The 253,410-nt window shown below is 41.5% G+C and overlaps 4 protein-coding genes and 1 pseudogene across 17 annotated transcripts; 1 reads left to right on the top strand and 4 right to left on the bottom strand.

The window, feature by feature from the left end:
- Positions 1 to 1,232: 1,232 nt before the first annotated feature.
- On the bottom strand, positions 1,233 to 39,093 carry RCC1L (RCC1 like). Of its 2 annotated transcripts, XM_081132070.1 has the most exons (11): positions 38,686 to 39,093; positions 30,168 to 30,297; positions 27,285 to 27,413; positions 26,371 to 26,437; positions 25,722 to 25,773; positions 23,645 to 23,729; positions 15,472 to 15,653; positions 11,582 to 11,669; positions 10,570 to 10,743; positions 8,046 to 8,131; positions 1,233 to 2,883 (listed from the first exon to the last, which is right to left on the bottom strand). In XM_081132070.1, exons 1-11 carry the CDS (start codon positions 39,025 to 39,027, stop codon positions 2,806 to 2,808), a joined length of 1,413 nt encoding a protein of 470 aa, XP_080988196.1. In that variant the 5' UTR covers positions 39,028 to 39,093; the 3' UTR covers positions 1,233 to 2,805. The 2 variants fall into 2 exon arrangements, with proteins under 2 accessions (XP_080988196.1, XP_080988197.1); XM_081132071.1 differs by lacking the exon at positions 8,046 to 8,131 and having other exon boundaries at positions 1,240 to 2,883.
- Positions 39,094 to 39,668: 575 nt separating this feature from the next.
- LOC308554696 (general transcription factor II-I repeat domain-containing protein 2) lies at positions 39,669 to 90,020 on the top strand. Of its 3 annotated transcripts, none has more exons than XM_081132085.1 (16): positions 39,669 to 40,014; positions 57,697 to 57,800; positions 60,830 to 60,968; positions 67,434 to 67,553; positions 68,849 to 69,032; positions 69,200 to 69,228; positions 70,697 to 70,751; positions 71,280 to 71,323; positions 76,439 to 76,516; positions 77,694 to 77,750; positions 79,995 to 80,057; positions 83,923 to 84,000; positions 85,185 to 85,268; positions 85,798 to 85,981; positions 86,323 to 86,351; positions 88,208 to 90,020. In XM_081132085.1, the coding sequence occupies exons 2-16, from the start codon at positions 57,702 to 57,704 to the stop codon at positions 89,809 to 89,811; spliced, it is 2,847 nt and encodes a 948-aa protein (XP_080988211.1). In that variant the 5' UTR covers positions 39,669 to 40,014; positions 57,697 to 57,701; the 3' UTR covers positions 89,812 to 90,020. The 3 variants fall into 3 exon arrangements, with proteins under 3 accessions (XP_080988211.1, XP_080988210.1, XP_080988212.1); XM_081132084.1 differs by lacking the exon at positions 39,669 to 40,014 and adding an exon at positions 48,973 to 49,191; XM_081132086.1 differs by lacking the exon at positions 39,669 to 40,014 and adding an exon at positions 49,015 to 49,191 and having other exon boundaries at positions 67,369 to 67,553.
- Positions 72,324 to 73,199, bottom strand: LOC308554697 (large ribosomal subunit protein eL8-like; annotated as a pseudogene). Its single transcript has one exon. The product of its transcript is annotated as a large ribosomal subunit protein eL8-like (transcript).
- Positions 90,021 to 92,855: 2,835 nt separating the features above from the next.
- Positions 92,856 to 108,858, bottom strand: NCF1 (neutrophil cytosolic factor 1). Its single transcript, XM_081132285.1, has 11 exons — positions 108,700 to 108,858; positions 102,133 to 102,213; positions 101,038 to 101,113; positions 100,724 to 100,889; positions 99,602 to 99,657; positions 98,378 to 98,500; positions 97,823 to 97,930; positions 96,849 to 96,966; positions 95,488 to 95,595; positions 94,793 to 94,938; positions 92,856 to 93,990 (listed from the first exon to the last, which is right to left on the bottom strand). The coding sequence occupies exons 1-11, from the start codon at positions 108,769 to 108,771 to the stop codon at positions 93,869 to 93,871; spliced, it is 1,176 nt and encodes a 391-aa protein (XP_080988411.1). The 5' UTR covers positions 108,772 to 108,858; the 3' UTR covers positions 92,856 to 93,868.
- An 8,240-nt stretch (positions 108,859 to 117,098) lies between these two features.
- GTF2I (general transcription factor IIi) lies at positions 117,099 to 219,155 on the bottom strand. 10 transcript variants are annotated; one of them, XM_081132072.1, is made up of 36 exons: positions 217,408 to 217,765; positions 215,439 to 216,585; positions 196,547 to 196,650; positions 191,328 to 191,466; positions 188,456 to 188,590; positions 187,257 to 187,440; positions 187,050 to 187,078; positions 182,673 to 182,727; positions 182,117 to 182,160; positions 170,794 to 170,871; positions 162,990 to 163,049; positions 160,944 to 161,000; positions 158,765 to 158,827; positions 151,363 to 151,473; positions 150,402 to 150,467; positions 146,911 to 147,094; positions 144,818 to 144,876; positions 143,141 to 143,212; positions 140,214 to 140,397; positions 139,093 to 139,151; positions 135,279 to 135,350; positions 134,062 to 134,245; positions 133,425 to 133,483; positions 133,014 to 133,088; positions 128,422 to 128,523; positions 127,757 to 127,822; positions 127,280 to 127,463; positions 126,287 to 126,345; positions 125,544 to 125,624; positions 124,341 to 124,424; positions 123,790 to 123,973; positions 122,301 to 122,329; positions 120,341 to 120,382; positions 119,540 to 119,581; positions 118,970 to 119,045; positions 117,099 to 118,232 (listed from the first exon to the last, which is right to left on the bottom strand). In XM_081132072.1, the coding sequence occupies exons 2-35, from the start codon at positions 216,088 to 216,090 to the stop codon at positions 118,987 to 118,989; spliced, it is 3,657 nt and encodes a 1,218-aa protein (XP_080988198.1). In that variant the 5' UTR covers positions 216,091 to 216,585; positions 217,408 to 217,765; the 3' UTR covers positions 117,099 to 118,232; positions 118,970 to 118,986. The 10 variants fall into 10 exon arrangements, with proteins under 10 accessions (XP_080988198.1, XP_080988202.1, XP_080988203.1 ...); XM_081132076.1 differs by lacking the exons at positions 215,439 to 216,585; positions 217,408 to 217,765 and adding an exon at positions 218,914 to 219,114; XM_081132077.1 differs by lacking the exon at positions 215,439 to 216,585 and having other exon boundaries at positions 162,990 to 163,046; positions 217,408 to 217,791.
- Between the last annotated feature and the right edge of the window lie 34,255 nt (positions 219,156 to 253,410).

Genomic DNA, 253,410 nt, shown 5'->3' on the forward strand with positions numbered 1-253,410 from the left:
GTTTGAGCAGCTCCCTTGCTGGTCAGGAGAGGCCGGGCCCCTCCAGGTGCTGGGACCAGGGTGTAATGTAAGAGAAGAGTGTGGATGTTCCCAAATATGCAGCCCGAGCTTTTACCATGTGTAGGCATAGTGCTGGGCTCTCAGTCATACCGTATGTAACCTACTGTCCCAAGTCAGAGCACCATCTCGACTGCATGGCTCTCAGCATCCACCTGGCTTGTCACACGGAACACAGTAAATACATGAAAATGTGAGCCAACCATATTCAAAAAACGAGAATGGCCATGATGGGATTCTGAGTGTCAGGGGTGGCCTGACATGAATGGCAGGTTGAGTGACTTTTAGCAGCTAGTTTAAGGTCTTGCATGCCAGTCAGGGCCATCCTTCAGATCCCACCTATGGAGTGGCAGCCTGCACGTCTGGTGGGGGCTTGGGACGGAAGACGGAGACCCAGGCACCTGGAGAACTGTCTACTGGTGGTGGCCACCAAGTGACAAGAGTCCCCACACCTCCCAGGCAGCACCTTTCACTTGGGCTCCACATTACCTCGGCTACTGACCTCAAATAAGTGAATGAACAAAGTCTGGTGTAAGGAGAGAGAACGGTCAGAGGACAAGTCAGAGTTGGCCTGTGGTCACATCATTCAGGTGTCATCCACATGCTCCCTAATGTGAGAGAAGCCTGGAACTGCAAACACCGACTTTACACAGGAACAAAATGATAAATCAGCAACCAAGCTGATGGCATAGGTTTCTCTGTCCTGTGTGTTAAATGCTGGGAGGGCCTGGGGGCAAGGGGACAAAGCTGAGAAAGGACACACAGGGTGTCACAGAGAACTATGGAAAGAGCCTGGTGGTAGCAGATACACTCCAACTAGGAACACATCCATGCCGCCCTGCCAGGCAGACCAAGCCCACCTGGAAGACACTGAGTCCTAAGATAAATCCAAAGATGTCCCTTATTATACCCTGGTTACTGTGTCCAAGGTTGTGGTAGGTAGTGGATCTGAATCTGGTTGTCACTTGGTGGGAAGCTTAATAACAACTCCTATGTCGAAAGAGGCCCTCCGTCTCTGCCATCACCCACTGCCCCCCTCAGGGGCGCTCACCCTCCATATCAGTACATGCTCTACGGTGAATCTTCTCTGAGGTTGAGGACCATGTTTCATCACCAAGGCGGTGTGGTACTCGGCCCAGCCAGGAGTTTCAGGATGGAAAATGACAAATCGCTTTCAACTGTATTTCAGGTTTATGGAAAAGCTTTGCTGTAGTAACATAAGAATTGGTCCCCCACAGAGAACTGGAACATGAGCCCAGATAAGGGGTCCTAGGGCTGCTCCCCCGGACACCACATGGCTGGTTCTTGCTGCCTTGGGTCACAGCAATCTGCTCAGTGATGATTCCACTTTAAGCTACAACCCTCCTGAAATCACCCATCTCCTGCTTTATTTTTTTCCACAACCCATACGACCATCTAACATACTTTGCATTTTGCTTGTTTATTGTCCACTTCGTCTCCTAAAGTGTGTTTCATGAGACCTGCGTACAGAAGTTTGTTACCACGTGGTCCAGTGTGATAAACAGTCCTTGGCACACAAGGGGCACACAGGAAGTACTGCTGAATGAATGAGGCAGGCAGTGAGTGAGAGCCCAGTTTGTGTCATGATTACTAGTTATTTTTATACTTTGTTATTTTCTCCCAATTGAACTGTGGGAGTAGACTGTTCAGAAAAGTTTTCAAGGAGGACTGTCTTCTACCATATTTTTCACTGATTTCTAGTAGCCTCTCTATCAAAAGCCTTGTTTTTGAAAGCTAATCTCTATAAATGACCAGGAAAAATAAAAAGACCTCTTCAGTTCTTAAAAATAAAAAGGCAGAAAATAGACATTATTCCAAAAGAGGTTTTTAAATATTAAAATATTTTTTAAAGAATAAGACAAGTTATATTACTAACTCCAATGTTTTTCACAATCTCTGAACCTTTCTTCTCCAAGGCTGGCACTCCAGCCAAGCTTTTGTGGGATGTGTTCGGAGCCCTCAGCCCACAAGAATCTGGCTGCCTTCTTCCTGTGGGGGCTTCTCCACTTTTCCAAGCCAGGCAGTGAGAATGGTTACAAGGTTGGTGACAGCCGTGAGCCCATGGGGCACCGAGCTGGCGCCCACTGGTATTTTCAGGGAGAACCCCAATCCAAGCAAAGATTTCAGCATGTGTCCCAGCAGCAAGCCAGCTGTGGGCAGCTGACCGGAAATGGCTGGGTGGGAGGGGACCTGAATGAAAACCCCAGGCTGGAGCCAGCCCAGCTCCCTCAGTCAGGCTGGGCTTGTCCAGTGCCCATGCATGCCTGCCCACAAGCCCACCAAAAGCACTGCTGTGCTCCAGGGGGCTGCAGAAGCCCTCCAAGCACTAAACTCTGTCAGGCCTCCTTTTAAGATCAAACAAAATGCAGGCTGAGAGAGCAAAGATTTCCTGAGATTCATTTCTTGGGCCACATGTGACACCAGAAGTCGTCACATGTACCCTGGAAAGAGCCAAGACATTCTAAGTATCCTCGCCCTGCTGGGGCCACACAGCCCTGAGACTCGTTTTCCTGCAGACCAGCCCGATAAAGGCAGCCGTTACGTGAATTCGGCAGGTCTCACCAGGAGCAGGGACCACTTCAGTATGTACCTCCTAAGGGCTTCAGGAAAGAGTGTCACACTTCATGAAGGGCTCTGGTCCTCTCTGAGCCCCATCAGAACCCCAAAGGCTTCTTCTGCTAAGTGGTTCTGAGGCCAGGGTAGGCTCACACGGGTCATGCAGGAGATTCAGATGAATGACTTGGCCAGGGTCACCATGTGATCCACACCACACGCCATATTCACGGGCTCCCCAGGCATCGTCACCTGAAAAACAAGACCCAGCACACGGTGAGGGGGAGTGGCCAGCTAGGAGGCAGACAGGCTTGGAGGTGGCCCCACTCGGACCTGATCTGGGCTCTACCTCTTGGTAGGTGACAGCCTCTCTCAGCCTTGGCTCCCTCCCTGGGTGATAAATGGGGATACTTACAACCTACCTAGCAGGTCTGCTGGGATAAGTAAATGCAATCACCATGGAAATAGCCATCCTAACTCCCCATCCAGTCAACAGTAGACATTACTGTCCACCCCTCCAAGAGCCCTCTCTGGGCACAAGCACAAACCCTGAGTACACATCCCACAGATATAGTCCCCTCTGAGCGTGACCCCACCAGAGGGCAGCACCTGTCCTCAAGCCAGGTGTTCAGTGGCCTTGTCTAGTGGTCCCCACCATGGCTCACTAGAGCAGCTTGAGAAACCCTTTCTCCTGTTCTCAGGGTCCCCAAGGTCTTTACCCAACTCTGCCCACCAGCTCTAGCTCCAGACACAGACAGACACACAAATCCTGTGCACACTCGAGAGGGGATGTTTACTGTGTCTCAGAAGGTGCCAAAGGCCTGGCCAGCAGGCCTGCGACACTGCCCATCTACACTGACAACCTTCATCACAGGAAGGCCCCCACTCTCAAGGTAATGGCAAACAGTCTCCTGGGATGTAGAGGCTTCAGGTTGTTTGCCTTTAAAATGACTCACTGTTCTACGGCCAGGCCTTGGAAATGGGTGTGCCCCCAACTCAAGGATTCCCACATCCACATGGCCACCCCAGTGCTCCAGAAAAGGGGCGCTTTTCTTTCTCTTATTTTATTATTATTATTGTTATTATTTTGAATAGGGAATACATTCACATGCCTACAATATAAAATAACATTCCCTACCTTCCCTCTGATATGGGAACCACTTTTGACTGGTTTCTCATTGTCCTTCCAGAGGTTCTTGGTGCAAAGAGAAGCAAATGTCATGTATTGTTTTCTTAGGTGGCAATTTTTAAGACAGGGAGCCAGTGCCACTTACTCCTCAGCCCTTGGCTAGGACGTGATGCTGCTGTTCTGACCAGATCCGAATCCCGCCATCCTGCCTTGGTGGCGGCGCTCAGCCGGGCAGAGTGACAGCTGGAAAGGGGATCTGTGACAGCCTGTGGAGTTTACTGAGCTTAAAAGGGGAAAAGGCCTAATCCAGATGGCCTGGCCTAAAAGCCCAGAGGCAGCAGCGCCGACCCCGCAGCTTGGCGCCTTTGGCATGGGGAGACAAGTCCATTAAGGACTCCTGGCCACAAACAAATGGATGCTAATAACCAAGTTGTGCTTCCCACCCCCCCACCCTAAACAAACGTCTTTAGCGAATCCTATTAGAGAAATCACTAAACAAACAAGAACTGGTGCCCAGTTCATCGCAAAGGCTCCTAGATGCAGAAAGCATTCCAGGCTGGCCAGGGACACAGGGGAAAACATGTGCCTCTGTGGTGACCAGGCCCAGGTGAACTCTTAGCAACCCCCCAGGCCATTAGAGCACGTTTCACTGATCACACCAGGGAAAGGGCCCCCTCCACACTAACCTGCAGCCCCGCTGCTGCACTTACGCACCTATGGGCTTGTTCCCCCGAGTGCTCTGGCCATTAGCACCCAAAGCAGAGTAAGCCACTTGGCCCTGGTTTACTCGCCAGGACAGTGGCCTTGGCTGAGGCAGGAAGCACGGCCTGGCCTCTGGGGCCCCCCTCTCTGTGGCAGCGGAGGCTCCCTGGTTGAGCAATCAGTGGCGCTCCAAGACTCAGTCCCTGAACGGAGTCCAGCAGAAGACGCCCTCAGCCGTGTTTTATTTTTGTCCTTGTCAAGGTTAAAGGGAGCCAATTCTAAACCAATTTACACTCACAACATTATCGCAAAGGGAAACGGTTCTAAAAACCAAAAGCACATTTAGCCTGAGTGACTTCAAAGTCTGAGCAGACTCAGTTTAGGAACATCTCTCTCCACAATTACATGTTCCTAAAACAAGCACCCGCCAGGTGACAGGCACGGGAGGGCTGAGGAGGAGCAAAGACCCGGGGCTGGGGCTGGGGCTGGCCCCAGCAGACTAGCTGCTCCCCTGACTTGGCTGCCTCTGAAATTTCCTTCCTGGCACCAAGCGAGCAGGCTGAGAAGAGAGCTGGGCCTGCCAGAAGGCGCTGCCCCAGCACGCCCAGCTCCCACAGTGCACCTCTTCCCCGGGGCCTCGGAACCGCCATGGGCCTGTGGCTACTGAGGTGGCTACCTAAGGAGGAGGCCTGGAAGCCAGATGGTTTCCCAGCTTGTGCTCCCAGCCCAACCTGCTACTGAACAGAGGGGCTCATGGTGAGGCGGCAGCACAGCCTGCAGGCAGAGTCCCAAATTCACACCACGGCCTCACCCAGAGATCCTAAGAGATGGGGCCAGCTCTTCTGACTCCTAGCCAGTGTCCACAGGTGTGCACAGTGAGTAGAGCCCCAACCTTCCAGGTTGTTCAGAGGTTAAGAGAGAACGAGTGCAACGTGTCTGACGCACTGACAGCTCTGCGGCCCCTAGGAAAGGCTGTGGAAAGTGAGTGCTCTTCCCAGGGCTGAAAGGTGAAGGCCATTCAAAAACGCCCCAGCAGCCCGTTCCCATGCCTGCGGTGCTGCCATTCAGGTCAGAGGGTCCAATAAAGACCAGATGACACCTGCAGTGTCTCCACCTCTACTTGCTTCCTTCTCTCTCCCACTGGGGACCCTGGATGTCCAGCTCAGGCCCTCACAGAGGATGGGGACTACAGTGAGGAGACTGGCATCTCACAGTCAGACACGTCTGAGTCTAACCCTGGCTCTGCTTACGAAATGTATGACCTTGAAGAAACCACTGAACCTCTATGAGCTCTGAGCATCAATGTGTAGCAGGAAAACATCCTGGAAAGCTTTGGAAGGAGAGGCTTAAATCAGGGGGCTCCAATGTCACTACCTGAGCCTGCATACTGAGAGGGACGCCCAGGTTCTGTGAGTCCAAGACCAACTAATGAGGATCCCTTGTAGGAGCTACAAATAAGGCTACTCTTTTTTTTCTTTCTTGAAATACTCTTAAATTGATGTAACACAACCCCCACTGAATAACAAAATACAGTTTTTTAAAGATTAAAACTCTTCTGTAATTTTTTCTAAGTGAGTACAACAGAATGGACAGGAGCAAGGTCCAGCTACTCAACAAGAGACCAATCGAATCTTCAAAGAATCCAGCCTGGCTGATCCAAAACCTGGTTCCTGCCACCACCTTTGTCCCAGAGCCTCAGCCTCGCATCTTCGAGCTTGCAAAAAGCGGAAAGGGCAGGCCATCAGATCTTAGCTCCATCCTTTCACACTCTCCCCTTCACCCATCCCCCAAACCCCAATCAAAAGGTGACAAGGGAACAAAGTAGCTCTACAAACTGAGGGCTCAACAAATGTACAAGAGGGAAGACAACGGTTTGTCAAGAAAGCAGCCAAGCGTCCTTTCCCTGATGGCGCAGATGCAGGAAACGACATTCCCGGAGGGAGGTCTAGTAAGTGAGGAATAGGTGAAAGGGGTCTGGTCTGAGCAGCAAGTGGTGTCAACCCCCAACAGCCTACTGCTTCCAGCCTCACAGCGGAGCCCAAAGCTTGGCTCAGCCATTTCAATAAGGAAAATGCTATCAGATTTCCAATCTTATTTCATGGCTGTCCTTATGTTTCCACTCTAATTTAGAGGAAATGAAGGCAGGTGGGGAGCCCCTAGTCATAGCAGTCATTTGTCCAAAATCCAGTTGCTTTACTGTTTCCTAAGCTTCCCCTTAGAAAGGCCTTTTTGGTGAGGTTCAAGGGAGGACTGTAAGGAACTACCGGAAACCAAGCAGGATGTCTAAATCCACAGTATCAACATTCAGATCACCTGCGGTACCATCCGCTGTCCACCAACCGCCTCTCCATTCCTCACACGTAATGATATTTCCAGGCTCAGAGAACGAGCAACTGAGCACCAGCCAGCTTGGGAACAACTCTGGTGCACAACTATTTCTTTCTAACAAGTTTAAAGTCTCCGTTTTGACCTGTTTTCTTAGAAACCGCACCTACTGTTTTAAAGGAGCCAGGGCCTGCCAAGTTCACAGGGACCCAGGAGAGTCAGCAGTCGAGGGAAGGGCCGATGGAAACAAGCCCCTAAAATACCAAGAGCCTCAGAACATTCTGCAGTGGGTTCTGGACAGACAAATCCTTATTTTATTTAAATTATACATTTCTTTTTAATTTTCATGTGTTTTTAAAAGATATTTTATACCATTTCAAAGCACATTATTAAAATGAAACTTGCTAAAATACTTGAGCATGTGCACGCTCATGCATACACACACACTTCTATAGGCGGAGACTGTCTCTGGAGGGGGCGTCAGACACCAGTCCTGGGGTTGCCTCTGGGACAAGACATGGGAAACTGATTTTCCATAATACACTTTGAACAAGGACATATGTTCTGTATTCAAAAAAATAAACACCTTTTTTTAAGAACTTTAAAAACTTAGTAAACAACACTAAGATAAACAACAATTGAAGAAAGAACTTTTTCCCCTTTAATTTTGAAATGAGCTTTTTTGTCTAATTGCATCCTCCCCTAAGAAAAGCCTTTATTTTTTCACTTTGGTGGCTGTGGTAAGACATTCTAAATATTAAACATCCTGCTTTCTTTTAAATTCACTGTAAACATTCCTCTGCACTGGCCTCTGCAAACAGCTCCTGGCGTGCCAACTTCTCCATTTCAAGTCGCTCCCTGCCAGCCCCCAAGCCTCGTGGCACCGGCCTGCAGCCGGCTCCTCTCTGAAGCACACTTCTGCTTCCCGCTCCACATCCCCAGGCAGCCTCCAACGAGGCTTCTCACAGGGCCCCGTGGGACGGAACCCCACACGGCCCATTCCCTCCCACCGCTCGCCCAACAGGCCCCAGGGAGGAGCGAAGGGAGTGAGCCCGCAGCCAGAGAAGCTGGTGCTAGGCTCTGGCTCTTCACCTGAGCAGCCTTGCCTGATGCCAGAGAGCAGGAGGAGGGCAGGCGGGGCCCAGGAGGAGCAGTCCCGGGAACCTGGTGCTGGCCCAGCTGCACACACGGGGCTGTGCTACCACACAGAGTGAGTCTGCCCTGTGGACCTGCCCTCAGGCCTGCCCAGTCATCTTACCCTCCAAGGGAAATACTGGTCTTCTAGGCGGCCGATTCCCAGGCATCCTCGGATGTTCTTGCCCCAAACAAACAACTCTCCTTTGTCTGCAAAGAAAGAAAAATGGTGGCTTGGTTAGGACTAAACCGAGGGCAAGTCTCCAAGAAGAGGAAGGGTCATGAGAACAAGCTTTCCAGAACCTGGTACAAACAGAGCCCAGTGTAAACTTCAGTTTCTACCAGACAGTAATGCTTTATTTTGAAGGGAAAAGTATACTGTCCCCATACCAAAAACATGTCCAAGCCCAGATTTGCAGTGTCCATCACATGGGAGATGAGCATGTGCGTGGAGTGGAGGGCCAAGGCAGCTCCCGCACACAGCCCACTCTGCTCGCCCCCTATGCATACACTCCTTGTCCATAGCTATGTCAGACCAAACTCTGCCTCCACAAATCCTGAAATCTGAGCATCCTCGAAGTAGGATGACTGTCATTCCTTGTCTGGGTTTCCGCACCTCAGGAGTATTTAGTCAAGTGACACACGGTGATTGGGGGGAAGCTATATAGGGAATTCACTTTAGTGTACCTCTCTGGGCCAGGTCTAGGTCTGTGTGCTAGCAGGTGGGACAGGACTGTGACTAAACATGCTTGGTTTCTGTCCTCATGGGACTAGTCAAACAGCTAGAAATAAACAAATGATCAAACCAATGCATACATGCTGACAAACTATAGAAAGTGCCAGGAAGGAAAAGGACCGAGAGGCTGCTATGAGAATAGCCCAGGAGACTGCACCGCGGCCTCGGCTCTGGGAATGTCAGCCTCCAGGAAGGAACCCACACCTGGTAGGGCAGTTTCCCAACCCGCCGCCTTCATTTCTGACTTGCACCACATCAGCTTTGGGCACTCCTTGGTGTGGCGGCCCCATTCAGCTACCCCACATCTGGCAAGCAGAAGCAGAAAGACATGGAAAAGCCAGGACTAAAATGATCAGGGCTGATTAAATAAGGAATCCTTTTGTTACAAGCTATCTGAGCCCCTCTGGTCTGACCATCACCCCTGGTCCTCCACCCTCAGATTTTATGTGTTTAACAGGACAATTCACAATTCAGTCTGGCCCCAAAATGTTAGCAGACTTTAGGGTAAACCAACCAACCCCAACTCCCAGCTGGCCATATGTAAACACTGGGCACACAGGGAAGGAACCCAAGCTCTGATGCTCCCTCTCCTGAGGGACGGTGACTGGCACTTAGGGGGTGGCTGTTGCGTCTTGGGGAAAAGCGAGATAGGGAATTCAATTAAGTGTGAACCAAAATGGCACACAGCATGACGGCAAACAGAAAACAGTCTACTCTAGTGGACACTTCGTATGGGTTTCCAGGTATGTAACTCTGCTCATAGTTTAAGCCTTAGCACAATGATTCGTTCTAGCTCTAGAATTCGTTCACAATGATTCTTATTTAGTAAGTCAAAGTAGCTTTACAAACCTCTCGAGAACTAGGCTCTTTTGTGAATGGCAGTGGCTGACTATGCTTGAGTGGCGGTGAGGGATTCTCCACCATCAGCACTGCTACCACCTGGTGCTTTAATACAGGCAGGCAAGACTCCAACCCACCAGCACAACAGTCTACACTGCAGCCTGTGTGTCTTAAGGCCCCGAGGCCTGGAGTTCAGAAAATACTGAATGGTGATCATCTGGAGCAGTCCTCATACAGCATGGGGCCAGAGCACACAAACAAGGATGACCTGAACTGACTGTCCCAGCCAGATGTTTAAAAGAAAACAATTACCATGAGACAAAAAGATTTTTTAATTGCAAGGAAATAGTGAATTTGCTTGAGAATCACAAAATGAAATTAAATTAATACAGTCTGACGATTCAAGTCAACTAAAGAGGAACAAATTGAACCCACAGTCACTGTGGTGAAATGGGAGATGTAATCAAGAAAAGCACACATTCAAGGGCTGCAGGGTAACTGGATATGTTATGGCTGTGTCACTGGCAAGCCTGGGAGAAAATCTCCCTTTCAGCCTTCCCTTTGATCAGTCTCTCCCCCAGCACCCTGGAGAAATCGGGTAGATTTACTTCCACAAAACCGCAGGATGGTCTTACAAGTCTGCTCCTCGCCATCCCACGTTCCTGGGTCAGATCGGGGTTTGGGCTTGGCCAGGCAGTGGGATTAAGCCTCACACATTCATTTCCTAATTACCCACCATGGATCTGCCAAACCTCTGCTGGTTTCCCCCAGCACCCCAACATACTCAAGGGTGCCCACTCCTGCCACTGACTGGTATCCTCTTGAGAAAATTCATTTTCACATTAGCCTAACCACAAACCAAATGAACCAAAACAGAACTCCAGGATGAAAAAAAGACACACATTATACAACCTCAAGCCAAAAACTTCTGGATTAGCCACTCTCTTTAATTATCCACACAAGGGTACCACTCCGCTGGATGGATGGAAACTGAGAGCTGCCCACAGTCTGGGCTGAATATGAGAGAGTGAGGCTCTGTCAGTCTCTGGAGCCACACGACTTGGTCACTTACTGGTAAGGGCAGCAAAGTGGCTGAGTCCACATCGAATGCGGGAAACCTGGACTTCTGGGTTGAACTCCGTCAAGCCAAAGAGAGTGGGTGGAATCATTTCTGGAAGAGCAGTTTCCACTAGGTTTGGTCCTTTCCCAAGAATTCCATAGCCCCAGACAAAAACATGTCCTTCTCCTACATTACAGGAAAAACAACGGTCAATAAGTCAAACCGAGAGCAGCCCTCACGCACTAGAAATTCAAACTGCACCACCAAGATGCATATATACACATGCTTTTTTTTTCCTACTCGCTTGGCAAGAATATGCTAACAGATATTTAAAATAATGTTTCTTTTCTCCTCTTTCAAATTCTTGCTTGTGGAGTATGTCTAGCCAGCTCACCAATCTCAGAATACAAACTTCTCACATCTTAAGGGTAACCTGGGCAGGACCAATCCATAAATCACCCAGAAACTCCATCTGAACACAGGAGAGCCCTCGAAGGACAGTTTTTCCTAACAGCACCATGTTTCACACTGATCAGAATACCAAGCCAAGCACTAAACAACTTTTGGCCAGATTCCTAAAACTCTTAAAAATGATTTTTTGGTTATAAAAGTTTAATACTCATCAGTGGTACCAGATGTTTAATCCCAGAGGCATGGATCTCAGTATCTAAACCCTAAGGTTCTTCTCCTATCTGCTTTTTGTTTCTTGGCACAGTCTCCCTGGAGAAGGCAGAGCTGGAGCCTTTGGCCCAGACTAAGGGACGGGGGAGAAAGTTCACTCTCCGTTTCAGAGGCTGCTACAGATCACTAAGCCCTGTGCTGTCTGCATATAAATCACGGCTATTATCGTCCTATCAAGACGTCACCTCACCCTCTATTAGCTGAATTCAATCTACCTAGATCTTCCCCCAGCCACATTCCCTTCCTCAGGCCAAGGTCTGCTGCCTGTGAGTCCAATGGAACACCGACCCTTCCCTGTCCAACCCACCTAGAGCTGCCCAGTGTGTCTGCAAGAGGGTCTCACCATTTAACACAGCACAGCCTGTACCACCACAGGCAGCCTGCTTCACCTTGCCCACTCCTGAGAAGGGTAAGCACCGGGGAACGTTCACCTGAATCAAAAGGAAGGGTCCACAGTGTTAGGAAGACAAACCAGTGAGAACTTGGAAATACTCTGGTCTTGTGTACAGAGTATGTAAGTCCCAGTTCATTCATTCATGCCACAAATATTTCCCAAACATTGAACATATGCTAACCATCTAACTGGATGTTGGGAATACGAACAGAAACGAGAGACCTGGTCCCTCTCTTAGTCTAGCGGAGGAGGCAGCTGCCAGCCCAATTAACATGAAATTAATTTGTGCTGAATGCAATGAAGGAAAGAATAGGGTCTCTGAGAATGAATGTCAGGGAGACTGGTGTAGTTTGGGGGGAGGAGCAGGCAGGGAAGGCTTCATTTTCTCCTGCGACCTGAAGGATGAGAAGTAACTTGGCAAGGGGAGAAGGGCAGGATATTCCAAGCATGGGAGATGGACTGTGCAAAGGGAATGAGGTGAGCACGGCACATTCTGGAGGTTAAACAAGGTCAGAGTGGCTACAGCAGGGGGAGGGGTAGAATGCGGTGCAAGATGCTGGTGGGGAAAGGGCGGCCGGTCATGCAGGAAGCTGTGGAATTTCCAGAGGGGAACATGATGAACATGGCGAACCATGGAGAAGGCCCAGAGCGTGGGGATGCGCGTGTTTACTTTTGGACGACGTATGGAACTCACAGTGCCTAGAGACGGCCAAGTGGTAATGTCAAGTGCTACAAAGTGATGTCTGGAACTGTGATATGTAAGCATATAGATGGCAAGTGCAGCCCATGGGTATGGGTAAGATCTAAAGGGGGAATATGGAGGAAAAAAAGCCAAGTCCACGCCATGAGGAGCCTCAAAATGTAAAGGTCTGGCACAGAGGAGACCCCGTAAATGAGACCAAGAAGGGACAACAAGAAAGACAAGACAGCAGTGGAAGAGTCTAGTCACAGAGGCAAAAGGAAGAGTGCTTTTCACAAAGATGTCACAGTCAATGTCAAATGCTGCTGTGAGGTCAAGAAAGATAAAGAGGGAAAAATGTTCCCCAGATTCTTTATTATTATTTTGAGCAACATGGATGTCATTGGTAACCCTATCAAGGACCACCCAGCAAACTCATAAGGGTGGAAACTAAGTGGAATGGACTGAAAAATGAGTAGGAGATGAGGGAACAGGTGGCAAGTAAAAGCAGCTCCTGAGAGGCTTGTCCTAGGAAGGAAGCAGGAGGTAAAGCAGAGGGGTAGGGGTGAGGAGAACGGAAGGAGATAGAGGAGTCCACACAGGGCTTTTTAAGATGGAAGACACATGAGTCAGTTGTAAAGACTGATGGAGAAGCGAGTAGAGAAGCACAGGCTGAAGTTATGAGAAAGAAGGCCCAGCAAATAGAGTATGGCTTCTGAAAAGGTGAAAGGAGATGGTAGCCAGGACACAAGAGAAGAATCAGCTTCAACAGGAAGATCCCCCTCCTTCGCTGCTAGAAAAAGGAACGGGCCCAGGGTGGGTACACACACAGGTACGGGTATAGGAGACATAGTAGGAAACTGAGGGCATTCGCATCAGACAGCATCTGTTTTCTCTATTAAACAGGAGGCAAGATCTGCTGAGAGTGAGAGATGGGAGGGTCAGGGGTTTGGAGAGTGAAATGTGGCCAGCTTAGCTTTCCAGCAGGATTTGGTCTTGGCGCTTCTACTGAGAAATAACTTTGGAAAGATAGATTGTTAGTGCTTCAGTGACAGCCATGAATCTTCACAGATTCACTTTCAAATGGAGACAGCTGAAAGATAACAGTCCCTAAGTTGACTCAAAAGGAATAAAGGGGCTCACCAATCCAGAAAATGTATGCCTAGATAAAGTGGGGCTGTCAGGCTGGGGCTGGGCCTCCGCTGCTTGGCTCCCAGAGAGCTGCTTTACCTCACTGAGCTCTGGCACGAGGCCCTCAGCAAGTACTGAGAAATACTCTAGCACGGAGCCACTGGAAACATACCACTGTTGTCACTCACAGGAGGAGGCTTAGGCCGCAGTAAAGAATCATGGTTGTGATGGGTTACTTCTAAGATGACCCCCAATAATCCCAGTCCCCTCCTATTCACACCCATGTGTAATCCCTGCCCTGTGGGGTAGGGGTAAGGGGCTGGACCTAGTGACTTGCTTCTAATGAGCAGAATACCAGCAAAGTGAGGGACAGTTACTGCCAAAACTAAGAGATAAAACACTAGCTTCTGTCTCACTGGTACTCTTGCCTTCTCCTATGCTCACTCTGATGAAGCCACAAGCCACGTGAGCTACCACACGCAGAAGCTTATGTGGCAGGGAACCATGGAAGGCTTGGCCAACAACTAGTAGCTGGCTAACTGCCAGCAAGGAAGTGGAACCCCAGTCCAACAGGCCACAAGGACCTGCATCCCACCAACCACCACCAGTGTAGTCTTGAAAGCAAAGCCTTCCCCAGCTGAACCATAAGATGACTGTAGCCTTTGAAATAGTCAGGGCCAGAAGGCCCAGCTAAGCCACCCCAAGATTCCTGACCCACAAAACTGTGAGATAATAAATGTGTGTTGTTTTAAGCCACTAAGTTTTGGGGTGACTTGTTATGCAGCAATATATAACAATGACACGACACTAACCCTGTCCCCCACGGAAGGCCATGCGGAGACATTTTTCTCAGGCGTTGGCATTAGGAAGAGCAGTACTTCTGCACACTTCATCTGCTGTTTATCTTAGAGAAACAATGAATCATTTAAATAACCATGTTTTCTTCTTTGCTTTGGCTACTCAGAAGCTCAAAGCCAATTCTGCAACCACTTCTAGCCACTGAGCCAGACCAGAGAGAATGCATTTTTTCATCTTATTAGATGATCTTTGGTTTCCCCTTGTGCAAGTTTCTTTATCATTAACATATATTTAAAACCCCTTCTCTATCTGTCAGAAGTTTGACAATATTAAGAAGTGTAGTATTTTTTTTAAATAGTTCTTATGTTTTAGAGATACACACTGAAACTTCTATAGATGAAATATGGATTTGCTTCAAAACAATCCAGGACAGAGTAGATGGAAAAACTGGCCATTAGGGAGTATGGGGTTTTTTGAGGGGAGAAGGGAGGCTGTTAATGAAAATGTCTGGAATTAGATAGTGGTGATGGCTACACATCCTTGTAACTATACTAAAAAACACTAAATTATATACTTTAAAATCGTGAATTATATCTCTATTTTTTAAATGGGCCATTAGTTGGTAATTGAACATGGGTGATGAGTATATAGAGATTAATTATGCCATGAGCTCTACTTTTTGTTTATATTTGAAGTTTTCCTTAATAAAACGTTTAAAATTCTACTGTGTTGTATTAATGGTGGCTTGCTTCGGTGAGGACGAGCTAGAGGTGAGGAGAGCCACAGGCAGGGCTTCTGAAGGCTGCTAGTATTCCAGTGCTTGATCTGTGTGGGTCGCACACCGAGCTACACACTCATGATCTGTGTGCTTTGGGGGCATATGTGTTACACTGCAACAAAAGACACACTATGACATGCTAGGAACTTAGGTAAACAGCCTTGTATCCCCTTTAGAACAAGACAGGGTACTCAGACATACCTAAAATACTGCTCTAAACCAGGACTAGCTCATCAAAGTATTGATAATAATGGCTTTTGAATCTAAGCTTTCTTTCCAGGCTCCAATGAGACTGTCAAAAACTTGGAACCTCGAAGAGGCAGTCTTACAACAGGTTAGGCCTTAACATTCTAGCACTTGATACATCACACTTTGGTGAAGAACCTCTTATAAATGTCCTTAACATTTTATATTTACAAACCTCCCAGCACCATGCTGTAAGTGACCTCATACCTGTGTGGAGTCAGTGACAGAAGCCAGCTGCAGGTACTCAGAGTTGCCCCAACCAAAGAGGCCTCCATCGGCAGACACAGCCAGGCAACAATCACCGTAGGTGGCAACCTGGACAACATTCACTCCTGCAAGGTCTCCACCCAGCTTGGTAGGTACGCTGGTGATATTGTAGTGACCCAGACCTAACACAATGGAAAATACTTACTTTTAATAACTTATTCTTTTATGATTTACACAGACTTACTATATGCCAAACACATTTTAAGCACATTACAAATATCAGAAATTCTGATCTGTTCCTCTGAATGCCAGGCAACTTCCATCCCCATGTTCTTTCAGAGGAGGAAAAAGACATCAATGAAACTGAACATCTTAAAACCTTGGAATTTTCTAGGTGTGATTCAAGTTAGAAAATTTCTCAGGATGAAATTCCACTATACAGTGAACATTTGACCTTGCATATATTACAACAACTAATTTCTTATGCACTGCTGAGCTTGCTGGAAAATCTCTAACAGCCCATCCCACACAAACCCTCTATCTCACCCCCAAAAAAGTAAATGGAAACAGGCAAAGCAACATGGTAAACAGTAAACAGTAAATAGGGCTTGACTGAAAGACAATGTCACTATCAGCGCTGCGATAGAGGGTAACCTCTGGGCAGCAAACGAAGGCAAAACACTAAACCAACTCTGGCTTCCAGGGGCTTCCTCACAGGGTCAGACTGGCAGCACCCTTGGCAACAGGCAAAAGCAAATCCAAATCCTCTCTGGAGGAAACCATCTCCAGTGTAGGCCCTTAGAGTTTCCACAAATTAAATTCAACAGAATATGAGATCACAATAAAAAATTACTAAACTCATACAGAAAGACGCCACTATGAGTGAGAGTAAACAGAACTAACAAACAACCCACTTATACCCCAGACTTCAGACACTGGAATTATGATATACAAAAAAAAAAAATAACTCTGTGCGCAGTGTTCAAAGAAATAAAAGCGGGAATAAGAGACTACAGAAAATGGCTAGATAAGTTTAAAAAGGGAACAATTAGAAATGAAAAAATATAGTTAAAATTAAAAATGCAAATGGATGGACAAAAAGACAAACCACAATCTCGGAGAAGATATGTGCAACACTAAACTGACAGACTACAGATACAGAGCAAATAAAGAATTCCTAAAGATCAGTAAGAAAAAGACAAATAAGTCAGCAAAAGTGCGTAAAGACACCACATACATTTCAGAGAAGAAAAAGCAAGACTGGTCCATAAACACATGGCAAGATGCTCACTTGCAGTAGGAGTGAGGAAAATGCAAATTCAGCCCTCAATGCGAGACTATTTCACAGCCAGCAAGCAGATAGGCAGAAACTTTCAGGTGGACAATACCAAACTTTGCCCGGCTGTGGGACACGCCCTGCTGTTGTGGAGGTTACTTGTTACCACCATTTTGGAAACAATCATTGGAATGCATATGCATACCCTATAACCCAACACTTCCACTCACAGAATCTTCACTAGAGCTCCTAGAACTCCTGAGCACATGTACAAGGAGACACACCGATGATCATAGAAACACTGTTTGTTATATAACAAAAAGTTGTAAACCATCCAATTATCTGTCAACAAAAAGTGAATAAACTGAGGTGTATTCCATAGTAGAATATCATACAGCTATAAAAATGAACTGCATTCAGCAAAGAAACAGGATACAAAATCCACACAAATCTCACCTGCATTTCTATATACTAACAGTGAGCAATCCAACAAAGGAAATTAAGAAAACAATTCTGTTTCAGTAGCATCAGGAAGAATAAAATCCTTGGGAATTAACAATCAGAGGTGAAAAACTTGTACAATGAAAACTACAAAACATTGCTGAAAGAAATTAAAGAAAATATAAACAGATGGAAAGACACCTTACATTCATGATTAGAAGACTTAATATTGTTAAGATGTCAATACTATCCAAAGTGATCTACAGATTCAACATAATCCCTATTAAAATCCCAACAATGTTTTTTGCAGAAATAACAAAGTTGGAAAACTAACACTTTGTGATTTCACCTTACTATGAAGCTACAGTAATCAAAACAGGGTGGTACTGGCATAAAAACAAACATATAAACCAAAGAAATAGAATAGAGTCCAGAAAAAAACCTTGCTTATATGGTCATATGATTTTTGAAAAGAATCCCAAGACCATTCAATAGGAAAAGGACATCTTTTCAACAAATGGTAGTGGGGAACTGGGTATCCCACATGCAAAAAATAAAGTGGAACCCTTAACTAACACCATATACAAAAATCAACTCAAAACAGATCAAAAACCTAAATGTAAGACCTAAAACTGTAAAACTCTAAGAAGAAAACCTAGGCTAAAAGCTTCACAACATCGGATTTGGCAATGATTTCTTAGATATATGACCCAAAAACACAGGCAACAAAAGCAAAAAGTTGTTAAGAGCATAGATCCTGTGCTAGCAGGTTTGCTCAGTGGTTAGAGCTTCAGCCCTCGGACTGAAGGGTCTCTGGTTCAATTCTGGCCAAGGCCATGCACCTCAGTTGCAAGTCTGACCCCCAGCCCCAGTCGGGGTGCATGAAGGAGGCAACCAATTGATGTCTCTCTCTCACATCGATGTTTTTCTTTCTCTCTCTCCCTTTCTCCCTCACCCTCTCCCTCTGTCTGAAAAGCAATGGAAAAAATATCTTCTGGTGAGGATTAAAAAAATTAAATAAATAGAGAGTAGACCCTAAGAGCTTTCATCACAAGCAGAACATTTTTTTCTTTTTACTGTATCTGTGTGACATAATGGATGTTAACTAAACCTACTGTGGCAATCATTTCACAATATATAGAAATCAAACCATCATGCAGTACATCTTAATCTTATATGGTAATGTATATCAATTATGTCTTAATAAAACTATAAAAAATTTTTTAAGAAAAGCTGAACAAATTTCACTAATGAAAATTAAAAACTTTTGTGCATCAAAAGACACTACCAACAGAGTAAAAAGGCAACCCAGAGAATGGAAGAAAATATTTGCAAATCAAATATGTGATAAGATTAATATTCAGAATATATAGCAAACAAAACCACAACAAAAAACAAATGACCCAATTAAAAAACAATCTTCAAAGAAGATATACAAAGGGCCAATGAGCACCTGAAAAGATGTTTAACATCATTAATCATTACGGAAATGCAAATCACAAATGAGATACCACTTCACATCCATTAGGATGGCCACTATTACAAAACAAAAACAAAATAACAAGTGTTAGCAAGGATGTGGAGAAATTAGAACTTCATACATTGCTTGTGGGGAATGTAAATGGTGCCACTGCTATGAAAAACAGTATGGCAGTTCCTCAAAAATTTTTAAATATGATCCAGCAATTCCACCTCTGGGTATATACCCAAAAGAATTGAAAGCAGGGTCTCAAAGAGATATCTGTACACCAATGTTCACAGCAGCATTATTCCAACAGCTAAAAGGTAGAAGCAACCCAAGTGTTCATCAATGGAGGAATGGATAAGCACAATGTGTTATATACATACAAGGGAATATTATCCAGCCTTAAAAAGGAAGGAAACTCTGACAGATGCTACACAATGCATGATTTGAGGACACTATGCTAAGAAAATTAAGCTAGTCACACAAAAAACAAATACTGTATGATTCACTTATATAAGGCACTTAGAGTAGTCAAATTCATAGAGGCAGAAAGCAGAATAGCAGTTGCCAGGGGCTGAGAGGTGGAAAGAATGGGGAGTTACTGTCTAATGGGTATAAAGTTTCAGTTTTACAAGATGAAAAAGTTCTGGAAACCGATGGTGGTGATGGCTGCACAATGATACGGATATACTTAATACTAATGAACTGGACATTTAAAAATGGTCCAGATGGTGAATGTTATGTGTATTTAAACCACAATTTTTAAAAACTGAAGAAAAACAGGTTAAGGCTAACACTGATCTCCCCAGCTGCCAAGGCAGGGGATGGGGAAGGAACGAACAAACTGCAGATATCTGTAACACGGCTGAGTCTTAAGAGACATAATGTTGCATTTAAACCAAGTTACAGAAGATACATATAGTATGACCCCTAAAATAAGCAAAACTAGTCAATACTTTAGAAATGTGTGTGTGTATGCACATAAATTTCTTGTCCCCTCAGAGAAAGAAATAACAATAAAATTCAGGATGGTGGGTCCCTCTGGGGGAAGGAAGCCTACGAAACAGGAGAGTAGCACACAGGTAGAAGCTGCAGTACAGAGAATGTCCAAGATCTTAAATTGGGTAGTGGTTTCACAAGTGCTGATTTTATTATCATGTTTTATAATTTATATTTGTTACATATTTTTAATTAAGATAAAATTCACATAACATAAATCCACCATTTCAACCATTTTTAAAGTACATGATTCAGTAGTTTTTAAGTATATTCATGATGGTGTGCAACTAATACTTCTAATCTAAGAACATTTGCATCTTCTAGAAAGAAACCTCATGCCTACTTATAGCCACTCCCCATTTCCCACCTCAACCAGCCCTGCCAACCACTAATCTACTCTGTCTCTATGTATTTGCCTATTCTGGACATTTGGCTTCTTTCACTCAGCATAAGGTTTTCAAGGTCCATCCATGTCACAGCATGTATCAAAACTTCATTCCTTCTTATGGCTGAATAATATTTCACTGTAGGTATACACTGTGCTTTGTTTATCCATTTATCAGTTGATGGATATGCAGGTTGTTTCTACTTTTTTGCTAGTATAGAGAATGCTATGAAGATTTGACCACACAAAAACTTGTGTACAAATCTTCATAGCATGGAGAGGATGTGGAGAAATTGGAACCCTCATACATTGCTAGTGGGAATGTAAATGATGCAACCTCTGTGGAAAAGAGTTTGGCCATTACTCAAAATTGCTGAGGTTTATGGCAATTTTACATTTAATACTTTGAGTAATGGCCAAACTCTTTTCCACAGAGGTTGCATCATTTACATTCCCACTAGCAATGTATGAGGGTTCCAATTTCTCCACATCCTTGTCAATACTTATTATTTTCTGGAGTGTGTGTTTTTTATAGTAACAATTTTAATGGATATGGAGTGAATCTCATTGTGGTATTGATTTTCATTTCCCTGATTAATTGTATGTGTATCCTTCCATGTGCTTACTGGCCATTTGTATATCTTATTTGGAGAAATGCCCACATAACACTTTTGCCCATTTTTTAATAGGGTTGTTTGTCTTGTTATTGAGTTATAAGAGTTCTTTATATATTCTGGATACTAGACCCTTATCTAATATATGATTTACAAATATTTGTGGGCTGTTTTTTCATTCTGTATAGTGTCTTTGATGCACAAAAGTTTTTAAATTTTCTTGAAGGTCAATGTATCTATTTTTTCTTCTTTTGCTTGTGATTTGGAGGCTGGCATATTTAAGAAACTGCTGCCTAATCTGAGGTCACAAAGATTTACACCTATGATTTCTTCTAAGAGTTTTACAGTTTTAGCTCTTACATTTATGACTTTGATCCATTTTGAGTTAATTTTTATAGATGACATAAATAGGGGTTCAAATTCATTCTTTTGCATGTAGATATCCAGTTGTCCCAGCACCATTTGTTGAAAAGACTATTCTTTCCTCAATTAACTTGTCTTAGAACACCTGTCAAAAATAGTAGATCACAGATGTATGGGTTTACTGCTAGACTCTCAATTCTATTCTATTGATCTATGCCTATTCTTATGTAGTACCACCCTGTTTTGGTTACTACTATATCTTTGTAGTAAATTTTTGAAATCAGAAAGTGTGATTCCTCCAACTTTGTTCTTCAAATTTTTTAATTTTTTTTTAAAAAGATATGTCTTTATTGATGGAGAGGGGGAGGGGAGGGGGAGGGGGAGGGGAGGGGGAGGGGAGGGGGAGGGGGAGGGGAGGGGAGGGGAGGGGAGGGGAGGGGGAGGGGAGGGGGAGGGGAGGGGAGGGGGAGGGGGAGGGGGAGGGGGAGGGGGAGGGGGAGGGAGAGGGAGAGGGAGAGGGAGAGGGAGAGGGAGAGGGGAGAAACATCAATGATGAGAGAGTCATTGACTGGCTGCCTCCTGCATGCCTCCCACTGGAGATCGAGCCCACAACCCGGGCTTGTGCCCTGACCAGGTACTGAACCTCAATCTCCTGGATCATAGGTTGATACTCAACCGCTGAACCATGTGCCGGCCGGGCTGTTCTTCAATTTTTTTTTTTACTATTTGTGGTACCTTATAATTCCATATGTATTTTATCATCACTGTGAAAATTTCTGCAAATAAGACAGCTGGAATTTTGATAGAAATTGCATTAAATCTGTAGATAAATTTGGGGAGTATTGCCTACATATCATCTTTTGTATATTCTATAATACATATAAATAAAAATATTTTTAAAAAGTAATTCAAAATGTTTAAGGTTTATGAAAGAAAGGAATAGGATGCTCAGATAGAAAGTGCAAGGGAAAAGGAAAGCAATTAGAAAGAATGGTCAAGGAAGCCTTCACTGAAGAGATGACAGCCATGCTGAGCCTACAGGATAAAAAGGAGAGCAAAAAGAGCATTCCAGGCCAAGGGAATGACATATGCAAAGACCCCATGGCAGCAAAGAGGAGGGCATGCTCCAGGAACTGACTGCAGGGGCCCATGTGGCTGGACTCAGAGCCTGCAGAGCAAGACAGTGAGGCCAGAGGAGGTGCAGCATGTGACAGCAAGTTTCTGGGATGGCACCAGGAAACTGTTAAGCATGGTTATCTCCAGCAAGTGGGGCCTTTACTCTCCACCTTATTCCTGTCTATGCTGTTAAAATGTATCAACAATTTTATTACTTTTATAAAAAATTGCTTTTTCAAAATTACCCACACAAGATTTTAAAAATAAAGAGAAGCTTCAACTTTATAGTTACCAATAAAATGTACGTTTAGAAAACTGGCACAGTAATTAAATTAGCACACTTAAATTGACAATTCTCATTGCAAGAGAGGCTATGATTAAAGTGGTATCTCTGTGCACCGCTGATGATGGCATAAACTGGTAAAACTTTTGGAAAGCAATTAAGTAAAACATTCTGAAAATAATACAAATAATCTAAACCTTTGTGCCATTCCTCCTGAGAATTTATCTTAGGACAATAATTCAAATGAAAGAAAAAGCTACATCTCTACACATGATGTTGCAATACTTCCAATGGCTGCTGCACATCCTCCACCCCCAAAAAAGCACGCCTCCTGACAACAGGGTAATGATTAAGTAATCATTTGATAAAATGATTAAACGGTTAATTTATCTTATGGTAAATTAGTTGGATGCTGTATCATACAAATATTAAAAACTGTAATTGTGGCCCTGGCCAGGTGGCTCACCTGGTTGGAGCATCATCCTGTACACCAAAAAGGTTGCGAGTTCAATTCCCAGGGCACATGCCTAGGTTATGGGTTTGATCCCGTTAGAGAATGTACAGGAGGCAACCGATCAATGTCTCTCTCACATGATGTTTCTCTCTCTCTAAAATCAATAAAAACATATCACTGGGTGAGGATTAAAATAAACAGTAACTGTGAAAGTTGTATCAACATGAAAAAATGTTTTATGTAAATTTAAATGATAAAACAAGCATATAAAATCACCTATGCTATCATTACAACATAAAAGATGTACTCACATAAACAAGGACTGGAAGAAAACAAGAAAGAACGAACAAAGACGATTTGGTGGTAGTATGATTACTAAGGATTTAAACAAGACTTAAATCTTAAAATTAAAGGCCTTCCCTTCAGACAAATATCAAAAACAAAAAGATTAAATATACAAGATGATAAAGTTTATCCCTCATTCCTTCCTCCCTTAACAATATTCTTCTGAAATCAGTTAAAATCAAGCTCCTCTTAGGTGGCACTTGTCTCTTCTTTACAAGGCACGGAACGCCTTTGTTGAGGGATGGCTCCAATCCTCTACCTAATCCTTTATGATCATTTCTATGGAAAAGTGACGGGAGAAACAGAATAGTGTTTCCCAGGAAGCGACAAGAAAGGTAAGAGTCAAGTTAAGGAAGATGGGTTCTAGCCTCTGAGAGCCCTACAGCTCACAATGCCATAATGCACTACCGCCAGGGGTGAAAGGTACAATACCTGTTTGCCCGTCCGCGCCCCATCCACAAGAATAGACTTCTCCTTTATCCGTTAGGAACAGACTATGGTCCTGACCACAGGCGACCTATCAGACAGACAGAGGTGAGGTTGATGAGAAGAAATCCTTTGAAGCCCAGGGTCCTAGTCAATGGACCCAAAGCCCAGTAGCATTCCCTACTGCTCCTGAGCACCAAGCACGCTGCGTCCAGCCCACCAGGCTGCCCCACACTGGCTCCACCTCTTATTCATTCTCAATGCACTGCAGCCTAGCAGGCTACAACTCCAATAAAACTGCTAAAGTAAAGTACCAGGTATCCTAAGGAACAAACCCAAGAGCTCCTCCATCGCCTCCACACCTGAGGAACCACTTCCTCCTCCAAAAGCTTTTCTTTTCATTATTCCTCTTCTGCCTCTCCCAGCCTCTACTTCCTACCCTTCAGTGTTGGAATCCTCCAAGGTTCTGACTCCTCTGGCCTCGTCACTCCTCAGTCTTCACTTCCCTGGGAGACTGCATTCATTCCCAAGGCTTTAGGTGTCACCTCCACATTATTATCTCCAGTCCCAACAACTCTACTGAGTTCGGACTATTTTCCTAACTGCCTAATGAAAAGCACTCTTTATTGAACACTTATGTCAAGCACTGTGCTAAGTCAATAACCAAAGCCACCCAGTAAGAAACTGAATCTCAGAGGAGTTTGGTAACTTGCCCAAAGTCACCCAGTTAATATGTGAAGCAGGAAGTCAAACTCTCATTCATGTGACTTTGAAGCCTGTGCAAGAGGCACTACATTCTACTGCAAATTCGCTCTCTCACTCTTCCTCACTTCCTTCTCCCAGCCAACCCAAGCCCGCTTCTCCTCCAATAGACCCCCTATTTGGGTTGAGAACATCAGCAGCTGAGTCATCTGCCTATGGAGTCCTGCTTGACTCCCTCTAGCTCACTCCCTGCCTGGCTAATCAAGCCCCAAATCCAGTCAAATCTCTTCACATGTCTCCCCACCTGTCCCTTCTCCCCATGGCTTCCCAAATGGCCTTCATCACTTCTCCCCCAACTCTAGTCCATACCATGGCCAAAGTTATCTTTCTAAATAGTTCATGATTTGGCTGTCACTCCCCCTGCTTAGAACCTTTGATAGGCCCCAACGGTCAAGAGGATGAAGTCTAAACTCCTTAGCGAGGTATTCAAGACTATCCACTCTGAACCTATCTTCTAGCCTATCCCACACCACTTTCTCATAAGCATACCAAACTCCAGCCACACAGCACGTTCTCAGCAGAGCCTCCAGCTGCTCCCTCCCCTCTACCAGAAAACTTTCCCTCCCACCCTTCCCCAGTCTATTTGGCCAATTCTTCTGCCACCTCCCCCATGACGCCTTTTCTCCCTTCCATTCCACCCCTGCTTAGCCTTAACAATTCCCCTTCTGGTACTTTTATAGCAATTTCTATATATATTCACTTATTTAGGTTTTGTTATTGTTGTTGCTAATCCTTACCCAAGGATGTTTTTCCCACTGATTTTTTTAGAGAGTGGAAGGGAGAAAGGGAAGAGAGGGAGAAAGAAAGAGGCATCCATGTGAGAGAAACACATTGATTAGTTGCCTCCCGCACATGCCTAGACCAGGGCCGGGGATTGAACCTGCACCCCACATATGTGCCCTTGACCGGAATCAAACCCACCACCATTTGGTGCACGGGCCAAAGCTCTAACTACTGAGCAACAACGGCCAGGGCTAGTTAGTTATTTATTATAAGTACCTACCACATGCCAGGCACTGCACCAGGGACAGGAATAAAATGATAAACAAGATAAAGCCAGGCTGGAACATAGACAGTGACCTGATACAGCTAGTTTTTTTAACCTGTGTCTCCCACTAGAGTATTATCCCCCAAACCTTATTAAATTTTGGCAATCTACTGCAAATTGTGTCCTATAGTAGGCAGGCAATAATTTTCACTAAAATAATTTATTAATTCAGAAAAATCCGACTACCAAATTTTTCATCATTCCACCCAACTTTCTCCCTTTCAAAAGTGCCCCAGAGAGCAGGTTGAGTGGCTTTCAGCCCATGCCTCTTACCTGGACCACCTGTCCATCGAAGTCCTGCATTCTATGGACTTTGTGACTTTCACTACACCAGGAGCAATTTGGGGAGAAGCAAGAGATATGTTCATGGTAAGCACTGTGGGGTTCTGGCCCCTACTCTGTCACCCTAAACTGTGGGCCCCACATACAGAGTAACTATTAGGGAAACTCTCAAGGTCAGATACAATAAGGCAGAATTAGGCCAGGTGTGAAAGTAAAACAAAACAAACAAAATCCTTTGGTGATTTTCATATGCTGCCAGAGTTGAAACTGGTAGTATTTAGAACCACCAGTGCAATGCAATGAACTAGAGGGAAATGCAATTAACTAGTCTTTTTTTTAAAGACTAAATGAATAGGACTGAAACAGGAATTTGTGAAGTTAATCAATTTGGTTAAAAATACAAAACTAATTCAAAGAACTTCTACACATCACAATCAATGTTCATGAACCCTCCCCTCCCACCAAGCTAATGCATAGAGTTCAACCTGCAATGAAACAATCCTCTCCACAGCTTTCCTGTGAGTCTCACTGCTCCTCTCACACAAGAGGAACCCTGCCTACTGCTCTGTGGGTCTATCACTCAGGAAATGTTTAATACTTAACACAATTAGGGGAAGGGGTAGTTCTTTCAGGAACTTACCTATAAATTTCATTTTCAACCACTTTTCTTCCACACTGCCCGTAAGAATTGTTTCCCATGCTGAAGACTAAAAAATAACACCCCTAGTTAAATCAGTTCTTCAGATTCATGGAGTCCTAGAATATCAGGATTGGAAGGGGTCTTAAAAGTGGTCCTAGTCCAACCACTCACCCTAACTGCCATTTGGTTTCCTTCTCCAACATTCGCAACCAGTGCAGGCAGAGCCGCAGGTATGTTGGGGTCTAGACCTGCCACATCAGTGTGTGCCACCTTTACTGTCCTTTTGCCCTCCCCTCTGGGCCCTAGTTCCACCTCTCAGAAACCCCACCTTACATAAGGTAAGCACCTCCTGTGAAGGCCTCAGCACCCCCATTTCCTGAACCTGTCACTAGGTTGCCCTTGATGCAAAAATCCCTCCTGAAAAAGTTCCTAAACACTACCTTCACCTTTTCCTACAAAGCACACGTAGCCAGAAAATGAAATTTGCAAAATTTAGTCAAGTTGGTCTTTCCCTAGAGACCACTCTTCTGTAGAGTGTGGGGGTTACCAAGAAACCTGGACTCTGAAAGCCCCCACCACTTAGAAGAAGTGTTAGCAAATAGGCTTCTTTCAGAACAACAGGAAAAGCCATCTGCATGTGTAGCCCAGCTCGGTGCCTTTATGCAAATGCCTGGGAAAGGCTGCCTGGTGTGTGCTGTCACATTTATAGATAAGCTGAGATTTTCCAAGAACCACAGAGAGCAGAGAGCATAAAAGATTTAGCAAGGTCTGCCCAATACAGCTCTCTTGAGCATCCTACTGATTTGCTCAGGAAATGCCAACAGCTTCACTAAATAGACATGGCTCAACCAAATAAGCCCCTTTAGGCCCAACGGCAAGAAAGCAGTTCCCCCACTCCTCCATCAGTTCTTTACCTCCTTCACCGTCTGTGAGGACAAGAGAATGGGCTCTCCCACAGGAGACCTGTAGCACCCGTGTCTCCTGAGGTCTGTCCAGAGGCAGTGGAATCGGTGAGGGCTCCAAAACATACTCGTATCCCCTTGCTGAAACAAAAACAATCGGGTTCATTACACTGATTGAGAGCCACAGCATTTCTAACATCAGAAATCATACTGTCAAACCGCCACATTTTTACTCAGTCAGATATTGGGATGACTTACTCAAGGCACATAAGCTAGGACTAGAACCCCGGTCCTCAACTCCCAACCCACTGAATCACATTGCCTCCATTACACACTGGGTTATTGAAAAGCATACTAGTCTTATTTTTTTTTTTTAAATCTCTTCATATGTCATTTAATACCATTTGAACTTTTAAGGAAAGTAAAAGCATTTTCTTCCTGCAATGCCCACTAAAACTTCTCAGTAAAGTGAACAACAAATATTGTTATAATAAAAGGAAGCAAAAAGAATACGTAGATGCGTTTACTTGCACATACATTAAATCTCTGTAGAAATATAACCTGGAAACTGTTAACACAAACTGTCTTCAAGGAGAAAAACCATGTGGCTGGAAGGACAGAGGTGGAAAGCAGACTTGTCATCATATATTCTACTATGCCTTTAGGATTCTTAACTATACAAAAAAGAAAGTTTTCATATTTAAGTAAGCAAGTAAGGGGAAAGTTTTTTAGAAGTCACTCTAAAGAAGAACCTTATTGTTCTTTACAATCCTACTGAAAAAGTCTGATTGGTCTATGTAAAGAATTCCTCTTGTAGCCCTGGCCAGCGTACTCAGCGGTTAGAGCGCTGGACCACACACACAAGGGTCCCGAGTTCAATTCCCAGTCAAGGGCACCTACCTGGGTAGCAGGTTCAATCCCTGGCCCTGGTCGGGGCACAGTTGGGAGGCAACCGATTGATGTGTTTCTCTTACATTGTTGTTTCTCTCACATCGCTGTTTCTCTCTCTCTGCCACCTCCCCCTTCCTTCCTCCCTTCCAATCTCTCTAAAAATCAATGGAAAAAATATCCTTGGGTGAGGATTACAAAAAAAATATTTTGCTTACCAAATAAATGGCATTATTACTGTTGCAACAATATGCCTGCCCATTTGTTTCATTAGTGATTTATACAATTTTCAGGGTTTCTGAGCAGCATGAAATAACTGGCATATCACAATAAGATTATATGATTCTAGGCAAAATCAAAGAAACTAGACAGTGTTGTTAGCTTATACAGCCTTATTAGCTGAAAAGATACAGTACTTTAGAATACTGAAAAGTGACTCACATCCCCCATTACTATCTGTATAGACCCCTAAGGGCCTGGGATGCTGTAAATACATAACGTTTAAAGGGAATCTGGCTCTAGATCCAACTACCAACAGACAGGAAATATAAAGGATCATGTTAAATGTGGATGCACTCAGCAAACCCCAAACTGGAAAATTCTATAGGATAAACAATATGATTTCTTTAATAGGTAAATTTCAAAGAAAAAAGATTAAAACAGACTTAAAAGACTTTTAAAAGTCATATCAATCAACTACAATGTCTGGGCCTTATCTGGATTTTGATTCAAATAAATTTTTTAAAGTAAAATATAAATTTAACATCTGTGAGACAATTAACAATTTGAACTGGATTGTTGACTAGTTCAAAATGACTAGTAAATTGAACTGACTAGATATTTGATGATATTAAGGAATTATATTATTTTTTTAATATACTTTTTTTTTAATCTTCACCTGAGGATGTTTTAGAGAAAGAAAGGGGGGAGCAAGAGAGAGAGAGAAATATCATCGAGAGAAATATTGATCACCTGACTCCTGACCAGGGATCGAACCTGCAACTTAGGTGTGTGCCAACTGGGAACAGAACCTGCAACCTTTCAGTGTAAGGGACAAAGCTCCAACCCACTGAGCCACATTGGCCAGAGCTATTGTTAATTATTTTTAGGTGTGATAAGGTTGTGTTTACTTTTTTTTAAAGAGTCCTCACTTTTTTTAGATATGTACCAAAATATTTATAAATGAAATCAGTGTTAGAATTTGTTTCAAATTTATTGAGGGGAAGGTGGGGGGAATGAACAAGACTGGCATGAGTTGATGGCTGCTGAAGCTGGTGACAGTACACGGGATGTATTACACTATTCTGTCCATTTCTGCATATATCTAAAATTGTTCCTAATAAGTGGTATAAAAAATGTGATGTGGCATCCTACAGCTAGTAAGACTTCAATATTAACTTATAAAAGAATTCTGATATAAAATTAGTGGAAAAAAGGCAGAAAACAAAACATATGCTATAATCAAAATAAAATATATATTGGTATATGAATAAGAAAACAGAAAAGAATGGAAAGCTCTGTCCTAAGTAGGTATGTCTATGTAATTTCTCCTAGTTTAAAAAATGTTTCTTATTGTTCTTAAAATACTGTTTGACTAATGTGTACTTTTTAAAATGTTATTATAAATAATTTCTAACATTTTTACAATTAAACTTTCAAACAACTGGAATAAAGCCTCCACCTTAAGGATTTCATTGAATTTTTTCCCAGACCACATCCTAGGTACTGTAGAGTATTGCAGGCTATCTCCAAGCTAGGAAAGAAAGATCTCTCTGAGGTCAAAAAGGAACATCTTCACTTATCAGCCAATTTCTTTTTGCCTAAAGGTTCAATGTTATTATCAAAGAGGCTGAAAGACTACCTAGTCCAGATGGTTTCCAACAACATCCCCTTAAGACTGCACCTATTTTGCCGTTATGCTTTGGTTTATGTGATGATACCCATGAAAATCCAAAGGGAGCTCTCAGATTAGTCACAGCAGAAAGAAGCCACGGCGAGAATGCTTACTTTTATCTTTCCTGCTCCTCTGAAATCCAAGCTGAGAATCTTTGTTGAGTCCCATACCCCAAACTTTCGTAACATCCTTGGTTTTAGAGGACAGCAGTGTGAACCCATAGCCACAAGCAGCTGATGAAATCTGAAAGAGTTCCCATAAGGCATTAACTGATTTGTGATATCAAGTTTTTTTCAGCAATTTATGACAAGTTATTTATCCAATCCTAGAACTCATACCATTAATATAGCGACTAACATTTACTCAACATTTACTATGTGTAGTGTTCAATATGTATTATCTCATGTAACCTTTATACTCACCCTATGAATTAGGTATTACATCATCCCCACTGACCCAGACATAGCCTAGCATAGTAGTTAAGTTGAAGACTGCCTTAGTTTGAATCTTGGCTCTACCCTTTACCAGCTGTGCGACCTGAGATAGATTACTTAGCCCCTCCGTATCTGCTTCCCTCTCTGTAAAATGGAGATAAGTACAGTGGTACCAGGGTTCTCCAACGTCTCCACTGACGAACATTTCGGTTTAGGAACGCTGTAAACCCAGAAGGAAATGCTTCGGTTTTCAAACACGCCTCGGAAGTCAAACATGCCCCATGGCTTCCGCTGAGGGCAGGATCCTAAGACCCAGCTGTCGGCTGTTGATCCCTCAGGTTTCCAACATTTCAGAGCTCAGTGTTCCGGAGCGGAGCACATTCAAAAACCGAGGCACCACTGTAGCTCTCTCTTTGGGTTGTTGTGAGGGCTAAATTAGTACAGCTAAAGCCCTTACAGTATGTAGTACCTGACTTAATGCACTTGTTGTTACTACTAGTAGCAGTATTTGAAAGATGAGAAAATCAAGTGTGAACCCTGAGGAGGAGGAAAAAAAGACACCTACTAAGAAGCGTTCCTAGTGGCTAACTGGGCTCAAATTTTAAAAAAAGAGCCAGAGCCTAGCAGCCATTTCTGCACAGGGGCATGTCACACAAACTGCACTTCAGGGAAAAGCCTGAACTGAACTGCCTGCCTGTACTGTGTTTCTACCATCTGAGCCAGCCCTTATAAAAATATCCTGGAAACCTATTTCCCCATCCAATCAGAGCTGCTCTGACCAATCAAAGCAGCTCTATTCTGACCAACCAGGACAGTGCCATTTGGGCCAAACTTTAAGGATTCGGAATCATCTGCATGAGGATGGACCAATCAGGGACCAGGTGCAGGGCCTCCTGTCCATATAAGCCAGCTCCCCTCTGGATCAGAGAGCATACTTTCCACTGAAGACTAAATTTCTGGCTAGAGTTGAAATCCTGAAGATGTCTAGCTGGAACAGAGCAGAGTAGACCATTGCAGAGCAAAGCAGAGCAGAGCTACCTAGCTGAAGAGGGGCCCGGCCCTGGGGCAGCCTCACAGTCCTGCTGTTTTCACAGCCACACTATACTGTAGCACCACTGAGCTGTTTCACAGTGCTGTTTTCACATCCATGCAGTATCACTGTTTGCACTGAATAAAGTTTCCTTTTTCACCGCACCCCAAACTGGGGATTCTTGTTGGTGTTGAATTGGCACCAACAACAATCAGGTGACACAAGGATCCTTTCAACACAAGTTAAAGATTAAGTAACTTGCCCAGCTGGTGTGGCTCAGTGGTTAAGCATCAACCTATGAACCAGGAGGTCACAGTTCGATTCCCAGTCAGGACACATGCCCGGGTTTAGGGCTCAATCCCCACGGGCGGAGTGCAGGAGGCAGCTGATCAATGGTTCTCTCTCATCATTGATGTTTCTATCTCTCCCTCTCTGAAATCAATAAAAACATTTTAAAAAAAAAAGATTAAGAAACTTGCCAAAATATAATCACAAAGCTAATGAGCAGAAGATATCTGATTCCAGAGTGCATATATCATCAAAAAGTCCAGTTTCAATGAAAAAGTATGAGACATGCAAAGAAACAAGAAAATGTGACATATACTGAGGGGAAAGTAGAAACTCAAACTAAGTGTACCCACATGTTGAATTTGTCAAAGACGTTAATGAACTATCACTCAAATAACTTTTTTTTTTTAATATATCTTTATTGACTTCAGAGAGAGGAAAGGAGATAGAGAGAAACAGAAACATCAATGATGAGAGAGTCACTGATCGGCTGCCTCCTGCATGCCGACTGGGGACTGAGCCCGCAACCCGGGCATGTGCCCTGACCGGGAATCGAACCCTGATCACCTGGATCCCAGGTCGATGCTCAACTGCTGAGCCATGCCCAGCTGGGTTCAAATAACTTTTTAACTGTGTTTAAATTAATGGAAAATATAATGACAATGACTCAACAAATGTGGAAGCTGAACAGAGAAATAAAAACATTAAAAACCTAACTGGAAATTCTAGAGTTGTAAAGTTCTAGAATAACCAAAAGAAAAATTCATGATATAGGCTCAAAAGCAGATTTGAAATGGCAGAAGAATCAGTTAACTTGAAGAAATATCAATAGAAATTATTCATTCTTAAGAACAGGAAAAAAAAATTTTTTTTAAATGAACCATGCGTCAAAGACCTATAACAAAACAAGCGTATCAACATTTATGTAATGGGAGCCCCAGAAGAGCGAGAGAGAAAGAGGTAGAAAAAAATATTTAAAGAATTAATGGCAGAGGCAAAAACACAATGGAGAAAGGAAAGTCTCTTTAATAAATGGTGCTGGGCCCTGGCCAGGTGGCTCAATTGGTTGGAGCATCGTCCCATACACCACAAGGTTTCAGGTTTGATTCCTGGTCAGGGCACATACCTAGGTTACAAGTTTGATTCCTGGTTGGGACAGGTACAACAGGCAACGAATAGATATTTCTCTCTCACATCAATTCTTTCTTTCTTTTTCTTTCTTTCTTTCTTTTTCTTTCTTTCTTTCTTTCTTTCTTTCTTTTTCTTCTTTCTTTCTTTCTTTCTTTCTTTCTTCCTCTCTCTCTCTCTCTCTCCCCCTCCCTTCTTTCCTCCCTCCCTCTCTCTCCCCCTCCCTTCTTTCCTCCCTCCCTCTCTCTCTAAAAATCAATAAAATACATTTCAAGTGAGGATTAAAAAATAGTAATAATAATAATAAAATGGTGCTGGGAAAACTAGGAAGCCACATGCGAAAAAATGAAACTAGAGTGCTGACACCATACACAAAAACTAACTCAAAATGGATTAAAGTCATGAATATAAAACCTGGAACAATAAAATACATAGAAGAAAACACTGTTACTATACTTATGGACCTTGGTCTCAGGGAGTTTTTTGTAAACTTGACTCCAAAGGCACAGGAAGTAAAAGAAACCATCAACAAAACTAAAAAGCAACCAACTGAATGGGAGAAGATATTTGCAAATGATACCTCTAATAAGGGGCTAATATCCAAAATATATAAAGAACTCATACTACTCAAAACTAAAAAAACACACAATACAATTAAAAAATAGACACTTTTCCAAGGGACACATGTATATGGCCAAGACATATGTAAAGATGCTCAACATCATTAGTTATAAGGGAAATCAAAACCCCAATGAGCTACCACTTTCACACCTGTTAGAATGGCAATTATCAATAGAACAAGAAATAACAATTGCTGGAGAGGGTATGGAGAAAAGGGAACCATTGCATGCAGCTGGTGGGAATGTAAATTGGTGCAACCACTTTGGAAAACAGTACGGAGGTTCCTCAAAAAATTAAGAATAGAGCTTCCATATGCCCTAGCAATCCCTGTTCTGGTTATCTACCTGAAACTTTGAAATATCTACTATTTATAAAAATATATGCACCCCTTTGTTCACTGCATTATTCACAATAGCCAAGACATGGAAACAACCTAACTGTCCTTTGAAGAAGACTGGATAAAGAAGATGTGGTACATATATACAATAGAATATTACTCAGCCACTGAAGAGATGAAATATTGCCATTTGTGACAACATGGCTGGATCTTGAGAGTCTTATGCTAAGTGAAATAAGTCAGAGAGAATGAGAGTCAGAGAGAACTGTGCAATTTCACTCATGTGGGATATAAAACAAAAAGCAACAAATGAACAAATAAAACAAACAAAACAAATGCACAGATACAGGCAACAGAATGGTGGTTACCAGAGGAGAAGGGGAGTTGGAGAACTAAGAAGGTAAAGGGGGTCAAATATACCACGACCAAAGGAGACTAGACTTTGAGTCAAGAGCACACGATAGAGTACACATGTCATATTATAAAGTCGTACACCTGAATTTATATAATGCTATTCATCAATGTTACTCCAATACTATTCAACAAACTTTTTTAAAAAGAAAGAGTAAACAGCTCTGGCCACTGTGGTTCAGTTGGTTGAGTGTTGTCCCATGCACCGAAAGGTCACTGGTTCGATTCCCATTCCAGGCACATGCTCAGGTTGAGGGCTCGATCTGCAGTCAGGGTGCATACAGGAGGCAGCTGATCGGTTTCTCTCTCACATAGATGTTTTTCTCTTTCCCTCTCCCTTCCTCTCTCTCTAAAATCAATAAAAACATATTTTTAAAAAGAAATGAATAAACATGCTAATTTTAAAAACAGAATGGCAGAAAATTTACCAAATTTTGTACAAAACATAAATCTACAGATCAAACTTGCTCAACAAATCAGTTAAACTCTTGAAAGACATAGAAAATAAAAAAGCATCAAAAGAAAATGGATTCATCAAGTACAAGGGAACAACATTAACAGCAAACTTCTCATCAGAAACGATGAGGAACAGAAATCAGCAGAATGATATATTCAATGTCCTGAAAGACAAAAACTGCCAACAAAACTATCCTTAGAAAATGAAGATGAAATAGACATTCCCAAAGACTAAGAAAATTCACTGCTAGTGGACCTGCCATAACATGTACTAAAGAAGTCCTTCGGCCTGGCTGGGCATGGCTCAGCAGTTGAGCATCGACCTATGATCCAGGAGATCAAGGTTCGATTCCCAGTAGGGGTGCATGCCTGGCTTTCGGGCTCGATCCCCATTCGGGGGAATGCAGGAGGCAGGAGATCAATGACTCTCTCATCATTGATGTTTCTATCTCTCTCTCTCTCCCTCTCCCTTCCTCTCTCTGAAATCAATAAAGATATATATTTTTAATAATAGATATTTTTAAAAAAAAGGACATGGCCCGGCTGGGCGTGGCTCAGCGTCGACCTGGGATCCAAGCGATCGGGGTTCGATTCCCGGTCGGGGCACATGCCCGGGTTGTGGGCTCGATCAATGACTCTCTCATCATTGATGTTTCTGTCTCCCTCTCTCCCTCTCCTTTCCTCTCTCTGAAATCAATAAAGATATATTTTTAAAAAAATAAAAATAAATAAATAAAATAAATAATAAAAAAAGGACATGAATTGAGTAACATCAGTGAAAATGGTGAAGCAACAAGAACACTGGTAAATATTTTCCGAACTCTGGAAATTTAACAAAGGCTTAGAACAATCTGAAGAGTGTTTACTCAAGAAAAGCTGCCAAATCTCAGCAAGAACAACAAGATTTGCGTTGTTTTAACTTGCCCTGTTCTCATTCACCTCTTCGCAATTCTGCAGTAGCCTTGAAAACCAACAGTTTACAATTGCAGTGAAAATCAGCAATCTGGCAGCCACAGAAGGTGGCAGAATACAGAATAGGATAGGAACATCAAAGCCCTATTTCCAGAGAATTCTCATTTGAACTATCTGGTGGTTCCCTGGAAAGCCCCCCTTTCAAGGCTGTCTTTATTTGGCCTGACCCCTCAGCAAAGATGGAGAAATTCATTGTTTATAGGCAGTTAAGGAAATTTCTGTCCAACTACTGGCTGTCCACTAAGCTAACTGAACAGAAACATCAGTGGCCATACATGACAAAGAATATAAACTTTACCAAATTAGTTCAAAGAAGCCACTAAACAACAACAAACAGCAACAACAAACCGTGAGGAGGTGGGAATATTTTATTTCCAGAGTTGCCACCTTGTATCATTTTAAATGTCCAGTTTTCAAAAACAAGAAGAAAAAAAAAACAAAAAGCAAGCAATCGGAAGAAACAACAATTATAGCCCATACACAGGAGGGGGGAAAAAGAGCAGTCAACAAAAATTGTTCCTGAGGAAGCCCAGATGTTAGACTTAAGACAAAGACTTTAAAGTCGACTATCTTAAATACATTCAAAGAACTAAATCACATGTGAAAAACTAAAGGAAAGTATAAGAACAATGTCCCACCAAACAGAGAATATCAATAGAGAGCTAGAAATTATACAAAAAAACTAAATAGAAATTCTGAGGTTGTAAAGTACAATAACTGAAATTAAAAATTCACTAGATGAGCTCGCGTCAGATTTGAGCAGGCAAACTTGAAGGTAGGTCAATTGACATTACCTAGTCTGAGAAACAGAAAAAGAATGAAGAAAAATAAACAGATCTTTGGAAACTTTGGGACACATCAAGTATATCATCATACACATAATGGAAGTCCCAGAAGGAAAGGAGAGAAGGGCAGAAAGAGCATTTGAAGAAATAATAAAGTATGGCAGATAAAATGAATAGGAACACCCTGGCCGGGTAGTTGGAGCGTCATCCGATGTACCAAAAGGCTGCAGGTTCGATTCTCATTCAGGGCACATATCTAGGATGCAGGTTCCATCCCCAGTCAGGGCATGTATGGGAAGCAAGCAATTGATGTTTCTCTCTCACACTGATGTGTGTGTGTGTGTCTCTCTCCCTTCCTTCCTTGCTCTCTAAAATCAATAAACATATCCTGGGATGAAGATTAAAAAAAAAGAATAGGAGCACAGAGGATTTTTAGGGCAGTGAATATAATCTGTATAGTACTGTAATGTGGAATACATGTCATTACACATTTGTCCAAACAAACAGAATATACACCAAATGAATCCCAAGGTAAACTATGGACTTTGGGTGATTGGGATGTGTTCTGTAAATTCACAATTGTAACAATGTACCAGTGGAGGAGGGGAGTTTTGATAATGGGGGACACTATGCATGTGTGGACAATAGTACACTGAAAACTACAAAACATAGTTGAAAGAAACTATAGATCTAAATAAATGGGAAGACATTCCATGTTTATACATTGGGAGACACAAAATAGTTTTATGGCATTTTGGTCCAAATCGATCTACAGATTCAACATAATCCCTATCAATATCCAAGCAAGTATTTTTGCAGAGATTGGTGAGCTCATCCTTAAATTCATATGAAAAAGCAACAGACCCAGAATAGCCAAAACAATTTTATAAAAACAACAACAAAGTTGGAGGACTTACATTTCCATTTCAAAACTTATTTAAAAGCTACAGTAATCAAGAGAGGTGTAATTTTGGCATAAAGGCAGACATATAGATCAATGGAACAGAATTGAGAAGTTCAGAAATAAGCCCTTACGTGTACAGTCAACTGATTTTTAATAAAGGTGCCAAGACAATTCAATAAGGGTAATCTGTCCAACTAATAATGCTAGGACAATTGGGTACCCACATGCAAAAAAACCTTACCCCACACCATACACAAAAAAATCAACTGAAATGGCTGACTCATAAACAAATATAAGGACTAAAACTAAAAAGCTCCTAGAAGAAAACTGGAAAATTATCTTTGTGAGCTTGGATTAGGCAAAGATTTCTTAAATAAGATACCAAAAGCATGATCCACAGGAGAAAAACTGATCAACTTAATTTCATCAAAATGAAAAACTTGCTCTTCACAGGTCACTATTTTAAAAAACCACAAACTGGCCAAAAAAATATCTGCACACATCCTATGTGTGATTAAGGACCTATAGCCAGAATACATTAATAACTCTTACAACTCTATATTAAGAAGTAAACAACCCAACTTTTCATTCGCCTTGAGCTTAAAGTCCCTGTTTCTATCGACCTCCCCTTTTCGGAAAGTTAAAAGATCGCTTGTTATCCTTGACAGAGGTCAGGAGCTAAAATGGTCAAATGTGCCTCTTTTTCATCATCCACCAAAATTTCCACAACCATCATCCCTAAACATCCATTTTTGCTCTCTGAGGGTCGGCTTCCAAGATAACCGCCCGGCTGCAGCTGTCCTTCCCTGTCATCTTTTCCATTCCGAGTCACGTCAAAGGCCTCCTGTGCAAACCCTTCCTCTCTCATTCCTGCTCCAGCTAACGTTTCCTTTCCCAATTCTTCACCTTCTCCCACATTTTCTCTGACCTTTTTAAGCCGCCTTTCCTAACACCGGAACTCCTGGAGTCTCCCCGGCCAAGTGGAGTCCCACAGGACGTGCGCCTGCCAGCCGTGGGGCCTGGAACCTGTCCCTCGGCCTCTCCGAGCCTCCCTCTCCATCCGCGTAACTGTGGGGACAGCCCAGGCTCCCGGGAGGACGTGCGAACGACCGGAGCTGGCAGCAGCGCCCGGCACATTTCAGCCGCTCGGGGGGATGTTGGCTACGCCCCTAACGCTTTCCCCTCCCGGGGTCGTCCTCCCAGAAGTGTGAGCACCCAATGTCACTAGCTTCTCGGAGGAGGAAGGAGGGCGCTGCGGCCCGCACCTTTTGATCCAGCTCCAGGCGGTAGGGCACCGGCTGGATCCTGCGGCGCGGCCGCGAGCCGGCGCGGGGCTGGGGCCCGGAGCCGGGCAGCACGAAGGTGGGCACGCCGAGCGCGCCGGAGAAGCTGAAGCCCCACACGAAAATGCGGTCGGCCCGAGCCGCGCGCTCGCCCACGTACTGGAACACGGGCGCGTCCGCCTCGGCTTCCGCCGCCTCGCGCCGGCTCCGCGAGCGCCGGGCCGCCGTCCAGTGCCCTCGCCCCCGGCCCGGCCCCGGCCTCGGCCCCGGGCCGCTCAGCCGGCGCCCCAGCCAAGCCCCCGCCGCCAGTGCCGCCAGTGCCATCGTCTGCCTCACGCCTTAGCGGCTCCTGGGTGCCGCCATCTTGCGTGACCCTTGACCCCGCGCCCCGGCGGAAGAGCCCGCGCCCACGCCCACTACTGGCTGAAGACCGAGGTGCGGAGAGCGGCGGAGGGCTCCGGGCGGCTGGAGGGCTGGGCGGAGCCGGGTGTCGGAGCCTGAGTGCGCGGGCGGAGCTGGCCCTGCCCACCTAATTCACCACAACCGTGTCCGAGCTCCGGCCGGCGGCCCGAACTCCTCTCCCTTCCAGCCCCAGGCCCGTTTGCTGAGCGTCTGCTCCGGCGGGCACCTTCATTTTTTTGCCAGACCCTTCACTTCTTAGCCATCAGCAAGGGTAAAAGGGAAGGGGTGGCCCACTCTAACTCCAATGTAGTGCTCTCCCCTACCCTGTTTTACTCCCTCTGCCACTCACTGTCCCTCGTCATTTCTTACCTAGTTGCAGCTGTTCCTGCTCCCTTTAGCCGCCAAGCCACTCAGTCTGTGCTCGGGTCACAGTGACACTGGACGTAGCTCGTAACTGCCGCCATTCACTGCCCGAAGCCTGCGGCGATTGCCCGCCGTCTTCAGCGCACCCGCCTCCCAGCCACCCCTCTACCCGCCTCAGCCTGGCACTTCACGAGTCAGGTGGTTCTCCTTGTAATTTTGAAGCCCAGTGCTGTTTTCAGGCCTCCCTGCTTTGCCCACTGCCTCCTCTCCCTGCAGGTGCCTGGCAAACTCCTCATCTTCTGAGGTCCAATACCGGCACCTTCTTTGAAGTTCCATTAAGGCAGGAACTTCAGTTTATTCAGATAATCCTCAACAATTTTGTACTATAGTTTAGCATGCAGCCACGAACAAGAGATGCCCTCATGACTGAATGGATGACTCAAGAGTGTAGGGACCCGGCTTCCAGTCCTGACTCTGCTACTAGCTTGCTTATGTAGTGTCGGGAAATTGTCTCCCTTCTCTGGATCTCAGCTCCAAAATAAGGAGGTAAAAAAATGATTTTTTTTCTTCTTTCATAAATGAGGTGCTTGGATGTTATGGGTTGGAGGAGCTCTTGCAGCCCATTATGATCCATGATGGCGTTCCAAAATATTAGTCCCAAATGTGGAGGGCAAATTATTTCTTCCCTCCCTTGCTTCCTTTTTTCTGGTTCTCTATTGCTTGATACCTAGAACTAATTTAGTTTTAATATACTCTGGAGACCAGTTGAAGTTACTTTGTTGTCCTGGAATGAGCCTTGTATTCAGTCTGTGAAACATGTTTTTACTATTCGATGGAGAAATGTGGTTGATGTTTTACTATTCTGTGGGACTGTTTATAGAGGGTGATGAGGGGAAATTGACTGATAAAATGTGGTAGCCGTAAGACTGCTCCTTGAAGGCCTCCAGCTACAGGGAACATAATTAGCCAAAGATATGAGATCAGTAGTCTGCTGAGCTACAGACTCTATCCTCTGTTTACACTGAGGTCGTGCTTCCCTTGGACTGCTCCCAGTGGCTGAGCGAGGCAGGAATACACACTCAGGCAGACCTGTTCCTGGGAGGCATGGACTCCTCTGATGGTCAGCTTTGGCTGACGACTCCCCAGGGGCCTTACCAAGCCTTCCTTAGACTATATGGCACAATAGGACTCTTACCCAGCTTCCCTCCTCTCTCTCTCCCTTCCCTAGGGTCAGACTTACTTTGTGTCCCAGCTTTCCCAGGCTCTGCCCACCTCCAGTTCCTGTTACATAGGCATTTTTCCTAATAAAATCCTTGCCCATTTAATTCTGCGTTGATGTTTTAGTTCTTAGTTCTCAGAGGACACAACTAACAGGAAACATCTGAGCCAAGGCACGAAGAAATGAAAGTATGAGCCATTAGATATCCTGGGAAGAGTGTTCTTAAACAAGGGCTGAAGCAAGTACAGAGGCCCAGAGGTGAGAGACTGCTTGGGTGCCTGTGCTGCTAACTGACCCAAGCAGCATAAGCTAACCCAAAACAGTCCCGCGCAGCTCTTAGGTTGTTTTGGGTAGATGACAATGGCCACCAAAAACTTTGCCTTGGTCATGGTTAGCTAAGCCGGACAACTTCATTACTAGGTTGTAATAAAAGCAAGTCTCAAGCCAAATCTTGTGACACAAACAGACATTCTACTTTAAAACATTCATTCGGAAGCAGGAATCATACGATTCGTAAAACCTGTAAGTTCAAGAAAGTTTCGGCTCTCTGTCCTTTTAGATGCACTTACCAGCCCTGTGCACAAAAGATTTTCTCAAAGCAGACAGAACATTCCAGAAACAGAACTTTATTTCCCTTTTAACAGCAGTTGGCATTATACTTGACAGACTGCTTGGAGATCAAACTTCAGGTGCTATGACTGAGAGCGAAGGCCTCATTGGATCCTCATACCCTTGTTCATGCGAGGGAGGGAATAGCTCGAAAACCTGCTTTCCAGGTTTTGTCTACCACTAATTTCACAAATGAAAGCCCATTTCTCACATGCTCCCATGCCAGTTATGTCAGGTATCTATTTATTGTCTCTCAGCTCCAAACCCACTCTTCATTGCCTGCTTTGGCAAAATAAAGCTGGTCCCTGTTAAGTATTTTTCCTAGAGAGACATAGTAGAGAAAGAGGCCTTACTCCCTGGCTCCAGGTGCCTGAATGGCTTCTACAGCACCCAGCGCCTGCAGCAGTTGGTGGCCAGCAGCACAGAGCAGCCAACAGCTCCCTCCAGCAGCCCCTCAGGCAACATCTGGGCAGAGTGCCTCCTGTAAGTCACCTCCCCATGAAAGACTTTCCTTAGCGCACTGCAGGATGGATCTCTGCAGAGTTCCTGAGTGCACAGCACTACAGTGACCCCTACCATCTGTGAGCAAAGGTTGTGCCTTCTCTAACAAGGTCTGTTACCTGACCACTTCCACACCAAGAATTGGGCTGGTCCTGCCACAGCACAGTCCGGGACCTTTCGCATGTCAAGCGACCTCCAGGTTCTTGACTCCTGCAGGAAAAATTTCAAGACACAAGTCTAAGGGAAACTGAGAGTAAGTCTATTAAAGCTTGAGACAGTGAGGTAAAGAAAGGGCCCCTGGAGACAGGATCAGGGGGTAAATCCCAGACGAGCTGCTGCTGCCCATTGCTCCCCTGGGTGCAGGTGTCATGGGGACCCTTAGAGCTTAGGGTAGAAGGGGGAAGGGGGACGCAGGATTGCTCAGGAAGAGTGCAAGCTGGCATCCTTTGTCCTGAGGGTTCTATCTATTTCCTATAGGCAGAAATTATAAGGGAGGTCCCAAGGGAAGATCTCAACAGAATACTCATTAGTTTTCTGGGTGCGTTGTCTAGTATACTGATGTATTAAAATGAGCACATAATAGAGTTTGGGGTTATTCTCTGGTTAGTTTCACCTCTATCTTGGATTAATCTGGCTCTAATTGAATTTTTTATCTAGCTTCCTGACTAAGGTGATTTAGACCACCTGCTCTTAGGTATCTTTGTTTAGGGAGGATAGGTTTAAACCACCTGCTCTTAGGTGTGCTTGGTTAGGGGGGATAGAGTCTTGTGATTTATCAACTGGTGATTAATTGCTCAGCCTTCCTGGCCATTTGTTCAACCATTTGTCTCAGTTTCCTCATTCCACTTGCCAGGGAATTTTCCTAGTTTCTTACCAACCTGCCTCAGGTCTGGGTCTCAGCTTTAGGGCTGGCTTCTTTCTGGGGTGCCCTATCTCAGTCCTAGGGGTAGGGCTGCTCCTTATGTCTACTATTATTTAGAGTTCTCTTTACTTCTTACGGGCCAATCCCTTGTTGCTCCAATCCCTTGTTGTCGTTAGTAAGTCTTTATATTAAACATTCCCTGTTCAAGTCACTGGGTGGCTTCTGTCTCCTCATTGGACCCCGGCTGATACACAAATTAACAAGCCACTAATTTCACCAAACCCATTTCTAGCACTTATTAAGCTAATTAGCAAAGCCTCCAATGTTGATGGAAAGAGCAAAGGCTAAGGGCTCCTGGTAGCTGCCACTGGTGTGTGGCTCTTATTAAATGCTAGCAGACCACACCTGGAGTATGTTTGGGAACACACACACACACACACACAGGAGGTCAGTGTGGTTGGAGCTGAGTGAGGAAGGCTGGGTCCACTTAAGGAAGGACCCTGCAGAGCCACCCCAAGCAGAGTCAGTAAATATTCTCCTTATCATTTCCCAAAGGAACCTGTGGTTATTTGCCAGAGTTAACCACACACTGGATAATGAGAATAACCAGATCTTCCAGAGCTGGATGCAGGGTCTGAGGGGCACTGACACAATAGAATCTGAAATACCGACGAGTCCCCAGGTGGAGTGGGAGCTCGTGGAGCCAGGCACAAGTGTGTCTCACAGAGGGTCAAATGCATCCATGCACCTACCATGTAGAAATGTCCCTGGTTCCCAAAGACTCCATTAGGATGGACATACTGAGCAGCTCACATTGGGTCCTTCACCCTGGCTTGACCCAGCCAGCATTAAATCAGAAAACATACTGCACCCCAGGGAGAATTGTGGACCTGAGCACCATCTTCAAAGATGTAAGGATTCGGGAGTGGTAGTTCCCATCATAACCCCATGCAGCTCACCTGTTTGACTCCTGCAAAAACCAGATGGATTAGGGCAGGTAACTGTAAACTGCTATAAACTTAGCTAGGTGCACAGCTCAGTCATAGCTGCTGTGTCGGGAGTAGCATTTTACTGGAACAGATCAACACAGCTTCTGGGACTTCCTAGGGATACTGATCTGGTGAATGAGTTGTTTTCAATGCCAATGATAAAGAAGATGAAAGGCAGTTTGCCTTTATACGGGAAGGACCATGTTATTCATTAACTCCCCCTGGTCTCACATCTGATGCCTCCCAAATTAAGTATCTGTGTACAAGACTGTCTTCCAGCTCTGCTTTTATTGATAAACTTGAGACATGCACTGATATAGGAAAATTATGTAAATATTATGTAAGGATTCTCCTAATATGTTTTAGTATTCTCCAGAGAACAGAACCAACAGGAGATACAGGAAGTCCACTATCTGCTGTCTGCAAGCTGGGGACTCAGGAAAGCAGGGGGTGTAGTTCCAGTCCAAGTACTAAGGCCTGAGAATAAAGGAGCAAGAATAAAGTAAGTCCTAGTTCAAGGGCAGGGGATGAGCAATGTTCCAACTCAAACAGTCAAGCAGAGAGAGAAAATTCAACCTTCCTCCATCTTTTTCTTCTATTTAGGCCCTCAGTGGGTTGGATGAGGCCCACACACATTGAGGAGTACAATTTTCTTGACTCAGTCCATGGATTCAAATGCTAATCTCTTCCAGAAACACCTTCACAGAAACACAGAGAAATAATGCTTAACCACCTACCTGGGCATCCATCCTGTAGACCAGTTGAGTAGACACATAAAATTAACCATCTCAATTATTAATGCAGTTATGAGATACTTACATATGTATGAAATGCATATACAATTTGTAACTGGGTTTTTTTTCGTAAGCAGGACTATCCTCTTATCTAAGTTTATGGCCTCTCTGATTTTTTGCTTTTAAATATCTGTTCTTTTACAAACTGGTAATGCTGGTAGAAGGTAGGCTTTTACAAAATCTTAAATTGTCAGAATTTAAAATTTATAACCCTCTGTGAGTCTCTGGAATTTCTAAAACATTTTACTTTTAAAGGATATCCAAAATGCACAACCTTTGGTTTGAGATTTGGGGGACAAAGGGGTGCAGTGACAAACTCTGCAATGTGAGCCATAGCCACTGGGTGGCGATGCTTGCCTATCAAATTTGTGTCTTCTGTTAAGGAAGAAACAGGATAACTGAGCCTAAAAGCCGGTTTCTTCCAATAAAGACCTGGACTTACAGTCACAACCGGACTTTCATACTCTACTATCAAAACCTGGTTGGTTTTATATGCTGGCTGTATGCTGTCACACAGTACTTCCATTTTTGTCCAATTTGTTGCTTGGAAAACATGGCCTCACAGCAGAGTATCAGCTACCCGAATATATTAAAATGTCTGTAATGTTAGCCAAGCTAAATTTTCCCGCCACATATGACATTTTCCTGTGGATGTTCTATTTTCTTTGTTAATTTAGAGTAGCTTAAATTCTCTAATTTGGGGAAGACTGAACTTAGTCTTATATGTTTTAATTTTTATTAACTTTCAATTATACAATTAATTGTATGATTTTTGCCTTTGTAAAAAAATTAATAAAGCACTGTATATGGATAAGGCAAGGCTAACAGCCTCTTACAGACCCACATATATCTGTTCCCTAGAAAAGTATTATTTTATTGTGTGTGTGTGTTTAAAGAAAATTGGAATAATATGTATCTCATTCTGCAACTTTATCTTTTCACTCAAAACTATACTGGAAATAATTTTATAACAGTTTTTTTAGGTCTACCCCATTATTTTTCATTCTTGCATGTTAGTATGAATAAACTACATCCTACCTAACCAGTCTTCTCTTGGTGGACATTTGGATAATTTCTGTTTTTTGCCATTACAAGTAATAATACTTGTACAAGTTTCCTTTTGTACCTGAGTGAGGGAATCACCTGGGTAGACAGTGATAAACAGGACTACTGGGTCATAGAAAATGTTCGTGTTAAAAAACTGTCTTCATATCCTTGGCCACATTTCTATTGGGTTGTCTCATTAATTTATGGAAGTAATGTATATGTATATTCTGCATAGAAACCCTCATGTATTGAAATGTTATTGTCTTTAATTTATAGTGTCTTTTGACCTACAATTTTATTTTGATGTAGTCAGTTTTATTTTACCCATTAGAGATTTTGCTTTCTGTGTCTTTAGAAAGACAATTATCCAAAATATGTTTTCTATAATAGTTGTAAAACACTTTATATAATGCTTTTAATTTTTATATTTAGATTTGGAGTTAATCTTTATGAGTGGAATGAGACCAGATTGTACATTTATCAATATTTTTTCAAACAGATAATCTGATTGTCTGAAAATAATTTGACTTGTAACAGACTTTACCTGAAGGTTTGAAATACCATTTATAACACCTAACAAATTTCCATATATATGGGTCAGTTTCCAGAAACTATTTGTTTCTACTGATTTATTCTTAAACCAATATGACAAGGTTTCAACAGCCACAGCTTTATAATATGCTGATTTTTATTCACTCAAGTTGCTCTTCTTTGTTCTTTTACAACATTGTCTGCTATTCATAACATTTACTTTCATATAAATTTTAAAATCATCTTGTCAAGTTGCATTAAAAAATCCCACTGGTGTTTTATTGGAATTGCATTAAATTCGTGAGCTAATTGAGAGGAATTAACTAGGAGAAAACTGACACTTTACAATCTTGAGTCTTCTTATATCACATAAATGTGGTACACTTTAATATTACCATTGGTCTCAGTTATCTTCTTGAATGGTTTCAAACCTCTACTTATAGATAAATTCTTCTTTTCAGTTTTCTGACAACAGGATCTTCCAACTTTTTAGGGCAGTAACCTCCAAATTATTTTGATTACACATGGGTAAAATTTGTGAACATGAAAAAATATATACAAATTATTTACACACATTGTTATACTAATAGCTTATAAAATATACAAAGTAATTATTTAAATAATGATAAAGATTAAATAAACAATGATTTTTAAATGTCTTATTTTGTTAAACCATTTGCTTTCAATAAAAATCGTCGTGGTTGGAAAATGGCAGTAGTAAGATGACTTAGCAAGAATAGTGTGCCTGTATATGCTCACTGTAAAGTAGTTTTAACATTTCATGACACAGAAATTTGAAGGGTTGATTTTCTTAATTTGGGGGTATAATTTATGTATAATAAACTGCATTCATTTAAACAGTAGTTTGGGAAATTTTGAAAAATGTGTAATGCACTCACCTGTATGAGCATCACTATAATCGAGATACAGCATAATTCTATCCCTCACAAAGCACCTTCATGCCTTTTGTAGTTAATGCCTTTCTCCACCCTGGTGCTAAAAAATTGATATGCTTTCCACCATTATGAAAGAATTTGCCTTATTACATGTATATATAACCATAAAATACGGACTCTGTTATGTCTGGCTTCTTTGAGTTAAAATGATTTTGGAGGTTAATCTGTTTTTGCATGTACCCAGAGTTCATTCCTTTTTATTGCTGAATACCACTCCATCATATGGACATACCATGATTTGCTTATTGAGTCCCCTGCTGATTGACATTTGGCTTGTTTCCTGCATCAGATATAATGAATAAAGCTGCTGTGAACATTCAGGTATGAGTCTTTATATTGGCATATTTTATTTATCTTAGGTAAATACCTGTAAGTGGAATGCCTGCATCGTAGTGAGAGGATTTTCACCTCTAAAATTTTTTTGTGGTAAAATACACATAAAAATTTATTTTAACAATTTTTAAATAAAAAGTTGAGAATTTTTACATTTTTGTTCATGAGGAGGGATATTGGTCTGTGCTTTAGTTTTCTTGCAATGTCTGTGTCTGATCTGGATATCACAGCAATGCTGGCATCATAGAGTTAGAAAGTATTTCCTTAAACTTTTGGGAAGATTTCTTTTTACCTTAAATGTTTGGTAAAAATTACCAGGGAAGTCATCTGGGCCTGTAATTTTCTATGTGGAAAGATTTTTAACTAAATTTCAATTTCTTTGATATAGGGCTACTTATCTATTTTTCGAGTGAGCTTTGATAATTTGTGTCTTTCACATAATTTTTTCATTCCACTTACATTGGCAAATTAATGCCAAAAACTCACTCATAACTTTTCCTTCTTGTGTATTTTGCTTGTTTTCTAGTTGCTTCAGGCAAGAGGGTAACTCTAATCCTTGTTACTTCATCTTGGCCAAAAGCATAATTCAGGACCTGTACTGTCCCCGAGGTGGAGTTACTGGACAACTTTGAGCAGAGTCCGGAAATGAGTTACTAGGTACAGAATTCTGGATGGCGCGTTAATAATAACCTGGAGAGGGTTAAGGGCAGAATCAGGGAGACAAACTAGTCATTACAAGAGACTGTGTTGGCCTGGACCAGTGTGGGGGTCAGAAAGAGGAAGGTAGCATCTTAGTCGAGTCTGAGCTGGCTGGGTCGTCTGAAGGCCTGATGTGCCCTATGGGCGAAGCAAAGGGTGCTGCTGAGGTTTGTGTCCCGAGTTTCCCTAGGAAAGGGGAGACTGCAGGAGGAACTGAGGGGGGGGAGGCTTGCTCTCCTTGAGATGCCTGGTCATCCTCCGAGTGAAGATTTCAAAGTAGGCAGCTGGTTGCATGGATTAGTTGAGGGGAAGGGGGTGCTGGAGATACATACTGAGAGTCGTAACCATTCAATGGGAGGTAGAGCCCGAGGCTGGGTGAGGTCATCAGAGGAGTGAGAGCCGGTGGGAAAGAGGCCCAAGACTATTAATATGGAATATTATCTTAAATTTGAGCAATGGGTAAATGGTTTATTATCCTATTCTCCTTTTTGGCATATTTAAAACAAGTATGTAACTATAACTTAATCGGGTTAAATAACAGTACTGTAATATTTGACTGTTTGCTAAAGTGCCAGCGTCACCTGATGGACAGCTCATGACTGACGGGCTATGTCACTGACCCCGCGGAAAGGTCAGGACGCGCTGCTACAGTTTGTAACAAACAACTGGGTGCCATTAAGGCAGCTTCAGAGGTCAACGGAGTTGTGACCTCACCCCTCTAAGGCTACACATTGCATTCACGCTACATAAAGTACATTAAATTACAGCACCAAAGTACGTCCACCTTTGGGGGCGGTGCCTAGGGATGAGACTCGGCACCTGCCAGCCTCTCGGGCAAAGGCTGGGGATGGCCGAGCACGTCCGGCCTTCAGCTCAATAGAGCTGAGCCTCCAGACAAACTCAAAGCGCAGCTGAACTGGAATCGGCAGCACCGGAAACGGCAGCTCCCACTTGGGGCGCTGCGGACACACGAGTTGAGGCTGCCTTCCAGGAAGCCAAAAAAAAAGGGGGGGAAAGAGAAAAAGAAGGGATAGTAGGGAGCAGGCCCTCGACCGCCGCCCACACGCCGCGCCCCGGTCTCTTCGCCGTCCCAGCTGCCGCCCTCGGCCTTTGGCCGCTCCCCGGTGGCCTAGCCCTCGGACCCCACGGTCCGCCGGCCGCTGCCCGCTAGCGGGGACCTCAGGTGCGTACCCCGCCCCCGCCGCCATTAAGAGCGGGTACTTTTCTTGGAACTTTCTCCTCCTGCGGGACTGCGGGCTTAGGGAAGCCGCCCGCCCAGCTGCATGGACAGAAGCGCCCCCTTCCCCGCCGGCCCAGCGGGCCCCGAACCCCGTTGCTGGCGGGCTGGGCCCGATGAGTGGGGGTGGGGCGAGGAAGCCCTGCCGTGGGGCAACGGTCGCACGCACGGAACGCGCACCCTTCTTCCTTCTGATTGGTTGGGCTGAGCGGTGGGGGCGGGTGCTGCAGGTCAGGGGCTCTCTGGAGCCGGGTACGCGTGAGGCCACGCCCCATACGACGTACGCGGGGCTCTCGCGCTCGTGCAGACACGTCTGATTGGTTAGGTTAGGGGGCTGGGCTTCCTCGGTTGCCTGGTAACTGCGTGGGGTTCCACGTCTATGGCGCCCGACTCCGCCCCTCACCTTGCGCGAAACCGAGTGGCCCGCGGCGTGGGCCTTGTCGGGGGCGTGGTCAGTCCCGCAGCCTCCAGCTGCCTCTCGGCGGAACGTACACCCGGAGGCCCTAAGAAGAGCCTCTGGCCCGGGCTGCAGCCCCTCACCTACGGCTTAGAGATAAAGCGGGAAAAGGACCAGCAAGGCTGTATTTTCCGCCCTTCAAACCCACGCTTTGCTGTTGAATAGCTTTATTGAGATACACCATAAAATTCACCCCTTTAAAGTGCGTAATCATTGGTTTTTAGTTTATTCATAAAGTTTTGCAGCCATCACCACTAATTCCAGGACACGTTCATCAACCAAAAAGAAGCCCCGATCCCCGTGTTCCACCGCAGCCCCGGCCGCCGCTCTGCGCCGCCTGTGGCTCCGCCTGTGCTGGGCGTCACCTGCCGGTGGCCTAGGGCGTCGCTCGGGTCTGGTGTCTGTCCTTCTTATGGCTGAATACCTACCGCGCGGGGATACCGCGTTTTCACTCTCTGTCAGTGTGTGGCAGTTTGAGTTGTTTCCACTTCTTGGCCATGGTGAATAATGCCGGGAGCGTTCGCGCCCACGTGGTTGGGGTGCATGTTTTCCACTCCGGGGTATGTACCAAGGAATGGAATTTCTGGGCCAAGCTTTGCGTTTTAAGGGGAACATTGTTCATAGTGTAGTTTCATGCTGGTCATCTGAAGTAAACAGACGTCTAGACATAAGCTTGGATGTTGCTCAGAGCTGCAACTGAAGAAGGAAGCAGACTTTTCTCTCCCCTTTCCTTCCGCGTGGAGAGGAAGGCGTGGTCAGCGTGGCCGGCCACCTCGGCTGGACACCGGGTCCTTAGAGGACGCAGGGCTTGGCGCGGGCTGCGGGAGGTGACAACCCGTGGTGGCCTTTTGGAGCGGGACAGGGCCCTTGCCGCCTGCCTGTTGCTCGGCGCCTGGGGCTTGCTGCCCAGAGCTCCCGGGCTTTGCCCCCGCCTCGTTCTCAGGCTGCAGAATTCGCTCCGGTGCCTTCGCTGCCTCATCTCCCCCGGTTGTCGATTCTGTGTTCCCACCTGCCCTGCGCCGTTTCAGGGGCGTCGGGCTTTTCATTCTGACTTTATTATCTGCTCTTCTGCCGCGTCTGTGCAGGTCTGCCTCCCTTGAGAGCGCAGGAGGTGAATTTTGGTCACCTCTGTTTCTCACCTGCCCTTCCCACCAACGTGTGTGTTTTCACATAACATGTGCTCAATACGTTCTTGGTTGTCGGTGTGTGTTTTTAAATTTTTATGAATTTATTTGGCTAAGCTGAAGTTCTTGACTATTTGTTAATCATTTAAGTTTTATTGAAAATACATGTTATTTCTGTTTCTCTTCCATATTCCTAATCATTCCAGAATAGGATACTTTATTGTCTTGAAATATGTTGTTACTCTTTAAAAAATTTTTCCAGTTATGTTGAGATAAAATTGATATATAACATTGTATTTGTTTTAGGTGTATACGGTAGTGATTTGATATATGTATATATTGTGAAATGATTTCCACAATAAGTTTAGTCAACATCCATCACTTCACATAGTTACAATTTTTTGTTCTTGTGATGAGAACTTTTAAGATCTACTCTCTTAGCAACTTTCCAATATACCTTACAGTATTGTTAACTATAGTCACCATGCTGTACATTATATCCCCAGGACTTACTTATTTTAAACTGGAAGTTTGTACCTTTTGACCATCCCAGTACATTTCTGTTGAATGCTGAATAGTTGTTGTTTCCTTTTACAGTATGCCTGAGCTGAGTTATGGAGAAGGTGGCACCTCAGAAACTTGTTAATTAAAATCAAGGACTCAGAGACCTGAAAAATTAACCTTTGGAAAGGAAAATTAGAAACACTCTAAAAAATAAACCAGGCCCCCATTTCAAGATTTCACAGGTTTGATAAACAGAATGGATGACATTCTAAGTGATGAAAACTGTTACGTGATAGAAACGAATTCTAGATCAGGGACCTGCAAACTTTTTCCGTAAAGGGCCATATAATAAATATTTTCGGCTTTGGTGACACTTGGTCTCTGTCACATAAATGCAACCCTGCCTTTGCTGTTGTAGGAAAGCAGCCATAGACAAGATGTAAACAAATGAGGGTGGCTGTGTTCCAGTGAAGCTTTATTCACAAAAATAGGTGGCAGTCTGGATTTGACCCACAGACTGCAGATTGTTGACCCCTGTTCTAGATGTTTGCTTTTTATTAGTAAAATATTATGTTGAAAAGGCAAAAGAGTCCTCAAGGATTACTGAGAAAACTATATGAGATTTGAGAATCTTATTAGTTTACATGTCCAGTTTTTAAAGAGCCAAAAATTAAGTATTATATAAAATCTGTGATCTAAATAAATGCTGCTGATGCTATAGATTTGAATAGAAGTTAATTACCATTAGACTTTGGGAGATTTTACTCTGTGGTACAAGCTCTCATTGTCAAGGATTTTTAGCTTTATTAGAATACAATGATTTTTTTTTCTCAGGGAAATGTTCTTAGGGTGGGAAACCCCATGTTAGCTTATAACCATGTTTCGTTATTTTTTATGTTGTATTAATACATGGTGTGTTCTAAATCATAAAATATAAAAGAAAAGGTTTCTCTCTTCATTTATTATGTAAAGGATGCAAACAAAGCAATAATTATGAAACATTCATTTTTTTATTATTGCTGGTAGCCTAGTTGATACCAACTGATAATATCATCTTGAACTCCACCTAGTTTCATTCAGCCTATTTTAGTCTCTTAAACCCAGAGTTTTGACATCACAATCCTCTTAGGGATTACTGTGGTATAATTAATAGAAACAATATCTTTACCACTGGCACTAAGAGATGTTGATCAATCAATTTACTTTTGTGTTTTAGGGGAAGGCTTTGTTGAAATCTTCTCTGGAGAACTGTGTAAAATAATACACAATGGAGTCACACCTTGGTTGATCTGCAAAAATGAAATAAAAAGAGCTATTTAAATATTGCATGCACTTTCTGCCATTTCAATATAGGAGCATCTGACTTAGCAGTGAGCATGAGACGCCAACCTGGAATATGCCAGTCCCTTAAATGGTCTCAGTTCTGGGGCTTCTCAGCATGAGCATCTCACAACACCATGTGTGAATCTAGTATTTAAGATGCATATATTTTATACATCATGGCCCCTAAATGACTTCATTGAATGATTAATGGAAGAAACAACAATCTATGTCAATACTGCTGGGAAAACTGGCTTGTGGGACTTAGTGAGAGGTCACAATTAGAGGTGTGGTTACAATCCAGCATTCATGCCATCAACACAAGAGTCTTCATAATGTGACATCCAGTGTCCAGTAACTGCTTGTTGACTAGCCAAGTATGTGATAAGATATTAAGCTGAAAAGTATTCAAGTTATGGCTGGGAGACATGAACTCTAAAGATGTATCAATCAATGGCAAAATTCTAAGAGAAAAGGAGAACACCCCCCACCACCACCACCACCAAAGGGGAGTGGCCTGCTGATAGACAATTCAGAGCCAGCAAGGGTGGCTGGCAGATTTCAGAACTACTTATCTGAAAAAAATGTGCAATGTTGGCAAAGTTGCATCTGCTGATAAAAAGCTAGGAAAGCCTCTCCCTAAACAATTAAAGAAATCATAGAAGAAAAATGTTACTATTCCCTTTGATAATTTGGACCACACTTGATTTTGCCTTTGGACTACCCCATTGTAAATAGAACTCTGCTGTATGAAACCTTGTCTTTTTTTTGTCTTTTTTTTTTAACAGTGTTTGAAGTATTTTATTCTGAAAGATAATAGTCAAGACTATCAGTTTCTTAGTTATAATTTTATTTATTTTTTAAATTGATTTCAGAGAGAGGAAAGGAGAGAGCCAGAGAGAGGGAAGGGAAGGGGTGGGGGAGGAAGAGAGAGAGAGAGATGTGAGAGAGGAACATTGATCAGTTGCCTCCCATACGCACTCCAACGGGGGATTGAACCTGCAACCTGGGTATGTGTCCTGACTGGGAATCAGACTGCCACCTTTCAGTGCACAGGCCAATGCTCCAACCAACTGAGCCACACTGACCAAGGCAGTTATAATTTTAAATAGCAACAACATATTAAAGAACTTTGGTTGCAGGTTTATCTTTAGAACTGTGCACATTTACCTACATTAATCCTTTTTTAAAACAAATATTTGCCTTATTTTAGATAAAAATTGAACACATGTTCAACATGTTTAAAGTTTATTTTTAAATCTTTGTGAGATGTCTATAACTTCCATGGAAAAATAATTTTAATATTCCAACCAAGTAATGCAGCTGATTTTTAAGAACACAGACAAGAAATTGTAATGAAAACTCTAGTTTTGCCAATGGACGTATTTTGCATAAAATAAGAATCATTTCAAGTTGTGCCTTTCATGTGAAATCATTTAATCTGAATTCTTGATGTAACATTCTAGATACTGATTTTCCCAAAAGGAATTGTATTGACCATATAATTTTTAAAAACAAATGAACATATAAGTGACATAGAGTTAGGTCAGTTTTAAAAAATAATTTTTAAAAATTTGAAACAATCTTGAACTTACAAAAAATTGCAAGTATGATGCAGAGAACTTTTAATTTTTTCTGAACTACTTGAGAGAAATTATCAACCCCCAAATACTTCACAGTGTGTGTTTCCTATAAACAAGAATATTCTCCTACATAACAGCAATATTATAATCAAAATCAAATTAACCTTAATACATTACAACCCTAAAACCTCATTAAATTTACTAATTGTCCCAGGAAGGTTCTTTATAGCAAAAGGGAAAACATTTGCAAATCAAATATAAAGGTCTTGTATCCAAAATATATAAAGAATTCTATAAATTCAATAATAAAGATAAGCAAGCAATCCAATTTTTAAGTGGACAAAAGATTTGAACAGGCATCTCACCAAAGATGATACATGGATGGCAGATAAGCCCATGAGAAGATGCCCAGCATCAGTCATTATGAAAATGCAGATTTAAACCACAAAGGGATAGCACTACCTACCTATTAGAATGGCTGACAGTACTGTGTTGACAAAGATGCGGAGCAGCTGGAGTTCTCATGTATTAGTGATAGGAACACTAAATGGTACAGTCACTTTGAAAAAGTTTGGTACATTCTTATAAAGCTAAAAAAGTACTTAAGCTAACCCAGCAATCTCACTTTTAGGTATTTACACAAGAGAAATGAAAACTTAGGTTGACACAAAAGACTGTGCATGAGTGGTCGCAGTGGCTTTTTTCATAATCATAAAAAAACCTGCAGCTCTGGCTGGTATTCTCAGTGGTTAGAGCGTCAGCCCATGGACCTAAGAGTTTCAGGTTCGATTCTCAGCCCCAGTTGGGGCATGTGTGGGAGGCAATCAGTTGATGTGTCTCTCTCACATAGATTTTTTTTTCTCTCTCTCCCTTTTTCTCTCTCTCCCTCCCTTCCACTCTCTCTAAAAATCAATGGAAAAAATATCCATGGGTGAGAATTAACAACAACAAAAATGTCAAAAAAACCTGCATATAACCCAGAAGTTCTTTAACAGGCAAAGGGATAAACTGTGTTACATCCCTACAATGGCATGCTCAGTGAAAAAAAGAATAAACTACTGATATAGCGAAAAGCACAGAGTGGGATTCCATTTATATGACATTTTGGAAAAGACAAAACTACAGGGACAGAAACAGATCAGTTATGGCCAGAGGCTGGGGTGTAGGATATGAACTGACTAAAAGGGGCATGGAGGAGTTTGAGGAGTGATGGAACTGTCTGTCCTATACCTTGATTTTAGTGGTGGCTACAGACTTTATATTTGTTAAAACCTATAAAACTGTACATTCAAAAGTGAAGTTACTATGTGTAAATTATACCTGAATTTTAAAAAAATGGATGACATGAACAGGCCTTTCACCTTAAAGAAATGAAATGTAATTCTAATGAGGGTCTAGTTTACATCAGTAGAAAGAGTTTTTATAATAAAACCTTGTTCCTTAAAAGGAAAGAATAAGTGGGGGTGGGGTGGGGCAGCTAGAGGGGGTTAATGGGGTGAAAGGGGGCATCTATAATACTTTCAACAATAAAAATAAATTTACAAAAAAGAATAAATGGTCATTTTGACCATTTTTCTTCTTGCTAAATAATATATGCAGTCTTAAACAATATTTGAGCTCAGAGATGAGTGTCTCACTTTGATTGCTGTTTGGTCGACATCTTCGAGAAACTCTGAATTTGGAGGCTGTTTTAAGGACACACAATGTCATATCCTCATGATGTTTTTTTTCATTTCACAAACCACCCACATGAGAACATTTTATAATGCATCCTCCAGGCACTTGAAAGTGAATGGAGTGTGCTCTTACTAACCTTACCTGCAAGGCAGGGCGAACTAGGACTCTCCTGGCCTGGGACGTGTGGTCACTCTAATCATGGGGACCTGCCCCTGGAGGCCCTTTATCTAGGCCCTGAGCGGTCTTCGGTTTGCTTGTCTGCTCCTCCGCTGTTTTCCCAGCCCCTGCTCCACCATGAAGCAGCTGCACAGCCTTGAACAGGCTTCCTCCCATTCTGAGTGCTTGCGTGGGAATAATTTTTCCCTTAGAGAATGTGTGAATATTTTTTTTAAATATGTTTTTATTAATTTCAGAGAGAGGAAGGGAGAGGGAGAGAGAGAAACATCAATGATGAAGGAGAATCATGGATCGGCCGCCTCCTGCACACCCCCTACTGGGGATCAAGCCCACAACCAGGGCATGTGTCCTGACTGCAAATCGAACTGTGACCTCCAAGTTCATGGGTCAACTCTCGACCACTGAGTCACACCAGCTGGGCAAATGTATGAGTATTAAATTGGGTTATCAGAAAAGCGCTGGCATCTAGTATATGTTCTCTAAGTATTAATTTCCTTTTTCTCCATCCAACCTCTCTTTGATTTCATTTGATTTTTAAAAACAGCTTTATTTAAATAAAATTCACATACCACACAGTTCACCCACTTAAAGTACACAATTCAGTGGTTTTTTAGTATATTCAGAGTTGAGTAGTGATCACCAAAGTCAATTTTGGAACATTGTCATCACCCCAGAAAGAAACCCTGCATCCTGTAGCTACCCCTCCCCTCAGCCCTAAACCACCACTGATTTTTATCTCTGAGATTTCCCTATTCTGGACATCTCATATGAATGGACTCATAAAATACGTGGTTCCCTTGATTTTAAATTAAGAGGCTCAAAGTGGTCAGAGGTGAAGGTGGTTGATTTAGAGTTTTCTTCATAGAAAAGGAGCCTGGGTGCAGCCCACTGGGGTCACGGAGCTGGTTAATGGTCTGGGAAACCCAAAACCTGGCTCTCTTGGCTGCTGGTACTGTGGGGACCAGAGCCTCATGCTTCACACTCCGTAAGCTTGTATCACCAGCCTGGCCTGCTCTATTTACCTTTTGCTTACAAATATAATTAAGCCAACTATGGCAGGGGCATGACAAGTATTTATTTTGCATGCTTTCCTTAAAAAAACTTTCTATGGTGTTGGAGAAACTTTTTCAAAGAAATGTTTAGTGCTAGCTTGGTGAAATTTAGGGTGAGCTTTTATGCAGAAGTCCTAGCAGGAAAGGGAAGGGGCTTTTCTCTTTCCGTCTTTAGTATATAAATCTCCTTTTTCTGTGTATACAAAACGGAATGTAGTATCAGGCACTGCCATGCTGAAATCTGACAAAACATCACTGGCTCAGTAAGGTTCATTTCCTTCCCCTCCTCATCTAGGAAGTGGTTACCATGCTTCTTTCTCTAGCATAACTCCTGCATTTACTTTATGAGGAGGTGCTGTCTAGGTTTAGTGGAAAATACACTATATAAAAGGCAGCATTACTATACAGAGACCTTGGATAAGTCACTTAATGTCTTTAAGTGTCAATTTCTTCAACTCTAAAGGAAGGTTTGAACTGGGTCATTGGAGGACCCTCCCAGCCCTAATGCAGGACACTGTATTTCGACCACTCAGTTTCTTCTTATTTCTCTTGCACAGGGATCATGGCCCAAGTAGCAACATCTCCCTTGCCCATGGACAATGAGGCCTCCTCAGACAGCAGGATGGTGGTGACGTTCCTCGTGTCTGCTCTGGAGTCCATGGTGAGACAGTCTACAGTTCTATAAAACGTGCCATGGCTGGATCACTGTAGAAATAACAGAACTGTGAAACACTTCACTGTCGTTTTTAATATTCAGCTTTAGTTTTACATCCTGTCCGTGTAAGCATACCCTTCTTCATAGAGGCTAATGGGCTTGTCAGATTATTTTTAAAAGTTATCTTATTTTTGTTTTTCTTACATTATGGACATAATGATATAAATTTAAGCTTTCCAGTCTGGAGAACCCTGACTACTACAGGCAGCATCTGCCACGTTTCTCCATTTGTCTAGTTGTTCTTTTTCCCTCTCCATGTCCAGCTCTAGGGAGGCAAGTCACCGAGCCCAGCCCACAGATGGTGATTCTCAGGCCTTGTAATGGTAAGGTGGTGTGGCCTCCATCACAGTGCTGGTGGGCTGTGAGCCCCTCTGAATACTATTTGGAATATGTTTCAAGAGCCATAAAGTAATTTATACCCTTTGACTCAGGTGTTCCACGTGTCTGATTCCATCCCATGGAAATAATCAAACATGCACAGAAATATTTATGTTATTGGATGTTTATTATAGCATTATTTGTAACAGGAAAAAAAACTTTTCAATAATGTTATGGTTAAACTGGCATATAGTGATTACATCGGGCCCAACTGGATAATTCAGGACAGAATATTATATATTGATTTTAAAATCATGTCTTTCAGGATTATAAATGCTCAAAAATAATAAGCAAATAAAGCAGAAGGCCAACCTATATGCAGTGATACGATTCTAATTTTGTTTTTAAAAATTGTGTGTGTGCGTGTGTGCGTGCGCATATTTCAAAATGTGGTTAATTCTGGGTAATGGGGTTACAGGGGATTTTTTTTTTCTGTGTTCTTTTCTGTATCTGCTAAAATTTTCATAATCTGTATATTTCATGATAAGAAAAAATGCTTTTTAAAAAGATCTTTTCTACTGATGATGGCCAAAGTTAGGCTAAAAATTTGTAATTTCACCTGATACCAGAGTCGCTATATCAAATTAACTGCTGAATTTTTGGCTTATTTGACACAAACAGAGAGATTGAAGCAAATGGAGCCTGAGCTCTGGGCTCCCCCCCCCCCCCCCTGCACTGGCCCCTTTCGTGGTCTTGGCAGAGTCTTAGCAATATGTGCACATACATCTGTGTAAAATTTGCTAGAATTTTAACCACATCAGTTAAGGTTGCTTTCTCCTTCTGCTCTGACTTTCTCTCTGCCACAGCCCCTGTACTCGCTTCCTGTGGCTGCTGTAACAAATTACACAACTGTTGTGGCTTTAAACACACATTTATTATCTGACAGTTCTGAAGGTCAGAAGGCAGAATATGGTCTTTTCAGGCCTAAAGTCAAGGTGTCAGTAGAGCTGTGTTCCTTCTGGGTCTCCCAGGGAGAATCTGTGCCTGGCCTTATCCAGCTTCTAGAAGCCACCCATATCCCTTGGCTTGTGGTCTCTTCCAGCAGGGGCATCACTCTGCCCCCTGATTCCATTGTCGCATCTCCTTCTGCCTCCCTCTTTTCCTTATTAGGACCCTGTGATTACATTGGGCCACCCTGGATAACCCAAAATTATCTCCCCATCTCCAGATCCTAAATGCAATCACACCTGCAAAATCCCTTTTGCAATGTAAGGTAACCTATTCACAAGCTCTGGGGATTAGGACATGGACATCTTTGCAGGGCCGTGTTCTGCCAACCGTAATCCACTGTGTCAGGTGATATTGGAGCAGACAGGGCATCTTTGGGGTCTCAATAAGGAGAAGTTGGGCTGGGGTACATTTAGTTTTAGTTTAGTGGTATTATATGGCTTGCTGTTATTTTTATGTCTGGGTAAGTTATTGCTAGACATACCAGTGTAGGAATAGTTTTCAGGAATATTTCTACAGTCCACTGGATGAAGTCATCCAGTAACATGACATCAGTGGACAAAGCGTGAGGTTGTATTGTGGTGTGAACATATCTGGGTAGCAGAGATGAAACAAGGTTTTAAATGTAGAGTCAGAAGCTAGTCTGTGGAAAATTCTTTTGATCATTAAATAGGTAAAATTGTAAACAGAGGATTTGTTTTTCACTGATGCCTTGTCAAAACCAAAATTCTCTCTGGTCAGGAATATACCCAGAAATGTAGCATATGTAGTTATAAATACATCAAACATTCTTTTAACTTTTTGAAAGGAATTATGCACAGTCGAATGTATCAGAATGCTTTTCTGCAGGCCATAAACCTGTAGCACAATGAACAGCAAGTATGTCTGTATTGAGTTTTCATGTTTTATGCATCCCTATCGTCAATAATAAAAATATAATTGACCATGTTGGAGGAAATAGTAAGTTATTAAAATGATATTTAAAATATTATTGTCACAGAAAGAGGCATCCAAAGAGTCTACAGCCAAAAATCTAGGAAGAAAAGATCCTGCACCCAATTCCAGTGTATTGGGGCAGGTTTCCCACACCAACAAGCAATTCTCCAACCCCAGCTGGTGTCCTACATTTCAACTCAGTTCTGATGCTATCTACCCAGAAACAGCATCTGATCCCACAGGTTACAGGCTCAGTCCCTCAAGACTGCCCCCCTCCAGATGCCAGTTGCAATCAGGGTTGCCACCTGTGCTTCTGATCTATCATATTGGAACCTGTCATAAATGGGGGTTCCCATGACCCCCTCCTCAGGTTTGATTAATTTGCTAGAGCAGCTCAGAGAACTCACCTTTATCACTCTCTTCGCTTAGAAAATTCCAAGGGTTGAAGGAAGTGTGTGCCAGGAACAGCGGGCAAAGACCGAATACATATTTCTTATCGTAAATCACAATATCACAGTTAGTAAAAATATGTTCTTCTCTGGGTTCTGTGAGGTAGATGGTATTTGCTTGATACATTTGTTTGGGTTTCTTCTTGGTGATTTTTCTCATTCTAAAAAAAAAATTGTACCAAATTTTGTACTTTCTTAAAGCAGACCTCTTAGGCCCCATGAAACCTGGATCTGCCCTTGAACGTGTGATTCTTTGTATTTCAGTGCAAAGAACTGGCCAAGTCCAAGGCAGAAGTGGCCTGCATCGCAATGTATGAAGCAGACGTGTTTGTCATTGGAACTGAAAAAGGACGGGCCTTTGTCAGCGCCAGGGTGGATCTGCAGAAGGATTTCGCAGAATACTGTAGGTGTTAATAATTCCATCCTTTGTGTTCATAAGTCTTGAAACATTTTCAGGCAAGTCTTATGTAATGTTTTCTTCTAAGACATCATAAGCATTATTCTAAAAATGGTCCTCACACCTCTCCCCTGACTCAGCTGAGCGAATGGCTGCTTAACACTGGCGAGCCCAGGACACATGGTCAGTGTATTTCGTACTAGTCCTCAGTGGGACCCGGGTTTTGTAGACTAAATTTGAAGCATATAAAGTCAGTTATCTCTGATTCCTAAAACAAGCCCGTATTTTTAAAAATATTCTTATTTTACTCCTTCCCAAAGGAAAGGTTCAACTCCTTGGGGGCTTGTTAGGTATTATTTTTGGTTAGTAACCATTTTACCCGTTTCTCCCTTTTTTTACTATGGGAATTTCAAGCCTCCAGTATGCCAGTGTGTGTTTCGAGTGCCCAGGGGCATTAATAAGCATATGTGGCCATATTCGAGGGTAATTATACCCTAAGGCAGCAATTTTCAAGCTTTTTCATCTCATGGCACACATAAACTAATTCTGCAGGCACAGCAAAAAATACCTTTTTCTGATCTCACAAAAAATAGGTATAATTTTGATTCATTCACACAGGACAGCTATTGTGTTGGCTGTTGTCATTTTTTTATTTGACAGTGTAAGGGAAAAGAGGTCAGTGCCCCTGACCAAATAAGTATTGCATGTTTTAAAAATTCTTGCTGCACACTGGGTGGAAATTGCTGCTCTAAGATGTTAAAACCTACATTTTGTATAGTGATCATCTATACCACTATAGGTCATCTACCAAGTATTGAGTTAGCAATTTTGTATTTCCTGGAGTCAAGAAAGGAAAAAAAGGAAAGTTTAATCAAAAGGTATATATAGATATATACATAGATATGTAGATGTCTCCAAGGATTGGCAGAGGAGACATATATATACCTGTATCTACCTATATATTATATATATATATATGATCTTGATTTGGTAGATATGCATTTGTTTTATAGTAAAATTATATATATATAATTTTATTTTTTTGAGGAGAATGCCTGGTCCTATTATTGTGGCCCACACAGCATGACCTTTGGTTAGGCTAAAGGAGTCCCCTCAGGGCAGTGTTTCCTGAGGGGAGCAGCTGGGGGAGATTTGGGGGAACACAGAGCAGGACTAAAGTTGGAAGGGATACACAGTGAGAGAAAGGGAGAGAGCAAGCTCCTTGGAAGCCATCTCTCAGAAGCCAGAGGCCCAGAGCCTGGGGAAGAGACCTTGACGCCCACTTGGACATTAAGAAACAGGCTGAGATGGGACATGTCCACCAGCTCCCTTCCAACTCACAGGAGAATTTCCCGTGTGTGTGTGTGTGTGTGTGTGTGTGTGTGTGTGTGTGTGTGTGTGTACACACACACATATATATATGAATAAATGAATGAGATTGATTGATTCAGATTGACTTCTAAAATCAAAATTTAGGGTCTCTATGATCAAGAAGATAGATTAAAAAATGAAGCAATGAATATGGTGAGTATGTGTTTAACGAACAAGAAGGGTATTCTCAGTTCATTAATGTCAGCTGGCAGTTGAATTTCTAATTGTTGAAATTTAATTACAGAGATTCTTAAAGTTTCACAATTGCATGCTAATTTTTCAGATATAGGCTATTCATGTTTTCTATCTCCTCTTGTACCTATTTCAGTAAACTTTATTTTTACTTTCTTTATTTCATCTAAGTTGTCAAATTTGATAAAATGGTTTATAATATTTGCTTTATAATTTTAATCTCTGTATTGATGTCTCTGTTTTAGTTTCCGATATTGGTAATTTGTGTTTTCTCTCTTTTTTCTTGATAAATTCACCTGTTTTACTTATCTTTCCAGTGAACCAACTTCTGACTCTGTGATTTTCTCTATTGTTTGTCTTTTTCCTTTGTCAGTTATTTTTGCTCTTATCTTTATTATTTCCTTACTTATAGTTTCTTTGGATTTGTTTGCTTTTCTCTTCTAGTTTAATTTTTATTTGGTACATAGACTCTTTAAAAAATATTTTTTTTAAGTTATAATTTTCCCTTTGGGTTCTGCTTTAGCTGTATTCCAAAGACTTTGAATGTTGTGTTTTTATTATCATTTAGTTCAAAATATTTTCTAATACCCCTAGTAATTATTTTTCAACCCATAGTTACTTAGGAGCATGTTCCTTAATGTCTTAATTTAGGGATTTTTTTTTTTTTTTGGTTATTGATTTCTAATTAAATTCCATTGTGTTCCAAAAATATACTCAACATGGTTTTAATCTTTTTGAATTTATCAAGACCTAATTTCTGCCTTAGCACATCATTTATGTTGGTGATTATTCCACAAGAATTTTGGATTCTGCAGTTAGTAGACTGAGTAGGTCAGGTTGTTAAGTAATTGTTGTGATTAATATTTGCATGGTAGGTTATTCAGTTCTCCATATCCATTTTTATTTTGCCTGCTTATTTTTGTCAGTTACTGATAAAGGATTGTTAAAATCTCCAACTATATTGTGTATTTGTTTATCCCTCCTTTTGATTAGTATATTTTGCTTCAGATATGTTGAAGATAGAGACATGAATATGTTATTAAATACATACCCATCTAGGATTATAATGTTTTCCTGGTGAATTTCTTTTTTTCCCCTTCATGAAATATTCCTCTTTGTTTTCATTTATAACCTGGTCTTGAAGTCTACTTTATCTTATATTAATATAGTCATATCGACTTTCTTATGATTAATATTTGCATGGTAGGTCTTTTTCCATTCAATTACTCTCAGCCTTCTATGTGTTTATATTTAAACTGTGTCTCTTATAAACTTATGGAATTAGATCTTTTTTTAAAAAGTCTGATTCTTATATCCATTTACATTTAATATAATTACTTATATAATTTAATTTAAGGCTTCTATCTTGCTGTTTCTTTTCTATTTGTCCCATTTGTTCTTTGTTCCTTTGTGCCTAGGTTCCTGTACTGTTTTAAATTGAGAAACTTTTGTGTTATATTTTCTCTCCTTCATCGACTTTTTGCTCTGTGTTCTATTTATCTTTTTATTGGTTGTTCTTGGAATTACAATATGCCCTCCTAGTTTGTCACAGTGAACCTGAAATTAATATTTACTGTATTGATTTTCTGTTCTCTATTTCATTTATCTCTGCTGTAATTTTTATTTCCTTCATTCTGCCACCTTTGGGTTTAGTTTGCTCTTCTTTTCTAGTTTCTTGAGGTGTAAAAGTTAGTTTGTTGATATCAGATCCCTTTTTAAAATTTTTTTTTATTGGTTGATTTGAGAGAGAGAGGGCAAGGGACAGAGAGAGAGAGACATCAGTTTGTTGTTTCACTCATTTATGCGTTCATTGGTTGCTCCTTGTATGTGCCCTGACCAGAGACTGAACCTGTAACCTTGGCATATCAGGACAACGCTCTAACCAACTGAGCTACCTGGCCAGAACTGACATCTTTTTTTAATGTACTCATTTACATCTATAAACTTGCCTTGTAGCATTGCCTTTGCTTTAACCCATAAATTTTGGTATGTTGTATTTTCATTTTCATTTGTCTCAAGGTATTTTCTAATTTCCCTTGTGACTTCTTTGATCCATTTTTAATCTGGACATATTTGTGAGTTTTCCAGTTTTCTTTGTGTTATTGATTTCTAGTTTTATTCCACTATGATAAAAAAAGATATTTTGTATGACTTTGATCTTTTTGAATTAGTTAAGACTTATTTTGTGGCCTAACATTTGGTCTGTCCTAGAGAATGGTCCATGTGCACTTGAGAAGAACGCACATTCTACTGCCGTTGGGCAGAGTGTTCATAATGTCTGTCATGTCCGGTTGGTTTATAGTGTTGTTTAATTCCTCCGTTTCCTTTTTGGGTTTTTGTCTGATTGCCCTCTCCATTACTGAAAGTGGGGCTAGTGAAGTCTCCTACATTATTGCATTGCTCTCTATTTCTCCCTTCATTTCTGCTTCCTATATTTAGGAGCTCTGAGATTTGGGACATAAATATTTACAGCTGTTCTAGCTTCCTGATAAATTGACCGTTTTATCACTATATAATGTCCTTCTTTGTTTCTTATACCAGTTTTTATTTAAAGTCTGCGTTGACTGATACAGCCGTTCCTGGCTACCCTTTGCATTGCCATTACCTTTTGCATCTCTTTGATTATCACTTGCATGGAATATCTTTTTCCATCCTTTCATGTTCACTCTATATCTATCCTTAAATCCAAAGTGAGTCTTGTAGATGGCATAGTGTCCCATAAGTCCCTTATGCTTTCTTCACTTTTTTTTTTTTCCCATTTTGTTTGTCTAACTCGATGACTTCAAATGACTGGGACCTCCCCCAGCCATCCTGCTGGCTGTTCTAGGACCTCTCTAACCTTTTGGAATATCTTTCTCCCCCTGGTGTCTTCCCACAGAACTGCAGCTCTAACATGCTGCTCACCCGTTTTCAGCAGCTGCCAAACTAGTACAGGATGATCCCATCAGTGCTTTGAGCTAAAACAAGAGAGAAACCGTTTTCTTCTGCAGCCCCCAGGCAGCCGGAATGTTGGATGCACAGTCCACTCTTTTGTTTCCATCCCAAGGAAGGAGCCCCAGCCTGGGGGTTTCCTCCCAGTTGCTCTGCAACTATGCCCTCTAGAGAGAGACCAAATGCCAGGAATTTTTCTACCCCTTATTCTGGAATCCCTTCTTGGTTTTACAGTGGCTTAGGTGATGTGGCTTCTTAACTGGTCAGCCAGGTTCTCACAGAGGTGTTCTGGTCTCTCTGGTTCATTTGCTGTATCTGTGGGGGAGGGAAGGGCCGTTGCTTCGTCCGCTATATTGCCAACATCACTCTCCTGCTTTTGTTTTTGAAGAATATTTTTACTTGATATGGAATTCTACTTGGTGATTTGTTTGTTTTCTATTTCAGCCCCTTTAAAAGTTTTATTCCATTGCTTTCAGGCTTCCATTTTTTAGATACAAAGTCAGGTTAGAATTCTTAGTTTTGTTCTTCTGAAGGTAGTGCGTTGTTTCCCTTAGTTCTGTTTATTTAATCTTTGGTTTTCAGCAGTTTGGCCATGATATGTCTATTTGTGGTCTTCATCAATTGGATATTATCTCTTCAGATATTTATTCTCATTAGTTCGCTTCCTCATTTACACATATAGAAGAAAATTTGATATTGTCCCACAGGTCATTAAGGTTCTGGTCCCTTTTTTAAAATTCTTTTTCCTATTCAGGCTTTAGATTGGATAGTTTTTATTACCTTTCTTTGAGGACAGAGATTCATTCTTCAACAATGTGCTGTTGTTAAGTCTATCCTGTGAAATTTTCATTTCTGATTATTTTTTATTCTGGAATTCTATTTTCTCCTCTCTTTCACTTTCTCTCTCATTTTCTCTCTCTCATGTTCTCTCTCTCTCTGTGTGTTTATATCTTTCCTTTTTGTCAGCATTTTCATTTCTCTGTTGGGATTCCCCGTATAGTCACCCATTTGTTCATCTCCCCTGTAAATTCTTTAATGTATTTATAGCAGTTTTTTTAATTCCTTATCTGGGTCATTTGTGGTCCTGCTTCTATTCATTTTTTTCTCTTCATCCCTGGGTCACATTTTCTTGCTTGTTCACATTTCTACTAGTTTTTTATTTTATACTGTATATTATACATGATATGTTATAAACATCTGCTAATAATCTTGCCTTTTTTTGACAGGCAATTAAATTACTGGCAGGTCCCGCTGACCCTGTGGGGAGCCCGTGTAGACAAGCCTATTTTGATTTTGCTCTTTGGCCTGGGGCCTCAGTAGTCTTGGAGTGTGGCCCTTACTCCTCATGCGTGCCCATTAGCTTCACAAGCTGTGTCTCATGCTGCTCTAACTCAGCAGGACTTGACTTTGAAACTGGCTTTCCAGCACCACACAGCTATTTAAATCTCTGTGCAGCTCTTTAGCTTGTTGCTTTTCCTTAAAGTCTCACCGTATGCTTATATGGCTGTGAGGCCAGTCAAGAATTTGAGGGGAACAGGGGAACTTATATGAAGATATTGGGTCTCCCACCTCTGTGACTCACTCCTCTCCAGGGTTTCCCCCTCGGTTTCCAGCCACAGTGGCAGTCCTGACATGTGCTAGGGGACTGAACGTGTTCACGGGTGAGGGTCGTGTTGCTTTTAGACTATAACAAATAACATGTCTGCTTACAAATAATTTCCTCTGAACTACGAATACTTCCTTGTGTGTTGAATTACTTACAGTTCTTTATCAATAGATTCATTTCAGAGATTGATCATCATGTTATAGCATGCTGTTCATCATAAATAACTTGATCTTTGTGTTTATTTAAATAAACAAACATCTTGTTGTATGTTTATCACACTTTCCCCTTTGCCTTTCCGTATACCAGAAGCAGAGATTGAGGACGTGTGCGGTGCAAACGCCTGGACACTGACCGTGCGCTCACTGTTACAGGCACTGCGGGAGGCCTGCCCGAGATGAAACCCCCGCGCCCGCTGAAGGGAGTGCAGCTCCACTCCGGAGAAACGGAAATACTCAGAAAAGCAGTGGAGGACTACTTCTGCTTTTGTTATGGTACAGTGCACCTGGGGCATTCATTCTCGGAGTAGTTCACTCCGAGGCATTCATTCTGCGGAGTAGGGCAGTGGTAGATCATCTTATTGGTGTGACTAGTTAGGTTTCTGTCATCCGAAAATCTGCATTCTCATCAAGCAAAGAGCCGGTTCTTAAGTACCAGCTCAAGTTTTCCTACAGAAGACAACTTTGTTTCTTCTGGTCCATCGAAACCTCCGGATCGATCAGACTTCAGTCTTTGCTCCCATTTTAGGGAGCCCCGACTCACCCCCACTCCTCTGCCAACCGAGTTACTGAAGATTTTTATTGCTGCTTTGTCACCAGCCTCACCCTCATCTGTCTTTCCACCTACGCACACCTTTCCACAGGCCTTAAGACAGGGATTTTTTAAAAAATACCTACACAGTGTTTTAAAAAGATAGGTAGCCAAATAACTATACAGGTGTTATCCTTAATTGTGATATAAGCACTTTATCGCCTTAGGGCCTTGTTTATCAAGACAGCTGCACATATTTATGTGACCTGCAGGTCCATGTGAGCATTTCACTTTGGGGACAGGGATCTTGGGTGCCCAGGCTACACTTCTCTATGAGAAATGGAGCTCCCACACCTCTGGCCTGGCCGGCCAGTGGGTGCAGAAGGACACACGGCCCCAGTGGTGACATGAGGCTATGGTGACTTCATAACTTCTCCACAGGCAGGTTGGCCTGACTTGTTAGGTGTGACATAGGGACAATTTAAGCTTTGAGTGGAGGCTCTATCCTCTTTTGGCAGCAGCTTGAGTAACCACGGGGTGCTCTCTGCAGCCCTGGAAATGCCAGGGCAAGTACCCCAAATTGCCCAACCACCAAGAAAATAGATTAAAAGACCTATTCTTTTCTCTTTCTTATGTGAAGGTTTGAAGTAAATATTATAAATTTTGTCCGGCCGGGCGTGGCTCAGCGGTTGAGCGTCGACCTGGGATCCAGGCGATCGGGGTTCGATTCCCTGTCAGGGCACATGCCCGGGTTGCGGGCTCGATCAATGACTCTCTCATCATTGATATTTCTATCTCTCTCTTCTTCTCCTTTCCTCTCTCTGAAATCAATAAAGATATATTTAATATATATATTATAAATTTTTTATTTGGGCCCTTTGGGAATTTTTCTAACTTGGGATATAGAGAAATCGGGTACCTTCTGTTTCTAATTCATCTTCAAAGCCAGATGTCACCGCCTGTGTTTATTACACTAAATGAAACTGACTGGTAAGGTTTTATGCTCATACCATTCAAAGTCACCTGCCTCTTCTTCTAGGTAAAGCGTTAGGAACAACAGCAATGGTGCCTGTTCCTTACGAGAAGATGCTGCGAGATCAGTCCGCCGTGGGAGTGCGGGGGCTTCCAGAGGGAGTTACCTTTCAGCACCCGGAGAACTATGATCTTGCAACCCTGAAATGGATTTTGGAGAACAAAGTGGGGATTTCATTCATCATAAACAGGTGACAGGCTCTATTCCATCATAACAGTTAGTATATTTAAAGATAAACTGAGAGCTTAATTTCAGTCAATTAGTTACGTTCTGCTACATTTAGAAGTTGGTTATTCAGATGTTTAAACTGACTTTCTTGTGTGTTCATATTGGGTAATAGTGTTGGTTTTCTTGCAGACCTTTCCTGGATGCAGCAAATCAGCAAGGTAAGTAACAGCTTCTCATACTTAGCGACTGCCCTTGGCTGCTAAACCAGTTCTGCTTTTCTAATTAAAATGCAAGTTTGGCACATTCTAAAGCTTATTTATTCTTTGCCTTATCCTCATGGGGAGGCAGTCTCTGGTATTCCAGGGTGAGTGGTCATGATGTTTGCAGGGTGTACAGCTCAGGGAAAGACACACACACACCCCATCTAGAAAGCTGAGATACCACCCTCTTCCCAGTTTGCACTCCAACAAGTTTCTGCATCCAGACCACAGACGGAAATAGACCTGCTTTGTCCTTGGGCACAGGAGTGTGAGGATTCTGGGGTCACCTCCTGGTCTTTGACTGCCAGGCATTGCTGGGTTCAGAAGTGGGACTAGGATGTATGACTATTCCCATGTTTCTGAAACTCACAGTCTAAGAGAAGGAATGAGACTGTCCAGCACAGAACCAGATGTGGCCTGTGCTCTCAGAATGGCTGGAGGAAATCCCTGTCCCTGCAAAGGGGTTAGAATTGTGCGATTGGAAGGGCTTCATGGAGGAGCAGGGAATCAACCGGCTGATTCTTCCAGGAAGCCCATGCCATGTGACCAGACAGAAAGGTGTCTGAGACCACATTTGGGAAGCAGTGACCCCTTATAATCTCCTGAACTTATGATTATGAAGGGACAAAAAAGTAATTTACCGGAAGTGTTTAGATATCTACCTATGCCCACTCCTTATTTTCTCAGATTATTATTCTGAGTGAAATTGGAAACCATAGCTGTATATGAAAGATCAGGTCTAAAGAGGGTGTCATACTGAGCCTGCATGGGTAGAGATGGTCGGAGGGGGCCATAGGGTGGGGTATGCACCGTTCACAAGGCACACGGTAGGGTGCAGAGGGCCATGTGACATGCTCCAGTTCTTCTGAACATGGACTACTCACAGAGCAAAGTCTGTTTCTGGAACAATTGTGAGCTCCCGGAATCCTCTAGCTCACAAATAAAGGAGAGACTTGAAGGTAAGGGTGGCAGGTGGCAGGTGATTATTGTGCCAGATGATTTGTATTTTCATTAGAGAATAATAATAGCAGCTAACACTCATTTAGTGTTTACAGTGTGCTAGGCACTATTCTAAGCACTTGGCATGTATTAGTTCTCACCCAACCACCATTTTCAGATGAGGAAACTAAAGCACAGGAGGTACAGTGAGTTGCTGGAGGCCACAGCTGGTGAGCAGCAACGTGGGATCCACACCTGTGTTCCAGCCCCAGTCTGCTCCTTGGCCCCCATTCCACCCACACAAATGGCCCCAGAACACGGGGTCAAGTTTGAGTTGGTCTTTCCCCCCACTGCTATTCTGTGATGACTTAGGTAGAGATGGGAATTCTGTTCTCTCTGTATTTGCTTTCAATTTATATGCCTTTGAATGTTTTCATATTTCAAGATGTGGAAAGGGGCTAGTGTGTGTTTTTTCACTTCTGCACAGGTGGACCTGGGCTGGTAACAGATGCTGAGAAATCAGTGACATCACCAAGTGAAAGGTAAGGGATAAAAAATATCCACATCTAGCCCCAAAGTGTTACTTTTTAGACTGGAAAGTCTTCCTTATTTTGTTTTACAGCTGACCCTTGAACAACATGGGTTTGACCTCCACGGCTCCTCTTATACCGGTAGTGGACCAGCACAGTTCAGACCCTTGTCGTTTGAGGGTTACCTGTTTTTTCAATCCATAGCTGGGAATACGCCTATGTGGAGAGCCAACATATATTATATTCAGATTTTCGACTGTGTGGTGGGTTGGTGCCCCTAACCCCCAAGTGTCCAAGGATCAGTTGTATATTTTTTATTCAAGAAAGATGTTAGGGATTATAAGGCTATATTCAGTTGACACCTTTAATTTTGTAACATTATTAAGAACATTAATATTAAACTTGTGGCAATTTTGCTCTCAGTTTGTTGTGGGAAGGGGATTTGACATGGACATCTGGGGAGTTTGAATTCAGCATGTCAAGTACCTGTGGTCAGCCCTCACCCTGCCTGTCTTGACCAGGATCCCCTTCTCCTTTCAGTTGTGGCCCCATCCATGTGAAAACTGAACCCATGGAAGATTCCGGTATGTATTTAGCAGGTTATCATTTGACTCCTTTCTTTCGTTTTACTTGAGTAAACTAAAATAGAGCAAACTTCAACTTGATTTTTTTAAATCTACAAAAAAATACAACTAACATTTTACTCAATGGTGAGAAACTAGAATCTTTTCCCCTAAGTTCAGGAAGAAGGCAAGGCTATACCCTATCACTACTCCTTTTCAACTTCATATTGGACTTCCTAGCTAGTGCAATAAGACAAGAAAAGGAAATAAAAATGTTTGTTCACATATGACATGATTGTCTATGCAGAAAATTTGAAAGAATCAACCAAAAGATGGGGTTTAGAGCATTAATTAACCTCAAATGGAACCTTATTTGTAGAATAATTATATTTTATTCAAATATCTAGAAAAGAGCCTTCTAATTCACTAAATACTAAGTACTTTGTTATTAAGTAGATACATTTGTGGACAAAATATTACTTTAATTATGTTTAAGTTAGAACCTGACTGCCTGGCTGGTGTGGCTCAGCAGTTGAGCATTGACCTATGATCCAGGAGATCTCGGTTCAATTCCTGGTCAGGGCACATGCCCAGGTTATGGGCTCAATCCCCAGTGTGGGGCATGCAGAAGGCAGCCAGTCAGTGCTTCTCTCATCATTGATATTTCTCTCCCTCTCTCCTTCTCTCTTCCTCTCTCTGAAGTCAATAAAAACATATTTATTTATTTTTAAATATATCTTTATTGATTTCAGAGAGAGGAAAGGAGAGGGAGAGAGAGACAGAAACATCAATGATGAGAGAGTCATTGATCGAGCCCGCAACCCGGGCATGTGCCCTGACCGGGAACCAAACCCCGATCGCCTGGATCCCAGGTTGACACTCAACTGCCGAGCCACTCCCGGCAGGGCAATAAAAACATATTTTTTTAAAAATTAGAACCTGACTTCGAAATGAATAAGTCTTGAGTACACGTTTGGAATATGACTTGATTTACAAATACAGCAATGTTTTCTTTTTTTTTTTTTTTGGCTGAAGGAGACTTTTTATTACTTTTATGTACAGAAAACTCAACAGTACACACTTAGCCCAGCTTGGTGGCCAGTTCCTTAGCCTTGGCCTTTTCCAGCTTGGCAATGCGAGCCACCGACTTTGAACCCAGGACATTGCCTCCCCAGTGGCGGCGGATCTCATGGTATCTGTCATTGTAATTGGTCCTGATAGCTTCCACCAGCTTAGCCAGAGCGCCTTTGTCTTCCAAGTTAACCTGTGTGAAGGCGATGGTGGTGCAGGTCTTCCTGTGGGCAAGCCGGCCCAGCCTGGCCTTCCCCTTGATAATGCAGTAGGAAACACCCATCTTCCGGCACAGGGCAGGCAAGAAGACAGCCAGCTCAGTGGGGTCCACGTCATGGGCAGTCACCGCCAGCTGGGCCTTCTTGTTCTCCACCAGGGTGGTGACCGTGTTAACCCCTGCTCAAAGGACAGGTGGCCTCTTGGTGGGGACATCGCCTTTGCCTGAAGCTTTTTTCTAACCCCGGGCCAACAATCACTGCTTCTTTTCTTGCTTCGTCTCTGGTCTGTACTTGTGGGCCAGCTTAAGCAGCTGAGTAGCTGTTTGGCGGTCCAAGGCCTGGGTGAACTGGTAATGGCAGGAGGCACTTTCAGACACTTGTAGAGAATAGCCCTTTGCCACTGCAGCTGAATGTAGCGGGGCCATTTGACAAAGCGGTGAGGTCCCTTTTGGGCTGGATGTCCTGTCCAATGCCAAAATTATTGGGCCTTCTCTCAAACGGGATTGACAGCCTTCTTGGCCTCCTGCTTCTTCACGACAGCAGGGGCCGGTGCCACCTTCTTCCCCTTGGCCTTCTTTCCTTTTGGCATCTTGGACAGTGGGAGGAGAGAGCAATGTTTTCATTTTTGGACATATTTTACTGCTTTCATGCACTCTTCCGTCATTTCTAAATGTTCTACAATAAACATGCATTACTAAGACAGTGTATATTGGGGAGGGAAATCCCTTTTCAGTGGATGAGAGTTGTTTATCTCCATCCCTGCCTCTCCCCCCTCCTCAAAAAAGAAAAATGGCATTAATTAGAGGAAAAATGTTAAGAAGTTAAAAATAGAATTTCTTAAAAACTCAAATGTTTAATCAAGACATGGGAAAATATTGAAGGTATTAAAAGTGGAAAGGTCAGAAAACCCAAAATAATCAAGTACATAAAACTCAGACCTCAAAAAGATAAAAATGAACACCAGCTGATTATAAAGGACTAAAACTAGAATGAAATAGTGCTCACAGAAGCAACCTAGAATATGAAATGAACAGTTTCAAAATGTGAAGTTAAAATTAAATCTAAGATAATCCAAAAGAAAAACAATACTCAATACTAAGGAAAGACGTAGGAAAAGGGAAAATAGAGACTGACTCGGGGAGCACCGAGGACAGAGCACCAGCGCCATCACACTGGCCAGGCGTGGCTTATCCTCAGCAGCCCCCAGTCACTAGGGGAACCCCGCACCAGGGGACCAACCTCCTTGTCACACTCAAGGGTGCCCCCACCCCAGCCGCAGGTGCTTGTAAATATGTGCTTAGTAGAAGCTCCACCTTCAGTGACAGACTGAAAAATACTGGTGCTCGTCCACCTTAGTTATTGTAGGTAAAACCAACACAAGTCAATGAAAAGAAACGAGCCACGGATCTCCGCCCAGCAGAATTCAGCTGCGGAGTCTTAATTTCACTTACACATGGCATGTCCTCAGCTCTCACCTATTTAATCTTAGCCTTGAGTGCTTTTCAAAGCTCAGATATGTTCTGCCTGCAGTCCCCTCTTAGGAAGATGACAAGTGGGGGTAGAGGGAGTTGTCAGCTCTCCCCAGGAGCCCTTTTATGGATCCAAACCCAAACCTCTCATCTCCTTCCTCACCAGCTGTTGGGCCCAATGAGCTTTGAAATAGGCCTCTTGTTGAGGCCTTTCTTTGGAGATATGGTTCTGTTTAAACAAAAATATGCTCCCTATTAATGAATTCTCCTGTGGATTTCATGTTGCAGTACAAATTGCTTCCAGCTGCCTGCAGGCTTCTGCGAGCTGGCCATCAATCGGCCTTATGTCTTGTGATATTTGTGTAGCACTTGTTACACAGAACAAATGTTTAAATGGTTTAGAATTTTAAATTCCTTTCTCTCTGTCTCTCCCTTTCCCTTCTCTCCCTCCCTCTCTCTTTTATTTTGAGGGAAGGCTGCAGTAAATCTGTTGTCATTAGCACTTCAAACAAATTTTGCACTGTCAAATCTGGTTTCAATTGCCTGGATTAAAAAGGACTTTTTCCTTGACAGCCCAGCTGTGGCATATTCATCAGTTGTTTCTGTTAGTAGAGTCTTCAGTGCCTAATCAATTTGGAATGTGTACTTTAATGAAAATTTTATTTCAAAATATTACAAAAGTTATACATGTTTAAATTTTTTAAAACTCAGATTTATAAGAAGTAATAAGAAAAATTCCTTTTCACCCTTTCACTCTCTCTCAAAACTCCATCCCCCTAAGTCTCCTGCACATCTCAAATCCGTTCCCCATATGAGGGGCAACAACTTTTAACCAATTGGTGAAAATTCTTTCAGATCACTTACAAATAAACACACAAATAGCATTTTTTCTTTTTTATGTATAAGTAGACCTCCATTTGTCAACTTTTCTTTCATCTTTCCATCAAATTACCTTTTTGTCCCATTTCTAAGCAAAATCCTCAACTTAATCTACCATTTTACGAATATGTCCATCCGCCTTGTCCATTCTGTTCCTCCATTGTTCTAACAAATTTTCCTTCTTGATAACGGCTTTTTTTTAATGTGTGATTTTTTTAAAAATTGATTTCAGAGAGAGGAAGGGAAAGGGAGAGAGAGATAGCAACATCAATGGTGAGTCATTGATTGGCTGCCTCCTGCAAGCCCCCTACCGGGGACCGAGCCCTCAACCTGGGCATGTGCCCTGACCAGGAATCAAACCTTGACCTCTTGGTTCATGGGTCGACGCTCAACCACTGAGCCAAGTGGGCCAGGCGATAATCACATTTTAAATATCCAGTCTCACTGTCCTTATACCAACAGCTGTTACTTTTCAGAATATCCTCAGAATTTGTAAATTGATGCTAGACAGTGAAGCCCAAGATGTGCCACAATTATCGCTTTTGATGTTATTAACATTCATGGTAAAATTACATGTATACTTCAGTAGTAGTTATCTGTTGCTGTATTAAAAGGCACCAAAACTTAGTGGCTTCAGTGATTCCATTTTCTCCCAATTCTGTGTGTTGGCTGAGCATTGCTTCTTGTTTGGGCTGTCTGGGCTGGGGCTGCATAGTTTGGAAGGCCTTGCTCCTGGGTCTGAGGCCTGCTCTCACAGCCTCGGGGAGACTAGCGGGGGCTGGATCAGGGTGGATCACATGCAGCTCAGCTCCAAAAGCAGCAGGTGCTGATGCACAAACACTTTTTCAAGCTTCTGCTTCTGTCCCATTAGCCAGAGCAAGTCATGTAGCCAGGCCCAGCTTGAAAGAAAGGGTGGAGAAGTGGACCTCACTTCTAGAAAACAGGAGTGGGCAAGTCACATCATAAACAGGTGCGCATACAGGATGGGAGAGTATTGTAGCTAATTTTTGCAACCTGCCACACCCTCCCCTGATAAAGGCTTTTGGTTTTACTAATGCAGTTTTCCCAGGTTTTCAAGTCCATTTCATGTAGTGGGTTAAGGTAAGATTATATGTGCCTATCAGGTTCCATTACAGAAGAATGTTTACGCATTTCATGTAAATGCACCTGTGTACTCAGCCATCTTAAAAGGGGAAGTTTCCCCAAACTGGCATCTGGATCTTTCTCCTTCCCGTCTTTCCTCCCTCCATTCCTCCCTTCTGCCTTCTCTCCCTTCTTCCTTCTTTCCTTTTATGTTGATTTTATATTATTTTATTTTCATGTTATTTACATTTTTATATGGATAAGCCATTTAGTAGTGAGTGAGCTACAAGTTATTTTGCTGATTATAATGTTGCCGCGTTAATCAAAACGGAACCTGGATGTTTATCAGCTGGTCGTCTTTCGCTGTTGGTGGGTTTGGTCTAACACATGACTCTATATTTCCATTGCATTCATAGGCATTTTGCTGAAAGCAGCAGCTGTGTCAGTCAAGAAAGAATCAGAAGATCCTAATTACTATCAATATAATATGCAAGGTAATACTGTTTTAGAAGCATTTTCTCCTCCCAAAGTTATTCATAATGAAAAATTTTAATTGCCACCCATCCCTGTGGGCTGCCCTTCACCGTCTTACCAGTAGCCTCTCCTCAGCCCACTCCCGGCTGCCTCAGCCTCCCTCCTGCTCCTTCGCCTCCAACATGAGCAAACATGGGCAAGAGGCAGGAAAGAGAAAAAGAGCTTCCTTCGAATAATTGCAGAACTGGTAAATAAACAGAAAGTTAAGTGTTACCAGGCCGTGGGCCCTCCTACTACACTGTTGGCTGTGAGCGTCCAACTTGAAATATGAGGAGCCTTCCTTCAGAACCTCATGCGCTCTGATTTCAGCCATGAGAATGCGAGTTAAAGCCCCCCCGTGTTAGTCAACACGCCCTGGGCAGCAATGTGACAGGTTTCTTTTTGTCACTCACTGGAAGAAAAACTTTATAACAGTAAGTTCCATGCCCATGTCTGCACTTCACAATGAGGGGAAAATATAAGAAAAGCATGAAAGAAGTGCTTTTGGTTTTGTTATTGTTGCCGGCACACGGACACTGATCAATAACTTTATAGTACAGAGTCACTGATACTAAAATCCAGAACGTATTGGGATTCAGCATTTTGCCTAGCAAATAAAGTATTGCTGAATTCCTCTTCTCCTCCCCCACCCACCTCTCTTGCTCTCTTTTTTTTACTTAAAAGAATTTGGGGGAATAAAATATAAGGCTTTGAAAAAGAAGTCATCAGATGTCCCCATTTTGCAACCCCTGCTGTTGCAGTGCGTCCAGGCTGTAACCACCAGCGGCCGTTAAAACCATTCGTAAGCCCAGCCGGTGTGGCTCAGTGGATTGAGCCTCGTGCCGTGCCCTAAACACCCAGAGGGGGTTGGGGTGGGCTGGCACAGAGGAAAGGGGATCACAAGTTGAGGACTGTTGGCACTAGGGGATGGGCACGTGACTTCATTATACCATCTCTCTGTTTTGTATGTTTGAAATTTTTCCAAAGAACAAACAAAGGAACAAAGAAAAAATATAAAGGATCACTTGTGCAAATTTTATTTCAAGGCATTTCATGTACATTCCTGTACGAGTCATGAATTATTTGCACTGTTTTAAATGATTTCTTTTTTAAATTTGTATTTCCACATTTTTTATACGTTGTTTGCTTTCCTTTCAGAAAGCCATCAATCTTCTGCGATCAATGAAGTAATAGAAATGGAATTGCCGATGGAAGGTTAGAAAAACGAAGCATTTTATTATATATATATATTTTTTTTAGTTTACAATATTTTACAGCGAGCACACTCTTTTAAACACACGTCTGAAAATACAGAAGGGGGCTTCCTGACGCGCTTTCTTAGAGAACTGGCTGCGTCCTAGTCCTCAGATGTACTGTTAAGGATGCTCTCACTCTCTTTTCTCATCTGTAAGTGAAAAGCACCTGGATGTAGAAGTTAAACGGTAAGAAAACTTGGCACTGGTGCCGTTTGTTGCTTTATTTCATTTTGTCTTTCGGATAGGCATGCCCAAATTCTTTTTAACTGAGTTGAAAAGTATTTTAGGAAATTCTTGAATTAGAACTAAAATCTGATACTACTTCCCTCCGTTTATTTCTAAACCTTGAGCATCATATTTAAGGCCTGAACTCTTGAAGTGGTTTATACATGTCCACAGTAACATTAATAAAGGAAACTTCCTCTCCAAATCTAGAGGCATGGAATGTCTTTGTCAGTTTTCGGGCAAGATGAGCTTGTTTTTAGGAGTTGTACATCTGTCTTAGTAGCAAAATTATTTGTATTTTTCTCTAAGTCAAAAGCATTCTCCAAGGAGCTGATTGCAGTCATTTTTTAAAGGCTTCTCTGATTTGGGAGGTCTGGAGTTGTTTGTCGTGGAGGACAGTTCCAGTGGCCCCCTGAGCCACTTGTCCAGTTGGCTCACCTGAAAAGAGTTTGTATAGACTTTGCCAGAGAACACGCTGCACTAGAGTCCAGTTTAGAATTGTTCATTCACTCATAAAGTTATCGTTTTGAACTTAATTGCTTTAAACCAAGAGGACAAGTTAATTCTGTCATTATTTAACCTCTGTTTGTTTTTCTGAATTACATATTTTTAATTATGGTTAAAAACACATAACATAAAATTTACCATCTTAACCGTTGTTAAACGAGTTCAGTACTGGCTGAGTCCCACGTGTTAAGTATATTCACGTGGTTGTGAAACAGATCTTGAGAACTTTTCATTTTGCAAATCTATTCCCATTAAAAGACCCCTGTCCCTGCCCTGGCAGCCCCATTCTGCTTCTGTCTCTGTGAATCTGACTGCTCTAGGTAGCTCATGTAAGTGGGATGATATGTAGCATTCGTCCTACTGTGTGCCTGGTTTATTTCACTGAGCACGATGCCCTCAGGGCTCATCTGTGGGAGCATGTGGCAGGATTCTTCCATTTATTTTTTGTTTTTTCTTTTTCTTCGTCGTAGCCTCTGACCTTCTCTGGATGTGGGGAAGGACAATTATTTTGAATTCTGTTGAAATCTGTTCCTCCCTTACAACATTTTACTTCCCTCTGTTAAAGCCTGTTAAGATATTGTTTGTTCTCTTTTTTTAGCGCATAGATGGTAGTGTTTAGAAAAAAGAAAGCCCATGTAGGAAACAGTTGTAGAATTGGCACTGAGTCAGGAAGATTTCATTGGATGTTGGCCTTTGAGTTACTTTATTTCTGAAGACATTTTTAATATCACAGTACGGTGGGAAGCCCATTTACAATAAAGCTGAGTTACTTGATTTTTTTTTTTAATTTTGAAATAATTACAGATTCACAAGATGCTGCAAGAAGAGTACAGAGAGGTCCTATGTACCTTCACCCATTTTTCCCCAGAGGTCACATCTTACATAACAAGAGTACAGTATCAAAACAGCTCAAGTTGGTTTTGAGGTCTAGTCTTTCTTCCTTTATAACAATTAATGTAAATCTTTCTAAAACAAGCCAGAGTTAAATGAGATAATCTAGCCAGGCTTTTATCCGTATGTAGAACTTGATAATCTATCATAATTCTTGTCTACCAGAAAACTGTATCGTGCTCCATGTAACAATAGACTGCGAACACCGCTGGCAGGATAAGGGGGGCTGTTAACCAAAGCATCCTAGTAATTCCTGATGACAAGAAAACACTATGACCACATGAATTCCATTAGCTCCAGTAGAGGGGTATTCTGTGTCCATTAATGTGGATAACTCTGGATTATTTGATAATAGCTGAAAGTTCCTTATCTTTTCTTGTCCCTTCTAAGATTATCCTCTGTTACCCTATTAGCCCTTCTAAAATTAAAATTACCTATATACTTACACCTTCGTGTTTATTAAATACGAAATGTAGTTAAAATGCCAGGATAAGCTACTTTCTTGGTATAGGAGCAGTAAAATGTTGGAACATTGAGAATACATAATAATGAATGTCATTTTAGACATTTTTTTTTCAAGATTCTACTCAGCTTGTCCCTTCAGAATCGAGTGAGGACCCTGAAGCTGAGGTGAAAATTGAAGGTTAGTTGCCAAAAGCCTCCTCACATTCACACTGCTGAGTATAGTTTTCATTTTTTCTTAAAGGGTTATTGTGGGGAAAGACTGAAATTGATGTGTGTGTATGTGTGACCAGAGCAGTCACGTTCCCATCAAGTACCCAGTGCTCTAGGCTTTTTAGACTTTGGATTAGGACATGCAATTAGCACTGGGCCAGGGTGGGACCAAACTGTGCGCTGTCCAAGTGAGGAAGAAATGAAGGGGGCGAGAGGTGGAAGGGGAAAGGGAAAGAAAGGACTGGTTCACTTAGAAACATTCTCTCTCCTACCAAAGTATGGTCAACAGCTCAGAAATAACAAGTGATCAGGCCTGCAATCAGTGAACTCAGTTTAAGTGCAAGTATCTAAAGGAAGTGAACTTCAAAGTATGCTTTTAAAAAGATTTATACAATCCACTGTGTAAGATTATTTTCTTTAAAATACATACAGCCCTAGCTGGTTTGGCTTAGTGGTTAGAGTGTCGACCCACAGAATAAAAGGGTCTCGGGTTTGATCCTGGTCAAGGGCATGTACCTCAGTTGCAGGCTAGGTTGGGGCGCATGTGGGAGGCAGCCAATTGATGTGTGTCTCTCACATCGATGCTTCTCTCTCTCTCTCCCTCTCTCCCCTCCCCCTTCCACTGTCTCTGAAAAAGCAATGGAAAAAATATCCTTGAGTTAGGATTTAAAAAATAATAATAAATAAATAAATAATAAATAAGTAAAATACTTACAAACTGATACATTTGGTTTAAGGGTTTTGGTTTCTTTAATGAGGCATAATATTTTATTAAAACTAAATCTTTTTTTAAAAATTAAATTTATTGGGGTGACTGTTCTTTGTTCAGTGTTTGTTTAAATACTATACCCAGTAGTTATAAACATATTCTAAAGATATTTTTTACAATTAAAAGTTTTTGAAAGATGTTTTTTATTGCTCTAGCCAGTTTGGCTCAGTGGTTAGAGTGTCAGCTTGTGGGCTGAAGGGTCCCAGGTTGGATTCCAGCCAAGCCGTACCTCGGTTGCAGGCTCGCCCCATTCAGGGGGTGCATGTAGGAGCCAACCAGTTGACGTGTGTGTGTGTCTCTCTCTCTCTTTCCCCCTTCCACTCTCTCTGAAAAGCAATGGAAAAAATATCCTCAGGTGAGGATTAAAAAAAAGAAAGAAAATAGTTTATTTTTCATAGAAATGAGACCATTTATCCCAGAGTTTGTGTATTTTCAGCCCATTTAGTTAAAAGAATGTACCTGTTTTCTTTCCTTGTGACCCATTTAGTGATCTTCTAAAAAATATTTTTATCTCTGATGCTGAAATACGAGCTGATCCAGTGTCTTTTTAATATGAGAACTTCTTTTATTTTATGTATTTAATAATGTCATGAGGTCTCAGAATTAATGCCATTAGGTATATAATTCTATCCTAGCATTTAATAAAATCTCACTTATCTGCACAGATGTGATTTTGAAGTAGTAAAATTTGAATTACAAAGTAGAATTAAATTAGTAAAATCTGAATTATGAAATTGCACTTTTATCCTTTTTTTAATCAGAAACATGATTTAACAAGAAGACAGTAGTATTTGGATAATAGTGTATAAACTTACAAATTATGCTTTAAAATAAACATTTATGCCCTCAAAGTTGTATTCACTTTTTTTCCTGAGGAGTCCTTTTTACTGAGAGATGATATTACTTCCCTTGAAACATCACAGGGTCTGAACTGGTTTTGCCACGACTGGAGGAATTTTGAGATTGAATGCGTATTCCCATCCTAATTTTATTGTACTTCACTTTTTTGAACTCTAAAGATGGTTTCACCAAGCTGATTATTTTAGGGGGAAGGAAACCTCTCTCGTCACTATTTATAACAGAGAAACAGTGGGTGCAGTTTCAGTGTCCAGCAGGTAGAGAATGGATCAGGGTGATCCATTTGGAAAAGTGCTCCCAGTACGTTCCGTGAGAAACAAAACTGTCTGGCTCGAGACAAGTTATACCCAAAACAGAGGGGGACCAAAGGAAATCACAGTTTACAGTGGGATCTCCATTTTGTTTAGAAAAATTAATATACAGGCTTTCAAAAGGGTGGAGTAGGACAATGCTGTGCTCACCTCCTCCCACGACCACATCAAAATTACTGCTAACCTACAGAACAGCCGTTATTGAGAAGCCCCTGAAGCCTAGCTGAGCAGCCTCGTAACAGGACAGACAGAAGAGGCCACGCTGAGACTGGTAGGAGGGGTGGGGACCCCACGCGTGACCGCTTCAAATCTAGAGGCTATCTTGGCTTCCGAGGTCCCCCATGGAGTGAGGGGTCTCAGCCCCACACGGGGCTCCCCAGCCCAGGGTTCCAGTGCTGGGAAGAGACATCCCCATAACTTCTGGCCGAGAGAACCAGCAGAGATTGTGGCTGAGTGGGGCAGAGAGCTGCTGGGGACCTGGTGTTCCTCTTAAGGGCCCACACAGACTTCATTCGGACTCGCTCGAAGCTCCGGCGCTGGGGCAGCATGGGAAGGAAGTGAATTTCTGGCTTCAGGGCAAGGGCTGGAGGGACAGCTTTCTCCCAGACGTGAGGGCTAGCAGATGCCCTGGCTCCTTCGTGGAGCCCGCCCTCCCACCACAGCCTGCGGGCTCAGGCAAGTGCCCGAGTCTCCATCAACCTGCTAACACCCTTCACCCCGACCTGTTGATTCCCTGAGACCCCACCCTGCCCCAACTGCCAGGCCCACCCAAGCTGCTTTCACTGGCTTTTCCACACAAAGGGCCTGTCTTGGCTCATACTGCAGACTTCTCTAAAATTTCTCAAAGGTTCACAAATCCCAAACAAGCAACATCTGGCCTCCGCGTGCACTGTACCTCTTGCTAAGCAACCCTAGGCCTGGACTAGCTGCAACCTGCCTCTCCCAGGCACCTCCAAGCCCAGCACAAGTGACAGCCATGTGCAGATCACTTTGAAGCTCATACCAAGTGGCCCCAGGCAGTGGCTGAACTTGGCCTGCACCAAAAATCCCTCCTAAGAGGCCCCAGAACCAGCACACCTGGTGGCCAGCTTCAGCCCACACGAGAGCACCACCCAACCACCTCAACTAATGACATACCCAAGGGCAGACTCGGCAGGCACCAGAGGCCTGCCAGAGTGAATTCTGCTCCATGGGGTCAGCGCCTGGACGACAGCTCCATTAGTAAGGATGGATTTGTGCTGATTCACCTGTACTTTGTTGCCGGTGTGGCTCCTCGTGTTCCTCTGCGTTCTTGCTCTTCGGATGCATAATCTCAAACCCCCAAATGATCATTCACGCAACACATGGACTGAGCTTGAGTTCCTGGGATAGGACTAGACAGGCTCGTTTACATTTCTCACCTAGAACTTAAGTGAATGTGTTTATCATTTAACCAAAGGACATGATAACATCAACTCTGCTCTTACTCTTAACCCTGTCTGAGCATTTTTGTGACTGTGTTAAATTGTTTTTCATAGGATGTCTGTCTGCTACTTAAATGTCCTCTTGGACACATTTATATGTCTTATTTCTTTTTATTCGCCCTTTAAACTGAGAATAACAACAAAGGTAATATACCTTTAAACATCCTTCCTTTAAAATCTAGTTAGGCTGACTGAAGTATTGGGACTACGAACTAAATAAAAGCGACTGTGCCCTTTTCCCCTTTGACATCACCATTAAAATGCAGAGATTCAAATATCAATTAAGGCCAAGCCATCTTGTTTTCCTGCAGCTAAATGTTCTTAAGATTTTAAAAAATGCATTCTGAGCTTCTGAGTAATGGCACTTTCACATTTTTAGAGGAGAATCGGGCTAATTTTCTGTAATTTCTAAATTTCAATTTCTGTTTCAAGGAAATACAAATTCATCTAATATTACAAGCTCTGCAGCAGGTGTTGAAGATCTTAACATCGTTCAGGTGACAATTCCAGGTATGGAAGTTTATCTGGCTTTATCATAATTTATATTACATTTTTATTTTGTTATATTTTAACCACTTTATGACATGGATTAGTCTCTTGGAGTTTTTTGGAGGGGGACAGGGGGCTTAGTTTACCCTGTCAACTCTGGAATGACAATTCAGGAATATAAAATATGCTGTAGGTTCCCACACTGAATATCTTGCTTATATCAAACATTGTTAATCAGATATATTGATCTCCTAGCCATTCCCTGGCATTACGTGGAAAGTACACCTCAGGGCAGACAACTCCAAGCACTAGCTACCATTGAATTGGAATTGGCCACAGAGGTGAAATTTATTTGCTTCCCATCAAGTAATAAATGTATGTAAAATATATCCGGAGAGCCCGGCCAGCATGGCTCAGTGGTTGAGCATCAACCTATGATCCAGGAGACTGCTGTACAATTCCCGGTCAGGGCACAGGCCAAGGCTTGATCCCCAGCAGGGGGCATGCAGGAGGCAGCCGATCAGTGACTCTCATCATTGATGTTTCTCTCTCTGCCTCTCCCTTCCTCTCTCTGAAATCAATAAAATATATTTTTTAAAAATAAAATTATATATATACACACACACATATATACATACACATACACATATGTGTATATATATATATATGGAGAGATACAACAAAGTCTAATTGCATAGTTCCTCCAGGGAAGGAAACTGAGAACTGAGATAAGGATGGGAGAGAAACATTTCACTGTGTACTATTTTATATCTCTTGAATTTTGAATCATGTAGTTGCTTTATTTATTCAAAATTAAATAAAATAAAAATTTTAAGTATTGAAAAATATTCCCTTCTAATCTTAATACATCTTATTCCTTTTACATGTCATATTGGATTGGATTTCTTTTATTAAGTTGAAGAGTTATAGTGAAAGTGGACATCCTTGTCTTTCAAGATAATTGAAAATGTTCCTGAAAGTAGCATGTAGTATGTTTATATAGAGTTATAATTTGGAAAATTCTATACCATTTGTAATGGCTTCCATTTATAAATTTACAAAATGCTTAATTTTGCTAAAACTAAACTGAATTATAAGCCATATAAAGTGTTTTTTCATATGCTAACAGGCATTTCCTCTAACAGCTTTTTTGGGGGTAAATATATTAATAATCCTAGTTTGCTTATTTGTTTAATTATTTTTAGATAATGAGAAGGAAAGATTATCAAGCATTGAAAAGATTAAACAACTAAGAGAACAAGTCAATGACCTCTTTAGCCGAAAATTTGGTAAGTTCTTTTCATATCCAAAATTTATATATTTGAAATATTTCTTTTTAATTGAATACTTTACCTAAGAAACTGATCTTTCTGTGAAAGAGCTATGATCAAAATTAGTGTGTATTCTTACTGAAGAGCTTTTACATGGAAACACTAATTACAATAATAAAAATAAAAATAATAATAATAATAGCTATCTTTGATTTACTGCATTCTTACCATGGCTGAGCATTGTTTTTAGTGCTCAACACATGATTAAACATTTAATCCTCACAAAAACCTTTTTCAGTAGACACTATGATAATACCTATTTAATGGATAGAGACACTAAGTCTGCTATACTACCCACTGCCAGTTTCAAAACCAGTAAGATTATTCATACATCATAGTACTACTGGAAATTAAAGTAATAATGGCTGATCAGCAGTGTTGTCCCTTGATATGAATGACTTTAAAATCCTGACATTAAAGATAAAGCATGATTTGGGTTAAGTAAATGAAGAATGCAACTAATTTTTTGCTGTTTTTCTAATCACAGGTGAAGCCATTGGAGTGGATTTCCCTGTGAAAGTTCCCTACAGGAAAATCACATTCAACCCTGGCTGTGTGGTCATCGATGGCATGCCCCCGGGGGTGGTATTCAAAGCCCCTGGTTACTTGGAAATCAGCTCCATGAGAAGGATCTTGGATGCTGCAGAATTTATCAAATTCACAGTCATTAGGTAAGTGAGAGTTCCCCTCTTGGTCATGAAAATGAATCTGCAGATAGTAACTTGCCTGAAATGGACAAGCAGGAGCATAGGGACCTTTACCCCGGGAGGTGGGTGGTGGTTCCCTGTGGTCAAGGATGTGGCAAGCTGCCTCTCAACCCATTTTATCATATTCTGCTTCTGTGACCTGTGTGTCCCTGTTCCTGTTTCTTGGTGATCATGGGCAGCTATCAGTTTTATCTCCCACTGCCTAGCATAGAGCTGACGCTCACAAAAGTTTGTCAGATAGAACTAAATGGACAGGAGAGGAAAAATGAACGTTGTTGCATTCACCAATGTCTCTTTCTCTTCAGACCACTTCCAGGCCTTGAGTTTAGCAATGGTGAGTATTTTGGGGTGGTGAGATCATTCCAGCAACCACTGTGCAGTGGGAAGTGTCTTGGCAGGAACTGACCACGGGCTTCTTGCTTCTTGAGCCTTAGAGCAAAGCATGCTGCTCTTTATATGCATTTTATTTTTTCCTGCTTGTTGCAGAGTCTTTTAATTCTGTTCCTTGAGTTTTCTTAGCCAGGCATTTTTTCTCACACATCAATGTGATGGACCTTGCTGCACAGCAGACTGTGTATGTGTGAGCTCTTTGTGGTCAGCGCTCATATCATAATACTGAACCTCTCAGTTGGTAAATAGTGACTACCTAGCCACCAGCCCCACCTCCTGGGTCCCCCACCCCCAAACTCCCACAGTTCAGAACCAAAAGGGGTACCACCTGGCTCAGCAGGTACTCCCAGAATCTCCCCTACCATCCCCTCAGTGCTGAGGTTGACATCTGTTCTGATGGAGCAATGCCCCAGGCACTCTGCTGGTTAAATATTTTTAATGTCTCCCCTGGAATTCTTGTAAGCAAGTCAATATCCTATAGGGTGAGTGAGGTAGAAGGTATAGAGATGCTCTCAAGATCTTCAATCACTAGGGAACCTCCTTACTTAAAGTTTGGAAACTAAAGTATCCTTTTCAAACACTCAGTTATTACTCCTAAACTCATCTGGTTGTTAAATGGTTTTTTACATTTTTAATAGCTTTATTGAGGCATAATTTACATGCCAGAAAATTCACTTGTGTAGACTGTACACAATTCAGTGGTTTTTAGTAAATTTAGGGAGTTGTGCAACTATCAGCACAATCTGATATTCCATTACCCCCAAAATATTCCTCCTACCCATTTTCAGTCATTTCCCATCCCCACCCCCAGCCCCAGGCATTCCAACCACTAAGATGACTTTCTGTCTCTGCATGTATTTTTTCTTTTTCTTCCTTCCTTCCTTCCTTCCTTCCTTCCTTCCTTCCTTCCTTCCTTCCTTCCTTCCTTCCTTCCTTCCTTCCTTTCTTCTTTCTCTTCCTTTCTTTCTTTCTTTCTTTCTTTCTTTCTTTCTTTCTTTCTTTCTTTCTTTCCTTTCTTTCTTTTCTTTTTTCTTTTTCTTTCTCTTTCTTTCTTCTTTCTCTCTTTCTTTCTCTCTTTCTCTCTCTCTCTCTCTCTCTCTCTCTCTTTCTTTCTTTCTTTCTTTCTTTTTCTCCCTCTCTCTCTCTTTCTTTCTTTCAGTTCAAGCATTTAATTTTCTATCGAAAGTCTACCAAAAGTGAGTTTTTATGTCTGTGCTCTCTCAGAGTAAAGCTTACCTGCATTGTGGCCAGGTTCTTTAAATTTAAAACAAGTAAGTTCTGTGCAGTTCTCTGGCTATCACCTATGTCTTTTGGTGATAGGTAAATCGTATAGCTTCTGTGCCCTTTTCCATCTCTGATTTCAAAGTTCTCTTGAGAATCAAATGAAAAAAATATGTTAAATGCAAATATAGTTTCACATCATTCCTGTTTAAGCCAAATGTGGCAAAACAGAGCTACTTGCTGAACTTCACCAAAGATGTCTTTTGTTTGGTTCATATACATTTTAAAAATGAGAATCTGTCCAGTATTTAAAAGCCAGGAACTTTTTTATGAAAATCAATTTCCAGGTTTTCTTTAGGAATCTGAAGCTCCAGCTTCAGTGGGCCCATTTCCCTGTGGCAGCAGTTTGCTGGGGCTGAGTGTTAGCTGTCCCTCTCTGCCAGGGTGGGTTACTCTCCAGTTAACCACACCCCTTGGCCACTTTCTCTCTCCCGTGTATCATGCTTTCGCTGCTGTTTTTCTAATAGTAGAGTTAAAAGAAAAGTGAAATATTTCTTGTCTCCATGTCTCTATCAAAAGTGGGAAAAAGAAAGATAGACCAAGAGGGCCGTGTGTTTCAAGAAAAATGGGAGAGAGCATATTTCTTCGTGGAAGTGCAGAATATCCCTACATGTTTAATATGCAAACAGAGCATGTCTGTGTCAAAAGAATACAACCTAAGACGCCATTATCAGACCAACCACAGTAAGCACTATGACCAGTATACTGAGAAGATGCGTGATGAGAAGCTTCATGAGTTAAAAAAAGGACTTAGAAAGTATCTCTTAGGGTCATCAAAAATTGTGTGTCCTGAGCAAAAACAAGTGCTTGCAAATGTGAGTCCAAATGAAAATGCTGCTGTGCAGCCTGTAGAAGATGTGACCGGGAACTTATGGGAGAAACTACGTGAAAAAATCAAATCATTTGTGGCATACTCCATTGCGATCGACGAGATCACAGATATCAATAATACCACCCAGTTGGCCATATTCATCCGTGGCGTTGATGAGAATTTTGATGTGTCAGAAGAACTTTTGGATACAGTGCCCATGACAGGTACAAAATCTGGAAATGAGATCTTTTTGCGTGTTGAGAAAAGCCTTAAAAAGTTTAATATTGACTGGTCGAAACTAGTAAGTGTGGCCTCAACTGGCACCCCTGCCATGGTAGATGCGAACAATGGGCTTGTTACAAAACTTAAGTCCAAGGTGGCCATGGTTTGCAAGGGCTCGGATCTGAAGTCCGTGTGCTGCATTATTCACCCGGAGTCACTCTGCGCTCAGAAGTTGAAGATGGACCACGTCATGAACGTGGTAGTGAACTCCGTGAACTGGATATGCTCCCGGGGCCTGAACCACAGCGAGTTCACAACGCTGCTCTATGAGCTGGACTGCCAGTACGGCAGCCTCCTCTACTACACGGAGATTAAGTGGCTCAGCCGTGGGCTCGTGCTGAAGAGATTTTTTGAATCTTTGGAAGAAATTGACTCCTTCATGTCATCCAGAGGAAAGCCCCTGCCCCAGCTGAGCTCTCAAGACTGGGTCAAAGACTTGGCCTTCTTGGTCGATATGACAATGCATCTGAACACTCTGAACATCTCTCTCCAAGGCCATTCACAAGTCGTTACGCAAATGTACGACTTGATCCGGGCGTTTCTGGCAAAACTGTGCCTTTGGGAAACTCATTTGGCAAGGAATAATCTGGCCCACTTTCCCACGCTGAAATCGGTTTCCAGAAATGAGAGTGATGGCCCGCACTACATTCCCAAAATTGTGGAATTAAAGACTGAATTCCAGAAAAGACTGTCTGATTTCAAACTGTATGAGAGTGAACTGACCCTGTTCAGCTCCCCCTTCTCCGTGAAGATCGAGAGTGTGCACGAAGCGCTGCAGATGGAGGTTATCGATCTTCAGTGCAACACGGTGCTGAAGACCAAATACGACAAGGTGGGAATACCGGAGTTCTACAAATACCTCTGGAGTAGCTACCCGAGGTATAAAAACCACTGCGCGAAGATTCTCTCCATGTTCGGGAGCACCTACGTTTGTGAACAGCTGTTTTCCATTATGAAACTGAGTAAAACGAAATACTGCTCCCAGTTACAGGACTCACAGTGGGACTCCGTCATCCACATCGCGACCTGAAGAGCATGCTCCTGGCGGCGCCCCGTGGGGTGTAAGACTAGAACCCCTGGGCCCAAGGGACCTTGAAATGGGAAAATGAATTATTAAATGTTTCTGTTTTTCGGGGTTTTTCACTGTGACTCGGAAATATAATTTGCAGTATCATACCTGTTTTTATGACATTTTATGCTTCACTATAGTCCAGTAAAAATCAAGAAAGTTTTCTTGTATTTCTAGGAGTTGACTTTTCTTATGCCTGACCCGTGTCACTCATTCACATAATTGCTTGACCCCTGTAGGTGTCGGGGCTGGCACCTCCAGGTTTAAATCAGTCAACAGAGACCAGGAGATAAACGGATGTGCGTATTCACTGAGGGGCACATATGCACATACACATTTATCACGCACACGCACACGCACCCTTTTGAGTGGTGTCCCTGTGGCCTAACACGATTCCACGTTTGAGTTCACAGACTGTAGTCTTGTGTTGTCAGCCTCGACCTCCACATGAACCCAGAAAGGGAGAGCTTAAAATGGAAAACCCCAAAACAAGTAACATGTGCCTTAAAAAGGCAAAGAAAATTGAGGTTTGGGAGTTGTCTTTTTTATAACTTTAAAATTCCGAATTTATAGAAAAGTTGCAGAAATGAAAATAGTATGAACACTTATATGCCTTTTAGCCAGATTCTCATAGTGCAACATTTATCCTGATGTTTTATCATGTTTGCTTTCTCTCCCTCTCTCTTTCATGTGTGTACAACAATGCCTATAAGTGTATAAATGAATTAGTATCTATAACATGTATGTAAACATGTGCATAATTTTTTTCTGAACCATTTCAGGGAAAGTTGTACACAGCATTTACCCCTACCCTACATACTTCATGGAGTGTTTCCTAAGAATAGAGATATTCTCTTACATTACCGGGATTTAGTTAGTTACCAACTCCAGCAATACTTTCACCCAGTTTACCATTCATACTTCAGTTTTCTCGGTTGACCAATAATGTCCTTTCTTTTATAGCATTATCCCCCTGGAGAGTTTTCATTTGTAAGCATAGATATATGCATCTGTGTAATTAGTCTCTATTCATCATTGGAATTAGTGACTCAAAATTGTCAGTCCTTTCCAGGTTGGAGGAATTAATCTGACGAGGGGGCAGAAAGGCTGAGAATCCTGACCTGCTGACCCATTCGGGAAGCAATGGAGGCGGCTTTAACACAAGTGAAGGGAGGCTGCAGGAGGGAGGACCATCTCCCGGTGGTTACCTGCACAAGGCACCCAGCCCCAGCTGGAGCCTGAGGCATGTCCTCAGACACAGGAAATGACCGAAGCCTGGCAGTCCCTGTCATTGGAAGGTTGACTGCAGGTACAGCTGGGTCCCACTGGCTTAGAGACTCACTTCCCGGCGAAGAGATCCAGGATGGACTGGTTTACAGTGGGGGTGGGGGGACCAGCTCCTGAGCAGATGTGGACCTCAACTATCAGAGGTGGGGCCCTGCATGATCAACCAGATTTGCCTGAGATTTGGGATCTTGGGTAATCTGCAAACAACATGGGACGGCCGATAGGAAAAGCTCAGCCTCCTCAATTTATAGACCAGCAGCTGAGGCTCAGTGGTTGAGTGGCCTGCCCCAGGCCATACATCCAATAGAAGAGTCTTCAGGATTCAAACCCAGGTCTGTGTGACTCGTCCATGCTCTTTTCCTTCTCTTAAGTGGCCGCTGCCTGATGTGGAGACCTGGTGTACAGCCTTAGCTCATTGTCTGCACACATGTGGCTCCCTGGTGGTTAGCCCATTGGGGACAGGAAGGGGACAGCAGGGTTCAGCCTGGGCCACTTTCTGTTGACTGGGCCATTCATGCAGTGCTTTGAATCAACTCCTAAAGCCCCTAGGTTCCTTTACCCTGCAACGTGTGTTGGGACCAGAGTGGCTTGACCAGCACTGTCACTCATATGACTGAGGAAGTGACTGAATGAGTGGGGTGGTTTTCAGCAGTCATGGTAATAAGGTGTCTACAAATGGGAGCACTCTGGAGTACTGTGCGCACAAAGGTGGGGAAGGGCCCAGCCCAGGAGCAGGAGCCTGGGTTTGGTGCTTCCCTGTCAGTTCCCTGGCGAAGGTGCCCTGCATCACTCGGTCCCAAGGCCCTGTATTCCCATCCGCAGTGGGCAGAGGAAAGAACTGCTTACTCCAACACAGGAAACAGAAATGGGGGGCTGCAGAGGAGTCTGGAAGCTGTCCCACATCACACTCCCTCCTCTGAACGTCCCTCAACCACGCATGACCTACCAGGACTGAGGCACAGATCACGAGCTCTGCAGAGTCCAGTAGGGCTTTGGAATCAGAAAAAAGAAAGCCTGGCTCCATCTCCCACCTCTGCCACTTACTTGTCCTATTACCTTAAATCACCTACATTTCTGAGCCTTGGTTTCCTCATCGTGAAGTACCTACCTAACAGGGTTGTTCTCAGAACTACGTACAATGTAAAGAGCCCAGCACTATGCTTGGACTCAAGAAAACTGCACAAGTAGTGCAGGCGTAACTCAGACCCCGTCTACCTATTTCATGCCCACCCGGTGGCTTCTAGTCAGTTCCCCTGTGGATGGCAGAGGCTTCCTGACCTCGGGCACGTCCAGCACCAGGGTCCTCCACACCAGCATGTTGTTCTGGGGCCAGCACACCACCACCACCTCCAGGGAACCAGAAATACAGGAAAATGTGGGGAAAAGGACTTTACTTTGAAAAAACAATGAAACTGCCCTGGCTGGTGGTGCTCAGTGGTTAGCGCATTGGACTGAGCACCGAAGGGTCTCAGGCTCCATTCCCAGTCACGGACATGCACCTGGGTTGCACCATGGACCCGCCCCAGTCCGAGTGCCTACAGGAGGCAACCAACCAATGTGTCTCTCTCACATCAATGTCTCTCTCTCTCTCTCTTCCCTCCTCCCTTCCTCCCTCCCTCCCACTCTCTCTCAAAATCAATGGAAAAAATGTTGGGTGAGAATTAACCAAAAAAAGGAAAAAAAAGGAAACCAAAACTTATGAAAAGTATTTTATCTTATACTGTATTTAATTTTTTAAAGTTATAATTGCAACCAAACAAGCTAAAAGGTTAGGGTTGCCTGTGGTTAATTTTTCCACAGCTTTGCATGATACTCCTTGATACTGGACTTTTCCAGCAAACAGGAATCTGCAGAAAGCAAAAGGAGTTGAGGGCCCAGTGGTTTTCTCAAGGCCTCCCTAAATCGTTTGATAGTCAATTACTGTCTTTAGAAGTACCAGTCTCCTTGCCGATTTTCTCTGATCTCTAAGAGCACCAGCCTTAGCTATCCTCAGGTAGCCACTCCCCCACAGGAGGAGCAGCTCTTCATGCCACGCATGGCCTTTGCGACAAGCTGCATCTTTTGCAAGATTTGCAGCTCTAATGTGTACCTCAGAGTCTTTGCATTTTGGGAAAGACCCACCAGCAAAGCCTTTGAGGCCATGGGCTGGCAGTAACACTGGGGTAAGTGGTTAGGATGTGTTCATGTGAATACTTGCTCTCTGGTACAGCCTCCTAACTGGGCAGGCTCTCAAGTGAAGAATCAGAGGCCCCTCCTCCTTATACCTAAATTGCAGTTGTTTTTTTCAACTAAGGTGCACACACAAAGTCGCGCACTGCCCTTAGCCCCGCACTGCGCACTGTGTTCAACCCTTCTCCGGGACTGCTCTGCAGTGGGGCCAGGGTTCTAGCAGCCGTTTCTGACCAAACAAACGGCCAGCGGGGGCCAGGAGTTCCTTTTGCATTTGGCCTTGTGCAAACTTGATCTTGGCCAAGGCCAGGGCAAGTATGCAACCTGACCTCGGCTCTAGCAACTTCCTCCCACCCCCGCCCCCAGCGGAGTTCAGAGCCCAGTCCTAATTCTAGCCCCAGCACCCCTCGAGTCTCTGCAGAGCCACTGTCCACTCCAAGCAACATTTATTGAGGATGGCGAGTAGCCGGGGGGCGGGGTCTCCAGACCCCGGGCTCGAATCTCATATATATAGGGTTCCGGGCGGAGGGGCCAGGGCGCCACCTGGGGCGGTGCCCCGGCCTCAGACGGCGGACGCCAGCTTCCGCTTGGTGCTCTCGCTGCAGCGGTTCAGGATGAGGTCGGCGCTGGGCCGCGGGGGCACCGCCGGCTGCGGCTTCGGGCGGGCGGTCTGCGGCTCCTCCGCTGCGGGCAGACGGCGCGGTGGCGTAAGAGGCCCCGCCCGGCCCGCAGCCCCGCCCCCGCCCCGCCCCGGGCGTCGCGGGCGCGCACTCAGCGGGCTTCCCGCCCCGCCCCGGGCGCCTCCGGCACTCACTCAGCGGGCTCCCCGCGCTCCCCGCGCCCGCAGCCCCGGTGCCCGCCCCGCCCCGCCCCGCGCGCCTCCGGCACTCACTCAGCGGGCTCCCCGCGCTCCCGGGCCCGCAGCCCCGGTGCCCGCCCCGCCCCGCCCCGCGCGCCTCCGGCACTCACTCAGCGGGCTCCCCGCGCTCCCGGGCCCGCAGCCCCGGTGCCCGCCCCGCCCCGCCCCGCGCGCCTCCGGCACTCACTCAGCGGGCTCCCCGCGCCCGCAGCCCCGGTGCCCGCCCCGCCCCGCCCCGCGCGCCTCCGGCACTCACTCAGCGGGCTCCCCGCGCTCCCGGGCCCGCAGCCCCGGTGCCCGCCCCGCCCCGCCCCGCGCGCCTCCGGCACTCACTCAGCGGGCTCCCCGCGCTCCCCGCGCCCGCAGCCCCGGTGCCCGCCCCGCCCCGCCCCGCGCGCCTCCGGCACTCACTCAGCGGGCTCCCCGCGCTCCCCGCGCCCGCAGCCCCGGTGCCCGCCCCGCCCCGCCCCGCGCGCCTCCGGCACTCACTCAGCGGGCTCCCCGCGCCCGCAGCCCCGGTGCCCGCCCCGCCCCGCCCCGCGCGCCTCCCGCACTCACTCAGCGGGCTCCCCGCGCCCGCAGCCCCGGTGCCCGCCCCGCCCCGCCCCGCGCGCCTCCGGCACTCACTCAGCGGGCTCCCCGCGCTCCCGGGCCCCGGCCGCCCCTGGCCGCGGCGCTGCTGCAGAAAGCGGACGCTGTTGCGCCGGTAGTTCTCCTGGCTGAGGCGCCTTCGGGATCGCTGGTGGATGCTGTGCGCGTTGCGGATGGACGACCTGGGCGCAGGGGGCGGGAACGTCGGTCAGCGCCCCGCCCCGGCGGCCGCGTCCCTGCTCTCGGGGACTCGCGTGGCCACCGCTGGGATCCCACGACTGGCCCGAAGTGGGGAGCGGCAGGGGGAGGGGGGAAGGGGAGGTCCCGCCCGGCCCGAAGGCGGCTGCCCTTCACCGACGGGGACCCTCGCCGTGCCGCAGAGCCCAGGTCCGTTTCCTACGCCTCTCCACAGCCTTCAGCCGACCCTCTCCCCCAGGAAGCCCTCCGGACTGCCACAGCCCGCACGGACCATTCCCAAAGGCTCTGGGCATCAATGCCTTCATCACCCCCACCTCACACCCCTGCTTTCCTACCGCCCCGGTGCCAGGGCCACGGAGGAGGGCGGGGCACGTCCAGCCTCCTGACCCGAAGAGGGTGCTGCCTTCCCCTCCAGGCTCGGAGCCCCTACCCTGTCTCCCTAGCTCCAGTCCTGCCAATCCAGGACCGACAGAGGGAACCCGTGGCGCACCCTCCTCGGCCCCGCCCAGTCCCCCCCAGTCCCAAAGACTCACCTGCGGGGCGGCGCCCCTCGGTTCTTGATCTGGCGTTGGGCCTGTGCTACGTCCTGCCCCGCCTTCTGCAGGTAAATGGACGGAAAGTAGCCTGTGACGTCGTCTTTCCTGCAGCAGAGAAGCCCGGTCAGTGGGAAGATCAGGGCTCCCTCTAAACAGTTGAGGTCACAGCGGCTGGGAGGTGTCAGGCTCCCGCCTGGCCAACACCAACCCCAGCCCCTCTGGGACTCAGTTTCCTCACCTGTGCAACACAGACCCTACCGTAGGCTGTGAGGTAGGGAGGGGGAGGAAATTAGCAGATCCAGATCTCCCCAGGGACCTGTGTTTGCTAAAAAACATCTGCAATATTGCATTTGTCAGTTTTTCTTGTATGGTGATTGCCTTGTTTGTACTAAGAAACTTGCCCAGCTCCACTTACCAAGTTCTATGCTTTCTTCCAAAAGCTTTTTAGTTTTGGGTTTTGTACTTGGTAAAACCTGTGATCCATCCTAAGTCAGTGTGTATAGTGTGAGGGAGGGGTCTAGGTTTCTTTTTTTTTCATATGGATATCCAGTTGTCCCCCCCTCATGTTAGAAAGACCCCCCCATTCTCACTATTATATTTGGGAGAGGGGCAAACTTTACATAATACACACTTCACTCAGTAAAACTCTGATTCTTCTTGGATGGTGGAAGAATCTCAATCAGATTCTCAGGGATGCATGATAGGAGTTAACTAAGTGTGGACCTAAAAGGTTGAGAAACCCTGTCTCAGGCGGGTGGAGGTGGAAGAGAGTGTAGGGGAGATGAATGGTGATGGCGAGAAAGAAAAGAAAAAACAAGAAGAAAAGAAACCCTGCCTCAAAGTCTCCAGCCCAGGACCATGCTGAGGATGGGTGTTACGGCCACAAGTTCACTGGGGTCATGGGCTGGCCCTGTAACCTAAGGCTCTGCAAGCATGTGCAAGGGCCTGGGGAGGCCCAGTGGAATGTCTCTGCTTCCCCCAGAACTGGGGAGGGGGGATTAGTATGGAATTGCAGTAAAAGATTTAAAAGGGATGACAGGTCTCTTCTAGCAGTTACCAAACATAATGATTAATACAAAAATCAGTTGTGTTGCTGGAGAAGGGATAACAGATGGATTGGTCAGGGGAAGTGACCCCAAGTCACAAAGGTAAAATGTACCCACTCTGATGAGGACACTGAACCCAAGAGAGAAGTAGGGTGGGGTTATCACTCATCCCCTACAATAACGGAAACTGGGCCCAGAGAGGAGCAGTAGCTTACCCAGTGTCACACAGCCAAGGCAACACCACGTCAACCCTGAGCCCACCCACCTCCAGGCCAGGGCTGGTGCAGTGGGAGGGAGGGGGTGCTCTCCTACCTGATGACCCACCAGCCGTCCAAGAGCTTATGAATGACCTCGATGGTTTCACCCTCCTGGAGGGAGATCTCATCCTCCAATATAGCAGTGTAGTCTTTGATGGTGACGTAGGGTTCACCTGGTCCATCGGGGGGGGGGGGAGAATGGTATGAGGATCTGCCCAGCACAGGGCTCACCACCCTCCTCTCCTCTCTTCCTGGGGCTTCCTCCAGCTGGTCCTTCTTGGTCTCCTGTAGGCTCTTCCCAGCCACTGTGGGGGCATCCTGGAGCCCTGCCCTCTCTACCTCTCGACCCCGGGGAGTTTGCCCACTCCCACCTGCCGCAATCCACACAAGGGGCAGGAGCTCCCATGACTTCAGAGCCCTGGTCAGGCACCTACATAGAGGAGGGGATTTGCAGGAAGTGCGGGACGAGCGCCCTCCTGCAGGCACCTGAGCCACTCAACTCCAGCCAAGTGTAGGCATGTGGGGCTGCAGGTCCAGTATACACACCTTTTCCAGTTTTTAAAGAGGAGCCATAAATCCACATAAAATTGTGAAATCTCTCCATTTTAAAGTATGGGTAACCAATTCTCATTGTTTTCTAATTCTACGAGGGCCCCACCCAGCCCGGGGGCTGCCAGTTTTTCCTTTCTAGTCAGCAATGAGGCCCCCCTTCCTACAGACAGCTCTCCTTCCTGAGCCTCTGGTCTGCTTACCATTCAGCTTCCCACTGTACCTGGCCCCAGCTGACCGCCACCCAGTGGCCCAGGCTGACCTCATCACCCGCCACCTCTATTCCTCCTCCTGGTTCCCTGCCCTGACCACCTCCTACCAGAGCCCCCAAGCCAAACTGTGGGGTCTCAGCCCTGATTCCCCCTCTGCCCAACCCCCATCATTTCCAACAGGAAAGAAGTCACTTCTGGCTTCTCAATATCCCAGTCCCCTCCCACCCCTTCCTCCCACACCCCTATGGCCCTGGAGGACGGGGGGTACCTGCATAGTTGGGCTCTGGGTCCTCTGCCTCATCGGGACTGTCCAGGGGCTCCAAGTAGGAGGCTGGGACCCAGCCTCGCTTTGTCTTCATTTGGCAGAACCACCAGCCTGTGCCCGGGGCATGAAACAGTAAGTCAGGTTGGGCCTGGCAGCCTCCCTCAGCCATCGGAGTGGTGAGGACACTTGGACATACACACAAACATCCAACACTCGGATTATGAAATGTCACCTTCACCACACTCCACAGCAAAATCACACCCACACATAATCACAGGGTCACAAAATCACAGCCTGGAAGCAACTTCACACACATGATGAGGAGTTGACCTGCCCACCTGGACAGGACCCCAGAGATGCCCAGTGAAGATACCCACAGCTGCCCCAGGGTGCACGCTCAGAGAGAGGGCGACCCACAATGCAGGGAGCACAGTCAGGGCCCCAGGGCCAGGTGGGGAGGACGGCCCGGGCTGCCTGAGGGGCAGAGCCCTGGTGGGGGCTCGTGGTCGTAGGCCCAAGCAGCAGGGGAGGAAGGTCCAGGCAGGGCAGGAGGCTGACCGCTCTCGCTCTTCTCCACAACTTCCACCACGTCGCCCGTGGCCAGAGCCATCTCGGTGCCAGAGCTCTTCTCGTATTCAGCAATGGCCCGGTACGTCTGCAGGATGATGGGGCCTGTGATGTCTGGGCAGAGGGAGGACAGGGTGAGTGGATGCTGGGGTCGAGAGCCGCCTCCTCCTGGCTCTCCCTGTGATCCCCTGTGGGGGCCTCCAGAACCAGCACTGGCATCCTGTCCCCACCCACCCCCAGGCGTGCCACAGGTGGATGGGCCCTGCAGGCTGGAAAGCAGCAGAGATGAGCTTTGCAGCCCTGCATTTATTGAGCACCTAGTGGGTTCCAGGCACTGGCCACACACTTGACACACATTCTCTTTTTCATCTAATGAGGTTAGCAAGCAGTCCACCTCAACTTTAATGTGCACACAAATCACCCAGGGGTCAAGCTGAAATGAGTTTCTGATCCCATAGGTCCATGGTAAGACACCAGAGAGTCTGCATCTTCAGTCAGCCCCACATGCTGCTGCTGCTGCTGCTGTGTTATGGGCTGAATTGTGCCCCCCCGCCCCCCGAATTCATACACTGAAGCCCTAACCCCTAGTACTCTAGAATCTGACTGTATTTGGAGACAGAGCCTTTAAAGAGGTAATTAAAGTTAAACGAGGTTATTAGGGTGGGGCCCTGATCCAATGGGACTGGTGTCTTATAAGAAGAGGAAGAGACCCCAGGGATGTGTGTGCACAGCGGAAAGGTCCATGCCAGGACACAGCAAGAAAGCAGCCGTCTGCAAGGCCAGGAGCAAGGCCTCAGCAGAAACCAACCCTCACACCTTGATCTCAGACTTCTAGCCCCCAGACTGTGAGAAATAAATGTTTATTGTTTAAGCCACCCAATCTGTGGTACTGTTAAAGCAGCCAGAGCTGGATAAGACACCACTGTGTTACCCCTGAAAGCCACCTTTGTCCCCAAACCTGTTCATTCATTCAGCCACAACCTCCCCCAGCATCTGTGCTGGACTCTGCAGCCACAGAGGCCAGTAAGGTGCCTTTATTTTCAAGGAGCTCCCTTGGCTGTCCAGTGATTCCCAAAGATCCCATTAGTGCAGTCACCAACGCCCTTTACAACTGCTCTCACCTGCTCTTCTCCCTGTATACCCTGAACCTGGGTTCCTGATCATGTCAACAGTCCCCTTAGAGTGACCTGAACTGGCTGTCCCCGGCCCTCTCACCGGCAGCGACAGTCTTGCCATCTTTAGGCACCAGGTAGGTCTCCGGCTTTTTCACCCTGCAGGAGAGAACGGTCTGGGTTAGATGCTCAGCTTCCCACTGGGGAATGGGATCCTCCTGGTGGACGTACAGAACTTCCCACAAGGAAAAGGAATGTGGGAGACGGGGGCCACTGCAGAAAGTGGAGACTGGACTGGCAAGGAAAGGGCATTGGGGGTTACGAGGCAGTTGTTCTGCCAGCCTGAGGTGGGGACCCCAAGGAGAAGGCGCCAGCTGTTGAAGACAGAAAGGGCCTCCTTCCCAAGCTGGATAGAGGGACGCCCTGGTCTGGGACAGGCTCCTGTCAGCTCCTGGACCAGCTCCCTCTTCTGGAGCCCGGAGTAGGTGTCCCCACACTCACCACCACCCCACACCCTACCACCACCCCACCCCACCACTACCACCCCACACCCCACCACCACCACGCCCAGGCTGATGGGAGCTGCCCTTCCCTGTACCAAAGGTGAGTTTAGGGGTCCATAAGCACTGGCTGGAGGGATGGTCTATGACAGCTCTGACCTCCATCCTGTTTCCCTCCACCAGTGGCCAGAGAGGGACAGAGAGAAGGATCTTTCCAGTCTGTTCCCCTGAGATCTCACTCAGACTCTCAGATGCCTTCCATGCAGGGCAGGGGCCGGCAGAGAATGAGGTGACAAGAGGGAGCCAGGGACCTGAGACCTGTTCAGCAATCAACAGAGGCCACCAACCCCGACATCCTCTCACACTTCACCCCTGCAAGTGCTCTCCATAGCACCTGGGACTGCATTTGGCCCTCACCACCCCATCACACATGGGTAAACTGCATTCAGAAGGCTTTCAGACCCCTGCCCCCCCAGGGCCTCCTGCGGCCTTTACACTCAGAGAGGTCCAAGTGGAGACTTGGAAAGGATGCTGAGTGGTTGCACAGGCCAGAGTCGGAATCTTGCCTCCTTCTTTCTGGCTGTGTGACTTTGGGCAAGTCACTTCCCCTCTCTGAGCTTCAGCCTCCTCATCTGTAACATGTGGAAAGTCCTGCCCGTCTAGGGTGGGTTTACACCCCATATGCTCTCCCACCTGCCGTGGAACAGGACAAGGCGGCCACTCACTGGTTGTCCGTGGGGAGCTTGAGGTCGTCGGGGCGCACCTTGAAGAAGTCGAGGAGGTGTGGGCAGCGGGAGATCTTGACGGGCAGGCCCATGAGGGCATTGCAGTACTCGGTGAGCGTGCTCTGGCGGTTCTCAGCTGCCCGCTGCCCGTCAAACCACCTGGGTGCTGGCGGGATCAGGGAGGGGCACCAGAGGAACAGTGAGCACATTCCCCAGGTCAAGTCCAAGGAGGGGTGGAGGAGGAGGGGGCAGCTTGGAGGGCGGGCGAGGGCAGCCAGCACAGGCAGCCCAGCCCGGGTCACTCAGCCCCTCACCTGGCAGGTGGGGGATGATCCTGTTCTCTGAGTTGATGTCCCCGGCCTCAATCGGGAACAATTCCTTTAAGGCTTTCTAGACAGAAAAGAAAGTGTGAAGGACTATCTTTTCATTACAATATCGGAAAAGCACAACATTGGAAACAACCTAAATACCCTTCTAATCGCTCAGGCTACAAACTCTGTTGGTGTCCTTGATTCCTCTCTTTCTCTTCCACCTCACATCCAGCCACCAGCTGATCTTCGGGTTCTACTGCAAATATCTACCCAGAATCTGACCCTTCTCACTACCCCTACTGCCACCACCTTGGTCCGAGCTTCCACCAGGCCTGGATTTTACAGCCTTCTTATGCCTTTTGGGGAGGAGAGAACCCAGGTGCTCTCTTGAGAGTGGCAGCTCCAAGCTCTGGGGTCTGAGCTTCCACTCTTGCCTGTCCTCAATCCAGGACCCAGATGGATCCTCTTAAAGCCTAAACTGGATCCTGTCCCTCCTCCGCTCAGAGCATTTCCTGCCTCTCAGCTCACTCAGAGTGGAAGCCAAAGGCCTCATGTTGGTCTACAAAGGCCCCACTAGACCTGGCCCTGTCCACCTCACTCACCCCTTCTGCCACCACTCTCCCCCTTGTTCACTTCGCTCCAGCCAACCTTGAATACTCCAGGCCCACTCCTGCCCCAGGGCCTTTGCACTTGCTATTCCCATTCTTCCCCTACATGTATCATGTGTGCCCCTAAAGAATGCCCCCTAGAGTTCATGTGGAATGGGCACAGAGTTTCTGTGTGGGGAGATGAAAACGTTTTGGAGATGGATGGTGTGATTGTCATGTGACATTGTGATACTTCATGCCACTGAGCTGTACACTTAAAACGGTTTAAATGGTAAATTTATGTTATGCATATTTTACCACAATAAAAAATATATTAAGTAAAATGTATCTTAAAATTTTTTTTAAATGTCCCCTTAACTGTGGGTTGGTGAGGGCAAACTCTGGGCTCCTCAGCCCCCAGCCAGCACCTGGGTTGCTCTCTTCCCCAAAAGGCAGAGCTGGGGCTGGGTGTCCTGTGCCCTCCCTGCCCCCCTGCCTACTGGGCACTCACATGGAATTCATAGATCTCGGTGAACCTCCGGTAGACCACCTTCTCAGACAAGTCATGCCACTTCACCAGGAACATGTACACCTGGGGGTAGAAGGACCCAGTTCAGCTTCCAAGGGAGCCTCCCATGCACTCGGGGAGCCCCCCGCCCCCTGGTGGAAGCCTGAAGGGCTGGAGATGGGACGCTCTATGGGGCAACCTGGGCCGTAGAAAGGACACCAATTTCATGAACCCTGGAGCTGGGAGCTGCCACTCTCCAGGTTTAGGACCCAGGACAAGATGATCGGCCTCTCCTACTAACTCAAATTCCTCACCAGTCATTGGAGAGAAGAATAGGACCTCACCCTAGTGCTGGTATGAGAGTTTCAGGAGATAAAATATAGAAAGGGCTGGGCTCAAACAATACAGGAACTCAGCAAGGTATTGTATGGTTCCACGTATATAAATGTCCGGAATGGACAAGGCTACGAGAAAGTAGGTTAGTGGTTGCCACTAGCAGGTATAGGGTTTCTTTGGGGGAGATGAAAATCTTCTAAAATTGATTGTCGTATGATTGTGCAACTCTGTGCATATACTAAAAACCACTGACTTATACACTTTACATAGGTACACTGTATGGTGTGGGAATTACACTGTATGGTGTGGGAATTATATCTCAATAAAGCCATTATTAAATAAATAAGAACTCAGTAAAGAAAAATAATAGGAGAGTACTACTCAGCCACAAAAAATCGAAACCACATGAGTGCAAAGAAACGGGGTCCTGACAGTGAAACCAGGTGCCCCAAAGGGACTCACACTGAAACCAGACGGTACTAGCTTTTCTCTCTTTAGTTTTTCTTAGTGTTTTTCAGCAGATAACACCAGGCCTCCTCACAGCGCTCCAGGGACCACCAACCTAGCCGGATCAAACTGCTCCCCGAGGCCTGAGCAGGTACAGTTAGCAGTCAAATGACCCGAAGCTGACCTCGAGAGCACAGAAGAACCAAGTTCTCTTGGAACTCAAGGAACAGAGGTGCCCTTGTCTGCCATTCGGACTCTTGAAGAAGCTCAAGGTCAACGAAGCAGGAGGATTGGGTGCCCAGACTGAACAAGGGCACACACAGGACTAGCCAGTCACAGTCTGCCAGGCTGAAACTTCCTGACTCCGTCCTGCCCTCTTTCACGTTCCTTACCTTACACGGCTTAGTTCCAAGACTATTTATCCAGACTCCCAAATTAGAATTAATGAATTTGCATAGCCCCTCCTCACCTTAATTCTTTAAATTTGCTTCAAATCTTTATTTGGGGAGAGAGATTTGGGCTTTCTCCCTGTCTCCTTATCTGGCTCCCTCAGGAGTAAAACCCCCTTTCACCTGTGAAAAACCTGTTGCTTCAGAATCTGGCCTTTCTGTGTGAAGAGGCAAAGGACCCACCAACTTTAGTTAGTAACACAAGAAGAAAATACTGGTATACGAGACGAGATGTTCTAACTGACTCAAAACCAAAAGGCAGTAAAAGATTTCCATTTCAAATACATTAAAATTCTTTCGCCCGGCCAGGCGTGGCTCAGCGGTTGAGCATCGATCTGAGATCCAGGTGATTGGGATTCGATTCCTGGTCAGGGCACATGCCTGGGTGGCGGGCTAGATCAATGACTCTCTCATCATTGATGTTTCTATCTCTGTCTCTCCCTCTCCTTTCCTTTCTCTGAAATCAATAAAGATATATTTAAAAAAAAAAAATTTTCAAATTTTGCATATAAAACCATAAGCAAATCCAAAATGCAAATGATAAGTGCATATCACAGATTAAGGGTTAATATTTCTAATATATAGATAACTTTTTTAAATTTGAAGGAAAAAAGACAAAAAAATCTGATAGAAAAATGAGCAAAAGGCATGGACAGTTCATGGCACACACGTGTATATATGTAAACTTTAAACATGTAAAGAGTTGTTCAGCTTTTCTCATAATAACATAAATGCAGGGTGATTAGGTAATTGCAAATTAGTGAAAACAATTTAAATGATTGTTTGAAGAAACAATGGCATCCTCACACAATGAAATATTTAAAGATGAAAAAAATAACAAGAGACTCAATGAATTAATTTGGAGGGAACTCAGGATATTACAGGAAAATGAAAACTGAACCTATAATGTCACCCTGTTTGTTATCTGTGTGTGGTAAAGAAGAAATAGTATGAAAATATTCATATATTTGCACTTATTTTTGTAAAGGAAAGTACAGAAAAGATGAACCAGAATGAGTCTTTGAGCATATTTTTATAAAGTCTTGAAGTCTGATGACATGTGAATATTTTACATATTTAAAAATTAAATTAAATCAACAAGAAGGGGATTCAGGTCCGAGATGGCAGTGTAGGAAGACGCCGAACTCACCTCCTCCCAGGAACACATCGAACTTACACCTACAGACAGAGCAATTAGCCACTGAAGAAGAATCGAGGGCTGATTGAACAACTGCACAACAAATGAGAGAGACCTCACAGAAACAGGTAGGAGCACAGGAGACAGGCAGGTGGACAGCCCACCCAACACACAGTCGCCTACCCGGGAGCACAGCTTAAAAACAGTGGTTTAGCAGGCTGGGCATGACTCAGGGGTTGAGCATCGACCTAAGATCCAGGAGATCGCTATTTGATCCCGGGTCAGGGCACATGCCTGGGTTGCAGGCTCAATCTCCAGTCGGAGGCTTGCAGGAAGCAGCAGATCAGTGACTACTCTCAACATTGACATTTCAACTCTCTCTCTCTCCCTCTCCTTTCCTCTCTCCAAAATCAACAAAGGTATATTTTTTTAAAAAAAGAAGAAAAAATGGGAAATTGTTTAAAAAACAACAACAAAAAAAGCCAGTAGTTTAAAGGACACCTAGGCTACACAGGAAGGAAATCTATTTACTAACCCTAGAGCATTTGCCAAGTGGAAGAGGAACTGATTGAGCCCCAGGAACTCTCTCTGGGGCTGAAGGCAACAGAGCACCATTTGTGCCCCCACTTCTTGATCCGGACACTCTAGCTGCAGGCCAAGGCTGTCCCAGTGTGCCCCAGGCCCACAGCAGCTCTGAGCTTGTCCCCAGGACTCTCTGGGGCTGGCCCAGCTCCACCTCCTGTTTCTGGCAGGCCTGTTAGGGCAGCCCTGCACTGCTTGCCTCCAGGGCTCTCCTCAGCTTCGCACATGCCTTAGCTACAGCTTCTGCCCAGGTGTGACTTGGCCTCTGGACTTGCTGTAGACCATGCCCACTTCAGCTACAGCCCCTGAGGCTCATACTTGCTCCTGTTCAGCTCCAGACACTGGTTCAGCTTGCCCCCAGGGCCTAAATGAAGCCTGAGCCCACTCCACCTACAACTCCTACCTGCCTGCCAAGGCAGTCCTGGCACAGCTTGCCCCAATGACTTCCCTTGGCCTGTGCCCATTCCATCTACAGCTCCAGGCCCCAGTGAAGCCTGCCCTCGGGAATCCCTTAAGGCCTGCGAATGTTCCAGCTCCAGGTTCCAGCTCCACCTGGCTTGCCAAATACGTCTGGCAAATGCAATCTACAAAGGGAAAACTCCTACACAAGGTCACTCCTTCAAGACCAGGGAATGTTGCTGTTTCACCTAATTCTTACAAACACAGAGAGACAGCCAAAATGAGCAGACTGAGAAATATGTTCTAAATGAAAGACCAAGACAAAACCCCAGAGAAAGAACTAAATGAAACAGGAACACGCAATCAGATAAAGATTTCAAAACACTGGTTATAATGATGCTCAATAAACTAAGGAGAAGAAGAGATGAACTCAGTGAGAAATTTAACAGCTAGAAACCACAAAAAAGAACCAGTCAGAAATGAAGAATACAATAACCAAAATGAAGAATACATTAGAAGAAATCAACAACAGATTAGTTGATGCAGAAGGATGAGTCAGCATTCTGTAACACAAGGAAGTGGAAATCACCAATTCAGAACCGCAAAAAGAATAAAGAATTTTTTTAAAATGAGGAGAGCTTAAGGGACCTCTGGGGCAACATCAAGTATACTAACATTTGAATCATAGGAGTACAAGAAGGAGAAGAGAAAGAGAAAGGACAGAAAACCTATTTAAACAAGTTATAGCTGAAAACTTCCCCAATCTGGTGAAGGAAACAGATATCTAATTCCAAGAAGCCCAAAAAGTCCCAAAGACAATGAACCCAAATAAGTCCACACCAAGACACATCATAATTAAAATGCCAAAAGTTAACAAGGATTTTTTTAAATGTTAAAGTTGGAAATAGAAACAAACTTATATATATATATATCAAGTGGGTAACAACCTTATTACAGAAAAATGGAAAAGAATCCAAGTAAATTTTAGCTACAATACTTTCACTCTACTCAATCTGAAGAAAAAAGGCCCAAAACTGCAAAGAAAACTGAAATTTGGCCCAGCCAGTCATGGCTCAGCAGTTGAGCGTCGACCTAGGATCCAGGCAATTGGGATTCAATTCCTGGTCAGGGCACATGCCCAGGTTGCGGGCTCGATCCCCAGTCAGGGACATGCAGGAGGCAGCCGATCAATGACTCTCTCATCATTGATCTTTCTATCTCTCTCTCCCTCTTCTTTCCTCTCTCTGAAATCAATAAAGATATATTTTTTAAAAAAAGAAAGAAAACTGAAATTTTACTTACTAGGTTAGTAGGTTTATTGTTACTAGTGGTGTGCGCATAGTACAAAGTTTATGTGTATTGTAGAACTGAGCAAAGAAGTAAATATATGGATGTTGTTGGGAGCCAGGTTTCTCACAGTGAGAGAAAGGAGCTACAAATATAAAATTGTGAGAGGCAAGAATGATATGAAATGACTAGTTTTCCCCCAAGTCTGTCCACTGGAAGGACATAAGCGATGACACATCAGTGGCAATGAGCACACCTAGCTTCCAGATCTTGGGTTCTAGTATCACTCCCCACTAAAAAGAATCAGGGATCCTCAGCAAAATGGCTGAGTCCAGGGCTGGGGCTGGGAGAGTGAGCCTGGACCATCTTGTGCGAGAAGAAAGAATGTGCCCTAAGAATGACAGGCGCAGAAGCCACCTTGAAGGAGCTCCCACTGGCCAAAGCTGGGACAATCGGCATCAAAATAAGTAATGACAGCAATGGATTATAACCCATCGAATAAAATCAGAATCCATGGATCCATATTGACAGAAGTAAATAAATGTGGGAGGAAAGGCCCTTACAGTAAAACATTAAGTAATAAATGCAGAAGGAATGATCGAGTTTAAAAATCACTATCTGGCAATCATTATAGTAACTGGGTTCAGGCAAGAGCCATCAATTACTATAAGAGCAGGATATTTACAGAACTTCAAATAATCTCCCCACAGGTTAGTTATTTAAAACAAAGGAGGAAATAGTAACTTTACAGTAGAGAAACGTGGAGGACATGTCCAGGACTTGGTGATCAAAGTTAACATCGCCAATGTGGGAACAAGTCACAATCTCCTGCCACCTGGTAGGATCAATGAGAAGAACCCGGAATCACTTCTGCTGTATTCCTGTCGTCTACGCGTAACCTGAATCTAATGACACGTGGGGCAAACCCAAATCGAAGGACATTCTACAAAATAACTGGTCCTATCTCTTCAAAATGTGAAAGTTGAGAGGAGAAAGACTAAAACTGATCCAGGTAAAGGAAAGCTAAAGAGATAAGACAACTGAAATGTAACAGGTGGTCTGGGATTGCATCCTGGACCTGAAAAATAATTCTTATTACAGAAGACAAGTAGGACAATGGGTGACATCTGAATAATGTCTGTGGGTTGGATAACAGTGTTTTATTGGTATGAATTTCCTGATTTTGACACATTTGCATTGTGGTTATGTAAGAGAATGCCACTGATTTTAAGAAATACACACCACAGTATTTAGAGGTTAAGAAACCTCTCCACTTTCTCCCAAATGTTCCAGAAAATTTATATTCAGAGACAGAAGGGATAAGGGAGGAAAAGGGGGGGGGAGAGGGGGAGGGGGAGGGAGAAAAGAATGAAGACCCTCCCTGGCCTTCCTCTGGGCTTGGGGACCCTACGTGGGGTGCTACGTCTGGGAAAACACTTCCCCAGCTCCCCAAGAGCAGAAGGGGGCACTTTCTGCCCCCCACCCCCCACCCCGTGCTGGTGTCACCATCCCAGAAGGGATACGACTTCCAGGTAACTGACCCCACAGGTCGCTGGAGGGACAGAGAGCCTGCCCTTCCACCCTCCCTCCCTTCCGGAGGGCCGCTCCCTAAGAGCTGGGGTGGTCTGGGAGGGCTGCCTGGAGGAGCGCGCCCTGGACGTGAGCGCCAGCTGGCCGCCGGGAAGGGGGGAAAGGGGGGTGGTGGGGAGGAGACTCCCGGCTGGAGCGGGAGCGCCGGAGCGAGGTGGGCTGGCGGGGCCGGGGTGCCAGGGCGCGCACTCTTTTAGGGGTCCCACGTCCACTGCGGACCCAGACGGGCAGACTGAGGCCCCGAGACAGGGAGGCGCTCGCCGCTGGTCCGCCCCCGCCCCCTCCGCCGTCCGAGAGCCGCGCCTCAGGCCGTGGCCTCGGGGCGGCGCGGCCGCTACTCACGTAGTGCTGGCTCGGGACGAAGCGCTTCTCGAAGCCCAGCAGGGCGATGTGGCGGATGAAGGCGTCCCCCATGGCGGGGCTGCGCGCGGCCTCGCTCTCGGCTGTCCCGGGCTGGGCCTTAAGTGGGCTGAAAGGGGAAGTCGCTGCTGTCGGCCGGCTGGGGGCCGCGGGCGCAGGAAGGGTTTCCTTCTCCTTTCCCTCGCAGGGGCGGCCCGGGCGCCCCCCGCGCGCACGTGTGCGGGGGTCCAACCCTGACCCGCCGGGCCTCGCAGGTGAGGGGGCTCCCGCCCACCACCCCTCTCCTCGGCGCGCTCTCAGCCCGGCCGCCCCTCCGCCCACGCCCGCCTCCCGAGCCCCTCCCCCACGCCGTCCCCCCACCCCGACACCCCCCACTGGCGCTCCTGGAACAGAACCGCGGGGCCTTCGCCGCGCCACCTGGGCCATCTCCTCCCACAGATCTGCAACTCCTTCCCTCACTTTCTGCTGGTTTCTGCTCAGATGGCACCTCCTCTGAGAGGCCTTCCGTGATAACGACACATGAAATAGCAAAACTTCACGCTTCCCCCATGACCCGTTTCTGTTTTTGTTCAGAGTACTTACCACAACTTGCGTATTACTATTTTATGTTTTTACACTCTCTCTCCCTGCCAGCGTGTGAGCCCCGTGAGAGCAAGGGCTTGGCCTGTTTGGGCGCCCAGTGGACCCTCCGGAAACACCTGGATAGTGACCGCGTGGCTCCCTGAGTGAAGGAACGAAGCCCCCACGGCAGCCTGCCAAAGCGTTGGGTGCACATCCCCTGCACGTGTGCCTGGCTGCATGCCAGTGGCAGCTGGGATCACCATCTCTGCCAAGAAGGGGATTTGGGAGGAAGGGGTGAGGAGGGGGGCAGCATGCTTGAAGAGAGGCTGTGGCCTCTCTCAGTAAAGTCTGGGGTGCTAGGGCCAGGGAGATGGGGGCCTGGGAGGCTCAGAGGTCATAGAGCTGGTCCAGGGTCACATATCAAGTGGCTCAGACCCAGGCAGTCTGGCTGCGGGCTCAGGTAGGCCCGCCTACCTGATTGCAAGACTGAGACATGGCAGAGGCAGTTGGCACTGAGAGTCACTTCTGCTCCCCCACCCCGCCTGGGGGTCACCAGCTCTGGATGTGACAAGCCTTGCAAGTCCTTTCTCTGGTCATTTCCATCAAGAATCTTCCTACACAGAAGGATACACTACTCAGCAATGAAGAGGGACTGCCACACACATGGGTGAACCGTCCTGACACAATGTGGTGGGAGAGAAGGCAGATGTGAGGCACGCCCTCAGAACATTTATTCCAACCTCAGAACTGCCCGGGGCAGTCTGTGGTGTTGGAAGCCAGGGTGACCTGGGGGGGGTGTCTGGGAGTAACCGGAGGGGAGCAGGAGGCAGCAGGTGATGAGCCTTTTCTTGATAAGGATGCTAGTTCCACAAGTGCTCATTTTCTGAAAATTAACCTAGCCCCAGGCACAGAAGATGTGTATCTGTTTCTATTGATTTCAGAGAGAGGAAGGGAGAGGGGGAGAGAGAGAGAAACATCAGTGAGAGAGAAGCATCGATGGGCTGCCTCCTGCATGACCCCTACTGGGAATCCAGCCCGCAAATTGGGCACGTGCCCTGACCTGGAACCGAACCTGTGACCTCCTGGTGCATGGGAGGGTGTTCAGCCAACTGCGCCACACCTGCTGGGTGGTATGTTTTACTTTAATAAAAAGTTGAAAACAAAGAGTGAATCGAGTGGGGTCATATAATGGATGATTCTCCTCACTTAACTGGAGGAGGGCTGCCCCTGGCAGCACATGGCACTTGGCTCACGGCTGAGTGGCTGTCCTTTAAGTAAATGTCCCCTCCCTGATGTACGTTCAGTCTCTGCTCTTCCCTGTTCCACAAGATACTGCCTTGAGTTCCCTGCAGAGAGGCCGGACCCACAGCATTGCTCAGTTGGGCATGGTGAGGGGAAGGGCGAGGGCGAGGGGAAGGGCGAGGGCGAGGGCGAGGGGAAGGGAGAGGGGGAGGGGAAGGGCGAGGGCGAGGGGAGGGGCGAGCAGGCCCTCCTCCTGAGCACCGGATCCAGGCCCTCAGCACTTCCTTTCCTTCCTCCCGAAGGTCTTTCCACTCTTGCCTAACTGCCTGGCGGGGCTTCCCTGCCCAGAGGACACCAGACACAGCAGCTGGAGCCATCAGCTGCTACCTTTCTGCTCCCTCTTGCGACCTCCATGGCTCATCTTGCCCCTCGCATGGCACCTGGCAGAGAGGCTGTCAAAGCTTGAAGTGCTGGGAACTCACGTGTTACCCTACAGTGGCCTGTCGGCAGGCTCCCAGCCTTTTGTCAGGAAGAGACAGTATTGACTTTAATGCACAGATGAAACAAGGGTGACCAAATGATTTAAAAAAGAAAAGGACTAAAGAAGGAAGGAGGTAATGAATAAATATGATTGGGGGCACAAGATACAAACTTTTTAAGTTTTAAAACTTTTAGACTGTGAAATACATAGAAAATTGCAGGAAAATGTACAATTTATTATAAAGTAGATATCTAGCTATACATCACCTGGTATGAGAACACCACGGAGTCCCCAGAATCCCCCCACTTCCCATGGATTAGTGAAGGACTTACCCTGAGTCAAAAGTGCTTTATATCTATGATCACACCTCCTCCTCACAATGAGGCAATCAGGTAGGTACTACTATCATCCCCACTTTATAGATGGGAAAGCTGAGGCTCAGAGAGGTAAATAGGTTGCTACAACTGGTAAGCAAAGAGCTGGGACTTGAACCCAGGCAGTCTGGATCCCAGGTCCATGCTCTTAACCACTGGGCTCCTCTGCTTTTTTTCTTGTGTTTTTTTTTTAAATCTTCACCAGAGGATATGTTTTTATTGATTTTTTTTTTTTTAAAGAGAGAGAGAGAGGAAAGCGGAGAGAGAGAAAAAAACATTGATTTGAGAGAGAAACATTGCTCAGTTGTCTCTCACACATGCCCCAGATCCAACCTGCAACCTAGGTATGTGCCCTAACTGGGAATTGAACCCATCACCTTTTGGTGCACTGGATGACGCTCCAACCAAGTCACCCCGCCAGCGCTGCTTTGTTTTTGAGCAATATGAGAATGAATGATTGGGGATTCACAAGGGAGGAGCCAGCCTGCATGAACACCCCCAAAGAGGGAGACTCTCACATCAGGCCAACTGGAGGGGAGACTCTCAGGGCTTTCCAGTCTGGCCTCAAGATTCTTGGCTTCTCTCCAGAGGCCACTTTCTCCACACTGAGGCCTTACCCAGATCGCTGGGCTGACCAGTTCCTCTGCCAGGAAATCCCCAGGGCTGGGCCATATGTGGAGAGCGGTTTGGCATCACAGCCTGAGGCCCCGGCAGTGCTTCTGAGGAAATCTAGGGCTTTCTAGGATTGGAACAAATCAGTCCTCTCCATTGGACAGTTCTTTCTCAAGTTTAACTTGAAGCCCTCCTGCCCCTTCTCAAGCAAGAGCAGCCTGGATTCCCATGCCAGGCCCTGTGACGAAGGCCTCCTGGGCCAGCCCACAGGACTAGTTCTTGCCTGGCGCCTAGAGCAGATGGGCCCCGAGTCACTGACTGGTAGGCAAAGGGGTGATTTGGTGGTGATGCCAGCTGTGTGGGTCTGAGGCCCTAACCACAAGCAGATGTCTCTATGCAGAAATGCCACTCACAGTCTGCTTCCCAAGGGGACCCTGTCTTCCTTTCTCAGCAAAATCAAACTAGGAATGGGCTCTGGCCAGATCGGGGATGGGCCTTGAGTCCTAATCAAAAGGAACCTGCACGTAGGAGACAGGCTCAGGGCTCACCTGAGTCACATCCCTGGGAACCACACACCCTGGAATTCCTTCTCCCCTTGGCCTCTGGACACTGGAGGACATGTACACACTGACTGCTGGCTGTGGGCACAGTGGCTTGAACTGAGTCATTTCTAGTTGTGTCCTTTGGCAAGTTAACACTAACAAATGTACCTACTTCTTGGGCCAATGTGTCCCATGAGAGCAGGCACTCCAGGTTGCTGGGACTGCTTGTGCAAGGCTTGGATCACAGGGCAGGCTTGTGTTCTCTGTGGGAGCTGTTGGCGGAGAGGTGGGTGGGAGTGTGGGGCGCAGCCTCTGGTCTAGAGCTGGCAGAGCTCAGCCTTTGCCCTTTGCTCTGCCCAGGGATAGACCGCAAGGCCACAAACAGGAGCCTGGGAGTACTGGGAGGCAGGGCAAGTCTGCTCCACTGTAACACAGCTTCTGGCAGAGCTTCTGACACTAACCGGGCCTTTGACAAATACCTAATGAGCAGGGACTCTGCAAGCAAGTCTCACTCCAAAGCCAGGAGTCCAGACTCCTCCCACACTGGCCACCAGGGAGACCCCAGGACCTGCTGCGACAGCCTCCTTCCAGACCCACCTCCTGACTCTTCTTCGCCCAGTGGGCCCAGATGTGTCATGCGGTGAGAGTTATCTGCAGCTCACCAACCAACCACCAAGGCTAAATCCAGCAGCAGGCTACGACCTCAGGGAGTTTTGTGATGTTCAAATTTAAAACTAAGTCCGGTAATGGGGAAATCCTGCCTCTGGGTCCAGTCACCACCGAGGCTAGACAGCATTTCTACATCTCTCCAGCACAGACACAGAGTGCAGGAAAGTCAGCTGGCTGCAGAAGTCAGGCTGAGACTTGCCAAGGTACCTTTGCCAATTCCAAGGGAATAAGGGGCAGTTAAGACACACAGGAACACAAAGGTCTGGAGGAGGGTGGTACCCTGTGGACAGGGAGGGGACTGTCAGAGGTGAAGCAGCTGGTCTTGCTTCAAGCACCAGGATCAAAATGATGGCACCTGTGGAACTGAAGCTCCCAGAGGCTGGCAAGTCGATACTTGCTATGGCTCTGTGACCATACATCATGGGTTGCCTGCTCCAACCTTGCCTTTTTGGAAACCTGCACTCGCCATCTCCTACCAAGGGTTTTTCCTAGAGGATCTAGACAGGTCATCATAAATTGCAGAGCATCAATTCAACAGGCCCTTTCAGGACTTAACTAGATCTTCTCATGAGGTAAGAGGTGGACTGTCTGCTCTTTTGCTGCCTGTTGGTGGGTCTAACCCACTCTTATACTGAAACAAGCGGGGACCCCTCTCACCAGGTCCTTTGAGGAACTGCCAAGGGCATGGTCTTTGATAAGGGTCATCATCACTTTATAGAACCTGAGGCACTGGAGACTTCAAATGAGCAGCCTTAAGACCACGCGTGAAGTTGAAGCTACAAAATGCCCATAAACCACCTACTCCTGCTTCTGAGAAAAAAATCCGGCAGGAAACACCTGTACAAATGGGTATTGCATAATCGTTTGCTTTCAGTGCTAACTTTTCTGAAACTTCCTCAAAATAAAACCACAAGGTATGTGTGGTTTGGGGGTGAGGCAGGGCAGGAGGGGGAGGTAAAGTGACACCAAGAACACTGTTGAGCAGAGTAGGGAAGCTGGGAAAACCAAGAGCTAAGCAATCCTGCTTTGCTGTTTTCCCCAGTTCCAGGGGTGAGGGAGCCCCTCTGGGGAGCCAGGGGAGGCTAAATCCACTCAGTTTTTTGTCAACAGGCCACCAGACTCCTAGGGAATCATAATTTCTACAACCAGCTGCAAGCTGCCTCAAACTTTCTTTGAGCCAAGGTTGGCAGCCATGAGATGAAGCACAGAAAGCTAATTATCTCATCACATATTGGAGTAAAACCACCCACTCTACAGAGGCTGCGGAGAGCAACTCTTTGGGGGTCTAAACAGGATGAACAGCCCCATCTGTGTTCATCCCACCAGACACATGTCTGAGCAGCACAGTGAGGTCGATACACTAAAGAAAGTAGCCTATAGGTCATCTCAATTCCTAAAATCCTGCCCCCTTTCCTTCCCCATCACAGGGAAACGGAGGCATCCTGGGGAGAACTCATCTGGGGAAGACGAATACTGGGCAGTGCACTTCCAGAGATGGCCACGGGAAATAACCTGCCCGCTAATGGTTAAGCCAAGCAAGTTCTTTGAATTTTAGACAGGGACTAAAATTTAGGGTGTTAAGTGGAAGCTGCGCAGGCCTGTTCAGTCTTCCTCTCGAACAGACCTTTTGGTCCCTGGGGCCGGGTGGGGAAAAAAGCAGAAACAGGCAGGAAGGAAGCTCAGAATAAGCAACCTACTTCAAAACTGAACTGGTTGCCTGCTGTAAACAGCAGCACATGGGAAGGCTGAGGGTATGGACCTGGGCGCAAATCCTGGCCCTGTCTTGCAGTAAGATGAGGCACATGGGAGCACAGCAGACACATGTAATCTCACTTCCTGGATCAAAGGTGATTCCAACTAATGAAAACATGGTCTCCTGGTGTGCCACCTGCTGAGAAGGGTTAGCTTCTGTGCACCGAGTTGCTCATGTCTAGGTAGGTTGGGGAGCCGACAGAAGCACTCACTCAGCTCCATCCCACCCCGACCCCCGACCCCCGACCCCGACCAGCAGAGGCTGCTGCAGGCAACTGCTAAAGGTCCAGAGCTTGGGACGGGGTTAGCATTTAGCCCAGGATTTAACTAATACCATGTAGACATTTCCTTGGTTTTACTGTTTTTCTGATGGAAATATCCTCGAGAACAGCTGTCGAGAAGTGGAGCTGGGATTTGGTCACAAAGCCATGTTCTTAGTCACTCTACTACCATTATGGAATCAGGACGCTGTTTCAAACGCCAAGCACATTGAAATTACTAAGACATTTGAACTGTATTTTGTTTTTAAGTCTGGTCCTTAATGACCTCACAAAGATCTTGGTGGGCAAGTTTAATCTCCACCCCCAAAAGAACCCTGCTATTTGTCAGTGGATGCACTGGCAACTCATTAACACAGGAGCTGAAGCCTCATCTTACAAACTGGGCTCCAGTTTAGTGAGCCAGGGCGACAGCCACCCATCCTTAAGCCCATGGCACTGAAACCAGGGCTAATTTTGCCGTGTGGGTAAGGAGGCAATTTACCAGGAAACAAAGCTGTTCTAAGGGAAGCTCTACTAAGAGATCCCCGACTGTAGGAAGCAGAGACTTAGGAAAACATGTTGAAGGCTTCAGGAGACAACAGTGAGTTAATAGGAACGACCTGTTCCACCTCCATGCTTTCCCAGACAGATGCCACAACAGCATCCTAGCCTGAGATTCAACACTTTTCTTGAAGGAATTAAGCCTGTTTTGTTCAGGGGAGAGACAGAAAGGGACAGGAGAGCATTCCTTAAACCATTAAAAAAAGAGAAAATACGTGCATGCATATACTAGACTTTTTATACTGGGTAGAAAAATAAATCTCTTTGGTAAGTCTGTGACCCCCACAATATTTTTGTTAAAGAAGGAGTAGGTAGCCCAACTGGTGTTTCTTAGTTGTTGAGCCTTGACCCATGAACCAAGCGGTCACCTGTTCCGATTCCCAGTCAGACCACATGCCTGGGCTGCGGGCTCGACCCCCGGTAGGGGGCGTGCAGGAGGCAGCCGGTCAGTGTTGGTATTTCTCATCAATGTTTCTTATCCCTCTCCTTTCCTCTCTCTAAAAGTCAGTAAAAACGTATTTTTAAAGTTATGTATAGGAGCCTAACGCCCTTTATTATTTTTAATCCTCACCTGAGGATATTTTTCCCACTGCTTTTCAGAGAGTGGGAGAGACAGAGAAACATCAATGTGAGAGACACAGACTGACTGGTTGCCTCCTGCTCACAGGCCAACCAGGGCAGGGACTGGCCCGCAACCAAGGTACGTGCCCTTGGCCAGAAATGCACCCAGGACCCTTCAGCATGAGGGCTAATGCTCTAACCACTGGGCCAAACCCGCAGGGCAGAGCCTTATGCCCTTTAAAAGCCTCCTTTGGAGGGCTGATTCTCTCGGAGCTGAGATGGGGTGTGGATGAGGGCAGCGCGGCTGTGCACATTTCCTGTGAACACGTTAAAGGGCCCATGAGATTCTACTGCAGAAGTCGTCTCCTTCTAATTTCAGTTGGTAGATTAGCAACAAATCAGTTTCCCTGAGCACACATTTGTAGAGTACAGAAGAGGCAGAGGACTTTGCTGAGACAAGAACTATCCCCAGCCTGTGTGACTTTTATGTGGGAGGAGCTCATGTGTATGTGCTCTGCCTGGGAGGGCTTCCGACCTTAAAATCATACTTTAGCAGCCTGCAGATGGCATGTAGATAATAAGTTGGGGTCTCCAGCCTCGGCTCAAACGACGCACAGTGGTCTCAGAAACATCATGAATGATGGTGTCCTTATGAGGACCTGAGCCTCTGCCAACCTAACCTTCATTTGCATTCCACCTACCCCCAAACCACCCACCAGTTTCCCCAGACATAATCATGAAAACACCTTAGAAAGAAATGAATTAGTGTGTGAAAGGCATGGATGGATTTTATTTATTACCCTATATCTACATTTTAATTTGAGGTAAAATATAAGCAACACATAAAAATGCCTATTTCTGCTACCATGTAATATAATTCTCCATTATGAATATTGTGATAAAGCTAATGAACACTCTATGCCATCACATACTCTAGCTTTTCATATAGCTGGTATTTTACAACTCTTACTGTCTGTGAAATCTCAACACATGTAAGATTCTCCTACAAATGGCGCAGAATATCAGCGGGTGCATAATTAGCTTATGACCCCTCACTCCCCACACTGGAGCCTCAATGTTACAAGTAGAATTATAAAATAATGAAGGCAATGAAAACCCCTTGGGATTATTGATCCAAGCTGGAACAGTGTTCCAAAGAAATCCACACCACAATAGGTTACACGACAGTGAGGCTTTAGTGTCATTTAGCTTGCCCAAACACTCATACCTGATCTTAAACTCTGGTACACCATGCATTTTATTGGGTGAAAAGTAAATGTGGAAGAGGTTCTCTGTATTCCATCTACAAGTCACACGCTGAGACACCTCTCACTGGCTATTAGGTAATCCAGATGGTCGTTTTTTTCAATTATGATAAAAAAGTATGAACCATGATAGATAGCTTAGGAAAAGGTTTAGTCAAATATACAGATACTAACTGTTCACTCAGTCATTAAGGAGAGCCGTGAACAAAAGGATCATTTAAGTGATTTTTCAAATAGAAAAATTAAAGAACTAAACTATCGTAGGTGTTTTCTTCACTGCAGAAGCTGAGATGTTCCAGTAGGAGATATCTTCACTTGACTGGAAAATAAACACCGTAGCTGAAGGCTCTGCTGAATCCGTAAAAAACCTGGAAGATTCATCCCTGTCATGTTCCCTGTCGTTTCCCAGCACTGCTGTAAAATCCTTATAATACACTCCACAGTAAGCCAGCCATTCCAAATCTACAGTCACTCTGCTCTTTAATTCAATTCACAGAACTGCTGAAAAAGTAGACATTTCTATCTAAAAGTAGAAAAAAAGGTTTGTATAGAAGGTATTTCTGTTATACAAGTATATTACACAGCTGGGGCAGTAACAGGTCCGAAAGGCTCTTCTCACCCACTGACACTTTAAGCTAAAATAGGAGAAAAAACAAACAAGAAAACAGGTTAATCTGACTACAGGAATTTAACATTCACAAATACCATAACTTAGCACTCAGATCCATGTACTGTCAGTATATGTGTGGCAAACCTCATGACAAAAAAGTCTCCATAAAAAAATGCACTGTCAGGTGCAGATGAGGACTGTCACGCTGTGTTCTGTGACTATCACTGAGAGACATTCAACAGCTCAGGCTCAGTGAGGGTCAACAGATATGAGAACCGAGTGTTGCTGATTCCTGGTCTAGGGCTGCCCCTCTTGCTACTAACTGGTTAAGTTTAAGAAGTCTGGAGTAATAGGATCAGGCCTGTAACTTAACTATGCAAGATGCACAACAATCCGTGCAGCTCAGCCGGACTCTGCGAATACTGTCATCATGATTAGGTGGAAAGTCAGTGTAGAGATACTGACTCAGTGAATTTCAATGTGAGGACAAGATTAAGCCTGTGAATTAAAATAAAATATTTTCCTTTTAAGGCTAAAGTGCATTTATACCTTTGACTGACAGACATATATTGATCCAAGGAGAAATCTCTGCTTGAACTTTCTTTCTAGCTAAAAACAATCCAGTATGGCTTACTGGACCTACACACCCTGAAGGTGGGGCCACCATTTATGGCTGAAGCAGGGAAATCACTTTAGCTTATAAATATGAAGGTGGGTTCAGACGGACACTACATGGCATCCCAGACACAGAAGTTGAGTTACCCTAGGGAGGGAAGAGTCTACCACGTAGGGTCTGGTTCTTGCTTGATCTGAGAGCTTCCATCAGTCTCCTTTATTTCTATCAAGAAAACAAAAGGGAACTGTTTAATTGCACTAGTAATGCAAATCTCTGCTCAATTATAAATCCACTCATACCAAACTATTTACTAACATGATTTAACAGGAATAATAAGATACTAAAATGATTACATTTTAGAGATAACAATGTTTCTCTAGCTATAGTTCTAAATTTTGCTACTTATGATTTCAAAGGAACAAACACCTTAATTACAAATGTAGGTAAAGGACCCGCACTATCCAGGTTGTGCAGCAGTCATTCTATGGTTTCAGAATTCATTAAGAGTCATTTGGGGGAAATAGAGCAAAAGAGCTCATGAATCATCTCTGAACACAATGTTTCTGGGCATAAACTACAAATTCAATTCATCCAGAAACAAAAAGAACAAAACCACCACAGTTCTAGTTTAAAAGCTGTAAAAACACAATTAATCCTTTGTCCTAATAAAAGTCTTAAGGAACTTCAGTTTTTGACAATCAGACTACCCTTTTTACCTTCTGTTGCAGGAACCTCCAACTGGCTTGGCTCAGCTGATTCTGAAAAGAAACACATGTCCATTGTCCAAAAATTGCTTTCAATTATTTGAAGCAACCAGAGGGAGAGAAAGCTCTCCAGAGAGTGTACACAAAATCACAAGTCCAGGATGAAACAACAGCCACGGACTTCTGGGATTAAACAACCAATTACTCAACTAGACTTTTAAAAATCTACCTTTATGAAATTTAGCTTACATAACCGAAGTCTTATATAACAATCTTAGTTAACATAGCTCTAACATGAAAGTAAGAAGTCCCTTTTTTGTCTCCCTGCCCTTTCTTCTGTGAGTTCCCTCTTAATAAAAAGCCTTTCATTACTTTCAATGAATCACGGAAGCAGGCCTAAACACTTGTTTCGAAGGAACTTTTAAGATCACAATACATGCATTTCCACCCAACACAATTTGGCTTACAACTACCATTATAAACAAATGGCATGAAGAATAAAATTTAAAAAATGACCTCTTGCTGAAAAATTGTATTCTATGCCACTGATCTTAGGGTTCCTAACCTGGGACAGTGGGATCAAATGGCATGTTGTCCACAGTTCTCAATTAGGATCTACAGATTGAGCTTATATAGGCTTTCAAACACAGTAGGCAAAGAAACAAAGTCTAAGTGTACGAATATGAGTTTGTGTGTCACATAACAGACTCTTTAATGTTAGACAAATGTAAGCATGTTAGGCCACACAGTTTTATCTGATCCATTTTACTGAAAAAGTAGGAATATTTCTATGTTTTACCCTTCTTAATTTACCTTGTATCACTGGGCCTTCTGACTCACTCTGATCAACCAACTCTGAAAACAAAGCAAAATCATTTAAGAATTTGAAAAGCATTTTTACATACATTCTCTATTTTGATGCTCCAATTTTGTTAAAACAGGCACTATTTTCCTTATGACAAGAAGGGAACAAACATTAAGAGTTCTGGTGTGTCCCATCAAATAACTAATTCATAGTAATTACCACAAAATTCTATTATCAACCCACACAAGGATGAGAGCAAAATTGAACATTTTAACATAAAGTAAAAAAGCAGAAAAGATTAAAGCACAATGTTCTTTGAAACTAAAAATTACAGAAGATAGGGGAATTGGGATTAATAAAAAAAATGTAAAAGAAGAATAGTTATCATGGAATTTCTTTCAATAACAAAGTTCCCTTGTATGACTAAAGCTGAATGTCACAAAGATGATTTAAAATCTATGAAGCAAGATATCCCTCTCTTTCATACTGACATTACCAGATACTAACATACTTGGCCATGACAGAGCGTATACTAAAAAACAGGTCTATCAAAAAAACCTCTCATGAATTGGGGGTACAAGCAAATGAATGAACTTTATGATAAATCAAAACTCAAAACTTGGGAGGCAGAAGAGATGTAACTAAATCCACGATCCTGAAGAGTGAAAGCCAGAGCACAGGGTCAACAGTGTGAAGCAGGACGGAATGGCAGGGGAGAGGTGTAATGACAGCACATTGCTCAGGTCAGGGGGGCAAATCAACAACTCACAAGACTCTGTCACTCAATGGTCACTTACAACTTCTGAACATGAAACTGAAGAGGCTTACACTCTCCCAATGAATAAACTATAGAATTGAATACAGATGGAATTTTAAAAATTGGAATACTACTACTAATTGGAAAAAAGACTGAAATGCCAACAGTATTAGAAAAGGATCATTCTCACAAAATTTTTAATAAAGTTAACAGAATATAAAATGTATGAGCACAATTAAGTTTTGCTAAAAATGCTATTTAAAATGATATGAACAGCCCAGCCAGTGTGGCTCAGCAGTTGAGCGTCGACCTAGGATCCAGGAGATCGTGGTCCATTCCGGGTCAGGGCACATGCCCGGGTTTCGGGCTCAATCCCCAGTAGGGGGCATGCAGGAGGCAGCCGATCAATGACTCTCTCATCACTGATGTTTTTCTCTCTCTCTCTCTTTCCCTTACTCTCTCTGAAATCAATAAAGATATATTTTTAAAAATAAATTAAATTATATGAACACCAGAGAAATAACTTATAAATGTTCATGCAACAGTATTTGAGAGCCCAATGTTTACCAGACACTATGCTTCCTATTAATAAAAGCAAGCTAAATCACATTTAAAAGACCTACTCATTCCAGCACAGTAATTACATAACAATAAATAAAAGTAAGAGCAGTAGTAATAAAAATAACAAATACAGATTTTATTTACTGAGGACATACTATAAGGCCAGGCACTGTTCTAGGTCAGGGGTCAACAAACTTCTTCATAAAGAGCCAATTAGTAAATATTTTAGACTTTCCAGGTCACATAGTCTTTGTTGTACATTCTGTCAACTATGCCATAAACAAACTGGCCTGGAAGTAATTTAATAAAATTTTATTTACAAACATGGGCAGGAGCATGCTGACCTGTTTTAGATGCTTGACATACAATGAGTCACTTAAAATGTTCTACAACTCGCAAAATGGGTACTAATATTATTACCATTCTATGAATGAGTAAACTGAGATTTTTAAAAGTTAAGCAACTTGCTCAATATTACATCTAGAAAGTGCCTAGGTACTTTAACACTGAGGGCTAAACTAACAATGACTTTGTGTGGTTACTGCTATAGGTATAGTAAAATTTTACATTCTTGTGAACTAAGTACATGGGCACACAGCCACACCCTCTCATATTCCAAAAAAGAAAAAAAGATTTCATGAAATACTCACGGTTATTAATCACGAGTCCTGGAAATGGTCTAACAAAAGAAAGAAATTATATAAGTTTAATTTTACTCTATAAGAATTTACAGGTATATTCAATTTATACAACTAATTTTTAAACCACATCACTTATGTGCTAGAATGAGAAATGTTATCCACTACTTTTTAATCTTATATACTTATTAATCAATTGATATATATAGATGAATAGCTAATATGGGACATTAGAAAATATTACACTAAAGATGGCAGACAAAACAAAAAATAGGAACAAAGAAAAATAGAGTAATTTTAGTGAAATGCTCTAATGGAAGAAGATGTTTTCCCATACCCCTGGGAATGGCATGGAAAATAAGCATTGGTTAAGTAGGACAAAAATAAGGGAATTGTAGGGAAGGGATATTGGGAAAAGATGAATAGATGAGAAAAAGCCTTGGGAGGGTAATGCATTCAGCTATTTCTGAGTATAATTCCTAAGCCATCTATACTAGAGACCGTGGGAACTTGACAGTGAACTGATTGGGGTAGATTTAGTGACAGCCAAGTTTTTGTGAGTTGCAAGAGATGAGTGAAGACACCTTGGGACTTTTAAGTGGGTGGATGGAAAGAGGATATTTGTTGCACACTTACTGTGATTAGCACATACTGATAATGTAATTCTCACAATGCTGTTAGAGGGAAGGGATAATCCTCATTCCTACTTTGTGGACAAGGTGCTGATGCTCCCAAAGGGAACAACCACAACCCGCATTGTACAGACAAGAAAACAGAAGCAACTTGGCTGACTTGGGACTGAATCCCTGAAATGCCTAAGACAGAAACAGCCAAATTTTTCTGTAAAGGCCAGAGAGTAAATATTTTAGGCTTTGTAGACCACACTGTCTCTATTCCAAAGATTCAATTTTACCACTAACATGAAAGCAGCCATGGACAATATGCAAACAAACAGATGTAACTATGTTTGAATGAGATTTTACAAAAACAGGAGGCAAGTTGGATCTGGTCCACAGGCCAATGTTTGCCTTGCCTTAAACATCAGAGAATTACGAGAGTCTGCTCAGGAAAGAAAGAATCTAACAGTATACTAAGCAAAGTATTTTATTTATTACATGGTAAACTTGATTCTATTACTACATATGACTACATTTTAGAAGATTACTTAGCCTCATGATCTGCAGATTCATTCTTTTTTAAAAATCCTCACCTGAGGATATTTTTTCCATTGCTTTTCAGAGAGAGTGGAAGGGAGAAAGAGAGAAAGAGTGGAAGAGGGGGCGGGGAGAGAAACATCAATGTGTGGGAGACACATCGGACTGGTTGCCTTCTCCACACGCCCCTACCGGGGCCAGGGATCTAGCCTGCAACTGAGGTACCTGCCCTTGGCTGGAATCAAACCCAGGACCCTTCAGTCCGCAGGCCAACTCTCTAACCACTGAGCCAAACTGGCCAGGGCTGCAGATTCATTCTTATGAGCATGCAGGGAACTCTCACTTACCTAATGACTGTGAATTTAATGAACTCAGCTGAATCTAGAATTCTCCTCATGGAGCTAATTTCCAGGTAACTGGGGGCTTTGAATGACACTCCAGGAGGCATGCCATCAACCACTACACAGCCAGGGTTAATTGTGATTTTTCTGTAGGGAACTTTCACAGGGAAACCCATACCAATAGCTTCACCTATAGTGAGACAAACAGCATAAAAGTATAGATTAACCTATCACCTTAGGGAATGTTTAAAAAGCACATGACCAACATTTATTTTAAAGACTGTCTCTACTGTTAACTAAGGTCTTTGTACACGTCCAACAACCTTACTTATATATAAATGTTAATTTTATTCACTTTGATATTGACCATTATCAATAATATAATACATTTAATGTTTTCTTACTAAACAACTTCAGCAAAACCAAAATATTTATTTTATAACTTTATTTCCTTTTATATAAGATTACAACTATCTGAGCATAATCTACTGTTGTTTCTTACTGAAACAAAATTTCCTTGCTTACTGCAAGCTGTACTATGCAAATGAAAAACTTACCAAATTTACGACTGAAGAGGTCGTTAACTTGCTCTCTTAACTGTCTAGCTTTTTCAACTTTTGAAAGTCTTTCATTATCATCATCTAAAAAAAGTTAAGAGAAAACTCATAATAACTTAATAATGCAATTTTAATTACAAGTAAATTTTTAGGTTCTTGATGTTTTTGGAATATTTAAGTATTTTAAACTAATCAAGGTTAAAGTGATGTAACCAAATGATTTAACAAAAAAACCAAAATGAAAATGCTACAACTTTATCCGTTATCAAGAACTTTACCTGCTGCTTTATATAGGGTTTTTTTATATATATATTTTTTTATTGATTTCAGAGAGAGAGGAAGGGAGAGGGAGACAGATGATGATGAGAGAGTCATTGATGGGCTGCCTCCTGCACGCCCTCTGCTGGGGGTCAAGCCCGAGGCCCAGGCACGTGCCCTGACTGGGAATCAAACTGGGATCTCCTGGATCATGGGCTGATGCTCAACTGCTGAGCCACACCAGCTGGGTATACAGGTTTTTTAAACTCTCATCCAAAGATATTTTTCCATTGATTTTTAGAGAGTGGGAGGGGGTTGGGGGGGCACATCAATGAGGGAAGAGACACACTGATTGGTTACCTCCTTCATGCGCCCCAACCAGGGCCAGGGATTAAATCTGCAACCCTTTGGTGTGTGAGCCCTAAACACTGAGAACACTGGCCAGGGCTATACAGATTTTTGCGGTTTTTTAAAAAAAATACATCTTTACTGATTTCAGAGAGAGGAAGGGAGAGGGAGAGATAGATAGGAACATCAATGATGAGAGAGTCATTGATCGGCTGCCTCCTGCATGTCTCCCACTGGGGATTGACCTTGCAACCCGGGCATGTGCCTTGACTGCGAATTGGACCTCTATCTCCTGGATCCTTGGTCGATGCTCAACTGCTGAGCCATGCCAGGCTGGGCTATACAGATTTTTTAAAAACAAGACACTAGGTATCTAGGTGGTCACCAGGTTTAAGCTCATGCCAAGTCCACTGAAGTGCCTAGAGACATTTAGCAATGAACACGTGGTGACGTATTTGGTTAATTTCTGCAGGGGGTGGGAAGGAGAACCCAACGATGTGCCTTACACTTAACAACCCCAGTAACTCATATCCTGAAAGTGAAAAAACTGAAGAGGAAACCATCCCACAAAATATGAAAAAGGCAGAGAAATCATACCTGGAATTGTCACCTGAATGATGTTAAGATCTTCAACACCAGATGCAGTAGTATTAACATTAGGGGATGAATTTATTTTTCCTTAAAACAGAAACTTAAAATTACAACAAATACAAAATAATTAAATGTTCTCTAATAAATTCAGACTACACAAAATAGTATTTTAACCCAACTACTATTCAAGGTTTGTTCCTTTTCATGGAATGTTTTGTCATTTCCCTACATTAAGCTTCCTGAAAGGCTTTTCACTCTTTCCTCTTCCCTGTTATGCTTAGTATATCAACATACAGATTCTCAATTATTAAAGAACTAAAAATCATAAACTAGTCAAACCCTAATTTTGCGGGGTTTTCTTTCCTTTTTTTCTTTCTTTTATTATTTTTTCTACAACACCAGTTTTGAATGAACTTTCTTAGTTTCAGCTCAATAGCTGGTCTTTCTTCCCCCCCCCCCTTTAAATCCTTGCCTGAGGACACTTTTCCCATTGCTTTTTTCAGAGAGGGAGAGACAGGCACATTGATTGGTTGCCTTTGCACACACCCTAAGCGGGGCCCCAGGTGGAGCCTGCAATCGAGGTATGTGACCTTGGCTGAAATCAAACCCAGGACCCTCAGCCCGCAGGCCGACACTCTAGCCACTGAGCCAAACTGGCTAGGGCTCAATAGCTGGTCTTTAAACAATTTTTTTAACCACTGCTGCAAAATAAATTTTTAATCACACATTTTCTGTAAGCAAGAACTTACTTGGAGGGCTCTTAGAGGAGGAGGTGCTCTCCTTAATTGCTGTCTCAAACATTTCAGGCCTAAAAACAAGAAAAGAGGAAAAACATGTATGCTAATTATCCAATAGTAAAACATTAAAAATTAAACAAAATATTTTAAAACCAAGAATTCTCTGTAAATATACACTAGGTTCTTAGTAATGGAAGAACAGAAAAAGCAAGGTTTACAAAAAGACTAATTATAATTGTGATCATAACATCCACCCAGCCCTATCTAATTTAAATAGTTGCTTCTTCCTATGATTTCAAGATATCCTAGAAAGATTCAGTGTTAGACTTGAAAATGGAAGCAGGAAGTGCCCTGTATACAGGTACCATGGAAACAAAAGACAAGTTTGTGAAACCTTGAGCAAAAGAGTCTTTCTTCTTAGGAAGCACAGCAGAGGCCATACCTCCACAGACCTGGATGCAAGTACAAAAAGTGACCCCATTATGCTTGGCAATGTCAGCTTTGATTATTTGACAGCATCTCTGGGTGACTCAAAAGTAAGCGTTAATAAACAAAACCTAAAATTCATTTAAATTAATTGAAAATAATGCTTGAGCATTGATATGTATTTTCTAATTCTAACTATTCCCATCTGTGTCAATTATGTTGACTTAATTCATAGTTCCCCAAGCAAACAGGAAATTTAAAATATTATGTAAGCTGGAGAAATAAAAGGGTTTTATAAACTGAACAACTGCTTAAATTCCAGCAGCATCAACCATTAAAAATACAACTGTGGGTAGATTTAACAAAATAAAGTTGTTATCCCTCTGATTAGCTAAAGCCCTCCTTCCCTCTTTTAACCAATTATGAAAAATTTCAAACATATATGGAAGTATAGCTTAAAGAGCTTTTTTGACACTAGGGCTAAGACGACCCTATCACAAAGGTGAATTCCATGAACCCACCTCCCAGTGTCAAACAGTATCAACTCATGGCCAATCTCATTTCACCTCATTTCCTTACTTTTTAATAATGAACTTAATTTTCGCTTTGTTTCTGAGTATCTTCTCCAGCCTTGGAATGCCAAAAGTAGACGGTCGTCGAAATGGCACACCCTCAGGTAAGCCTTCCACGTAAAAGTCTTCTGGGAAAGACTCGAACAGTGCAAACGGCACTTTCACAGCTTGTTTAAGGCCAAGAGCTTCACCTACAAAACACACATACATTTTTCACATTCATAGCTTTAAAAAATACACCACAAAAACATCTTTTTAAAAAAATGCATTTTAAATTGCATTTTGCGGTAATTAAAATTAATTTCTAAAAATTTCTTGATGCTCAGATAAGTGGGAGAAATGATCAAATTCATTCCTGCAAAACCCACACACTTCCAATAATAGCATAATTTAAATGCTGAACTAATTTTACTCTGCTCACATTCTTCTGTTTTTAAAAAGCTGCCTTATATATTTTAATAATGAGGTTTCAAAATAAACTTACCACACTTTTCATTGAAAAGATTTTCAACTTTTTGTTTTAGGTCTGTGATTTTGGCATTCCACGCCTCTGCACATAAAAAAAATGACAGTTAATTTGTTAATAATATTTACGAATATACTTCCATGGTGAGGGATTTATTTTATTGTACATATTTAAGTACAAAATAAGAAAATAAAGTAGATGGGTTTTTAACACAGTCATGGCTTGACAACTATAATCCTGACACATTATTTAACTGTTTTATATTACTAATATGTTGGCTACAAATAAATGATATACACTAAAGCAAATAAAAAACAAATAAAGCCCCCAAACCTCCCAAAAGACAATTATAGTATCTACTATGTGCCAGGTATAGTCCTACCCTGTAAATGCTTCAGTTTTTATAATCCTCATAATAACCCTATGAAGCAGGAAGTAATGTTATCCCTATTTACAAATAAGGAAACTGAGGCACAGAAAAGTTCAGCAGTTTGTCCAAGGTTAAGAATTATACAGTACTGGCGCCAGATGTGAACTCGAACAGTCTGGCTATAGTCTGTGGCTTTAAGTGCTAATATATGCTACTTACAAAAATTTTTAAAAAACCAATCCTAGTAAAATAAAGTACTTTTATGAATTCCTTTCATTTAAAACGAATTAAGAAAAACAAAATGCATATTTACCAAACGAAAACTCTCTCCCTCGAGGCTTAAAGGGAACATTAGAACCATTAGTCTGAGTAGGGGTTCGAACAGCTGAGGTCTGAGGGTTGTTGTTATTAGGGCCTAAAGAAGAATTAAAAAACAACAACATAATCAAGACACATATTTAATCATGCTTCCTGAAGCCCAGCCTGTACTGGAAAACAAAGTTAGGTTCAAATAGTATATAAGCCCCCTGCAATGAAAATGGGCACTGCTGCTAGTTCCACAGACTTCCATCCATTTTTCTACTTCCTTCCCTTCAATTAGGCATTCTCCCCGCAAACAGAATTAGCTTCCTGGCTCATCTAAGGTACATTCAATTCACTTACTGCTTCATCATGCCCTCTTGGAGCCATATAATTTTTGGTTAACTATGGTTGCTTATATCTTTTCCTTTCAACCCTTGAACACAAGCACAACTTCAGTTACAATTATATTATCTCCATTTTGAAGCTTTCCTTTGGATTCTCTAGCTGACCTTGACATATCCATTCTTTGAATTCTTAGTACAACTTAGAAACAATCAGTTGTTTTCCATTAAATAAAAATGAATGTTAGTTTCCGTTATCCTTATAAACCCCAGGCCATAACTTGTCTATATGTAGGGTCATCTAATGCTTAAACAATAAGCTTATCTTAATGTGAAACCAACAATTAAAAAAATAAACAAAAGAGTAAAAATTATGGAAAAGTAAAAGAAATTATGTTTCTTTCAGATTTCTCAGGAAAATAACCAACATTCTAAAGATATACCCTGAAACTTGAATTTCTCAATTTGCAGAAATGTTTGTTTAGACTCCAGGCTTTCATCCGAATTACCATTCTACTGAGTTTTCTACTTCCTATGGCTATCTTCACATAAAGACTTTCGCTTAATGAACAATTTCTGCAGCAATACTACTAACAGCTTAAAGCACATACTAGTCACTGTACCAAGCATATTATATGTAGAAACTAATTCAGTTTTCACAGGCATCCCCACTTTACCTATGGAGAAACTGAGCCATGGTGGTTATATGGTCAATTACATGACTGGTAAGTGGTGGAGTTGGGATACCAACCTTCAGAGTCTAGCTCCTCAGCCTTCACCACCACATTATCTCCCTGACACACTTATAAGACTTTCATGAATCATTTTCTAGATCTAAACAATGAACAGCAAATACACTGCACACATATAGCACTCCTATCTTCCTTAGTTAGCCTGGATTGGATATGGACTCAGGATCTGTAAGAGTATTAGAAGTGTCTGATGGGAATACGGAATGAAGATGAAATATATCTGTCATTCCCGATCAGATGCCAAGATTCAACATTCTCATCTTAAAGTATCTCAAAACTCCTGAATAAAAACCACAGCTTCCTTAGACGGTATAGTAACAAAAGCAAAATATTTCTGGACCACCTGGCTCTAGCAACCTGGTTTACCTGGCAGATATAATACAGAGGAAATCAGTACATTCTCTGAACCATGATTCTGAACAGGCTACTATGGTAATCTAACATCTCTGCTTAAAATCAATGCTCTTGAAGCAACTCTTAGTAACAAGAGAACAACACAGGAAGAAATTCATGATCAGTTGACAGAACTGAGTTGCATGAAATATCTAGTTCATATTCTAAATCAATAAGCTGACCTTTGGTTTATACTTATGTGAAATAACACTATAAATGCACGCGAATAACTAAACTAAAGAGAATGACAATACCAAGTACTGTGAGAATGTGTAGCAACTAGAATTCCCACATTCCTAGCAGGAGTGTAAAATAATAAGACCACTTTGGTAAACTGTTGGGCAGTTTCTTATAAAGATAAAAACCCAGCAATTTTACTCCTACACATCTAGTCAAGAGGAGAGCATATGCCACATTAGTACACAAATATTCACAGCATCTTTATTAGATAAAGACTAAAAATAAACCCAAATATCCACCGATAAATGTATAGACAAAATGTGGGGAATCTGCACAATGGAATAATACTTGACAAGAAAAAGGAAATGCTGCAATAAGCAACAAGTATAATAAATTTACAAACATGCTGAGCAAAAGAAGCCAACCATAAACAAACATACAAACAAAAAAAATCCCACAGCAACATTCCATTTATATGAAATTCTAGAACAGGCAAAAGTATTCTATGGTGAAAACATATGGATCATTGATTGCCTGTGAACTTAAGTGCAAGGGACTGACTGCTGAGGAGCATGGGGGGAACAATTTAGGGTGACGGAGATGTTTTATATGTTGACTTAAGTGACATAACAAACATTTTTCAAAACTCAAACTATACAATTAAAATGGGTACATTTTAAATTATACCCAATGAATTTGATTTTTAAAGTAAGAAAAAAATTCCACTTATATGCATGATGTAGAAATTAAAACAAAATTATTAGTAAGGTGCAAACAAAATACCTCCTTCTTATCACTAAACTGACAAAAAGTTCCTGGACACAGACACAACTATCCACTACTTAAATCACTTTAAAGTACAAATAACTATTTTATAGTATTTTAACCTATATAAATTAAATTGAGTGCATTTATAGCAATAGAAAGCTACCATGGGACAAGGACTTTATTACCTAGCACGAGTAAGCAAAATAAAGCTATTAACCCTTTTCTTTTGAATCAGACACCAAAAATACAGAGCAAAGTGTAAATGTGCGAAGTGAGGACTTAACACTAAGATGGTATTTGTTTCCATTTACAAACACAATGACTGGTATAATAAATAGGTTTGTTACCCAGAGTATTTGCTACCTAAACAAGTAAAGCTAAGGAGCAAGGGGGAAACATTTCAGGGTGATGTCCTATATGTTATATCTGCTGTTCCATAAGAAATCGTTTTAATTAATACATTTATTTGTATTTTTTTCTAATCCTCACCCAAGGATATGTTTTTAAAAAAATTGATTTTAGAGGGAGAGGAAGGGAGAAAGAGAGAATCATCGATCTGTTGCCTCCTGCAAGTATCCTGACCAGGGATCAAACCTGCAACCTTCTGGTGTAGAGGACAACACTCCAACCAACTGAACCACCCAGCCAGGACCATTTATTTGTATTTAAATATTCAATTTTAAAATAACAACAACAACAACAACAAATGTAGAATTAAAAACATATGTCCACACAAAAATTTGTATATAAATGTTCACAGTAGTGTTATTTATAATAGCCAAAACGTGGAAACAACCCAAATGAATGGATAAACAAAATGTGGTATATCCACATAATGGAACAGTATTCATCAATAAAAGTAATAGATATCCATTAGGATATTCTCTAAAAAACAAAAAAATAACAAATGGTGGTGAGGATGTGGAAATTTAAACCCTTGGGGCACTGCTGATGGGAATGTAAATGATGCCACTGCTGTGGAAAATGATGGCAGTTCCTCAAAAATTTAAACCTAGAATAACCATATGACCCAGCAATTCTACTTTTGGACACATAACCAAAAGAACTAAAAGGAGGGCGCTGGCCAGTCTGGCTTGGTTGGGCACCATCCCGTGCACCAAGAGGTTGCTGGTTTGATTTCCAGTCAGGGCACAGCCTGGGTTCTGGGCTGGATCCCTGGTAGGGGTTGTGCAGGAGGCAGCCATCGATGTTTCTCTCTCTCAATTTTTTTTTAATCTTAAAAAAAAAAACTAAGAGGAGGGATTTGAACAGCTATTTGTACATCTAAGTTCATAGCAGCACTGTTTCCAAGAGCCAGTGAGAGGGGAAAATGGATGGGGAGTTACTGTTTAACGGGAAGAGTTTCAGTAGGGAAGGTGAAAAAGAAGTGGAGGTGGGAGGTGGGTATGTGAATGTACTAATGCCACTGCACTATACACTTAAAAATGGTTAAAAATGGTAATTTTGATGTCATATATATTTAACCACAATTTTTTTTTTAAAGTGGGAGGAAAAAAGGAGTGGAGTACTGGTACATGCTACAAAATAGACAAACCTGGAAAATATTATGCTAAATGAAAGAAGCCAGTCGCAGAGAACCACATATCATGATTCCATTTATAGGAAATGTCCAGAACAGACATAACCATAGAGACAAACAAGCAGATCAGTGGTGGGAGATGGGGAGCAACTGTGAATTGGTATGAGGTTTATTTCCTATGTAATAAAAATGTTCTAGAATTATATAGTACTGATGGTTGCACAACTTTATGAATATACTAAAAAGTACTCAATTGTACATTTTTAAATGGTGAATTTTACATGCAAATTATATATATGAATTTTAAAACAGCAGGAGTTGAGTACTATTCTTATTCCCATTTTACAGATACACTAACTAAAACTGAGATTTTAATAATGTGCCTAACTGGTGCAGTCAAAATTCAAATCCAAACACACTGGCCTCAGAACCTGTGCTTTATTTTACTTTAAATTCTTTTTTTTTCCCCACCCGAGACACAAGCAAAAATCTGCTAGGGGATTCTAGAAAGGCGTCTTGCCTTCCCTAACTGTATGGGTCCAGGCAGGGCTGACGCTGCATTTCCTCTGTCTACAAACATAACCAGTGAACTGGAAAATCAACAGAACATGCCACAGAGCAGCCTTACCTTCCACAGTGACCTCGATCTCAGGAACTTTTGAATTGCTGCCAGGGCTCCGTGGTCTTTTCGGGGACTGCAAGGCTGTCAAGCAAGCACACAATTACTTTTGCATATCGTAAAAAACAGAAGGTGATGCTTTATAAGAGCAGAGTATTAAAATTCATACAGTTTGGCTCATGTCAAAGAAACCTGAAGAATTAAAGTGGTAGTGTAATCCTCCATATGAGTCTCAACAAAGCTGTGGAAACACGGAGGATTGCAAACATGAAATTTTTAATGAATGTTTGTAAAAACAAAAGGTCCATTAAAGAAAATACCTTAAAAATATTGGCCAATGATTCAGTATGATTTAGGTAACGTTGAAAAATAATGTTTTAATGCACTTAAGTATAAGAAAGAGTATATACAATCCCTTACCTTTAGTGTTTATTTTACTAGCCATTCCAGGAGGCAAGTAGGAAATAACTAGTTCCGGTCTAGAGAAAACAAGCAGCATTACAATAACCAGTACAATATTGGTTTTCACAGCTACAGGATCATTCTATAATGCAATAACGTCTATCTTTCTGGACCTAAAAAACTCACTTTTCCTTCCCACATCTATCCGCTGAATGATTTTAGGATGAGTAAATAAGTTCTTTCATGAAAATGAAAATTAGCGCCAGTTTCTTGAGCTACTGAAATTCTGGAGACATGTAAATAGGGAACTTAATCACTGAAATTCAGTTGCCCGTAAGTTTAACCAGGAATAAGAGAGAAAATAAAAATCAGCATTTTCATTCTCCATGCAAGTACTTAGGCATACTGAGAGATAGTATCTCTAACCAACTTGGCCAGCATCACCTCAGGCAGGCGTTACTATTTTCCTTGTACTACAAAGAAAAATTAAGTACTGGCGAAGGCGGTGGACAATGCCAGGACTGCAGCTCAGAGCTACGCTTTTCCATCATGGATGTTAAAGTTTTAGCTGTCATGTGTAGCTAGAAAATAATTTAAATAGAAATATAGCTTTATTGTAATTCCAGAAATGACTACATTGGCAAATAGAACTTACTTTTTAACAACAAACTTGATTTTATTACTGCCACGAACAATCCTTTCAAGTCGTGGAATTCCAAACCAGGTAGGGCTTCGAAAGGGAATTCCTTCTGGCAAGCCTTCTACATAAAGGAACTCAGGATTTGATTCAAACACAGGGTATGGTACTTTTACTGCCTCTGTGAGTCCAAGAGCTTGAGCTGAAATGGTAAAAATATATATATAAAGTCAAGTTTTATAATCTTTTATTTCTGTCTGATAGCATTCTTTTATTTATTATCTTTTCATTGAGGTGTAATTGGCATATAACATTATTAGTTTCAAGTGTATAATATAACGACACAGTATTTGTACATATTTCAAATGATCACCACAATTTATCCAGTTAACATGTGGACATTCTCAAATATGTTATGCAAAAGTTCCCTATGATCTATTAATATCCATTTAATATGAAGGCATTTTGCTTAGCATACTGTGCAAAACTGAAGAACAAGCCTAAAAATTAAGTACTTTTAAGATAAACATTTTAACACTTCAAATCAAAAGGACAGTTATATTAATAGTCAAAATTATCTCTGCTCTTGGCAGAATGAACTATAGCCATTCCACACTGAAATGGCATGTACCTAGCCTTTGTGTGTCACCTAGATGAAAGTCTGCTGTTTAAAAAGTAAGTTGTATATAATGTACCTAAGCAGAACTCAAGTTAGAGATCGAGGCAGAGTAATTAAGATTCCTGATCTAGGACACAAATGTCAATACCAGGTATTAAAATGACAGATGGGACTGCCCAGGGAATACTGCTATCGCTCCCACTCCTTACTTCCTTCTCCATGACAGACACACCCAATCAACTGAAACACTCTTGCTGAGCCTCCTCAGAATCCTTCTCAAGACAGCACTCCCGGAAACGGCTGTCAACAAATCTAAGTTGAAACAAATGGTGAAACCTATTGGCCATTCGGTGTTAGCCAGATTAGAAGTACAGACAGTGGAACTAAGATTTAGCCCAACTCCTCCCTTGCTCTCCCATTCTGACATATGAGAAAACTGAATCCAAGAGAAATAAAGTAACTTGTTTGGTTTAAGTAGCTAATTTAGTAGCAGAAATAAACTAAAACCCAGTTTCTGGGACCATCCTTCTTTAGGTTCTGAACTGCTATAATTCATTCAGAACACTGCCTTTAATTTGTTTTTAAATTAAGATGTATTTAAAGGAGTTTAACTTACCAAATTTCAAATTAAAAATCTCTTCCACTTGCTTCCGTAGCTTGGTAATTCGGACATTCCAATCTTCTTTGACTAGAAAGCAAAAATAAACCTAATTAACAATGCTCCTTATTGGTTGGTTCTGACACAAAATCAGATTGCATGCTGTTCCTTCCAGTGATACTCTTTTTTAAAAATTGAGATGTGATTGACATATAACATTGTATTAGTTTTAGGTATACCATCTAGGGATGCTCTTAATTCAATTTTGTTTAAGACCAAAAACATTGGGTATTAAGGAAAAGAACAATTTCCTGCCCTTGTCAAATATCAGAAGAACTGAGGGAGACAGAATTCAAGTTTCAACTCACATGTAAATAAAAAACTTGTTTGTAGAGTGCTCTAAGTGAGTGGGTTGGTTTTTTTAATCCTCACCCAAGTATATGTGTTTAATAATTTTAGAAAGGGAGGGAGGAAGGGAGGAAGGGAGGAAGGGAGGAAGGGAGGGAGGGAGGGAGGGAGGGAGGGAGGGAGGGAGGGAGGGAGGGAGGGAGGGAGGAAGGAAGGAAGGAAGGAAGGAAGGAAGGAAGGAGGGAGGAAGGAAGGAAGGGGAGCTAGTGAAATAGAGAGAAACAGAAACATTGATGTGAGAGAGAAAGGGAGAGGGGAAAAGAAACATTAATCGGTTGCCTCCCATACCCACCCCGACCAGGGATTGAACCCACAACCTAAGCATGTGCCCTGACTGGAAATCAAACTCGCAACCTTTTGGTGTATGGGACGATGGTCCAACCAACTGAGCCACCTGGCCAGGGCTAAATGAGTGGTTTTCAAACACTGCTCCTTGGAGTCACATCAGTGAATCCTTTGGGGACTGGGAAGGCCAGTTGTGTAAGGCTCCAGGCCTCCTACACTAGGTTCAACCAACAGCTTCACTTGAAATTGCTTTCCATACAGGCATTCCTTGTTTTAGTGAACAAGTATGTGCCTAGAAATCCACATAAAGCAAAACTTCACTAATCACAGCAAGAAATAAATGGTAAAGAAATGGAAATAAGTAGCAGAAATAAATGTCAAAGAGATTATTAGAGAGTTGTCACTCAACACTACTCACATCTACAACCTGGTTTATTTCCTTACCCCTTATTTATAAGACAACCATCCCTTTTAAATGTAACGTAAAAATAAAGAAAAAAAATAAGCCATTATAAAATATGTGTAGGATGTCACTTACTGGGACAGATAATCAGGGCTTTTTTATAAAGCTGAGGATGAAGAAGACAGACTTTGGGGACAATGGGTAAGGAAAAGGCAGTGAACAGGGAGCAGGAGCTAGAGGGCAAAGGGCAGAGAGCGAGAGAATCACACTAAGTGCGAAGTCATTGTTTGCTGACCACAGCAGTGGGAGATGTTGGAGAAGTTCTGAAAATATTGCCGGCCTCAGAAAGTATTTTAACATTTTTTTACTTTTACTGAAAAAGAACTTTTTAAGTGTTAGTGTAAAAGTACTTGAGAAGTTTTACTTTAAAAGAAAAGCTAGCATTTCAAGTATTTAACACAGTAGCTCAATCATTCAGCCAGAATAACTCTGGGATAAACCAAAGCTGAATTATCACTATGAAGGTACCGAATCTCTCCTTCTCCAAGGTTAGCTCCTTCTGTTAAGTTTTTGTGCAGTCACCCGTTCTGCCTCACCTTACGTTTCCGTCTCTGGTACTTGCTACTCTAACACAAAACATCTCTGAGCTGCTCTTCACCAAAGCCAAGTAACACCTTCCCATTTGAACCCATTCAAAGCTCAATTACCTGGCTAGTTCAACAACTTTCTCACAGTTGACAAGTTATCTTTTATCAAATTGAGGGAAAGTGGATCCATAATGATTTAGGCATAAACTGTTACCTAATCCCAGGTCATGCCAAGAATTAAAGACACTGCTGATGGCAATAGCGACTAACAAAATTCTTCTGTTGTGGAAAGACTAACATCTGGTTCTCTGGCAGACCAAGTTAACGTTTTGTTGGCATGAAGAATGATAACCTTTCATTCTTTCCAAAATCTATGACTAACAGGAGGCCCAATATTGTTAATGACTCAGAGAATCAAGACTCTTCTGATAATAGGCCTTAAATTATCTATGCTAGCAGACAGCAGATCAAGAACTGCAGAAAATGGTATTACTCAATCCTTGGAGTAACATGTATGGTGCTTGTATATCCTTTCAATGGTGCATGCTTAATATTCTGTTTGCAGTCAATATTAAGCAGTGATCACATTCATCTCAACCTTGAATTTGAGGTATCTTGAGAAATGAAAGTTCATACAAAGTTCATACATAGACTTCCATCATATTCTGGCTAACCCAAATGAAAGCTCTACCTTTGGGAATATTTTCCTTTTTATCACTTCCCTTAGCCAAGTCTGTGTCATCTCCAATTTTCAATCCATCACCAATACTTTGTTTCTTTGCCTAAATCAAAAATGTGCTGAGAAGGTTGCTGTGCTGATTTTGATGCTCAACCTGATTGTTAAACATTGATTATATCGTCTCCTCTTCAGGATTCCTGGCACAGGGTAATTGTCTCCCCAGTTCAATATTTCTCAACCACTTTTCATGCCAATCTATTTGGCATACTGGCTGACCTTTATCAGTTACCCCAGGAACCCTAAGAATTGAAAGATGAGTATTTAGTACACACAACCGCATCTTGTATAACAGTTCATCTTAGTATTTACAAGACTGGTTAACTGCACAAATTCAGAAATAACCATTGGTTCTTGGCAATAAAAGTCCCTAAGGTTGTAAAAGATCTTCAAGTTGTGGTAACTTTTCTGACATGCAGTGGTAAAGAAAAAGATGGGAAAGAAATAAAAGCAGACTTATAGGTCAAATAAAGAAAATGAAACCATCCATACAACTGAGATTGAGACTTCATAGTTCTTCCTATTGGGCAGTGATGTCAATGCAGCTGCTGGAATTACAGTATTTGTCATCTAAAAAACAGGGTCTGGCCCTGGCTGGTGTGGATCAGTTGGTTGGAGAGTCATCCAGAGCACCAAAAGGTGGTGGTTTGATCCCCAGTTGGGGCATATACAGGAGGCAATTGGTCAATGTCTGTCTCTCACATCAAATGGGGGTCGGGGGAGGGGGAGATGAAAAAAACAGGGTCTGTGTAAATAAAGATTAAGGTCTAAATCTGCACGGTCTGAAACATTAGCCACTTCTGGCAACTGAGTGCTGGAAATATGGCTAGTTGAATTGAGATAATAATATAAATTACACACAGGCATTTCAAAAAGAATATAAACATATGAAATGAAAAATGTAAATTCCTTCATCATGTATTTTTTTATATTGATTACAGGTTGAAACATAGATTTAGTTACCAGGAAATTTAAAATGACATATGTGGCTTGCATTTGTGACACACACTTTACTTCTATTCAACACCACTGGTCTAAATTCAAAGCTCAAGTTTTCCAAAACTGCTTATGTTCATATTGATAAATCAAGTAGTGCCTATATTGAGCATCCTCAAAATACATTTTGGGAGAAAGAAGAATTTCAAAAGAAGAATTTTAAAAGATTTTTTAAAAGCTTAAAAACAATTGATCTAATAAGTTTTTTTTTTAAACAATTGATTGATTGATTGATTTTGGGAGGGAGGGGAGATTGATTTGTTGTTCCACTTGTTTATGCATTCATTGGTTGCTTCTTGTATGTGCTCTGACAGGATCAAACCCACAACCTTGGTGTATAGGGATGACACTCTAACCAACTGAGCTACCCGGCCAGGGCTAATTAGCTTTAAAAAAAGGAATTCACAATTATTTTACCTGGTGTATTCGTTCTTGGCTGAGTAACTTCAGTAGTACTGTGAGTCAGAAGTTCTGGTCTGTAAAAATACAGTTGATATGAGTAACAGAGCTCATAGGAATGCCTTAAAGGCCTTCCTCACACATCTGTGCATTGCCACTGATATTCAATATGGTTCATTCTGCCTTCTTGTGCAGTGAAAAGTACCATTCTGGTGACTCCAGATTAGTTTGAAAATAGCAATTTTAACGGATTCAGGTGGGACCACCTGTATGCCCCCAAAGGCATTTTAAGCTTAAATGTACAGAAGAACAGTCACCTTTTGCCCCAACTAGGCCAACCTTCTTTTTTCTAAACCTCAAGTGAACTGTATCACAGTACAGCTAGAAATATCTACCTATATCATCCTAAAATTGCCTCTCCCTTATACAATTAGTCCCAACAAACATACACAAATGCACAACCCCCAAACAGTAAGCAAGTGCTAGAGTCTCTACGCCCACCACAATACTTCGGAATTAGACAGGCCTTCTGTTCACACTCCCTGCTCCCAAATTACCCATTCTGCTATCCTTCAAACCCAAGCCAAAACAGCATTTCTAAAATGCAAATCCAAATTATTTTAAGGGAAATCAGCTTTAAGACTAATTACTCCACTGACTGTATAAGACACAAGGCCTTCCCTCTACTTAGCTACCTCAGTCTATCTATTATTTCATGCCCATAAGGCATCTCAACTCATTCCACACAGAATGGTGTGGTTACATAAACATTAAAGTACACTTAGCACCTCCCTGCCTTCACGTCCATTATTTCCTTTATCTGAAACACCTTTTCTCCGATCTCTAAGTACAACTGACCAATTTACATGCTACCCATTGTCTTCTCCCCCAAAGGGTTTAGTAATATTTCATTGCATTTATCTCTGTAGTAAGTCTTCCAAAGACAGGGTTCCTATCTTACCCAATTTTGTACATCTGGTGCCTGGTACTAAATAAACATTTGCTCAATAAATGAATCTAAATGTAACACTTTAATTTGGAATACTAGAATAAGTCTAATTGAGAGGTGAACAAAAGGCCTATTTTCATGAAATTAATCTTTAAGACATTAAATTTGTTTCTGCAGATTATAATCTTACCTTTTAATAACAAATTTAATTCGATTGCCCACTTGAATAATTTTTTCCAGCCTTGGGATTCCATACCATGAGGGACTTCTAAAAGGAATGTTTTCTGGTAGTCCTTCCACGTAGAGATCATTAGGATGTGCCTCAAATTTCTGGTAAGGTACAGCCTTGGCTTCAGTGCTCCCCAAGGCTTCAGCTTTACAAAAGAAAAGCAATTCAGGAGACTAAGTTTCTGCTGCAATAATATTTTGGTACAATCCGAAGCAATGTACATATCAACTTTTTAAAAAGCCAAGTATACTCTGGGAACACATACACTAACTACGAAATAGACTTAATGAAGCAAATGCAAGTATAAAGAGCTCCTGATCAAGGGTAACCTGTGGTGCATTTAATGTTTCCTGATTCTAAGACCATCTTAATAATGCTAAGATCTTAAAAAAAATTTTCTATATCTTTAGGAAGAAATTAGAAAATTATGACACAATAAAAAATGCAACTTAAATACTACTCTTTCAAGTATTTGAAGATAGACATTTACTACTTAATGTTTTGAGTGTAATAATCCTCTTTTACTGGCCCCTGTAACCATGAGATTTATTGCAACCGTGAGATTAATGTTCTTTACCCCTTAAACGTTACGAGTGCGCCATTTTGCAAGGAAATAACTTTCTGCAAAGAATTCATGGAATGGGAAATAAAAATAGTAAGCACAGCCCGGTGGGCCTGGCTCAGCGGTTGAGCATTGACCTAGGATCCAGGAGATCGGGGTTCGATTCCCAGTCAGGGCACATGCCTGGGTTGCGGGCTAGGCAGCAGATCGATGACTCTCTCATCATTGATGTGTCTCTCTCTCTCTTTCCCTCCTTTCCTCTCTCTGAAATCAACAAAGATATGTTTAAAAAAATAAAAAAAATAAAAATAGTAAGCAGAGACTGGTTTAGATTAAATGAGACATATCAACCAAAGTTAATGTATGACTTATTTAGATCCAGATTCAAAGCAAAAACTTTCTGGATGAATGAGGGAATTCAATGAAGGACTAGAATAAGAACGAATACAAAAAATTAATCTTGTCAGGTGTGATAATGACACTGTGCCTGTGTAAGAAAATGTCAACTCTGTTCATGGATGCACACTGAATAAGTAAAATGACACACCACCTCTGATTTTCTTTATAACATTCCTACAAAGAAAAAAAAAAGGAAAAGATGAACAAATGTGGAAATATTAATGATCACTGAATTTGAAAATGGCTATATTTTTCTACCTTTGAACAAGTATAGAATTGAAATTTGAAGATGTAAAAAGGAAAGTCCTAACCCCTACTCTGAAACCACATCCAAACAGTTTTAATAAAAGAGGCAAACAATTTACATAATATTAGCATAGACAGGTTTCCCCTGTATTCTGTATGGTATAGTTAAATACTCTACAATCTGATGGTCTAACTACCTCCCAAAAGAATTCATCTTCATTTCTCTGATTCTCAGATTGACTTTCCTCTCAAATTTAAAGACTTTCTGTCTGAATTTTTCCTTCATTTCATCAGCACCAAGACTGAAGGGCTCGAGCACAGGATCTCTTTGATAAATAAGGAATGTGTATTTGGAAAACCAAGCACAAGGTAATGAAGATCGTAGCTGCTAGGAGAAACATTCCCTTAAAAAATATGTAGTAAAGATCTTCACACTCACACCTCAGAGCAACATTAAGTATAATTATGGTTAAATATAACAAAAAAGAATATAATCAGCCCAGCCAGGCATGGCTCAGCAGTTGAGCATTGACCCAGGATCCAGGAGATCTCGGTTCAGTTCCCGGTCTGGGGACATGCCTGGTTGCAGGCTGAATTTCCAGTCGGGGGTGTGCAGGAGGCAGCCAACCAATGACACTCATCATTGATGTTTCTATCCCTCTCCCTCTCCCTTTTTTCTCTGAAATCAATAAAGATATATTTTTTTTAAAAAAAGAATAGCCTGGCCGGGCGTGGCTCAGCAGTTGAGCGCTGACGTAGGATCCAGGCGATTGGGGTTCAATTCCCAGTCAGGGCACATGCCCGGGTTTCGGGCTCAATCAATGACTCTCTCATCATTGATGTTTCTAACTCTCTCTCTCCTTTCTTCTCTCTGAAATCAATAAAGATATATTTTTAAAAAAAGAATATAATCATAATTCCAACATACTTTCTATAAAGTAACAAAGATCCAGTTGTTGGAGTTGAGAAAGAGCAAGCATAAATTACGGAAAAGGGGACAGCCAGCTGCGTCAGTTATTCATCAATGAGGCTTCCTCTATATAAAATATCAATTGTGCCCGGCCGGGCGTGGCTCAGCGGTTGAGCGTCGACCTGGGATCCAGGCGATCGGGGTTCGATTCCCAGTCAGGGCACACGCCCAGGTTTCGGGCTCGATCAATGACTCTCTCATCATTGATGTTTCTATCTCTCTCCCTCTCCTTTCCTCTCTCTGAAATCAATAAAGATATATTTAAAATAACAATCGCTCTGTCTCCCTAGTCCCCTAATTCTGCTTCATTTCCCCCCGGACTACTTAACACCTTATATCATAAATATTTACTTGTTGCCTTACTATGCATCTTTCCCTAATTCCCTAATATATAAACAAATGCTTCCTGAGGGGAGGGCACTATCTTCTGCTCTGCTGGGTTCTCAGCACTTGACACGCTGGCGTTAGCAGGTGCCAAGTGACTGATTATGCTGCGGCCACAGCGAAAAGCTCAAGACTTTCCACCATGGAGGTTTGTTGCACTAGTCTCTGTCCTTTTGTATAGGCTTAAAACTTTTCATAATAAATATTGTATTTGAAAACAATGGAGGAAAACGAAGTGAGCCATACTCATTGTACTTACTTTCTTAAAGCAAAATTTGGGAAAATTATTCCATAACATACTTTAGTGGGAGTAAAAGTTAGACTTACCAAATTTTTTGCAGAAAAGCTGATCTACCATCTTTCGTAATTTAGTGATTCGGGCATACCACTCTTCCTTTACTGTAAAAAGAACAAATATACAAATTTCCTCAATTTGATGGTGTTAATATTTTATAATTATAAAATAGGCAGTATTGCCCGGCTGATGTGGCTGAGCTGCTGAGCATCTACCTATGACCCAGGAAATCGCGGTTCAATTCCTGGTCAAGGCACATGCCCGGGTTGAGGGCTTGATCCCCAGTAGGGGGCGTGCAGGAGGCAGCCAATCAATGACTCTCTCATCACTGATGTTTCTATCGCTCCCTCTCCCTTCCTCTCTCTGAAATGAAAAGATATACTTAAAAAAAAAAAACCACTTTAAAAAACCCTAATAAAATAGGCAGTATTTTTTTCTATTCTGATGAAAATTATTCCTATTGTTTCAGAATGTGTTTATTAAAACAGTGCTAACACTGAATAAAAAAAGTAAGAACAAACAAAACAATGACAAAATGGAAATTTATAATTTAAGACTAATTTTACATTGGTACTCTGAACTGTCATAATTAAAGATAGGAAATAGACAATTCAGTTTACTCAAGAACAGCTAGCAGGACATTTTTGCAATAAATTTAGGCATTTAAGGCTACCAGTAATCATTCCATTACACAAACTCTAAGTGATGCAAATTATATTTCTTTTTTAAATTCTTATTTATTGATTTGAGAGGAGGGGGGGAAGAGGGGAAAAAGGAGGGATCAAACCCACAACCTTGGCGTTATCGGGATGACACTACCCAACTGAGCTACCCAGCCAGAGCTTGAATTCTATTTTATATACCCACTTCACGTCACTCCAGAGCAAAAGCAAGCAAGAGAACAAATCATGATTGTATTTCCTTCAAAATATATCTAACAACCAAATGATGATTCCACTGCCTATATGCTTTAAGAAGTATATCATTTTATGTCCTGGGTATAATGATGAATGATTACTCAACTGACTAATGTAGACTTGGGTAATCAACTGTTCAACACTTTATGCTAGATAATGTTTGCATCTCAAAAATAAAACAGACACCTGGGCCGGTGTGGTTCAGTTGACTGACCGTATTCCCATGCACCAAGAGGTCACTGGTTCGGTTCTTGTCAGGGCACATGCCCAAATTGCAAGCTTGATCCCCAGTAGGGGGCATGCAGGAGGCAGCTGGTAGATGTTTCTCTCTCATCAATGTTTCTCTCTCTCCCCCTTTCCCTTCCTCTCTCTAAAATCAATAAAAACATATATAATAATAAAAGTAGAACAGACATGCTTCTTTTAGTCTACCCAAAAATATGATGCCAATTTACACTTGTTTATAATGGGTTATTAGGAAGAAAACAGCCCGGCCGGGCGTGGCTCAGTGGTTAAGCATCGACCTAGGATCCAGGCGATCAGGGTTCGATTGCCGGTCAGGGCACATGCCTGGGTTGCGGGATGCAGCGGATCAATGACTCTCTCATCACTGATGTTTCTATCTCTCTCTCTCCCTCTCTTTTCCTCTCTCTGAAATCAATAAAGATATATTTAAAAAAAAGAAAAAAAAAAGAAAACAAGTTTATTCTTCTAGAGAGTATTAGACAGTATTTTGACATTGTGTATTTCTTATATATAATGTTCTGACCTGACACAAGACTGAAGACCTACCTCCTGAAGCTGGTTTATCAAGCTGTAAGTCTTCACGTGTTGAGTTCAGAAGTTCATGTCTACAAGGTGAAAAAAAGTAGTAAATATTCACAAGGTAATATTGAGCAAAAGTAGTAATTACTAGTACTTATTTAATATTCAGTCATCAACACCAGTTTTTAAAAAAACACAATCTGGACTCCTGAGTATAATTAAATCCTAATTCCTTGAGATTTCCTCAAAATAATAAAGCTAAATGATAATTATACATTGTTTTATAAGATGCTTCATAGAGCCCGAGTCCTTACAAAAATCCGTTAACTCTGCAACCCAAAGGCATTTTATAAAGCATAACACCAAAGGAAGCAAACTACAAAAATTTTAAACGAGAGTCTTTAATTTTACACTTCATTCAAATTACCTTAGTTCAACATATTTATAAATTGGTGACAAAAATCCTAAATATCTTTCAATACTAACATTTGCAGAATAATATACTTGCTTTTTAAAATTTTTCCCAATACACATTATAACATGATTTCAAGATCACATAATTTTCACAATCTAACTTCCATATCACTCTATTTTGTTGTAATGGCCTACAGTAATTGGGGATGGAGGGGGAAGAGAGATAGCAAAGACAAGCATAACCATGTCTCTGTTAACAATAATTCCAGAAATAATGAAAACTAATATAAGTCAATAATATACATAATATTTGATCAATATTAATGAGCTGTGAAATAAAACATTTGCTAAACTCTACAGAATTACCCTTCTAAATAAAATAGTTTTTATCAAGACTAACCACATTAACCTTTGGGGAAAGGCTTTACAAAGTCCTTTCCAAATGTGAAAATAGCTTCTCATAAATGAGTATATATTGAAAGGCCGTGAAACAGGATGTGCACAGCATAAACTACCTTGTGATAAGCTTGCATAAATATCTAAACATCCAAACACAGTTTTATATGCTTTAAGATAAGCAAACAAGCAAAACCTGTAAAATAATTTATATATTTATTTTGTTATTTAAAAGAAGTTTCAAAACTTCTAACAAGTTAAAAAACAAATAAAATGACAGTACAAAAGAGTTCTTAAAACAATAAAATTATTAATGCATCACTATGGGGGGTGGATTCTTATTTATGGCCCTTAGCTACTGTCAGGGTTTTAGAATAAGCCATTTTATTTACCATTCAATTTCATAAGAGACTGCTAAATCTTTAATCCACAATTTATTGGGGGGGGGGGGGTCTGTTAACAAGTTTCTCCCTATGGATGGCCTGTCTGGTTTTTTACTCTCTAGAACCAAATGATTTTTTTTTCCCTTACCCTTACTTAGGGCACTGAAATTTTATGAGGTGACTCATTTTTTATACTTTTCAAATCTCTTTTCACTTTAAGTCAGACGTTCCTAGATGAGGACTCAGTAACCTTTTTCCTGTCTCATATACACAATCTTCTTTACATTTACAAGAATACCAACCCTCTAACCTTGTCATTGAAAATTGTAGTTTAGCAATTACATTTTATTATTGCCTAGACAACTATTCTCCAATTATTCCCCTTTACAAATATATCTAGTACTTGTTTCATGGATGTAATAGGAAATTTCAATATATTTGCACTGCACTAATCTGTTGATAAATGCTCTCTTAGTCTTTTACACCTTTTACTGTAATCTTAATAGAATCGAGGAGAGTAGAAAATACAAAAATGGGTGAATGTAGCTGCCATTTTTAAAAAGAAGCATTTACACTTCCAATTCAAAAGCTGCACTAATTTTTTTTAAATCCTCCCCTGAGGGTATGTTTATTGATTTGAGAGAGTTAAAAATAAGACATTAATAATGTATTATTACTTTCTTTAGCATACTTAGCAGAAAACTGGAAAAGAAAATGACAGTTGTGTGCAATCAGGTATCAGCAGGTTTCATGTTCCGAAAGCCAACTCTGGCATGACTGACAAAGACACACTGGTAAACGGAAAATAAAACAACACATAATGACTAAAACTTAATTTAAATACAGCCCTACTGGTTAATGAATATTTGTCAACAATATAAAAAAACACACTAATCATGAACAAAGAAAAGAGTCCAAGAGTCTTACTTCTTAATCACAAAACGAATCCTTTCCTTGGCAAGTAATATCCTTTCAAGGCGAGGAATTCCATAAGTAGATGGCCTTCGGAAAGGAATTCCTTCAGGAAGTCCTTCTACATAAAGATCTTCAACATGTGACTGGAAAAGAGGGTATGGGATCGTCACAGGACCTTTGGCTTTTATAGCTTGAGCTTTAAAGATAAAAAGAGAAAGAGAAAAGTCATTAATGAAGAGGATTAAGCACAAAATAGTGGAATATGTATTGCTCTGTAACTTTTATAACTTAATCTTACTTCTGTTTATTATAACTGAATCAGAAAATAGTACAGAAGAACTAAAAGGAAAAGAACACTAAAGACGCCAATGCTCTATTTAAGCAAATCTGCAATGAACCAATGTATATTTTGAAGGAATGTAGGCATAGCCAGATTTTCTCTTGAAATCTGAACCACAAATGAACCCAGAAAAACATACCAGTTAATACCAGCTAATGTACCAGTATGTAATGAAAGAGAAGTAGTTTTTAAACATTTAAAATGCTAGTGTAAAAGGATTTTCTTTTAAGAAACTGAAGCAGAAGATTTACCTAAAAATTTTGCTAGATTTATTTACCCAAGAGGAAAATAATGCAACAGCTGCAAAAAAGTGGAAAGCATGGGGAGTGTTAAGAATCAAATATACTCTCCCGGCCGGGCGTGGCTCAGCAGCTGAGCGTCGACCTAGGATCCAGGAGATCACAGTTCGGTTCCCGGTCAGGGCACATGCCCGGGTTGTGGGCCTGATCCCCAGTTGGGGGTGTGCAGGAGGCAGCCGATCAATGACTTTCATCATTGACGTTTCTCTCTCTCTCCCTCTCCCTTCCTCTCTCTGAAATCAATAAAGATATATTTTAAAAAAAAAAAAAAAAGAATCAAATATACTCAATAATATTGGAACATCTTTGTACGGTAACAGATAGTTAATAGACTTATCATGGTGATGACCACTTCATAAGATATAAACGTCAAATCATTATGTTGTACACCTTAAACTAACATAATAATGTATGTCAACTACACTTTAATTAAAAAAAAAGAATAAACTATAATGAGTAGATATTGATATTATTAAACAAACTATAAAGGCTCAGTTTTTCTGAACAGCAGCAGACATTTAAATATCACTGGGTATTAAGTATGTTTTTGTATGTGATAATGGAACTGAGATTAAAACAATGTCTTCCGCTCACCCAACTCCCCATTTGAAATGCAGGCTTTTGAGGGTGAGATGACATGATGCCTGAGACACTGGAGCTTTAAAATATTCTTGCATCAAAAAGAGACGGGGCAGAGAAGAACAAGAAAGAAAATACTGTAAAATGTTAAAGGCTGTTAATCTTGAGTGATAGATACTTTGAGGGTCTTTGACTCTTATGTTTTTGTTTGGAAATTTTCATGATAAAAAGGTATTAAGAAGTATCAGTTACGTTCATCTATAACATAGGAACATTTACACTTAGTATTAAAATTTTCACAGGTAAGCCTTTTGTCATGAAGTAAAGCAATGCCACATTTTCTATGACTACAGACACATACCATACACATTCCATTCTTCTTTCTAAGACTTCTATTTCATTTAATTCACACAGCAGTTACCTAAAATGCTTTCTAAGTAAGTTGAAAGAACAGCAGAGGTGCTATTTATTGACACTGCCAAAAAGGCTGCAAAGCAAAAGTGACTCCTATGGATTCCCCTTGACCTCTCTTCCCTTAGGAATTCCCATCCGAACAGCCTCACTTTCTGCTGGTACTTTAAGTATGTAAAAGTCTATTTGCTAAACATTAATATTTGTACTAAAGTTTCTTTATTTATTTATTTATTTTTTTAAATCTTCACCAGTGGATACCTTCTCCAATTGCTTCTCAGAGAGAGTGGAAGGGAGGGAGGAAAAAAAACATCAACTGGAGAGAGATACATCGATTCACTGCCTCCTGCATGCACCCCGATCCGGCCAGGGATCAAGTCTGCAACCAAGGCACGTGTGCTTGGCCAGAATCAATCCAGGACCCTTCATCAGTCCGTGGGCCAATGCTGCCACTGAGCATAACTGGTCAGGGCTGTACTAAAGTTTCAAGTATACCATATTATATATTAATAATGACTTAGATTTAACATCCTCTGCTGGTACACTACATCTGAAAATCATATTTACATATAACAATGAAACTAGCTTCCCCTACGGCAATCACCATGTTATAGTGCTTCCTGTGTAGAATATGTTATCAATTTTTGCTTTGAAGTGGACCAATTAAGATCACTGGCAAAAGGATATGACTATTGAAAAATGGGATGACTGCTAAGAGACCTTAAAATAAAAATTAAAAAAAGGCTGAAAATATTAAGGAAAAGTTATTTAATTCATTATTAAATTAATTCTAACCCTAAATTTTCATTCATGGGTAATCATCCTTGATAAAAAGAGATATATGTTCATTTCAAGTTTATAAAAGTAAATAATGCCAATGTGGTTTATAATTTAAAAACTTTACTTAGAAAAATTCAGTGATACAGGACAGCACCACAGAAATTAGATTGTAAAGTTAAAATTTAGTATATTTTACAATTTTACAGTTGACTACAAAGAATCCTCCAAATAACAACAAAAAACCCCAGCAAAACATGATATTTTAAAATAATTGTTGCTATTTTTAGGTGAGCATTTGATATATACCATCAGATAATAATGTATTGCTTGCTTCTTTTACCACTACATAAAGTATAGAATAGTAAAATAAAAGGAAAAGAATTTGTAACCTAGGTTAAACTCAGTTATAGATCAAGATAAGAGAAAATAAGTACATCTAGATCAGGAGTGGGGAACACCCATCCTACGGGCAGTATAAGGCCAAAGAAATCATTTGGTCCAGCTCTGCCAAGGCAACTGCAGGCGGGACTCAAAATTCAATAAATCTAGGAGCTTTTCTCATAGCTAATGTTTAAGCTGGTAATTCTGTATGGTCCACCAATGATGTTATAAATATCCAAATGGTCCATGGCAGAAAAAAGGTTCCCCACCCCTAATCTAGATGAATACTAGATTTAATATAACAGAATAAGAAAGACTATTATTTAAGAAAATAATCTTCAATTAATCTCCAAGAACCAGGACTTTGCAACAAATACAGGGTGGGGCAAAACTAGGTTTACAGTTGTTTTTAATAAACTGTGTTTTGCGTACTCACAATTGTAAATCTCCTTTACCCTACACTGTATATAAATAAACTCCCAAATACACATGCTGAAAGTTTAAAAGAAATGCTTACTGATATTTAAAAGGAAAAAAAACCAAACTTTTTCTAAGCTTTGTAGTAACCTAGAAACAAAGATTCTAATATTTGGACAGATACTATTCAACAATCTTTCGAGGTACAGTAGAGCTAGACTTGCTCACATCAGATGAACTCCATTGTTAAAAGCTTATAAACAAAATATTAGAAGATTTTTTGAGTTCAGACTTACCATATTTTCTTTCAAACAACTCTTCAACTTGTTTACGTAGATCAGTAATTCGAGCATTCCATTTCTCTGAAAATTCAAAGTTAAATCTCAATAATAAATCCAGTTAGGAGCATTAATAAGTTCTTAAGATGACCCAACATCTAATAACGTTTTTCTATATAATACATCCTAATTTTTTAATAACCCATCTTCATCTATATAATTTTACTGCTTTCCAAAGAACTTTTTCCCTTTTGGTGGCTCATAGAATTGGTTCAACAGGAGATTATAGGGGATGTTTTAAAGTTTATTTTCAAAATACTTCAAGTATTTCTTTTTAGCCTTACAATTTCTGAAAAGCAGGAGGGCAGAAAAGACCAATACAATATAACACTACAAAATAGAGGCAAAAAAGAGGGAGTTCTCCAAGGTCATTCAGGAAACTTTCTAAAACATGTCTAAGTTGTATGGAAATGAGACGTTATGACAAGTTAAAACACTAACATGCTATCTTAAAAAATGTATATAAGCAAAATGTTCTAACTATTCAAAAAAGATCACAAACACAATTTGCCACTAATATTTTATTTAGTCTCTTCAAAAGGCTACATATATCATCCACTGGGGTTTGGTTATATTAGCTGCTGGCAGTTACACAGAGCAAGAAAAATGAAGATATAAAAATATACCTCAAATAAAGAAGGTTTTAAAGCTAAGAAAAATAACTGAATTACTAAGTCATTAACACTGATTTAAAGTCTACCTAACATCAGAAGATACAATGTCTCATGCTTTGGTAAACTCAAACTATGTTTAAACAAGGTAAAGTTACTCCAAACTGTCCATGGTTTTCCTCAGATTAGATTCTAAAACAGTAACACATTTTAAAGCATGCCCCTAAAGAATGCTGTTAACTTTTTTACCACTGACAGAAAGAGTTCAGAATCAAAGAAAAGGGGCCCATATTTCATGAAGAACTTACCAAAGTTGAACTCCCTCACTTTCCGCTTTCCGGCGTTGGCGGGTTCTGCAGCTGGCGGCTGGGGTGGTTCGTTGCTCTTTGGTCTCTTAGTAGGTGGAGAATAATCATCATCTTGAAAAAGAAAACTGTCATCACTGGAGGAACAAACTCAACAAGCAACAGCCACCACCTATTAAAACCTCAGCATTCAAAAGACACGAGGGGCTTTAAATCATTACGTCTGTGTTGTTATTTCCAGAATATTTCTCCCAGTTACATTTGAAATTTTCTTCCTCTTTTGGGGTTGTTCAAGTGAATATATCTCATTTTCCCTGTTGTCCTAATTTCTTTTTACTTTGCTTAATGTGAATTGTCATTATAAATTTCCCCTTCTCTCATAACTGCTCTGAGATAGCTGCCTAGAATTATATTCTACTTTCAAGAATTATATTTTGTCTTTCAAGAAAAAGGCTTTCATGGAGACAGCTACTTACAATTATACAAATATTAAAGAAAGGGGCGAGAAAAATACAGCTTGAACAGAAAAATATTTAAACTTATATAAAATTCAAACACATAAACAAGGGAAGTTGACTGACTATCAAGCACTTAAACACAAAATTTATAGAATTAAAGAAACAGGACTACATTATTTGTGAAACAGGTATTAGTATTATTGGTTTGGTCCATACAAAACCTATGTAGAAATGAGCATTCAGATATTTAAGCACAGAATATAGACTTCTCAAGACATGGAGTTTCACGCTAATTTCCTCGGGGATATGTCTGCAACTCAACACTGCTATGATACTTTAATATATCTAATGCTAGAATTAAGGACACTTGACTCAAGTAAGAAAAGTTATCAATGTCATAATACAGTCCCTGAAAATGTCAAGTGAAACACTACTAAGATTTCTGCTCAAACACCACGTGTAAATTATTGAAAATATAATTTTAAGACATCTGTACTTAAAAATAAATATGGGATAGAGAAGAATATAATTACTGTGTTAAAGATACTAACAATAACAAAAAAAAAAAATACCATTAAATACAAGTGTCCTTTTTAGAGCAGCATAATTTTCATTCTCATTTTATAGGTAATAAAGGCTCAGAGAATGTTATGTTACTTAACCATGTCACATCACTAGAGAGGGCATCTGAGATTAGATTATGAATAAAACTTTTTCTACTAAACTAACAGGTAAACTCTCAAACAGGTTACATAAAATCCAAATTCAGCGTCATATATAATGTTACGTGGAGGAACAACGGATAACTTTTATGTACTTTGTATACTAATCAAGAAAATAATCTAACGCCTAAAATACTTGAATCTCACTGCTATCACAGCAACTGAGTACACAATCAGACATTGTTGCCCTGGTGCACTGCCTTTGGGTTCTTCCCGTAATGCCAACAGATATTCTGGTAATCTGAAATTATTCACTGACTACTCTAACCCACAGGAGAAAAAGATACCAATGTCACCAATACCAGATAAAGTGTCATTATGACCCAATTATGTGCTGGAAAGACAAAAATGGTAATTTAGGGGATACTATTTCAGGAAAACATCATATAGACAACTTATGACACAACTTATAAAAACTGTCATGTGTTGAATACCACTGTAGAAATGCATGTTCAAAGTGAGAAAAAAAATCTATGGTAGAAAACTATTTAAAAATGAAAAACTACTAGTAAAATAAAACTTGACTATGTCATCTGGGCTTATAATTGTCAAATTACTACAAGGACTAAAAGTGGTCAAAAGATCTATAATAGATTATTAAGTAATTAGATTCAAACCTAAGTAGATACATTTGGGAAAACATTAGGTATCTTTAAAACATCTTCAATTCTGGAAACATGCTGAGAAAAATAAACCCTCTTTTCTAACTTCCAAACAGATTTTTAGAAGCCTAAGGGTATTTTTATGCTAGTTTACAAGGGTAAAATGAAATATACTAATTTCACCTACGAATATTATCAAAGCATTTTAAACGTTCAACATTAATAGTTCTTCCAAACATCAAGCAATGACATTTAAAACAAAAGTATTTTCCCTATAGGCTAATGCCACTTAAAATCTATAGATCATAATTTAAACCGGTTGTTAACTGAATTACATAAAATGAAAGCCTTTTGAAAGAATATAAAATGAAAAAGAAAAGATAGCTGTAGGATGGTAATGAAGAAATGCAGTTATATTAATCTCAACTATCTAAACTGTTTGAAACTGAAGCCAAGGTGAAAGGCCAAGAGTGCTTTTCTTTAGTGTCAAGACCTCACTTCTTGAGTCTAACCTATTTTACAGCACAAAGGATTTAATAGTATAAATATATTTACAAAAGTAATCTCATTGATCATAAACAGAGAAAAGAGAAAAAGGGCAAATCTGGGAGAGTGTTTTTTAACAAGACAACAAATGATTTACGATCTTTAATAAAGATTATAAAATATTAAGTGGTATCACATTTCTCAAGTGACAAGTCATGAAGTTCAATCTATTAAATGTGAACAAATAAAAGAGATGAATTTAATTATCTGTGATGATAAACTATCACACAACACATTATATTAAAAGAGTAACCCATTTAAATCATATCAAACATGGAATTAAATCATAATAGCAATGAACTTAGCCACACCTTCTATTTTTTCTCTCCACTCTGCTAAAAAAAAGAACAGCTTTAATTGTTGTTGAGAAAGAATGAGAAAATGTTTTCACTGACCTCAAAATCAAAATTATTTCTCTGTAGCAGATAATATCAAATAAAGCTCCAAGAGTTTACCTCTAACAATTGGGTCCAGCACCTTTTGTGTAGTAAGACACTATTTCAGGATGCTTCAAAATTAAGCCCAAACTATTTATAGCATTAAAACTAAAAGCTTATAAAACAAGTTTCGAAAGAGTTTAATATGCAAAAGCTGTTATTCAGGAATATACGATAGTTATTCTACCAGCACTAACACAAGTGGCTCCACACCTCAAAAAATGGCACAACAGTCCCTAACTCAAAATTTGTATTCAGAAAAAAATGTTTTTCTTTTAGCATCATATTTACAAATTTGATTATAGATAATACAGACTTCAGAGCTAAAATTTGTTACTGCGATCTCAATGGTGAATGCATTAATAGCATATTAAACATTTTCTGATACTCTTATTTTCACTATAAGCAAATTGATAATGTTTTACACCTAATTCAAAGCAAGCAAAAAATAAATCAAAATCAACCAGGCACTATCTCTTTTGAAATTACTCAAAGCCATTAATTACTCTACACATTTCAAATAAATAAATGGCATTTTTTACCCATGGATCTAGGTCATAACTCCTCTAACACAAAATCTTCAAATGTGCCCTGGCCAGTGTCTCAGTTGGTTGAGCACTGTCCCATGCACCAAGAGGTCATTGGTTCGATACCTGGTCAGGGCACATGCCTGGGTTTCCGGCTCAATCCCCAGCAGGGGGTGTGCAAGAGGCAGCTGGTCGATGTTCCCTTTCTATCTCCCTTCCTCTCTCTCTCAAATTAATAAAAAATATTTAAAAATCTTCAAATGCTAACCTACTACTCGACCACAGATTCTATGCAGTTGTAAGATAAGCACAATATTTAAACAATGACAAACAGCAAAGCATATTGGCTCTATCTTTAGAACATACCTAGAATTCAACCCCTTATGTGCATTGCCACCATCCTATTCTAAAGCACCATGTTATCTGCCCGAGACAACTGTAACAGCCTTCTAAACTGGACTTCTTGCTTCCACTATGCTCTGCTGAATTTTGCAACACAGCAGCCTCACTTCTCCTAAGTAAAGGACAGAACATGTCGCTCCTTTGTTCAAAACCCTCCAATGCACCTTGCCTACTTGATTCATTCCTAAATCCTTGGTACCTAGTACAGTCCCTCCCCAGTATGTACAAGTTGCTAGGTATTTACAGAATGATCAAATGAACACTTGAATAGTGTAATCCTTAACTATAAGCAGCAGCCAAATATTTATCAAGGTCCTAAGCATGAATTCCACAAAAAAGGATATCATTGGAGGATGACAGGTAATCCAACTACTGAACCTCTAAAACAGTGTCATCCAAATTGTAGTCCATGTGCCGTAGGTGGTAATGTGAACCAACTATACGCATTCTTTTGTTGAAATATTTATGTATATGAGAAAGAAGTAAATATTAAATTTTCAAAGATAGTTTCACTTTGGAAGATGCAAAATTAATTTTTAAATGAATCTACTTAAAATTAATTTAAAGTAAAAACTTTAAGTGATGAACAGAGTAAGGTTAGTCCACAGCAGAATGAACATATGTGAATGGCTCAGGTTTGGAAAACAATGTCCTAAAAGAGAACTGCATGATTAGGAAACCTCTTTTAGAGCAAAAAACTTCCCATTTAGCTTGTCCATGACAGCTAGACATCAAACAAGTGTGACGTAAGATTTTCTCTGCACACATTTAAGACATGGCAGCAATCTGACTTTACCCAGAAATGCAGTCATGATGTTTATGAAATTAAGGCTTGCACAGTCATATTATTCCAATGGCTATTTCTCAAACCTAAGTCACACAAGTTATAAGTGTGTACCACTGATTAAGTACAAGTGGACCACCACAAATGGAAGAGCACACCACTAGCACTGGGTAAGGAATGTTATCCTGCAGAAATAATGCATCTGCCTCAATGCCAGATAGCCCCTTCATAACTCCATATAATTTCAAATAAATATATCAAAGTTAAAGTACTGTGGAAAATCTGACAAACTTACGTGATGACCAAGTTCTTTTTTAATCTTTTCTATAAACTATGTGAAAAATGCAGAAAGATACAACAGGAGAAAATAAGTCACCCATGGGCATGCAGAATTATCTTCACTTATCTTCTTCCAGTATTTTTCTGAACAAAACTAACATCATTCTCCATATACACGTTTCCTTTTAAACTTGCCTTGTTCATGAAAGGCAGGATTGTTTCCTCCCATTAAAAAAATGACAATAGGAGCCTTTTCTGGATCACTTACATTTAAAAAAATAATTTAAAAAATCACAATTTCAGTGCCTGTGTGTGTTTTCTATTATGAGGATATGCCAAAAATTAGTTCTCTAACTATAGATATTAAATAAGTTTCTACAATTTTGCGATAATCTTTACAGAAAAAAAGAAACAACATTTATCAAACAGATGTGCAAGTTCTCATCTGACCTTCCTTATTCACATCACAGGCTTAAACCTGATCCACCTTAATGTATGGATAGAAAACAATTAGCAATTTAATTAAGGCTGATATATATAGTTTGTTCACAAACATACATGCCATAGAAAATGCTACTCTGTAAAGTAATTACTTACGAAGACCTGGTATTTCACTGGTCTTCTGAACATAAAGCCACCTATATAGCAAAATTCTACTTGTTGACAAATTTGGATGATAAAGCTTCTTGTAGTATGTCTTAGTTTAAAAAAAAAAAAAGATTTATCACTCCCTCCAAAGACTTAAAGTTGAAAAGACTGACACTTTTCAGGTTCATGAGACATTAATTTTGTGATTACCATTAACATCTCTTTAAAGGTCTTCCACTATAAAAGTATATATTTACTTTCTAAACAATTTTAATATAGCCTTTATCTCCTCTAAGATTTGATAAAAATAACTCGGTTGTTTTTCTACTTAAAGTTTTGTCCTAATAAATTTTAATAATTATTTAATAGTAATCTATTTTTCCTATCTGTATAGAAAGGACAAAGTTCTCAGTATTTATAATATTTATATGCTCTTAAGATTTTTTTCTCTGATGGTTAGTGAGGTTTATAACTAAAAAAATCAAATTATTTAATGATAAATTATAAACAATTCAAAACTGCTTTTAAGTTAGTAAAATTATATTAATGATAAAAAGAAATATATATATATTATATTGAGATATGAAGGATGAGAAAATTTCTCATGTTAGGTGAAAGCTAACAATCAACTTATATTTTAGAAGCAATGAAGACATACATTTTGAGTAGTTAGTTGTAAGTAGTCAAACATCATAAATAACCAAGTGACACCTGGAGGAGACAGGTTGTTAGAGAGAGAGAAAGAGAGAGAGAGAGAGAGAGAGAGAGAAATCAAGAAAGGTTATGCAGCATTAAAAAAATAAAATAAAATGATGAAGTACCAAGATGTGTGGCTATGGTGGGGGGGTGGGGGACGAACTATGGGAAATGTGATATATGTGTATTTTAAATGTTCTTTATAATGTTGTATGCTGAAAGCATCTATGTATTTTTATAAAACTATTTCTGTGTATGTATACACACACACACGTGTATATATACATCAAATTATTTTTAGATGTATACACAATAAAATGAGTACAGGGGCTTAAGAGCAGGGCAGGTATAAATATAACTTAGCCTACTGTAATTTGTTGCATTGTTTCAATACTTTTCCCTAGGAAAAAATTATTTTGAGGGGGAAAAATTTATAGAGTAAGTAGTGTGAGACAATTTAAAAGGAAAAAAAATCAATATGTACTTAATAATTATTAAATATGAAGTGACACTGTTAATTATTAGCTGACTTTTTAAATAATTCAGGACAAACTGGCTCATCTGCTTTCATGCATTATCTCTGAACAAGAAAAAACTAAATTTAAAGCAACTTTAGCTACAGAGATTAGTTTAGAATATATTGTACCTACTGATTCAAAAACAGTTTTTAAGAACAGGTTATGTTAGCCTCTAATAGTATTTTAGGGGCAAAACTCGCTTTAAAAATGGACTAAACTGCCTGGCCAGTGTGGCTCAGCGGTTGAGCATCGACCTATGATCCAGGAGATTGGGGTTCGATTCCTGGTCAGGGCACATGCCCAGGTTGGGGGCTCAATCCCCAGTCGGGGGTGTACAGGAGGCAGCCGATCAATGACTCTCATCATTGATGTTTCTCTCTTTCTCTCCCTCTCCCTCCCTCTCTCTGAAATCAATAAAGATATATTAAAAAAAAAAAATTTGACTAAACTATCAACACTTTCTCCTCCACTTTACTCAAGTAGGTATCAGGGTTACTGATACTAATTAGATCTGGCTACCACCCGATAACAGATTACAGAATCTGGTTTCGTGTGCATCCAGTCTGGTCATAGTTTTCCTTTTCTACTCTCAATTCCCAATGATAGGAAATACAGCCTGGTCCACCGCTCGTTTTCACGGCTTACTTTTGTTGTCTAAAGCTCCCAAAGCACTGGATGCACTGCTGGGAAGTGGGCTGCTTTGGTCACACATACACATATATGCTTCAATTTTTATCACAAGTTTCCTTTAAGAATGAATGAAATGTATACTTAGAAATGTGAATGTGACAAGTGTTTTTATGACCAGAAGTAAACTTTTGGAATCAAGGCTTTTCAATAACTAACCTTCAATAGTCACCTCAACTTCAGGGTCCTCACTTGTTTCTGAAGGGACATGTTGAGTAGAATCTTGAAAAAAATAAAATTCTAAAATGACATTCATTATAAAGCACTTTCTATATGTTCCAACATTTTACTGATTTGATAATCCAAAAGCAGCCTACTATAAAATTTAACTGGCATTTTAATTCATTTCATATTTATTAAAATATATGACCCCTTTAATTAGAAATAGGGATAAAAAACAAAAAATAGAAAAATTCTGGAAAACTATTAGATAATACCAAGTTACCTGCATTAATGGACTAAAAAAAGTTGTATTTTTAGAGGAGTACAATTACAACAAAGTCACAGTTATTTTCCTGCTGTAACTAGAAAATGCTAGAATAAAAACAAAGGCGTTTTTTTTAACTATTTCTCCTCTGCTTTCAGAAATCCTACAAGTGGTTTATATTGTTAAATAAAACCACAATTTTTTGCAATGGGGACTTTCAGACCAAGTGACTATAAAAAGTGCATAGAGGACTATATGCCCTAACTTTATATGCAAGATACTTTTAAAAATTAAATATTTTATTAATATTTGTGTTACTGCACAAAACAAATATATGTACATCAGGATGTTAGTGCTAGAAGCTAGAAAGTATCTTTATCAACTCTTTGATTTTGCAAAGGTTGAGAGATTAATTGATTTGCCAAAGATTATGTTTATTGGTTAGTAAAGGAATAAAGACCAGAACCCAGGTTTGATTCAACTCTATTAACACTGCAATATGACAATAAAAATCTCCTCAAAAATGAAGTATTTGAAAGCCTAATATCTAACAGTAGAATTGAAAATTGTGAAGTAATTCATAGTGCCTGATGAACCCTGTCCCATGTGTCTTATATATAAATATTTCATTGTAAATACTACCTATTCAAAATAGAAGATTCTGTTACAGAGAAAACATCTAATTACCTCCACACAGTAAAACATAAAAAAAATTCACACACACTATCTTCTATAAAAAGATCTAAAAAAAACCCTAAAATATTGTTCAAAATGAACATTTTAATATTTTTGTAAGAAATGTATTCTAGTTAGAAATCCTAATTCTGAAGTTGAATTTGGAAAGATTAGCCAACATTCCAGGGACCGTAAGAACTCCCTCTGTCAGAGAGGGTAAAAGATCAAAGTAATGATTTTTTAAAATAAAATAAAAAAGCAAATATACGGAATAAAAGGTTACAGAATAGACTCCATTTTTATCCTAGAAAAATAAGGTACAACACAACCAGTTTATGACAGAAATAACAATTCTAAAACAAGATTCAGTTACCTTACCAGTCATCTTCTTTGGGAACAATCTACAAAAAACTCTTTTAAACTATGTAAACCCACTTAGAAATAGGAAGCCATTTTACATGCTAACAGTTTAGCTCAGATTCCAATAACTTAAAGAGCTGTACCACAGTTAAATACTCATTCAGTCCTGAAAGCAAAGGAGGATGGCTGATAAATAGAAAAAGTAGTTCATGGGTAGTTGTGGGTATAAAAATAAGCAGAGAAAAAAATCTTTCTTTTGTTAATTAATCTCATGTAGAACATGTTACCCAACTTTAACAAATGGCATCAGCTGGTTGAGCATCCCACGCACCATGTTCAGTTCCCGGGCAGGGTACATGCCCGGTTTACAGGCTCAATCCCCAGTAGGGGGCGTAGGAGGTAGCTGATCAATGTTTCTCTCTCACTGATGCGTCTTTCTCTCCCTCTCCCTTCCTCTATCTCTAAAATCAATAAAAACATAAATTTTTTAAATGGCACCATTATATAGTATGTTTAAAAATTAAATATGAACAGAGCCAGTAATAATTATAATAATTCTAAAATACTAAAGCCTTTTCTTCTTTAAAAAATGTTAATATGGCACAAGATGACCAGGAAATAAAAGGGCTGCATTTTACATCTGGTAGAGTTTTACTTACCACTTAAGTTTTCATCCCCATATGCTTTATTATTCAGTACAGTAAAAGAGGTATATTACATCTTAGGACTAAAATAAAAAACACCTGTTGGCTAAGAAGGCATACCAAAACAATCATCTTTTTATTTCCAAATAAGGTGTTTTAAGGATAGTATTCTCTATAATACAGAAAAAACATAATACAAGTGCAACAAAATAAAAATCCCTTTATTTCTAACCTTCTGCTGGTACTTCCATTTCTGTTCCTTCGTTGCCCTCTGAAGAATGATGGCTTCCTAAAAAGAAAATAAACCACATATAATAAAAAATAAAAACTTACATCGAAAGAAGAGAAACTAGGTAACAATGCAAACAATTTAAAACATATATAATACAACATATACAAACTGATTCTTTAACTCCTTAGCAGTTATTTCAAACAATGCGATCTAATTCAGAAAACATTTAACACTTCACTTGAAAACTCAAAAAATTATTTTAAAATGTAAAATATATAGTGTCAACCTAAACAGTTTGGGGATTTATAGTTAGTTACTATAACTACACAATATAATTACTCATAGATGTTAGAATTTGAGAAATAGAACAATTATGTTTCAAAGCACCATGCTCATCTGCCAATGACGCACACACAAAGAAAACACAAATCAGAGTAAATTCTTTCTTTGCTCACAGGCTATTAAATCTAGATAAACAAGTTCAGGTTTTCCTGTGAAATGTTTCCTGCTTTCCATTTTTACTATGGTGGAAGCTATGGAAACTCAATCCCCATTATTAATTCAAAGTTGTACTTAAAGGAAATTTTTAAGTTAAAATTTAAGATACTACCTTTAGTCTCAAAAGCATTTTAATTCAGGTAATATAATCTGCCTGCTTCTAAAAACTGGAACATAAAGCAATGTATCAGGTTAGGCAGTCACAAGGTAAACAGGCTCATCCTACTAGCCCAGAAGCTTTACTCATAAATAGGAAAATAGTCCACTAAGACATTAGAGAGCCACTTAGGATTAAGTACCCAAACTGCCCCAAAACAATCATCCTCTGTCCTTAAATTTCTAAGCTACTAACATGGAAAAGGTTGAAAGTCACTGCCTTTGTGTATATATATATATAATGCCTATGAATAAAAATAAATCCCATGGGGGAAAGGGAAACAAAATTGAGTTTATTTTATCATCCACTGATAACTAATTTCAGAAACTATACTAAATATGCAACACTAAGAGGTTTTAAATATATTTTATCTTGACTTTTAAAAAGCATCGATTACAGTTTCAAAAACTGTCACTCAGTGTCTAGTACTTTTGAATTTAAGATGCCATAATTATCTTGGGATTCTTTTGTACTCATATTATGAAAACTCACCTGAGCTCAAATTTATAGGTAAATCTGTAAATCTAGAGCCATGAATTATTCTTTAATTAACCTTTTCAATATACTTTCTCAACACATAGTCCCTTCCCTCTTTTTTGTAAAACTTCCACATTCGGATTTATGAAGCATTAGGTTCTTTGACTCTAAATATTGAAGAAAACAAAGATGTGAGGTCAAAGTAATGAGAGGTAATGGAGAAGAGCCAGTACTTAAAAAAGGAAACATTGAGTAAAGAATAAGAACACTTCAGGTGGTTGTTCCACCTTCATAATATTACAAGAGTACATGTAAACAATGATTCTATGTGTCCTTTTCGTTCTTTTAAAATCTGAAATAAGCAATTACATTTACATTAAAAGTAAAGCTAAAGAAAATCAATCTATGTGCTCAACGCCAGGATAGATAGAAGTAAAAGCTATCACAAATAGCCTATGATCATCAAGTTAGGGAACACTATACAAAAAGTCTCAAAAAAATAATCAATTTATAAACTTAGGAATTTACAAGTGATAGTTTACAATCTTCCATAAAGCTAAGTATCAACATGACCTTATCGATATTTACATTACTAACTATACAATAAAAACCTTACTTCTGACTATTCTGATATAAGTATAAATGTGTACTTTACCTTAAATATGAAAGTGTGTCATGTACCCATTTCGAGATTCATTACTAGATTCACAAAAGGGAAAATTGGTTTTGAAAAATTGTTGCTTGTGAAGTTCATTTATATGTTTTTCAAAAAAAAAAGGCCAATACATTTTTTTCCTTTTCCATTTAGAAAAGTAATAATACAGATATAAATACTAAAACACAGTCTGTCTAATATAAAGAAACATTAAATAAAAACAGCATGTGGGAAAATGGAAGTGAAAAGTTATATATACCTTGCAAAGACTTCGAAAGGGGGAGTTTGTCATCAACATCATCAGTTTCAGAAGGGCCTGCTTTGGAATACAAAGATAACACTTCAAAAGTAATCCCAAAAATCTATTTTGGGTCACTTTAGTAAAGAAATTTGGGTGAAAGATATGGAATAATACAGCCTTTTCATGAACAAAAAAGGCAATTCTTTTTTAAAAATGACAAAATGAGTGGTGTCAATTTATGGTCTCAGTGAATGGAAAAGGTGCGCTCAGATAAATTCATATACAGACAGTCAAAAGGAATTTTGAAAATGACTAGACATATGGATTGGATGGGAATGATATGTCTAAAATGGTGAATATGGATTTTTTTTTTTAACAGTAAAGGGTTCATAACAGCAAACTGCAACTTTTAGGTCATACAGATTATAAGTGCAGGTTTATCTTACAAGGTGTATTTGTTCCTTCCTTGACAAATATTTGCTTAATCTTTTGTCATGCTGAAGAAAAATGCAGAATCAAATTGTTACACCTTTCTTAGGCTCTCTAAAATCATGTAATTAAACTATCAGTAAGTTTGAATCTCCTTTGAAATAGAAACATGACAAACTAACAGTTAATTCAGAATCCCCCTTTCCTGCAGGTTCATAAGCACTTTTTAATACCATGGTTCTTTCCAATTATTAACATATAAGGAAAGTATTTTGGGTTAATTAAACCTCACAAGATACTACAGAAATTAAGGTATCATTCGAGTATGTATTATTCAAGCATTTTAGTAATGAGACATTTCAAACAGAAAACAAAGTGTTTTCAATGGCTTCTGAACATAAAACATGTTCTTACATGAATATGAATGTGAACCACCTCACTAAGAACCTCTGAATGTTATCTGAAAAGCCTGCCAAATGCAGGAGGGATTTTGGAGGCGCAAGCCCACACACACGCATCACAGAGCAATACGGTTTCATAGAAAATACAAAAGTTGTTTATATTTGGAATCTCAACCAAGAGCAAGACACTGAATGAAAGAGACCTGAATTCAAATGCCAGATTCACTGCTTCCTAGTCATGGGATCCTGGGTAAAGATATACAGAAAAAATTAATTAAATTATAGCTAAGGGTAGTAACTGACTTGTAAATACTGCTTTAGCTACTTTTTCACAAGTTTAGTTCTGTGGCATTTTCAATATTGTTCTATTCTAAATTCTTTTTCATGAGGTCCTCTTTAAATCAAAGTATTTCTTAGGATTCCCATTATACAGGATTTCTATTTTAAATAACCTGTTTATTACTGAGTTCTAAATTATATTAGGTTCAGGGAATACTTTTTTTTTAATCCTCAACAGAGGATATTTTTTTCCATTGCTTTCAGAGAGGGAAGTGGGGGAGAGAGAGAAACATCAATGTGAGAGAGACACATCGACTGGTTGCCTCCCGTACTTGCCCCGACCCAGGCCAGGGACTGGACGTACAACCGAGGTACATGCCCTTGGCCAGACCCGAACCTGGGACCCTTCAGTCCGAGGGCCGACACTCTTAACCATTGAGAAAACCGGCTAGAGCTGTTCAGGGAATTTTTTAAGGCTATCTATGAATAAGTATAAAGTCAATTTTTGTAACAGATCCACGCTTTGTACATAAACATTTATTTGCTGGGGATAAGAGTTCTGGATATACGTCAACTAGCTCATGTTTTTAAACTGTAGAGTTCAAATATTCTATTTATCATTTATAAGTACTCAACGTAGATCTGTAAATATGTCATAATTCTGTCAATTCTTTTTCTACTTATTTTGATGCTACACTGTTAAGTATATAAAATTAATGACTGCTTTATCAACTTAATGACTTATTACTAAATATATTATGTAGTCTTACTCTTTATACCTGTTACTTTTTTCCTTTTTGGCCTCAAATTAATATTGCCAAACTTTGGTTTCTTTTAGCATATTGTCTCAGATCATTAAAGTTTCAAATTATCTATGATGTTTCATTTTAGCTACACACGTTTTAACAGCAAACATTTGGATTTTATTCATCATATGATAGGCAGCATATTTGAGCCTCACACTCAAAATGCTAGTAGTGTCTACCAGTTATTGTGCAAATCGAATGTTACCAACACCTACACCTGAGCACCACCATCTTAGAGGAAGACTGACATGCACAGAGTATGTCCAAGACTATTCTGGAATACCAAAAGTTTTGGAAGAAAGCAAAAATGTCCTTATGAAGAAGAATGAACAAATGATCACACAATATAACTACCACAATAATAGTATTAAATCTACATGTGACAAAATACATACATCTTAAAAACTTATACTGAATGACTGACACACAAGAACATATACACAACAACATATATAGTATACCATTTGTGTCAAGCTTAAAAACAGAAAATACTATACATGTATGTGCATGGATATATGTATAAACATATATATACAGATACTTCTGTGGGACTACACATACAATAAAAGTATAAAATCATTATCAGGAAGGACAACCCTCATTTCAAGAAAATAGTTAACTCAGAGGGAACAGAAAAAGAAGTAGGAATCTGGGAGAGCTCAAAGAAAAGTGTCAATTACATATTTAACATGTTACGTCATGTGGGAAATGGGGACAACAAAATATTAAGATTCAGTAAACCTGGGCAGATGTACATTTTGTTTGTAGATTTTAAACATTTCATTTTAAGAAGCATTTTAGAAACTGTAATAGAGCAATGCAAATAAATGAAGTACACCCAACAGTATGTCTCACAAAGTCTATTTTACAAAAGAAGCCTAAAACAAGAGTATATGCTGAAGGATTCTATTTATATGAAATACAAAAATAGACAAAACTAATCCATATTGTTACAAGTCAGGACAAGGGTTGGTTGCCAGGAAAGTAGCCCAAGGGAAGGAGCTTCTAAGATACTGAAACCTAACAGGCCTTCAGAATGCATAAAGCACAAGTGACAGATATGAAAGGAGAAACAGATAAACCCACAGAGGCTGTTGGACATTTTTTAAAAATACATATATCTTTATTGATTTCAGAGAGAGGAAAGGAAAGGGAGAGAGAGAGTTAGAAACATCAAGGATGAGAGAGTCATTGATCGGCTGCCTAGCCCACAACCCGGGCATGTGCCCTGACCGGGAATCAAACCCCGATCGCCTGGATCCTCGGTCGACACTCAACCACTGAACCATGCCCGGCTGGGCCTGTTGGACATTTCAATACTCTTGCAATTTATAGAACAAGTAGACAGAAATATCAGTAAGGATATAGCACATCTGTACCGCTTATCAACCAACCTTAACAAAGTTATAATAACTGAAATTATACAAAGAATGTTCTCTAAACACAATGAAAATAAACTGAAAATCAGTAACAGAAACATATCTGAAAAGTCCGCAAGTATAGGGAAATTAAAACTACACACTTCTACATAAACCACAGGACAAAAAGAAAATCACATGAGAAATTAGATAATACTCTGAATTGAATGAAAATACAAATTAGTTTATGGGGTATTGCTAAATTAATGCTTAAGAGGGAAGTTTATGGCATTAAATGCTTGTATTGGAAAAGATCTCACGTCAGTGATTTACGCTTCTATCTTAAGAAACAAATTAAAATAAAAGCAAGCCAAAAAAAAGAAACATAAGAGGAAAAGTACAAAGTAAAAGCTGGATCACTGAGGAAAATAAATTTTTGAGAAAACTATAGAACTGGACCCATGGTCTCTACTGAGAGTGATACTGTTCCCAAGGGGACATGGCAATGTCTAGAGACATTTTTAATTGTCACAACTAGGAAAGTGCTACTGATATCTGGTAGTTAGAGGTCACAGAGGGTACTAAACATTCTACGATACATAGCATACAACAATGAACTGTCTGATCTAAATGTCAATATTGCTGAGCTTGACAAGCCTGAGCTAGGCCAACCAAGAAAAAAAAGGAGACACAAATTACAAAATTGGAAATGAGAGATCACTTTAATGAGGACACACCTTACAAATATTAAAATAAAAAAGAATATAAGATGAAGTAGACAAATTCCTTAAAAGATACCATCTGTCAAATCAATCAAGAAGAAATACAGCCCGGCCAGGCATTGCTCAGCGGTTGAGCGTCGGCCTGGGATCCAGGAAATCGTGGTTCGATTCCCAGTCAGGGCACAAGCCAGGGTTGTGGGCTCGATCCCCAGCTGGGGGCGTGCAGGAGGCAGCTGAACAATGATGACTCTCTCATCATTGATGTTTCTGTATCTCTCTCCTCCTCTCCCTAAAATCAATAAAGATATATTTAAAAACAAAAAAGAAGAAGAAATACATAAACTGAACAGTCCTGTAACTATTAAAAGAAATTTAAAAATTAACCAAGTAGGGTTTATAATCCCAGGAATACGTACCTGGCAGGTTCAACATTTGGAAATTAATGCCAATTACCATTTGAACATTCTAAACAAGAAAAACTATGTAATCACCTTAATAGAAGCGATAAAGGCCTTTCAGAAACACCCAATCACCATAAAAACTCTTCAAAAACTAACACAAGGGAACTGCCTCAAACTAATGAAGGGCGTCAATAAAAAACCACAGCTATCACACTGATTGAAAGATTTCCTCCTAAAACTGTGATCCAGGTAGGTATGTCTGCTCTCACTACGCCCAATTCACCGTAACACTAGATGATCCCAGCCAGTACAATTAACACAAGCAAAAGAAAAGGAAAAAATAACGTCTACTTAGAAAACCCCAAAGATTTTACCAAAAAGTTGCTAGAACTAGTAAGTGAATTTTAACTAGGTCACAAGATACAAGGTCAGCACATAAAAAAATCTATTGTAGTTCTACATATTAGCGAAAAACAGTTGGAAGCTGAAACGTAAAAGAACAGTACCACCTATGATAACACCAAAAAACATTAACTACTTAGATATAAATCTTACAAAATATGCATAAGATCTCTACACTGAAAACAATGCAATGATGAAAGAAAACAAGAGCTGAAGTGGTAAGATATGTCATGCTCATGAATCATTAGAGTCCATATTAAGATATTCGACCCTAGTTAGTCTGTAGATTCAGCACAATCATTGTTAAAATACCCAAAAGACTGTTTTTGTTTGTTTTTTGTTAACCCAAGGATATTTTTTCCATTGATTTTTTTTAAGAGCGTGGAAGGGAAGGAGGGAGGGGGAGAAAGAGAGAGAGAAAGAGTGAGAGAAACACATCGACTGGTTGCATTCTGCACTCACTGCAACCTGGGTGGGGGATCAACCTGCAACCCAGGCACATGCCCTTGACTGGGAATAGAATCTGCAACCCTTAGGTCTGCCAGAATATGCTCCAAACACTGAGCCAAAACCACCCAGGGCCACAAAAGACTTTTTTAACCAATCAACAAGCTGATTTTTAAAATCCATATGAAAAGGAGCTAACGCTGGCAAAATAATTTTAAAACACAACAATTTTGAAGGACTCTCACAATCTGACTTCAAGACTTACTAAAACTACAGCACTCAATGTAATTTTAGCAAAAGGACAGACGAGAGATCAATGTAACAGAATATACTAGAGAAACTGAGACAGATGTAAAGGAAATGCAATGGGATAAGGACAGTCTTTTCAACAGATGCTGCTGGAAAAACTGGATATCTATATGCGTAAGTTTCAGCCCAGTATCTTGCACACTATAGAAAACCTAGTTCTAAACTGATCACAGACCTAAACGTAAAACTATAAAAAATTTTATGAAACATAGAAGAATATCTTTGTGACACTGGGTCAGGCTAAGATTTCTTAGTTATGATACTTAAGCACAATCCATACAAGGGGGAAAAAATATATAAATTTGACTTCAACAAATCAAACTATTTGCAAATCACACCACAGAAGACTTTAACTCAGAATATACAAAGAATTGTCAAAATTCAGTTAATAAGAAAAATATCCAAACTGTATCTCTCAGCTTGCTAGATAAAAATACTAGTTGTCTAGCTCCCATATTCTTCAACTGCACTTAAGATATTATCATTTCAGACAATCTTTCACCCTCTCAAAATATCTGATTTCCAACTCTCATTACTCAGGCATCACCTTAAAATCACTAACACTCCAAATTCAAAAGGGGACCAAAAAAGCTTCTAGAATCAAGGATGACAAAACAAATGTCAAAAGACAATACCAAAGACAAAGGTAAATCTTTTATTTTAAAAATTAAACATAATCTGTGTGAAAAAAGAGAACATTAAACAGTATTTATTAAATTTATGCACATTGTTAATGTACCAACAACTGCTATCAAGGCTAAATGTTTCCCCAATTTTAACGTTTTCATTAAAAATCCTCAGAATTATCTCAACCTTTTAGCCATGTAATTCCTAATATCACAAGCAATAAAATGTTCAAAACTGACAAATGAAATTCACTATGAAACAGTTTAATATATGTATCAGGTATTCATTCACATGATTACAAACCAGAATAAATTTACTCATAACAGTTTTATAATGTTCCAGAACTGTTAAAGGTTTATCTTTTTAAATGAACTAAACCTATTTATACAAATGCATATTAAAACCAAAATGAGGCATCATAAGACACTCACTAAAATGACTAAAAAGAATAAGACTGACCGTATAAGTGTTGACAAGGATATGGAGCAACTGAAACTATCGTACACTGGGGAAGGAAATGTAAAATAGTACACGCACTGTGCAAAGCATTTTGGCAGTTTCTTAAAAAGTTGAATACCTACCATATGTCCCAGCTATTCCATTTCTAGGAATCTACTCGAGAGAAATGAAGGCATATTTCCACACAAAAATTTACACACACAAATTGACAGCAGCTTTATTTTTTAATAGCCCTGAACTGGAAACAACCAAGCATTCATCAATAGACAAAGGGCTGAACAAATTCCCGTATAGGCATACAATGGAATAATACTCAGAAAAAAAATGGAATTAGCTTTTGATATACGCAACACCATGGATGAATTTCAAAACAATTAAGTGGAATGAAGGAATTCACAGCACCCCACCCCAAAGAAAACAGTATATAGTTGATGATGATTCCACTTATATAAATTTCTAAAAAATGGAAACTAATCTAAAATGATAGAAAACATATCAGTGGTTGGTTGAGGAGGGCAGTAAATGACAGGGACACAGGGAAACTTGGAGGTTACAGACATTTCATTATCTTGATTGCAGTGAAGATAGTTTAACAGGCATATACAAAAAACTAATCAGATTTTACTCTTTAAATGTTTTGATATACTTTGTGCATCTATAAAAATTAGGCTTACTAATAAATCTAGAAAACATTCTTCTAAACTAAAATCTATGCAAACTGCATTGTAAAATTATGACCTTTAATTCCTTCCTCATAATCAAGCAAAAAGATATGTAACAAAATAAAAAATAGCTAAAATTTATTCATGTCTTACCTTTTATAGACTTTTAAGATAATGATAATGTTTAGTTATTTTTGTTGCACAAATAGAACTATTAAAGTTTCAGAAGACCATTCGTGCCTTGCAAATAACATTAGAAACTGCAATTGAATTCTAAATTGTGCCACTTTTGCTTGTCCTTTCAAGAATATTAATGGCTAATTCTACGTTTCCCCTGTAATTGTTTAATTTATTGTATTGCCCCATTTTTAAAATCTGTTTTATTCTAGTGATAAATTACAAGTACACATGCCAATCAAGGAACAAAAAATAGAAAGTATTTAAAGAAATCAGGCAATTGACAAATTTAAATTTTCACCACTAACAACTTTTAGTAAGAAAAACTATTAGACAGTATTACCTTGAACATTATATTGATAGTAATCGGGATCTTCTGATTCTTCCTTTACTGTCACAGCTGCCATTTCCAGGGAAATACCTGTAAAAGCAAATAAAATTATATAATTATACTTCAGGGCACTCAGTTAAATGATGCAGGGAAATCTCTTCTGCCCTCCTAATAACGCAGTGTTGATATACACATATTTTAAAGACTTTGAAAGGACAAAAATATGCTAGGTAGCGAGGGGGGGGGAATCACCTAAAGCACAACCTAGGCAGTTTTAACCTATTAATATTCTGGGATTATTGGCTGCCAATTTTTTTTTTAATCCTTACTCGAGGATATTTTTTCCCATTGTTTTTTCAGTCAGAGTGGAAGGGAGAGAGGGAAGAGAGAGAGACAGAGGAGGAGAGGGAAGAAGAGAGGAAGAGAGGGGGAGAGGGAGGGAGAGAGAAAGGAGGGGGGAGGGAGGCAGAGAGAAAGGAGGGGGGAGGGAGGGAGGCAGGGAGGGAGGGAGGGGGGGAGGGAGGGAGGGAGGGGGGAGGGAGGGAACATCACTGTGAAAGACACATCGATTGGTTGCCTCCCACACGCCCTGACCGCCTTGACCCCTGACCGCCTTGACTGGGGTGGGGGTGAACCTGCAACCCAGATACCTGCCCTTAACCAGGAATAGAATCTGTGACCCTTTGGTGGGCGGGCTGGAGCTCTAACCACTGAAAACACTGGCCAGGGCGCTGCTTATTTTTTTCTCTCTGACTGTTCTTATCTTTGAATTTAAAGAAAATTAGTCACGCTCTATATTCACTCACTATTAAAAATATTTTTACCAGCCTCTGAAAATTACTTGTAAACATCAGTTTTAAGGACTCAATATTTCAGAGTAAAGATGGCATAATTTTCACCCATTTTAATAATGAGATACACTGATTTTTTTTTTCTCTCCTAAAAAAATCCCTTTGTTAACAGGGCACAAAGCATACTTTTCTGCATAATCCTTTGCCCACAATCAAGATAATTTGAAGTGGACCTTTGTATCCAGATACAAACAAGTGCATGAGACACAATTCCACATATAGAAGGGCTAAAATTAGAGAACTCTTTATTAAAACTCAAGTAATGTTAATTATATCTCAATAAAGCTGAAGAAAAATAAAATGCACAAAACTGGTTAAAAAAATACTCAAGCAAGTGGTTGACTTTGGGAGTAATGAGAGGGAGACAGGACAGGACCTTCTTGGGGTGTGATTAATGTTCAGTATCCTGATGTGTTAAATTATAGAGGTGTATTTACTTTTTATTTATACTTTATATTTCAATTAAAAGTTTTACAAAAGGATTCTTAACAAATTCTTTAATAAATTCTCATTAAAGACATTCCCCATATACAGAGTGGGGCAAAAGCAGGTTTACAGTTGTTCATATGGAAAATAATACAATAAGCTCTGTATTTTGAAGCACCCACAACTGTAAACCTACTTTTGTCCCACCCCTGTACTGTTCAAAACTAGGTAAAAAAGGTAAAGGGTTTAAGAAGTACAAATTGGTAGTTACAAAATGGTCACAGGGATGTAAATGTAAAGTACAGCACAGGGAATATAGTCAACCACATTATGTTAACTAGGCGTGGTGCCAGGAGGGTACTAAATCTATTTATGGGGGATCGCTTCAAAAGCTATGTAAATATCTAACCACTATGCTGTACACTTGAAATTAATATAATGTTGGATGTCAACTGTAACTGAAAATAAATTTTAATAAAAATAAATAGCTAGGCCTGGCCGGGCATGGCTCAGCGGTTGAGCATCGGCCTAGGATCCAGGCAATTGGGGTTTGATTCCCGGTCAGGGCACATGCTCAGGCTGCGGGCTCCATCCACAGTCGGGGGGCATGCAGGAGGCAGGCGATCAATGACTCCCTCATCATTGATGTTTCTCTCTCTCTCTCTCTCTCTCTCCCTCTCCCTCTCATTTCCTCTCTCTGAAATCAATAAAGATATATATTTGAAAACAAATAAATAAATATCCCTTGCTGGACAGTTTAATGGGGCTAGACTACAGGAGCTTTCAAAAAAACAGATGCTGATTTCATCATATGATTGCAGTAGTAGATAATACTCTCCCAACAGCTTTAAGAAATGAACAAGCAGCTGATGAAATCTGAATAAAGTCCAGTCAATCATTAAAGACATGAACAACAAATGAGTGTGTGTACACATTTCAGACTAAGATATTCAACCACACTCATACCAGTCCTGTGATGAACTTAATACTGAATTGGTGTTATGTAACTTGAGAAGCTTTACAGAGAATATTTTCAACTAAAGATAAGCTCAAAAAGACGGTTAGCTTGATGTGCTAAAAGACATTTAACTCAAAAGCAACCAGCAAAGAAGGGGGTTACTCTATGGGCTGCAATTACCAATGGGAAACTGGTTTACTGCCACACAATGGTGGCAGGGAACATGTCTGGAAGCCCTGGGATTCTGTGGGCTATCTCTTAAGTACTTCCACGTTCATCAGTAAAAGTAAATAGAAAATCAAAGCAAACAAAAAAAGGCAGATCTGCTGGGGATTCAAACCATTCAGGAATGAAGGTCTGGGTCACATCCACTAGGTAAAGAACTTTACCAGCTAAGGTCCTGGCTAAAAGCAAAGGAAAGACAATAGGTAACAAATTAAGGAAGGTATGAATTCTTGTGACAAGTTGGCAAAATCTAGACACTGTGCACATTTTATTCCTTGTTATGAATGTGCTTCTGTATATATTATGTATTTGGATATATTAACTGTTCTCCCTTCTCCTTCACATTATTTTATAAAAGTATTATTGGTGTTTCCTTTACTGTTTAACCTTTTATTTTTATTTTTTTCAAATCCTTACCTGAGGATATTTTTTCATTGCTTTTCAGAGTAGAAGGGAGAGAAAGAGAGAGAGGGAAACGTCAATGTGAGAGAGACACATTGATTGGTTGCCTCTGCGTAAGTCCTGACTAGGGCCGGGATCGAGCCTACAACCGAGGTATCTGCCCTTGGCCGGAATCAAACCTGGGACCCTTCAGTCCACGGGCCAACACTCTAACCACTGAGCCAAACCAGCTAAGGCTGTTTAGCCTTTATTTTATTTATTTATTTTTTTAAATATATCTTTATTGATTTCAGAGAGAGGAAAGGAGAGAGAGAGATAGACAGACAGACAGACAGAAACATCAACGATGAGAGAGTCATTGGGGATGGAGCCCGCAACCCGGGCATGTGCCCTGACCAGGAATCAAACCCCGATCGCCTGGATCCTAGGTCGATGCTCAACCGCTGAAACACACCCGGCCGGGCTGTTTAGCCTTTAGATAAGACAATATTCAAATAGGATGGGAGTGAATTTGAGGAGTAATTAATATAGCTCATGACTGGACAGTAAATCAGTCTCCCAGAGATGAGTACAGTGACTATTGAAACACTGCATCTCATTCTGGGGAGAGGGCAAAAATTAATTACTTTGAAAAATGGAAAGCTGTATCCAGTTAGATGGAAACAGTTTTCCATTGTTATACACGTTAAACTATGTGGGAAAGGGTATGTATGAATGTTGAGTAGCCAAAGGGTAGGCTGTGCAGTCATTAAGCTGTTGTCCCAGTTCCAGACCTACCCTCTTAGACTCTGCTGAAGCTTGGACTGAAAACCAATTGGCTCCTTGTGAGTTTCTGCCACAAAGGGACACAGCAAGGACACTACTGGAGAGAAAAGGAAACTACACCTTCCTTTTGGCTCCTTGTCTGTATCCTACACCAATCAGAGTCACTCACTGCTTAGTACACTATTTCAACCTAGTGAAAGCAGAACATTCCCATAGCTGGACCCATTTTAAAATTTTTCCAACACTACCAGAACCAGTTTCAACATGTCCCCTCAAGACACCTGTGCCATCCAAATAATCTCCCGCCTCAGAAGTCAGAATTAAAACCAGGGTAGAAGTCAATCCCTTGAATTGTTACTTACATGATACCTTAGTATAGTCCTCTTTGTTTCAAAGTTAATACCAATAACTAGTTAATCTTTACATTAAATTTTCTCCATTCAAGTAACTGGCATGGTTCAAATAACTGGTGTGGCTTTTTTCTCCTAACTGGACCATGACTGTTATGCCCAAAAAAATATAAAAAATGACTGAAATATAGAAGATGGTTGAAGAATTCAAAAAATGCTTTTTCTTAATTCAGCATGTTTATTTTTGTATGCAAACAACACAAGAGATAAATATATAACGGGGAGAAAATTTGTAAAACTAAAAATCAAATAGAAAATTAAGATTTCCTGTGGCATTAAAAAAACCCTTCTGCCCAGCCGGTGTGTTCAGTGGTTGAGCGTCGACCCATGAACCAGGAAGTCATGGTTCAATTCCCAGTCAGAGCTCAGGGCAGATGTCCGGGATGTGAGCTCCATCCCCAGTAGGGGGCATACGGAAGGCAGCCAATTGATGATTCTCTCATCACTGATATTTCTCTCTATCCCTCTCCCTTCCTCTCTCTGAAATCAATAAAAACATTTTTAGAAAAAAAGAAAATCTTCTGAAAAAGTGAAATAGATTCAAATACTTTTTCCCAAAAAGGCCAATTCAACACTACCTTTCTTGCAGATCTCCCGAAAATCTAACACTCTATGTAACACACACAACACAGCCCTTCCTCTTTCCCCAACAATTCATTCCAAGTGCCAGTAGATGGTGCTGAGCAAGGTAGGCAAAGGGGAGTATTTACATGAGGGAGCAGGGAAAACTAAGCGCTGGGTTTCGGAGACTGAGGGAAAAAGCATAAGCGGTGATAGCCCAACAGGGAGTGTCAAGAGTGTAAGCCAAGTAAGGAGAGAGGTAATGAGAAATGAGTTGAACAATGGGATATGGGTTAAAAGAAGTAAATATGCTGAGAATATGTGGTTCTCACTGTGACAGAACAGAATTACATAGGAAAGGGGGGAAGAAGTACCTTGGGGTGTTAAGAGAGAAAGTGAAGAGACAGGCATGGAAAAATATAGATGTAAATGTATGTACTTACGTGTACGTAACACACACACACACACACACACACACACACACACACACACACACACTCCCTAGCTTTGTCTTGTCCACTTAGAAGCAGTGACATACCAATTGCAAAAGCACATCTAGCATCAAGACACTGATTTCTTTTTGTTTTTTGTTCATCCTCACCTGAGGATATTTATACCATTGCTTTTCAGGGAAGGAGAGAGGGAGGGAGGGAGGGAAGAAGGGAGGGAGGGAGAGAGACACACATCGACTGGTTGCCTCCCCCACACACCCTGAACTGGAATCAACCCAAAACCCTTCGGTTTGGAGGCCACGCTCTAACCACTGAGCCACACCAGTCAGGACAAGATACTGATTTCTTAATATCACTCTCCTCAAAAAGGGACCAAGGCACGTTATAGAACAGATGATTCTAGGGCCAAATTAGAGATGAACCCTGACTACCCTGTTTTGCAAGAAAGTAAAAGTAAAAAGTTCTATACAAATAATGGTGATATTTTCAAATGACACAAGGACCAGGAAAGGACACAGAGGACACCCTGAAGTGGCTCCCAATGGCCAAAGCAAGGACTATTTGCAAATCAAAATAAATAATAGATTGTAATGCATTGAATAAAATACATATTTGTATTCTAAATGATTTAATTTTTTTTAATGTTTTTATTGATTTCAGAGAGAACAAGGGAGAGGGAGAGAAAGATGGAAACATCAATGATGAGAGAGTCATTAATGAGCTGTCTCCTGCACACCCCCAACTGGAGATCAAGCCAGCAGCCCAGGAATGTGCCCTGTCCGGGAATCGAACCATAATCTCCTGGATCCCAGGTCGATGCTCAACCACTGAGCCATGCCTACCTGGGCCTAAATGATTAATTTTAACTGAAAGTTTGGTGAGTAGTTGTATATACAATGGTACTTCGGTTTTCGAATGTAATCCGTTCTACAAGAGCGTTCAAGTTCTGACACAGTGGGAAATGTTGGATCAACAGCTGACAGCTAGGCCTCAGGACCTTGCCCTCAGCGGAAGCCACGTGGCATGTCTGACTTCCCAGGCATGTTAGAAAACTGAAGTGTTTACGGCGGTCCTGGTTTACCGCACTCGTAAACAGAAAAGTTCATCAACGGAGACATTTGAAAACCGAGGTACCACTGTATTTTCAGTCTCAGAGAAACTCACATGAATATATTTATTACAAAGGAAAAGAGTAAATTAACAGTTGAGAAGCCTAGAAAAACTAACTTTGATCACATAAATATCATCGGTAAAGGGATACACAGAAATCAATTACCACCTGATGATATTAAAGAACAGATCACTTCTGTGATATTTTTGAAAATAAGAAACTATGCTATATTAAAGCCATTAAAGAAAACACTGGCAAAACTTGAAATGGGTTTGAGTTAGTACTGGGAAGGTAAGAGTAACTTATTTTCCTTATTTTGATCACTGTATTATTTGTAATATTGTTTGTATATCCTCCTTTGTAAGAATTACACTAAAGTAAATGAATGTTAGGGCATCATGTTGGCAACTTACTGTCAAATGGTACAGGAAAAAGTCCTAATACTATCCATGCAGGTTTTCTATCAGTTTGTAATAATTTCAAAATGTAACAATTTAAAATAAAAAAACTTAAGCATTAGTTATTCATCTCTTTCATATGTAGCTTTTCTCCAAGTAACTAGCAGTCTGTCTTACACATACTACATATCAGTAGATACAGACTTATGTCATCTTACTATGTTTAATGGCAACATGGAATTCCATGGCAATTGCCATTTTTGCAAGGCAGCAATAGGTCAAAGAACATGTGTATCTTAAATTGATAAAAAAATGTCAAACTATCATTCATTAAATAGCAACAATTTATATATACATCAAGAATTTGTAAACCTGCTGCTTCTTCATACCTTTTACTGAAGTGGGTATGAGCAGAATTTAATAATCTGTTGGGATGAAAAACTTGATCTTTCTTGGATTTTTATCCCCATTTCTTTAACTAGACTGAACATTTTCTCTTCTTTCTTAAATCTTTGGTCATTTATATTTTGGATTAGCTCTTTGTAAGTCAAGTACAACAATCCTTTGTCATTTGTCTTATGTTCATGTATATGTTCCTTTGACACATTTTGACATACTAAATTTTTAGCTTTTTCATTAGTCAAATTTATTGCTTAGAAAGTAAAGGATTAATAAATTCTTTTCAAGTGCTTTTAATCTAAACTTTCATTATATCTGAAATTTTTAACACCTATTGAAGTAAAAATAAGATAATAAATGTTTTGTTTTCAGTAGCCTAGCTGATTCTCTTTGTGTTCTGTAAGTATAGTATCACCTATAAAAGTTAATGGTACCCTCCACTTTCTAATTACTTATACCTCATATTAGTACTGGTTTGTACATCTAGAACACTGGTAAGAAAACTGGTGAAAATGTGCTTCTTTGTCTTATGAGGAGTGCTTCTAATAATAGTTCACTATTAAACATAATAATGGGTTGGCATTTACAATTATATATTATAGCCCAACAAATCATGTTAAGAATTTCTGCTGCCTTTTCGTCATTTACCCAGATGATATATTATTTCTAATTAGTTCAATAACATAAGAAAGTAAATTAAGAGATTTTCTAACAAAATCATCCCTGTATTCCTAAATGAATCCTAAATCTTAAACTCACTGCATCTAAGATAATTTTTTAACTAATTTCAGAGCACAGTAAAAGCCCCACAATGATAGGCTCTGCAACAGTGAGAATTCAGATATAACACAATTATCAATTGGCTCCCATCCTCTGCAGTAGGTCAAACCAAAGATGTCATTATTTTACAATGATATGAAACTGCATTTTACATAATGGAGATGTTTAGACCCCCACCTATAGCCTATCCTCAAGTTACAAAGTTTAAATATTTCTTAAATAAGAAAATACTGTAAATATCCATTTTACTTTGCCAATCCTGGGGGCTAATTATAAATTACATACAATGATATTTTTAAATTATACATTAATTTTAAAAGATGAAGTGGCTTTCATTCTGAGTTTTATCATAGAACCAGGATAACAAAAATCAAGTTAGGAAGAGCTATGTCCTCTTTAAATAAGCAAAAACAATTGTGCCCTAGAAATGGAACATGGCAAGAAAGCAAACATTAAGTAAAACTTCCCAGATCACACTCATATCTGAAAGAACTTGAACAGTAAAAGTCACTTTAACTATAGTCCTGGCCGGTGTTCTCAGTGGTTAGAGCACTGGCCCGCACACTGCAAAGTCTTAAGTTCCATTCCCCATCAAGGGCATGTACGGTTGCAGGTTCGATCCCTGGCCCTAGTCGGGATGTGTGCAGGAGGCAACCAATTGATATATTTCTACTTCTCTCTCTCTTTCCTCCCTCCCTCCCTTCTACTCTCTAAAAATCAATGAAAAAAAATATCCTTGGGTAAGGATTAACAAAAAATAAAATAAAAATCATTTTAACTATATAATAAAGATGGGAAAAGGACAGAAGTATTGAAAGTAAATAGCATAGCCCTGGCCGGTGTGGCCCAGTGGTTAGTCAGCCCTCACACATCACAGGATCTCTGGTTCAGTGCCCGGTCAAGGGCATGTGCCTGGGTTGCAGGTTCAATTCCCAGCCACTGGTCGGGTCCGTGAGGGAAGCAGCCTCTTGATGTCTCTCTCACATCGATGCTTCTCTCTCTGTGTCCACCCCCCCCTTACATTCTCTCTATAAAAAAATTTTTTTAAAAATCAATGGAAAAAATATCTTTGGGTGAAGATTAACAACAAAAAAATTAAGTAAATAGTATAAAAATGATACCCCATTTTCCCTATGTTAATAGGCAACAAAACCAAACTTTATTATTTTTTTGTTTGTTTGCTTTGCTTTTAATCCTCACCCGAGAATATTTTTTCCCCTTGCTTTTCAGAGAGAGAGGGAGGGAGAATGGGAGAGTGGGAGGGAGGGTGAGAGGGAGAGATATCGATGCGACACATCAGCTGATTGTGGGGATCGAGCCTGCAACTGAGGTACGTGCCCTTGGCTGTAATCGAACCCGGGACCCTTTGGTCCCGGGCCGACACACTAACCACTGAGCCAAACTGGCTAGAAAAACAAAACCAAACTTTAAAACTATATGAAATACAATGTGGTACTGGCATTACAATAAGCATTCAAGTTTAAGGGAATAGAAAGTAAATCTGTCCAACTGATTTCTGACAAAGCACAGGAAATCCATGAAGAAAGTGCATCCTTCCAATAAGCGGTGCTGGGACAGCAGCACATCCACACGCGAAATGGTGAGTCTAGGCCCTTCCTTCATCACATGCACAAAAATTAACTCAAAATAGACCTGAGACCTAAATATAAGAGCTAAAACTATAAAACTCAAGAAGAAAACATTAAGTGTAAAAATCTTTGACTTAAGTGAGCAGTTTTTCTAATGTAACATCAAAAGCACAAGCAATTTAAAAAAACACAAAAACTTGGAAAATTGGGTTGCATCAAAATTTAAACCTTTTTAGGCTTCAAAGGAAACCATTATAAAAATGGAGAAAAAAATGCCACAGACTAAAAAAACATATTGATAAAACTTTATTTCTAACAGATTTATACCCAGAATAAAGAATTCATATAACTAAAAAAAACCCAAAAAAAACCCCCAACTTTAAAAGGCAAAAAATTTAAATAGACATTTCATCAAAGATGATATATGAATGGCTAATAATGAGCACATAAAAAAACATTTTACATAGTTAGGAAAATGCAATTAAAACCCACAATTATATTACATTCTGGAGACAGCTGAAAAATCAGTGATGGCCAGGTGTTAACGGAGATGAACCGGCAGAGCACAGAGAATTTTTAAGAGAGTGAAACAATTCTATATGTTACTATAATAGTGGACACATGCCATTATACATTTGTCAAAACCCACAGATTGCACAAGACTGAACCCTAATGTAAACTATGGACTTTGGGTGATCATGATGTGTCAAGGCAGGTTCATCACGGTGAACAAAGGTACCACTCCAACATGGGATGCTAATGGGGGGGAGGCTGTGCACGTGTGTATATGGATACGCTCTGTACTTTCTGTCCAATTTTGCTGTGAAACTAAAACTGCTCTAAAAATAAAATGTCTATTTAAGAGCAAAAAAAGAAAAGAAACATCCACTAGGACAGCTATAATCAAAAAGGACAGACAATAACAAGTGCTGACCAAGATATGGAGAAACTGAAACCCTCCTACACTGCTGCTAAAAACATAAAATGGTGCAGCCACTTGGGAAAACAGTTTGTCAGTAGCTCAAGTTAAGCACAGAATTACCACAGAAACAGCAATTCACTCCTAGGTATCTACCCAAGAGAAACAAAGACATATTTCCACACAAAGACACATATGTGGATGTTCATAGCAGTGGTGTTCAAAACAACATAATGAAAACAATATAGGTGTCTACCAAACTAGTACATGGGTTAAAAAATGGTAGTAAAGTCGTACAATGGAGTAACATTCAGGTATGAACTACTTAAACACTACATTTTTTGAAGATGAGTCTCAAAACGTAAGGCAGAATAAAAGAAGCAAAATGTAAAACATTACGTATTGTTTATTCCACTTGTATTAAAATGTCTATAAAACCTGATATAGTGATGAGTACAGGGAGTGACTGAAAATGGGAACTATATTTCTAGCTGGGGTGATGGAAATGTTCTAAAATTAGATGGTGGTGAACACTGCAAAACTCTATATACCTACTCAACATCACTAAATTATACACTTAAGATTAAGGTAAATTCTGCAACATATAAACGATATCTCAATAAAGCTATCCAAAAAAATCTATATGAACTAACATTATAAAAGTAACATTTAAAAATAAGGAATAAAATAGCAAAAAAGCTTAGAGTTAAAAACAGTTTCCCTGGAGAGTAAAAAATGGGTATGCAAAGAGAAAAGGAGAATAAGAGAGCATTATATTGATTTTTGTAAAAAGCATGGTAGAGCTAGCTGACATTTTACACTATTATTCCTGTATAACTGGGGGTAACAACTATTAATAAAATTTTGTCTATAAATGTGTAATTAGCAACAAACTTCTAGCTACCGTTTATCAAAAAATTGTCTTTTGGGGTTTTGTATCATATGCAAACATTAACAAATAATGTCACCACTGAAATAAATTGGTCCACTTCTCATCAAAACAGTAGTAATGAGTCAAAATATAACCTACTAAATTAAAGGCTTCCTTACTTAAATTTCATAATTGATTTTAAAAGCACTAGTACATACCAGAGTCTTCTGTGGGTTCAGTTTTCACTTTGATAGGGCCACAACTGAAAAGAAAAGGAAACCTGATGAAGCTAAACACTGGTGAGAACCACTCACCTGGCATTCAAACGCACTAGATCTGAGTATAAAATCACTCACCTGAGCAAGCTGAATGTAAAACTGACTCAACTTTAAAATTTACATATTTTTTCTTGCATAAACATGACTTGTCAACTAAATTTGGTACTGTAATTCCAATCAAATTTTTTGGGGAAGGGGGAGTAGTAACAATATACATTAATATAGAGTAGCAAATTAACTTTCAAATTCCACTTTACTATAAGGCCTCACTATCTACAATGTGATCATCAATCACATCAGTTTCACCCAGGAACTACTGTCATTCAGAACTAGTAAGTCAAAAGCTACATTTTCAAAGGATCCCCAAGTGATTAAATTGCTTATTAAACTTCAAAATGTGTGACATAGGCCTTTTTAATATTCTAATACCTCAATAACCTAAAAACTAAAACCTGGTGAGGTGTGCAAGTTTATTAGTACTAATGAAATGTTTTACCTTCCACCTGGAGATAGCATTGACCTTTCAGTATCTGTTACCATCACGCGACCACCTGTATGTACAAAAAAAGTTAGATTTAGGTTCTTCTAACACTTCAAATATAACTAATATTCCCAAAGGTTCTACATATGAATGAACTGGAAGAGGAGTTCACAGCCCTGGGTCATACTAGAATGAGTACTGCATGTTTATAAAAAGGGATGACAATCACCTAACAGTTTTTATCCCCTCACCCACAGCACCCTCCCTTTAATGAAAAAACTATTTTTATCAGTGAAACAAATACAGCAATATACTATTACTCTACTAATGTAGATAAAAACTCGACTGATGATAAAGATTTCTACTAAGAGCAAACCTGGCTCTGACGAACTGAAAAACAGGGACTGCTGACAGGTACATGGTTTCTTCTTAGGGTGATGAAAATGTTCTGGATTTCTATAGCAATGATAGTCGTACGTCTTGTAAATATACTAAAACCCAATGAATTGGACACTTTAACATTGTGAATTTTATGTTTGCAAAAAGAAAAAGAAAGAGAAAGACTGACTCCTCAAAATACTGATAAAAATGTAGTGTCATACACTGCTAGTGAGAATGAAACAATCACGTAAAAAAAGTCTGGCGGTTTCTTAAAAAGTTTAATGTATCACTATCATATGATCTAATGCCAACATTATGTATTTACCAAAGAGGATGAAAATATATGCCCGCATAAAGACTTGCAATCAAGTATCATAGCACTTTATAATAGCCGAGTAATGGAAACTCAAATTTTCATGGACAGGTGAATGAGTAAACAAATTGTAATGTACCAATACAACGGAATGCTACTCAGCGATAAAAAAATTAACTATTGATACATAAAACAATATGGATAAGTCTCAAAATAAGAAGTCAGATAAAAAAAGAGAACATACTACATGACTCCAATTATATAAAAAAATCTAGAACATGCAAACAAATCTAGAGTTGTCGCTCAGTGGTTGCCTTGGGACAAGGGCTGAAAGGAGCAGATGAAAGAATTACCAAGGGGTGTAAGGAAACTTTGGGATGAAAGATGTGTCCACAATCTTAACTGTAGTGATAGTTTCACAGTGTCAAAACTTATCAAATTGTACACTTTAAATGTGTGTAGCTTGCCTGGCCGGGTGTGGCTCAGTGGTTGAGCATTGACCTAGGATCCAGGAGAACATGGTTTAATTCCAAGTCATGGCACATGCCCAGGTTGCAGGCTCAATCCCCAACTAATCCCCAGTTGGGGGAAGTGCAGGAGATAGCTGACCAATAATGACTCTCTCATTATTGATGTTTCTCTCTCTCTCTCTCTCCCTCTCCCTTCCTCTCTCTGAAATCAATAATCTGTGTGGTTTACTGGACATAAATTATATCTCAATAAAGCTGTTAAATTTTTTGAAAGTGGAAAATGTAAGCCCATTAAAATTGCAACATTTCAATTACTTTGAGAGTTGGTGTGGCAAGAAGCCAAGTCATACAAACCCATCCACTAGGACCACTCATTATAAAACACCCTATAGAAATATTCATTAACTAATGACCACCCCCCAACATTTCAAAACAAGTTTCTAGAATAAAATATTTCACAAAATACAAATAGCTGACCAAGGCCAATCTAGTTAAGGGATAAAATACTGATCATGAAAATATCGGAATTTTAATTTAAACGGGACAAAGAAATCTTTTCTTTCTCAGTCTTAAAAAGAACACATACAAGAAAAACAATAGCTACATCATAATGGTGAAAGCCTGAATGCTTCCCAGTTAATATCTAGGACAAGGTGAAATACTGTATTGGATATTCTAATACAAGCAACAAAATTAAGAAATAAAAAGTATTCAGATGCAAAGAGGTAAACTGTCTTGAATCATACACAGTATGATTCACCATGTAGAAAGTCCAGAAATAAACACTCAGAGTCAACTAACTTTTAACAAAGATGCCAAAGTAATCTGGATGAAAGGATAGTCTTTTTATCAAATTGTGCAAACACAATTGGAATATGAATTTATACCCTTACCATGCACCATATACCAAAATTATCTCAAAATTGAAAGCAGCCCGGCTGGCCGTGGCTCAGCAGTTGAGTGAGCGTCGACCTAGGATCCAGGCAATTGGGGTTCGATTCCCGGTCAGGGCACATGCCCGAGTTGCGGGCTCGATCAATGACTCTCTCATCATTGATATTTCTATCTCTCTCTCTCCCTCTCCTTTCCTCTCTGAAATCAATAAAGGTATATTTAAAAAAAAAAAAAAAATTGAAAGCAGATCTAAATGTAAGAACTAAAGCTATAAAACTTAACAGAAGAAAACATAACAAACTTCCATGACCTTAGAGTTAGGCAACAATTTCTTAGATAATGACATCAAAAGCACAAATGATAAAAGAGTAAAATGAACTTGATAAAAATTAAAAACTGTTGTTCCTCAAAGAACATTATCAAGCAAGTGAAAAGGTAACCTATAGAACCAGTGAAAATATTTATAGGGAGAATATATAAAGAACTCTTACAACTCAATAATAAAAATAATAATAATCCAATTAAAACATGGGGAATGAATCTGAATAAACATTTCTCCAAAGAATATACATGAATGGCCAATAAGCACATGAAAAGATACTCAACTTTAGTAATTACTGATACACAAACCAAAACCACAATGAAATACCATTTCACATCCATTAAAATGGCAAAAACCAAAGGGATGTAGAGAAACTTGAACCCTCAAGTGATGCTAATAAAAACATAATGGTGTAGCCGCTTTGGAAATAAGTTTGGCACTTTCTTAGTTAAATGAAAAATTATACTATGACCCAGCATTTCCACTCCTAGGTATAAATATCCAAGAAAAATTCAAGTATGTTTACAGATAAAAACTTTTTAAATTATATTCATAGTATTATTGTTAATAATAGCCAAGTGGGAAAATTCTTAATGTCCATCAAATGATGAATGGATAAATGGGTGGTATGTTCATACAATGGAATACTTAATGTTCAGCAATAAAAAGAATAAAACTATTGCCCGGCTGGGCGTGGCTCAGCGGTTGAGCATTGACCTAGGATCCAGGCGGTCGGGGTTCGATTCTTGGTCAGGGCACATGCTCGGGTTGCGGGCTTGATCCCCCAGTCGGGGAGCGTGCAGGAGGCAGCTGATCAATGACTCTCTTATCATTGATGTTTCTATCTCTCTCTCTCCCTCTCCTTTCCTCTGTCTGAAATCAATAAAGATATATTTAAAAAAAAAAAAAAAAAGAATAAAACTATTGATATACTCAACAACCCGGATGAATCTCAAATGAATTATGCTGAGTGAAAAAAGCTAATCTCAAAAGGATACATGCTGTGAATTTCATTTAATAACGTTCAAGAAATAACAAATGGAGATAATGAAAATATTCTAAAATTAGATTGTGGCAATGCTTGTAAAACTCTTTTTAAGTTTTTAATAGTATATTTTCCAAAATTCACTGAATTATACTTAAAACTGGTTAATTTCATGGCATGTCAATTATGCCTCAATAAAGCTTCTAAAAAAATGAATCATTTCATCATGGTGAAAATAAAATGAAGGTTATTTAAAAGAAAACGAAACACATTTGGGCATGTATACATTATTGTCCTTTCATTCTTGCATTAGTTAAGAAGTTGCCAATGATACTGGTTATTAACTTTCAAAAGTCTCAAATAAACCTGGCTCCAAAGAGTACTAGTCTTCTAAATATCACTTTTCCCTTCAAATAGAAGGGTTCGATTTCCCAAAAGAAAATCCTGTTGAACTCCTCCCTCATTTCTTCAAGGGCCCATCTTACTTTGCTCTTCCTCACAAAAGCCTTTCTGGGCTATGAAAAAATCCTTCCTCCAACAAACTTCCACAGTATCTTCTCTAACCACTCCTGTGTACCTTATGTTCTTGCTGTGGTGACATTATAAACTTTTTATCCTTTCCATTAGACTACTGGCATTCAAAAACTTTAATATGTACACAGAGTTATGTATCCCCTCCCTACCCAATCCTGTACCTAATAATTCCATCCCTGGTCTATAAACATCAGGTAAATTAAATCATACTCATAATTCTGGGAAATTAGAGCACATCCAGTATATGACCATACATATTGCAAACATAAAACCTTGTATACACATCATAAAGGAGGAAGCAGAGCTGAAAACAAGTCTACTTTATCAGCTCAGACTTTTCATTGGTTTATATAAATACCATAGTACCCTACTCCAAAATGTCTTATATCATATTCTCAAAGGAAGTAAAAGAGAAATCATTATAATGAATTAAACTTGGCAAAACAGGTTTAGAAACCCATCCAGCTATCATGTAAGCAAAGCAATCACTTACCTAGGTGCTTCTTTGGCTCTAGGAAAGGTCTGCATTAAGAAAAAACAAAAAAACTATACATGAACACGCAAACCAAAATTGCTGTGAAGCATAACTTAAGTGACTTCTACAGTAAGCATGGATTTTTAAAGTATATTAAAATAAACTGAATATTCAATTTTATATAAATAAACTGTTGGTGGTGGGCAAGGAAGAAAAGTACTTTACCTCTTAATGATAAATGAAATCCCTGCTTTGTTCTCCAAAATCCATTTCAGGGTTGCAAGATCATAGTTCTCAGGGTGTTTAAAGGCAACTCCTTCTGGAAGCCCCTGCACTACCACAGCTGACTGATCTCGTAGCATCTTCTCGTATGGAACAGGCACCACTGTTGATTTTCCTAAAGCTTTCCCTGGAGTTAGTGGTGAGGTGAGGTAGAAAGAAAATAAACATAATTATATGTTAAGATTAAAAAACTAAACCATCAGTTTAATCATGGCTCAACAAATGGCATTCATGCTATCTTGTAATACCTGATTTCAAAACTACTTTGAAGTACTATAGGGCCCTATTCCCATGTTAGCAGAAATTTTAAACCTAAAACGAATGCAAAGGGCCAAAATGAAAGTACGTAAGATATTTATATAAAACATATACAAAAGAATAGGAACAATGGCCGGTTTCTTGCACTATTCTCTTTCTTCATGATGGTCCCACTCTGGTATAATACAATCTTTCCCTATCAATTCAGCCTCAGACCATGGAAGCCTGACAAGTCCAACTGTTACCATAAAATAAGCAATTTTGGGTTAATATTCTCATTGAAAATGTATTAGACAGACACAATCAACATTTACAAATGACTGTATTCTGTCAGGCTGTCAGTGTGTACAAGGCAATGAACCCACAGATGCTAGAAACGCCATTCCCCAGAGTTGAATTTTACGTTAAACCCAGCGTAATCTATATCTTTCCCCTCTGACCATTTTTTTCTTAAAAGAGCTTTGTTTACCGCATAATTTGATTAGCAAACATAGTCTTTCCGGAAATTGGCACAAATGTCAAAAATAAACAATTCTCTCTGGATGATTATGGTGTGCTGAGGCAGGTTCTCTGGTGGGAGATACTGATAGTAAAAGGCTATGCATGTGAGGGCAAGGGATAGATGAGAAATCTCTGTACCTGCCTCTTAATTTTGCTATAAATCTAAACCTGCTCTAAAAAAAAAACCCACCTAGCTCTAATAGCTATAGTTGTTTCTGGGTTCCTTCAAAATGCAAATAGAAAACAAGGTTGTTCCTAATGTTAACCCAATATTTAGAAATTAAGTCATTCAATTTGTGAAAGTGTTTTGTATGTTAAATCTACCTTTTAGAAAACTCAATTACATAATGTATCTTTTAGAAAATTCAAGTGTACAACTTTACCATAGCAAAAGCAGAAATAGTCCTCAACTGTTTTTCTGAGTGTTTCAATCTCTACAGCATCTACACTCATCCGATTTGCTTGAGTTGTAGATTTCATTTTATGCATCTCTGCAGCCTTTTCTTCTTCTTCAACACCTGTAAAATAATTAATGATATACAAAGGCCTGTATCCATTATCTTAATATCAACTTTTAGTAAGAGTATTTTTTCCTATATTCTAACATTTATATGATGTACTATATAAAGACAGAAAGGGAAAAGGGAAAATTTTAAAAATAAAAAGCTGGCCCAGCCGGTGGTTGAGCCTCAACCTATGATCTGGGAGATCACGGTTCGATTCCTGGTCAGGGCACATACCTGGGTTGCGGGCTCGATCCCCAGTCGGGGCGTGCAAGAGGCAGCCAATAAATGACTCTCTCTCATCTTTGGGGTTTCTCTCTCTCTTCCTCTCTCTCCCTTCCATACATATTTTTTTTAAATAAAAAATAAAAAGCTACACAACATAAATGACTTGAATAAAAATAATAAGAAATGATGACCACCTCTGAAATAAGTACAGCTATCACTAAAAATCCTACAAATTACTACTTTAATCTTTCTATTTCTATCTTTTTTATTGATTTTAGAGAGAGAAAAGGAGAGGAGGTGAGAGAGAGAGAAAAACACTGATTTGTTGTTACACCTATTTATGCATTCATTGGTTGCTTCTTGTATGTGCCTTGACAGGAGATAGAAACCATCAACCCTGGCTTATCTGGATGATGCTCTCCGGCCAGGGCAGCCACTAGTATTTATTTCTTTTTTTAAGAGTGGAAGGGGGAGAGAGAGAGCAAATATTCATGTGAGAGAAGACACAATGATTGGTTGTCTCTTGTACACACCCTGAACAGAGGCCAAGCATGCAACCGAGATACCTGCCCTTGGCCAGAATCGAACCCAGGACCCTTCGGTCTGTGGGCTAACACTCTAACCACGGAGCCAAACCAGCTAGGGCAGATGGGCAGCTACCAGTTTGAAAAAGAAAAGATACCTTAAGAGTTACTTTATTAGCTACAAACTTAAAAAAGGAAAGATTATCAACATAAAAAATATTCTAAGGCTTCCAAAGTCCAAACACAACAGCCACTAGACACCTGTGGCTACTGAGCACTTGAAACGTGACAGTCCAAATTAAGATGTGTTTTAAGCCCTGGCAGGTGGGTTCAGTTGATTGGAGTATTGCCCCTGTACACCAAAAGGGTTGTGGATTTGATTCCAGGTCAGGGCACATACTTAAGATTGTGGGTTCCATCTCCAGTCAGGGGGCATACGGGAGGCAACCAATTAATGTCTCTCTCTCTCCCTTTTTCTCTCTCTAAAATCAATTAAAAAAACACATATCCTTCGGTGAGGATTTTGAAGACTTAGCACAAAAAGTAATATGCAAATTATCCCATTAATAATGTTTATATTGATTACACGTCGAATGATAATATTTTAGATGTGTCAGGTTTAAACATAACCACTAAAATGAATTTCACTTCTTACTTTTTACCAATGTCATAACTAAAAAATTTTGTTACATGAGTGATTCACATAATATTATTTCTTGTACTTTTCTAAACCCTAGAAAAGAGCTTAGAATTCTCCCCCAAATTTTCTGAAACTGACTCACAAACCTATTGATTAGGCTTCTTTATTAAGCCTTATCTGCAAAATAATTTAGAAAAATATTAGGTACCCAAGAATTCTATCCAAAGATTATTCTTCTCCATGGTTTCAAATTAGTGTTAACAAAAAGAAAGTGTAAATACTAATAGACAGGGACTACAATTTGCAACTGAGGACAATTCCCCTAATGCTTAATTCTTACCACTGGAGAACAACATAAGCAAGGCAGTACAAGGAACAGGAATATAAATGCAGCTGCCAGTGGGATTATAGTATTCATTGGACAGACGGCAGCTAATATAAACATAACAAAAGCAACATTAGTATAAAAAATACACAAACATAATCAAATTCTCAAAAATTCTCAAAATGATATTAAATGAAAAAAATTAGAAATAGATTACTACCATAAAGTTTAAAAGACTGCAGCTGGGCCCTGGCCGGTTTAACTCAGTGGTCAGAGCGTCAACCCCCAGACTGAAGGGGCACAGGATCAATTCCCAGTCAAGGGCATGTACCTGTTTCGGGCTCGATCCCCATCCCATCAGGGCACACGTGGGAGGCAACCAGTCAATGTTGCCTCACATCTCTCACACATCAATGTTTCTCTCTCTCTCTCTATCCCTCCCACTCCCTCCCTCCCTTCCACTCTCTGTAAAGAAAAATCAATGGAAAAAATATTCTTGGGTGAGCATTAACAAAAAAATAAAAATAAAAAACATGTTTTTATTAATTTTTAAAGAGACGAAGGGAGAGGGAGAGAGAGATAGAAACATCAACATCAACTGCAACCTGGACATGTGCCCTGAACAGGAATCCAACCAGTGACCTTTCGGTGCATGGGACTCAACCAATTCAGCCACACCGGCCAGGGCCACACCTATTTTCTATCAAGAAAGAACTGCTTATTTGAATAAGAATTTTCAATCAATTCAAAATTTACCTTCTTTTTAATGTGTTTCACCAGTTCAGAGTAATGCCAAGCAAGGAACAGAGTACAATAAACATTTATCATTTTCTTAAACTCTTCAGTATTTACCCTTATATATTACCATGTCAGTGATTCATTTTAAGCATTTTGAAATGTCTCCATGGACATTTCGGAGTATTTTTTTTAGTAAAAAATCTCATTCTCCTTTAGTGTAACAACATGACATGTGTTGATGCATAAATATTTAGGTTTAATATTATGAAATACAAAAGATAAAAATACAATACTCACAGTATTTCACGAAATCTTTCTGAAAATCCTTTCTGGTGTTAACAAAAGCACGTCCTCTCTCAGTTCCAACAACAAACACGTCTGTTTCATACACTGCAATGCAGGCCACTTCTGCCTTGGACTTGGCCAGTTCTTTACACTGAAATAGAAACAATGAGGTGTTATATACAGATATAATTTAAAAGCACTGCTTCTGCTGGATGAATAAAAAATCTTATCACTTAAACTGTCTTAATACATAATCTGGAAACAAAGTTCCTAGTTTCTGGCCTTTATATACAAAAATGAAGAGCCCCCATTTTTTTCTAGTGTACCTCTCTTTTTGAATAATTTTTTTTTAATCCTCACCTAAGGATATTTTTCCCATTGGTTTTTTAGAGAGAGTGAAGGGGAGAGAAAAAAGGGAATGGGGGGACAGAAAGAAAGAAACATCGATGTGACAAAGACACATCAACTGGTTGCCTCCCACACATGCCCCAACCACGGATTGAGGTATGTGCCCTTGACTGGGAATCAAACCCAGGACCCTTCAGTCCTCAGGCCGACACTCTCTAACTACTGAGCCAGACCAGCCAGGGCTGAAATTAGTTTTTAACCCTGATTTTAAACAGAAGAAAACACAGAATTTAGGAGGAAAAAAGCAGAGATTCCTTGTAATCTATTATAGGCCGAATTCCCAAAAAATAGACTCAGATATGCACATAGGCTTACTGGGAAGTACTCTCAACAATATCTGTCAAGTGTGAGGGGAGCAGGGTTCGGCAGAGGGAGAATGGCCCTCCCCAAAGAAGGAGAGAGATCTTGGGCAAGGGATCCTCTAACATACACATTAGCTGAGGCGATTAGTGCCAGCAGTCTACAGAGGGGTCTGGAAGCCATAGCACAACATCCACTACATAATCCTGCCTCCAGAAGTATCTCCATATGCATACACAACTGGAATCCCTTTTAGGTGTAATACTTTTACTAAGAACGACTTTTACTAAGTATATTTCTATGAGATTAAATAGTCTTTAAGCCCAGCCAGTGTGGCTCAGCAACTGAGCATCGACCTTTGATCCAGGAGATCATGGTTTGATTCCTGGTCAAGGTACATGCCCAGATGGTTGCAGGTTCGATCCCCAGTGGGGGGCGTGCAGGAGGCAGCCAATCAATGACTCTCCCTCATCACTGATGTTTCTATCTCTCTCCCTCTCCCTTCCTCTCTCTCTCAATCAATAAAGGTGTGTGTTTTTTTAATAAAATAAAAGAAATAGTCTTTAAAATCTTAACAGAGTACATAACATAATATTCCATATTATGGATATACAACAATTCATTTCACGCTAACCTTACTGAAAATGTTGGTGATTCCAATTATCACTCCTGAAAATAACATCGAAATAATAATTAAAATATTTATGTGTATTTTGCATGACTTTCTCAGAAGAGAGTCAGAGATGTGGAAAACTATGACTATAAAAGCAAGTACTTTTAAGGTTCTCAAAAATCTACTAAAAATTAGAAAGTAAGGCTCTTTCAGGTTACACTCCCATTTGTACTTCTAAAAGAGCAAACTCACAACATTCTGCCTAGCAAGGTACTGTACGACTTTTCCAGAAACATTTTAAAAGGGTGCTTAGTATAGTCAATAACGTACTGATTGGTATTAAAATGAAAGAATATTTACCTTAGACATTTTTCTGTGAATTAGCATATCCTTTGCTTATTTTTCTACTGTGTTAGTAGTGTTTCTCCATTGCTGCATAAAAATACCTTGCTGATTTTAGGCATAGAAAGCTGCTTACAGAATTAAATACAAAATTCCATATTTTTTCTGTTTTTTAAATTTGTCTTAATATAACTTTTTTTTTAATCCTCACCAGAGAATATTTTTTCCATTGCTTTTTAGAGAGAGTGGAAGAGAGGGATGGAGGGGGAGGAAAGCGGGGAGGGGGAGAGAGAAAGAGAGAGAAACATCAATGTGAGAGAGTCACATCAATTGGTTGCCTCCCACATGCGCCAGGGCCAGGGACTGAACCAGCAACCAAGGTATGTGCCCTTGACTGGGAATCGAACCTGAAACTCTTCGGTGCACCAACCAACACTCTAAACACTGAGCATCACTGGGCAGGGCTTAATGTAACTATTTTTTATTTTTACTTATCTAGAATTATCTAGAATTTAACTTGGTACATGATAAAGACTTAAAATTTTTTTTGTCTTTTTGTCAAATAGCCTATGTTCTCATTTGTTGAAAACTACAGCTTTCCTCCATTTCTCTTTGATTTATACAATAACCAACCTCTAATTTCTTAAATGGAAATTACTTGCATAATATAACTTTAAAACATTATCTTGAATAAATAATGTTACACCTACAGTAATGATCAGAAATTTTTGAACTATAATAAAGCCACAGTAGAGAATTTCTGACCTGTGAGCCAAAAGTTGTTTCCAGTAGGAAGAATCACGCTGTAATATAATTTTGTTTCACTGCATTTATATGAGATGCACTTTGGCTGCTCACCTGTAACAGTATATTTACTTACCTTGTGATAAATGACAGTACATTTTTGTTGCACTATCCACCCTCTTAGCTGGACAACACTGTCACCAAAGGCGGTATTTATGAAACAGCAAAGCAAGGTTCATGTACTATCTAAGGATTAGATCAAAGAAACCCACAGGCCAAGGGAAGGATAAAGTCACCTATGCACCTATCATTACACTTCATAATGTACAACTAGGTACATCAGGAGAAGCACTCCTACTCCTGCCGGTGAGGAGGTAATAAAGGCCGAGACTCGTCAAGTACACCCAAGATGAGAAAACTATAAAGGTATTCTACGTTATTCCATGTACAGATTAGTAGGGAAGAAAATATTTTATTATCAACAGAATAGGATTTAATTTCTAAATTAACATCTAACATTAAGGCACAAATTTGGCTGCTTTTATGATCACAAGACAGAAATAAATTGCTTTCAGAAAATAACATAGTCACTAACCATTCTAAAATTTTATTTTTTAAAAATATATCTTTATTGATTTCAGAGAGAGGAAGGGGAGGGAGAGATAGAAACATCAATGATAAGAGAGTCATTGATCAGCTGGCTCCTGCACAACCCCCACGGGGATTGAGCCCGCAACCCGGGCATGTGTCCTGACTGGAAATCAAACCATGACCTCCTGGGTCATAGGTTGATGCTTAACCGCTGAGCCATGCCAGCTGGGCTAAAATTTCTTTCTTTAAGGAGATAATTTTTTAAAATTCTTAAATAGTAGAAAACAGAAAAGGCCTGGCGAGGCGTGGCTCAGCAGCTGAGCATCAACCTAGGATCCAGGAGATCTTGGTTCGATTCCCAGTCAGGGCACAAGCCCAGGTTGCAGGATTGATCCCCAGTGGGAGTCATGCAGGAGGAAGCAGATCAATGACTCTCTCATCATTGACGTTTCAACTCTCTCTTTCCCTCTCCCTTCCTCTCTCTGAAATCGATAAATTAAAAAAAAATAAACCAACAACAAAAAAAACAGAAAAGAATTGCCCTAATAGGAAAACAAAAAAGAATCTACAAACTACGTCATACTGAGACCTGTGAGGTTAAACACTATGTAATACTAGTCAACACTTAACAGAGAAAATACATAGCTTCCTCCTACTTACAATATTTAATTTCAATGTGTCAAAAAATGCCTAAACCTGGTGCTTTTTAAATCTATGAGCTCAAATAGTAGGTTTCCAATTACATATCCATAAAAACATGATAAGCAAATTGTACTAATAGTTTGCTATAATTATGTACAATGTAAGTCTTTTTTTTTTATTGTTCAAAATATTGCAGATGTCCTCTTTTCTCCCCATTGACCCCTTCCACCCCAACCCCCACCCCCAGGCCTTCACCACACTACTGTCTGTGTTCATGGGCTATGCATATATGCATGTAGATTCTTTGGTTAGTTTCTCCCCACCCACCCCCACCTTCCCTCTGAGATTCATCAGTCTGATCCATGCTTCCATGTCACTGAATCTATTTTGTTCATTAGTTTATTATGTTCTTTAGATTCCATGTATAAGTGAGATCATGTAATATTTGTCTTTCTCTGCCAGGCTTATTTCACAAAGAACTCATACAAGTCAACAAGAGGAAGACAAATAATCCAATTTGAAAATGGGCAAAGGAACTGAATAGACACTTCTCCAAAGAGGGACATACAGATGGTCAAGAGACATAGGAAAAAATGGTCAACATCGCTAATCATCAGAGAGATGCAAATTAAAACCACAATGAGATATCGCTTCACACCTGACAGAATGGCTACAATCAACAAATCAACAAACGACATGTGCTGGCCGGGTGTGGAGAAAGGGGAACCCTGAAACACTGCTGGTGGGAATGCAGACTGGTGCAGCCACTATGGAAAGCAGTATGGAGGTTCCTCAAAAAATTAAAAATGGAGCTGCCTTTTGACCCAGTGACCCCACTTCTAGGAATATATCCTAAGAATCCTGAAACACTAATCAGAAAGAATATATGCACCCCTATGTTCACAGCAGTGCAATTTACAATAGCTAAGATCTAGAAACAGTACAAGTGCCCATCAGTAGATGAGTGGATAAAAAAGCTGTGGGATATTTACACCATGGAATACTATGCAGCTATAAAGAAGAAGGATCTTGTACCCTCTGGGACAGTATGGATGGACCTGGAGAATATTATATTAAGCAATCTAGGTCTTTTGAAAATAAAGAACAAACACACTACATATTTAGTATCAGGTGGCAGAGTATGGACAATTATGAATGCATAGCACAATAAAATAAAGGATAATAAATAGGGAATATGCGCTTATGGCCCAAAATTCTAGTAATTTTATACAGAAACAATAAAACACCAACACCACACTATAATATACCAACTCACTCTGAGAAACTTCAAATATTACACATAAATTCAAAGTTAATGACTGCAAAACAAGGGATTGCTTAAGACATTTATAGGTAAAAAATTAAAATTAAATGTAAAATATTACACATTTAGATAAGTTAAGAGCATTCTGAAAGATGTTAATTAAATTTGATTTGAAAGACTTAAATCCATAACTATTATTCAAGCAAAAAAACTACTCTTATTAACAAACTAAGAAACATGTATGTTCTACAAAAACAAATCAATCTCATCCACAAGTCCAATCCCATTCAACAATAACACATTTATAGAAGTGTAAAGCCATCTCACCATGGACTCAAGAGCAGACATGAGAAACGTCACCACCATCCTGCTCTCTGAAGACTCCTCATCTTCAACTGGCAGGGCAGACATTGCTACTTGGGCCATGATCCCTGTGCAAGAGAAGAAGAAAGTGAGAGGTCGAAATACAGTGTCCTGCTAAACATAGGGTTATAGATGTGATGTCCTCCACCGACTGCTTTAATTTACATTGCATAAGAGAAAAATAAGACTCAAAACCTATCGCATAAGAGCATTTATTCCATAACTTTCCATCTAGTTTTATTTCGATAAAATTAGGTCAGCATCATCCCCCAAAATAAATTCCAGAACCAGTTAAAATTTCTCCCAAGTAAAAGGAAGAAGTGATACACACTTCACAACCTAATGGTAGCTTAGCAAAATTCAACATAGAAAACAGATGCAAAATTCCCTTTCTCCCATACACACACGGATTGTAAAAGAGAGTGGGTAAAGTAGACTGTGGCTGGATGAAGATAATTTCTTCTTTCTTACTCAAGAGGAAATAGTTTGCAGGACAAATGCCATCTAAGATTCCTTTATAATAGAGCATATTATTCTACTTAGAAAACATTGTCTGATACTTTGATATAAGCAAAAAGCCTCAGCTGAATTTCAAGCACTATAAAAAGAGAACACATAAACACTGAATAGTAAGTGTTGGCAAGTATGTGGAAAAATTGGAACTCTGTGTCTTGCTGTTAAGAATGTAAAATGGTGCATGCACTATAGAAAACCAATTAACGGTTTCTAAAAAAAACGAAACAGAATTACCGCCTGGTCAGAGTGGCTCAATGGGTAGAGCACTGTCCTGTGCATCGAAAGGTTGCCAGTTCAATTCCTGGTCAGGGCACATGCCTGGATTGTGGATTTGACCCCAGTCTGGGAACATATAGAAGGCAACCAATCAATGTTTCTCTCTCACATCGATGTTTCTCTCTCACACTCTTCCTTCCTTTCTCTAAACATGTCCTTGGGTGAGGATTAAAAATAATAATAAAATGTTTTTATAAAAAAAACAGAATTACAATGCTGAAGCAATCCCACTTCTGTGTGTATACCCAAAAGAACTAAAAGCAAGGACTTGAACAGATATTTGTATACCCATGTTCATAACAGCATTATTCACAATAGCCAAAAGATGGGAACAACCCAAATGTCCACTGTCAAATAAATAAATAAAATGTGATATAGACATATGATGGAATATAATTTAACCTTAACAAGGAATGAAGTTCTGATACATGCTATATGACATAGATGAACACTGAAAATATTACTCAATAAAAAAAAATAAATAAATAAGAAAACGTTATTCTAAGTGAAATAAGCCAGACACAAAAGGACAAATATTGTATGATTTTTCTCACATGAGACACCTATAACAGTCAAATTCAAAGAGACAGAAAGAATGGTAGTTGCAAGGACTAAAGGGAGAGAGTAATAAGGAGTTACTGTTTAATTCACACAGTTTTAATTTGGGATGGTGAAAAAGTTCTGGGGATAGTGGTGATGGTCGCACAACAACAATGTATTTAATGGCAGGGAAGCGTACATTTAAAAATGGTTAAAATGGCCGGGCCAGCTTGGCTCAGAGGCTGAACAGCAACCTATGATGCAGGCAATCGAGAATCGATTCCCAGTCAGGGCACATGCCTGGGTTGCAGGCTCGATCCCCAGCAGGGGGCATGCAGGAGGCAGACAATCAATGACTCATCATTGATGTTTCTCTCTCTCTCCCTCTCCCTTCCTCTCTCTGAAATCAATAAAAACATTAACCAGAAAAAAAAGGAATTTTGCCCTAGCCGGTTTTGCTCAGTGGTTAGAGCATCGGCCTGCAGGCTGAAGGGTCCCAGGTTCGATTCCATCCAAGGGCATGTACCTCAGTTGCAGGCTCGATCCCTGGCCCCAGTCGAGGCATGTGAAGGAGGCAACCAGTTGGTGTGTCTCCCTCACACTGATCGTTTCTCTCCCCCCACCTCCTTCCATTCTCTGAAAAGCAATGAAAAAAAAACATTCTCAGGTGAGGATTAAAAAGAAGTTGATAATAAAAAACGATAATAAAAACAATTGACACTCATCTCCATATATCTGTGAACAGACGCAATTTTGTTTCCCCAAACAAGATCTCTTATCCTGAATGGAGATAGAATCAGGAATAGCATCAAGCAAGAGTGATTAAAATCAGAAAAATTGTTTTCCCTAATTTTCTCTTGGATGAATAAATTTATATAAATTTATATTAAAATGTAGCTCAGTCAAAATGGACAATGAATGCATATTACTTTTCCATAATCGAAACATTTACTTAGAATATACTGTCATTATTTCTGAAAGTTTGTAATTTTTTTTTTAATTAACCAACAGAAATTTATTTTCTCACAATTCTGGAGGCTAGAAGTCTAAGTTCCTGGTGTTGGTTTTTTTAAGATTTTTAAAATTGATTTTGAGAGAGAAAAGAAGGAAGGAGAGAGAAAAAAAAAAACACATCGATTGGCAGCTTCCTGCACACCCCCCCATCGAGGACCGAGCCCTAAACCTGGGCATGTACCCTGACTGGGAATCGAATAGGCAACCTCTGGGTACACCGGATGACACCCAACCATCTGAGCTACACAAACCAGAGCTGTATTCTTTAATAATCCCACTTTTCCTTTAATTTTCCAGCAAAAGAAAAAGGAACTGTGTTCTCACTTTACAAATGCAATGACTTGTCAAAGTCATATAGCCACTGTCAGTCAGAACCTAACACTAGGGCAATTTTCTGCTTACTGCTATTTCCACTTCTCACCTTAAATTGCCATAAATTCACAGTCAATGTTAAGAAATGGGAGACAGGTGCCACACCAACAACCCCACATTGGGTGCCACAGGCAATGAAAGGTCCTATTTCATTAGCAAAACTTTTCAGGAGGCATTTTCAAAGGAAAGAATCTTGGAGGTGACCAAGTCCACTCAGGCTTAATGGGGATCAACACAGTTTGTTTGGGGCTTTCTGCTCTCTATAAATGGGTGAATTTGGATTACAACAGAAATTTGCTGAGCTGTTCTTTGCCAGTTCCAAGAGGTAATTTCCCATTAGTCAAGACTATTCATAGAACATTTTCCCTGCACCCATCATTCAGTGACTGCCTCTCTTCTCCCTTTCCCGAAAAGAAACTGCCCCACACAGTGGTATTAACGTCGAACACCAGAGGACATACCAGGCCAGTGACCTAAGCTTAGGAGCATGAGGCATGAAACACTGGTCTTCATAGAGCCAGCAGTCAAGAAAGCGAGGTTGTGGGTTACCCAGACCACTAACAAAATCTGTAACCCCAGCAGGCTGCACCCAGGCTCCTCTTCCATGAATAGAGAAGAGACATTAAATCAACCACTTACTATGAAGGTCCCTGGCCTTTCATGAGCCCCCTCATTTTAAAATAAGAGTTGGATAGACAAAAAAGAAATAGATGTCTACTGAATATACCTATCATGCTTTATTGGTCATTTATTAATATACACAATGATCCTATGAGGGAGAAAGAGTTAAGAGCAGAAAAGCAAAACAGAACTATCTAAGGAGCCTAGATGAAAACCTTTAAAGCAGACCGTGTTCCATAAGCCACTGGAGCAGGACCAATGCAGTCTTCTTAAGGTTTAAACAAGGTGTGCCAGTGTGTGTATCACTAGAAATGAACAGCAAAAATCAACAGTGTATGATCTATCCTATCTATCATGTCAAAATTCAGAAGTCTTCCAATAAAAGAGGCCATAAAACAGAAAATTTAGAGGAACCAGAATAGGACAATGAGCTCTGCACTCATAAGGAATGCAAATAGGCATGACTTGTACTTCTGAACTTCATCAGTAATAGTTCTTTGGAACAAAAAGGCAAATGACCAAAATTATCACGTACTCCATAAAACAACACAAAAAGGACGACTTGATCCCTTTGAATCTTTGTAAACAGAAATGGAAAATTGAACTGAGACAATTCATAGGGTGAAACCAATGTTAAACAACTTAGTTTTCTCGGTTTGTAACAATGTACTTGCTCCCTCGTTGTGTTACTCCGATGCTGCCTAGGTAAAGGAGGAGCGGTGTGAGGACGAAGGGCTCTCTCTCTTTATAAGGAAGAAGGTAATCATCCAAGGCAGAAAAACAGTAGTCAAAGAACAGGAAGGAGGAAAAAAAAAAAAAGAACAACAGGGAGTCCCTATGTGCTATCCAATATGGTAGCAAATAGCCACAGGTAGCTGTTTAAATTTAAATTAAGATTAAATAAAACTTAAAATTCAGTTCCTCAGTAGCACTAGCACATTTCAAATGCTCAGCAGCCACAAGTAGCTAGTGGCTACTCTATTGAAGATCTCAGATAAAGAACATTTTCATTGTCACAGAAACTTCCGTGCTGCTGCTATAGAGATTAAACTATGTTGAATAAACTCTTATGACCTCTTGAACCACCATGGTGGTAGCTGTACTAAAAGAGTGAGTTAACCAAGGGAAAAGAAAACTTAAGGGAACATGAGCCAGTAATACAAAGGTCGATCCCAACTCCATGTGAGCCTTCTTCACTGCCAATCTCCAGAGATTACTGGTACGAGGGTATCCACATAGACCAGGGTAGCAAGGTAGATTCCCTGAGAAAGGAACATAGAAATACAAAAATACCATTTTATGATATGCTAAGGTTAAAATGCATGTGAGACATCAGGGACACAGATTCCCAGGATAAATAAATTCCAAAGAGCCTAACATACTATTAGTGCAGTGACCTTGCCTCAATGACCAACTGGCATTGAAATGGAATCATACAATTTCTCTTAACATCTTCATAAATAAGTTAGCTTTTGCCTTTTATTTCCATATTTTACATTTTTAATACTGAAATAAATACATAACATGAACTGTTGTAGACCTTCATACTTAATGCTAAAATTTTTCTTAATCCTCACCCAAGGATATGTTTTTTATTGATCTGAGAGAGAGGGATGGAGATGTGAGACAATGATGGGTTGCCTCCACTGCGTGCCTCAACCAGGGATGGAACCCACCTAGGTATGTGCCCTGACCAGTAATTGAACATGCCACCTTTGGGTGTACGGGACGATGCTCCAACTGAGCCACACCGGCCAGAGACAGAGTGCCAAAATTTTTACATCACTACCAGAAATGTTTATATATACTAAAATCGTCAGTCTCACCAACAATTTGGAGATCTATGACCTAATCACTATGACCCACTACTACCAAAATAGTTGAATTTCTTTGCTTACTAAAAAAACACTTTTTATAGTTTTTGTATTTCTTCTTGGGTGACTCATTTACTGAGGTCCTATGCCCATTACTAAACTGATGTCTGATAACAACTCTACATATTTACATAAATGGTGAATAATTTTCAATCCCAGTTCACTGTTTTTAACTCTGATAATTATGTTGATTGATGAAGGCCCTTAATTATTCAGCTTTTGTATTATGTTTATTTTAATTCTGTATTTTTACATGTAATATTTTTGTTTCAAACAATTTAATTTCCATTTAAGCACATTTATTTCATTCTTTGATCATTCTTTCTTGCATCTTAGATTTTCCTTCTGCTTGAAGTTAATCCCTTAGAATGTCTCTTATGGCAAATTTATTTGCTAAAATGTCCTTTATTTTTATTATTTTTTAAAACTATATCTTTATTAATTTCAGAGAGAGGGAAGAAGAGGGAGAGAGAGAGATAAAAACATCAATGATGAGAGAATCATTGATCGGCCGCCTCCTGCACGCCCCTGACTGGGGACCGAGCCCGCAACCCGGGCATGTGCCCTGACCAGGAATCAAACCCCAATTGCCTGGATCCTAGGTCGATGCTCAACCACTGAGCCACGCCAGGTCTGGCTATTTTTAAAAGATATTTTCACTGTAATAGAAATCTAGGTTGACAATTACTTTCTTTCAGCAAACTGGTTATTTCATTATCTTTTGGCTTCCATTATTGCTCTTCAGAAGTCATCTGTAGCCTCTTTTGAAGGTAATCTCCACACCCCTCGCCCACCACTGGTTTTTAAAGATGTTTTCTTTGTCTTTGGTTTTATAGTTTCACTGTGTGTCTAGAAGTAGACTTTTTTTTCATCCAGTATGTTTCGTCATTCACTGGGCGTTACCATCCTTCAGTTGTGGCAAATTCTCAGCTATTCTCTCTTCAGGTACTGTCTTACCCCATTTTTTATCTCCTATCCTACTGAGACTCAGATTAAATGTATGTTAGTCCTTAAATTTCTTACTCTCTTGTATACTGTTCTCATTTTTCTCTCTGAACTAAACTCTATCTTTTAACTTATCTTCCATTTCACTAATTCTTCTGTTTATGCTGTTATTAAAACCACCTATTGGTTTTATTTCTAGAATCTGTTTGTTGCTGTCATTTTTTTTTGTTGCTATGTTACATTTTATAGTTTCCTACTCCTTAAAGGTTTTCCAGCTTGACATATTTCTTTAAACATAATAGGAATAATTTTATATTCTATGATGAGTTAAAAATCTCAAGATTTTGCAGGTGTATTTCTGTTGTTTCTGGTGGTTCTTGTTCACAATCATGATACTTGATCCCATGTATGTATGCCTGATTATCTTTTATTACATCCTGGTAAGTTTATATTAAAAAATTATTTTAAATTTCAGGCCTATGATGAAGGCAGCTTCCTCTAGGTATCTGGGAATACTACCTGCCTGGGATCACCATAATCCCAGTTCAAGGCTTCAGGTTCCTTGGACCACCAAGATGTTAACCCAGACCACAAACAGGGATGTAGGCTGGTTTCATTCTTAATTGCCCCCCCTTTTTTGGTGCTCCCAGCTTATTAAGAGGGTCTCCTATAGGACCCCTGACTTTTATGCAACTTCTACACTTGATTTCTGAGCCTCTCATCTCACAAGGTCTTCAAAACTCAAGTTCATGTGGTGAAACTGGCAAATGCCCACAGGGCAAAGGTAATTCTGACTTCTAGTATCAGAGTTCCCATTTTCCTTTTAATATTAGTCTTTTCACATTACTCCTCCCAAAAATTCCTTTATCTTACCAACTTTTGGCATTTTTACAAATACTTTGCTTTATAATTTTGTAAGTCTTATGAGTTCCACCAACTCCAGTTAAACCACACCTTATAATATTCTTTATTCTCAAGAACAAGTTATGAATTAGCCAGAACTAGTAGATTACAAGGTTACAAGTTCTCAATTAAAGCCATCTCAAGTAAAGAAGGGAATTTTTATTATTATTTTTTTGTATTTCAGTCTAAGGTTGCACTGACTCCACATATAACTAGATCAAGAACAGAAGACATGTCATTAGAGTATCTCTTTTCCCTCCCTGTGGGTCTGTCTGAGCAGATGGGTTTCTTCCCTAAAACAGAGATGACAGCCACATGCATCTTTAAATTTACCACACACCTGTACTGTTATCCCAGAGGCAATAGACTATGATACCTCCCTGCTACTGTCTGCACAAAAGTTTTAGGGGTTTGTGTCACAAGCTTATGGTACCCAGGCCCAATTAACTGTGACTAGTCAGAAAAAGATTACCTGGGATACACTGTAATTAACACTATAGATAGAACCACATGAAAAAGGAAGACAGGCAGCTACTCAAAAGGCAAAGCAGGCCCGGCCAGGCGTGGCTCAGCAGTTGAGCATCCACCTAGGATCCAAGCGATCGGGGTTCGATTCCGGGTCAGGGCACATGCCTGGGTTGCGGGCTTGATCTCCAGTCTGGGGCGTGCAGGAGGCAGCTCATCAATGACTCTATCATTGATGTTTCTATCTCTCTCTCTCTCTCCCTCTCCCTTCCTCTCTCTGAAATCAATAAAGATATATTAAAAAAAAAAAAAAAAAAGGCACAGCAGGACACTTACCTGGAGAAAGGGGAATAGAAAAGCATACCAGGAACACAAAACCTAACAGCTAAGTTTGCTGTATCTTCTTTCAGTTTTTTCAGTTCCCTTTATTCTTCCATTCTTAATGTTTTTCATTTTATCTTTTGTGTCCCTAATTTGATTTTAATCCTCTTTTATGAGTTTCAAACATGAACGAATTGGCCTGTTCCTGTTTCATTTCCGTCTTTTATCCTTGTCTGCTATTGTTTCATAGATGCAGTGGCCTTCTTTTATCTCCCTGAAAACAGACTCCAGTCATTCTTTAAAATCTTCTTGTGTTTCTTGTTGGAGATCCATTTCAGGGATTAGGTTTATCTGTCTTTACTGTTTTGTTCTACCTCAAAATACGCCAATAATTAATTCCATATAAATTTTTTCATTTGCCCATACTTCTGCTTTGAATTTACTGATCGTTGCTTTTATTTTTATTTCTTTTATATGTCTTTATTTTACAGAGAGGAAGTGGGGGAGAGAGATATAAACATCAATGATGACAGAGTCATAGATGGTCTACCCCTGCACTCCCCCCACCAGGAATCCAACCACGATCTCCTGGATCATAGGTCGATGCTACCACTGAGCCACGCTGGCCAGGGTGATCTTTGCTTTTAATACTGAACAGCAAAATAATAAAGTTATGAGCTGTAGAGAGCTATTGAAGATTTTCACACACAGACCATCATCACTCTAACAAAAAAAGCTAATGTTCTTAATATTTTTTATTATGCTAACTTCTAAAATATTACTAAATTTTCAAGATATATCTGCTTCAAATTAAGCTTCAGGTCAAACTGGTAAGTAGAGGAGGTATCATAACGCTGATCTTGTTTTTTTATTATATTCATGCCCTATTTCTTTCTTGTGCTATTATGTTTATTTCAACAAACATCTTCCCATTTCAATCTTACAATATACAATCTTAGATCAAGAACAAAATTCAAGATATTTTAGTGTAACCACTTTGTTCTTATTTCATAAATGAGAAGCCCAACTCAGAAAGATTACCCATCCTGCTAAAGTCATACAGTTAATTTTATAATAAGAGACTAGAATCTGTATCTCCAAATTCCAAATTACTTCCCTCATGCACAATAATAATGAAAAAGCCCATCCGGTGTGGTTCAGCAGTTGAGCATCGACCTCGGATCCAGGAGATCGCGGTTGGATTCCCGGTCAGGGCACATGCCCAGGTTGTGGGCACGATCCCCAGTGGGGGGGCATGTAGGAGGCAGCCAATCAATGACTCTCTGTCATCATTGATGTTTCTATCTCTCTCTCTCCCTCTCCCTTCCTCTCTCTGAAATCAATAAAGATACATATATTAAAAAAAAAAGACAGGATTTAGTTCAAAGAAAAACATGAATGTGCTACTAAACAACTGTCTAAATGAACACACAATTTATGTCACAAAGCACTGCTGCCCAAGACTGCCCTAGCCCGTTTCGCTCGGTGGTTAGAGCGTCGGCCTATGGAATTAAGCGGCCCTGTTCGATTCGGGCCAAAGGCACGCACCTCAGTTACAAGCTTGATCCCCAGCCCCAGCCTGCGGGAGGTAACCAATCAATGTCTCTCTCACATCTATGTTTCTCTCCCTCCCCCGCTCCTTCTACTCTCTCTTAAAAATAATTTTTAAAAAATCAATGGAAAAATATCCTCAGGTGAGGATTAACAACAAAAAAAAACAACTTAAAATTAATAAAGACTATGCTACTCAAATGTATTTAATTAATATCATTATCTACATGGAAACATTAGTATCAGAACTGGAAATTAGTATAAGGTGGTGAAGAGCATGAGTTCAGAATCCAACTGCCTAGGTTTATATTAAAACTATCCTTCACTACAGTTTTTCTGGATTAGTTAGCATCTCAAAACCTTATTTTCCTCAACTTTAAAATGGTAATCCTACCAGTGCCTACTTTAGGACACAGGACTGCTGTGAGGATTAAATGAAGTAATGTAGGTAGCACTTAAAACAATAAACTTTTTCTTTTTTAATCCTAACCAGAGGATATTTTTTCCATTGCTTTTCAGAGTGGAAGGCTGAGAGAGAGGGGGAGAGAAACATCAATGTGAGAGATGTACATTGATTGGTTGCCTCCCACAGGCAGAGGCCAGGGATCAAGCTTGCTACGTGCCTTTGGCCAGAATCAAACCCGGGACCCTTCAGTCTGCAGGCCGATGCTCTAAGTAAACTCTCTATAAACTCTCAAAAAATGTTACTACTTGTCAGTGGTTTGACTGACTAATTCTCCCACCTCTACCCCCAGTTTTGAAATGTCCTCCAGTAGAGAGCTTGCTTCTTTTAAAGTAACAATTTGCAATTACTGGACTAATTTAAAATTAGTCCCTGTAATGAGAAGAGCCTTCTACAAGAGGTCTTTCAATGCACTGTGCTCCCTTCACAATTTTCTCCAAACTAAGCATGACCAGTTTGTCTTGTGCTTTACCTGTAACATGATTTCTAAAACATTTCTCAGCTGCTACAGCATCAAAATATTCTCTATTTTGTCCAGACAATGTCCCAGAAGTGGACATAACATGTTGGATAAGATCAGTTCACCAGAAACTACACTAGGACTTGTAATTCCCAGAAATTCCTTGTTCCTATTAACACAGAGAAACATTTTAATTCACATTTCTAAGAGCTTATCTCCATAGGCTTAACAGGTACTTTCCAAAGGGAAATAAATTAGGCTGGTGTATCATTGAGATATTCCATTTTATAAACATTTAATAACAGAATACAATGTATCATTTATATTAACATATGTGTTAATTATATGTTAACATATATATTTAACACACACACAGGTCAGCAAACAGGAAAAATAGAGCCATACAGCCCATTTTAGTTCATTTAACTTTCATTAACTTTTAGAAATTATATATAATGGCCAATATTTAACAATAAAATTAGAAATCCCTTAGACAAAACTTTGTTCAAGATTGATTTTTTAAGTCAAGGATTTTAAGTTTTTATATTACGCTATGCTTACATTTTAAGATACTAAATTCTTAAACTCTACCTGCTGAAATAAAGCTGGTAATTATATCAATAAAAACCAAGTGATCCCTCAAAAATTAACAAAATATATTTGAAGGGTTAAGATTTGAAAAGATATGCAACTGTGTTACGTTAATACTTAAAAAATGTATACCCTTCTCCACCCCATTTTCAAAAAAAATGTTTAAAGAGCTAACAGCAATAGATTTAAAAAAATTTTAAGCCTGGTGAAGGGAAGAATGACAAAATAATAAACGAGGCCAGGGAAAGAGGATCTGCCCAATTAGAGGATCACAAGTTCAATTTTGAGTTTCACAGTAGCCAGAACAATGTCCTTGAAAGACAAATAAAAAAAACCTTATCAGCTATTCGAGAACACCCCACAACTTTTCTTGGCACTACAGTTTAAGAGAAAATTTTTACAAATGCATCAGTTATCCACTTTAACTGATAGTCCAGATTTTTAAAAAGCACGAGCCTGTCCTGCCAATAGACAAAGAATATGTCCATTTAACCGTACACCAAATTCTAAAATCATCTGGTACTGGAAAAGCTGGATCATTTGTTCTTTCTCTAACTATGTATGAATTAGAAGAGGAAAAGAAAATCAAGTAATTATGATCTAAAAGTCTATCTTTATGTTTTTTAATGCACTGTTTCAAGAAGGCGGGCAACAGAGCAAAGCTATTATGAACGCCATTTTTGGATTCAGGCCAAAGTTCTGAATTCAAATTCTATCTCCAGTACTAGATATGGCTGGCTGACTGTGGGATTCTTCTTCTTTTTTATAATCCTCACCCAAGAATATGTTTCTATTCATTTGAGAGAAAAAGAAATGGGGGGGGAAGAGAGTGAGAGGGAGGAATATCAATCAGTTGATAACAACCGGGAACCCTCACCTAGGTATGTGCCCTGACTAGGAATGAACCAGCAACCTTTCAGTGCACTGGACGAGGCTCCAACCAACTGAGCCACACCGGCCAGGGCTGACCTTGGGATTCTTTTTTTAAATATTTATCTTTATTGATTTTAGAGAGAGGAAGGGAGAGGGAGAGAGCGATAAAAACAGTCATTGATCAGCTGCCTCCTGCATGCCTCCTACTGGGGATGGAGCCCACAAACTGGGCATGTGCCTTGGCGGGGAATCTAACCGCAACCTCCTGGATCATAGGTAGATGCTCAACCACTGAGCCACACCCACCGGGCTGACCTTGGGATTCTTTAATACTAAATTTACCAGTCTAGAAAAAGATAGTAATAGGTATATTTCCCTCACAAGGTTTGTTATCAAAATGTATTTACTTTTTTTGGGGGGGGGAGCGATAGAGAAAACTGTATTACAAACGGGGTATTAGAAGATATTAGGATATTATTCATTTTGTTATAGCTGTGATAACATTCTTGTGATTATGTTAAAAATGTGTGTGTTTTTTAGAGCTGTACATTGACACGGTTAGTAGATATTTACAATGCAGTGCCTGATAGAGTGATTCATACAAGCATTCAGTAAATTAAGTAAGCATTTAAAAATTTAAATTTTATTAAAAGTTACTTAAAAACATACATTTATACTTATCTATTTAAATATAAACTCTCCAAATCCAAGTTTGATAAAATGAAAATTTCCCAACTAACTGATTTAATTATCACTACTAAATAAAATAACCTATTTTCTGATGGGGCAGGAAAATTAATCAGAAAAGTGTTACATCACTGTTGCCCTAGCCGGTTTGGCTCACTGGTTAGAGTGTCGGCCCTCTGACTGAAGGGTCCTGGGATCGATTCTGACCAAGGGCATATACCTAGGTTGCAGGCTTGATCCCCGGCCCTGGTCGGGGCATGTGGGAGGCAACCAATCAATGTGTCTCTCTCACATCAATGTTTCTCCCTCTCTCTCCTTCCCACTCTCTCTGAAAAGGAATGGAAAAACATATCCTCAGGTGAGGATTTTAAAAAATAATAATAAAATAAGTAAATATATAAATCGGTCTATTTTTTCCGTATTTATTTTTACTTATTTTCCCCAACTTTATTGAGATATAATTGACACAATGTTGTTTAAGTTTAAGGTATACAATAAATCACTGCTTTGAAATAAAGTATGTGCACCTTTTAAAACATGCATGTGCAACCATGAAAATTTGCTTACATCTAATGTACTCCTCAGAGACTATGCTTTAAAATTTAAGTTAAAGTCACCTTACTCCAAATATTTAAAAAAGTAAACTAGACTGAATATACAAACAAACTACTCTTTATCCTGAACCTCTTATCATCTGCCCTCACAGTTATGTTCAAGAAACAGATTGTGCTCTGGGGCCTCACAGAATACCTACACCAAAGGCCCTCAATGTGTTGGGTAAATGGATAAATGAGTCCTGTTTCCAAATGTAAAAAGGATCCCTTCTTTTTCGAAGCTTAAAATATAGAAAATGAGTAGTGAACAGTAGCACAAACACTCATTTTGCCATTTTTTTCTACAGATAAGGCCAGAAATGAAAGAAAAAATTATGAAATAAACTCAAAAGCTATCTAGTTGGGTGAAGTAACTACATCACTGTTTTACAACATACTCTAAAAATTTCTCTAAAAGTTATAGAGAAGCAATCAACCTGACAAAAAATATATAACCAAAAAACAATTTCTAACTTATTCTAAAAATACTAAGGCCCATGTATGTAAATGCAATAAAAACACACAGTGTAATTCTCAAAATATGGAACCTATACAATCAGAAATCCTCATAGGCTGTCTAACCAGGGTTCATTTTAACCAATGCTTCACTACTCTCCACTTCTAAAATTATAATATAATCTTATACAGTTTTTTTCAAAAACTATTTCCTGCCCTGGCCAGTGTGGCTCAGTTGGTTGGGCATCATCCTATGCACCGAAGGGTTGCTGGTTCAATTCATGATTCACAGTTGGGTCACATGCTGGGGTTGTGGGCTCCATCCAGGTAGGGGGCCCGCAAGAGGCAGCGATCAACATTCCACTCTCACATCAATGTTTCTCTCTTTCTCTCCAAAAATCAATAAAAATTATTTTAAAAATAATTATTTCCTTTGCTATACTATAAAAACAAAAACTTCAAAAATCACAGTGAGGGTTAAAAAGGAAATTTGGATACATCCTACAACATGATGAACCTTGAGGACATTATGCTAAGTGAAATAAATGTAAATGTAAAGAAATAAATAAATCTCTATACTATTAAGAGATTTGTTCAGATCCATCCAAATTCTTCTGCCCCAAGAAAAGCATTAAAAAGAATAAAAAACAATGACACAGCAATTTCACTTCTAAGCATATACACAAAAAATTTGAAAACAGGAATTCAAAATATACTTGTACACCAATGTTCATAGTTGCAATATTCATAACAGCCACAAAGTAGAAACCACCTAAATGTCCATCAACAGATGAATGGGTAAATAAAATGTGGTATATCATACAAAGGAACCTTATTCAGTTATAAAAAGGGATGAAGTTCTAACACATGCTATAATACTGATGAACCTTGAAAACAATATAATAAGTGAAATAAGCCAGACGCAAGATGACAAATTCTGTATGATTCCACTTATATGAAATATCTAAAACAGGCAAATTCAGAGTCAGAAAATAGAGTAGAGGTTACCAGGGACTAGAGGGAGGGAGGAATTAAGAATTATTGCTTAATGGGTACAGAGTTTCTATTTGGGCTGATGAAATTTTAGTAGTTGTGATGGTTTTGACTCTATGAATGTAATTAATGTTATTGAATTAAAAATGTTTAAAAATGCTTTAAAAAAGCCCAGCCGGGCGTGACTCAGCGGTTGAGGGCCTTACCCTCACAGAACTTAACTATTCTCCAGTTTCTGGAGATTAACTTTGTGGTCAGTATTACTTGTAAAATTCTTATTTCCTTAGAAAATTCAATTTCCAAAAGTATTAAACAGTATTTTTCTGGCTAATATTTATTGAATGCCTACTGTATGCCAGATGCCATCCTAAAGCACTTTTAACTCATTCTATCTTCAGAACCCTAAAAGAGAAACAGGTGCCATTATCATCAGCCCACCTTTTTTTGAAACAGGGAAACTAAGAAACAAAGATTTAAAGTGAATTGCCCGAGGTAATACAAGCAGCAAGTGGCAAGAGCCAGCATTTGAATCCAGGCAGTCTGATTTCAGAACTTTTGTTTTTAATCACTAAACAATATTCCCTCTCTCAATTATAAATTCATTTCACTTCACAAGTTGCATTTTAAATAAACTAATTCTTTAAAAAAAACCTCTAAAGTATTAATCAAGTTACAACCAAATCCTCCATCAACTCTTGACAGTCCATGACTACATCAAACTCTCTTACCTTACCACTAGGCCAAAGTGGGAAATAGCACAGGAGTGCCAGAAACAAGCATGGAATACTAAGACAAGAGTTGCAGAAACAAGGAGGAAAGGAAAAAAACCTCAGCGATGAGAGTTCCAGCAAGACAACAGAAGAAAAATGGTAAAGGCAGAGAGAAAAAACGGAGAATGAACAATATCAAGATAATATCCTCAGCACTTCTGATTTATCCACATAGTTTTTCCAGTATATATCCTCTAAAATATGAATTCTTTATTGCCCCAGGCAGGCAGCCTCAGCTACACTTTGGTTAACTGAACAATTAAATATTCTTCAAATAGCTTTGCAGCCACTTTAAGTCCACTGAGTACAATGATTATCAACTCTACAATTACAATGAACTAATTAAGTTAATTTCTTATTCTTTCAGTTAGTAACAATAAGCTTAACCCAAATAAATGTATACAACTTTTGAAGAAAATCCTATGAATGACCTTTAGTAGATTGATGTTAATAAAATTCTTAAAAATTATCTTTCAAGTAAATTGCCTCTAATGCATATCTTAAAAGTGAAATACCATTCTCAGAGTGCTTTTTTTTTAAAGTATATCTTTATTGATTTCAGAGAGAGGAAGGGAGAGGGAGAGAGAGTTGAAATATCAATGATGAGAAAGTTGTCACTGATGAGCTGCCTCCTGCACGCCCCCGACCGGGGATCGAGCCCACAACCCTGGGCATGTGCCCTAACCGGGAATCGAACCACGATCTTCTGGATCCCAGGCTGATGCTCAACCGCTGAGCCACGCCCGGCTGGGCTCTCACAGTGCTTCTTAAACAACTCTTCAATAAAATGCTTTCTCCTAGACATGCATAAAAATTACTTGATCAGCATCTGCTGAACCCAAAGGTTAAGACAATTTCATGTTAATTATATCCACAATTGTTAAGGGATTGAAATATTTAAAAACTCATGCTTTCCATAAAGAATAAAACAATGGTAGAACTGAATTAGGTGAAATGCAATGCAAATTGCTAGTCACCAGTAATAAGAGAAAAGGTTAAGTGTTTAGTACTTTTTCAGTGTTTTATTTACTGCTCCTTTAGATAATATAAACAATCTGGGTTAGGGACCTTGTCTCCTGTATTTTATGTTTTAGAACACATCGTCAATCTATGAATCATCAAAAATGGTAAGAGTGTAACCCTGCCCAGTGTGGTTCAAAGGTTGGAGCATAGACCCTCACACAGAAGAGCTCTTGGGTTTGATGTACTTAGGCTGTAAGTTCACTGGGCCCGGTGGGGGCGGGGAGATGCGCAGGAGGCAACAAATCAATGTGCCTCACGCGCATCAATGTTTCTCTCCTCCCACTCTCTAAAAAAAAAAAAAAAAAATGGAAAAAGTATCCTCAGGTGAGGATTAACAAAACAACAAAAAAAAGAGCATTAATTGTCTATTAGGTATCCCATTCCTCCTACCTAATTTGAGACTACTTTCCCCATTAAGAAATCCATTATAATAAAAAAAAAACCTAAAAAATCTTTCTCAACAAAATTTGTGCCCCAATAAAAAGAACCTGAAAGCCTACATTTAATGTCAAAATCTCTGTGTAGTGATATTCTTAAAAGTAAGGGGAGGGGGAGGCAGGGGAACAGGAAGAGATTAACCAAAGAACATATATGCGTTATGTGCACAACCCACGGACACAGACAACAGTATGGGAAGGCCTGGGGTGGGGGGTGGGTTGGTTGGAGGGGACAACAAGGGAGAAAATGAGAGACATCTGTAATACTGTCAACAACAACAACAAAAAAAAAGCAAGCCAAATCCTTGGAGGTGCAAGGGGCTGAGGGAAGTGGGGCATGGGTTCGGGGCTCTGGCAGCTGTGGCAGCCTCAGCCTGGCCCAACCTATACCAGTGCCAAGCTCAGGCCCTACGACCCCACCTGTTCCAGGTTCCCAGACTTTATACTCCAAGGTGGGGATGGGATGTTTTAGGCATCCCCGGAAGGAGACAAATGCCTGTGCCATGAATAAATAATCAGAGTGGGGAAAAAAGCCAACGTTATTAGATTCCTAATTTTATTCTGTACTTAAATATCAGCTCTTTTTTAAATTGAAAACTTTTTACTTTATTTTTTTTAATATATCTTTATTGATTTCAGAGAGAGGGAGAGAGATAAAAACATCAATGATGGGAGAGTCATTGATTGGCTGCCTCCTGCATGCCCCCACTGGAGATCAAGCACGCAATCTGGGCATGCGCCCTGATTGGGAATTGAAACAGATCTTCTGGATCAAAGGTGGATGCTCAACCGCTGAGCCATGCCAGCTCGGCTCTTTTTTAAACTCTTAATTTTGTAATCATGGCTAATAAAAATTCTTACTCTCAGTAAGTTTTCCAACCAATCTACAGTAAACAGCTAAAATTATTTTTGGCTTTTTAAGAACTAGTTTTAAAGTAATGAAAAGCAAAAGTCTACAATAAGTTTTAAAACTTGTCAGTGTGAATGGTTCTCAAGCACCACCACCACAAGGCAACTAGTTAGAAAATCATTAGAAAAATAACAGGCCCCTCCCACCCCAGACCTGCAGAATGAGAAGGTCTGGGATGGGGCCTAGCAAGTGTATTTTAACAAGCCCTCCAGAGGATGCTGATGCTCATAGGAGTTTAAGAATCACTGGCTTTGAGGTTAAGAGTCAAGTTGCCTACTTTCAAATCTTGAAGTCAAGGTTTATTTGACTGGGTAATCAAGAGTAAATTACCCAGCTTCGCCAGGCTTGTTCCTCATTTATGAAATGGAATTACAGGATTGTTTGGCAAATTAAATAAGAAAACATATGGTAAAAGTGCCCGGCTGGGCATGGCTCAGCGGTTGGGCATCGACCTAGGATCCAGGCAATCCAGGTTCAATTCCCGGTCAGGGCACATGCCTGAGTTGCGGGCTTGATCCCCAGCTGGGGGCGGGCAGGAGGCAGCCAATCAATGACTCTCTTATCATTGATGTTTCTATCTCTCTCTCCCTCTCCCTTCCTCTCTCTGAAATCAATAAAGATATATTTAAAAAAGAAAAAAAAAAAGAAAGAAAACATATGGTAAAAGCTTAAGAGCGATGCCAGGCACATAATATTCAAATGTTAGTTGTAGTTAAAGCACTTTGACAGTTGGAGACTGGAAGGGGAAAAAAGGCAAAAAAGCTTTAATCCGTACCCAGCAAGGAGTTTAATACCTAGTGACTAGGCCAGACACATGTAAACAAGGCAGAACCAAACACACTCCCAGCGGAAATAAAAATACCCTGGGGGGGGCAATCAAGTTGATTGGGATACTGTAAGAAGAATAGCCAATTCTGAACAAACAATATAGGCTTTAAAAAAGTGATTACATATAATGGAGAAGAGCCTGAAGAAAACTTCATTCCAGCCTACAGGTGTAAGCCAAGACTCCAGAAGCAGGCCAAAGGAAAGCAAAGGCAGTAGACCACAGTGGCTTAAGAACTGGCAAAGCAAAAATATGTACAGTAGGCCCCCCTTATCCACAGGGGCTATGTTCCATGACTGCCGGTGGATGCCCAAAACCACAGAAAATACAAAACCCTGTATATACTATGTTGTTGTTTTTTTCTATACATACATACCTTCCTCCTTAATCAACTTCTTCAACTCTGCCGGAAATGTGGCAGCAGCTTCTTCATCAGCGGATGCAGCCTCTCCAGTAATTTTTACATTTCTCAGTCCAAACCTATTCCTGAATCTGTGTAACCATCCCTTACTCGCAGTAAATGGCTTGGTGTCACTCCTTTCAGAGGATCCCTTGCTGAAGTCTTCGTATAGGCTCAGCGCTTTCTGGCGTAACATGCTGCCGTCAACCGGAACACATTTTCTTTTCATGTCTTCCACCCACACACTTAATGCCTTTTCCATCTTAACTAAGCACTTATCACGCACTGTGGCCGTAACTTTTGCAGTCTGAGGTGCAACAGCAAAACTAGCACGAATTTCTTTTTCCTTCTTCACAATTTCACGGATAGAAGATTCATTCTTACTGTAGATCTTAGCAACCTCAGCATAGGATTTTTTTTCTTTCCTTATTATGTCAAGAATTTTCACCTTTTCGCTTAAAGGAAGCACTTTACGGCTTCTCTTTGGCATATGTGAGTTGCCAGCATCACTACTCTTGCGCTTTGGGGCCATTATTAAGTAAAAAAAAGGGTTATTTGAACACCAGCACTGCAATATCAAAACCGAGTTGGCAACTAAGTGACTAGCGGCTGGTAGCATATACAGCATAGATAAGCTGGACAAAGGAATGATTCACATCCAGGGCGGGACAGAAGAGGACCTCATCAAGTTACTCAGAACGGCGCGAGAAATTTAAAACTTATGAATTGTTTATTTCTGGAACTTTCCATTTAATATTTTCTGACCCCGACTGGAACCGCGGGAAGTGAAACCGTGGATTGGGGGGTACTACTGAAGTAGAAAATTAAACCAGTCATCTCAAATCTTAGGCTTTCAGGGAAGAAAAGGAAGGGAAAGCCCTGCCTCCTCAGGGTACTCGAATGCACATTCTCATTCGCCAACTAACTTCCCCCTTTTGTTTCCTTAGCACCCAGAGACTACTCTTAGACACTGTGGCCTAGCGAGCCATTGTCTGCAGCAAAGTTGAATGCAGAGAGGGTGAGAAGGCTGCACGGGGCCCCGCATTCGCAGGAAGTGAGCACTACTTGCACAGGACCCGACATCTGAACACTCTCAGCCGCAAATTAGCGCAAAACCATAACACTAAAAAACAAACAAACACAAAAAACCTCGCTTTAATAAAGGAAAAACTTGGATAAGCCGAAGTGGAAGGGGGAGAACAGGGAAAGAGGACAGTTTGTCGTCTTCTTCCTTCCCTGAAACCCGTCTGGGTGCTGGCCCAATCCAGACCGCTTATTTTCGTGGCCTTAAGGCTGAGATTTTCCTTCCGGTCATTGTGTTTATTTCCCCCACAAAAACCGGCCCCGCGGGGCAGGCGCGCCCGCCGGGCGGGGACAAAGCCCACTGCAGGTTCCACCTGGGCGAAGAAGGGGAAGGACAGGGACTCAGACCAGGAGGGGCGGCGCTCCGCAGCCGCCTGCCCGCCCGCCGGCCGCAGTTACCAGGCAGCGTGGCGCCGACCCCGCCCCCGCCGACCGCCGGCCAATCCGGCGAGTCTGCTGCCCGGGCGCACCAGCCCCAGAGACACCAGGCTGAGCGCGACCCCACCGTTCGGCCCTGGCACCGCGCGCGCACCCGCAACCCCCGAGCGGGCCAATCAGCGGCCGGGCATGCGCAGGCTCGCTCGCGCGCGGGCCTCACGCGTGAGACCCCCCCCACACGCGGCGTCGGCGCGCGCGCCCCTCCCCCATAAGTGCCCAGGCGCGCGCGTGCAACTGTCGTCCCCCGCGACCGCGTCTGCTCCTGCCCCACCCCCAACGCCGGCAGCCGGGGGTACCCCAATACGGCCGCCGACGGTCCCCAGACTCCTGTCCGTGCAGGCCCCGGAGGGGTGGTCTCAAATAAAGGCTCTGCTCGCCATGGCAACTGGGGCGGGGGACAGGGGATGAGGCGACAGGGACTCACCCGAGTGCAGCCGCCTCCAGGCAGCGCCGGGGTAGGGGTGCCGAAGGGAGGCGAGTGTGGGCCGTGAGCGAGCTGCGGCCGCGGAGGAGCAGCCTCGGAATGAGGCGAGCTGACTAGTGGGCTGGAGGTGAGAGGGCGAGGGGCCCGTGCGTCTCAGCCGAGCTTCTGTCACCGCCGCATGGCCGCCCCGGCAGGGCCTCGCTCAGCGCCTAGATCCAAATTGTCAGGGACCGAGAGAGAGGCCGGGGTAACCGCGGCAGGCAGGCGGCACGGCTAGAGAGCGCGTGCGGGGAAGCGGGGGGGCGATCAGTGGCCCCTTTTCTCTGCTCTCCGATCTTCTCTCTCACCCTCCTCCTCTTTTTTTTTTTTTTTTTTTTTTGTTCCTCGAAGGCTTGCTGCGCTTGCGCACCCTCAACGCCGCCCAGCGGGAGTTGTAGTTTCTGATTTGTCCCCATTAACGTGATAGCGGGGGCGGTGGACTACGACTCCCAGGAAGCGTCGCGCGGGCGAACCCCGAGCCCGGGGACGCCGAGAGCGCGACGCCCGGCCTTCTCCGGCAAGGACTGTCAATGGAGGCGCGGGGTGGTGGGATCGAGAACATGGCTGCACCTGGGGCCTGTTCGGCCGCCGGAGTGGGGGAGGGGAGTTGGGGTGCAGGGGCGAAAATCTAGGCCGGTGGTGGCTCCAGCCTACTCGCCGTGGAACACCCCCCGGTCGCAGCCGCCTTCCAAGATTCGCACTTACTCTTGCACCCCAGATTCCCTGCAAATTGCGAGGCCGGAACACGGCAAAGGCCGGGGAGCCCCAGGGCGGCCTGCCGGCCTCCGAGCTCCGCCAAGGGATCCCCTCCGCCCCGCACCACCCTCTGGGACACAAAGAACTGATAGTTTTGAAAGCTTGCCTCGGAAGAAACGGTTAGCCCGGACTTTGGACGGGGGAGGGGTGGGACGACTCTGTTTTTATTTACCCCCTGAGGCTTTGCTCACGTGTCTACGCTCGACAATTAGAAAGTAGAGGAAAAGCCTCAGAATGGGAGCAGATAACCTGACTCGTGGCTCGTTTTGTTCCGTCAACCACTAAGCACTTTTACTCAAACCCATCCGCCCTCCGGTTATTGTTTTGCTTCTCAACTTTCATTAGCTCATGAATTTCGAGAATGCTGACCCATTACTGTAGACTTAAATTAAATTCAAAGTTTAAAAACTTGACCAAGAGGTTTTAGATGATACTGTAAAGCGCAAAGTTGAGTGATTTTGTAATTTTTCTCCCTACCGGGGATTCAAGCCGCGCCGGCCATCCTGCCCCTCCCCCTCCTCGGTAGGTGGCGACCACATCGCCTTTTCCAGCCTGTGTCGCTGGCGAGAAAACTTTCCAAACAGCCAGTCTTTTGATGTACAGCAGTCCCCCCTTATCCGCGGGAAATCCCTTTCAAGACCACCAGTGGATGCCTAAAACCCCAAATAGTACCAAACCCTACAGATACTGTTTTTTCCTATACATACATACCTTCCTCCTTAACCAACTTCAACTCTGCGGGAAATGGGGCAGCAGCTTCTTCAACAGCAGGCACAGCCTCTGCAGTAGTTTTTACATTTCTCAGTCCAAACCTATTCCTGAATCTGTGTAACCATCCCTTACTCGCAGTAAATGGCTTGGTGTCACTCCTTTCAGAGGATCCCTTGCTGAAGTCTTCGTATAGGCTCAGCGCTTTCTGGCGCAACACAGTGCTGTCAACCGGAACACATTTCCTTTTCATGTCTTCCACCCACACACTTAATGCCTTTTCCATCTTAACTAAGCACTTATCACGCACTGTGGCCGTAACTTTTGCAGTCTGAGGTGCAACAGCAAAACTAGCACGAATTTCTTTTTCCTTCTTCACAATTTCACGGATAGAAGATTCATTCTTACTGTAGATCTTAGCAACCTCAGCATAGGATTTTTTTTCTTTCCTTATTAAGTCAAGAATTTTCACCTTTTCGCTTAAAGGAAGCACTTTACGGCTTCTCTTTGGCATATGTGAGTTGCCAGCATCACTACTCTTGCGCTTTGGGGCCATTATTTAGTTAAAAAAAAAAAAAAAGAGAGAAAAAAAAAAGGGTTACTTGAACACCAGCACTGCGATACTGAGACAGTCCATCTGATAACGGAGACTGCTACTAAGTGACTCATGGGCAGGAGCGTCTACAGCACTGAGACGCTGGACAAAGCGTGGGAGGGTGTTAGAAAGTGAGTTGTTAGACAAAAGTTCATTTGTCATCATTAAAAATTTGCTTTGGAGCTAGTCCCCTGCTCCTATGAATGTGTTGAATGCTTCAGCGTGGAATTTTGCTGCTTATTCCTGAACAACTCCAGCTGCTTTGATGTTGAAGCAGTTCCTAAAACTCTTAAATCCTAAAGCAGTTTCTAAAACTTTCGCTGGCTTTGAATTGCTTCTAGACAGAAAGCTGGCCCCTTTGGGACAATGATCAGTGATATGGAACGGTGTGTGGTTTGAATTGCCAGCATGTAGAAGCCAAGACTTTTTCTCAGTGTACTGATGTTGATGGATGTAACCCTCAAATTTATGTCCATAAGCAGTGCCTTTGAACCTTTTTCATCTTAGGACACACATAAATTAACTGCTAAAATTCTGCGGCACACAAAACAACATTTTTTTTGCCAACCTGACAAAAAAAAGGGTATAATTAGATTCATTCACACTGAATGGCTATTGTGTTGGCTGTTGTCATTTTTTCATTTGACAATCCAAAGGGAAAGAGGTCAGTTCCCTGACTAAACAGGTGTTGCGTGTTTTAAATATTCTTTCGGCACACTAGCATGCTGTGGCACACGGGTTGAAAATTGCTGGTCTATAGTCATTAAATATGCTTCTTCAATCTTCTCTAAGGCCTGGCTCACTACCTTGGCTGTTATTGGTATACTTATTGCTATTCGTTAGCCAATTTCTCCCTCACCTTATTGGTGCAGATGCTTTGTTAATTGTGATCATTGTCATAAGCCACTTTGGATACCATCTCTCAGCCACTTATTTTTCCCACACAGGATCGAATTGACGTCTTTTGGGTTGAGCAAAAATGAAAGAAAAAATCATTGATTTGTGTTTAGGAATGGTATAATATGGAATTCTCCTTTGTTTAAATCACATTCAACTTACTTTGTTTAGAATGACATTCAACATAACAAGACATGTGTACCAAGACTGAGATTGCAAAGAAAGAGCAAAGTCTCAGCTCTTTACTCATTCTTACAAGACGAAACTGTATAGAAACCAACAGGTGACAGAATCTTGCATGTTATTTATTTCAGATTATTCCAAATATTTCTCTTGTTTATATTTAACCTACTGTACGCGATCCTGCAGATGAGTGTCCATGGAATATGACACCTCTCTTCTATTGTATACTTGGGAATCAAAAGCCAAATTAAATTGACCTAGGCCGGGCTAGAGATAGATCTAGACCAAATGTGAACTCTCCCACCAATTCAAATTCATCTTCACATAGACTCTTACAGTCTTGTTGACTGTTTTTAAAAAATAAGGGATCATCGAGCTGGTGTGGCTCAGTGGTTGCACATCGACCTATGAGCCAGGAGGTCACAGTTCTATTCCCCAGAGTGTTCAGGCTCTATCCCCCATGGGGAGCATGCAGGAGGCAGCCGATCAATGACTCTCTTATCATTGATGTTTCTATCTCTCCCTCTCCCTTCCTCTCTCTGAAATTAATTTTAAAAAATAAATATTTTTTTAAAAGTAAAAAAAATACAGTTAAAAAAACAGGGGATCTGGCCCTGGCTGGTTAGCTCAGTTGGTTAGACTGTGCCAAGGTTGTGGGTTCGAAAGGTTGTGGGTTCGATCCCTGATCAGGGGACATATAAGGAGCAGCCAATGAATGTATAAATTAGTGGAACAACAAAAAAATGTTTCTCTCTCACTCTTTCTGTCTCTTTTTCTTCCTCTCTCTAAAATAAATAAATAAAATTAAAAGAAAAAACAAGGGATCTGGTGATATTTGAATGTCTTCACCAGTCCTGAAGAATAATGACCTTGTTGGGATTTCTTTTTTTTCTTTTTTTTTTAATCCTCACTGGAGGATATTTTTTCCATTGCTTTTCAAAAAGAGTGGAAGGGAGAGAGAGAGAGGGAGAGAAACATTGATGTGAGAGAGACACAGCCATTGGTTGCCTCCCACATGCACAGGGATCAAGCCTGCAATGGAGGTAAATGCCCTTGGCTGGACTAGAACCCAGGACCCTTCAGTCCCTGAGCCCATGCTCTAGCTACTGAGCAAAACCGGCTACGGCTTTGGGTTTTCAATACTTGGTGTCTCCATTATCACATGACCTACCCAGAACAGGAACCCCTGACCACCCATGCTGACAGAACCACACTTATACCACTTGGTCAAGGTCACTGTTGTTGAGATCATGTAGTGCTCCTTTTAAAGATGCTCTTTCAAATCCAAACTGAATAATCTTTTTGCCACTCTGCCGTATAGTTTAAATTTCCCAAAACCTTAGTTGAGAAACTCTTGACACAGTTTTTTTTTGCAACACATCCAGTCTTTTGATGAATACTAAACAGAGATCTTTTTTCCCATAACTGCTTAATGCAGGCCCAATATATTCTGGGTTCAATTTCTTGGTTTTTCTGTACAGTATATATAGTGCCGTATATATAGAGACTGGGATATAAAATATATACCATTTGTAAGATAGCAGTTTGGTCTTTTAAATCAGTGTTCCCATTTAGGATTTGCATGCTCAGTTCCCATCACATGGGTAGGGCCACTGTAGTATCTTTAGCTGTTAAATGGTGTGCCTTTGTTATTATTACAAGGATACTTTTTTAACTGATTACAAAACACTACTTTTGAACAGTTTTTTTTTTTGGTAACTTAATATTCAGATAATATTTAGAATCCTGGATAAATGACCTCTTCCAAAGGTGGGGGAAAAATAAATCCAAGTTATAATTTATTCATAATAATTAATAATGTAGAAGTGATCTAAATAGACCTTCCAGCTCTTACTATGCCTTTTGTGCAAACATCTGCCCTATGCAGTAAACCTAATCATGTAACAAACACCAGTTGAAATAAACAGTTTTATTTGTTGAGTTAACCAGATTTAGATGAACATTATCTTCTATTTAGTATTATGTTAATATTTCTATGGTTATTGTGTAACTTGATTTTTAAAAGTAGAATCTCTATAGTATTTTCTTTGCCTTCTTCAAGGATTTGGCAGATCAGATGCTATGTCAATGAAAATATTTTATAAACTCTTGTCATATACATATTAGATGTAATAAGTTAGCGTTCAAACATTATTTATAAATATCTTATTAAAAAAATGTCCAGTTTTTATTTCTTTCTTTCTTTTTGTTAATCCTCACTCAAGGATATTTTTTCCATTGATTTTTTAGAGAGAGTGGAAGGGGGAGAGGGGAGGGGAGAGGGAGAAAGAGAAACATGGATGTGAAAGAGACACATCAATTGGTTGCCTCCCACACATGCCCTGGGCTGGGGATAGAACCTGCAGCCCAGGTACATGCCCTTGATCAGAATTGAACCCGGGACCCTTCAGTCCATGGACCAACGCTCTAACCCCTAAGCCCCACCAGCCAGGGCTCCATGTTTCATTTCTAACTAAAGAAATATCTTGCAAGTATTAAAATTTTTCTTTAAAAGATTTTTCTCTTTTTATTTCCAGTATCAACTTAACGTTCTGTTTCTTTTCTTCTTCTTTTTTTTTAATCCTCACCTACGGATATGTTTATTGATTTGAGAGAGAGAGGAAGGGAGAGAGAGAGTTAACATTGATGGGAGAGAGAAACATTGATCAGTTACCTCCCTGACCTGGAAACGAACCTACAACCTTTTTGGTGTTCAGGACGAAGCTCCAACCATCTGAGCCACCCAGCCGGGGAAACGTCCTATTTCTTTTTTTTTTTAACCCTCACCTGAGGATAATTTTTCCATTGCTTTTCAGAGAGAGAGAGAGAGAGAGAGAGAGAGAGAGAGAGAGAGAGAGAGAGAGAGAGATATTGATTGAGAGAGAAACATCTATTGGTTGCCTCCCGTACTGGCCTTACCGGGCTGGGGATAGAACCTGCAACCCAGGTACATGCCCTTGGCCAGAATCAAACCTGGGACCCTTTAGTCCAAGGGCCGACACTCTAGCCACTGAGCCAAACCAGCCAGGACAACATCCTGTTTCTTGATTCTTTTTTTTTTAATTAAAAAATTGTTCCAATTACAGGTTACACTCAAAAGTATTTTGTATTAGTTTCAGGTGGACAGCATAGTGGTTAGACAATTTTATACTTTACAAAGTGTGTCCCTTGTTATTTCCAGGAGGTTTCTTGATTTTTTTTTAAAGAGAGAGAGAGAGGAGAGAGAGAGAGGGAAACATCTTTTTGTTGTTCCACTTATTTATGCATTTATTGGTTGATTCTTGTATGTGTCCTGTCCCAGGATCAAACCTGCAACCTTGGTGTATCGGAAGGATGCTCTAACCAACAGAACTACCTGGCCAGGATGGTTTCTTGATTCTTTATCTTTGCATATTTACCAAGCCTTTCCTACGTTTCTGGTGAATCATAGCAATCCTTTTAACACCCTTCAAGACCTTGTGTTTATTATAATTAAGGTAGATACACTTGGGAAAATTTTCATCTAAGAATAAAGGGAATGTTTGAACAATGGATTAGAGGGGAAAAAGAAGCCAATAATAACGATGCTGTTCAGATGTGAAATTAGCCCACCATCAGTGTGTCAAGGACTTTGTTTTTCCAGCAGTGGGAAAGTGCTCAATTATCCTCTCCTTTCCCCCTGAACCTAGGGAAGGGGCTGGCCAGGCTCTGAGTTGTACCTGTGGCCTTTGACTGACTTCATTCATTCCAGCAAATTGTGCTTCCAGTCTCAAATGATCTCAGATTGGCCCGTGGGTAATGAGTGAGGAGCAGCAGGAAAGAACCTGAACACCTATTAAATTCTGAAAGTCTAAGAAATTCTCTGTCTTCCAGAAATGTATATAATAATGTCTAACATTTACTGAGCATTCCTTTGGTACCAAATGCTGTGCTCATCACTTAAAAGATTATCTCATTGCACCTTGACAACACCCTGAGGTAGGTGCTTAGAGCTTCCCAACATAATAAAAAGGTTCAGAAAGGTTAAGCTACTTAGCCAAGGATACACAGGGGGCAAAATCCAGATTCTAATCTGTGTCTTTTTTTTTTTTTTAAATCTATCTTTTATTGATTTCAGAGAGAGGAAAGGAGAGGGAGAGAGAGAGTTGAAGCATCAATGATGAGAGAGTCATCATTGATGGGCTGCCTCCTGCACGCCCCAGACGGGGGATCGAGCCGAAAACCCGGGCATGTGCCCTGACGGGGGAATCTAACTGTGATCTCCTGGATCCTAGGTGGATGCTCAACTGCTGAGCCACGCCCAGCCGGGCTATGTCTGTGTCTTAGCCTGAATTTTCAACTACTGCTGTCTATTTTTAGGCTACAAGCAGATATAGTAAATGAATCAAATACAAAGTACACTTAGGTAAACGCCAATACATAGTATGAGAAGGCTGAAGATGAAGCAGGAAGTTTTTCATGGAGAAGATAAATTTGCAATTAATATTAAAGGATAGATGGAATTTTTAAAAATAAAATAACATGAGAACTCTCTTAGCCTTCTAATACTTCTAATCAAAGAAAAAAAAATATGCCTATAGTGGGCATATACCCATCCTTTAAAAATGTATTGAAATGAGCTCATGCTATGCATATTATTCTTATCAGTCTCCTAATGATGGGCATTTAGGTTGTTTCTTCTATTTTTTGGTACATTATTGCTTGTCATGTTTTTATGAGTATATTTTTAAAGCAAATTCTTAGTAAAATTATCACAAAACATCTGTACACCTAAAATGTTGATGCACATTGCCAATTTACCCTCCAAAAAAATTGCACCACTGTTAATTCTGGTGGAAGGTAGCATTTTTTAGCAGTTTAATATACATATCAATTATGAATAGTTAGGCATCTTTTCACATTTTTATTAGCCGTTTGCATTTATGTGTCTGCAAACAATATGTCATTTGCATTTTCACAATTAGATCCTATGCGCTTTCCCCTTATTCTCTTGCGTGAGTCCTTTCTAAACGAAAGAAAATCGCCTTTTGTTTCTTACGTGTGTTACAAATATTTTCCCGGTTTGCCTTTTGACTATGACATCTTTTTCACGTTGTTGTTACACCGACTTCATTGTTACACGGTCAAAGTTATCAATGTCTTGCTTTGTGTTTTCGGTGTCGTAAAATCAATGACAAGAAAAGCCTCCCTTATACCAAGATACATAAAGAGACAGAGAGGCATATATATTATATCTATGTCTACACAACACACACACCTTCTTTTCACAGGAAAAAGAATTCTCTCTGTTTCTCTCTCTCTAGCATCTTCCTCTTGCTCGTTTGCAGGGGCGGTCTGGGCCTCTCCAGGGGCCCTTTAAGGCTCTGCCTCAAGGTAGGCAGGCCCTGGGGGCGGGGGACCCTTTTCTGTAGCCCCTCGGCGTGGGCGGCCTCCCAGGCCTGGCTGGGCTTCCAGCGCGTTGCACGCTCGCTCCTCCTTTCGGGGCGGCGGGGGCCGTGGGAGGAAGGACCCAGGATCCCCCTGAATCCCGCTGCAGTCCCTGGCCCCTGGCCAACTGGGGGGGCTACTGAGGGATTTCCATACAGCTTTGAACAAAAGCGGGGTTCCACCTTCTGACGATAACTGTGTTCCTCAGTATAAACAGTGAAGGGAAATTGTGATTTTATGGCTCAGTCTTCGTGACTTGCTCAGGACTTGGCCTCCCCAGCCCTCCTCCCAGCTCTGCTGAGCCGGGCGGCAGCACTGACCTAACAGTGAGGACCTGCTCTCTCTCTCTTTCTAACTAAAGAGGAAGTCTGTTTGGTATGGATGTTGTCTTTGTTTTATTGTAGTAAAATATAGCATATAACATAAAGTTTACCATTTAAAACTATTTTTAAGTCTACATTTCAATGGTGTGAAGTACACTCGCAATGGTGTACAACCAGCACCACCAGAAACGTCTTTGGCCAGAACTTTGTGCATCCCCCGACAACGACTCCACTCATTAAGCAGTAGCTCCCCATTCTCCTCTCTGCCCCTGCTGCCGTAACCTTTATTCTACTTTCTGTCTCCGAGTTCCCTTACTCTAGGTACCTCATAAAAGTGGAATCATAATATTTGTCCTTTGTGAGTGGCTTTTTTCATTTAGCATATTTTCTATTTATGTTTTTATTGATTTCAGAGAGAGGAAGAGAGAGAGAGAGAGAGAGAAACGTCAATGATGAGAGAGTCATTGATCGGCTCTCCTGTGCACCCTCCACTGGGGATCGAGCCTGCAACCTGGGCATGTTCCCTGACCTGGAATCAAACCGTGACCTCCCGGATCATAGGTCGATGTTCAACTAGTGAGGCATGCCGGCCAGGCTATTACAGTAATTTTAAATTTATACTGAGTAGGTCCAATAAATATGTGCATTCACCAGCCACTGCAAGTAAACAAATGCACACAGCTGGGGCGTGGCTTAGCGCACTGGGAACATCGATGGCATACGTTAAAACTGCTGCAGAAAGTCATGCCACAGTGTGTGATCACATGCAAATCATTCACCGAACACTGTTGATAAGTGGTCACTCTAGGATTTAAATATGTAGACTATAGTTGTAGATATGTAATATTTATTTATGTCCATGAAATTACTACAGTATTTTTTTCCAACATGTGGCCTAGTTGCTAAAATTTGTTAAACATAATAGTGAAGCCCAACAGGCATAGCTCAGTGGTTGAACATCGACTTATGATCCATGAGATTGAGGTTCAATTCCTGGTCAGGGCACGTGCCCGGGTTGCAGGCTCGATGCCCAGTAGGGGACGTGCAGGAGGCAGCCCATCAATGACTGTCTCTCATCATTGATGTTTCTCTGTTTCCCTCTCCCTCCCTCTCTGAAATCAATAGACATATTAAAAAAAAAAAGTGTTTATTTTTATTGAAATATATTTGACATATAACACTGTAAGTTTAAAGTGTACAACATGTTGAGTTTATACATTTATATATTGTATGATTGGCATTATAACATTAGTACCTCTATCACATCACTTAATTATCAATATGTTTTTTGTGTGTGGTGTGAATAATAAAGATCTAGTCCCTTAGGTAATTTGATGTATTTGTTTCTTTATTAAATGAAAATGTAAGAACAAACAGAAACAATCATATTGGGCAAAATTCTAAGAAATTGATGAATTAAAATAGATACAGGTAATCTTATAGATTACCTGGAAAGGACAACAGGTCCAAAATGTTGACTAAGTTAAATGAAACTATTCATTTAACAAAGTAGAATTAAAAACTAAAAACAAATTTTATCTTACTGTCACCACTTGCTACTTTACAAAAGATAAAGCGCAAATCAATGAAAATCCCTTATTTAATCTGGAAAGGGTGCTGAAATTTGGCATCACATTTTTCATTTTTGTTTATGTATTTTTTTGTTTGATGTAGTTATAATTTTGATGTAATCAGACAAGAGCACACATTGTAAATAGTTTTATAAATTTTCTTTTTTTAAAAAAATATGTCTTTATTGATTTCAGAGAGAGGAAGGGAGAGGGAGAGAAGTAGAAAGATCAATGATGAGAGAGTCATTAATTGGCTGCCTTCTGCACGCCCCCCGACTGGGGATTGAGCCCACAACCCTGGGATGTGCCCTGACCGGGAATCGGACCAGGATCTCCCGGATCATAGGTTGATTGTCGACTGCTGAGCCACACCGGCCGAGCCAGTTTTATAAATTTTCAAAGTGAGCATACCATGCACTCAGAACCGAGATGAAGAAAGAGAACAGTGACAACGTCTCAGAAGCCCCCCTGGGCCTCGAAGTCACTGCCCCCACCTATGATAATTACTGCCCTGACTTCCTTTCCCACAGGTCCATTTTGCCTCTCTTTGAACTTTATATATACGAAAGCATGACATGTATGTAGTCTTTGTATCTTTTTTTCTCAATGTTACAGAATTCATCCATGTGGTTATAAGTAGCAATAATTTGGTTTCATTATATTTTGATGACAGGTCTAATTCTTATAAAAACATAAAGTAAAGTATAGGTGCTAATTTCTAAATTGCATTATGCTGGGTGGTACTGTGAAGTAAAATACAGAGCACAGTGTTATCTGTTCTACCAATGACTTGGAAAGGAGAAAACAAGTTAACACTTGGTCCCAAATAAAAGGTTTACTTTGTTTTCAAGTGAAGTGATCTGTTTCCTGACCTATTGAGGACAGACATAGGAAATTAAAGATTTAAAAAATAAATCTGACTGGGAAAATTGACTGTCTCAAAACCAAGTTTCAGAAAACAAAATGCTCAAAACTTATTCACAGCAAATATCGGGACATTTACCACATTCCAGCTGTGTTCTAGGCACCAGCAGAGTCATTAATTTATAAACTGACAGGGAACCTTATACTTGGCTCCTTACATGTATGGTGGCCACATAGTCCAAGCTCAAATTCTAGTGAAAATGCAAGCAGTGCTGACATGAACCTAGTTAATAAAAGCAACCAGGTTTTTATGATAAAATACAAAACACAGCTGTGACTGGAAGCCCACCAAAGAACTATAAATCCATTGGCCAAACTACTCCCTTCGATCCACAGCTGGCTGCCTCCTTTGAGATGGGGTGTACTAAGGTTCCATGGATTAGGTCCTTCTAGGGTGAAGGAGAGGGACTTTTTTTAAAAATATATCTTTATTGATTTCAGAGAGAGGAAGGGAGAGGGAGAGAGAGAGAGAGAGAGAAACATCAATGATGAAAGAGTTGTCATTGATTGGCTGCCTCCTGCACACCCCCGACTGGGGATCCAGCCTGCAACCTGGGCATGTGCCCTGACTGGAATCGAACCGTGATCGTGATCTCCTGGATCCTAGGTTGATGCTCAATTGCTAAGCCATGCCCGGCCAGGCAGGGAGGGACTTTTTTAATGAGAGCCAAAGGAGGAACATTTTAGTCAGGCTTTGAAGGATGAGTGGAATTTTCCTAACAGGAGGTTGGAGTAGGGGTATTGGAGGCAAAGAGAAGGTGGGTACCTGCCGCACATCCTGGTGCATGCTGGTGCAGACAGCAGGGCGGAGGAAAAGCAGCTTGTATTCATTCATTCATTCATTCATTCATTCATTCATTCATTCATGTTTCCATCCAGTATATGTTTCTCACTATTTGGAAGCTTTTCTCCTTTATGAGCTCCCTGAAGGCAGGGACCATTTGCTGTCCTACTCTGTGAGCCTAGGACAGTGCCTGGTGCACAGTACACATTCAGTGTTTGTTGTCTGAGTGAATAAAAGTAAAGAGCATAGGCTTTGAAACCTTAGATTTAAGTCTGCCACATCCTGCCTTTAAGATCTTCAGCCTCATTGCCCAGACTCTCTGAGTCACATTTTTTCACCTGCAAGTTGGGAAGAAGAACATTTATTTCTTGGGGAGGCTGTGAGAATTTAGTTAGCAAATTTATTTTGGCCTACCATATTGCTTAACAGGCATTCAAGGAACATTTTGTTGCTATGCTTTGGGGATATGCTAGGTAGTGTGGGGGATGTGGCACTGTCCTTGACCCCAAGGAGATTACAGACTGGGAGGACAGAGCAGTAAACAGGTTATAAGACAGTAGGACCAGTGCAACTGTAATGAGAGCCCAGGAGGAACACTTGAGTCAGGCTTTGAAGAATGAGTGGAACTTTCCTAGCAAAGGTGGTGGGGTGGGAGTTTTGAAGTCAAAGAGAAGAGCATGTCAAAGAAGTGAAAATGTCCAAATGTGCACCTCACTGAGGGAATGGCAAAGGGTTTGTGCTGGCTGGGGCTCAGGGCCAGGAGCAGATCAGGGCTGAAGAGAGACTTTGGTCTGATCACAATGGGCCTTCTGTGTCACCTAAGTAGTTTTTGCTGGACATGTTAGTCAGGATGCCTATCATTCCAGCCTCCATTTCCAGGAGAAATTGTGCCACCCACTCAGGGAAGCTGGAATAATCTACTTGGGGGAAAAAACAAAAAACTTTTATTCAAGTATTTTATTTACACAAGATAAAATGTTTCATTTTTCTGTGTTTAGTTTAAATGAGTTTTCACAAATGTATTTACCCCACCATAATCAGGATACAGAACATTTCCAACACTCCAGGAAGTTCCCTTGCGCCCCTTTACATTTGGTGAGCCCCTCCCTGCACTCTAGGCCCCAGCAATTCCTGATCTGCCTTCTGTCACTAGTTTGCTTGTTCCAGAATTTCATATAAATGGATCCATCTGGTATGTAACTTGTTTTAAAAAATGTTTTTATTGATTCTTTAGAGAGAGAAACATCAATGTGGGAGAGAAACATCTATAGGCTGCCTCCCATAAGTACCCCAACCAGGGACCTAACCCGAAACCTGGGCATGCGCCCCAACCAGGAATCAAACCTGTGACCCTTTGGTTCATGCGACAAAGCTCAACCAACTGAGCCACACTGGCCAGGGCTCCAGTATGTAGCTTTTGTGTCAGCCTTATTTCACAGCCTCAGCCTAATGTTTTGGAGATTAATTCTTGTTATTGTATGTACCAGTAGTCCATTCCTTTTTACCGCTGAGTGGTGTTCCTTCATATGGATGTGTCACAGTGTGTTTGCCCAGTTGGGGTTATGCATAAAAGTGCTATGAATGTTCCTATATAAGTCTTTATGTGGACATGTTTTCACTTCTCTTGTGTAAATAGCTGGAAGTAGAATTGTTGGGTCTTGGCGTAAACACTTTACTTTTTTTTTTTTTTTAATATATCTTTATTGATATCAGAGAGAGGAAAGGAGAGGGAGAGAGAGAGAAACATCAATGATGAGAGAGTCATTGATCGAGCCCACAACCCAGGCATGTGCCCTGACCGGGAATCGAACCCTGATCGCCTGGATCCCAGGTTGACGCTCAACAGCTGAGCCACGCCTAGCCAGGCTGAACGCTTAACTTTTTAAAAACTGCGAAACTGAGAAGGTGGGGAAGGGAGAGGAAAGAGAGAGGAGAGAAGGAGGAGAGAGGAGAGAGGAGAGAAGAGGAGGGGGAGGGAACACGTACCAGTGGACATCCAGCTCCCCTAGGGCCAGTGGCGGGGGGGGGGGTGGATTACGGTGGGAGAAAGCAGCCAGGTCATCTAGATGAGAGGAGGAGACGTGGGGCATTCCCACATCCCTCATCCACACACCCACATCTCCATTCCAGCCCAGGCCACCATGGCCACCACCAGTATCCTGAGCAAGTCACCTCTCTCAACACACGAGCCACGCAGAATTGTACATGGGACCAAGGAGCCCTCATGAAAATGCCAGGGCCGGTGGGGCCAGGAGTCCTCCAAGGCCTGGGGACAGGCAGTCTGTGACCTCCAGATAATAAGGCCTAGGGAAGGCAGGAGGTGGGACATGGTGTGGAGAGGCGAAGCCCAGCAGGCCTTTAGGGGAGCTCGCAGGGCCCTGGGCTCTGAATGGAGGCACCTCCCTGGTGAGCCTTTGGGCGCATACCCAGGGCACTCCAGGTCCTGCACAGGCGGCCAGTTCTTCGCAGACCTTTGAGTTGTAAAAGGGAAGATGGAACTATCTGAATCAATTGCACAGTAACAAAAGCAAAGGGAGAGGGGAAGAATAACAATGCTGAGGCTTCGGTGAGGGCCCCTCCCCACCCACATCGCTCATGCCCAACTTCAGAAACATGGGAGAAGCCACTGGTTGCTGTGGCTGCCCCATGTCCTCTGGCAGTGTTGCCCATTCAGGCCTATGCTGGGCCCCACTCTGCAGGTGTCCCCCCCCCCCCCCCCCCGCAAAGTTTCCAAAACAAAGTTTCCAAAACATTTTGTAAAATAACGCAGTGGTTTTCGGAGTGTGGAGACATTAAGAAGCTGTTCTTAATGGGCTTCCTGTTGCAGTCCTCAGGGCACCTGCTCGCTGCAAGTTCCTCCTGGATCCAGCCTACCTTGACCCTGGGCCAAGTTGGCACCTGAGGTGCAGATAACATTGGGAGGCACAGGAACAAATCCTCAAAGGCAAACCTGCAGAACCAGATTGAGTCTTTTGTGAAATTCCCAGGCGAGAGCTCTGAGCCCCCAGGCCTCTCTGCACACCTGGCCCTGGTTTGATCTCTGAGGTGGTTGCTGTTCCCTTTGCAACTGGTTTCATGCCGGGTTTCAGCTCCAGGTTGCGTCCTGAGAACCCTCTCTGCAGGTCCGTTCTTGTATAACTTAAAAGACCTTGACCTTTCCCAGTTGCCACATGTACACTTTTCTTTTCTGCTCACCCAGATGAAACACCTGGAGCAGCAGTTTCACAGAACAGACTGTCAGTGCCCCCCACACAGATGGACTTTGTCCCACGCTTAGTTCTGTAAAAAGTGTGCTTAAGCGAGTATGTGTGTATGTGTGAGAGGGTGTATGAGTGTGTTTTACATACTTGCTCATAAAGTTCAAGTTTTCAAATCTTTTGCTTTCTGACTGTGAACTTGATGTGACACACCTTTGGTTAAAACCGTTTGCTTATACAACAAGGCAAACACTACAATTCCCCTTATATGCAGTCATATTCTTTAGGGTAGTCAAATTCATTGAGATGGAAAATTGAAGGGTGGTTGCCAGGGGCTGGGGGTGGGGGAATGAGGTGGTGGTGTGTAATGAATATAGAGTTTCAGGTTTGCAAGATGAAAGGAGTTCTGGAGATTGGTTGTACAACAATATGAATGTATGTAACACTACTGAACTATACACTTAAAAATGGATAAAATGGTGCCTTGGCCAGTGTGGCCCAGTGGTTAGAGGGTAAGCTCGCACACCAAAGGGTCTTGGGTTCGATGGAGGTCAAGGGTACATACCTGGGTTCAGGTTCGATCCCTGGCCCCCTGGTTGGGGTGTGAGGGGTAAGCAACTAGTCAATGTGTCTCTCTCACATCGATCTTTCTCTCCCTTCTACTCTCTCTAACAAAAAAAAACCACAACGGAAAAAATATCCTCAGGTGAGGATTAAAAAAAAACACAAAAAAACATGCACCCTGAGCAGGCTCAGCTGGTTGGGAGTCGTCCTATACACCAAGAGGTTGCTGGTTGCCAGTTCGATTCCTGGTCCCAGGTTTGGGGGTTGATCGTCAGTTGGGGGTGTGCAGGAGGCAGCTGATAGATGTTTCACTCTCACACTGATATTTCTCTCTCTCCCTCTCCCTTCCTCCTCTTCTCTAAAATCAATGAAAAATATTAAAAGGCCAAAAACCCAAAAACAACAACAAAAAACCCCCACAGTTTGCTTGGTCTATAGACGATGGAAAGTATTTTGTGGCTTTCTAAGACCTAAGGGTGGACGGCTTTGTGTGTAAGGATAGTCGTCAGATACAAGCTCTTTACAGGCACAGAATATAATCAGAAGTTAGGATGGGCCACCGATGTGGGTAGGATGATACAGCACAGGTGTTACAGATGCGCAGTGTGGCACATCCCAGTGGATGTGTGGCCCCTAGTAGAGGCATACCTAGACCCCAGCAGCCTGAGTTTTGCTTTTGGCCACAAGTTGCTAACATGGGCTACACTTCCTCTTGGTTTCCAAGGCTGCAGGACAGAGAATATCTCTGTTTTGAAGAGAGAAATTTCAGTGCCCATTTATTTTCTACCAAGACATGTCAGGACCACATTTTACAACAAGGCCTTGTTTCATTTGCTATTATTCCTGGGAAGGAAAGGTGTGTGAAAATTGTCTTGGTTTTAATACAGAATAGTTTTGTGTGTTTTTAATTCTCAGCCGAGGATATTTTTTCTATTGCTTTTCAGAGACAGTGGAAAAGAGAGAGAGAGAGAAACATGGATGTGAGAGAGACACATTGATTGGTTGCCTTCCCCACGCACCCCAACAGGGGCCAGGGATCGAGCCTGCAACCGAGGTACGTGCCCGTAGCCGGAATTGAACCCGGGATCCTTCAAGTCTGAGGGCCAACTCTCTAACCACTGAACAAACCAGCTAAGTACAGAATAGTTTTTTTTAAAAAATAGGGCTTATTTTGAAAACTTATGAGTTCATTTCAAATGTATGCAGATACCTTCCAGTGAAAGCTAATATTATAGCAAATTATTCTTGATCAGATGACATGGAGGAAATTTCTGGAATATTCACATTTGAAGATTCCTTATAATGAATGCCTTTGACTTAAAACTAACCACAGCCCAGCCGGGCGTGGCTCAGCGGCTGAGCATTGACCTAGGACCCAGGAGATTGCGGTTTGATTCTTGGTCAGGGCAAATGCCCAGGTTGCGGGCTCGAGCCTCAGTCAGGGGTGTGCAGGAGGCAGCTGATCAGTGACGACTCTCTCATCATTGATATTTCTATCTCTCTCCCTCTCCCTTCCTTTCTCTGAAATCAAGAAAGATATATATTTAAAAAGTAATAATAAATCAAATAAAACTAACCACAAATTGCTAAGATTTTCATTAGAGAGTCTTAATAAACTTGGTTGCAACAAATACAGTACTTACATTACTAAAAAACTCTGAATTTAAGCATCATTTTGGGGAAGAACTGGGGTAGACATGAAAGAGGGGAAGAAGGAAAGTGTTAAAACCGTGTACTGGAGTAGTCATCTAGTGCCTTTGGCAATTTGGATATTAATTCCAGAAGTGTCCTTATAATTATATCAGAGATCTTTCAAATTATAGGCCACAGATATCCACTTTTAATGTTGAACAATTCTACAAAGATGCTAGTAAAACGCTGCTCCAATCCCAGCATGAGAGAATGCCCATTTAACTTGGTGAGGTCAGGCCAGCCTTATACCCCAGGGGATCTGTTAGGTGGAATTTGAAGCAGCTGTTTAACAGATTCATTTAAGCAAAAGCTTTGGTTTCTTGCCTGGCAGTGTCCTCAGCAAGGGAACCATGTGACCACTCAGAGTTAGGCAGAGTCCCTTCAAGGACGTTCAGAGGATTTACAAAGTGGCTGCTTGGAGATGGGCCCTAGCTCAGAGAGACTGTGTCACTTGCCCCCTGGTGGGGTGAGGGCTCCCCAGTGATTCTGATGTGCAACCAGGTTTGAGAACCAGCCAAGAATTGATTGACAAGAGGGTGATAACTCTGATTTTACTTCCATACAAGTCTTTCTTGTATGGGAGACAGGCAAAAGGGAAGAAAAACCCGTGGGTAAAAATATTTTGGTGACCTGATAAATATTTGCTATAACTCCAACCAAACTTAAGAGTTTTAAAAGTGTTTTCGAGGACATTCTCCCCTGTGCACTCTTACAGTCCTCTGAATAGGTGCTGTCATTATGTTTATGGTTGAAAAAACTGGTTTAGAGAGATCAGGTGAGGGGCCCAGCTGGTAGGAGGCGGAGTCAAGGCTCAGACTGGCCTAATCCATCTGCCCCTTTGTTCCGTCTGAAACAATTCTCTTCTGTAAGGACCTATCCCTTCTACTTTTTGTTCTCTGCTGCCATTCAGCTAGCTTTATTCTTTTCACTCTTTTTTTTTTTTTTTTTTTTTTTACTCACAGTGTAAATTGAGATCAGTGTAATTTCTGAGAAAATAGAAATTAACAGGGCAGCCAGCCTGAGAGTGAAAAGTCAGGGACACACTCAATCGGCCTTGAAGCATGAAACACTTCCAGATGCCAAAATCACTTACTGCTTGCTTCCCTTTGTCTGGCAGGGCTCAGATTAAAGACTGCTTTCCAGTAGCCGTGGTGGGAATTGAGTTTTGCATCTTTATTAAACCGCTTGGAAATGACCTTGAAAGATGGAAGAACCTCAGTTTCTGTTAGTTGGTAGGAAATAGCATCAAGAAAATAGCGACACTTGAAAATACGTTTCCGTTTTTAAATCAGGGGATTTTTAAAGCATAGATTTTCTTTAAACACAGGCAAAGTTCAAATACATGAAAGTGATCTCTTTAGTGGCAAAAAAAGAAAAAGGAAAAGGAAATTCCAAGCAAGATCACGTTTTCCACGACTACTTGAAGAACTGCTGCCACCTCATGGAAAATTTTTAGAAACTTTCAGTTTAGCCAAGAATCCATGTTGCTGTCTTCCGCGGCCTTCCTCTAGTCCCTGCTACTGTGCGGTGTTGCCTCAGACCAAAGCCCCTGGGAGTCCTTGGCCTGCAAACAGCAGTTTTCACGTCCTTGTGGGTCAGTTCGAAAGTGGTTAGACTATCAGAGAAACAGTGTGACTAGAAGTCAAGAAATACTATGTCTTTTGAAAATAGGTTAAATGTAAATATTTTTAATTGAAACTGAAATTGTAAACATTTCCTTTTTAAAGAGAGGAATACCATTTCAGTTGTAATTGAAATGCACAAAGGACATAATGCTTTAGAAAACTGTTCCCTGTCTCTCTCCATCCCTGCTATTTTAAGGAAGACACTTGTGTAACAAGCAGCCCGACGCGAGCTGAACACAGTGAGCCCCTTCACGCCCGTCTTCTCCACAAGGACCTGAAATGACCTTCCCACTGTGGGGTTTGAGTGAATTTTTTATTCAAGGGTCAGCTCAGGAATGGCTCCCCAGTGAAAACGTCCTCAACTCATCCTGGTGGAGTGGGTTTCTGTAAAACTTTCTGCCCATTTCCAGGGCTGTATTTACTGTGGCCGTATTGACTGCCAGAGCAGCGCATGTGTTCTATTGTGACAGCTCTGAGCTCCCACTCCAGGTTCAAATCCGGACTCTCCTATTACTAGCTGTGTAACCTTGGGCAAGTTTTCTCTGCTGCAAAAGGGAGATAGTATCACCTCAAAAGGTTGTCTGTAGTGAGCCTTAAGTGAGTTAATATTCATCAGGTGCTTAGAGCAGGGCCTGGCACAGAGCGAGCGCTTTGGAGGTGTGAACTCTCATTGCTACTGTCCACATTGTAATTGCCCAGGGGCAGGTCTGTCTCTCCCACCAGACTGGCTCCTGCAGGGAAGGATGGGCTTTGTTCATCTTTGGTGCCCCAGTGCTGAACAGGGTGTGTGGAGCAGTGCTCCATTGAGTTTGATGGATGCAGGTGTGCACAAATGAGACATTTAAAACCTCATTTCCCTCACAAATATTATCACAATAATGATCTTGGAGTGAATGTGTGTGTGCTGGAGCCATAGCTGTCTCACCGCTGCCCTAGCATGTTCTAGCTCCACATGCCAAGTCCAGCCCCAACATGTGCATGTTATACTAGGCTGAGGAGGTGCCAGGCTCCAGGCAGCCTCAGGCACGCAAAGCTGACAACGGCTAATCTGTAACCCAGAGCAGAGCCAGTGATGTGCACGTGATGGGAATGCATCTGTGTGAGAAGCCCAACATGGGAAGTAAGGTTTCCTGCAGATCCCGAGCCACAGACAGTGCCAGATGCCTCCCAGTTTCTCCGTTTACCCTGTCTCATTGTGTTAATTTCCTAGGGCTGCCTTGGCAAAGGACCATAAACTGGGTGACTTAAAATGATCAGAAATTTATTGTCTCATAGTTCTAGAGGCTGGAAGTCCAAGATCAACATGTCAGCAGGGTTGGTTCCTTCTAGAATCTGTTCCTTTCTCTCTCCTAGCTGCTGGGGGTTTACCGGCAATCTTAGGCATTCCTTTGCTTTCATGTTGCCTTTTCTTGTGTCTTTTCACACGGCCTTACCCATTTGTGTGTCTGTCTCTGTCCAAATTTCCTCTTTTTATAAGAACACCAGTCATATAGGATTAGGGCCCACACTAATGACATCATTTTAACTTAATTACCTCTGTGAAGACCCTATTTCCAAATAAGATCACATTCTGAGGGACTGGGGATTAGGGCTTCAAGATATCTTTTTTGGGGACAACACAACTGAACCCATCACAGTTACGGAGAAGATTTGGAGATTTTACTGCTGGAGGATTGGCAGAATTGTCACATTCTTAAGCCTCATGAGTGAAGTTGGAGTTGATGTGATATAGTATTTCAGACGGAGGGCTACTATTTTTTCCAGTTTTATTGAGATGTAATTGACATATAACACAGTATAAATTTAAGGGGTACAGCATAGTGACTTGACTTACATATATTGTGAAATACTATCAGGTTTTAAAAGGGCACAGGGATCAGCACAGTGTTCATTGCTGGGTTGTTTATAATGGTCAAATAGAAGAAATATCTAAATGTCCCACAGAAGGAGGATGGTTAAGTGGATGATGATGATGATGATGATGACGACAAATATTCCTCATGGCTTACTCTATGCCAAAATTGTGCTGATGCTTTATGTGAAAATTACCATTTAAGAATAAGTTATGGTTTCTCAGCCTGGTAAAAGGCATCTACAAAACCCCACCTCTGCCCTGGCCAGGTAGCTCAGTTGGTTGGAGCATCGTGCAGGACACCAACAGGTTGTGGGTTTGCTCCCCAGTCAGGGCATATACCTAGGTCGTGGACTTGCTCCTTAGTTGGTGTTTGTATGGAAGGCAACTGATCAATGTTTCTCTCTCTCCCATGCCCCTCTCCAAAAAATCAGTTAAAAACAACAACATATCCTCAGATGAGAATTAAAAAACAAAACAAAACCTACATCTAACATCATACTTAATGGTGAGAGACTCAAAGCTTTTCCCCTTCAAATCAGGAACAAGAGGAGGATATGCATTCTGACAATTGCTCTTTAACCTCTTACTGGACGTTCTAGCCAGGGCAGTTAGGGAAGAAGAAGAAATGAAAGTCATCCAGGTTGGAAAGAAAGAACTAAGTTACTTCTACTTGCAGATGACATGATCATGTTTATATAAATCCTAAGGAGGCCATAACCCCCCCCCCATTAGAGCTAATAAATGAGCTTAGCAAGGTTGCAGGATACGAGACCAATATACAAAACTACCAATTGTATTTCAGTCCAAAAATGAAATTAAGAAAATAATTCTACTTATTATAGCATCAAAAAGAATAAAATATTTAAGAATAAAAATTTAAAAAGAAATGTAAGCCCTGGCTGGTGTGGCTCAGGTGGTTGGGCATCGTCCCACACACCAAACGTTTGCCAGTTTGGTTCAGTTCCCCAAAAGGGCACATGCCCTGGTTGCAGGTTCCATCCCCAGTAGGGGGCATGCAGGAGGCAGCAGATCAATGTTTCACTCTCACATCGATCTTTCTCTCTCTCCCCCCTCCCTTCCTTTCTCCCTAAAAATCAATTTTTAAATACATAAATAAATAAAATAAATGCAAGAGTTTTACACTCAGGACTACAACACATCCATTAAAGAAATTAAGGAGTTCTTCCTGTCAAGATATCAGGGTAAGCATGCACACACAGACATAAGCAATTCTATTCAGTTACTGAGCTGCAGGCTTACAATAGCAATATTATTCAAAATGTCATCTACCTGCTGGAAAGCAAGCTCTCTAGAATGGCATAACTAAACATGAGGATGTTCTCAGAATCTCCTAAGGTTATCTATAAAATAATAAGGAGTTTCAAAATAAGATATTTAAATATAAAATACTATTTTATATTTAAATATATATATTTAATATATTTATAAAAGAAGGAAACAAAAATTCAGATTTAAGAAACAAGTTGGCATTAACAAAAGTCTGTCCAATAGCTCTCTAGAACAATAAAGAAAAAAAAGAAATTAAGGAAAACCTCAATTAATGTAAAGATATCGCATGTTCCTGGATCAGAAGACTTAATATTAACATGGAAATACTCCCCAGACTGATTTATAGATTCAAAGCAATTACTATCAAAATCCTAACTAGTTTTGCACAGAAATTGAAAAGCTGGCCCTAAGTTTATATGGAAATACAAGAAAGGAACTGGGAAAACTATTGTTTTTCTAGTAGTATGTATTACATGTGCTTTTCATCAGAGTCACCTGGTATGTGCCTGTTAGCTTTTGCCTTCCCTCTTCTTCCCGCCTGGAACTCGGACTCAGTGCCTGGAGGGCAGAGCCATCTCATGACTGTGGGACCAAAGTCACACTCTCAGGGTGAGAAGCAGCAGGAGATGGATCACGTGCCTTAGCGGCTGCAGCAACCTGCATTGTCTAACCAAAACTTTCCTTATTTAAGCCACTGCTTGGGTGCTGAATGCAGTTCTGAGTACCTTATGACCCATTTTCATTTAAAGGAAAAACAGGAGAAAGATCATGTGTGGGTATATGTATGTAGTTAATTATATGGGCTTAAAGATGAAGGATGCCCGGCCGGCGTGGCTCAGCGGTTAAGCATCGACCTATGATCCAGGAGATTGTGATTCGATTCCCAGTCAGGGCACATGCCCAGGTTGCAGGCTCAACCCCCAGTCGGGGGCATGCAGGAGGCAGCCGATCAATGACTCATCATTGATGTTTCTCTCTCTCTCTCTCTTCCTCTCTGTGAAATCAATAAAGATATATTAAAAAAAATAAAAGATGAAGGATACATATCTCGCCATTAACATTGACAATTAATAGCAAGGGAAAGACTGGAGGCAAAGGAGAGATCATGAAGTTTTTATTTTTACTCTATGTTGTTTACAGTGCAGCATCAAACATTTGTTAATTTTGTGATAAAATATGATCATGTCCAAAAACCTTATAAAAAGAGAGGGAGGGAACAAAAGGGCGTAACAACATTCTGGAATTACTGTTATCACTCAGCCAGCCCAGGCTCAAGGCAGTCTGGGCCCCAGTGACTGGGTGGGTACTGGGCTGAGTGTGGCGGGAGCGAGGTAGGGATGAAGATTTGGCAGAGCTCCAGAGTTTGAGCCACCAGCACCAGCTTCAGAGTTGTTCCTCGGGCCTTGGTGTGAGGGTCAGGCCCCAGCCTATCAGCTTAACACTGCAGGCGTCCAGGAGACTATGAGTCCCACCTGCAACAGGAGGCCCAATACAGCAGGTGCAGCCAGGCAGAGGAGAGCAGTGGCCAGGAAAAGCTGGGGTCCGGGGTAAGGGGATGCAATTCGGGGGCCCTGATCTGTGGCCTAGCATAGCTGTGGTTTATAAGGCTGGTCACGCTCCCCAGAGGTGGGTTCTTGGTTTTAGGAGCAGGTCTCAGTTACCTTCCCTGCTCCTGAGGCCAGGGCTTGCAGCTAGATCCCATTGTTCAAGCAGCTGAGCATGTCCGGGGCACACATGAACCAGGTGTCTAACCCAAATCACAAAAAAGCGTGCAGCTGGTGTGCTCACGATTTGTCTTCTCTGCCATCGGCTCTTTGCTTCCTGAGGCCTTCATGGCACCATTCTGTGCAGCCAAGGGGTTGGGGGTGGGGACAGCAGTGCTGTGGTCCTGGACCTGGATGGCTTTCCTCACCACTGCCTGCCTGCTCCAATTTCCTCTGTTGTGGCAGCCAGGGGCTTCCTGTCCTCTCTGGCTGTCTGAGCAGCTTCCTCAGTCCTCTCTCAACATCTTGCAGCAAGTGTTTGGATTGCTTCTGCTCTTGGAAACTCCAGCTGGGACCAGGCAGAAAGCCTCTGGGATTGTTCAAAGGGGCACCGTGGAAGGAACTCGGCCTGGCAGGGCCCAGCTAGGCTCTGAGGGCGCCAGTGCAGGGAGGCTGCCATTTCCCTGAGCCAGGCCTGGCAGCTCAGCTTCTTGCTCTTCCCTCCCCCATTCAAAGGCCTTCTGTTTGCAGATAACAGAGGCTGGCTCCTAAGGTAGGGTTGCCAGAAAAATACAGGAAGCCTAGTTCAATTTGAATTTCAGATGAACAACAAATACTTTTTTTAGTATGTTATGTCCCACATAATGCACAGAACATAGTTATACTAAAGAATTATTTGTTGTTTATCTGAAATTCACATTTAACTGAGCATCCTATGTTTTTATTTGCTAAATCTGGCAACCTGATCCTAAGATGGCTTAGCTTTCAAAGTTCTAATCAGATTTCCCAGAAAGGAAAGAGGGGGGAGGAGGAGAGAGCATAAAAGAAAAGAAAGAAAAATCCCCCAAAGAGAGCATGCGTGTGACTCACAGCTGCCCCTCGGGTCTGAGAGCTGAGAGACTTGACAGCTGAGAGACCGCCTGTGTGCCCAGAGATGGGTGCCCCAGGAGACAGGGCCAGTCTAGGAGGGGACACCAGGTGCCAACCCTGACTCAGCCACCAACTTCCTGTGGGTCACTTGGGGAGTAGCTGGGCTTCCCTGGTTCCTAGGCTAGCGCCTTTGGCCTCCAGCACTTATTCATTCATCAAGCTTGACCCGAAAACCCCATCCATGTGCCAGAGTCAGCACTGAGAGAGGAGTGGGCCTCCAGGACCTGTGAGCAGCTGGCCAGCAGTTGGCATGTGGGGCATACAGACATGATCCAGGAAGATAGGATTTCTACTTCTCTCCTTCAGCCGGAGAGTTCCTTGGCCCCTACTAGGCCTTGCACCTGCCCTCTGCCTGGTGCCAGTGACTGCTCAGGAATCTGCAGGGGCTGCCTACGGGGAGCATCTGCTGCGATGGCACTTCTCACAGTACCCAGTGGTGGCATTGCCATTGTCAACAAAAAGCCATCCATGCAACCTTTTCTTCTCCTGCAGTCCCTAGGATGGTAGCAGTGAGCTTGGTGAGCAGGAAGGTGTTCTGGAGGGACTTGCTTTCCATGGACCAGCTGGACTGGATTGAGTCAAAGCAAGCTTGTCTCCTAGACACCCACCTATAAGTGTCCAGTGCCTTCAGATCACCTGGTGGAGCAGCGATGAAACGGAGGTGGGAGTCTTTGAATGGCAGGCGGAGAGGAAGGTGTGGTCCTACTACCTGCTTTATCCAGCTTGGCTGGATGGCAGGCAAAATGGAAGGAGGGAATTTGATTTTGATGACCAAGGGGATAATCTAGAAGCCACCATTTTCTACACAGCAGCCAGAGTACTTTTAAAAAAATGCTTTTATTGCGGTAAAATATATGTATAATATTAACATTTACTATTTAGGTGTACAACTCGGTGGCGTTAAGTACATTCACAGTGTTATGTAACTATCCCCACTATTTCCAGAATTTTTTTGTCATCCCAGACAGAAACCCTGTCCCCATTAAACACTAACTTCCCATTCCTCCCCCTTCCTTCTGTGGGGGTTCAGAGTTAGTCACCTCAAGATATGCCTGTGTTGTCCAGCTGGTGTTGCTCAGTGGTTGAGTGCTGACCCATGAACCAAGAGGTCCTGGGTTCGATTCCTGGTCAGGGCATATGCCCAGGTTGCGGCTTGATCTCCAGAGGGTGGTGTACAGGAGGCAGCCAATCGATGCCTCTCTCATCAGTGTTTCTGTCTCTCTATCCCTCTCCCTTTCTCTCGCTCTAAAATCAATAAAAACTTTTTTTTTTTTTAAAAGAAAAAGATAAAATTAAAAAAAGAAAAAGCTATGCCTCTGTGGTGTGCGAATTGTTTTGAGTTAAAGGCAACTTTAGCTAGAGGACAACAAGCTGGAGTTCTACCTGAGGAAAATCAGTCCCAAGACAAATAAGTCCTCCCTCCTATCTTAGCTCACGTAATAAAGGTGTTTATTATTCTAAAAACAAACAAATAAATAAAGGCAACTTTAGCTGCAGGCTCAGGAGAAACCCTGCCCCTCCCTTCACTGCCTAGAAGAACTTGAAATAAGGACCTTGTCCTTAAGAGATAATCAGAGATAACCTCTTTTTACCTATCTACAGGGCAGGCCAAACTTCTATTTACTAAGCATTTGCTCTTCTTATCATCTTTAGATGACTCTTTGAAGCCCTCAAGGCATCTTGCCTCATCCCTAGTTTAGAATGCCTTATGTACCTCAATCCCCCTTTCTGTCTCTGAACCACTCCTGCACGTGGGGTCCCTGACTCTCTCATGTATGCAGGGTTCCCATACGTATGTATGTAGTGAATTTGGTTATTTTCTCTTGCTAATCTGTTTCATGTCTATTTGACTATGATTATTAGACTAGCCAGAGAACCTTGAGGATAGAAGAAAGTTTGTTCCTCCCCCAAACCTCCCAACCCCTGGTAACCTTTAATCTACTTTCTGTCTCCATGAATTTGCCTGTTTTAAATACATCATATATGTGGAACCATACACTATTTGTCCCTTTGTGTCTGATTCCTCTCACTCAGCATAATTTTTGTTGTTTTTTAAAAAATATATCTTTATTGATTTCAAAGAGAGGAAGGGAGAGGGAGAGAGAAACATCAATGCTCATGAGAGAGTCATCACTGATCAGCTGCCTCCTGCACGTGCCCCACTGGGGACCAAGTCCACAACCTGGGCATGTGCCCCAACCGGGAATTGAACTGAGATCTCCTCGGTTCCTAGGTTGATGCTCAACTGCTGAGCCACGCCCAGCCGGGCTCAGAATAATGTTTTAAAGATTCATCCATGTTGTAACATGTGTCAAGACTTCATTCCTTTTTCTGGCTGAATAATATTCCACTGTATGGATATACCACATTTGTTTATCAGTTCATCTATTGGCGGACACTTGGGTTGTTTTTACCTTTTGGCTATTGTGAACGATGCTGCAATGAACACTGGCACACAAGTATCTGTTTGAGTCCCCGCTTTGGATTCTTTTCTTTTTTTTAAAATATCTCTTTATTGATTTCAGAGAGAGGAAAGGAGCGGGATAGAGAGATAGAAACATCAATGATGAGAAAGTCATTGATCTGATGCCTCCTGCATGCCCCCAACTGGGGATTGAGCCCACAATCCAGGCATATGCCCCTACTAGGAATCGAACCAAGATCTCCTAGATCATAGTTTGATGCTCAAACTCTGAGCCACGCCGGCTAGGCCCTGCTTTCAATTCTTTAAGGTATATGACTAGTGAGGAATTGCTGGGCTCAGTCCCACAAGACTGTCCCCACTTGAGACATCAATTGCAAATTTAGGCTGTCACTTGTGCTGAGGAACTGGCTATTAATTGGAAGTTCCCATGACCCCCTCCTTGGGGGTCATTTGCTAGAGTGGCACACATAACTCAAGAAAACTACTTATTAGATTTCTGGTTTATTACAAAAGATATTAAAGGATACAAAGGAAGGTTCCCATTTCTCTACATCCTCACCAGATGAAGAGATACATAGAGCAAGGTCCAGAAGGGTCCAGAGCACAGGGACTTCTGTCCCCTTTGAGTTTAAGGTGTGCCAGTGTCCTGGCATGTGGATACATTCTTGTTCAACCTGGAAGCTCTCTGAACCTGTACTGTAGGGATTTTTACACAGGCATGACTGATTAACTCATGGGCCACTGGGGATTAATTCAATCGATAGCGGAGCCTTCTCTCCCAGGAGGTCAGGGAGCTGGGCTGGAAGTTCCAATCCTCTAATCACATGGTTGGCTCCCCTGGCAACCAGTCTCCATCCTTAGGTTAAGTCCAAAAGTCACCTCATTAACATAAACTCAGGGGTAACAGAAAGGGCTTGTTATGAGTAATAAAAGACACATTTTGCTCTTATCACTTAGGAAATTCCAAGGGTTTTAGGAGCTGGTGCCAGAAAGGCAAGTGAAGAACAACATATATATATTTCTTATTTTATTACAATATCACACTGGGTCATATGATAACTCTATGTTAAGCTTTTTGAAAAACCACCAGTTGTTTCCCACAGTGGGTGCACCAATTTACATTCCCAAATAATTTACATTCCCAGCAGCAATGCATGAAGGTTCCCATTCCCCTACAGCCTCACCAATGCTTGTTTTTTTCGGTTTTATTTGTTTTCACAGCCATCCCAATGGATGTGGTTTGATTTGTATTTCCTTAATGATTAATGATGTTGAGCATCTTTGCATGTGCTGATTGGCCATCTGTATATTTTCTTTGGAGAGAGGTCCACACAAGTCCAACCATTCTTAGTTGGGCTGTGTGTTTTTTGTTGTTGTTGAGTTGTAGGAGTTCTTTATATTCCCCGTGCAGCAGTCAGAATAATTTTTTCCCCTTTTTTTTAATCCTCACCCCAGGAGTGAGGATATTTTTCATTGATTTTTAGAGAGAGTAAAAAGGGAGGGAGGGGGAGAGAGAGAGAGAGAAAGAAACACGACGTGAGAGAGACACATCGATTGGTTGTCTCCCGCACAAGCCTTGACTGGGGGTGGAGTTCAAACCTGCAAACCAGGTACGTACCCTTGACTGAATCGAACCCGAGACCCCCTGGTGCACAGGCCGATACTCTAACCACTGAGCCACGCCTGCCAGGGCCAGAATGATTTTTTAAAAAACATAAATTGGAGCCCTGGCCGGTGTGGCTCAGTTGGTTGAGCATAGTCCCATGTACCAAAAGGTCACTGGTTAGATTCCCAGTCAGGGCACATACCTAGGTTGAGGGTTTGATCCCTGGTTGGGGTGCGTGTGGGAGGTGACCGATTAATGTTTCTCTCTCTCTCCCTCTCCCTTTCTCTCTCTCTACAATAAATGAAAATAAACATAAACACATAAATTGGAGCCCTAGCCTGTGTGGCTCAGCTGGTTGGGCATTGTCCTGTGCGCTGAGGGGTTTCCAGTCCGATTCCCAGTCAGGGCACATGCCCAGGATGCAGGCTTGATTCCCATGGGGGGGTGTGGGAGGCAGCTGATGAATATTTCTCTCTCACATCAATGTTTCTCTCTCTCTCTCAAATCAAATATAAAAACATATTTAAAAATATTTTTAAAGCCCGGCCGGGTGTGGGGCTCAGTGGTTGAGCATCAACCTAGGATCCAGGAGATGGTGGTTTGATTCCTGGTCAGGGCACATGCCCGGGTTGCGGGCTCGATCCCCAGTCGGGGCGTGCAGGAGGCAGCTGATCAATGACTCTCTCATCATTGATGTTTCTCTCTCTCTCTCTCTCCCTCTCCCTTCCTCTCTCTGAAATCAATAAAGGTGTATTTATAATATATATTTATATTTAAAAGATATCTGCACCCCCATGTTCATTGCAGCATCATTATTGTTTTTTAAAATTAATTTTGACAATGTAAGAAACATTCAAACCTATAAAGAATTTTTGTGAGTTGCCCGCTGGTTGCGTGTCGTCAAGCCATGAACCAAGAGGTCTCCAGTTCAATTCCCAGTCAGGGCACATACCTGGGTTGAGGGCTCGGTCCCCAATAAAGGGCATGCAAGTGGCAGCAGATTGATGTCTCTCTCCTCTATGTTTTTATCTCTCTGTCCCTCTCCTTTCCTCTCTCTCTAAAATCAATAAAAACATATTTAAAATAAATTAAAAAAGAATTTTTGTGAATTTAGTTGAGTCAAGCTGTCAACAACTGCCAAGCAGCAAAATTTCAAAGCATTGAGATACTGCTCCAGAGAATGGCAGTTTTGCACCTTATTTTATACATTACAATAAAAAGAGAAGACGTTAAGTGGGTTCCATGAAATTCATTGGTGGTAGGTTAGGAAGAGGCGGGAGAAAGGAAAGCAAGGAAACCTCCGGGACTGGAAAAAAAGTAAAATGATACATCTTTTACATTAGTGGTACAGGATAGTAAATAGCCAATGATTAATATAATAAAAACAACGAGAAGATTTGTAGTCTCTGGTCTGGTGCATTGGTTGTTCCCTGATGAGTCAGGAAAAAGGGAAGTTACCCTGACATTCCAAAGGTAAGTTATCAGAGATGCAAAAGACCATAGACAGGCTCAGTTAAGGTAAAGACTGATTTTTGTCAGGGAAGATTCTAGCCTAGGACATGACTACCTGCCACAAACTGCTTTTAGTTAAAAAGTTTTCATTTCAGACCATCCTTTGTGGTTACGGTAGGCCTCCGAGTTTGCAAGGCCGCCACACAGGCCTTCCCTGAGCTTGTCGGGTTAGCATGTATCCCTTTTTTGTCCACAATTTTTAGAGAGAAAGGAAGGGAGAGGGCGAGAGAGAGAAATATCGACGTGAGAGCCTAACATCGATCTGCTGCCTCCTGCGCTCTCCCTACTGGGGATCGAGCCCTGACCAGGAATCAGCCGGCAACCTTTTGGTGCATGGGAAGATGCTCAATCAACTGAGCCACACGGGCCAGGGCCACTGCAGCATTGTTTACAATAGCCAAGATAATGGAAGCAACCTGAAGCGTCCATCAATGGATGAATGGTAAAGAAAAAGTGGTCTATATACACAATGGAATATTATTAAGGCATAAAAAAAGGAAAGGAGATTCTGCCATTTGTGAGAAGGTGGATGGACCTCGAAGGCATTATGCTAAGTAAAACAAGTTAGTCAGAGGAAGACAAATACCCATATGCTTTCACTTACATATGGAATCTAAAAATAAAACAAACCCCCGAAAAACCAAACTCATAGATACAGAGAACAGATTGGTGGTTGCCAGAGGCGGGGGTGGGAGGATAGGGTGGGTGGAAAAGGGGTGAAGGTGGTCAGAAGGTACAAACTTACACTTACAAAATAAACAAGTCCTGGGGGTGCAATGTACAGCATAGTGAACAAAAGAGGCTCTAAGAGGAACGGCAGATTTCCTGAGCAAAGAAGGCCTGCATCTCAAAGCTTGTAAAGTATGAAGTCTGGAAGGCTGCAGAAAAGAAAGAAAAGGACCTTCTTTTTTTCTGGGGGATATTTAGGAGATATTAGGAGCTTGTGTTTCAGGCCATGTGTTCAATAAGCTATTTTTCAGGGGACAATAGTACATTGTGTTAAGTGCTCTGAGAGCACCTGCTGGGCAGGGACTGCCTGGGGAGGCTGCACAGAGAAGACCCGTCCAGGCGGATCATAAAGCAGAACAGGCCCTTGCCAAGCCAAAAAGAAAAAGGGGGTGGGGGCAGGCAGGCGAAGGCCTGGGCAGTGGCATGGAAGTATGAGAGGCTCCAGAATATTCTGAGAACAAACAGCAAGGACATGGTTTGGCTGGAGTCCAAGGCACCCTGGGAGCTACAGGAGTGAGTTGTTGGGGGCTGGGCCTTGGATCCCAGAGTGAGGCTTGTGGACTTCCTCCTGGGACGGGAGGCCAGCAGAGCCAGGCTTGAGCTGGGTCGGGGCATGCTCAGGGCTGTGGGTGAGCAGGGCTCTTTTTCAGATGCCAGTTTCTTAATATGTGTGCGTCAAGCACTGTGCTATAATTGGGGATTGTGGCAACACCTCTAATTAACAGTTTTAAAATATGTTGTGTCTTTGTATGAGTGAGTGAGTGAGTGTGTGTGTGTACTCCTCTGGTCCTTACAGCTGTCGCCTCTGCTGCTGGTCGCTTCCCTGTGGATTGAGAGTAGTGTCTGGCCTGAACAAACCTGAACTGACTGGCACACATTTGTGTTTTTTTTTTTTGTTTTTTTTAATTTTTAATTTTTAAATGGATTGATTTTAGAGAGAGAGAGGAAAGAAAAAAGAGAGAGAAACATCAATTTGTTGTTCCATCTATTTATACATTCATTGGCTAATTCTTGTATGTGCCCTGACTGGGGATGGAATCCCCAACCTTGGTGTATGGGGACAATGCTCCAAGCAACTGAGCTGCCTGGCTAGGGTTCTTTTTTCTTTTTAAATGTACCTCTCTTCTTCAAACAAGGGGAAACAGAAGAGAAACTCTCCCAGATCCTGAAGTTGCCACTGCTTTTCCATCCCTGCTGGGAAAGGCAGTTGCAGACAGGATCCTCTCTGGGAGGGACTTGGTGGCCTGAGTCTCTGAGTCAGGGGCCCTAGCCTTGAATCCTGGCTTCATGCTTAATTTTTCCTGGCTGTGTAACCCTGGATCTAGCCCTTGATCTTTCTGAACCTCAGAGTCTTCACCTGTAAAAGGAAGAAATAATATTTACTTTGCAGGGCTGTGAGAATTAACAGTGCACACAAAAGGTTTTGCCTAATTGCCGTGACACTGTAGACATTAAGTATAAAGTAGTTGTTTTTACTATTAACTGCAAAAGTGTCGGCAAGGCAGAGTGTTTTTGGTACCTCTAGTAGTGGCCTTCTCTGCCTCTTCCGATACCGAGAGTTTATCCTGGGTCCCATTTCCTTCATCTTAGGTGGGTTGTCTCAGGGACATTGATGTTGAAATCTGGGGCTTCTGGAGTCCAAACACTTAACCAGAAATAAAGAAAGCAAGCTTTAATGGTGGAAGAACGGGGAGGGGCACCAGTCATGGTTTCCTTATACACGGATCCTGGGGGTGGGGGTGGGCGCAAGGTTACTGGAATCACTGTGGAAGGAGGATCTAGAGTTAAGGGAGCACTCATTTTCTGCTCTCTGTGGACATAGGTGTAGTTGACGCTTCCATGTGGCTCACGTTTAGTGAGTAGCTCCCATGTCCCATGTCTGTGGTAGGTGTTAGGCTATAACAGTGAGCAGATGGACGCTGTGCCTGCCATCATAAAGCTAAATAAAGCAAGGCAGACAGCCAGAAAATAACTGCACAGAAAATAAAGTATTACACATGGTAGTAATAACATGATATTTTAAAAAGGAGATGAAATTGAAAAATGATAAGGTGTGGGTATCTGCTTTAGACCGGGTGTTCTGGAAAGGCCTCTTTGAGCAGGGAACATTCAGTGACATTTCAGTGAAAGGTAAAAGAGGAAAGGAACTGCCCCTATGAGTTGGGAAGGGGAGGCTGTTTTGAGGAAATGAAAGATGAACCCCCAACCCCGCGTGACAGAAAGGCGGTGATGTGGAGATGGCCCAGGAAATGAGACCAGAGAAGCAAGGCGCAGGGGCCAAATTATGCAGAATCTCGGGGTTGTTGGAGTCCTGTTTCAGTCCACACCTCAACCTCTCTGCAGTCCCCACTTCTGTATCCTCATAACTTCAATTACCCAGAACATTGCCAACAAGAGCGGTGCTTGTATCTTAAGAGCTGCCTGCCCAGAGACCAGAGCCTCCAGTCCTGCTCCTTTACTGTCTTCATGCCTCAGTTTCTCCATTGAAAAATCCTTAATGTCATTTTCCCAAAAAACCATTCTTTTATTGGACCATAACATGAAGCTTAAAAGAGGGGCTATCATTCCTCTCATTCTTTTCTTTCTCCTTCTTTGCCTCGGCCAGGTGGGAGGGAGGGGACCCTCCATTTTGGAGGCAGTAGACTATCATTAATAAAATTTTGACTCCTTAAAAAAAAAAAAAAAGATATTTTTCAGGGTTGTTGTGAAGCCCCCATCACTGGAACTCAGGATCACCCACTTCTTTTTTGCAGAAGTCAGGCACCTGGGCAGAGAGGGAGGCTTCGGCATGGGAGCAGGTGCAGGGAGAGCTGCCGCCCCTCCGTCGTCTCCCCCTCTTCGCCCCTCCCCACATGCCTCACCCTAGCTTTGTCCCTGCACTGATTATTGCTTTATTACTGTTTTCAGTCAGATATAATTCTGGCATTTTCTATAATCTCGATCTTTTCATTGATACCAGATTTTTATACAAAGATTTGTATATAAAATGATTATGTACGCACCAGAATACATTCTCCAGCAATTAGAATGTTTAAGATGCAGCTCCTAACACTCCTTCCGCACATTCCTCATTTATTATTTTTGAAAGTGTTTTGTGATTTTTTGTGTGTGTGGATGTGTTTACAAATCCAATAACAATTCTCATTTAGAGTTGCAAAACACGAAGCCATTTTGAACCCAGACAGATGGCAGCTAAATGAAGTTTAATTAAAGAATGAGTGCTTTGAATCAAATCCCTTTAAAAAGTACAGTACACTGAGATTCTGGAGAGGTTGCATAAACAGCATCTGGGCTGTGCGGCAGAAAGCTGGGAGCGCTTGCGAGGAAAAGGCTCGGGAAGCCGCCCCCATGGATCGGGCCGAGCAAAGCAGGCGGGCAGGCGGCCAGGGCCCCAAGCTCGTGCCCTTCCCTCTGCCCTCCGCCTGGACACAGCTCCCAAGGCCGGAGCTCCCGGGACGGGAGGAGAAGCTGACGCGGGCCACCTCCTGGTTCAAGAGCTTTGAGTGGGGGGCGGGGATCCCCTTCTAAATTTATGGAATGAGGTCGGGCACCAAGGCGAGGGTTTGCCGCACCAACCCACTTAATTGCAGGAGTCCGCAGTGCGAGTGAAAGGAGACGGCTGGGGGCCTCTGCGGGCCGCAGCGCCCCTGGATCAGGGTCCACGGCTATTATCCCCGGGTCCCCGCCTCCCCGCGCAGCCGCCCGGGCGCGAGGCCGCGGCGCCCCCCCCCCCCCCCCCGCCCCGGGAGCGCCTCCGCCCGCCCGCCCGCCCGCCCCGCGGGAGCCGCTTCCGGCGCTGGCCGCGGATCTGAGCGCGGGGCGGAGGCGGCCGGGCTCGGTCTAGACGACCGAGAGGCGCCAGCCGGCCGCTGGGAGGGTTGCGGGGGGCAGGCCCCAGGACGGCCGCGGGGAGACTGGTGCCCAGGCTGCAGCCACTCGCTGCCGGTGGTGGCTGCCGTGGAGAAGACAGGGGGACAGAACCGTGGGATGAGGGCAGGGGTGGGGGACAGACCGGGAGGAGCCTGGAACGCAGGGTTTAGAAGTTTGCACTCGGTGATACGGGGCAGGAGAAGCATGGAGGTTTTTAATTCGGGGAGAGGCAGGGTTAGATAGGGGAAGGCCGGGTTCCAGGAGAGGGGGGCTGAAGGCAAGGTGTCAGCTGCTAGGCTGGCCTTTATTTCATGGGCAGTGTCTGCCCTGAGGGTGGTGGTTAGTGTAGGGGGTTGACCTTCCCCTGATCCTGGAGAGAAAAGACCTGGCCCAAGGCAGGGGCCTGAGGATGGAGGGCCCTGGCCAGTGCTGGGGCCACTGGGATGTGGGAGGGAGGTGGTGGCACCCTGGGAAAAAGGGATAGTTTGTGTGGGGCCTGCCAAGCTTATGGTTTCTGGCTTCTTCCGTCATCTTCCAGGAGGAAGCAGAGTCCAGAAGGCTGAGCCTTCCCTCCCAGCTCTGGGCACAAGGCTGACCCAGAGGGCTGGCAGAAGCCACTGGACTGTTTGGATCATGTACTCAGTTGACTCAGAACCCAGTTCCAGGTCTAAGACCTCTTGCTGGACCTTGGCTGGATCCTGTGGTCACCCTGACCCCTCCACACCCCAGCATTCCACACCAATTGACCTTCAAGTTCTGCTGGCTGACCTTGTTGCTCTCTAAGTGGCCCAAACCACTGCCAGCTCTTGCTAGAACAAC

Source organism: Miniopterus schreibersii, assembly GCF_964146895.1.
Source record: "Miniopterus schreibersii genome assembly, chromosome: 3".
Lineage (NCBI taxonomy): Eukaryota > Metazoa > Chordata > Mammalia > Chiroptera > Miniopteridae > Miniopterus > Miniopterus schreibersii.

What these genes read in the sequence shown, in the direction of transcription:
- RCC1L (XM_081132071.1), bottom strand. Translation starts at nt 39,027, where the DNA reads ATGGCACTGGCGGCACTGGCGGCGGGGGCTTGGCTGGGGCGCCGGCTG. An exon ending in GAGGAGCAGGAAAGATAAAA is followed by an intron (nt 27,414 to 30,167) that starts GTAAGCATTCTC and finishes TTTTTGTTTCAG; the next exon opens with CAAGGGGATACGAGTATGTT. An exon ending in GGGCGCGGACGGGCAAACAG is followed by an intron (nt 15,654 to 23,644) that starts GTATTGTACCTT and finishes CCATTGTGTTAG; the next exon opens with GTCTGGGTCACTACAATATC.
- LOC308554696 (XM_081132085.1), top strand. Translation starts at nt 57,702, where the DNA reads ATGGCCCAAGTAGCAACATCTCCCTTGCCCATGGACAATGAGGCCTCC. An exon ending in GTGACATCACCAAGTGAAAG is followed by an intron (nt 70,752 to 71,279) that starts GTAAGGGATAAA and finishes TTCTCCTTTCAG; the next exon opens with TTGTGGCCCCATCCATGTGA. An exon ending in CGTTCAGGTGACAATTCCAG is followed by an intron (nt 84,001 to 85,184) that starts GTATGGAAGTTT and finishes AATTATTTTTAG; the next exon opens with ATAATGAGAAGGAAAGATTA.
- NCF1 (XM_081132285.1), bottom strand. Translation starts at nt 108,771, where the DNA reads ATGGGGGACGCCTTCATCCGCCACATCGCCCTGCTGGGCTTCGAGAAG. An exon ending in TCGTCCCGAGCCAGCACTAC is followed by an intron (nt 102,214 to 108,699) that starts GTGAGTAGCGGC and finishes TTCTACCCCCAG; the next exon opens with GTGTACATGTTCCTGGTGAA. An exon ending in GACGGCTGGTGGGTCATCAG is followed by an intron (nt 95,596 to 96,848) that starts GTAGGAGAGCAC and finishes TCTCTGCTGCAG; the next exon opens with GAAAGACGACGTCACAGGCT.
- GTF2I (XM_081132072.1), bottom strand. Translation starts at nt 216,090, where the DNA reads ATGCTGTATATGCTACCAGCCGCTAGTCACTTAGTTGCCAACTCGGTT. An exon ending in AGAGCCAAAGAAGCACCTAG is followed by an intron (nt 182,728 to 187,049) that starts GTAAGTGATTGC and finishes TTGTACATACAG; the next exon opens with GTGGTCGCGTGATGGTAACA. An exon ending in GATTTTTAATTTGAAATTTG is followed by an intron (nt 134,246 to 135,278) that starts GTAAGTTAAACT and finishes TTACCATTTCAG; the next exon opens with CTCAAGCTCTTGGACTCACA.